General features: G+C 39.4%; 3 protein-coding genes across 5 annotated transcripts; 1 reads left to right on the top strand and 2 right to left on the bottom strand.

Annotated features, from left to right (window-relative positions):
• Positions 1 to 63,343: 63,343 nt before the first annotated feature.
• GUCY1A2 (guanylate cyclase 1 soluble subunit alpha 2) lies at positions 63,344 to 199,535 on the bottom strand. Its single transcript, XM_032678916.1, has 8 exons — positions 199,281 to 199,535; positions 183,692 to 183,753; positions 183,086 to 183,207; positions 169,059 to 169,777; positions 122,021 to 122,506; positions 109,524 to 109,667; positions 75,969 to 76,123; positions 63,344 to 64,834 (listed from the first exon to the last, which is right to left on the bottom strand). The coding sequence occupies exons 1-8, from the start codon at positions 199,533 to 199,535 to the stop codon at positions 64,627 to 64,629; spliced, it is 2,151 nt and encodes a 716-aa protein (XP_032534807.1). The 3' UTR covers positions 63,344 to 64,626.
• A 47,917-nt stretch (positions 199,536 to 247,452) lies between these two features.
• On the top strand, positions 247,453 to 287,695 carry LOC116782666 (vitelline membrane outer layer protein 1-like). 3 transcript variants are annotated; one of them, XM_032679500.1, is made up of 4 exons: positions 247,453 to 247,744; positions 273,775 to 273,837; positions 286,739 to 286,842; positions 287,384 to 287,695. In XM_032679500.1, the coding sequence occupies exons 1-4, from the start codon at positions 247,610 to 247,612 to the stop codon at positions 287,676 to 287,678; spliced, it is 597 nt and encodes a 198-aa protein (XP_032535391.1). In that variant the 5' UTR covers positions 247,453 to 247,609; the 3' UTR covers positions 287,679 to 287,695. The 3 variants fall into 3 exon arrangements, 2 of the variants coding, with proteins under 2 accessions (XP_032535391.1, XP_032535392.1); XM_032679501.1 differs by lacking the exons at positions 247,453 to 247,744; positions 273,775 to 273,837 and adding an exon at positions 285,978 to 286,148; XR_004355305.1 differs by lacking the exons at positions 273,775 to 273,837; positions 286,739 to 286,842; positions 287,384 to 287,695 and adding an exon at positions 253,504 to 253,577 and having other exon boundaries at positions 247,639 to 247,744.
• Positions 259,175 to 261,091, bottom strand: LOC116782933 (vitelline membrane outer layer protein 1-like). The gene is made up of 3 exons (XM_032680039.1): positions 260,924 to 261,091; positions 260,186 to 260,280; positions 259,175 to 259,460 (listed from the first exon to the last, which is right to left on the bottom strand). The coding sequence occupies exons 1-3, from the start codon at positions 261,089 to 261,091 to the stop codon at positions 259,175 to 259,177; spliced, it is 549 nt and encodes a 182-aa protein (XP_032535930.1).
• Positions 287,696 to 288,358: the final 663 nt, after the last annotated feature.

Below are 288,358 nucleotides of genomic sequence, written 5' to 3'. Positions count from 1 at the left end.
ACTGACAATTAAATCTGTTTCTAGCTTCTTCTGTCTCAGCCCACAGATGTTTTAACAGCTTTCCCACTACCTTGCTAGATAGATTCTCCTGCCCTCAGTGCTAGACTCCAGCTTTTAGTCAACAATGCAGTTATTAGTGTCACAAACCATCCTCTAACTCAGAGACTTCCTTTCTCTTCATGACTGTGCAATAACTAGGAATGTCAGATACAATCTTGTTTGCATTTAAGGAACATCAGAGATGTATGCTACACATATGTACCATAACATGTCAAACAGTTATCTCTCCAAAGCTTTCTTTTAAATCTGTTTCAAACATTTTTTTCTTTCATGTTGTTTTAGTGATTTATGATTCTAGACATACGAAAAATCAGACATATACAATGATTTTTTATAAACATTGTTAAATGTTTATAAAACAAAAGATATTTTAAAGTATATATATAAAACAAGGCAGTGTACCATTAGGCTATTAGCCTTTGTGCATTACAATTTGTACTTTTTAAGTGTACTTTCACACTAATTGAAGTTAACGATTGAATCTTCTGCTTTAATTACATGTGTCAGAAGTAATTTATCAACAGACAAGTAATTAATCTGTGCTTTAATAAACAATATCTCATATGATCTATAAAAGATTTTTTAATCTGCTTTTCTGGCCCTTGGAAATCCCAAGGATATTTCAATGCAGATTGAGTGAGAACCATATTTTCTTAAGTTTTTCACTACAAGTTGGTTTTTGATGTAGCTTATTAAAAGAAAAGTGGTAAGAAATCAAGGCATTTTGATAAAAATCAGATATCTTTCCTCAAAAGACACACACACAAAAAGTGTTTTAAACCTCTGAATACCCATCAAAATTCACAGAGGTTTCAAAAGAGGTATTTTACCTGCAAAACAACAGACAACGCTGTTTACTGTTAAAAATGGCCTCAGAAATTAACTTAATGGCAAGTACTTGGGAAGAAAGATAGCAAATCCATAACAGCAGATGGAAGGGAAAAGTTAACGTTGTCGATGTATCAGGCATAATAAGATAATAGTTCTTTCATTCAGTCTGTTTCTAGCCAATTGGAATTTTTTGTGCAGAGACTGCAGGTTCACTAGCATAGCACCATCCAGTTATAGCTTCCCTTTATTACTGTGAAAGAGGGACTCACTTAGATCTAAGCAAGCACAGAACTCTCTCTCCCTGCTGCCTTTGTTCACCTCCTCTGGAAAATCTCAGCATGAGATTTAATCCTTTAATACTTCTCACACTCTATTTTACCTGCTCTTTTTTATGCATATTAAGTTTTTAACTACCTGTTATATTTGGTTTTTTTACTTCTCTATAGATATTCTTCCAATGTTATTTATATCTTGCCTTTAAATTTGTGTTTTTCTGCATCAACAACTTACTCTGGTATCATTCAGTATTATTGCTATTATATCGTTCAATCACATTGTTTAGTGCAGTTGGCTTTGCAACTGCTACTGATTTGTTCCGAGGATCATGGAATCACAGGATCATAGAAAGATTTGGGTAGAAAGGAACCTTAAAGATCAACTAGACTAGGTTGTTCTATGTATAGTTTTTATGGTGTGCTAATAATTATTATCCACTTCCTGTTCTCAATATCAAAACTACTACAATAAAATAACCCCCAAGCAGTTCTAGAAAACATCTAATTCTTTTTTTTATTCTTGCTGTTAGTGCACTTTGAGCTGCTGAGATGTTACTAAGGTGAATAAACAAATGTGGTACAGCAAACACCCCAGTATTTTGCAATTGCTATACTTCAATTAATGTAGTTTAAGTTAATTTACAGAGGTTATTTTTTTGCTAAAACTAACTTGTTTGAAAGCATGGTGCTTTTTGTTTAATGATGGATGAGTGGGTGAGTGTACAATCCCTGTAAGATCTGAAGTGGAACCAGAAGGTATCATCTTGAAGAAATAACCCTTTTACTATGGACATAATTGAGTTTAACTAGTTCCAAATTATCTGAAGGAAGGAATTCTAGAAGAGGAAAAAGCAAATTGTTGCTTTGGGCAAAGCAGTCCATTCATCCTGGCCAGACTTAGACATGATTAGTCAGTGCCAGACTTTTACATATTCTCATGTAATAAGCTTTGTTTTATATTAGGACACATTTTCTCTTTCAACAAAAATATCATTCAAAGTTGTATAAAAATATATATACAAACTGAATGCTTGTTGGATGGTTTGCTTTATCTTTCCACCAGCTTCTAGTTGACTGCACATCTTCAGCCACTGCTTCTCACTAAAACTCTCTGAATGTTACTTAAGGGAAGAATGTGTCCTCTTTAAGGCCAGAAGGAATAAAAAAAATGCTGGAATGAGGAAAAAGTAGATTGGCACAAGCAAACTAGAAATAATGGAAAGGGAAAGAAAAGCAGCGGACAAGGGGTACTGAGATCATAAATAGAAAGAGAGATTAGAACAAAATGAAAATAAAAAATCATTTGGAATATGGATTTTAGTTGTCAGCTCAGATACAAATGTTGTGGGGCAAAGGCAAGTCAATTGAATGAGTGAGATGGGAAGAGATTGAAAATGAGTTTTTCTGCTGTAGGAAGAAGGACTGTAGGAAAAGGACTATGGAGAAGATTTACCATGTTGGAAACTGAGAGGCTGACTAAGTGAAAGGATGGACAAGGAGCTGGGACTTGAATAAGAATCTTGCAATGGTGAAGGAACCAGGAAACACCTGGGGCCAGGGGAAATGGTAGGGGTGCATTGGTGGAGGGACTGGACAGCAAAAGTGATGAGCTGGGAAAAGGTATGAGGAGTGAAAAGATCAATATATAGACAGTGGCAGCCAGAAGAGAGGTGATCAAGACTAGCTGACAAGGCAACCATAGATATGTATTTAATTAATGCAAATTACAGTCTTATCCCTTCCACAGAGTGTAAGTTTTGATATTCTGGACCCTGATTTTGTTTGTACCAATGGTCTCACCTGTCTTTTTTTTTTTTTTTTAAAGTTAGTTAAAATTTATTGAAAATTTCACATAACTAATGAGAGAAAATAGAAGGAATATAAATAAAGACTATTTCTCTTTCCTAGATATTGTTCTGCAATTCAGAGTTGGTTGCTCTGGTAACTTCAAAAGATACTTTTTCCTCCTGAATTGAGAAACAAGCTGACTTGTAAAGCCACACAGCCAAGTAGTTTGAGCAGATGGTGAGTGACCTCAGAAAACAGGAAAAATGAAAGGATTATTGAAATTGTCTCATATTAGGGCTACAGCATCTGTCTTCCAAAGGAAATTTCTGAAGTACTTCTTTTATACCATTCACTTAACAGTTTTCCTCCTAAGTCTGTTATTTAGGTCAGAGAAAAACGGTCCTTCAACATCATCTTGAAATGATCTTGTCTCAAATATCTGACACAATCTCATTGCAATTTCTCTGCATGGTACAAAATAAGGTTGTTTCCACATGTGTGAATAGAATAGAGTCTTCTTTTTGTGCTGAGATTATAGAAGAGCATAGCATAGAATAGGATATCATGACATAGTATATCATAGAATAGAATAACATGACTTAGCGCGGAATAGGATAGGATAGGATAAGATAAGATAGGATAGGATAGGAGAGAAGTGTTTACATGTGTTTTGAAGAAGATAGATGACAAAAATTCTCATGTAGCTCCAGTGTGTTCATGAAAGTTATATCAAAGAAGAAAACATGCAGCACACTTTGGTTTCATGTTAATAAATTTTACAATCCTTTCAAGGAAAAAAACAAATTCATAAAAGAATTTTTTATTTACTGCTAGTAGAAGTAGAAAACCACCAAAAAAAGTTACACATTATTTCTATGATACTTATCTAATAATCCTGTAGAAAATTTAGACAAATATGTATATTCAGATTTAGATTACTGTCATATTTCCCTCATGACTTTACATTCAGGATAGAATTAATTGTAAATGAGTTTAAGACTTCTTCCTACTAGAAGGATGAAGAACTTTGTAAGAATGAGAACAAGTAAAAGATGATATTCAGAATTAAGACTGATCTTTGAATAGGGTAAGAGCATCATGAAAACTACAGAGTACTGTGATGGGTAGGAAGTTAAAATATAGGAGTGTATGTATGCGTGTATAGGTACAGAATAGATACATATTTATACCTACAGCTAATCAGTTCATCCTGACCCCTGTAATGTGCATGAACTTTTGAGTTTACATAGTCAAAAGATGTGTCCTTTGCCAAGGCTGAATTTTGTCTGCTATCATGCTGTCAGTGACCAATCTTGGTGATTACCCTTCTATTTCTATTTCTGTCTCTGGCCATAGACAGAGTTTGGCTGGTGACTGTGCACTACTAACCCATGACTATTTGATTTCTTTAAGAGTCTCATTCACAGTTTTTGATGTTTCTCTTTTCTGTGTTCAAATGAAGCGTGAGCTTGAACAATTTATGATGGTCTACTCCAGACCTCTAGCAGAATGAACTGGCAGAGTAGTTTCTTGTACTAACTTCTCTTCTAGAAGTCATTTGACTTGTCTCCATCCCAAAAAGATCTAAGTTTTCCATCTTTGTCTTTAATATAATTTAGGATTGGCTATTAACAAGGCTGAACAACCTTTATTTAGTTATGAAAAAAGGCCTATGTGTGGGATCTGATTTTGTAGTCTTACCTAAATTCTGAGAGAGAAAACCACAGATGTTTTGCATTCTCTGGGAAGGCATCCTATACACTCTTTGATGTTATATTGATATCAATTTATTTAGCATTCAAGCACTAGATAGAGCTCCCAGAATTTAAAACAAGTAGAAACTTGCCCTGCACTCACCCTGTGGAGGGTATCAATAGTAAAATACAACTCATTGTATGTAATGATGATAGAATCAGGGCAGGATTGGTATATTTTACCAGTCTGGCAATTGATTTCATGTATTGTTGGAGGAAGTCAGAGACCTCAAACTTTGTCAGGTCCCAGCTGTCCAATGGACTGTTACAGTCCTTAAAAAAACCATTCTTAAAATTTCATAAAAGCATCTCTTCTGATTTCTGTTTGATGACCTAGAGAAGGGCTGAGTTTCTATAAAAAATTTCATCTGTCCCTGTCCAGTGGGATACAGAAAAACATATTTCTTAAACTGAAAGCTATGTGTTCTTAAGAAACATATGAAGACATCTCCACCCTTTTGGTGACTCTTAGGTTGTCAGGGACAAAATCTTTTTTTTTTCAACAGGAAGACTGTGATTCAGGTACTCCAGGGCACTGGAGCTTTTCTATGTCCTTTTACATCTTAGCAGTGAAGAAATTATTTTCCAAAATGTGCAAGATATAGTAAAATTTATTCATCAAGAGTCAAAGCATATCTCAAGCTGAGAAAGCTTTTTTTTGACATCTCTGATCTCTACTGTGCAATACTTGATATAAAGCTTATTTTAAAATAATCCAGAACCTCTGAAATAGTGTATCCAAATTATGGTCCTTCTCAGGAGAATTAAAAATGGGTTAGTGAAACTAACCTTATGCTGTTTCTGGAGCTGGCTTAATAACTGAAAAAAAGTTATTTAAGAACTTTCAAAAGAATTCTTAATAAGACAAAAATTACTTAAGGCCCTTTAAAAACAACTCTTATAAGTTTAGCAGTTCAGACAAATCTACAGATCTTTTTGTTCGTTTTCCCATAGAGAGAGCTGCAGGTAGTTTTTAGCCTCCCAAAATCTTGGAGAGAGGCTGCTCCATCTGAGGATATCCTTTTTCTTCTGGACTGGCATGTAATAGTTTCTTTAAGCATCAAAATGAGAAAAAGGTTAAAATTTAAATTACTGACTTTAGAAGAATAATTGAGGAAAATAATCCATAATCTGCACTGCCAGGGAATCTACCAAAGCAGATAAAAACCTTTGACCCTTTTGTATCAGATTAATCCTGCATGAATGCTGTATAATGGGAGAGAGATAAGCCTCTAAGACTGAGTATTAGAAAGTGACAGCTCATTTTTTTGCTGTGCACAAGAAGTGAAAAGAGTCACCATGCAGATGATCTACTGATTGCAAATGTCCTGCCCTGATCTATTAGGTTGGTGAGTTCTACTCAGTTCACCCCCCTGCTCACACAATCTAATAGCCTAATCTCTGATAAGGTTGGTAACTCAGAGATGTATCTCACACCAGAAGAGTAGGGCCATTTCTTCTGGACCACAGGGGCTTGAACCCAGACCTCAGATGCGTACAGCTGTGTCTTCTTGGCTGAGATTACATCAGCCTTGCATAATACACTGAATCAAGGTTGACAGTTTCAGTATTTGGATGAACTGTGCACATCTATAGCTTTATACCACTGATTTAATGGCAGTTTAAAGTGTTCCTTATGATTAAGAAGTTGCTTTCATTCTGTTAGAATTCATGTAGAATCAGTTTTACATGGACAACATAGAAGTATTAATATTGCCACTTGTGTTTGTGAATAGCAATTCAGGTACATATGTTTTCTCATAAGTGTTGTAACAGAGTTGTTACAAACCTCAGTGTAATTCAAAATCAGTTAAAAAAAATTAACAACTCTCCTCTTATTTCCTGAGCGGTTCCTGCTCTCCGATGTTCCAGTGCAACACACAATCAACAGAACAGCTCTTACACCATGTTCTTCCCTCCTTCATAAACAGGTAATGACTGGAAAAATGGAAGGGCAAGCAATGACTGTGTCTTTTAACCACCTGATATATTATCATATGCCACTGAAGTTCCCTGAACTATATTTACTGTGTCTCAACAGCCAGCTGTCCATTGGCTTAGAAAGGGAAAAAAATCAAACCAGTATTAAACTGCTTTTAACCTCTGTTTTTAAGGTAAACTAGAAATGAGAGGGTAGACTTCAACTGAGTGACCTGAAATCATATCAAAAAGACACAGCTATAATTTATCAGAAAAGGAGAATTTCTGTTCCCTCTACCTGACCACAAAGACTGTGAGTCTGTTAGAGCCCTTAGCTGGGAGGGTAGTTTCTCAATTTCCTTAATCTCTGGCATCATCCAGGACTTTGCATGGAAATTGCAGGTAGGAGGACAAACTATTGCATGTATCATTTTACTGCTCTGGTAACATAAACTGTGCAGGTTTGGCCTCTAGGGAGCACTGCAGTAAGATAATTGAAAATTATGGAATATCTCTACAACATCTCTATTTTGCGAAACAATGTCTGCTGTAGGAGAAAATCAGGGCATGGGTCCATACATGGGACCTGATAAGATGCATCCATAGGTTCTGGCAGATGAAGTGGACAAGCCATTATCCATATTTGAGAAGTCATGGCAGTCCAGTGAAGTTCCCACTGACCAGAAAAGGGATCACAACCCTTTGAACCTGACAGTTCAGACAGTTTGTCAGTCCACCTCACTGTTCACTAACCCAGCATGTGCTTCATTAGTTTGCCTATGAAAATGTTACACAAGTGTCAAAAGCCTTGCTGAAGTCAAGGTAACTCAAGATACTACTCTCCCCTCATCAATAAGCCAGTCATCTCATTACAGGTGCTATTATGTTGGTTAATCACGGTTTTCCTTTTGCACATCCTTGCTGGCTATTCCCAATAAACTTCTTATCTATATGTTTGGAAACAGCTTATAACTGCTGCCAATTCATGCCCCAAACCTCCCGGAATGCTTATGCACCAGTGTTTTCCTTCCAGCAGATTTCATACCAACAGGAAATTCTCTCATGAGTTCTGATAGAAGGGCCCCCCTCCACCTTTACCATACTACTGTACTAGGTTTTTTTCATTATGATTTGTTAGCCCTTTCAGATTCTTTGCTTGCCATAGTCCACTCTCTGACTGGGCTCTTCTTGTCACTTTTTGCCATCTGATATTTTATGCATCATGCTTATTTACTTCCTAATGACTAGTAAAAATGCTGAGTATCATGAGAATTTATCTTTAGCCTTGCACACCTTCACTAGTTAAAAAACCCTCCATTTGACTAAAAAACTTTCATTTTAAATAAACTTCCATCTTTTGGTACCTTCTCATTAACATTTTGAACATTTAACACCTGGTTCATGATACTAAGCATTTTTAAAAGCTACGTCAACTCAAACTCTAATAAGTTTTTACTGAATAAATCTAAAAATGCATCAAAAAATAGGTGAGCAGTTTGCTCAATAAGACTTATTTTCTGTAGTTCCATGCCTACTGCCATGCTTTATATTCCCCATACATAAGATGTAGTTTATTGAAAACCTTATCATATTTTTTCATTACTTCCATAACTTTGTCAGTAGCTCCAGCTAGCAGAAGAATCAGAGAGTATTTCAGGCTTGTGGCTGTGGATGTGAAAGAAATAGCATTGCCTACATCAGATGACTGCAATGGATTAAATGTGTTTAATTTCTCCCACAGTTGATGGCTTGGCAGCAACAGAAGCACTATCAGGAGCCTTTGTATGCAAATGGAGTACACAGCAAGGATCATGTCAAATCAACCAAATCTATTAAATATTTATGCGTAAATAAAACCATAGGGAACAAGTGGCCATCTGAAATGGCAATTTTACGTGAAAAATATTTGCAACCTGAGTGTGAATAAAAACTGGAAAGATCATAAATGCTAATTCAGAAAAACTAGACACTGATCAATCTTGCTGTAACTATCTATATACAGTTGTATTTGGTCTGGCTGATGTAGAGCTAATTTTTGCTGTTAGGCCCCACAGTGCTGTGCTTTGCGTTGGTAGCTGGAAAGGAATGTGTAAAACACCAGTGTTCTGGCTGCTGCTGAGCAGTGCTGGCACAGCATCAAGACTGTCTCTCCAACAACCCCTCTCACCAGCAGACTTGGGGTGGCCAAGATCTTAAGAGGGGATATAGCTCGGAAAGCTGACCCAAGCTGACTGAAGGGATATTCCATACCATAAGTTGTCTGCTCAGCAATAAAAGCAAAGAGAAAGGGGGAGGAGCAGGGAGGCATTCGTTATTACAATATTTGTCTTCTGGAGCAACCTCTATGCATACTGAAGGCCCGCTTCCTGGGAAGTGGCTGGTCGTCACCTACTGATGGGAAGTAGAGAATAAACCTTTTGTTTTCCTCTTCTTCTGCATGTAGCCTTTGCTTTTTGCTTTATTAAACTGCCTTTATCTTGACCCATGAGATGTTTTTCCCTCTCATTTTCTCCCTTACCATCCAGGTGACGAGTGGAGTGAAAGAGTGGTGTGGTAGGTAGCTGGTATCCGGCCAGATTCAACTCACTGCAACAACCAAATGCTCAATAATGCACAATAGGGGAAATTCTTCTTTATATCTTTTCCCTGCCTGTTGCTGGATCCCTTTCTTCTTCACCACCTCTTCTGACCCAAGCATTCAAAAGCACTACAGACACATCCCCAGAGGTGGGAGTAGTTATGGCATTTTGGTAACCATAAGAGTAGAAGGGACATTCCTTTTAAGAACTTCTGATGGTCCCTGGATCAGGAGCAGCATACCAACGACCTGAAATATGCAATACTTTATTTGATCTAGTAAATACCTCCCTGCAAGGAATGACCATTTTATTAATTCTTCCTCACTGCAGGCAGTTGCAGTACTTTTCTGGTGTTTACTTTATGCTTAGGTAGTTTATTAACATTAAGCTTTCTGGCATCTGACTTATTTTAGCTTTTGAGTTTAGTCACAAGTCTCCTTTATGTCTCAAGTTTGCATTGGCTTACCAAATGTTTTATTGAAGAATATTACTCTGAATAAAAAGCTGCACAGATTACTGATGATGAGCAATATTTCCCTGGAAAAGAAGAACAAAAGAGAAATTACTGTATCTAACCATTGTCTACATTTCTTTTAGCTTGGAGTCGCAGCTGGCATATATATCTGATGATTTTAAATAAAAATCTACATTTAACTGTCTCACCAGAAATGTTTTGAAGTGGTCTGATTGTCTCAGAATGGTAGTTAGTTAACTTCTAGGTACTACTTTCCAACCTCGGCTTGCCTTTTGACAAGTTCTAGAATCTTAAAAGGCTTGAAGGAGTACTCCTCTTGGAAGAGAGAAGAAAAGTTTCAAACCAAGGGGAAAAGATTGCTTCTGAAGACTTACTCTAGTTTCGTCACTTGGGTACCTTCAGACATCGTTCTCTAATGGCTAACTCTAATCTGAGGGAACTTGGAGCATTTCCCATCTCTCTATGGCTGTGTGTTTTGATGACATATATCATTCATGTCACTGTGAGGTTTAGATATGCCCTATCAGGCAGAAGGGTACCAATGATGCACTCATACACGCCACCCTATTTGTATGACTGGGTGCACCAGCACTGTAGGACATACATAGCCTTTAGACACTCTGTCAGACACATACAGCCTTTGAGGACATGTACACATTTCCCACTGACACCAGCATATTATCATTTCACCACAGTTAGCTTGATGGGATACCCAAGTATGAATGTGTTGTCAGCAGTGTTTAAACATGTTTCACAAGTAGGTATTTGACTTGTATTTGACAGCAATTCCATGTCAGCCTACTGCTAGTGTTACTGTTGCTGCTCTGGTATCAGTGAGAACATCCTTAAATAAATTACACCCCCAAATAATCCTTGGGGGCTTTCACAGCACGATGCAATTTCTTAGAGCAATGTGACCTAACCATTGCTGTGGAGTGCGTGACTCTTCCACAGACAAGACCAACCTGCTGCAGACCTAGCCCAGGGAATTATCTTTTCCTTGAGGAGGCTCACACTCTTCTCTGGACATTCCTTTTCAGCCTTTGCTGGCAACAAAAATAATGGTTGTTATATTGTCAACCGTAAGGTCAACATTCAGAACTGCTGTAAATTATACTGCTGTAAACCAGTCCAAGTGAGTGTCAGATGTGTTTTGATTGAAATTGCGCATTAGAGAATCAAAATGGCAGGACTGAAGAAAAGGAATTGAGCCAAGTAAGATAAGGAGGCTGTTATGCTGGAGAACACTAGGGTATAAATCATTGAATAAAGAGTACAATACATAGTCAGAGATTTATATGTCTCCTGTTCAATCATTTGATTATTAATAAAGCAATAGGTGATGGTAATTAAGTCGAACCTTTTTCCCATCCAGCTTTTCTTCATCTTCTCTTTCAGGGCAGAACTTTTACCTATCTGATAAACTTCATATTAAATTCCTTCTTTACCTCAACTGCTGACCCCTCTGTGTTTAATAGTAACTTTCTAATGTCCTTAAAAAAGCATTTACTGGCTTATATATGTGTTGTGATGTAGTATTTTTCTATACAAAAGATAATAACAAAATTAAGTTTTCTCCAAAGTAGCAAAGCAGGAGTATCAGGTATAGGTAGGTTCCCTCTGAAGAGTTTGTTCCAGAGCGAATTTTTTATACCACTTCTTCAATAGCATCAAGGTAACCAAGACTGTGAGAGATTTGTATTTATCTTCCTCACTGTGTAGAATAATCAAAAAGTGCAGGTAATAAAAGCAGAGGGAGCTCTGGATGTCACATTAGACTGAAAAATCAAATTCAAATCTGCACCACAGCTTTGCCTTTTGTTCTGTGAATCTTGCAAGAGACCAAGTATTCTCTGGAGTGGATTAATTAAAATTTCAGAGCTACATGTGTGCATGTTTGATATGTCACTTAGATACCCAGCTGTTGGCATATCGTACCCAGGATTTCCAGCAATGTTTGTTGTACTTCAAAAGGGAAAAAAAAAATCCTATTTTTAGCGCCTCCCAATACATGTTTAGCTTAGCTCAGTAGCCCAGCCTTGGCAACACTGTGTGTTTGTTTTCCCCAGTTCTGTCAAGTTATGATTAACAGAGTGAAATCCTGAGGAAAAAGCATCAAAAAAATCTGAATTAATATTTGACAGAATTTATATTTTTTTCAGCACTGAGAGCTCCTTACAAGGTTATTTTATGCACAGAGCTGATCTTAATCTATGGGCTTTATTTCCCATTCTAGTTCATACAGACCATTTCACTTGTGAATGTAAACAGGAGTGCTTGACACTACACAGGTTTACAATTTTTAATCAAGTAAAAATGGAAGGAATAAATCTTGTTTGAATATTATTATATTTGTTGCATAAATTATATTATACATACCTAATTCTTGTTAATTAAAGTGTTTAATTAAAATAGATGTCTGATTATGTTTAGCTGTATACTTTCAAGAAGGAAAATTGTTGGTTTTTTACAAGTACCTTTCCTAAGGATTTCCTGGCTTCAGAAGTCATTTTATCAGTACCAAAAGCAACATTGCAAAGGGAATTTTCATAGGAAGATTTTTTGTTGATCTCATTTATAATTGTAAGCCTATCTTATGCCTTTTATGTATACAGCATTTATTGACCTTATCAAGAATCATGAAAAGCATAAGTTTATTCTCTTGTACTAATTCATGTCTGAGAAGGTGAATTTGCTAATATACCTGCAGATATGCCAACACAAAACTCATATAGTGACTGTGCTTCCAAAGTTTTCCTACAAAAAAATAGAAAAAAAAGACGGCATATTTTATTCCAGGCATATTTTATTCCAGGCATATTTTATTCCAAGGTTCATTAAAGCTCCTTGAAGTCCAAATGATTCATTTTACCTGTAAAAGTGCAGTTAAAGGTTTGATCATCTCCCTTGACTTCACATGTTTCCTATATTGCTGTCAGATACGCTTACTTTAATGTTTTAACCGTGATATATGAATAGAAGGGGTTGAATCTTCTGCTGTCTTTAAATTCCTTTTGACCTTTAGGAAGTAAATTATCAAAACCAAGATTCTGATCAGAAACTTTTTGCACTGCAGATATGACCAAGGACATGGCAAAGGAGTTTGTCATCCCGTTAGTAGGACAAGTCCTTCATTTGAGAACATCAGAAATCTGTAGCTTTGAGGTTATGTCTGCAGTACCTCCATGCATGAGCTTTTTGACTGAAGTCAACATGAGTCATCTTTATTTTTAATTCTGATCATGCCTAGTCAGTTCAAATGACCACAAATACAGTTTTCCAGCCAGCAGGTGCTGAGTGTTGTACTAAAATGTACCAGAGTGGGGAGAAATTGCTCTAAAATTTGCTTCGAAGTTGCCAAGGAAACTATCTGCCTTTTTTTTTCTTTTTCATATTTCCAAGCCAGCAAGGAACTTCCTGTTTCAAAATACAGTAAGTGTTCATTGCTTTAGACTTCTTCTTCTTCAAAATTCTGCCTGAATTTTGGCAACTGGAGGTGATGGGTCAGCTTTCACAGTCCCCTCAGTTTCTCTTCAAGAAAAAGAAGAATTTGTGGGTCATCTCAATCTCTTTTAATAAGCTACAAATTTATGAGAATCGCAAAGCTAGAGGCATGCCTCTGAGCAGAGCACTAGGGCTGCACTCTCACAGAGACATAGGTCCTGCAATGTCCGCTTCCTAGATATCACATACCACCTCCTAGGTATCACATGCTGATCCCTTAGCCCTGGTTGTGTTGTACTGGTCAGAATAAGGAAATAGTAATTTAGATCTTGCAACAGACCTGCTTGGCACATTCATAACAGTGTGATCCAGGAGGGAAGGGTGATTCATGTAATGAATTTGTCCTATGAAAAACATACCTCTATACCTCAACAAGTATTCAACAGCAGGGGAAAAAAACTAGCCTTAGACTTTGTTGTCTATGTACTGGTATAACAGACATCCAGAGCTTCTATGCCTTTTTCTTCTCCCACTTGAAAATCTGCATAACCACTTTGTAACTTGTCAGGCCTTAAGTTGTTTAGTTCAGTGGCCAGCCAAAATGAAATACTACTACCATTCAAGATTCCTAACTCCTATTAGAAATAATACATTACTCTATTTTTAGTCATAGTCAGTAATTTTAAACAAGGACTACTGTACTAGACAAACAAAAGCTACTGTGCTAGAGACCAAAGGGAAAAGCCACAATGATAGTCCTTCCATGTAGAGTGCTGCAAGGTGATAACATCAGGGAGATGAAGAAATAAATGTTGGACAGAAGATGGGAAGATTTACACAGATCAGTTGCAACAAAGAGTACAGATGTCGCATTCTACAGATGTGATATTCCTTCCTTCTAAGAAATCATGCTTCTTCACATTGGCAAGTCCCATCTTTCAGTAGTACCTTATGCCTACAGACTTGAAGAAATGCTAAATGCAACTTCCGTATTATTTCACAAAGATTTTAGTTCTAATGAGTCTTAATTCATTAGAAAAATGCTGGCTTTCATTCCTCCTTCTGTCCCACTCTCACACACAAAATGATTCCCATTTCTACAACTTAAAAGTAAAAAGTTGACTCCATGCAAGAAAAGATGGAAGCATTTTCTGAAGGTCGTTTTTGCTGCAAAACTGATGTAAACAACAGAGAAATGCAAATGAGCAAGCATATTCAGAAGTGTCTCCAAGACTTCTGATCTTCTTTCCTGAAATTAAAGCAAAAAAAGCTTTTCTGAAAGGGAAGGTTATTCCTGACAATCCACATCAGATATCATAGCCTGAACTGTTATTGTCCAGCTACATGAAAAATCAGGGATGGGCTCACAATGTACTCTGTACAGCCTACAGGGAAGTCCAGAGGTGCGGTTCAGTTGCCGTGGGGACAGAAACTTTTTCCAGGCACCCAGATATTCTCTGAGAAACACTAGAAGAGAAACATTGTGTCTGCACACTCCATTAATGTGAACAGAAGGACTCTGCTGGAGTTTGTCTGGAACAACTGTGCTCAGTTTGTCCACCAGGTCTCTCACCTACCTCCATCGCATTATTACATGGCTGTCAGGCAAACAAGACAATCCTGAATGCTTTCTCACACAGCCCTAAAAGTGCAGGCCAAAGGTCTACTTGGATCTTTAGAGAGATTGATGTTTATATACTGTGGTAAGGGAGTGATTGGTGATGCAAGTACCAAGGATCCATGTTTGTATTTGGGAACATGCTAAGATGTGAAGTAAGTTCTGTCTGGACCAAAGACAGTGCACCGAAGTTAGTTCCTAACTCAAACTAGTTTATTTAGAGTTATACTCTTCTCCTGGAATGGTAATGGTTAAAAACAGCCCTAAAACAATAATTAAACATTGGCAACTCAAATGCAGATATTAAGGTTGAGGGAAGCCACCTTTATGTTTCCGCCAGTTTGTCTCACCACACTGAGATTTTCTCAAATGAGTTTAACTAAAGTTCACTTTCTACACAAAAGACTTTGAGTTGTATGAATCATCATCACCTAGAAGATACATTCATACCATGACACTAAATTAAACAAAGAACAATGAACTATGTTAGACTTTGGGGACCACTGTATGTAGCGTCCTATTTTTGCAGATAAGAGTTTAGATGGGCTATTCTGTCTTAATATAAACTAGTGAAGGAACAGCCTGCAAGTTCCAACAAAAAGACAAATTTTAAAATTCAAAAAAAAGGTAATGTTATTATACAAGGAAAAAATCTCATTAGCAATAATGATGCAGTTGCACTTGTTATCCAAGTATTACCCTGTGTGTACAGCACCCATTTTCTTGGTGCTATGATCATGCTACCATTGCCCCTCTGATTCACAGGTAGATGGTGTCAGTCCAAAGTGAGTGTAGAAGGTTTAGCAAGCTATCAGCATCTGGAGTCCTTCACTAGGAGAAGTGATGATGGTTTCTCTTTCTTCACTCTAGGATCCACTTGGGGTATTTTCATATGATTGTTAACTCACCTCTACACTTTCTTTTTCTTCATTGGTCTACAGTACCATAATACAGGTGAATTTACTGTATAGGGTTCATTTTAGATATCTTACTCCTTTGTACCCTTTGTTTCTCCTAAACACAGTTTTGTCTTCATTGTTCTACATCTGCATTTCTTTAAATAACTGCTGATGAGAAACCCTATTGCACTAGAACCACAGGGTCTCTACTGCAAAGCCTGTACCCCATCTCTTATCATTTCATGCTTGCAATACTTTCCACTGCATCCTGCAAACACATTTTTCCAGGTCTCTGCTATCTGATGGACTGGAATTTCTCTACACCACATTATTAAGTCAAAGGCTTAAGTATTTCATTCTGCATGGAATGCCTACTTACTACTAACATCTATATAAAAATAATAGTTGCACCATTTATAGACAAGCAACAGAAAAACAAGTCAGGCACAGTAGTTATCATTAGAGAAATTGTTGTTGTAATTAAATGAACCCAAAACTGTAGACAGGTCAAGAAAAATGTAAACAAATCTTGCCAGCTAATACAAACCCTGTAGCCTGTTACTAGTAATGGCAATATTGTATTACTAAACTGCTGGACTAGACACAAGACAATCATGATGGGACTTCATTGTCGATCTCAGAGTTTTTGTTCATTTGGCATGTCAGATAATTGCGCTATTCTCTACTTCAGTTGGTTTTTTCCATTGCTTCATTTGTTTGGGCTTTTTTTTTTTACTTTCATGGCAATTTAGGTATACGTATGCATAGATGTAAAATGAATACCTGAATAATGAAAGAGTTTTTGAAGTGGTAACAAATGAATCTATTGCCAATGAAAGAGTTGCACTGGTAAAGAATTTTGCTGCAGAGGTTTTAATTTTAGAATAATTCCTTTCATATTAAGTCCCACTGGAAATAATATTAAAATGAAAATGGAGTAATGTGTCTTGTAGAAAGATCTAGGGGGAAAACATAATTGAGTTAAGGACAAATTAGTTGGTCCAGTTTTGATGAACACATGGACTTAATGTGATGAGCAAAGATCAGAGGCTTAACTCAGTGCTTTCATTTGAGAATTAGAGAAAGGAAGGCTTCAAACTACATTACATGCAAGTCAATCCAATCTGCTTATGGAAAAAAAATTGTTATCACATTCTACCTGTTTCCCTGAAGGAATGGGTCTTGCAAGTGTTTAGTGTACATGTACATCTCAACTACAACACACAGAGAATGGAAAATGTAGATATATGCTTATTTATATAAGGAGGAAGAAGAGGAGTAGAGGGGAATTTTTGTCTCTGCTTCCAAGCCTGTGACCTGGAGGTGTGAGAGCCCAGTCTTTGTGGGCATGTCAAGAGGAGCTAGGAAGAGCAGCAGATCTGCTGGGTTTAGACAATGGCAATTTGCTCCTCATCTGTTGTTTCTAGTACTGACTGATAATGAGCTTAGATTTCAGTGCTTTCTACTACCTGCAAGTATTCAACCTATACCAACATACTTAGAATTAAGCATAGAAGAACCTAAACACTTCTTATTCTCAAAAAAACCCCACCAAAACAAACAAAAACAAATCCGTAAAAAAAAAATGAAACACCCAGACTATACCAGATTGACTCAGGTCATGGTTATGTGAATATTTAGGTTCCATAATGAAATATAGATGTGCTCCAACAAGTGTTTCCTACTAGATAATAAGCTCTTCAGCAGCCTCCTCCTTATTTGAGTTGCCATTTGTCCAAATAAATGATCAGAACCTCAGTTTTATTACCACTGACAGAGTATGTTGTGGTCTTGTATTTTCATAGTGATCCACGGGCCACAGAATCATTTTATTGTGGAAGGCAGTCATAGAATCATAGAGTGGTTTGGGTTGAAAACAACCTTAAAGATCATCTAGTTCTAAGGCCCCCGCCATGGGCAGGGACACCTTCCACCAGACCAGGAGCTCAGGACTCCATGCAACCTGGCCTTGAATATTTCAAGGATGGAGCAACTTCTCTAGGAAATCTGTTCCAGTGTCCTGCCATCCTCAAAATCAGACTCATTAGGTACATTTTATCCTTGGCAAATCCATGCTGATTGTTCCCAGTTATCTTCCTGTCCTCCATGTGCCCAGCAGTGTCTTCTAAGAGGGCTCACTCTGATTTTCCCATGGACTGAAGCAAGGTAGAACAACCTGGAGTTCCTGAGGGTGATCTGTTGGCCCACTCTGAATATAAGTGCAATGTATGCCTTCCTCAGGTCATTGGAGACTCTTCTCCTATATATACGATCTTTCATGGATAATAGAGAGAAGATTTGCAAGGGCACTATCAGCTCAGTCAGCACCCTTGGATGCAGCCTACTGAGCTCAATGAACCCAATGCAGCTCAAGCCCTTGCAAGCATTCCCAGACTGTCTTCATCCACCACTTGTCACACTCCTCCTCCCTGAACGCCCTCACAGGAGAACTTGGATATGCTGAGGAAAAGAAAACAGTCAATGTTTCAGATTTTAAAAAGTTAGTTAAACATCTACTGTAAGGTTGTGGTGTGTTCCACTAGACATTCCTGTTACTTGTGAAAACACTTAAGAAATCTTCAATAAACATCATCTTTTCAAGACATTCAACTTTGTATGATGTTAGCTCATGCATACAAATTGTACAGATCTTTCACTGCCTAAGAACTAAGCCTGGCAGGAGAATAGATAATGAGTTTGGAAGAAGCATTGCAAGGTGCAGGTACATCCATCAATATCATCCATTTTCTTAGACATGCCTTTTGTAGCACAAGAAATCAGAATCATAGAATCACAGAATGGTTGAAATTGAAAGGCTCCTCTGCAGATGATCTAGTCCAGTCACCCTGCTCAAAGTAAGGTCACCAAGAGCAGGTTGCTCAGGTATATGTCCAGTTGTTGCCTTTTGAATGTGTCCAAGGATGGAAACTTCACACCTCTCTGGAAAGCTTGTTTCAGTCTTTGATCACTCTTAGAGTAAAAAAGCTTTTTCTTATGTTTCAGTGAAAAAAATCAGATTGAACTATTTTTAGTCTTACATGATGGGATTCTTGTTATCTAATTTTACTCTGTGAGAGGTGAACATCAACTTAAGATTCATTTGACCTGTGATGGAATAAAATCAATCTTTCAAAATCCTTCTAACCACTGATTATGGAATGACATAGACAGATAAGTTTAAACATGTAATTGAGAAGTCATGAATCCTACCAATTGTCAGTTTTCTTTCATAGAACCACACGAAGTCAAAAATTAAACAGAATAAAGACCTATGGAAGAAAAATTCTACTTTTTCTGTAGTCCTCTGCTTTGAAAAGAATGATTTCCAGTAGCTAGGATTTTAAATATTCAGCTACTCTGCTTTTTTCTTTGCTTTCCTATGCTTTGCTTATCCTGTCTCCTCGTGGAAACTATCTTTATGTGATCTACTGTGCTATGGGAATACAATTTGTCCCACTCCATTTGCAACCTGTAAACCATTGGTTAACTTCAATTACAGTTAAACTGGGAGAAGCATCACATGATAGCCCAGAACCAACAAGTTTTGTGAAAATCAACAGATGGTTGATAATGAGAAAAGGAGATTAAGATTCAATGTTTATCCATTTTGAGAGTTAATAGACAATGGACCAACCTGCCATGAGTACCAGATGGCCAGTCAGTGTACCTGTAATTCTGCCCTAGCTACAGGACCTGATTGTTTCTTGCTTTGAAAACAGAAATCAAACGGGGAACACAGTAGCAAGGGAATAATATTGGAGGAGGGGAAGCAAGAGAGATATTGGGCACGTGATAAACTAGATAGTATCATGGGAATTCCAGGAACACAGAGGACCTGAGGATACTGCAGAGGGAGCAAGTGGGGGAAGGATATAAGATATAATCTATGAGAAGTGAGTCTCAGTAGCTGTTAATCCACACAGACCTCATACAGTCAGGAACTGAAATGCAATTGGCCAGGCTTCAACCTGACAGCAAATGCCCTAATAGTCAGTTTCTGCTCTCATTTATAGAGCTATAAAAGTAGAATAACTCCCCCATTCGTTATTTTATTCCTAGTTATCACAAGGTGACATATCTGTTTATATTTTCTGATGCGATGCCTGGTGATGGCAAATTGAAGTTCCCGTCAAACGACAATACTTTGCATGTACTTAGAAGCATCTAAGAAACCAAGAATTTCACAATGTCATATCCCTAGCTTGTCAAATAGAAGACTACCATCTGATTAACATTTTAAGTGTCGGAGTTGCTTGGATGACACATTTAGTAAGATGCAAAATAACTTCAGCCATATGCTTTAAAATACCACAAGAGAGAAAAGAGAATAAAGCACAAGCAGAAGCCTAGTCCGTGGCCAAGACTAAAATTATGAGTGCCTACATTTAGGCCCCGAAATCTGTAACATTTTCTCAACTGAATCAGTTTTCAAAAGAGCTGGCAAATACAGACTACTACAGACCCTCACATCTGCAAATTTAATGCACGAAAAGCGATCTCATTTGGGATCAGAATCCTTCTTGAGAAAATTTGGCAGGTGTTGACACATGTAACCTGGGTGTTACCCCTTTGCTTTTCATCAGGTGATAGAGAAAAGTCTTAAATTTTTTCCTAGCCTGAGAACCATTAAGTGGGAACATATCCAGTAAGAAGTAAATAAACTGAATTCTATTCACTAAAGTCCAAAATCTACCTAAAAGTCAGAGTTAGTTGGTCTTTGAGGATGTTATAGTAAACAACAACTGCTACTGTCAAAACAAACAATGTCCACTGCTTTCCCCTCATATACCTAGTTGTTAATTTCACTGTAGGAGATGATGGTGTTCCTAGAGCACAAATTTTCCTGTATCTCCATGCTGACCACTCCCAGTCACCTTCCTGTCTTTCATATGTCTGGAAACAGGACTGAGATGAGGCTTGCCATTCTGTAGTTCCCAGGATTGTCCTTCTTGTCTTTCTTGAAGTGGCATTTGCTTTCTGCCCATTCCAAACATCCTCCCATGATCACCACAATCTTTCAAAGGTAATTGAGAGAAGTCAGCTCCCACAGCACTTTTGGGTGTATTCCATAAGATCCCAGTGACTCGCATATGCCTAGTTTAAGTGTTCCCTAACCTAATTTCTTGCTTCAGACTTCCCCATTGATTTCAGAGGACTGGGATTCCTGAAGGAAAATATTACAACTGAAGACCAAAGAAAAAGATGTTTGAGTGCCTTGGTATTTTCCATGCCCCATTCAGCATCAGGCTTACATTTCCCTTATCTTTCTTTTGATCCTGAGGTACCTGTAGAAACTTTTTCACATTGACCTTCATGTCCTTTACAGTTTGAACTCCATGTGGGCTTGCGCTTTCCTAACTTTGTGCACTCTTGGACAGCGCCTCTGTATCCCTTATGGGTCACCTTTTCCTGCTTCCACATCTTGTATACTTTCTTTTTTGTGTCTATGTTTTGTCAAGAGACTCCTGCTTATGCTAGACTTGTCTAGCTTGATGCCCAGTGTAATGTCATTTCCTCCTCCACCTCTATTCCTCCTGCTAGAGAAAGACACAGAGATTAAGCCATTTTTCCCAATAGTTTCAAGCAGCGAAGCAAAAAACAACTCATGGAGTCCTAATTTCCCAGGCTTTTAGCAATCCAGTCCTATATGGTCAGCTTTATTGAGCTCTTTGGAAAATAAATGCATAAATCTCATCATGTACTCATGTAGGAAAATGTTCCAGTGTTTCAGTATAAGTCAAGTAGCATATTTGACAATGTTATTTCTGCAGATGTGTAATACAACATGCTTTTTCAGGCATTTGAGCAATAGTATTCTTTACACCGTTCTTCAGATTTTTTAAAAGGTTACACTTATTATTTTTCTTTCTGTTGTCACATATTTATGTCCTTAACTGTAATAGACATGTTGCATCGTATTACCAACATTTCACATTACTATTTAATAAACAGCTAAAAAAGAAATATCAACAGGATGATTATACTTTCACATTTCACTGTACCACTGAAGAACAATCACACTGCAGCCCAATAAAAAAGAACTGCTAAAATAGGGAATTGAAAATACAGGGTGATAGCCTAGGAAAAAAAAAAGCTGTATTGCTTTTCTGCAGATAGTCCAGACATTTTTTTTCAAACAGAATAGAAATTCCTAGTTTTCTTAAAAAAAAAAAAAAAAAAAAACAAACCAAAAATAGATGCATCATATATTTGAGAGGGGAAGTCAAATATATATAAGCAAAGTTCACCTTTAGGAAATAGCTGTTTGCATTCAAGCTGATACACTTCTGCTTTTTGGGGAAACAAAGTCCTGTGGTATTCACGGGAAAAACAGAGACCAAGGGACAGACCAGTAAGAATTAGATTAAAAAGGAAAGAGAAAATGTGAAGGATGAAAAGATGAAAATAAGAAATGAGCAAGAAAGGACATAATTTATTCTCCTGTGAAAGAAGACCTTATGATTGACTGAAATGTCAGTAACGTCTTAAACATTGTCAATATCATAGAAAGACTTTTTGTCAAACTGCAACGAAGTAACTGCCTGTCTGGGACCACCGAGGTACTGCCCCCTCCCAATCTCTCCTGACTGGAATTTAGACTGTAACTGGGAACTTGAGATAAGACTATTGTCTAATCATCTGGAGCCTGAGGAGAAGTAAACAAGGCTCAGGAAAGAAGAATGTATCTGTGTAAAGTATCAGCCCTAGCTGGGCTCAGGAGGTGGTGGAAGAGAGGGGTTTTAGGTGTGTGATGGTGAAATCTCTCTGCACAAAACCAAAGGAGTAACCCCACAACTTTGGGAAGACCATGTACACATGGGTCATTCATGTGAGAAGCAGCTGAAGAAGGGGTCATAAACCATCAAATACCCCCAAAGCATCCCCTCAAGTCATTCCTGAGGCCTTCTACCACCAAAGGACTGCATGTGTTCCAAGTGACAGGCCAAATCTGGGGGCTGCTGCAAGAGACTGCAAAGCTTCCTCCGCTCCCTGCCGGAGAGGCGCCTGGGCATCTCCTGAATGTATACTAATCCACTGGATTCTGTGTTTTTCGGGACCCTCACCACCAAGAAGACCAGAAGAACCAGATCAACGGGACGCCGCTGGGTTCCACAGTGGTGATACCTTTTCTATTTTAATCTCTCTCTGTCACTTTCTTCCTTCATCCTCCTCCTTTTTGTATTTCTTTCTGTCTCTCTTTCTCTGTCTCACATTTACCATTAAACAAAACCCATACTATCGACTTTGGCATCTGGTCTGGTTTACACTTTAATTCAGGCAGAGGCATTTCTAATAATTTTAATAACCTGATCGTAACAGGCCTCTGGGGGACGAAGAGAGGCAAAGCAGGACATCTCAACAAATGTACATCTTGCCACCTCAAAAAAGTGACAAGACAGCAGACTGTTCAGATGAATTCAAGTGCAAAGAATTAATAAAATTTTGCAAGTATGAAAGAAACATTTCGTTCCACTTTTTTTTTTTGTTCATTCTTTGGTTTTGCATTTACAGATCTATTTACAACACTGATTTAAAAAAGTGATAGCTGCTTGAAACTGGGACTTTTCTGTAAAATCTACAAGCATTACTGAGCACGACAGCTTCCACTCTCTTCCTGGGACTTTCCAATGTTACCAAACTCCCCCTTAACTTATGCTCAGAAAAAACTAGCGTATACTGCAAGGAAAAGTGATTTTTAGAATATTTTATGTCAGCATGTCTATTTCATAAATACATGTCAGACACATTGCAGGTTACTAAATTCAGACAGTTTCTCTGAAGATTTAGGTACCTAAATTTAGATATCTGTATAAGAAATTTGGCCCTTGGTAGCCAGTGGAAATCTGGACAGTGGACTCCAGAGAGCTATCTGTCAGTTCTAAAAGCAAGCACCTACATTTGGACAGGCAAATATCTCTCTACACTCCATTGGCTGACAGGATTAAATCTCCCTTGATTATAATGGGAGCTTATATGCCTGACTCAGAGGTTAAAGATGTTAATAAGAATCTTTGCATTATAGTTAAAGAGAGAGCAGCCCTAATATATGGAAGAACTGGAATATACTGAGCTGCTTTAATGGCTTTTCTAAAACGGACTTGCATTGTGTCACATATCTGCGAATGTCTGCACCTTTATCTAAATCCTACACTTAAATACAGAGGCTAAAGAGAATATTGCTCAATACTCCGTTTAAAAAAATCATCTAAAAATTTAAAAATTAAATGAAAACTACATCTCTAATTCATTATGGCCATGACTAACAGTAATGACTTCTGGAGAAAGGAAAAAGGGAAAGGGAAAACGAACTGTGAAAAAGAAAGACCTTTCTAGATCTGGGACCATTATCAGAACTGGTAGGGCAGAATCATCCTTCTGTGTGGATTTTGGGGGAGGAAAGGGTGTTAATTCTCCAGTTTCATCCATTTTTGTATGTGTCTCCTAATGAGTACTTAATACAAAGCTGTTGACACCACAAGATGCTGGTACCTGGCATCATTTTGTTGATTAGTCACGGATTTGACTGACAGCATAGCGTTAGACCTTAATAAAAGCATACTTGTAAGTCAGACACAAAAAACACACACGATGCCAGTCCAGATACAGATCACTTCAGAAGAGCTACTAAACAAACTCAGAATTTTTACCATGCTTAGTGCCTTCTTCCTTAATTGTCATGCAAAGATTGCAGTGAATTTCTTTCCAGTTACTCCAAATCAACTAGAAGTCTTTTTTAAAGCAATCTCTGCTTCAAAGAACCTTCAATAAATAGCTGTAATTATTTTTCTAGCTGAAACAATTACTAAATAATTGAAAATTAATTTTTTGATGCCTTTCATAATTTCAATTATAAACTCATAAGTGCATTGTTAGTTCTGGCAGCTCATGATATTCTCTCCCTAAAAGGGTTAGTGCTCCAGTAGGCACTAATCAGGTGTGAGCAATCAAGAATATTCATTTGTCAAAAAAAAAAATATATGAGTGTGGTGGGCTACAAGTATTTAGGACTGGTGTGAAAACATGAGGCTCTGAGTGTCAGTCTTTTCCCTGCGCTGTCACTGGGTGCTTTTTGAGTCAGGCCTGGCTTCATCAAAAGACATGCTGATCATCAGGGTTTTGCCACTGAGAGATACCTGACCAGGTATGTGAATGAAATCAGAAGATGAGATACCATATGACAGTGAACACAGTACGTCACAGCTGTGAAATAATCATGGTGAATACTAAAAGAGAAATTGTTATTTAAGGGGGAAAGGACCTCCTAGTATATCAAGCTGAACTGTGTCAAGGTTTTTTCACTACTCAGAATACTTTTTTCTTTCCAGTTCAATCCAATACCTTAAGAAGTTTTGGAAGATTATTTCTAACATCTTTTGAGATACAGAAAAGAGATGAGGCAGCTACTCATCTGGGAAGTAAGATTTCATTGACAGTAAAAAAAATTTAAAAATGACACCTCAGTCTTGCAACAAATCTTCAGTAAGCCAGAAAATTGTTTATTTAGGGGTTTTGTTTTTAATAAGAAGACAGTGAGACCAAGGTGCAGCTTGCATACGAAATGTTTGAAAGTCAGTATGGTGGCAGAAGTCTCTCTTCTCAGAAATAAATCAGGCTGTTGGATTGTATGGTTTATCCCATGAAAGTCAATAAATTATTCCCTGAAAGGAGTTTCTTTCCTGGGTTCATGTAGTTCTGTCTCTGGCATCCAACTAAAAAATTCCTAAAGTATGACTCATTACTTCCCTTAGTAGAAGGTTGCCTTTCCATATGCACAAAACAGTACCTTTTAATCCATGCTGCAAGTATTTTTATAGGTGCTTGTATGGTAGGGAGTCTTAGGAGGAACTCAAAGTAGCTGAAGAGCCAAGAATTACAACAAAGTGGGCTGCAACTTTCTTATTTCCAGCAAAAAGAGGTTTTCACTCTTTCCCTGCTGTTTACAAGGTATCCAAGAGAGAGACTAGTTCAGAAGGCATAAACAGAAGGCACTGGAGGGAGGTACCCACTAGTGCCTCCAGTAACTTTTGTCAACCTCTGCTCCTGAGCCATCGAAAAGAGTCTTGATTGCAAAAGTAGCATCTTGCAGAGTTGTATAGTGCTAATGGACACAGCTTGCTGTGGGGCTGTGATGTGAAGGCTACCCTTGTCATCTCCACTTTGGCTGGTGTCTACTCCTCCTTGAAACTTCTATTACACATCTGAAAATGGGCACAGTGCCACCCAACAAATGGACATAAGTGTAGGCATTGGGGGAAACCTAGTATGTACAGATCTAAAGGCAGATTTCTCCTCCAAACAGGAAAGTTGTGTAGTGCTTCTGCATTCTTTGTTATCTAAAGCCGTCTCTACTTTTAATATTATCAAACACTTTCCAGCACAGTCAGAGTGACTTTTGGGCTCTAGTATAGAAATACAAATTATTCCTGAAGGTGAGGAAAGAGATTGCGAGGAATGTCTCTGTGCAACAAAATTGATCTCTATAAAATATGGGATGTTGAGTGGGTTTAAAGTCCCTCCAGGGGATAAGTACACATGAAGTGGATGAAAAGGCATATCTGGTTATATGTGGAAAACTTGTCAGTTATCTCAAGATTTCATCTGCATTGTTATTATACATTCCACTAGTCTCCTTCTTGCTATATGATATAGCAAGAGGCTTGCTCCTCTCAGATCTAGTATGATATTAAACAGGTTTTTGTTTTTCATGCCTCAGAAGCTGTAATCTAATTTATGCAATGCATGCAAAAGAGAAACAATAATGTTATTTTCCAGTGACAACCCAATAAAATCTACACACAAGTTTTTTTCAATAGAAACAGCCATTGCAGGGCATTTTATATATCTGCTCCACTGATAACATTTCAGTTAGAATGAAATCTTTTCTAGGAAACTAATCTAAACTCTTTCCTTCTGTCCCTGGCCTTGCTTTCAGTTTTTCCTCAGAAGCTCATAGCACAGAAAGTCATTTTCCTGTTCACTGCTTACTGCCATCAGCCTTGGCTGTTTTATTGCTTTTTTTTATCTCCTTGTCTCAGTACCAGTATAACATAGCTGCTTCAGAAACAATCACAGGTTCTACACGCCTTACAGGTTTTGTTTTCAGTTCAAGTGCCCTTTTTGTTCTGCTAGCTGTCTGCACTTCACAGCACACGTAACCTCTTTCTCAGATGGATCTCTGTGATTTGATTTCCTCTGCTTTACTACTCTTCGTTGTAACTGGTCTAATCTAATGTCAAGTTCTCTTGGTGGTAAATTGATTCTGTCGGGCTGCCTTCAAGGGGTTTTAAAGAAGCAAGTATGAGTAAAAAGGCTAAGAGAAGAAGTCAGGACTTCCAAATATTTGGATCCTAAATTGCTGTTTCAAAGCATTTTAAGGTAGAAGAGATGGAGCATCTTCTTACAGAATAATCAAGACTCCATGCTAAGGTTTTAGTATTTGTATGCTTTCAACTCTGCCAGCTCAACTCTGAGGGCAAAGCAAAGACACTTTCCTATATTTCCTGACCTGCTCAGTATCAGGGGCTTCTAAACAGTTTGAATATGGTGGGAGGGAAAAAAAAAAAAGAGCTGGTTTTAAAAGATACTTTTAGAAGATATTAAAAATTCTAAACTGAGTAGCATCAAGTGAGTCTAGTAGTGATGAATTGCAGTAGCTATTCATCTTCCTGAACAACAAGAAAAGTGTTTCTATCACTTTTTCATTAAGAGAGTCACATCCAGGAAGTTGAAAGTTTTCCTTCAGACTGACTAATGGGCCCAGTCATCCAGTCCCTCTGCTTCTGTTGTTGGGGTTGGCTACTACTGATACAGACACAACTTCAAAATAGAAGTGGCTGCACAACTGCGCATGACACACTGCTGATATCAAAAGATAAAGCCATCTTAAGTCCTGCAATGTATCCATGATAGAAACATTTTAGAATCTCTCTGCACAAAGACCTTTGATACCTAACATCAGGCATAGTCATGAAGATACAAAGTACAACATATGGAAGATTATGCTTTTATTTATGGAAAAGTTAATGTATGGATTGCATTTGAATGTAATCACTGACTGAATAGTGTGAAAAAATATTCTCTGTTGGCAAGTAAGTGTCTGGTAGATATCGAGTTTTTTGAGGTTACAGAGAGGAGCTCTGTGGTGGGCTTGACCTTTTTTGGCTATCAGAGCCCCACCCAGCTTCTTTGTCACTCCCCTTCATCATCAAGATAGGAAGAGAAAATAGACAAAAAAAGCTTGCAGGTCAATATAAAGACAGGGAGACACCTTACTGATTACTATCATAGGCAAAACAGACTCAATTTGGGGAAATCAACTTATTGCCATTTAATAACTATTCCTGCCAGCAAACCTGCTCCATCATGGAACCCTCTCTCCACAGGGCCACAGGTTCTGCCAGGAACCTACTCCAGTGTGGCATCCTCCATGGGCTACAGGTGGATATATGCTCTACTGTAAATCTCCAAGGGGTAATTTCAAAACCTTCCCATGATTTTTTTCTAAAAAATACACAACTGGAGTTTTATGATCCTAAAACACCACATAGTACTACACAGAAAATCCTCATAACTGTTGCTATCAGATGTTTTAATTTTTTTTTTCCCTCCTTCTCTTAAGGTCATATTGATGGGCTCGTGCTGTACAAGTCATAAACAGTTGAACACAATGCTTGAGAAATTTTTTTGCACTGAGTGCAAGACCTAAGTTGCACCTGACATTGCCTACATTTTCAGGACAACATTGTGGTTCTCCATGTACTCCAAGCCTCCTTCTGTACATGGAGGTTTTTTTCTGAAAGCCATGCTTCCCAGAAAACTCACCACAGCGCTTGCTGCAGCCGGATTCAGATGCACTGTATTGGTTCAAAGGGAACCCAAACTACCCCAGTCTGGAGTTTGGATTGAAGTTCTGCAGTGATATGCAGAGAGATCTGCATAGTGCTGCACACTGCCTTTTAGGCATTATCCCTATACACACAAGCTTGAATGTGGGAAATGGTGGCATGATATTTTTTCATCAGGTCCTGCTTGCCAGTCTGAGAGGAAGGCTGAATTAATGCTATTGTCCTGTTTTCAGCAATTAGTTAATTCCATTATCAAAAAAAATACGTTGCTATATTGCCATATATTTCTACTCCCGTGGATATTTTGATCTATGAACATGGAAGAAGGAAGAAAAGGAAGATTTTCAGTAAGTCTTCTCATATATTATTAGGCATATGGAGCCTCCACAACTAACAGGTGAGTTCTTGTTTTTTTCTATAGTGAATGACAGACCTCAATTAAAAAAAAAATAAACAAACATATATAGTTTTGTAAGTTATACTTTAAAATTATATCCCAGTGTGCTAGCAATGCCTTTGAATGGGGCTGCTCATCATATGAATGTTTTTCAGAATTTTTATTAACACTACAGGTAAAATTCCAAATTTTAAAAAACTTTACAAACTTACCTGGTTTTCTGTATGTTGGGATGGGAGACAGAATGAAGGACAGATGCTTTTATAGGTAGCTCCTGAATTAATGTCTTCTACATGATAATCTGAAAAGGCAGGGAACTAAGCTGGAAATTCATTTGACTCCTTTCATTTATTCCTTTCTCCGTCTGTGATTTGTATTATTTGTGGGTGAATCCGTGGAAAACAGGAAATGAAAGAAGTTGGTAGGTCTGCTTGCTTTAGGAGGAATATAACATCCCTAGCACAAGAAGACCAAAACTGAAGTCGCACTATGTACAAGAAAAAAACCATTATCACAAAACAAGAATGATACAAAAGAACTGACAGAATTTTACCTACAGAATATGTCCACAAAATCTGAAACCTGATAAAGTTATTTAGCTTATTTAGAACATGAATATAGGACAAAGAACTTTACAATGCAGGACAGACAGTATATAGACAAGTGGAATCTGAGGTTGGTAAGTATAAAAAATCCCTTCAAACTTCTTGTCCTTCAACAGTTGAATTAGAAATCTGTTGGCTTTACCACCTCAGGAAAGGAAACTGCATATCATTATAGATAAAACACTAGAAACTCTACTTAATGCATGACAGTGCTGGAAAAAAGCAAATGGTATGTTAGACTGCACACAAAAATGCGCTGAGTAAGAATACTGCAAAACTAATGCAATTGTGTTGCTAGTTACACAACACTAGCAATTTTTTGAGAAAAATTGCACAGAATTGTAGAGGGCTTGAGAGAAGGGCATACTTATTAAAACCACAGAAAAAATACTTGAAGGGCGATTGAAAAGAGAGGAATTGTTACCTTTAGAAAGGAGATTAATAAGAGGAGATGAGAAATAACTATACTAAATAAAGGAATGTGATGGAAAAGGTAGATCGAAAATTTCTGTTTCCTCCGTCTCGCAATGCAAGCACAAGGAGATATGCTAGGAAACTCGAAAGCTGGCAGAGGTTTATCAGGAAAACTGATAAAATCCATCTCCTACAACAGATGAGTGTTGAGCAAATACATTGATAGAGGTGTAATTGAGGTCAAGGATTCTGCAAGGTTTAATGAAACATGAATGGTTACATGAAATAATGCCAGGAAGAATGTCAGAAAGAAGATAAAGCCTCAGTTTTCAGGGCTAAACCCAGTCTCTAGCTTCTAGGAACAGGTAGAAGTGTTTCAGTACCAGGCTTCTTTATTTTTGGTATAAACTGTTATTAGTAAGTTTCCCACAGTATGGCCAATGGAATTTCTCACATTAGTCTATTTTACAGTGTTGTTCTGATTGCATTTTAGGTCTGTTCACAGTATCATGACAGCATTGCAGATGGTGTAAAAGCCTGTCTCCAAAAAACAATTCAGTCATCGCTTCCATTTTCAAAATCCAGAGATGAGTCATTCCTCTCCCACAGGTAAATGTATGAACATCAAGCTCTACGAATTTCTATGTACATCCTCACAGTGAAAAAAAAAAAATTATGGCACAGTTCTTTTCTGTGTTGACAAAAGGCAGGTTTCAGCCCACCCTTAACCACTCTCCAATTTAGCAAGTGCTCTGTCAAGCACGTGTAAGTCAAAGTACCCAAATGGGTACAACAGTGCCACATGAAATTATGGTAAAAGGGATATAAAAAGTACAATTGGTAATTGAAGGAATGAGAAAAGGGTTCTTTGGAGACAGCAGGCATGCAGCAGTCAGCCGTAGTTCTTAGAAGACCAAAGAATCACAGGATGATTCAATAACCTCATTAATGATGGGGCAGAATGTACCACCAGCAAGTTTTCTGGTGACACGAATCTGGGAGGAGTGGCTGATATGCCAAAGGGTTGTGTTGTCTTTGAGAGAGACTTCAACAGGCTGGAGAAATGGGCTGGCACAACTTCAAGAAGTTCAAAAAGGAGAAGTACAAAGTCCTTCACTTGGAAAGGAACAATCACATGGTCCCTGTACACACTGGGGAAAGCAGCTTTGCAGAAACCACAGTGTAGGTTCTGGTGGACACATGAGTCAGAATTTAGTCCTTGCTGCAAAGAAGGCTGCATTAGACAAAATATTGCCAGGAAGCAGGTGATCCTTCCCCTTTTATTCAGCACTGGTAAGGCCACACGTGTAGAACTGGACTTCTTAGTACAAGAGAGACATGGGTGTATCAGAGAGAGCCCAATGAAGAGCCTCTGACCAGATTAAGGAACTGGAGCACCTGACATATGGGAAAAGTCTATGAGAGACAGATATGTTTAGCCTGAAGACAAGGAGGCACAGGGGAATCTTATCAAAGTGTATCAAGGTCAGCCACCTCGGAGATACTCAAAAGCCATCTGTATACGGTCAAGGGCAGTTGGTTCTAGGTAGCCCTGCTTGTTCACAGGGGTTGGACCAGATGACCTCCAGAGGTCCCTTCAAGCTCAACATTCAGTGATTCTGTGACTTGTTACTGGCTCATGTCCTGCTTGCTGCCCACTCACACTCCTGGGAGCCTTTCCTGCAGAGCTGTTCCCCAAGCAGCAGGTCCCAGCCTGCATTACTGAAGAGGACTCTTCCTTCTCTGGTGCAGGGCTGGCATTTGGCTTTGGTGAATCTCATGAGATTCCCATTGGCCTGTTCTTCCAGGCTGTCCATGACCCTCTGGATAGAAGCCCTGACCGTGTGCAAATTGTCTGGTCCCCCCAATCTGGTGACATCAGCAAACTTGACGAGAGTTCACTATCTAATCCTCCAGGTTATTGATAAAGATATTAAATCAGAGGAGTCCTAGGACAGACCCTATGACACTTCACCTGTTACCAGTCTCCAGGCAGAGAGGTCGCACCAACCTCAGGTAAGCCTGACCACCCAGACCATTTACCTCTCTGCTGGTACACCCACCCAGACTGCAATGTCCAAAGAGGAATATGAGAATATTGTAAAAAACAGTTTCAAAATCTTACTATAGTCAAAGTAAGTAACTTCTTCCCCATTGTTCAAAAATCCAGTAATATTATCATGGAAAAATTTAGGTTGGTTAGGTCGAATTTACTCTTGGATATCTGTGCTGAAGGTGACTCTCATTCACCAACTTCTCTTCTTTTTTCACAGAAATATGTTCAAACAGGATTTGCTTGATAATTTTCCCAGCTATCTAAGCAAGGTTGACCACCCTGTAGTTCCCTGAACTGCCTTTTGCTGAAGACAGGAGACCTTTTGCCTTCTTCCAGCTATCAGGGGCCTCTTTCATGGCTCTACTATTTATTTCATGGTCTCTCTAACCAAGACTCCCATTATCACATCTCAAATCACAAAATCATAGAATCATAGAATATCCTGAGTTGGAAGGGGCCCACAAGGATCATTGAGTCCAACTCCTGGCCCTGTGCAGGACACCACAAGAATGCCACCACGTGCCTGAGAGCATGTTTTCTAACCTCTGTATGGAGCCTAGGTGCAGATAAATCCAGTCTCAGAATTGGACAATGGTTTATGTCTAAAGGAAATAACTACATGGATTCCACCAGCATTAATTTAGCATGTTATCAGTCACTAACCGAGGATCTGTTGTGAATGAGGGGTCTCTCCACCTCAGATAAAGCAGGAGCTCTCAATCTAAGGTAAGGAATCTTAAACCTTGGAAGGTATCAATTCATTCTAATTAGCAAATAGAGAGCTTTCCATCTACATTCACTTAATAGAAAATAGGAAAGACTCTGAATAAAGAGCAGTTAATCCCCATTTGTAAAGAAATGGTTAGCCATTACTGTAGTAAACCCCATACTTGAGCATTTCCAGCTAATTCTGGCATAGTGCTGATGTCCTGGCCCCTGAGGTTTCTTTATTTTATCTGCCCAACCACACAGGGTATCTCTGTAAAGCTGAGAAATATGTTAGCAAATATCCTTAGTACCACAATGTTTTAAAATCCACACAAATATAACAGCAGCAAGGATGACTGCCAAGCCACAAACCAGGGATAGGAAAACTCATATATCCCTTTCTATTTTTTTTCAGCTGTCAGAAACCTGCGGCGCACTTCCAGCTCTGACTTTGCTGGTTGATCTGCCCATAAGTATGTCCTTTGCAGGGGGCTTTTCCAAACCCATGTTCTGGTGCATATTTTGCTCAAATGAGGACAAGCACACAGACTGCCTTCCCACATCAGGCTGTACCATCAAGCTGTAGCTACACCATCAGCTGCAGGTGGAATAGACTGAAAGGGCTGTACCCGCTGCTTGTATGTGGAAATGGTTTTTAATAAGCACATTGTACAGGGCATGGAATAAGAGAATGAGTAAGACAAGCTGCATCATGGTACTTTGTGGGAAGTAGAGTGGTGGATTTGGTGTGTCACTCAAATAGTAAAACAGGGTAGGTGAAGGGCACCATCGGTTGTTCCTGACATCCCTCCCATGTTCCCCAGTGCTGCTGCACCTGTGGCACAGACAGGCTCTCACTGGATGAATTGACCTCAAGTGGAGTGCTGTATCCAAACAACTGGGCACGGCAGGCTAGGCAGGGAGCAATAAGAGGAAACCTGTGTGCAGGCACGAGAAGGGCAAGATGAATCCCTAGATCCTAAATCCTACCAATTCAGATTTTATCTCATCTCCTGAAATATCACTATAACTCACCAAAATGTGTCAGCAGAAAGAAAACCAGTGCCCATTACTAAAAGATTTTAGATGACTATGTTGCCAACAGTCAGCACCAGTGATTCAGACTTGTTCACAGAATCATAGAGTTATAGAATGGTTTGGGTTGGGCGGGATCTTAAAGATCATCTAGTTCCATGCTGCCACGAGCAGGGACACCTTCTACTAGACTGGTTTGTTTAAAGCTGCATCCAACCTGATTGGTATCCAACCATTTGCCTTGGACTATTTGAGAAAAATTATGTATTTGGTACTTAGCCAACATAGGAACGCTCTGTATTTTTGCTCCAGATATGACCTATGTAGGTAAAAATCACAGTTAAAGGACACTGTTCAGTCACAGTTGTTTGAAATCATTGGATTAAGTCAGGAAGGGAGCTGGGGAAGTAGTGTATGCTCTTTGGATAAATAATATTTTGTCTTAACACAATATTACAGGAATTGTCTTCTTTGATTGAGAAAGCCTCTGAGGTAGCTGAAATGCAGTGGTGACTCTGTAAATACAAGGCTGGCTTGGTAACTGACCTTGTATTTCTTACCAAGCCACAAGAAGCTGTGGGAGAAACAGAAGAAAGCTGACAGCAAACTCATCACTTTAAAGAAAATCTTCAAAAAACTTTGAATATCTTCTTTCCTGAAGACATCAAAGTTCATTGAAATTCCTCATAAAAGCTACAGCAGTTGCGGATAACCTGGACTAACACAGAGATGTGTCTCCAGTTCTCCCACTCGGCAGAGGAAATGTCAGCACAGCACTATCAGCTCTTATGAACCATTTTTTAACAGAAAAATCCTGTAAAGCTTCTTCATATTGATAAGACTGTAGATCAAAATTATGCAAACATATCATATAGGAAAATTTTCACAGTTGATTCTGTGCCAGTTCTCTCTCTTTCATTTCCTTCTTCTTCCAAATTAAAACCTATATGATTGTGTTTCTTTAAATCCAATATATTTCTTCCCTTAGCATTGTTCAAGTTGGTGAGGTTCTAGGACATTGGTGCAGTATGCCAACCTTTATTGCTACTAATACAGAAACAAGCTAACCAAATTTATATCTATGGCACAACTGCTGATATATATGGTACTATTTTCATATAAACTTATTTTATCCACTATGGTTAGGCCTCCAGCCTTTCTTCAGCTGAAGGGGTGACAAATTTTAGAGGACTAGTAGTTTCCTGAGAGCTGAGCATATGAATTTCACCCCGAGTGTATGAGAAGATACTGTGATGTTTAATGGGAGAAGAAATTATAAAGAATATGCCATTAACAGACTTACTAAGGAACTGCCTCTGCTGTAAAACTCTACAGCATTGCTTAACAACCTGTGAGGAAGTAAAGCACCCACTACTGTTTACTAATGCTTTTAAAATTAATTATTTTAAGATTATTATTACATTTCTGAGAGATACCAGTTATTTTTAGGTCTCTACCATAAAGACTTCATTGGTTATCTACCTGTGAAGATAAGGCTTCTGCCACAGTGGTGCAGACACTGCCAGAGAATATGTTTTAAATAAACTGATTTATTGAGATCTCTACCTAGGATAATAGTCAGAAGGGAAATTGAATCTCTCAGATAGGGTGAACAATTGCCGTCTCATTGGTGATGGGATTCTGTGGGTGAAACAGAATGGCAGCAATGTCCTCAGCTAAATCAAGTGAGACTCCAAACTGTACTCATGGGGATTTTTTTCATGTCCAGCTGGGCTATGGTTCTACTCATAACACCCACACACGCAAGGTGAATTGTTACTGATTTACTTAAACTGTGCTGAAGGTTTTCCTGTCTTCAGTACATACTTTCCTATGTGATCATTCCTGCATCTGCAGAAGCAGTTTCTACTGACCACACAGGTGTCCTGTATCTGTGCGATCTGGTCAATTCTTCTGCAGATATGTGCATGAATGGCCTCAGGGCATCTTTGGGATGGCTGGAGTCAACACCCAGATGCACAGCAGGCAGAGGCAATGCAGCAGTGTCTACCCATTGGCCTGTGCACAGCAGCAGCTGCCCAGGGGGAGTCTGCAGGGATGTTCAGCGCCCCTGGAGAGCAGCTGTCAAAATTGGTCAGACATTTCATAGTGAAGTCAGTAGTTCAGCTGAGCACTTTGTCACACATTAGTCCACTGAACCAAACCAGTCCTGTGACTCATCTGTGCTGGGGAGTTCCTCAAGTCCCCAGGGAAAAAGTGACTAAGTGCACTGGGTGTGCACACAGGCAAATCCTTGCTATCACCGTTACAACTGCAGGGCCAGCTATAGTTTCATTTTTATATCACACTTACAAGTTACATACTGTAACTCTTGCCATGGTAGATATAATTGGTAACCAGAACTTTAAAGGAAGGACTGAGATCGGTATCTGAGTCTTTTGTTAGACAGAATCTATTAAATTACTGATGCAATGGAAAATCAAGTAAATATTTCACTGTTTTAATGATAGGGTAAAATGCCATTTACTTCCCTGCATAGTAAAATGCTACTTCTTCCCCGTCCACTTTTATTTGCCTGGTTTCCTTTTTTCTAGTTCAGGCATAATTTCATACTTGCAAAAATTTTGGAAGAACTAGAATTTTGCTTATCAATTTAAATAATAAAGGCATACCTCCTGGAGAAAGGTGCAGTCATTTCACAGGCCAAACTGAGGGCTCCTGGGATGTTTATGCTAGTGGAGATTTCCCTTTTGCAGCCTGCTGAGAAACCTTGTGCTTTTAATAATAATGTTAAAAGATTCACAAAGCAAAAATCAAGTACATAAACCCCCACAACAGATAAGAGGAAGAGTACAAAGAATTTAATTCACTAAAGAAGTACAAACTGTGACCATGTCCTTGATGAATATCAGGCAGTTTGAAGCAAAGGGCTCTTCTTATAAATCTTCTTATAAGTCCTCCAAGGGTGAGTGTCATGCCTCTTTCCTCCAGTAGAGTCTGGGTACTGTACAGAGATGGTGCCCAGTCAGGCACAGCATGGGTTACACACAAACCTTCCTTATTGGGTCCTACCAAGCATCCTGGTAGCAGTTCTTCAGGAAGGCAGCCAGCATCCAGACATGGAAAACATGCTTTCCTTATTTCATGCTACTGGCAAGTAAGTCCTAGTGGACACCCAGTGATGCTGATAGGAAGTAGATAGTTGTCAGACTACAGATTGAAAGGAAACAGATTACTCACTATCAGAGAATGATCAAGGCAGCTCTGCAATCTCTCTGAAGATTTAACATTACAGAGATACAAAGTCAGATATGTGCCATTACTCTCCCTTAACAGAAATAAAGATTATGTTGCTAGAAATGGGCTTTGCCTCAGGCTGAATATAGGGTGTACCTGTCCATCTCAGCTCTGGAAAATGTTATTGCTGTTGGTTAGAAGGCGACAAGGGTTTTGAAGCAGGAAAGTTATACTAGGAATCAGGGAAGAAAGGATGATCCCAAAAGCAGCTGTGCTCCCAGAGATCAGCTAACCTAACATTTGTCTAACAGCTTGCTGATATTATGCATTGTGTGCAAGACCACATTCTTCAATTTCCAGCTGAATATGTTTGATGCAGTGCTGTTTCTCCAAGGAGTGGTGCCATCCCAAAGAACTGAGTTTATTCCCCCAGATTCAGGGCTATTGTCAAAGGATGTTAAACACCTAAGCAGCTTTGGACAGAAAAGTGCAGCCTTTGAGATACTTTCCTGTCTGTCAATTTGTAAAGCTGTCTAGACTGTCCCAGGAGAGGGGGTGGAAATGCAAATCAGATATATGTGTAAATACAGAAGTGTAAATCAGATTCTATAAGCATGCCTATGCAACAGGGTATAGGGAAAAAAATTGCACATTATCAAGACAAAAACCCAAGGACCATCTTGAAGCTCTGGTAATAAATGAATCTTTCCTTGTTTGGAATTATATGAACGGCTGAAATCTTCTAGGAGCTGTGTTCAACAGTTCCATGGCTTTGATACAATGCAGCTAATACTGTGCTGAAGTAGGATCATGACATACAATACCAGCACAGCACACCACATGAGGATGGGTCATGCTATTGCAAAATAATTTATGCAAGGAGAAACACTGGCTGGTACCATGGAGGTAATTATGTTTATTATCTGTGAGCCCATGGTGACAGCAAATGTGCCTGGCAATAGCTGTATCTCACCAACACAGTAGTCAACCACACTGCTAATGTACTCATGGTCATTTTACAAATTACAACAAAGTAGTATCTGAGGAAAGTTATTAAACCTGCTAATGTAACAGTGCGTGGTATATGGTTTTAATATCCCACTATTTATTATTTTAGTTCTTTGAAATAAAAAGCCTGAAACATCATTTCCCTACCAGGGCTTTTAGATGTGCCTGGGTTTACTGTGGTCCCACAGGGAAGGACAATTAAATGTTCCAATTTTAATAGCTGACAGATCTGAGTTCTGCACGCTGTCTTGAGATCACAGAATGGTTGCATTTTTTTGTGGTTGTTCTGCTGTTTTGGGGTTTTTTTCAATGATCCAGTGTCATCTTGCAGTTAAGCTTATGCAGAAATTATCCAGCTGTACTACAGGCTTTGGATTATTGTGTTTATGCAGGTGCTTTCTAGAATAATGAACTGAAACCGGCAGAGGTCCATGCTAGTGGCTTTAAGCCAAACCTGGTTTTCTTTCTGTAAGGCCTTTGCTACTGAGAAAAGAAATATGGTCTTGATGATAAACTATTAGAGAAGGATTTATGTACAGAATAATGAAGATCGACTAAGTGATATGGATTCTTTTTGGGCAAGAATCAAAGAGGATGTCAAAGCATGTGCTGTCTTTGGGCTGTGTTCACATCACCTGCTGCTGCAGCCACCCACCTGCCAAGGCTGCTGCTCTGCCTCCTGGCAATGAGTGGGAAGTGAACAGGCAGGGTAAGGAATTGCAAAGAGCTCAGATATGGTTCCATAGTAGATAAATTCCATACTGGTCTGCAGGCAAAGCCAGAGGGAAAAATGAGTCTGTTCCCAAGGCACTAACACTTCTGACACCTCTTGGTAGATGCTAGCAAGTGAATTCATACTCTAGACCTTATTTTGCTTAAGATAATTTGCCAAATCATTTAGGCAAATCAGCTCTTTGGACAAAACTTGATAAAGTGTTGTAATAAACTCTACAGATCACAGCAAAGCCTTTAAACTGATTGCCTCCTTGGCACCTCCTAACCTGAAATTCCAATTTGAAGGCAGCCAGTTGTGATGGAAATTGTGTTGTTCTTGTTTTCTCTTGACATACTGATGTGGTTTGCTCCTCATTGTTCTATTATCCATGAGAGATCCTGGTATATTATGCTTATATTTTTCACTGTCTGAAGCCATATATGTTTGAACCTTATTCTATAGTTCTTTTTTCACTTCACCCAAGTACTTCCCCTGAATCTCTTTTTTTTTCAGTTTCTGAGAATGCCAATAAATGAATCTTTATATTTTCACCACTGTGAAAATGAATTATCAACGCAAACAGTCTCTGTAGCAGAAATGGTCAACAAACATGTAAAACTGAAAAAAAAAAGAAGTCATGAGTCATGCTCAGTAAATAATCAGGAAGCAAACATTGAAATAATAATATAAATAATGTATATATTCAGTGGAAGTTGCTACAGAGAAATCTGAAGAAAATTCAGCTCAACCAAATCAGGACCATGTACAGAAAAGAAAAGTTAAATTATGAATAGCATTTTTCTGTGTGAAATGGCAAATAAAGCTGCATTAAAAAATAATGAATCTGTACAAAAGATAAAAGCACTTTTCCTCACACCAGGAGGACAGTGTTCCCTGTATTTATGTCACCCTCCCCATTACTTTTCCTCAGTCTGATGTGACTACGGAATAGTCTTTATGCAGAACAGGCTTTTCCTCAATTACTGTCTGTACTTCTTGTAACCTGTTTGCTTTCTTAGCCTCTTCAGTAGGTTCTATTAAAATAGTTCTGAATAGTTCTGTATACTTTAACTTTGGGTAATTAGAGCCTTCTCTCCTCTTTTTTTTTCCCAACTGTTTTGTTTTCCTAGCCTTTACTTAATTTTTTTGCTTTTTATCACATTTCTCCACCACATTTGTCCTTCTAAGACCATTTTCTTTAGGTCCATTTCTTCCATTTACACCACACCATCTACCGAGGTGTCCAGGGAGGGAGGAGGAATTCTCAGCATGCCTAAAGTGCAAGTAGTGAGTCATTTCACTCTTCTATTCATTCCTGAGATCCCACATTTTTCAAAATTGACTACACTGGAGCATAATTAAGGAATTAAGTTCCTAACTGTTCAGAGTGACATTGGAAATTGCAGCGCACAGATTAAAGAAGGAATGTATTTTCATGGCATTAATTATTTACATAGGGGAAGAAAATGAGCTATGATTAAGGCAGAGAAGTTCTCATGGGGCAGTGAGATGGGCAGCGAGCTGAGCTGCCTGAATTCGTTAACTCACAACCACTTTGATGTGATGTGTGGTGATGAACAGTTGTTACGACAGAGATATACTCCAGCAGCCAAGAAAGAGAGACAGCACTGTGTAAAACAGCAGCACTTACCCTTGCATCCTGCTCCTGGTTGTGCCTGCTGGGTGCTGTATAGGAATGGTAAACACTAATGCCACAATCCCTCTGGGTCCTTGTGACAGTAACACTTCAGCATGGTGATGTGTGGGTTTGACCAAAGCCCACTACGCAGTCTCCACCAGGTATGTCCCAGGTAGATGAGTAGTATGGGAAAACCTCTAGCGGGGTTTTATTTAACAATTTGCAGACAGTGAATTTACCGATGAACTAGTTAAGCTTTTATAAGTTATCCTCAAACTAAATACACCATCCTTCTCTGACTACTATATAATTGCCTCAAGAAAATGTAATTAAGAAAATATTGATTTACCACACACTTCCAGTGTCACAGATCAGTTATGCCACTGACATTTACACAAACTCCTTTTCACCTGGAGCATGCAGCAAATACTCAGCCAAGTAGTAATCTATATTACATTTCCTGGAGGTAATAATCTCCTATATACAATTAAAATGGATTAAGTCTTGATTTTCCGGAGTATTGGAGAAATTTATAGCTTTTTCTGAGACAGATAAGAATTTTTCTTGATTCTAATATAAAATAAATCCGAGCCTAAAGCAAAGAACAAGCCTTCCTTTTTCTACCAATAATTTTCTCTTTAGTAGTAGAAAAAATTGTCTTCCTCCCTTGGATACCAGCACAGATATCAAGAGATTATTCTTTTCCCCTTATAAACTACACTCTTCAATGTTCAAGCTAATTTTAAACTCCCACTTCTCCTGGAGTTCAAGATTATTACTGCTATTGATAGGATTTCTTCTTTTGCTCTTAGAAAGTGCTACTCAGCCTAGCTTATACTGTACCTCCCTCCATCTTCCATTTTTTGTTAGACTACTATTTCAGATGGATTTCACTTTCAGATGAATTTTACTAATTTCACCTTCAGCTCAGTTCTAGATTCTAGCTTGGATTTAAACTCATTTCACTTTCAGCTCAAGCTGAAAGCATTTCTAGCTTAAGCCTGATTTCATGCATGTCAGGAAGTTATCTTCCACACACTCCTGGTCTATTTCCTCTCTGCTGTGTTTAATTTCCAGACATATGAGATTTCCAGATTTGTGAGAGGAAGATGTGGCTCTCAATCCAAACTAGGTACTCTTGCCTCAGATACCATGTTTCTATTGTTGTAGAATCATAGAATACACTGAGCTGGGAGGGACCCACAAGAAACACTGAGTCCAGCTCCTGACTCTGCACAGGACAACCCCAAGAGTCGCACCATGAGCCTGAGAACATTGTCCAAGAACTTCTCGAATTCTGTCAGGCTTGGTGCTGCAACTGTTTCAGTGCCCAGCCACCCTCTGGATGAAGAACCTGTTCCTAATGTCTAACCTAAACCTCCCCTGACACAGCTTCATGCCATTCTCTTAGATTCTGTCACTGGTCATGAGAGAGAAGAAATCAGTGCCTGCACCTCTGCTTCCTCTCATGAAGAATATTTTCCCAGTGCATTCAGGATTTTTTAATGCTTCTGTGCACTGGTAGGAGAGGTGGAGAAGCTCTAAATCCATTTGGAGGAAGAATCTATTGAAGTCTGAGGTAACTAGTACAAGATTTTGGAATTCTGATAATAGAGTGCTTAGTAATGCAAATGAAAAACCTCATTAACTTCTCAAACCCTCTGGCATCTTCAGACTTGAAAAAACTGGACTAGTCAGAAACTGCAAATACATATAACACTCATGAAAAAGAGGTGAGAAATGAAGCTAAGCACTTTGTCATATCCAGGTTAGCATTTCCCCAGGCAGGTACCTGTTGCCGAAAAGACCAAGACTCCAGGCCAAATTAGGTAGGAGATAAGATAAGAAAGCAGAAGCTTCAATGAGCCTCCAGGCCCCAGGAATACAAACCATCGCATGTGCCTTCCAACTCAGGTGCTACAATTTTATAATGATGTCCATCTAATCCCCACTCATCCACCCCCCAGTTCTGCCCCGTTCCGCCCCTTGGCACACCCCTTCGGGAATTGAGTCTGGAGGAGTTTGGGACCCCTCTTTCAACATCTTCATCCTCCTCTCCTCATGTTGAGTCCTTGGAGGCCTTCCAAAATTCCGGGCTTGAAGGTCGTTGTGCCTATGTTTACATTCCCTGGGGTGCAGGCGTTAAGATGCTTTCTGCAATTCCATGTTGAAAAGACTAAACAGATAACAGACTTTTGAGGGATTGATATGGGAAGGGATTTGGTATGTGCAACCATTAGGCTACTGCCGTTACTTCTACTGGAAAATACTGGTAAAATATATAACACCGTGAGAAACATAATACAGCTACATTTAAAATCTACATTCACTACATAATTACTTCTAAAGTCTGTAAAAATTAAAAAATCAAAAACTCTAAGGCATCATACCCAGAAGGAAAGAAAGAGTAAAGAAAGAAATAAATATGCAACATTCAGTCCTAAAACTGGGAAGAAGTATTTATGGGTGTATTGGAACAAGGAAATGATATCAATAACAACCTGTATGACCTGCCCCGTAACAACTCAGGTGTGTGACAAAAGGTCTGTCTCTTACCTGACACATTGCCAGGCCGCTGTTGCTGTGGAGGGACCATCTAAGGTTTATGAAACTCAGAGCTGAGCAGCCACATCCTGCCAATCACAGAACTTTGTGACAGGGAATTGTTGATTGGCAGTAACACAATCAAGAGCAGTTTTGGCTGAAGAGCATTGCATTCGGCTTCCCATACCACCGCAAAATGTAATAAACTCTCAGCTCTAGACAGACAACTGAAATAAAAACAGGATTTGTTCTGTCAGTGCCACCATAGGACAAGCAGTCTACCTGGATTTGTGCACTGTAGGATTATATTGATTTTTCTGAAAGTATTTGTAATAACGCATATTATACAAGAATTAGCAGCCAGAGCAAGGGACAAGTATTTGTAGAAATCACTGAGATGGTAGGAAAAATGTAAACTATACAATACTATGTCTATTTCCATGGAATTAAAGAGATATTTTAAAGTACAACTTAAATAAATCAAATCATAGTTCTGCTTTACTTGCTCATAAAAGTATTCAAATCATTATATTACCATGTTAAGCTTGTTATTGAAACTTCTATTAATATATATCTGGGACATATGCAAAGCTTTATTTTATCATTTGTGAATGTATGATAGTAAAAGAAATCATATACACTGATAGAAGGCGGCCCTGGATCCTAATCTGGTTAGCTAGTTTTTCCTTCAAACAGTGTGATATTTTTATCTGTGAAATCAATTATCAACTCAGTATCATATAATTAATTCAGCTGCCTGAATACAGTGCTGTTTTATGGTATCTAAGAGATCAATATGACATTGGTGAATATGGTCCAGGGTCTATAGAAGCTCTTTGGCCATGTAGGAGCTAGAGGCCAAACAAGGTAAACTAGGGCACCATAAAGGCAGAAGAAGTCTGTGTTTAAGAAGCTGAACCAAGACGCCTTGCAGAAAAATGCATGTTTAACTTCCTTTCCCACATTTTTAAGAAAAATCAGGAGTACAGGCAATGGCTGAAGATCCCTCACCTGCTCATTCTAGCCCCACATAAAACAGGAAAAACTAAAGACCACAACTTGGATCTGTCAAAAGATACACCAGTTGGTAACTCAGCCTCCTCTATCTCTTGGCTGTATTAAGCTGCATCACTTTGTGCCTCCTTAACCTGCTGAGCAGGAAGCAATGTGAGCACTTTGAACATTTTTGATGGTGCTATATTCTCTGTCCAAAGACATACTTTTATATTAGGAACATTTAAAATGTTTTATGTGTATACCCTTTAAAAGATGCATAGTCCACTGGAAAGGAAACGGGTTAATTAAATAATTATACTTTCCTTAGGCTTTACCTTTCTGTCAGTCACAAGAATGCAGTAATTTTCTGCATGCAAATAATTAGAGTTACATACAATATTCCAGATATGATCCCCTAAGTACCTTATGCAATGACATTGATATTTCTCTGTATCTATCAGAAACAGTTCCCTCATGGTTATATTTGGGTTTTTTTCAGATGACATTAGCGAGTATAATAATATACTTCTTGGTCAATACCCATCTGTCTCTTTTTCTTCTACTGTAATTTCTAAATTATGAGTTTTCAGTTATTAGAGGAATAACTGCAATTAATCCTGGTAGACATTACTTATCCTTGCATCCTACTTCTATTTTATGTAGTCTGAAGGCTGCTCCTTTCTTCCCTTACTTCATTTGGTTCTTGTGTCGATAACTCCCTGTTTTGTGTCATAACAGGTATATTTTTTCCTCTGCACTAAGGTCTTTAATGAAAATACTGAATCAAAGTGGTCCTCAACTTCAGTTTCTGTTACACTTAGCCTGTGCATCTCATATATGCCTACATCTTAGGAGGCTAGTAAAACAGAATTAAAGTATGTGGTCTGCTCATACATATAGCATGTAGACCTACAGGAATAGCTTCTTTATTCAGTACTATAATCTATTTTTCTCTGTCTCTGTACTGAACTCAAGGAAGAATATTACATGTAAGAAAACTCAGCAATCCTTTTTGCTTAAAGCTGTTATTGACAATGTCTCAGACTACCTCCCAAAATGCCTATGTTCCTGGTATTCAGGTAGAGTCAACACGCAGTGGAGTGTTTTTCCCATCAAGATGATGAAAGATCTCTAAGTCTTTCTTGTAACATGATCTCGGCCCACTGTTGAGTCTTCTTTTCTTTCTTTGGTCCACATATTCTTTTCTTTTTCCTAGGAATAGGGAAAGTGCTGTGAAAGTTCACATGAAACTTGTTTGGGCTGAGATATTTCAGCAGAAATCTTCCTTTTTGATTTGTCCCCTAATGAGGAATTGCCAGGCGGCTTTTCCTGTTCCAGCCAATATCCTTTTCAGCCTATGATCCTTACCTTGCATGTTTGCTACCAGAAGACAGCCCATCTCTTTCCCCCCAGACCAACTCTGATGTCCAGACTGTATAGAAACAGTAAGTTTCCCATGCGTTACATTATCTCCCCCTGATGCTGGTTTGATGTTCAAATTCTTTTCCTCTCATTCTTCCCCCAGCCTGCAGATCATCCTGGACTCTTCTTCCAATATCTCCCAGATAAAAATATAAACCCAGACATCTTCCTTGAAATGTCCATCTACCCAGTAACTTTTCTGCAACAATATCCATAGGAATGCTACACAAAGAGAGGATTAAAAAGTATTACAAGACCCCAGGCTGGGACACTCTCCCAGATTCCTGCAACAAAGGATTAGTGGCATCCTGAGCTGACAATAGCATGCGGTTCAACATGTTTCCAACCAGCTGATGAAGCTACCCTCCATCAGCTTTTCTAATTGTTCCTATTTTAGTCTCTTAAATGTTCTGTTGGCACTGAGAGCCACAATTGATTACACACTTTATAAAAAAAAAAGTACTTTCCCTTGCATTACTTGTTTTTATTCTGCTGCCTGTAACCTCATCAAAATCCCTCTAATTCGGCCATTGTGAGAAACACAGATTAATAATTTTCTATCCCCTTTCACTATAGCATTTAGAGATCTTTTATCATAGTCATGTCTTTTCAAATCTGAGCAATTCTGAGGTTTCATAATTGTTGTACTTGCCTGCACAATTTTTTATTCCTATTGTATTCTTCTGTGCTGGAATTATTTGGACTGTATATGGGCATTTAGCTGAAGACATTCTTTACATCCCTTACACTCTTTATATTTATACAGTCACATAAACAAAATTTACTGGAGAAAGTGAGATCTCAAAATGTACTGTTATGTCAATAGAAGAGCAGCTCACTCATCTAAGAAGACTCAGAACTGTCTTTATCATCACTTCCTGGTTGACACACAGTATTCTCAAATATATTGTGTACCAGAATTTACTCCTACATACCAGAGTTATTCAAATTCACATCTAAAAATTCCAAATAATTTTCTGGAATAACTGAAGACAGGAATAGGCAAATTATACATCTCCTTCTTAGAAAATGTTCACCAGGCTTAAAATCAGCTGTGGCAAGGGCAAAAATCCCTGAAATTCTAGGATAGCTTAGTCTTTCCTTAACTTTAGCTTTAGTCACATGAAAGCCAAGCACACTTGGTACAAAAATGTCAAAATCAACCCCGCACCATCATTTTGAATTAACTGAAATTCCATTTTCTCCCAGTAGCATATTCCACTGAAAAATATTGCAACCAATTCTAGTTAATGGTCTTCTATAAAAAAACAGCAGAGCAAAATGGGTCATTTTCTCAGTTGGGGATATAGAAAAGATGAAGAAGGAATGAAAGAGGGAGAAATGCGAGCAGCGTTTGTACAGCTGATGACACTACAGCATGCCAACTTCCCTTGTTCTTGTGTTAGTAGCAATGTGCTGAGCTTTCACTGCAATATCACCTGTTTTCTCACTCTGCTCTCCAGGACTGAAATCTGGTTTTGCTCTGTTGTTCTACAGAACCAAGAACTGAACAATCACTGAAATCAGCTGTCATAGTTACTCAAACCAGATATTTTCTTTCCAACAATCTGTTAAATTTCTTAAGAAGCTCTGCCTCAAAATTCCGAAAGTTCAGTCAAGAACAAAGACTTCAGTAAGGTTTTTACGTGGCAACATCCATCAGAACCAAAACTTACATATCAAGAGATATACATGAAATGTTTTTTAAGCATCTAGTATTTTCTTGTAATGTATTTTACTGGTTTGTTTTTTAAAAATAAATTTGGATTTCAGTTATAAGGAAAGGTTTGAGATCTAGGAGCAAATAGTTCTTTTCCACAAATATCTTCACAGACTTTTTGGACTGTATCCCCTGAGTTGGTTTTAGTATATTTAAATTCTACTCTCCATAGGTAAGCCATCAACAGAAAAAGAGAAAATTTCAATGATGCATTATGACTTTTAATAGACTTTTACATGATTTATTGATGTAAATATGCTGCAAATAAATGGTTGAACATTAAAGGGCAAATAAATGTTTTTTCTTTAACAGACAATTTGGAAATGAACAGTATAAATAGAACATAGTCATCACCACTTTATGTCATTCCAATCTACTGTCAATTTCTTTTCATATACAAATTCAACTTTTTTTAATCTTGAATACCTAGAAATCTTGCATAATGAAACATGTTATTTACACTGTGTATGAGTCACAAATAATTACAAATAAAAAGTATACAAAATAACTAAAATGTATCATTACATGAAAAGCAAGGAAGATATAGTAGATGTTCTGATTAACTATAAATGCTTACATATTTGCACATATATTTCTAATCTGAAGTTGCTAGATGATATATCTGATGATTTTGATCAGAAATACTAGTTTTATGGCTGCACTACTGGAGAGGAAGTAATATTTTCAGACATAATGAGCCACTTAAGAAACATTTATGGATCTGCATAGGATGAAATGTAGTCATTTTAAAAAACAAAAATAAAATATTTGACATTGCAAAATATAAGCAATTTAATTCATGCCATACAGATACTTTGTATATTAAACCAATACTGTCAGATGGCATTGCAAATAAACCATAATAGGGTAGCAACATTTTAAAAATAAGCAATTCACATGGCATTTGTATCATAAAGTAGCAGATGTACAGTATTATTTACATTGCAAACCAAAGAGATAATAACCCCATGAAACTGCAGCAAACGAGTTGTTCAAAACATTGACCACAGACCTGATTCATAAGATACGTAGGCATGTGTGTAGAATGTATGGAAAAATAAATCCTTAGATATCTGGAATGCTGCATTAGACACTGGGTGTGTGAGTCCCCACTATGACCACCCGATGAGGTATGGCCGCAGTGCCCCACCCTGGCTCACAGCATTTGCACTAGGCCCAGTATGAGGCCCCTGGTCCTTTGTTCACTGTTCACCTGAGCACACGTGGAACTGCAGCCTAAATGGCCCATGTAACTAAGCCTTAAATCCAAATGCATGTCAGGGAAAAGCACTGTCCTGTCCCTAGATGGAAAGAGCTACACATCAACGTACTGGACTGTGGTTCTGTTTAGAGACTACGTGTTACCCAGCAAAGGTAACTCTTGCAAAATCAGGCCAATGATGGTTTTGCACAGCAAGGAGTGTAGGATACAGTTGCAGAGCTCTTTGCAGACTTTTAGCCCAAACAAGGACTCCGGTAAAACAGGAGCCACGTGGTTTTGTTTTGCAAGGATTACCAGGAGGTAGGAAGACGGCAATTGTTCAGAACATGGGGTTTCTGGCATGGTAGTACTAACCAGGGGTTTGACGGTGATGCAATAATTTGCTTTATTTGTGAAGGCTTAGGACCACCACTGATCAGTCCTGATTCACAATAACATTCAAAGTTCCTACCACAAAACCTTGGTGGAAAGAGAACCCTACTTGCCACGTCGCAGTAGGGTTTTTGGGTATTGACCATTTCAGCAACCAATTTTTAAGCAGTGGTTATTAAAAAGGACTGTCACCTCCTGCTCCGTGGCAGTATTATATTATATCTACTCAGTAAAACTTATCTATGGAAACAGAAATGCAGCTCCTATGAGATGGATGATGAGCATTGACTACTGTATTTGAATGGTGTCAGTTCCACATGTGGAACACGAAATTTGATAAATGAGCTCTGCCTCACAATTGACCTAATTTGTTTCTTTTTTTTTTAATTCTTATTTTCTTATAATTTCAGAGAGTTTTCATGACACAAGAAAGAGTAGGTAATACAAATCATGTACTCCTGCCAACATCTGAAATTCCAAACACTGCAAATTTAATTTTTCCTCGAGATTTGCCACACTGAAATGCATGACCATGTGTTCTGCACTAGTTGAGCAATGTGTCAACGTGTGTTGTGCCCATACACATCAGTTCTACAGCATAAGGTGAGCCCAGTGCACTTGAAAAGTTGGTCTGCCCCAGCAGTAAACATAAAATATCCATACAAAACTTATCTCCTGATATAAACAATTGTTCTGCACATGTTTAATATGGTCTTTTATCCAGGATTTCCAGGCATTGAGCAGCCCAAACAAAGCTATTGATATGCTTGAAGAGATGTCAACAAATTCCAGACAGAAAAAAAAAAGGTATCACAAAGGAGATAAATCATCTTCTCTGTCATGGGAAAACAAGACTGCAACATACTACCAGATGCAGTCTTCACATACGAGAACTTTAATGCAAAGACACAGACTTAAGCTAGTTATTTGCCTTTTTAAGCAACGAAAGAAAAATAATAAATATTCTGGGTGGTATTTTGGGCAACTGACAATGTAACTTAACTGGAGCGCTTCATATTGTCTTATTACAATGCTTACAAAACCAAGCTCTGTCAATGACTTCCACTGAATTAGCTACCTTTGTGACAACTGAAGTCAGTCTGGATGGACTTGGCATCTGGGTGGACTTGGCATCTGGATTGCATTTACTAAGTAATTCATGCAAAGTAGTCAAGTAACTTTTTTTTACTTTGAAGCTCTTTTGTGAGGGACAAAATAAATATTTTATAAGCAGCTCTTATGTGTATCAGCAAATGTTAAAGAGGAAAAAAACCAATAACTTCCCTGTTATTGGGGAAGTTTTATAACCATATACACACATTTTTTGTGCGTAAAATTTCTCGATTTGTCTTAATATTCTGTCTTCTTTGATCACCTCTTCAGTGACTTAGCTCTGAAATAGAGGTATTCTGGTCACAATCAGGAAAAAAATGTTCTTCAGTGGAGTTTCTCTGGAGAACATTTTAATAGATATTGTGTTACTAATATGACAGAAAATAATTAAAGTGAGCTACCTACCAGAGGACAAGGTCAAATAAAGTGAAAACTGTCTTGAAGAAACCTTGTATGATTCTTTTTTTTAATCCAGATAATTGCTCCATTACAGCACACTTCCACATAAAATGGGAAACAGAAATTAGAACAGTTTTTTATGAAGACTGGTGCCAGTGTCTGTGGCAAAGGTTTCATCAAGTATATCCATTTTAATGACTCAAGAAACTGTGAAACTGAATAAGCAATGCAAGAGTTCCAGAACTTATTCAGCTGAACTTCAAAGGGTTTTTGTTGTTTTGCTGATCACTAGTAACTCATAAATGAAATATTGGATCTATTTCTTTATGAATCAGGTACTGTGCAAAGGTCATGCACTGAAATAGCTCATTACTTTTCCATTTCAAATGCATTAATGGGGAATTAGTAGGATGGAGCCCACCACAAGTTAACTAGAAGCATGAGAAAAGAGTGTTACTGTTCATATTTAGACAAGGCAAAATTTTGCTTGGTCCTGTGAAGAACAAGAAAACCTGTATTTTGATTATAAACATTTATATGAATACTAGACTAAAACTAGAAGCACTGAAATAGATGAGAGTATATTGTATATTGCTTTTCTTATAGAGTGCACATTGTGTTTCTAATATGGTGATAAACAAGTAAAATCTTTTAGAACAAATTAAAAGGACCTCATTGTAACAAACACCATTATAGCAGGGCACACTATGAAAGCAAGATGACAAGTCACAACATAGTGCAGGCATGCTGTTAAAAGACAGTCTGGAGTACTCTTAGAAGGTTGTTTTATCCTTCTGCTATCTGCTAACAACATACCTGCATGAGTTTTGTAAAGTTCTTTCTTCTTGTTTGAAGCCTTCAGTGGCTTTGAAAAAGGAAGGGTAAAAAAAGGCAAACTGTTTGTCCTCAGCTACACTTTGAAAGAATCATATCACCAAAGACTACTCAAAAGGAGGCAAAAAGATAAAATTAAGAAGTATCAATAGAAGCAGAACAGAACAAGGCCATTTAACAAATTATTAGTTTCTCCTAAAGAAGGCCCAGACTATTGGCACTGTTTGCATTTGCTAGAAAAAAGAAGTGGCTTATCAGGAGGAGATTCAGGAAAGGCGTTCACTGATCTCTGTAAGCCTGCAAGATTTACAAATAGCATCTGCTTTTCCATTTCCCAGTAACACATGAAGAAAGACTCCTTGCTGTATGCAGGCCTGTGTAAACAGTTACTCACAAAGCAGTGATTTTTAAACAAGAAGAATAAACTTTAGATTACATTTTTTCCAGAAGCCCGTAAGGTCACAGCTATCAAGACACACATTGTTATAGGAAGAGCAGTACAAATGTTAAAGCTCTTAAGACCATATATAGTTCACTGCACACACAAATTTCCCATGGCCTACACATATGGCACATCAATTTTTTACATAGATTCATATTACCATGGAGGGATTAATACTGAATTCAGATGTGTTACACTGCTGCTGTGGCCTTGAATAACCTGCTCAGTGACACAATACAGGCCTGGTTGGTACATATATCATGCACTTCAACTGCTCACAGTCAAAGACACAAATGACAAACCAAACTTCATTGGTTTTTGTTTGGTTTTTTTCAAGTAAGTAAGTCTTTGGTTGCTTTGGGGAAGCAATAATAACTGAAATAGTAACTTTCAACCAGAGGTACTTACTGGAACTTCCAGACCACTAAGTCTGCCAAACGACTCCCAGTAAAAAAACTGAAATGCAGCATGAGATAGTTTGTATGGACTCTGCTTCCATTTGCAGCTAGTTACAGGACAAGTAACCAGATTTGATTTTGCAATTACTCCCTTGGTTTCAGTGTGGGAAGATCTTAGCTTGTATGCTTTCTGACCTTTTCTGTTCATGCCATCTGACAGCAAAACCTAAAAACATCTAACCTGCCACATCCCTTCCCAGTAGATTGCAGGCTGATGTTTTAAAATAATGTTCAGATTTACAGAGTACTAAAATTAATCTCTTAACCCCTAAATTGGCAGAAATGTCTAGAGACACCACCTTATCTCCTCTGTGTATTACTAAAATGTAACTACTGTCATTAATTAGATTATCTTTTATCTGTAAGAAATTTTATACAAACAGCTTCGGTTCACAAACATCACAGTGCTCTAAACCTTGATAGAGCTTTAGTAGTCTTCAATGGCATCCAAGATTATTTTAATGCTAAGCATCCATTGTTGATAGTGCAAGGTTGTAATCTTGTTAGTGCAGAATGCTTGTACGTCTCTTCAGAGAAGCTTTATAAGACAACACTAAACCAGTGTTACAGAATTACACAGAAAGCATTTGCACTGAGGGGAGATTTGGACATTCCACAGGAGTGCAGACTTTGAGGTGGTCACTCACATTTTAGGAGGACCAAATATTTTTATCCAGCTTCCAAAACAGGGAAGTCTGAAACAAGACAAGCAGAAATTCTCAGCACTCATAAAGCTGAGACTAAAACTCTACTCCACTGCACTTCCATCCTTTGGTCTGCTCTCAGTAAGTGACACACCAACAATGTGCAGCTCATAACTCTTCCTAAAATTCCCACTCCTAAAACTGAGCATCGTGAACTCAGGTGAACATCCATCTTCCTACAATTATCCAGGCTATCTTCACATGTCTGTCTCTGTTATTAAAGATGTTTTTGACCACCTTAGACATGAATGAGCCCTCAGATGTTACTTTGGCAACACTGAAATTAAAGGGAAAAGTTGAAAGATACAACTCTAAGGCATCAAAGTTAATTGTTCTCTAGCATTACCTGCAGAGGAAATGAAGATGAGCCTAATTGCCAGTTATATCACCAATTTCAGAATTACGGATGACTCCTGGAAAAAGTGTTTAAACAAATATCAGAAGTATGAGATTTTCCATTTTTGGTTTCATGAATTTCATGACTCCTGATTAGATGGAAGAACCAGGATCACAGTGACAGACAACTGGAAATTTGTTATCAGTTCTTCTAGGCAAGATATTGCATGCAAAGTTCAATTTGCTCTCAAAGGCTTTGGATAGAGACTGAACTATGACTTTATTAGCCTAGGCTCTGAAGTTCATGCCAATAACACTAGCTTGTTTTGCAAAAGTTTCTCCTTATCATGAATTTATCTCACTGAAATATATAAATATGAACCACTAGATAATTTTTAGTAGTATTCAGTTCCTTCTTTAAAGTTGGCCATAGAGACAGAGCAAAGTGGCAAAAAGAATTAGGGAATTATATGTGGCTGTGAAACATGGGTTGGACTCTCCAGGATGGTGATCTGAAAATGCCTTAATATTTATATGTTACACCAGTAATTACACAAACAGAATACACATAGGCTCTTCAAAGAACCGTGGGATTCTGCAAAGAAGAACTTTAGCAGAATTTTAGTAAACTGGGAAAGATTAATATCAAATCAAGAAGGAATGTAAAGTCAGTCCTAGAAGTGGAGCCCACCACAGTTACTATTCTCTTAAAATATTAACCCAAACAGTTACTATTCTCGTACATGGCTGAAAAATACCAGTGCCATTAATCTCTGGGCTCTAAAGTAACTGAAATTTAACAACTAAAGGGATGATGATGGCAATGTCTTTCACTGAAGTAAGAATAGATGCCAAAGATACATGATTTGTTCAGAGCAATCCCAAGGGTAGATGACAACATATCCATATCTCAAGACGGCTATCAGGGAATGTCCATATATTTTGTATTATTTATTCCTAACTATTTTTCTACATATTTAAGCAGTCATATCATGTTCTATAAAATAAAAAGTATGCCATGGAATGTGTACATAATGCGTAGGATGTGCAATGCAGTTAACTGCTGGTGCTGCTTATCCTGACATTTCTGTTTCACCACTGAACCTTAATGCCATGATAATAATGGTACACAGTGAATGTCAGATAAATGGCATTGATGCTAATTAAATCCCAAACCCAAGATTAGTCTTGACCTCTCTTACAAGGATGACCAAAGGCTTCTGCAACAACAGAATTTGCAAAAAGGACTCTAGCTTATAAGATATCTAAAAGAGAATGAGCATAAATACTTTGCAAATATTTTTCACAGTGATTTGATTTGCTGACATAAGTTATTATTTATACCCTACGCTTGTCAATGCCTCAGAACTGAAATGCAGAGATTTTATAACAGGTGTGCAGAAAAGACACATGCTACAGAAAGAATTTCTAAAGGAAGTGGTGAAGATTATTCCTGAGCTTCTGAATACATAAGTAAAAAGAATTACTTAAGTCATAGTAGAAACTGCATGAAACTAGTACCAGCCCTGTCTTCAGCTGAGACCCAACCTATACCTTGACAAACTTTTCCTCTTCACCAGACAGGCTGAGGTTCCCTATCTGCAGTGTACTGCTGCACCTTCGGGGTCATATGCAGAATTGTGGAATTGTTCTGCTATGGAAAATAAGTAACTGAAGAAGAATGAAGAACTGGTTTGGTTTTTTTAGTTTGTTAAATCCAAGCAAGTAGCACTATAGCAATACAAATTTTCAAAATCATAACACAAAAGAGAATTCTTTAAAACACAAATGTTTGAGGCAATAGAAAATAATTACCCACCTTTTAGTAAAGATATGCTGAGGTTTGGAAACTTGCTTTCTTTGTAGCTCTGTTATTAGATTTGGGTTTGGGGATTTTAGTTTTTATTTCTCAGTTGGATACATTTAGCAGTAAATTATGTCCCCCTCCCTCCTGCAAAAAAGATAGAAATGTCAAGCCAAATACTCTTCTTTCCAGTATTCAAATAATGGCTTTAACATGACTTTCTTGAAGTACATGACTTTGAAAGGACTGTGGCCAAACTGATTCAGCTGATAAAGCAGAAACTGCAAGGTGGATCTAGAAGGTGAATAAAACAGAATGAAGACTAAATACTGCTGTTCTTCTGCTTTGTGATTCAGGCTATTTTTAATGTAATTTTATGGGTAACTTGCTTTCGGTTGAGCATTTTTTGCTGCTTTTTCTCCAGATGTTACGATATTTTGATGTACCTTCACCTTTGTTACTGAATTAATCCTTCTCTGGCAAGCCCATAGTGTCTATTTTTGGCTCCATGAGCTACTAATCCAGTTTCTCTGACAACTGCAATTTGTTGGAAGAAATGACTAGTGTTACGTTTTCTCAGAGCTCTGAGCCCATTTGAGAAATTAGCTTCTTAGCTGACCTTCAACGCAAGTGAGAATAATGTGCCTGCAATTCCACAGGGTTTGGATTTCATTATCATATCAGTGTGTATGAGATGGGACAACCTGCCGCACAACCCTGCCTCTCTGTTTTGTTTTCCTGGTAATTATAGAAACTGTTTATCTGCAAGTTGTCTCAGCTCTTGAGGACAATACTATTTCTAATTCCTCTTCTCTAGAGAGTGACAGTTCACACTGCAGAGGACTGCATATTATTGATTCTTCCCAAGAAGTTTCCCACAGCCTCCATGACCATGATTGTGGTGAAAATCACCACAGATGTCTAAGGATCAGAATGGCACTTGCAAACAGAAGAGAGAAATATGGGAGCAGTATAGCAGAGTGGCAGCCCTGGTCCTTTCCACTTGTCTGTTTCAGAGCCTGACACAAGATCCTGTCAGAGAATCTGGCTACTCCAAGTGCATAACAACACTAACACAATTTAGGACAGGTCAGATAGAAGCTTTAGTAAATATGATCATAGTGAAAGAATGATCAGCCAGCACCTTGCCCTCTGCTCCCCTGTTCTTTACTCAGTGATTGCAGAGACCAACCTATATACTGTTTCAGGGGGGAAAAAATGGTGAGGAAGAATGATCATTTCCATGTTAAAAAAAACAGATATCCATTCCTCATAGCGATGGATTCCTTAAGTAGTTTGCTAACTGCCACTATTCCAAGAAGGAATTAAGCAGTAAATAACATGATGATTTGGAGAGATGGCTCTTGGTTTCTATTTCACATCTAGTTTTGCACTCGGTGGTGAAACTCACAAAGGAATTCTTAGTCCTACCTCTAGAAAAGTCAAATAATACAAAAAAACAGGAGACTCTTTTCATTTAAACTTCTTAGGCTTTCTTTTTCTGCCACAATTTTAGTATGCAACTAGAAATTCAACTATTATTAAAAAAAGCAAACAAAACCAAAACAAACAAACAAACAAAACCCTAAAAAAAATTGTTCATTTCGTATGTAATTCCACTAAAAATCTAATGATTATGGACTCTAAAATTCATCCTTATGCCTTAAGAGTTCATGGCATTATGTACAGTACTTTCTTGTACTAGGTATGAATAATCTCTGGGTCATCCAGCTTCCAAATAGATGAAAGCTAACATCAGCTGCACTTCCATATACAGCTTCTCTCTCCTACACACATACTTTGCTTTCTTCAGACACTTTCTCTCTGTAAGATTCTTCCCTATACACTTGCAGGACCTACGAGAAGTTTCCAAAGAGGAATGCTTACACACTTAAACACTGACAAGTACATAGGACTTAACTTAGAGATGTAATAAGAAAGTAAATCTTAGAATCACCTGACGCTCCCTCAGTGGATGAGTTAAATTGGATGGAATTGGTTTAACAGTCCTTTCTCCCTTACAATCCCTCAGAACATTATAAAGGTCCGTAACTAGCCCCATCCCCACTGAAGATCAGAACATTCATACACTCACAGCAACTCATCTGGGAGCATCACCTTGAAAAAAGGTGTAAAAAACTGCAGATTAGAAGAAATCCACATTTCATCATCTAAGTTAGCACTAAAAAAATGCACCTTTGCTGCTGGTTGGTACTTAGAATTTGCTTTCATACATCATCATGAACAACACTTCAAAGAAACATAAATGATAAAGATTTATAACCCACATTTCCAAAACTTATTTAGGCACTCAGAACCTCAGAATCACTCAGCAAAGTTTGGTTCAACCTTCAGAAAGAGATTGAGTTTAAGCAGAGAAAGTGGGATTGAGAAGCATGTCCCTTGTGTGACTTCAAAAATTTTACCTTCTCCTTTTTAGCAAATGCAAATTATCTGAACTGGGCAACCATGCTTTAAGTATACAGTTTCAGAATTATTTCAATCAACCAGAAGTGCCATAGAAACTTCTAAAATAAATATACCTGTCAGTAACTCTTTTTCTTTTCCATATGATCTGTTCTCTCATGCAATGGCTCACTTCTAAAAAAATCTCTTCTTGATAGTTATTTACTCCTAACCTTGCTCTTTTGCAATGAGTTCAGAAACTCTGATATTGATTTAACAGTATGGTCCAATCTCATTAAGGAAGGAAAAAATAACACCTTAGAGGTGTACTGGTAATAAACAAATGCCAGAATTGATTAAACAGTATTTGCTCTCTCTGGATATTAATCAGTTTTAGCATCTGTTTACTGTTGTGTATAAAGCAGAATATATATATATATTCTGTATAAAGCAGTATATATATATATATACTGTTGTGTATATATGCCTGCCTGTTTTATTGCTCATATTTATCATTTCTGGGTATATCTTACATCTCTTACCAGTAGTGTTTTTCTAGGATTGAGACCAGTCTTACTCAGTGGGCAGACTTTTAAAATACTCTCTTTACAACCAAAATGCTTTTCTAATTCTGATCTACAGTTCTGATTTTGCTCTTCCTTATTTAAGTAGCAACATATATTTTTAGAAAACTAACAAAAAGATACCATCTTGTAAAATCAAAATATCCCACTACATGCTCTTCTTCTGTGAGGAAGAGGATAGAAGGACAAAAAATACATACCAGGGCATTATTCCACCATTTAATGTTTGGCTAAAAGGTGGTTTGTTAAGGTGATAGGTGTTGTACAAGAGTCTACACAGAAGAGATTAGCATGGCTTTATTTATTGCTTCAAGTGTAGTCATTAGAGAGTATTGCTAAGGAATAACTACCTAGAAAATGAGTAGCTCAATGCGAGACCTTCTGCTAATGGAAAGTTAATTCTGGGCCTACAAATTTACAAAAGCGCAAAAAATGTATGCTAACGATAACCTGGCAACTCTCTCTCTGCTCTTTAGAATATATGTATTTTATCACCATCTTTATTACAGGACAACTAACAAGGTTTATGCAGGCATTCTAGCATACAGTTCAGGTGAACTTGGCACAGAGGTTTTGCATAATTGGGCTAAGAGGTCAGAGCTGAAAAGCTTTTCTAAATCACAGTCCTAATGGTATCCAGTAGTTGTGATTGGCAGTGCTGGACTCATCTGTAAAAGGTTCAGACACTAGGAGTAGAGATGTGCAGACCTGCAGCAGCACATGTTCTTAACAGTCACCATGGCTACCATATAAAACTTTATTTATCCTGGAATGTGCTTATCTATCCCTCTGACACTTAATTTGATTTGATTTATTTTGGCCAATGCAAAATGCGGGAAAGTAGCAAGACTAGATCTGAAAAACAGCACCTGGGCTGAAAAGAATGTAATTCAGTGGGATCGATCTCACTTGGCCATCTTAAAAAACGGATTTCTAGTCTAGATTTGCATCTGTGGTCACTGAGAAAGTTAAGCACATTCAGGGATTCAGGCAGCCTCCTGCTGTATCTAGAGCAGATGGGACAAGTGCCTGAAACACTTATCTGTCCCCCAGTCTTCAGAGGAAACTTGATTCTTGGAATGCCAAAGTGGGCCAGAGAGCTGAAGGCACTGCTGCAGCCAAGGTAGCCAGTGTGTCTCTTGATTCACTTTAAATCTGCTGTCTCCCTGGTAAACACTTGTTTCTCTGAAATTCTGTCTTATCTTTTTGTCCAAAATAAAACATGTTCTGTCTTACTCTACCTTTGGAAACTAAAGTCCCTGGAGCAAACAGCTGGTTTAACATCTGCCTCCACTGATCCTTCTGCTAAGGCTGCCAGCAAAGTTGCCGCTTTGCATCACATGCTATATTGGCCTCTTTAATGAGAACCCCAGCCCAGGGGGAAGCCGACTGAAATGCTTCATGCTATTTTTCATAGGCCATTTCGTTGCCATAGTGACACAGTGATAGTAACCTGGACCACAGATAACTGGAGGTCAACCTTTCTAAGCTACAGGAACAAGTAAGCATGTGAAGAGGTGAACGACCTGTTGCCTGTGACTGAATTGTTGCCTTCCTCAGTTTCACTGTTTTTCTTTTTTTCATGTGTGATTAACAGCCAAGCCACAAAAAATCAATCATGTTTATGAGGTTAAACAGTTTACAGATTTTTGTTGTAAGCCTGCTCATGCATTGCAAATTAGTAATGTTGTTAAGGAGTAACTCCTATCTGCACAGATAAAACATTCTATCTGCACAGACAAAACATGCTAAGAACATGCCATGGACTGTTAATGCACTAACTTCACCCAAATCCACCAGTGACAATTTGCACTGCAGTCTTCTCCCTCTCTAGGGATATGAGAGCCTGCCATGTCATTGTAGCAGTTTTGTCTTTGCTGCAAGGAAGAGAAACATCAGCCCCTTAACAACAGTTATTCTTTAGATATAAGCAGCCATGTCAACAATATATGCTAATAAGAACAATAATAGAAATTATTCACTATCTATATCACACACAGTGTATTAAGGGAAGGAAAGTGGGGGTCTCTTGAATAGCAGAAGCCTGACCAAGAGCAGGACATAGCATGAAAGATGATGGAATTATGAACAGTAACAGAAGCCAATTAACTCCTGCCTGTTGAATCTCCTGCACACTCAGCATCTTCAATTCATCCACAGCCTCTACTGTCACTGGTACCCTCAATCCTAGTACAGTGCTATGAATAATGTATTACCTTGAGGGAAGGGAACCAACTGTTTCTCAGTTTGACAAGCTTTTTTAAGTTTCTTGTTTTGTTGCTAATTTAAGCATGTTGCTATTTCCAATACTATACATGTAAAATTTTGGAAGAGATCCCCAGAACTCAAAATGAAGCCAGAAGCTCTGAGACTACATTAGGATGGGGAATTAGCTCTTCTCAGTGAGCTCTGAGAACTCAGCAGAGGTGAAGTAGTGGCCTGAGACCTAAAGAGGAAAACCCAGAAAATGTCCTAAATTTGCAATGCTGCTGTTGGATTACAGATTTCTTGGCAAGGTGGTCTGCATGAGCATGCAAGTGTGACAGCTTGTGACAGCTGAAGAATTTGAAAGCTGTCCAGCAGTTAAACTTGCCCCAACAACTGATGCAGGTTTCAGACTCATTTGCAATTCAACACAGATTTGTTGGTATTTTTTCCCTTCATTTTTAAATGGCTGGGGAGAAGGATTTCTTCAGAGCAAGAAATATACAATGTGAAATTGGTTATTAGAGTTTAAGCCACAGTGCAGTGCTGATACTTCTAAATACATGCAACATGTCATGATTTTGCACTGCTTCATTTATATAGGAAAAACTGAAAGAGGGCTGTTAAATACGCCTGATCCTGCTGTTAGACATAAGCACAGGAAGAGATAGCATTGTGAAATGGTATATGCATACATGAACTGCAGTAGGACCTGTTAATGACTCAACCACAAGCATTTCTTCAGAACAGACAATTCCCATACAAGATTTCCCAGGTTTTAAAAGCTTTGGTTTTCTGTTTGCAGAGGCATGCTTCCAGACTTCAAAAAGCCTTTCTAAACAGACTCAGATCTGAAACTGGTTGTGGGAATGAGCAGTGAAGCCAAAACCACAATCACAGTTAATGACTATTGGCTCTTTGGAATTAAAAAAAGAAATATCCTTTGGGATCCTGCAAGAAAACCACACTTGTAGAGTCCTGGCTTAGTAGCAGTTCTCCCATGCAGAGGTTTTTGTCTTTGAATGGCAAATATTACCAGAGTGATGCAGAACAAAATTTATCCACCACTTGACCACTTCCATCACTATTTCCTTCTTGCTCTGAGTTCCTGACCTCTATGCACTGCATCACAGAAAAACCTGTGTGATGGGGAGCTTCAATCAGGTAGAAAAATCTGACACAAATGTGTAAAAAGTGCTCTGGGGGAATGACTGTTGACTCTGTTTACTTGGGCCTCACGATTTTGGTAGAAAAAAAGAGGCCACTGGATCTGCCTCTGTGATCAGTTCATGGTCTCTCATCTCTCTGAGACTGGAGCAGAGGGAAGCTGCACAGAACAGGTTTGCGGCAATGAGACCCATGAGCCCAGACAGGGTCCTCACATCAGCTTTCCTTTGCCTTGTTCAGGCACTATGCAGTAGATCTCCTCCCTCTCTTTTCAGAGGGGTGGATTTGTTCCAAACAGAAACTCAAGACAGCAGATGTGGCTACTTGCAGCTATGTGAAGAAACAGAAGCATGTACATTCTTACTCAGAGGAACAAAAGATCATCTGTTTTATAGGAAGGAAAATATTGAAAGAAAGTTTTAACTACAGTATATGATTTCTGCATCCATTTCAGCACCTCTAACTTCTCATCATCATTCCAAGGTATAACATTCTGAGAACTTTTTTATTTATGAAGACAAAGCCAGGTAAATGAGAACACTTTCCCTATCACTAAAAGTAAGTGTTGTTGAAGAAACATTGAATCTGACTACCACCTATTTGGCATCACAGCATCAATCTTGATAATAAATTTCATTTAACTTCATAAAGGTGTCCAACAAAAAAAACTTGCAACCTAAAATCAAAGGCAGTTGATGCAACTACAAAGTTAAAAAGTGCTGAGAATTTGTTTTACACTTTTCTCACAGTGACATAGAAAAGTGTCCCTAGACAGCCCAAATTTTTTTATTAACTTCCCTTGTTGTAACACAGAAACAATAACATAATACTTAGCATCAGTGCTGAAGTTCTAGATATGCTACCTTTACACAAGCTTATAAAAAGCAGAGACTGTATATTCTTATACAGTAAGTCTGCTCTAATTTGGGGAGTTAGGTGACTTATTTGCAAACACTGTCATTGTCTCCATGGTGATGCTGACACCATGCATCTCTGTGATTATAAATTTCCTTATACAATAAAGAGTCTCTGAGAGGATGAGGATGGTGATACAATCTGTTTTAGATGGCTTCTCCAATTTGCTAGCAGAATTAGCATTTATCCACCATTTCCTATGAAAATGTTTCCATCAAACAAGATCAGCTACAGAATTAACCTAAGGCATTTCCTATTGGCAACTGTCAGAGACAAGTTGAGCCACAAGCTTTTGGTCCAAACCTCTATGTTTGTTCTCATCACACAGGACTATGAGTGGTGAGAAGAGAAAAAGACCTTGGCCAGAGAAATTGGCACTCTGACATCAGCACCTACTGAACAATGAGGATGTGCCAGTGAAGTCAGAATGAAATCTCAATCTACTGACAGCTATTTGAAAAATTTTCACTCTAGGGAACTAGGTATAGATATCAAACCCACAGATTTATTAGCCAGGAAATAGTGTTCCTCTTTCAGTGGTGAAACATGAACTTTGATCCATTTATGATTCTTGCATGTCTCACTGGTGTTCCCAGGGAAAAAATGCATGCTACATCCTGTGTCTGTGCAAACTAACAGGCTAAAACTTGTCATCCTGGGCAGAAAATTCTCAGATCTGTAGTTTGGGTGGAAATTCTGCAACCTCAAGCTTGAACAGTTTTTATGTCATTTTTCAGACAGGCCATAGAGCTGTAGATGCTTTTTATAAAGGCAGATAAAAGATTAACTCCTCCAATCCCAAAGATGCTCTAATATCAATGTTCTAACATCAGTGTTGCTCTAGAAAGTGAGTGAATGTCCATTTAAGTAAGTTTCTGGGCTAATTCCAATGCACCTACCTTCCTCAGGCAAGAAAAAAAACCACTCCTGCATAATAAGTTCAGATGTCTTTGATAGGCTGAAGTCTGTACAGGTTCAAGACAGAAAGATCTAACTGGATAATCTGGACATATGGTGAAAGTTATTTACTTATTTTCATAATGTGTCTCACATTATGACTACTAAATCCATAAGCAAACTCCCTTCTGGTCTGGATTAGATAAATGCAAAGTTTCTCATGCCTCCTAGTGCTATTGAGTCTTATCTTTGATTACAGTGAGCTTTGATTAGGTTCACGTAAAGCAAAGCCACTTTGAATCACTGCACAAGTTTTGACTAACAATATGCAAGTGCAGAATAACATCAGCCCACATCAGTACAACCCCAAAGGCAGTACACCTACAGAGGAAAACTGTCTGCCATTATTTTGAAAACAAAAATGTGAGAAATAAGCAATGCTGAAAACGTGCCTATTAGGGGACAGATACACATCTTGCTTCAGCTGGATTAACTGAAGGAAATAATACTATATTAATTTACAACAGCAAAGAACTGGACTTTTTTTTTTTTTCAATTGACCTGGACTAATCTAAATCTTAAACTGCCATTTGCATTAACCAGGGAAAGTACTGCCTTCCTCTTTTTGGTGGTTTTTTGATCTTCATTAGATAAAACAGGAGACCTTCAAGCCAATCCAGCAATAGAGGAAATTAACATATGAGCAATCATTATTAACAGATTGGATTTGAAATAATCAATCTGGACTAGAAGCACAAGTCCAAATAAAAAATGTGGAAAACTAATACCCAGAGAGCTTTCAGTGTCTGCTGGAATTCCTCAGAATAAGTTTTCACAAGACCAAATTTTTAAAAAAAGTTCAGGGCTTCTACCAAAATTCATTTTGACTGATAATTTAGAGGGCAAACAAGCCCCACTGCAGAGAATTTTTCTGTTTGTCCACACATTGATCTTCTGCACTTTGTTTGCATTGTTCTGGAAAGACTAGACATACAGCACTGTATGACAAATACTGAACATTATTTTATATAAGAAGACAATGCTCATCTAAAGCTTTAGCATAAACATCAGGTAAAGAGATTTACCAAAGTGGGATCTTTTTCCTGTAAAATATTGGTATTTTTGTTGCCAAAAAAAGTCAAGAAATGCCTTCTCCCTACTTGTATAATAATGCATTTGATAGGTAAAATGTATGAAATATACAGTAGCTTCTTCTGAAAAGCTATCTAAGCTCACTCAGCTTACAGTATGTGGAATGCAATTATCCAGAAAGTGAAATATGTATAAAAATAGGTAAAATTCCTACAATATTTGTATTAAATTATAATTCCTCCTGCCAGGAAGGTTACAACAGCTCTACAGTACATGTATGAAATGCTTGTTCGTAAAGTTAAAAAACATCATTACCTTACTGAAGAACACATTAAATGTAGGAATGCATAATCAGAACTGACTCTCAATTCTGCTTAGCTGGTGCAAATCTACAGAGAACCACCATCATTTCTGCACAAAACAAAACCAACCTCTAATCTGAGAGTTGGGGTGTTGTTTCGTTTTGTTTGCCATAGAGGGGCCAGACTGAAGTTTATGAAAGAAATTCCTCTGGGAAGTGGAAATAAATTGCTTAATATTTTTTTCCTATCTCCACTTTGTTTACTGACAGCAGTCACCCATCTTTTAAAATGATTATTGCCTGACATTTCATGGAGCTTTTACCACCTGTTCAGAACAAAGCAGAGACATACAAAGAACTTCCAACTCCCCTGTCATGACCCAGTTCTGGGCTTGTGCTTTTTTGACGAGTCTTTGATCTGCAGCAGGTCTCATAGGCTAGTCTCCCGGAGGAACATGGTGCCAATGTTGTAAGAAACCTTTCTCACTCTGGCAGATGTGATGGAGGGTTTTGGCGGCTTCTGACCACTTCTGACCTCAAGGAAGTAACAGATCCCAGGAATTTCCTTTGGAAAGTTTTCTGGAAGCTCTTCACGGGAACGAGGGATAAAAATAAAATTTTCTTCCTTTTTCAAAAGCCTAGGGGGAAAAAAACAAAACAGAATAGAGAGGTATAAATAAGTGTAAAACACATTCCAGAAATGTCTCTTTGGAAAAGGTTGATCCCATATAGTACCGAGTGAAAAATGAGTTAACAGTATTATGTAATATCTAAAGAAATCCTAAGTCTGGATCCTCAGCTGATATATATGTACTTATCATTGTGAACTTCAAGGAGCTGTTGACTGAGATTAGCTGCGGGAATGGCCCCAAAAAAACATTCTCTGAAAATTAGTGTCAGCATTCAGAAAATAAAGTACCAGAAAGGGAATTGAATTCATAATGATCATTGTCCATAACGTATCATTTCACTCAATTAAAACACTCCAGTCTGGACAGAACTTAACAGAAATGAACATTTCAGAGTGATGACTACCACCACATTTCCTGCTAGAAAGCAGACATGAAGGTGGCAGTGCTTGGAAGCTCTCACATATTAAAACAAGGTGGTCAGTTTGTGCTCTTCTCATATATAGTAGTACTGTATTTCATAAATTAGGTGCAAATACAGCAAATCCAGCTTCAACAAAAAACAGAATAAAATCTGACACTATTCATCAAAAGTACCTGTGGGTTTAATCTATGCCATTTGGTTGAGGTCAAAAAGGGATATAGGTTCACAGGAGCCATGAAGCCTTCCTCCCGGCATGCCTGCTCAAGGGGTACAATATCACAGACCTGACTATACTGCCTTCTATACCCACAACTTGGGCAGGGGCCCTCTGTGCTGGGTTAGGAACTGGCTGGAGGGCCGGGCCCAGAGAGTGGTGGGGAACGGTGCTGCATCCAGTTGGCGGCCGGATACTAGTGGTGTCCCCCAGGGATCAGGGTTGGGTCCAGTCCTGTTTTAATATCTTTACTGATGATCTGGATGAGGGGATTGAGTGTACCATTAGCAAATTTGCAGATGACACCAAATTGGGGGGGAGTGTTGATCTGCTGGAAGGCAGGAGGGCTCTACAGAGGGACCTGGACAAGCTGGAGAGATGGTCTGATTCCAACAGGATGAGGTTCAACAAGGCCAAGTGTCAGGTCCTGCACTTGGGCCACAACAACCCCTGAAGTGTTACAGGCTGGGGACAGAGTGGCTGGAGAGCAGCCAGGCAGAAAGGGACCTGGGAGTTTGGATTGACAGGAAGCTGAACGTGAGCCAGCAGTGTGCCCAGGTGGCCAAGAAGGCCAACGGCATCCTGGCCTGGATCAGGAACAGTGTGGCCAGCAGGACCAGGGAAGCGATTCTTTCCCTGTACTCAGTGCTGGTGAGGCCACACCTGGAGTACTGTGTCCATTTCTGGGCCCCTCAGTTCAGGAAGGATATTGAGGTGCTGGAGCAGGTCCAGAGAAGAGCAACAAGGCTGGTGAAGGGACTCGAGTAGAAGTCCAAGAGGAGAGGCTGAGGGAGCTGGGGTTGTTCAGCCTGGAGAAGAGGAGGCTCGGGGGAGACCTCATCACTCTCTACAACTCCCTGAAAGGAGGTTGTAGCCAGGTGGGGGTCAGTCTCTTCTCCCAGGCAGCTACCAGTAAGACAAGAGGGTACGATCTTAGGCTCTGCCGGGGGAGGTTTAGGTTGGATATTAGGAAGAAATTTTTTATAGAGAGAGTAATCAGACATTGGAATGGGCTGCCCAGGGAGGTGGTGGATATTCACTGTCCCTGGACATTTTTAAGATGAGACTGGATGTGACACTTAGTGCCATGGTCTAGTAACCACGGCGGTGTTGGATCAAGGGTTGGACTTGATGATCTTGGAGGTCTTTTCCAACCTGGTTGATTCTATGATTCTGTGATTCTGCCATTTGTCATCTTCTCCATAGTGGAGAAATCTCTATCTGGCTAGATCTGAAAATTTAGGGCTTCTTTATCAAGTATCTTCCCTAAAACTAGCTAGACTTGTAAAATAAAGAAAATAACTCTATACATTTTGTTTCCAGTAAATTAAGTTAGTGGTAGTCAATCCCTTCCTGCGTTGAAAAGAGCAGTTTTGAGACAGGTAAATTCTGAGTAAAAGGTAAAGGTAAAAAAAAAAGTAAGAGGTAAATTCATATATCCAAGTTTGATATATGAAAACATTCTTCCTCTTTTCCTCTCCCAAGGTATTTAGTCTTTCTCTCAATCAATCTGAAGGTCAAAAACATCGTTGGGAAGGACTTTATTAATTTTTGTGAATTTTGTAATAGATGGTTTATTTAGTGTGTGTAAAGTTGATTTCTGGGAAGTAAATGAATGAATAAATCCTGTTGCCAGAAGAATTTTCCATGATTCTCAGCACATATAATGGTACTTCCATTATTGAGTATTTTCATGGGTCTTGACAATCTGTGTGAGGTCACTGAAATACAAAGGCATTTTCTTTCCAGCTTTTAAATAATCACTTGGTTATAAATCCAACAATGGTTTTGCCTTTGAACTTCTGTGGTGGTCTTTGTTAGCATGTGGTTTGAAGGTCATAATTTATTTTCCAGATTGTCAATTTTATGATCAAAATAATGTAATCCTTTCTAAATTACACAAATGTTTGCAGAAGCCCCTACATAGGCTTCTCTCTTTTCATCTCTTCCAAACTACAGGCTTAATACACTGAAACAACTCTTCGCTTCACTGCTTCCCAAACTCTATTTCTGCACACAGCGGCTGAAATCTTAGAACTTTCTGAGCTAAATCTGTAAGCTTTCACTACAGTCACTCTTCCTCAAACTGACTATTCACTGTGGAGCATCTGGCCTTGCTAAAAATCAATAGTTTCCTTCTCAGAGCCCAACATTATCTAATTTTAATGACAGTTACACAAGTCTGAAACTGTAAAATATATATATTCATTGATTCAGGTCAGGGTTGGCACTGAGATTAATTGATATTTTACACAGTTTTCCTCATAGAACAAAAGCGCGTGATATTTATTATTAATCTTATTTTCATTTGTTTGCTGAATTGTAATTTGGTTACAATGAAATACTCAAGGACTGATGGATGACTAACCATTTAGTCCTTTTGAGATTACTCCACTACTGTGGTTTGTGATAGACTCCACATCCCTGTATTAGATGCACTGCTCGATTCAGCCTTTCACCCTCAGAAATTCTCTAGTTGACCTTTATTGGAATAACATTTCAGCTCTCAAGCAAGCATGGCATAAAACCTTCTTTACCAAATCCTAATGGAAGCTACTTATGATCACATTGTATCCTAATAACTTTAATTTATACTTCTTTTAAAAAAAAGACATTTCTGGCTCATGGAATAATGCTATTAGAAAGATTTTAATCAGGATGAAAATGGTTTCTTGTTAGCATTCACTTAAAGAACAGGTTCTTAAAATTCCTTAAATATGTTGGTCCTGAAACCTGGTTTCCCAGTCTAAGACTGAGATCATGGTTCAGAAATCGCCTTTGATTTCTTACAGCTTTGTGTATACACCAAAGAAACAAGTTATCTGCATATTCTCCATTCATAGCAATGAGAACATTTTTCTGCAGGAATCTTCCCTCATATTTAGGGCACTCTTGATGTTAAAAAGAAAACAGTAGCAGCTGACAGCCGTGGTCATTTCTAAGTTTCCTGTCTTCCTTTTCATGGGTACAAAGAACCCCAAAATATACTTCTGCCAAGCAGCTGAATGAATAGTGCACATCCTCAGTGAGGACAAGGCCCAGCCACAGAGTGGGGAACTGACCTTGGCTGGACACCAGGTGACCACCAAGTCACGTTATTTCATGCAACCATTTTTACACTTCCCCTCTGGCTCAAGGGAAGATCCAGAGTAAAACCTGGTCTGGAACATCTCCTGGGTGATGGCACCCAGTTCTGGTTGGTTTCCTCACCTTGTGGACCATTCTCAGAGCACTTTTTTTGTGATGAAGTCGGACTGCCTGTTTTGAAAGTCTTAAAGCACAGTCTACCCTAAGCACACAGTCTTATCCTTCACCTTCAAGAAATTATGTTCCAGCTTAAACTCTACAAAAAATGTCCCCAGACTGTCCCATATTCACTCAAGTGGTTAGATATACAATTTACAATTCAGTGAGGGTCAGAGTACTCAAGCATTCCTACAAATTGTCTGAAACTAGGTTTGCTCTCAACTTATCTTCTTTGTTGATGATTCAGGGGAGGAAGAATTTCTTAAACACTGATTTCCAGCTGATTAACTTTGACATCATCCTCTCCTAATCTGATATCTTCTAAAACTGTCTAAATTCTTGTTCTGTCACTTCCTTGGTGGAAGTGCTGTTGCTTTCAGACAAAAAGAGTATCTGAGAATTATCCCATTTTTTTTTATTTTATTTTCAATTCCTCAATTTAAAGAAAAGTCAGAAGGTCTGTGTGTGAATGGGATCATACTTAGTAGGAACCTTGAAAAAGCTTTTAAATGCTGTAGCTCTTTTTTTTCATAGAAAAAAATCACAGGGTAATATTTCAAAGTATTTTGGCAAGAAAAAGTCTTGTCTTCATCAGTGAGTTCCTATATTCAGAAAACTACAGAATCATAGAATATACTGAGTTGGAAGGGACCCACAAGGATCATCAAGTCCAACTCCTGGTCCTTTGCAGGACACCCCAAGAGTCACACCATGTGCCATAGACTGTCATCCAAATGCTTCTTGAACTCTGTCAGGCTTGGTGCTGTGACCACTTCCCTGGGGAGCCTCTTCCAGCACCCAATCACACTCCGGGTGAAGAACCTTTCCCTAATGTCTAACCTAAGCCTCACCTGACACAACCCTCGGGACCTGTCACTGTTCACCAGAGAGAAGAGATCAGGGTCTGCCTCTCCTCTTCCACTCACGAGGAAGTGGTAGACTGCAATGAGGTCTCCTCTCAGTCTCCTCCAGGTAGAACAGCCTCAGCCACTCCTCATAAAGCTTCCCCTCCAGATCCTTCACAATCCTCATAGCCCTCCTTTGGACACTTTCTAATGGCTTAATGTCTTTTTTATATGGTGTTTCCCAAAACTGCACACAATATTCAAGGTGAGGCTGCACCAGGGCAGAGCAGAGCAGGACAATTCCCCCCCTTGACTGGCTGGTGATACGTCGTCTGATGCTTTCCAGGACGTGGTTGGCCCTCCTGGCTGCCAGGGCACTGCTCACTCCTATTCAACTTGCCATCCACCAGGAATCCCATATCCCTTTCCATGGTACTGCTTTCCAGCCTCTCATTCCCTAGTCTATACCCACAACCAGGATTGTCCTGCCCCTGATACAGAATTGCTATTGTAATGCCAAAAATCAGTGCACTTGGTTCTAAACTTTGGTGGGTTTTGATTTCTCCCTCAGTTTCTATGCATGCTAGAAAGACCAGGAGACTAGAAAAAAAACCCTAACTATGTCTTTATCTAAGTAATTGCACGTTGTATTTGTTACTTTTTTAACTACAGAAGTTTATGTATTGGTGTTATCAAAGACTAGCCATGATTTTTAATGGAACATATTGTATACTCCATGTAGCTCAGCATGGTAAGTGTCTGTCTCTGATCTTTAATACTTTTGTTTCTCACCCACCTAAGCAGAAAGAATATTGGGTCTCTGTCCTCTGTTTGGGACATTAGAGAAAAAGGCTCAGCGCACAGGATTGCGCCATCACTAGGAAAAGGCCTCAGGCTTTGCATTGATGTAACGGTGCTGGCCTCAGGACTTGCCTGGATTCGTCTAGGCTTGAGCTTTTTGTAGTTTTAGCAGTTGTGTAGCTGTCAGATGACTATTGCCTAAACATGTTTTAGCTTTACATTAGCTGTGTGAAACTGCAGTGTAACATACACTGTTAACTAATGAACAGTGATCTCACACACAGATTATTCTGTGTAGAGTGAACTACCTATGGACCTTGAATAAAAATACAAGCACAAGCATGGTTGGGCAGCAGAGGCCCCAGGACCATAATCACATCCACTACGGGGGAGTGCAGCCTCATGGAAGTAGATGACACTGGGAACTGAAACTCAAGAATAAACCAGCACATTGTGTCTACACTTTTAATACTGTAATTAGACTAACAATAATTTTTTCTGTCCATGTATAAGGTGTGTACCGGTTCTGTCCATAACTAAATTGTCTGCCCCTCAACATTTCTTGAAAGCACATGTGGTTAATTGAACAACATAAAAACAAACAGTTTTTTAAAGAATGCTCCAAAATAATCTGAAAAGACTGAATCTGAATCAGAGTCTGTATAGATCAAATTTGAACAATATTTCTAAAAGAAATAAAACTTACTACAGCAAAGGAAACTATGCACTGCCTTCCTGGAGAGCAAACCCATTGGTTTGTCCATATGAGGCAGAAAAATATAGATGTAGATATAGATATAACCTGTAGGAAAAGTAATATATATGAATAGACATAAGTTGTAAGAAAAAGAACTTGATTAGAAAAAAATCTATAAGAAGTTTATAGAAATACTTCTCTAATTACCTAAAACTTCTTTCATACAACTTTCTGTGAAATAACTATTAAAAACATATATAAATTCTGCAGGGTTTAATCAATTTTAAAGGCTGAGAAGTAATTTAGGCAAGTGAACACACAGTGACCTCACCCAGCTCAATAGGGAGGTACACTTAGGTTGCTCTCTCTCCTAAATCAAGATAAAGATATGGGATACAGGCTGTTCAACTTTGCCTAAGCTCAGATCCCAGATGTATCACCCAGCATATGATAATGGAAAGTATCTGTATGCAACACTTAATTTCAGAAGCACATTCTCCACAAGGAAAATGCATGATGGAAAAGACCAGAGGTAGAAAGATCAGGAAAAAAAATAATTTCTTTTTAAACAGGAGTTACTTGATAAATAGCAACAATTGTGTTTACCTGCTTTTGATAACTGCTTTAGAAATCTCAAGACATTACATTGCAACACAACTCGGAAAACAAGATGAATGTTGGTATATTATAGTAATATCCCATAAAAATAATTATTCAAGACTGAACCAAAGAATTAAAAAACATTTAATCTCTCTTCTGTGCTCAATAGTTTTATAAATCTCATTGTGCTTCCTTCCTGAGTATGGAAAATAGGGTAATTCTATTCAATTCAGGATAAAGTGGATGAATTAAATAAACCTTCAGCTGATTCTTTTCCTATTTCTTCCTGTCCACATGTTTAAACAGAGACCAGTTTGAGATCTTCTGCTTCCTCTCCAGCTTCCACATGTTCCACTGGAAGTTTTACCAGTGCTGTTCCAGTGCTTTCATTTCACAGTACTCAGTGATTCAAAGCAAACAGGGCTCTGTGATCCTTCTGTCAAAAGACCTGTCTGAGTTTAGAGAACAAGATATTTCAAACAGAATTGAGGTTTCAGATTCAATAGATTCTAAGTTCGCCTTTTTAAAAGGTGCTGTTTCACATATTGCAGAGCTCTGCCCAGGCAGGTGTAACTGGAGTAAGGTTGCCCCAGGTTCACTGTTGCTGCTAGGCAACAAATATCACATCTTGTATTTATAATTTTAGGCTATGATTCTTACTTAGGCAGATTACAGGCTTGCAGAGAAGTGTCTGAAACCAATAATAGGTATTCTGAAGTGTGATTATTATTTGAATGTTAATGATGCTTTATGATGCATAAACTTTACTGTAAAACAAAAGCTGACAAGTATTGGACAAGTTTCTAGTATCTGCATACTTTATAAGCACAAAACTTGTATGCCAGTAGTTTCATTTAACCGAAAATTCTGCTATTTTCATACTGATTGCAGAATTATCTACTGTGGAAAACATTGCTTCCTAGATAATAGAAATATTAACTGAGTACACAGCAGCACAGTATAATAAATATAAGCATTTAATAGAATACAAAGTCAAATATAAAGGCTTTTCAGTTTGTGATGAATCACTTTATTTCTGTACAGTGTACTAGTGCAAATTATATTCAAGAAAAGTTATATAATGACGTATCAGATCACTACTTATTTATTTGGACAGTACCAGGATATTACGTTCAAACCTCCTAGATGACTTTCAGCAGCTCTGAATAACTCTGCTCCTTAGAGTATTTTGTAATTGCAGTCTCTCCTGGCTGCTGTGTCAGCAGCGTCATTTTTTTACTTCTTCCCTGTCTGTTTTCAAGCTCTCAACCATGCCAGAAGGTATGGTTTGAAATAGCCCTTTCAAGTTGCCCCATGCACATTCATTTTATCTTCTCACGTAATCTCTGAAGCCTGTAATATAAAATTGCTCCTAGCCTGATCATCACTACTTTTAGCCATTTACCTTGAATGATAACTGCCTCTTATTCAAACACATTTTCTTGGCATTTTTTCTTCCTTTACCTGTAATCATGTGTTTAGTTTATTACTTGCACTTAAAGTTCTCTGAATCAAGCACCGAATTTGTTCAGCACATAACAGCAGATTGTTTACAGAGTACAAAAAATGCAGATAAATACCAATAATTCCATATTTTGCTGTGTTTTGTTTTGCAATTTTATGTTACAGCATTATTACAATGCCAATCACTTTTCTATTGTCTTCTCTTTTAGAAGCAACAGTCTAAATTTGTAACTTTCTGGAAGATAAGCATAGACATAATAGTCATATAAGGTGAAAATTTGGCCATCTTGAAACAAATGGTCAAATTCCTACTGGATTTCTGGGATTAAAGGGAAATGAAAAAAAAACATAGCCCTTTTTTTGATGCAACCTGGAAGATACACAAGGTGAGAAAATCTGACTCATATTATGAGTAAGAATGCTCTCCAAACCCAGGTTACCCACATGTGGCTTGCTATGGTACAGTATGACAAATGGCAGCCAGGTAGAGGTGAGAGAATCCATCTTCTCTGTGCTACAATGCACTAGGAGTCAGATAAAGGGCAGCATAAAAGAACAGATTTCTAACAAACTCCATATAGAAGCCCACAAACTAGATTTCAGAACAAACTTTTTATCTGATGAAAAAAAAAAAAGCAACCATGGAATCATAGAATAGTTTGGGTTGGAAGGGACCTTTAAAGGCCATCTAGTCCAATGCCCCAGCAATGAGCTGGGACGTCAACTAGATCAGGTTGCTCAACAGTGACCACAAATCTGTGTCTCACAGAGGAGGTGCCATATCACTCATAACCAAACTCTACAGAACTGGCACTTGTACACTGAAAGTGACTCTGGCTCCAGCATGAAAAGAAGGGAGTTTTGTGATCGTTAGTTCCCCAAATGTACTTTCATTATATTTCCACAAAACTGCCTAACTCACCAATTTCTTCTCTCAGGGACAGAAATATGAGCAAGCAACACCATAGCCTTGAGTGAAATCACACCCCTGAACCACATTTGTGAAGTACTACGATCTCTTCTGAAAAAGCATGGACTGCACTTTCAGAATATCTTGAAGACCACCTCAGGCTGGAGAACATTCCTTTTTAAGAACTGATCCTGTTCAAGGAAAGTTCAGGTCCCTGTCATAGGCCCTTGGTTGCTTTTTGCCAGAACACATACCTTCATTTGTATAAAATTAACACCAAAGGCCCTGCTACTGTGTAACTTTTATAGTAGTATGGCCAGTCTTCGCGAACGAAGATTTGGGAAGGGTCTTTGCCCTTCGAGCCTGCGCAGTGGATTTTTTAGGTGAGACACAGTGTGCGCTGAGCTGAGCCCACCCTTTAATCCTGAGGTTCATCTGCCGGGGCCGAGCAAGCTTGGACGGTGGCAGTGAGGTCCTCAGGACGTAGGTTTGTTTAGAGTGACCTTCTCTTAGATGGATGGCCTTACAGGGCTGACGAGCTCCATCTACCCGGGGTGTAACTTTTATAACTGGCACCCAATTGGTGAACAATCTCATGCTGATTATTCAAACAATGTTTTACAGGGTTTCTCCTATCCTACAGTGGAAGACCAGAACCAAAAGCAGTAGAACACTGTCTGAAAGGTCCCAAGGACAATTTCTTTTCAAATGACACCAAGTTGCAAACAGAAATTTCCTATATATTTATTGAATTTATTTTTATTTAAATGAAAACATTTTCTATAAACAATAGTAGATTGGGTCTATCTTTCTCTTGCATGTTACCAGACAACTCTATCAAGCTATGTCTGTTCACTTTATGATACAAAGCCTATTCAGTTATTCTGCCTCTTGTTCAATTTGCTACACTTGCTCCATTCTCAAAATCTGATTTCAAGTGAATGGGATCTTCAGAAGAATGCCATTTTATGCACTAGTTTAACTACTTTTAACTTAGTTTCTGACTGATTCATATTTTAGCACACCAGACACTTCAATTCTGGAGGAAGAAATCCCATTTGAAATTTTTATTTACACAGATAAGTATAGGAAAAAATTGATATTCACGGTTCTGAATAGGAAAAAAACTTAAGAAAAGCAATATTGTTTCAACAACTGTATACAGATTTACCACACAGTTTCAAAAGTTGAGCAAAACCTTACTTCAGAAAATTACTTTGGATATAAAACACTGAAAAAGAGCAAGATTGAGATCTCCTGCCAAAAAAAAGTGAGTACATCAGCTGTAATCCAATCAGTAGAAACTCTAATAATCATCTGTCAAATTTGAACAATAAGGAACACTTTATTTTAGGAGCTGTTCCTCATAACCAGATTTAATCAAGCCTTTTCTCTATTTGCATAATTTCTTCAAAGAACTAGGGATAATGCTTTGCTATTTTCAATCTTTTTTCCTACGTTAAGAGTATGTCTCTTTAAAGTGCTAAATAAGAAATTTTGTCTTCAAGAAAGCATGAAAACTCTTTGAAAGCTTGGCCTTACCAGCAAAATTAGAGACTTTCTTCTGAGCCAATGGGAATATCCTTCCTTTCATGAACTGTGTTTAGTGGGTGGAACTCAAATCCTTAGCCAAAAGCTGTAATAGTGCACAAAACTATCATGCTTTGGGAAATATCTCCCACTTTTTCTGTTACATGCTATTTTAGGCAGAAATGGTTAGCTGTTCTGTTGTGCCTCCTTGTCTCCCTTACCTGACTTCTTTGCACATTCTGATGCAAACCTGCAAAAGAAAGACGAACATCGCCATGCAACACCTCTTTCCAGTTGTCCTGGTGCCTTGATGACTTTCTGTTGAAGTTCATGTGTTGAGGACAGAGCATGTTACAAGATCAAACTCAAAACAGGTTGAAAGACAGACTATGAAAAGGCTAAGAGGACTTACTGGTATGTGGTGGGACTGACATTGATGCGGCGTGGGTGACTTCCTGACTCGAACTTGCTCGCAAGGGTGACATTGTTCCCAAATAGACAATAGCGTGGCATTCTTACGCCAACGACGCCGGCCAGCACTGAACCTGAGTGAATGCCTATCCTCATCTGGAAAAAACAGGAGATCCATGTCAGTCTGTTTCTCCTGTGCTGCCCACAGTTATGTCATTAGCACTTATTTATAAGCCAGTCACAGTAACGCTTAAAATTAATAATAAACCAAAGAAGAAAGAGTGAAGTGGAAGAAAACAGATTCTTCTATTCCTCTACCTTAAATCAGATGCAGTTAAAAGAAAAAAGAACAAAAACATGGTTATCTCTTTACTAAAATTATTTTCTTCTTCTGTGCACATTTGCTGGAGACTATGATAGCCAAAACAGGAATTGTGAACGGAACAGGATGGGATCATCCACAGTTACTGCAATATCAGACACCTAATTACACAAATAAAACATTACTGAGGGTTATTTTCACCACCACTTCTAACACAGGCTTTAAAGTAAGACCCAATTTTTCTCAAACTGGTAGAAAGAGTAGTAAAGTGGAGTGAACGAATAAGGTACTTTTATCTTCGTATTTTTCTTCCAAACTCTTCAAGGTCTAAGGTTTTTCTCACTTTGTCAGACAGATATTGCAATGGTGAGAACGCTGAAGATTGAGGCACCAATGATTTTTAAAGTAATTGTATCCTCCTCAAAATAAGAAGGAATAAATCCCCAGCAAATTAAAAACCCCCATGTGATTATTCTAGTAATCATCCCCTGCAACTGCCTGGGATGTGGCAATTACATTGATCTGTAAAGCTCAGCCACCATCCAAGTTTCTTTCAGAGTGAATAAACAGAGATTTATTCTGCATACATTTTAGCTACCAATTGTGTTTGCTAAGAAAATATTTTTTACAGATAGAAGGGTCTTTTTCTCTTGTTAACTTTATATATTAAAAAAATGAAAAGAAGATATTTCTATCTTGTGAGGATACTCTTGCTCACAGCAACTGCGTTGCTGTAAAACATATAATGTGAAGAAAATAAATAACAGCTACTAAAACAGAGAGTCTGATGGGGTATGAATTAGTTACCCCTTTTTTATGTGAACAAAATACCAGCATTTTATAACATTGATGTCCATGAAGTTCTACGAACATGTAGGACCCCACATTATTTCACTATGTTTCTTCCCATGTGGCCAAGACTTTTACCATAAAGCTAAGCATTTTTAATTTTGTTCCTCTCTTATATGTCACAGACAATGGGTATACAATTATATCTGCTACACATTAAGCTAATAATATCTCTATACACTAAGCCCATGCATAAACTAAGAACATGTTCTGCATTCAATGTGATACTACTTACAACATTCTCACAGGCAACATAAAACCTTCAATCTTCATCATAATGTTGTTAATTACAGACTAGGTTGTTCGGTGGGGGTTTTTTCCTTCTTTTTCTTCCTTTCTTCCTTTTTTTTTTTTTAAGGCTGTGAATAAGTAGCATTTGATTTAATTGAACTTTCAAACCTTTTCTATGGTAAATGAGCAAACAGCCCTTCTCAATATACATGAGGTCAGTACTTGCCCTCATGTGGTGGGGGAAAAAAAAGTTTTCCCCCCGGAATTAAAAAAAATAGTAACCCCTGAGGGGGTGGTGTCCCTTGGGATTGAGCCAATGAGCGCTCCTGCAAAATATAAACATATCACAAGCAGACTGGAAAAGAAGGATGTTGTAGTTGTTGGAGAGAGGTGGTCATGTTGTAAGGCCACGAGGAGAAGGGGCCCGGAGCCCCCCTGGGGGCTGGGCCCCACCCAGCCCCGGCTGGGGGGCCGCAGGAACTTGGAACAGTGTTAGACTGGGCCAAGTATTTGTAGCTAGAAAGCTGAAGGAGTTTTTCTCCACTGTGAGTGGGCAGCAGGAGATACTGAAAAGCGGCGGCAGAGCAGCAGTGAACGGAGAGACCGTGGCAGAGAGCCAGAAAGAGATAAGATGCAGCAGAGATGGCCTGCAGCCAAGCAGGAAGACACAGAGATCTCTAATGGAGAGAAACAGAGAGAGACTAAGCTCTACAGAGAGAGAGAGTTTGGGGTAAGAACTGAAACAAACCCCCCAAACCCCTCTGAGACCTCCTAGAGAGGAGGAGGAGATGGACTCCTATTTGAGAGGAGTCTTGGAGTGCAGCAAGCACCGGAGAGAGGAGCTAAGAAGCTCAAGACATCCCGGAGCTGGACCAGGACGGCCAGACGGAATGCGGAAGGGGTGACCTTGGCCCCCCTCGCTGCTGCTGCCAAGCTGGTAGTTATGAGACAGAGCACAGGAGCTCTGATAGAACTCTTGAGGCAAAGGCTTTTCAACTGAAAGCTGCCCGAGACGTTCTGACTCAGGGGTGAATCCCCTGAGGAAAGGGACCGTCACAAAGACCCCTGCACTTCGTGATATGACGTGGTGAGGCGAACCTTTGTCCTGGTTACTGCAGTCCACGGGAGAGAGAGAGAGACCTTCAACTGGAGCCGAAAGGCTGAGAGGGGGAGAGGAGACTCCACTTGTGTGTATTGGAAAGAAATCCAGCTACAACAATCCAGCTACAGCTGCTGCATGGAAGAAGAGAGGCTGCTGCCCTGAGAGTGGAAAGGATCTTTCCTTTTCCCTTCTGGACTTTTATTGGAGGGAAAAGAGATTGATCCATTGTAAATACTGATTTATCATAGGAGAGATAGTTAAGATTATGTATATGATGTATTGTAATATTTATTTGTACAGTGATTGTAATATAATTCCCTTTCCCCCTATATTGAGTCTTGTGTAGTGTCTGGAAAATCCATCTCACACTGGGTTGAGATGTGGGAGGGGGGCTTGAACTCAAGAATTAAATTTTAGGGGTCTCAAACCAGGACACTTCAGCAGAAGGTCTTGCTCGCATAACACAAGTATGCTCTCAACTTTTAATAAATAATAAAGAACCTGTTTACAATGCCTTTTTCCTGTGAGATGGGAGACAGATTAGTTATTTTGCACACAATTTTAAGAACAGAGCTAATGATACCTATTTGTTCCACTGCTACTCTGTACATTTATTTAAAAATCACAAATAAATCACTTGCTGTGACTTCTTCTAGGGCACATTCAAACACATGTGAAGGCCAGATTAAAACTGTATGAAAAAGTACTAGGTTTGTTTTAGTATACATTAGAGTGGAAAGAAAATTGGATAGCAAAACATGTACTAAAAAATAAAATATACTTTTTCAGTATATGCAGTGAAAGCTAAAGTTGTTGTTGGTTGTTTTTTTTACTTTCATTCTCAAAGTGTTTCCCTTTACATGGCCACATAGTTTTTTATCGTTCAGTGCTTCAGTGACAGAGGACTTCCAAAGGGTTCCCAAGTCCATCAGGATTTTCAAATTCTCAGTAGCAAAAGTTTAGTCACTCTTGAAGAACACAAATCCCACTCACACAGTAAATGCTTCCAAGATCTTTTCTCATGATTGTTTCAAAAAGACACTGGGAAAATAAATGGCCTTTGTGGTTATGACTTTTTTGCTCTGAAAGTGCCAAGGAAACCAGATATTACACAATATCAGATATTACACAACAATCAGGTTTGTTGAAAAAAATTCAAGCTGATACATCACTCTTAATATAAAATATTTTCCTTTGCAAAGTTAGGTAAATGAAGCTAAATCCACGCCAACTTCCATGGAAAAACTGTGTCGGGGAACAAAAATACATGGACATTCAAAATTTCACTCAGGAACACCCAGGTTAGATCTTCTGTGAACTGCTTGAATTTCAGAAGGGATGAGAAAAAAAAAAAGAAAGGAAACAGCTTTTTTATTTAATATAATGTGTATCTAAAGAGATTTTAAAAACTCTTGGTTTGAGTGAGTACATAACATTTTGTCTTCTATAGTATCTTCAGAGATTTTTAAAAAACATGTTCATACAATAAAAAAGGTAGATATTCTCACAAACACAGGTTAAACTACATAGAGCAACTGATGAGAGTGCCAGAACCTGATGTTTTCATTGGGTGCAAGACAGTTCACATACATTTTCTCATTAAACCATAGAGATAACTGCCTGATACAAGACAAAATTACACCAAGAGTGGCTTAAAATAAAACTCCACTTCTGCTTCATTATATGGTTCTCTATAAGAAAAGAGCCTGCAACACTGATGCTACTGCTGCGAAGTATTCCTTAGTGTGCCTTCTTACACTGAGAATAACCATTATATTGGTCATATACTAATTTGTAGCGATATATGTTTTCATAAAATTTTCTTTTCCAGGTTTGATTTTGTCTGCAGATGCATTGTTCTGTCTTTTTCCTCATTGAGTTGATAAGTGTTGTGTCAACAGTTTAAGGTTATTTTTTACAAAGGAAGAAAATGTGTGATCAAACTATTAGCAACAAGACACTTATTGAGGCACATCAGCCTTTCACATTACCTTTGCAGGAAAAGAAAATCTGCCTGGAGTATATAACTTACAACAATAATAACAGTTATAGGTGTATAGTTATAGCTCCCAAGCCATATCGAACATGCAGCCCTTACCAGTGCTTTCCCAGAGTGTTTACCATTAAAGATTAGTAATAGCATATAAAGCATCAGTTAGGTGACAACACCAGGATGCATTATTTGTCTGTAATAAATTTATTCTTTTTAATGTATGTGTAGTATACATTATATATATATATAAATTATGTTATACTTAAAAATTGAGTATTTTTAATAAAATTCATGCTTTTCATCTGTACCAACTGCTCCTTTGTATGTCACTAATTGTTGGGCTAATAATAAAAGGATTTGGCTAATGATAAAAAGGCAGCATGTAACTGAAATTGAAAGTTCAGAGGCATTATGCATACAAATAGAAATACAGCTCTTTGGAAAATATCACAAAGAGAAGACAACCACAAATAAAAACAACCAGTGAGTAACAGTCCCCCAACAGTTAAGGAACAGTGAAGTGACAAGGCAAAAGATATTTCTAGAACAGAATACTGGAAGGCACAATGGTGAATGAAACACGAACAGGTGTGAAAAAGAGCAAGACACCTGTGAGAGATCTTTTAGATAAAGAGGAACAACTTGAATTGGGTGCATTGGAAAGATTTAGAATGAAAAATGAGAAAAAAAGATTAACAAATCTGACCTTTGCAAGAACTGTGGTAATAGTGAGATGGAGAAAAGCTGATATGTCAGAGTCATAAAAGAAAAGCAAAGTGCATTGATCAGCGTAGGATGGGAGGAAACACAAAGCTATGTGGAAAGCAAAAGAAGCTACCAAAACTTGTAAGGAAGAAGTAGCAGTATTTGGATATTGCTTACAGGATAAGGCACAGAGAGCAGAAATGGCTAATACCTGAGTGACAGCAAGGATAGTGGTTTTGTTTAACAGTGATAAAGAACCATGGAATCACACAGAATCACAGATCTGCTGAGTTGGAAGGGACCCACTAGGATCACTGAGTCCAACTCTTAGCCCTGCACAGGACTATCGTCAAGAGTCACATCATGTGCCTGAGAATATCATCCAACACTTCTTGAACTCTGTTAGGCTTAGTGCTTTGACCACTTCCCTGGGGATCCTAAAAGATAAGGAGCACTAAAACTATGGTCATCATCTAACAGGGAAATGAGCCAGAAGTGGTATCAATGAGAACTGATGGTCCCGACTGGACTGTGAGAGAAAAGTCAAGAACAAATAGGAACAGAGATGAACAACACAAAAATATTTGTTCTTTTTCTGAACTGAACATTCTGTTCCTGTGTTTTTCCGATATACTGAATCTTAGAAGAGTTGTATGTCACCCCTTTACAGCTCCTCATTGCCAAATCATGATTTTCCTCTTTTATATCTAAAAGAGCTGGGATTTTTGTTTTGTTTAGCTTTGTTTTGATCTGATACACCATTTCAATTACTTTCAATTACCTGAACGCCTTCTTAGGCACCGTAGTGAAAACTGCACTCTTCCATCACTATTCCAAGTTAGATGAGAGTAAATGCCACACTGAAAATTCGCAGTCCATCTGTACTCACTTTACGGTTAAGAGGCAAAAATATTTTAATAGCAGTAAAGGAAGACATTGGCATGCCTGAAGTAAATTTCCTAATTGCTTGTTTATTTCTTAATAGATTTTTCTGTTAATCAGTGCACTCACAATAAAAAAATTGAGTAATTTTCTTTATGTTTAAAGATCTTGAATTTTTCTCTTTTGAAACCCTTTTGAAAATGCATTCTCCTTCCCTCTCCTCATTTCCCCATATAATTATCAAGGCAAAAATTAAAATGCAAGTGGAAAGACACCCTTCTACAATCTGATCAGTAGCACTTGTCTACTCAAGAACTTTTATAAAACCACCTCAAATCTTAAAGTTTTTTACCAATATATGTCTGCATGTTGATAATCAATAGAAGATGTTAAAAACCTTACTTCCAGTCAGTCAAAACTGAGACATTGCATTACAAGACTTACTTCCTTTATTAATTAGACCACAGAACAATGATTCAAGCTGTAATGATTCCTGAAAGGAAAATTAACTGTTTTTTTAATTATTCCTCAAGTTTCTTAAGTACACGGTGTTGTGTAAAAGTATCTGCAGTCTTTGTTAAGAGATTACAAACCTATTTTAAAAAGCATGACCTGTGCTTAATTCAGAAGAGAAAAGAGACTAATAAGCAACAGCATGACAAATTGCATAAGGGTGTGACTGAAGAATGATTTCTGAGTTGAAAAGTCTCTTGTGGACAGTATTGAAAGGCAGAGTAGGAAAAAGAAGAGCCAGTGGGTACTTTTCTTTTTTGTCTGCCAGTAAAGAGTAATTGATATCAAAATGTGTAAGCAGACTTTCCAATTCAAACCAAAGGTTAACATGTAAGCTGTCTTCTGATAAGCACAGGGCAAAAATACATGCTCATTTCCAAAATTCTATCTCTGCAACCAGCAATTTTTAGTTCAGGGATTTCCTGAGGCAAAAGAAATTCTTTTTGTAGAGAAAAGGTGTTTGTTTTCACAGTTCCTCCTCAAATATGAACTATGATAACATTTCAGCACACATTGTTTCTTCCCACCGCACACACGGAGAGAAGGACCTTAATAAACAGTTCTCACACTCTGAGAAACATACTTCCATGCTAGAAAGAGAAGTCTCAGATTGCCTTACAGGTTAACTGCATCCAGAAGGACACAAAATCCATTTTCACAGAATTGTCTGCCTTACGCAGACACAGATGAAAGAGCAAGGGCAGGCTGGGAAGTAGGTGACACAGTCTGGAAAGCTGCCACAGGCAGAACTGATCCCCCACTCCGCAAGCCTGGAGCTCTCCAAGCCTCAATAATGTGATGGACTGACAGCCGCTCAAGGCTTTGTGCTGAGCTGGTGGAAGAGCTCAGGGCTGGTGCAGGGCAGTAGCTGTATGAATACAGTTCCAGGCACACGGATGCCCCAAGCCAGCAAAGCATTTAAGTACAATAGGAACCTGGATCAGGACTTTTCATGTCAGTTTTAATAATGTACATGGATATCTGTACAGTAGTATTTCTCAGAAAAAAGCACTCCTACCTTTCTGCCCTAACATACTAAGTGATACTCTGTGTTTTGGTATAGACCTTCTCCCTTCTGTCCTTGCAGTGTCCTTCAGAAAGGAAAAAGTCACCTCTTCCAGTGTCTTAGCTACTAGCCCATGATGCGCTGCCAGATCCTCTCAAACCGAACGTGCCAAATTCTGTAAGATGTTTTCTGCTCTAATATTTTCTAGCAGCTTCTACAACAGTGCTATCTCTAAATCTCAACATATGCCTTACACAGGGACATTTACTTGTGAAATATATTAACGTAAAATAGACTGTACATAGCTCAGAGGTCTAAAATCAGGGCCATACACTGGTGAGTCAATGTGCCTTTCTGCTCCTTCAAAGAACAGGACTGACAGCTATGTCCTGACATATGCTTTAGTGTGTGGGTTATCTGTATTCTTAGATAGATTTATAAATATCACAGTGTCTTTCTGGAAAGGGACATATGACAGTATAGCTCACTACAGAATTGTTGCCAAGGAACAGACCTGCTCAGAGAAAAATTTAGATCAATTGAATTTCAGAAGGTGTTCTATAGAACTAAACTACAAGATATATTTTCCCCCTATTTGAAAAACATTTGGAAAAATGAACATTTAACTGTTTTCTAATGAGAATTTCCTAGATTTCTTACTCATATAATTATTCAACCCATCTGAAGCAAAAGACACAGCAAATTATACAAGGACAATGAAAAATAAAATAATGAACTAATAAATATTGAATGCCTTGGGATCAATAAATCTATCTTAAACAGTTACTGGGTAAAGCAATCATGTGGTTTGTGTAGAAGACATACAATTAAATTATAACCAACGTGATGCACATTACATACATCCCTGTGTTACTGTCTTAGCATACAATCATTTCTACTGAATGTGGAAAAAGGAGCTATGAAGCATTTCATATCTACATAAAGAAGTCCTAGTCTTGAAGGATGAAATTCTTTTTCTCTTTCCCTTAAGTTCTTCCACTATGATCTAAGTTAGCCCTGCTTCGAATAGCGGTTGAATTAGCTGACCTCCAGAGGTTCCTTTTATTTCATGATTCTATATTTCATACCCTATGATGAAAAATTACACACCTGCGAGTCTTCATCATCAGTATGAGGTAAAATTAGACTAAGTGAAAATCAAAAACAAAGACTCAGACTAGTTTCCAGGGCTCCTCAGTTCTAGCATCAAAGGAAAAGTTTATATTGGAGTAAAGTTTTTTGAGCCAAATTCTGTCATGGAGCACCATGTCGGTTCCCTATGGCAGTGTGCAGGGTCTAAGTTAGAAGAGGATTTGGGTCATCTGTAAGAAAACATCTGACCTGAACTTATTTACTGGGGGGTGTGGGTGTGAGTGTTACATGATGTAAATGAGAATATTTAGAGTTGCTAAAGAAGAATAAGACCTATATCTTTCCCCAAAGATTCAAATGAAGAAACATTAAAGTTACTGTTCATAAGCTGCTTCTAACTCACCAATAAACCATTGCATTTCACTTCTGATGGAGCATTTAATCAAAAACACTTTTTATTGTTTTCTTTAAATAGTAATTTCCACAGTAAGAATTTAATTACTATGTGAACCCATGTGTTCAGGCACTTTAAAAAGAGCTAATCATTCACACAAGCCCACATAGCAGTGGAGGATTTTTCCCAACCTCCTCTCCACTGACACTCAAAAAAGAAAAAAATTCATCAGAAAGTTCTCTTTGATCCCTAGTGTAGGAGGACATCTTTGTCTCACAGTGCCATCATATGACACATACTGAATGGATTGGGTGATACTTTAACAAGGATAAATGACACATGCTCAAAATATTTGAAAGAACAAAAACACTGTATTAAAAAAAAAAAAAAAGAAAAAAACAAAAACATTTGACCTAAGGGTTTTAACCTTAACAAACAATCTTTGATACTTTTGCTTATTTAGTAATTTGAGGTTGATTTCACCTAATTTCAACCACCTAGAAGTTATCCTGCTCATTTAAGTTAGATTTCTAGACTCCTGCTAAACCAAGGAGGTAAATAACCTCAAGGCTGCAACTCTTCACATTCTAAAATTGGCACCTAAGAGAGACTGAATCAATCACTCCTGAAGCTGCCTAACTTTCCTGTTTGGACAGATAGGACATTTAATGGTAAGTTCAGCTTGGACATCTCATGCACAGACAGTTAAAGAAAGGTGAGATGAAGCCAACTCCCAGACTGGCAAAGTTGACACACTTTCATCTTCTTTGCTTAAAATGAGCTACACTCCCGTGCATAAATCAGAGAAACAGGTGTCGATGGATAGGATCCCATCAGAAGATCACTCTGTTTGTAGAACTGCAGAAATTTTTTCATGTATCTTAACATAATGATCTTTGAATCTAGCCTGCAATCTTTTAAATTGTAAAATGAAATGACCTTTCAATGGAAAAGTCATGCTTCATCTTTTGATCATACTATGCTTTTATGCATAGATGAAAGTCAGGTTTTTCAGCTTTGGGAAGAGCTTGAAACTAATCCATAAGTATCTGCTACATAGCAGCTTTAAAATATAAACACTGACCTACAAGAATCTTACAGATTTACTACTAGAAGTAACCTTATCTAGCCTATGTACAATAATGATCAAGACTCTTCCCAAGGTTTCTACACTATCAATGAGACCTAAATTGTTGCCTATGCCATTTAAACATCTGCCACTTCAAGGTGTTTTAATACCTTCTGCACAAAGAGGAGATACATTTTAAGTGTGTAGTTTCTACTGGATCCCCCAGCTTCTCGCAATCAGCACCAAAGCAAACATAATCAAGATAAAAAAATTATTGAATTCCCTCCTCCATATAGACACTGTAGACATGACCAAAAAAAAAAAAATCAATCTATGAGGTTTTGCAAATATACCTGTTCTTAGGTTGGGAAAAGTGGAGAGATTAGTTCCTTTAGCACCTCTCAATGTAATAAACAATATATCCAATTAAGTTGTTCAAAAAACAACTGGACATGGCAGTGAGGGCTATGGTCTAGTTGACAAGGTAGTGATTGGTCAGGTTGGTTGGACTTGATCTCAGAGGTCTTTTCTAACCTAATTGATTCTGTATGATTCTGTGACTCTGTGATATAGACAAATACCAGAAACAAGTCAACATACGACCTCTTTTGAAATAGAGTAAATCAAGGAATGACCATATGGAAAGACAAAAGGCTAAGAAAATCCCAAGCTATGCATAAAGAATGTTAAGTGTTACAGGTTATAATAGCTAAAAAATAGTTTGCTTCCTTGTGAAGAAACTTAGAGCACTACTACCACCATAGAGACTTGAATACTAGATGTGCAGCATGATCACTCTTCCTCATGCTCAGTTAAAGGATAAATTAATTTGTAAAATATTGAAAGTTCCCACATGACAGCTGGGGCATACAGATGCTTTATACCATATATATTCCAATGTTTGAACAGCTCACTCTATTAGATCATGCTTAAACACCTCATCTAAAATGATAATGCTGATGTGTTCCTTTGCTAGTTCACCAGTTTTATTTTAAGAACTTCAATTTCTATGGACTGAATGCAAAACAATATAAGACCTAGACCACAACAATGATTTTTGTAGAATTTATCCTATTCTTATGCCTGGAGCAAGTCTCCACAGCTGGCGGGTAACAATTAGACCAAGAGGCAATGGCAATTGCATATGAAGAGAAAAGAGGCTCTGTGACTGCATGGCTCCTATAAACAGGAGTCTAAGACTTCACCTTGGCTACAATTGGGAAGGGGTTTATTAAAACTCCTTATTGGCCTTTGTACTTCACCATCACAGAGCTTCAGATTTGTGCAGGGAAAGTGAATTTCCTCCTCAGTGAATTCAAAACACACATTCACATAAAATAATTTTTTTGAAGTCTTTCAGACAGGCAAATCCACTGAGTTGAGAATAACTACTTCATACAACAAAGGGAATGAGCATGAAGTGAAAGGCTGTTGATTTGCACTGAACTGAGGATTTTAGCAAAGCATTTACAGTGTCTACTGATTTCTCTAGAGATGGCACTTCAGCAAATCAATCAAACTTCCTTGACACAGAAAACAAAACAAAACATAACAAAAGCTAGGATCAGAACTCAGATAGTATTCTCTACAGCTCTGTTACCTTCACTGAAAATCTAGGTCAAAAAAGAAATTTGTAAATAAAATGGTTAATGAAATCAATAAAAAAACACTCTGTAACTCATTCAAAATGTAAGATTTTCTATTTCTACATTTAAGATGCAAATCTACAAGCAATATCTGATTATTATTGAATGTCAGATGCACCATGAATGGAAATGAGATACTATTTTACTGTTTGTTTCAATTGCTTCAGATAAAATTGTTATCTGCTCAGCAATTTTGAGATGATGATTCAGGATAAGTTTAAATGTTCTAGTAATTCCATGACTGGAAAGATTTTGACCTTATTTTCAAAGCAATTAGCAAATGAAGGCCTGATGATGTCAACACTGTGACAAAATCCAAACTGAGACAAATTGCTCTTAGATGAAGGTGAATCACTCACGGGAAGAAAAGACTTCAATGTTCAGTCCAAAAACTTTCCTTCACTTCATTCAGTGATCTCTCCCACTGTGTCACACTAGTTCCCCTCTCAAAGACATGCTGATAGAGAAGAAAGCACGGAAACACATACATTTGGTTTTGGCCTATGCATTCTGTTAAAAGTAGCAATCTTAAAGGGAATCACTATAATATATGTATTATATATATTATGCATCTTGCAACTGCAAAAATGCAAGTATGTTAACATTCTTAGTCAAGATTATTTCTGCCCATCTTCACTAGTTTTTATCAACTAACTTATATTACTGTAATCCAAAAACATATAGACACAAATAAAAGCATATTTGTGCTATTGTTTGTGTGGGTGAGAAAGACGAAACAAAAAAAGAAAGAGACTTTAAATCTCAATTATCCCACATGTTCTTTTGAAAATTAAACACTAATTAAATAATTAAACACATCTAGTTTTGGATGCAGTAGCAGATGATAGTATGCCATATCTATAACTTCCTTGTTTGTCACTGCTGCCCAGTCAACCTTTAATGACACTAATTGAGTGCATTTGGCAGCTGAAGGACACAGATGCCTAGCCATGGATTTTGTTTATCCAGCATTATAATTGCATGCTTTTTTCCTGATGTTGCTTTTGTCTGATTATGCTTTATTTGAAACTTTTCCAGTCAACTTCTTCACCCAAGAGTACAACCTTTGCTGACAAATGCATGCAAGATGTGTTTTTTTGGAAAGAATCCCTTTATTTTCTGGTTCTTTGTTCTTTATCAGTGTGTCTCTGTGAGGGAGAGTGAAGATTAGATCATGACAAATTAATAATTTTTATTTGCATTTAACTTTAGTTGAAATTTGTGGAAAAATGAAATTAAGTAAATGAAATCTCACTCATACTTGCATGTAATAAATAAAACTCAGCATAACTTATTTTTATTTACTGTGTTTGTTAATGATCTTCAATAAACAAGACACAATGAAAGTTAACCAAACAATTTGAATACATCTAGAAATATATTCCAAACTAAAAATACACAATTCAAGAGAGAAAATTGGAAAATTCTGAGTGAAGACCAAAATGAACTTGAGTTAACATGCAATCTGGTCACATAAAAAACGTCATCTGGGGCTATGAACATCATATGACAGTCATAGTTCCTTCATACTATCTTCCAGTCAACCACACTGAGACTACTGTTAAAACCTAGATACTGTCAACAATCATGATTTCTGAGAAGATCAAGAATCTCTTCAGGAAGGATTTGTTTAGGGGGAAACTAAAAATCTGTGCTCACAGATTGACCAATGATTACTCAATAGAGAAAGTATGATGATAATCAAATATCTGCGAGGTGTTAACATCAAAGAGGGAGATAGAGCAGATGGGAACACAACTATAAATAATAAAATTTAAATTAAGACATAGGTGAATATCCAGCCTACATAGGCCTAAATAGGCTATATTAATGGCAGTGACAGGCTCCTGAGGCGTGTTAAATTACATCATATAAGTCTTTTCATTATGGTACTAGCAAAACACTTGTAAACACATTGTAAGGATGCTGACAGGAAAATGGACAGGATGCATTAATATATGTATGTCTTTTTTCACTCTAACATCATACTGCATTTAAGGACAACTAATCAGAAAGTGGTGATACATTTGAGGCTTTCAAATGACTGCTGCAAAGTCTGTTTTCCTGTCATCCTTAAGAATAGATGGGGTAGGAGAAAAATTTTTCATGTCCTGAAACCACTTACAGAAACAGAAATTTGAATTTCAGTTTTAAATTAAGTGTAACTCAGTTCACATGGTCTTTAGAATTTCACTAAAAGTAAAAAATTAAAGAGTACAGCAACTATGTTGAACTAATTTTACTTACAATACAAACTCAAATTTTTAACTTCTTTTTCGTAATAATAACATGATGATCTATGTGAACAACATAATCTGCAGTATCAAGTACAGACCATGCATAGCAAATCAGTGCAATCTTGGCAGAAAGTGTAGTATGGTTTTTTTTATAGAGTCATCCTTTAGGGATGGGACTATCAGTTCTGTTAATACTCAGCAACTACACCTAGTCATGTTATTTTGGCATTGGTCTGTTCCTCATCACAAATTATCACAGCTAAACTACCAAATCAAACCCTTTCACAGGAAATACTTTGGCAGCTGTACATTCAGCCTCCATGAGGATGAGAAAAAGGATCACCTCACTAAAAGGCAGCAACCTCCAGTGTATAACAAGGCTACATTCTACAGTGGGTTTGACTCAAAGATACAAAGCACTTTTGAAGCACATGCCCCAATTATCCCTATTTACTCTATAATGCTTCACTTTACAAAATGGCTTGGTCTGCATGAACTAGAGCCCTGTCAGGGGAAATTAAAGCAGTAGCTGTTCTCAAAATGTACACCAAAAGTCAAGACAAACTCTTATGGGCATACTAGGGTGTAAATCGACATTTGATCTTTCAGATCTGTGGAGTCATTTAGCATGAGGAACAAAATCAGTCCAAGTAAAAATCTCAAAACACATGAAGTATAGAACCACAAATTCCATCAATCCACCAATCCTTTTCTGTTGCACTGATTTACTTGAAGAGCTGGCACACCTATTCTATCATCAGTGACAGGGTCAAGAGAGCAAAACTAATTATGTTACATTACCCGTCCCAACCCGTGATCATGCATTTAAAAATTTAGTTGCTAAAATTTTAATCAGTGATTGACATTCTATAGCAATAAATTCACTACTAAGTAAAAATGTCATGGCTGCATTAGAAATGTTCAGGACTGAAATGTAAAATGAAAACAATGACATCTTTAATTGGATTGGTAAAGCCCATAAAATTAACAGATTCATTTATATAAAAACACTGTAGATGATCCTTGAATAAAATTAGTCAAAACATATTTAAAATTTCTTGTTGTAAAAGTGTTTTAGTCCCAGAAGCTTCCCACATTAAGGGTTTGGCTTCATAACATTTCAAAGCTGTAGCACGTTAAATTCCAATTACTTCATAAAAGGTAGGCAGTGTGTGTACAAAAGATACTTGGAACAAAAGACTGCATTATGGTGTGTCTCAGAGCTCATTATAAGCAGCTACTACAGTGGACTATGTCTGATAAATCACCACAATTTTTCTTCATTTAATCTTACTTAGAAATTGATCTTTGTTTGTAAGCAAATTCAGAGAACCTTAATGTACTTCTAATAATCCCCATGGGAAAGATGAATAATGTTCAGATTATGTGTTCCACAGACATCATTCCCCATTGTAGAAATGTGGAAAAAGTAATGTGGGAAAAGGAGTTTTCCCTTTCCTTTTCTCTGAAATAAATGAATAATTTTCTATAAAAATAAACAGGAGCTTTCTTCATATCAGCAACCACAGAAATTCATGCAGCTGAACTTAATACACAGATTTGAACAAAGAGAAGCAAATCTTCTCCTTTAAAGTCTACATTTCATTAATGTCTGTCTAGATCATAGAACAGTGTACCTCAAAAAGCATGCAGATTTTTTAAAAATTATGCCTATGTGTGAAGAACCTGCTAACAAGGAAGTATACTTTCACATTAATCATGAGGAAATGTTGTCAAGCAAACACAAGTTCTTTGTATCTCTCAATTTTGCCAAATCAAAATAGGCTTTTTTTAAATTTTAAATATCTTTAAAGCTATTACCTGCACTGTATGTTTCAGTGAAGCATATAGACTCCATGCTATGTTAACATAAGCTTGTTCAATACGGCCGTAGAGGCACAGCAATGCTACTGGGTCAGCCCAAGGGGCCATGAGGTTACTGTCCTGACACAAAACACAGCAGTTGTCAACACCCATAAAACGCTGTCAGAACATGACAAATGTAGGCTTCCTTGCTTCCAGGCAGTTCTGACTGGGTCTTCTGAGGTGAAAATGCATCACCTTCTGCTGAGCTTCATGTTCTGTGATGCCCTCACTAGATTGTTACGGCTGTTCGAACTAACTGCTGTAAACCTGAACAGGTAACTCTGATATTTTTCTCTCCCTTAATAGAAGACCAGCATATTTCTGGTCTTCTTTCTTTGCTAGATTTTTCAAAGCTATGCAGTGGGTGGATTCCTAAAACGTTCACTGGACTGAAGGGAAGCTTTGTTGTAACACTCAAGCACTAATTAATGGCAGCTTACTTGACTGAAGCTCCTTTTTCCTTGGTTTGCCACCCTGGCTGTAATAACAAGGCAATGATGAGACTGATCTCTAACTCAGCAGCAAGTCCCTTGTCTTTATGAAGTAATTAATTAAAAAATTGGCATACAATGAATTTTTAAATATTTTTCATAGGAATGGAATAAGTTCTGCTTAGCCTGGAGACATCTGGAAACCTTCTCCTAAAAAGAAACAGTTCTGATAATGTGCCATTTCTGTGGAGATCACAAGTGGTGCTTCTGACATCATCTCAGTACAGTCCAACAGAGTTTAAAACAGAAGGTAGCATAAAAGCACATGATTTAGCTGACTGCTTTTCACCCAGTTAGCCTTGTGCTGACACCCACAGCTGACAGCACACTGCAGCAGATTTGGATTACACACAGAGCAGCATTCGAACCTTTTTAATGAACTCTCACTGACTCAAAGGCTGCTTGGAAAAGGATTTGGGTCAAAGGTAGTGTAGGACAGCAGAGAGCAATGCAAGCTGGTGAGTGGGTAGTATGCTGTGAGATGGTTAGGATGCCTGGGTTTAAAAAGAACAGCTATTGGGAAGCGGAGAGGGAGCTGTGGCAGTTAAGGATGTGATAGAAGATAAAACAAAGGCCTCTTTCAAGGCACTCATGGGAAGGACGACAATATATGTTTATCCATATAATCTATGGGGATTTAAAAAGCTATAACTACCAAATACCTAAAGACTATAACCAGTATGTCTGAGTATAACCACATGGAGTAAATGAGAATCTTGCTTATAGGAAATGACTTAAAATTCCAATACAAGACAAAACAAAGGAATAGGAGAGGAGGAGTGTGGAGCGAGGGGACTAGTGAAAGTTAAGTTTTGGTATGCAAAGCCCATAGTGAAACATGCTCACAACAGACAAAGATGCACATCTGGTTTTCATGCACCAGTAAGAATTTCGGATGTGTCACAGCAAACATGGAAAAACTATAATTCATGTACCAGTACTGGTCTATAAAGGTATCATCTTCTATTAGCCCAAACTAATGAGAGAACACAAGTCACATTCTCATTCTGGAACCTTGTCCAAGTAAGTTGTCAATATGCTCAGGAAGTAGTTGCATCCAGAGGTGAGGGCATTATTCATAACATTTTTCCTTACAGTGCAAGATACATTAGGAGATGGACTTAGCAATGTTTGCAAACAGAATCAATTAAAATAAATGCTTTATCTAAATGGCAAAAAACCCTCCTATATTCACATCTGCATAACCACACATTCTGCAGAGGAAGCCACAATTCCAGTTAAAAATTGCTCTTTGCTGGTGTCCTCGCAAAGGAAAAAAAAAGAAATCTGGTGTCACAGACCTCTCAGAAATTTCCACAAATGTCACTGCTTTCTACAGCTTGTAAACCTGCTGTTTGGTTCTTATGCACATGGATTTTCTGTTCAAAGGTGTACCACCATCTTTACAGAGTTTATGGGCTTTTGCTCCTTTTCCTTTTTTGGGGGAGGAGAAGGGTAGAGTACAGAGAAGAACTTTAAGGAAGACATCAGGGTTCCCTATTGCTTTCCAGTCTTCATAAGACCAAACTAAAAGCAGTCATCTGATGCAATTTGGTCATAGCCCCAAACAGAGGCATTTATCAAGTAATTTGGGGGGAGTCAGATGTCCACTAAACATAGACAAAGTTCTAAAACATGCAGTTATTTTTCACTTTTCAATTCCTTGAAAAAAACCTTTTGATTCTTCTTGCAAAACATTGTTTAAAGCTTAGATTTCATTCTAATACTAGTTTTATGTGAGTGTGCAATGATGATGTTTGCTGTTAGGGTTAGAAAGAAGAACTGTTTAATTTTGTATACAGTGCAATTTTAAACATCTTTTCTGAGAAACAAAACTGAAATGAGAAAACGATGACAGTCTCAAGAACAGCCATTATCCTATTTTGGGCTTAATGGTACTCCCTCATATGGAGTGTGGGACGTTCACCTTTTTATCATGTAAGCCACGGAGACTAAGCTTGGTTTTCCTCGCTCCTCTTAAACACTGGCTGCTCTTAATGCCTTTTTGTCTTACAGGAAATGCCATCCTAATCTTTTAAAAGATCATTAAAACTAATGCATTTTAAAACAAGTCTTGATTTAATATGTGCAAAACATTTCACCAAAAACAAACTAAAAAGAAACCTCAGATGGCTCTACTTATGGAACTGCCAAAACAAGCAACAAGCAATATATACCTTACTCACACTTCTAAGTTAAGGGAAGTGAAGCCCTATACTCCCGCTATCCAGCATGCAATGGTTAGCCTCATTGAAAATTAGACTGGAAACTCTGCACTGTGTCATAGATTGCAGTTTGTAGAGTGTGGCTCCGTAAGTTTGTGAAGACATAAGCTGAGAGAGAGTTCTACCACAAGAACAACCTTTCTCTGTTCTGCAAACGATATATTTGCAAACAATCACTTTGATTCTGAGTGGCTGTTCATTTTTTTCTAGTCCTCAACAACCAGACCAAAAAACTCCCTCACTGCATTCACAGTGGAACAGAGCTTTGCAAAATTAATCTCATCTCCTGTAAACAATACTTTGTGTGTGAACAAGAGTAGGCTTTATTACTTAGCTATTTGCCATTCATTCTCATGCCTCAAAAGTTTTTCTTCTGTCCAGAGAACCAGAATGTCACATAATTTAGGTAACCAATACACACAATGCAACCAATGGCAAAAATCAAGGAAGAGCTCATGAAAAACAAAAAGGCTAAAAATGTGTTTGGCAAATGCTCAGAAATAATGAAAGCTCTGAGAATAGAAGGATGTCACAGTCTTCTCAATATGTTTTTAACTAGCAATTTCACACAGACTTCCTATGAGTTTGTTGGGGAGCAAATGGCATAAGGACATGTTTTATTGGTGGACTTGGAAGTGCTGGCTTAATGGTTGGACTTGATCTTAAAGGTCTTTTCCAAGCTAAATGAGTCTATGGTTTCTATGATTCTGTTCTATAAAAGTTGTAGGGTAAACAGACAAATATATACCATGGTCCCAGTTATTGCAGACAGAATTCTTTTTTGCACTCTCTTCTGTTGCCTTTGTTATATGAGCTACTTCAGAAAAAGGAGTTGACATTTAGTTGCAGAGATCTGTGACTAGGAACAGACAATAAATTAGATCAGAATGTAAGGACAACTGCATTGTATCAGACAAAAGGACCATCTAGTCCACTACTGTAGCCTTGGAAGCAGGCACAACACTTGAACAGAGAGCGCAGTATGCAGCAGATGGTACCCTGGAGACAAATGGAGTTAAATGAAGGACTCACTGAAGCCTGTGAAAATTTTACTCTAATAAATATAGAAAATTTCAGAACTTACAATATCTTGTCCATGTTAAAATTAGCATGTATTGAAATTAAGTTAGTTAGTGGTTAAGAGTTTATATAGGAAAAGGGAAAGACTCAGTCACTAATTTTCATGTTGTCTTGGTGCATATAAGCTAAGAATTTAAAGTGACATCCTTAGAAAATATCCAGCAATATATTTACAGAAACCTTATGGTTTTCTCAGGCTTCCACAGGCTTTAAAGCTGAAGTTGTGATTATTGCAAAAGCTGGGTTAAAAAATAAAATTACTACCTAAACTCACATTCTCTTGAACACTTCTGTTAATAATTCATCTTTCAAAAAAGTAGCTACACTAACATATTTTGAAGTCAAAAAGATCATTACAAAAAAAGTTATCATGAAACACCTGAACTAATGAAAAACCAAAATTACCTGTTCAGTGATTATTCTTACCTTTAGTCATAACAATAGTGTGTAAAGCTACACTCTGCTCATGTATGCAGATCAATCACATGTGGGTTTGCTGAATGTGGTCTTTCACAAAAAATACATGTATATGTACACACACACACATACATATGGAAAATTTATATATACATAAGGAGAGATTTCAGTTTGTTCTGGTGATTCAACATTTCTGTCTTTATTGCTTAAAACTAAATATAATTATCTGCAGTACATGAACTTGCTATTAAGTAATTTTCTATGGTGAATAGCTGTCAATATTTCTTTCAGTAAGTCTAGACAGATAGAGTTTTCTAGAGAGTCAAAACCAGACCTATTTAGGTCTTGCAAGCATCAGCTAAATGTACAGAAATTTGAACGTAATTTTGTAGGTTTAAGTCTTTTACTTTGTGATTCAACACAACTAAGGTAGATCCTGTTTCTTACATGCATTAATAATTGAAGATACAGTTGATAATTAAATGCAATTTATTTCTAAAACTTAATACTTCAGAAAGCCAAGTGTCCTATAAACAAAAGCTCTCATGGATCTGATTAGACCTTCGGAACCCTCCACCATTTTCTAAAGTCATTCCAGGAAAGTAAAATATATAACTCCAGAGAGATGCTGAGCAGCTAGAGCTTGTGTTGATTTTAATGCCTCAGAGACATTGCATATGCTTTTGGTTTTACAAGTTGGTGCAGTGGAACCACCTTGAGCAAATTCTTGAAGACAAATAGACTTGTAATAAAGAGAAGAAAACATTCAGTTTATATATATATGTGTGGGTGTGGGTGTGTATATATCTCTTCCAGTCTCTATAATCTGATGGTCAGAAATGACTGTTTCATCTGAATTTCACTCAGAAAATCAAAGTCTGAACAAAGGTAGCTAAATGCAAAATATTTTCCACTCAAGTAAAGGGACCTGAGCTCAGCTTCCAAACCACTTAGGTGTACAAATGTGTAGTTAGCTAACCAAGTTTGAAATTATCTATAAAACCTGGACTATTTTTGATTAAATGAATAGGAGTTTCGGTCGAAAAGACATCTGAAAATGAAGCTGTTCTCTAAGTTCAAGCAACCAGTGTGCTGTGAGATGATCACATTTTCATAACACTGTAAAGAAGGTGCAATAACCAAGTAGTGAAAATGGCCTATACAACCAACTCTTTAAACTGAGAAAGATAAAAAGACACACATAAGATGCAAATAGAAATCATAAATAAATAAAAGATCAAATTCCTATAACCAGGGACTATAAATACAACTTTTTCAACATACTACCTACTTTGAAGTTTGTAGTGTGTAGCAGTTTTCATTGTCCTACTTGAGATACCCTACAGAAGCCTGATTTTCAGATCACAAAGCTCAATTATTTTCTGACAGTCATAACACCTTGAGATCACAACATTTATTTTCAAAAAACACAGACACATTTATCGGAACAACGGGGAAATGTTTGTGCCATTTCATGTTATATATTTGTTGTCACTGTCACAGATTAGTCAAAAAAAAAAAAGAAAATACTTCTTTAAGGTAATGTTTTGTAACAGTCTGTTTCTTTTCAGTGAATCATACTGATGCTCCCAAAAGAAATGGTAACTTTAATTCTGCAAAGTGTTCGTGGCTACAGAGTGGGCGTCACTATGAAGAAATAACAGTAGTAAAGCAATAACAACAGCAGTTAGTCCCTTTCCCAAAGAACTGAGTGGTAGTTAAAAAATCTCCCTATATTTAGGATACTTTTTCTTCTGATAAAGGCTTTTACTACTTTTTTTCATTCATTTTCAAAATGCAGCGTAAATGGATCTAATACAAAGTAAGCTGTCACAGAAAGAAAAACAGGTATGCTATAGAGAGATGACAGAAAAGATAATTTTTTAGAAAGGGACATAGGAATTTAATTAATCACTTTCCATTAAAATTAATGTAAGAGGTGTCACTACTTCCACAGAAAAGTGAAAATTTATGCTGTTGTAAAGAACACGTTATGTCTCCCAGATGAACATCAAATTTTAACAATATAAATATATCATCACATTACCTGGGACAGAATAACTAAAGACCTCAGTATAGGTTCTGATCTCTGTGCTGGGAAGCAGCAGGGATCTCAGGGTCCTGGTACACAAGCTGACAGGGGTCAACTGCTGTGACAGGGCACTGCTGCAGCAACAAAGGCACATCGGATCCTGGGCTGCCTCTGCAGGGGCACCTTTAGCAGTGATGGAGACATATCATCACACTCTACTCAGCCTCTGTCCTGCTGCACCGGAGCCCTGTGTCTGGTGTCAGCCCCCACTGTTCCAGAAAGACACAGACAGACTGGAGAGTGTCCAAAGGAAAGACATGAAGGTCATCATGGGGCTGGAGAACCTGCCCTATGAGGGAAGGCTGAAGGAGTTAGGAATTTTCTCCCTGGAGATTTCCAAGAGGGGAAACTCATCACAGTATTCCAGTACTTAAAAGGCAGCTACAAACTGGACAGAGGCTCTCAGAGGCCAGAAGGAGATGACAAGGGGCAAAAGGTACAATTTGTACCAGGAGACGTTTCATCTCAACAATAGAAAGAAATTTTTTACAGTGAGAACGATCAGTCACTGGAATAATCTCTCCAGGAATGCAGTGGAGTCCCCAACACTGGAAGTGTTCAAGCTGCAATTGGACAAGGTGCTCAATAATGTCATATAGTCTTCCTCTCCCGATCTTCTGAGATCCTTTCCAGCCTTAAAAGGTTGTTCTATAATTCTATGACTTTCCATAAACTTTATTTTAATCAGTTCCTGGCATTTTAGAAATTAAAATGATGGTGAAGGCTTTAACCAGTATTAGAATATTTGGCTAAATGTCAAGAATTTCCTTGCTCACTCTAGGAAAGCTATATCTCAGCAAGAAATTAGCCAGGGCCCTTTGTTTTATGGTGTGGAGATTTTGCAGTAAGGAAAAATGGGATCTCAGAAATACACCTCTTCCCATTTCCCTCCTCAGGATTGATTCTTTTTTCCTGGAACAAAGCTCCAAAGCTAGACTAAAATCAGATCTTCCTTCAGGATAATCATCACTTGGACCCCTCCAAGTTCTGCCAGGTGGCAGAAATTCCTGCACACCCTAATCCACTTTCCCCTTTCTTTTTATTGACACAATCAAATAGGTCACATACTGGGACTGAACATCCTCATATTATTTGTGCCTTGTTTTCCCTTCTTCTCCATTCAAAACTAATGCTTTTGCCTCTCTTCTCATCTATTTTTAAAATGTTAAAGCAAAACCAAAATTCAATAGAAATATGGAGATTGTTTTGTTAAAAAAAGAATTTGAGATTATTCAATACAAAGTCTCTGAAGATGATTATTTACATTGACTTACTTTTACCCTAGTCTAGACTTAAGGGAGATATTTGAACAGAAAAGATTGTTGCAAATTCCTCTGAAGTATTGGCATTTTTTCAAAAATACTCTATGTCTCATATGAAAGGAAGCTGAAATATCATTAAACATTCAGTTTATGGATTTATTTATGACAGGAAATGCATTCTTCCTCAGGAAACTGAACTATTCTGAAACAGTTAAACAATGTTGCTTGAACTTGTCAGCTTCAACCAGAAGGCCAAGTATAATCCTCCAGCATCCACCCCCCATCTGAACTGTTCACTCAAATATAGCACAGTGTAATGACTCACTGTTTAGCTCAGAATAATGACAACAGTTATGTGATAGAGATTTTTAACTGGTGCTTACAACTGCAGACTTTGACTTTTCTCCTAAGAAGTGTGCACGCTGGAGTGAATGGAGGAAGCAAAGTAGAGAACTGCCATTGACAACTACACTTTCTTCTTAACCTTGCACGGTAGATGCCGGCAGCTGCTTCCAAAAATCCCATAACTGTTTATGTCAGAGTACTGAGCAAGATCTGCATAAAGGTTACCATGTCTACAGGATTACCCAGTGGGGCTGAAAAAGATGCCGATTTCAATGAGACAACCCATAGGCAGCTCCTCTGGGACTCTATAGAGATACAGAAATTTGATATCATGATGTAAAGATGCTTCTGAAACAAAAACATTGTCCAGTTTAGAAAAGAAAATGTACATAATTGAGATTACAATAGTAAATAAATACCACTAGCACTGAACGGAAGAGGCTTTCTTATTTTCAAGCAGTCAGAACAAAAAGCAGCTGCAGACAGCTTGGTCACAGTACAGGGCAGCAGCTTCCTGACAGCATTTCAGCAGTTGGAAACACAGACCCTGAGGTAGCAGCCACCTCTGCAGCTGCAAAGGGCATGGCATTTTCATCTCTACACCTCCCTCAGAGGTGTATTACTGCTTATCTTCCATGAGTCCTTGTAGGTTTGTGTGTTATATCACTATCTTTTTAGTTTTTGTGTAATGTTTTTTATCGCTTCTCCACCTCAAAAGATAATAAACAATAGTCTTGTAGTCAATAGTTGTTTTTAATTTTTATATGACAGGAAGACATACTGATGGAAGAAGAGAACATATATTTAGGACTTAGAAATAAAATTTCAGCACTCAGCTACCCTGGATTCCCTAGGCCAATTTTTTAAATATTCATTAATAATTTCAAATTATATGGTTTTATTTCTCTATTACATATAAACACATAACATCATTGTATATGCTGCAATTCTAGCTTTAGATTTTTGTCCATTGTTCCTTTTGTAAAGATGCAACAATGTCAACCTTCTGAAACTCCTGTATACACCACAGATTAATTATTTATTCACCTCATGGGTTGCGTTTCTGTTGTTATTATTGCTTACTTTCTGTCTGAATAAAGAATCAATGACAATAATAACAACAGAAAATTTCAGTTTTAGCATCAAAGTCCTCCACTGACTGTAAAAGTCAAAGCCAGGATGTGGCAGCTGCACAGTGTCCCAACACCAGCCTAGAGGTAAAACAGTATCATAGGATACCTTCCATCCTAGATAACCAAGATCCCAGGGGGGCTTTTCTTCATGAAAAACACAACTTCAATACTTCACTATGTTTTGCCTTTTTTTTCCCCTCCCCCAGGTCATTGTCCTAGTAACTACTGGTATTCACCATTCTGAAGCAAGTTTTGATCGGAAATTTACCAAAATCTGGTAAATTTGCCTGATGATTTGTTTTTAGCATTCAGTATTCTCAGCCAAAAAGTGTTTTCTATGGAAAATTCCCAACCAGCTCTACTACTAGTCAGACATCTGGAGTATTAGTTGGAGGCGTTTGTGCCTGGAATGACTGCTGAACCGTGGGAGATGTCACACCATGACCTTAAATCTAACCCCACAATACAGCTGCACATCCTGTGGCCACAAATTCCCTGCAGGGATCTAAACCTTGAAATCCTTGCTGGTTTTCCCTGTGCATTTCCTTATAGAACCTGGAGAAGAAAATAAAAGTATCTGTTCACTGTGAGGCACCAGTACAAAGTTATGATCTAGGTGAAGCCATCAATAGGAAGGTTTTGTCTCCCTTAAGGAACAGGAAATATGATTAAACTACAGAGGCGTTTCTATACTTAGATAAATATAAATACTGTGAGTCACCAAAAGTTGTGAACATGTAGTAGTCACTGTGAACTAATAAACAATGGAAAAGTTCATAAGGTGTCCTGGGTAACTACTCCAGTTTCTACAAGTATGCTTTATCTCTGCCACAGAGACAAGGATAGATAAAATGGTGCTTGTGCTTCCTACTTGCCAGAAAGTGAATGTAAAAGAACATAAATGGCCAAGTCTAAGGACAAAACTCAATGATCCTCACGTTATTAATTAGCTCTCTGCTCATCTTGTAGGTCTCTTTCTTCCAGCAGTCAGAAAAAGAGTATCTTCACAGCCTTCTAGTTTACTCAAGTTAGGCTTACACTGGGTTGCCAATCCTGATATCATCCCTCTGCCTGGGCAGGCTGACCCTTACATTATACAGGATCAATCCCCAGTAGCTTTGAAAATCTACTGCAGACTTTACCTAAGTACCTGAAATGTATGCCATACGAAAGAACAACCAACCTTTTGGGAAACTACCCTCTTCAGCAGAATAAAGATCAGTCTAATTTTTCAGATCAGATTCTTCCACAAAGCTGCTGCTGTGCACCCACTAGTCATATAAAATCCCACTTAACCTTGTTACTGCAAGACACATGCAGTAACACTGTCCTACAGTGGGTGTAACATATAACTGGAGGTGACAAAGTCCCTTCGAAAGAAAATAAGTTGCAAATAATGGATGTGGGTTTGTTTTCTTAAAGCAACTGGTGATTATTAAAATCAGACAACAGGAAGCACTGGAGTGAAGATGACTGGAGGGCTGAACAAAGTGAATTTTCCCTTAGAGTAGCCTAAAATAATTGGCAATTTCCCACATGCCATGAACAGATGTATTTCAATCAGCTCCTCTCATTTTGCATTTCCAAAGTCTCTGGGCCAAACTGAGGAAGTGCAATCATGAACTTTCTTTAAGTCCAGGGAACTGTCACCAGGGCTGACTTTGAGTCACCATGTCCCAAGCATGCTCTCACAATAAAGTACCAGGCTTCCCTGAGGCATGTAGCTCTGAATGCTCCCCAAAGTTATTGTGCTGTCCAAATGCTGGTAAACTCACAAAACTAAGAACTCTTCCAAATCTCTTAATGGAGACATTTCTTCTGTGGAACTGTTTCTGATTTTTTATTTTAAAACAAGAATATTTCCCATTTGAAGTTATGCAGCCTGAAATAGGATATCATATACCTTCTAGAGTCTGATGCAGACATTAGGCATGAGGCAAAGTTGCTAGGAGACCACAGATGAAGCAAGGAGGATTGCAGTTAACACAGCAGCTTTTCACACAGGGCTGATGAGAATGCCTGCATCAGCAGTCAGCCTTTTACAACTTAAAACAAACCAGACAACCTTTTACTGCTTACGTAAACATGTACATTTGGTGAAGACCACTGATTGTTATAAAACTAGCATGCCACAATCTGAATAAAAAGCAAGGCAATAAACACTGAAAGGGATTACCAAAACAACACTCACTACTCTCCCTCATTGTCTTTGGGAACAGCCCCTTCTCTTAGAAAATAAAAATCCCATATTTACCAGCAAATGTTGGCACTTTCTACTTGTGTTCTGGACTCAAGTGACATATTAATGGAATGCAAAGGGGAATACTTAATGAGCAAGCAGAAGAGTACACTAAAATTCATTGCCAATTTCTATGTTATTTAGAAAAGTGTATCACTCTCACTGTGGCCATGAGCCATTACAATCCACACAGCCCTTTTGACTCTTCTGTGCCCTTACTCATGAGGCAGAGTTCATGCTAATTAAGATTTACCACCTGGCAAACAGAGATTAGAGATTTTATCAGAGTCAGGCTTTCATTGTTGCAGTCCTCGTCATCACAGGTATTTAAATAGACAACATAAACCAAAACTAATGCAGCTGTAATGGCTGTAAAGTCCCACAGCATAGACAGGCTACACTAAAGGCTCTATTTTTAAAGCGTTATTTGTCACCTATATACAGAGAGTTGAAGCACAGAAAGTCTGGATCACATCTAAAATTCAAATGAAAAGCTTATGACCTAACAAAGTTGTGAATCTGTGTTTCAGTCCAGCTCCTTTCAGTGGGATCATGTATCCTGCAAGGTATTAACCTGTTCACCGTTTAGGTAGGACTTACCTGACAAATACTGATTCATATATTTCATTATAAAGTAGACACTGAAAGCATGACAGACTAGAATAGCTTTACTCTCTTAAAGAGGGAGCTACAGTAAAAAATTTAGCTGTACTTGTTCACACTGTCAATGCTTGAAATTAGATTATGTTAATCCCACTCTTCACATGAAATGGTCCTTCTCCTATGGTGTTTCTTTTTTCTCTAGGTGATCAATGAAGACTAGCTCTTGAGTTGATAGTGCTGATATCAGACTACACTGTTTGAGTGCAGCTTACAAATCAAATAGTAAGATAGCTTTGGAAACATACATCTGAAAGCTGGAAGCTCCAAGTGTGTCAAGCACTGTATCGTGATAACAAAGAAACAACTGAGTCGAGGACCAGAATATGTCATGCAATTACAAGGTCCCATCTACGTCACCTGAGAATAAATTAACTGAATTCAAGACAGTATCAGCTAGAAATTTTCTGCACTACTCTGCTTATTTCATGAACTAGTCATTAGCAAGTGAAAAAAGGAAAGATGAGGGTATGTATTTGCTTCAGTTTGTGATTACAGTATTTACAGGCCTATCTCTCATGTTACTGTATCATAAATCATTTGAAAGACACATGACATTTTTCTGCTGTAGCAAAACATTTTAAAATGTGTTTTGAATTACTGTGACAGGGCCCAATTTTTATGTTTTAGATAGGAATACCTGTACACAACAAATATAAATAATTGTAGTTAATTTCAGCAGTTTTATGTTAATTGTTTATTTTTTCTCTGTGCGTTCCCAGTTCTGTATCTCTTCACAACCCTGATAGGACCACCTTCATACACCACAAAAATAAGCAGATAACATTCTCTTGGAAAATCTCGTTAGTCAAAAATAGGTATGTTCTGCCAGAGCAGCCCTTTTTAACAATTAAATTATCAGGCAAGATTTGAAGCATGACAAAAAGTGATCTCAGCAATAATATTCTATGGGTTTTAACACATCAAATGAGAACTGCGTTGCAACTTTTCACTGAAGGTCAATGCCACAGAGAATTTTCCATACAGCACTATCTCTAGCTATTAAAATTCATGTAATTCCACTTAATCTAAAAAAAAAAGTAGTAAGATATGAAGCATATTCTAAATTCAAGTAAAACTCACATGCAGGAGGTAATTTTAAATCAATATTTTCAGACTACAATCATAGAGCAGAACCTATATCAAGGGAGTACAGAACCTATATCAAGGGAGTGCTTCCAGAGCAAAATGTTTTACTGAAAGGATAAAAAGGCATATCCAATTCTACTTGCAGTGTCTGTGGCAAAAGTCCTTCTTTTATACTAAGGCCTTAGCTCATTTTAAAATAGCGGCATTTTCCCTCAAGTAGAACTGAGTTTATAAAAAATCATACATGTGCCTGAAGCCTTCTCCATCACCCACAGGGGAATAATCAGCCCATTTTCTGTTACCAATATTTCTTTCTTACAACACTGATAACAGGATTTGTGGGTGCTGCTATGATACAGCTTGCTCTCTCTTTCTCCAAAACAACAGTTTCTCACTACCCTTCAAATCACAGGCTTTTCACGCAGGTATGAGAAGCGCAGGGTCAGGGTCTCCATTCTGCTCATGCATTTCTGCTGCCTTCGGCTCTGCTGGGAGTGTTGAACGTCTGAGCGTGTGTCAGCTGCACACCATGGTGCTCTCGTCAGCATGCTATGAGCTCTGACTCAGAAGCAGGAGCATCATCTGGATATAAACCAGACCTGCTTCATAGGCCTAGTCATCATCCTGAGGTCCATCACTGTTTGCTGACCACACAAGCATTGCTCCGAAGGGCAGATTTTTCATAAAGTGTACATGACTGGACAAAAAAGTTACTATTGTGATCAATACAATGAATACTTTCATATGATAACTGTGTACCCAGATAACAATCTTTATTTGATTATCTACTAATGCATTTTATAGGTGAAAATCTTATCCTAAATTCCTTCCTATGTGATATGGCATTTTTTAATTCATTTATTTATTTTTTCATCCTAACTTTCGGAGACTTTGTCACTTAACATCCACTGGTATCACATGGATGAACATTTCAAGCACTACAAAAAATAAATACTTGCATTCTGGTGAATTCAGTCCTTAGATAACAACAAAATATATTCATCAAAGTAATTGAGAAATTAAATACATTACATAAACCATAGACATATCTAATTGAGCAACCATCAGTAACAGAACAGAACAGTGTTGTTTATTCCTGAGATCAGGAGGTCCCTTATTTTTAGGAATTATGTTTTGAAAAATTGTCTCAGTGAAGCACTTGTCCCTTTCAAAATGGCTTCTAGACTATCCTGAAGAATAAAGTCAGAATTTAGTCACAGCAACTCATGAAAGCTGTCAAAGTTATTAAGCACTGGGCATGAGGAAAACTGGCCTCTGATTTCAAGTTCTTTTCAAATATACAAATACTGATGTAGGTTTTTCAGTATAACAAAATAAAAGATGCATTAGGATTCTTTATCCAATACACTTGTGAAGGACTCAGAAAATGTGACTTGTACTCGTTAATATGAATCACAGATAAAAATTAAAGTCAAAATATAGTCAAAACCCTGCATTTGTTTTGCCATCTGTAGCAACAGGACCATCTCAAAGTAACCACATTATAGTACAATACAGTTCACTGCTTAAAAGTCAAGCCACTTATAAATATCTTATAGACCACATTGTTTACTGTGATTTTAACATAAATTAATATTTCAGTATTTTAATGACAAGGCTTAATTGTAAAGTGTGTCATGTAGTAAGTATGCTATTAATGGTTCTGAGCTGAGTCCATAATAACTTTTACAGATACTTAGGGGTTTCTTAAACTTCAGGTAAGTCCAACTTCTGACTTCACGCAGGGCAACCTAAAAGTTAAACCATGTATTTAATAGCATTGTCCAAACTCTTGAACATATATGGGCTTGGGACCATGACCACTTTCCTGGGGAGCTTGTTCAAATGCTTGACCACATTTTCCTTATATCCAATCTGAACTTGCCCTGACACCACTTTAAGACATTTCTATGCATGTGCAGCATTTGATGTAATGGGAATCTGTGACACAACAGATCCTTTCACTGTTTTTAAAGTGAAAAACTGTCAGCTAACAAAAATAGGATCACTCTGGCCAATTTAACATTGGCCAGAAGGTAAAAGTCACATGAACTAAATTTAGAAATAACGTATATGTTTTTAACTGTTTTGATCATTGACATAGCCACTAGGAAAAACTATGCATTCTTTGCCATTTGTAGGAGGACTCATTTGACAGCGTGTAGAAGCTTACAGAGTAGGCATCCACAGTTAGGCTAAGACCATAGATTTCCCTTACAGACAACTGAAAAAAATACACATTTTTAGGGTGTGATTCACCTCATCCTAGAATAGACACGTGAACTAGGACAAACTAAGCAGATTTCTCCAAAAGTCCTTATTTCAATAGTTTTACAGGGTAAATAACCATGTGAGAGGAATCCTTATCTTACTATATTTAAAATCAAATCCAAATGCCTCTGTGAAAGATAAGCCTTATTTTTAAACACATACAAAGGTAACAGCAACATTCTACAATATTACCATTCCTCCTGTCCTGAAATCCCTTACATCTAAAACTGAAGACAGGACAACCAAGAACTGCTGACGAGTTTCTCAGTACCCCTACTTTCAGTTTAAGTATGATGAACTCACTTTTTTCTTCTGAATTCTAAAGGAGATTTACTAGCACTTTTTGAAAATATTTGGTTATTCCTAGCATTTTATTCTATGCAAGCATTTTTCCGCTGCATTGTCTTTATAGATTCTCTTACACAGCCAGTGAAAACATGAGGAATTTTCTGAAAAATAAAGAGTGGTAATGAAAATGGCCACAAAATGTGACTGTCAGAATAAAACACCTTCAAAATTTCCTTACAATTACAGCAATTACTAAAGAGAAAGTGAAAAGATAAAGAGAACCTGGAAGACCACTCTCCCAGCATGTGACGGTATAGTTAGCACATGTTAATCGTCCATAGTTACTGGAAAAATAGAGAAATAAAATCAATCAAGAAAATATATTTTAAAAGGATTAAATTAATACCTGTTTGAAATAGTCTTTTATCAAAACTGAAAATGCTACGTCTTCTGGTATCCTCAGAAAAAATTTGTCTTTTAATGCTTGCTCTGCGTTCAATGCTTTAAAACCATTTTTCTTCAAGATCCACAGTCCAACATATTTTTTCAGAAAGGTATTCTTTTGAATATGTGGACATTTTTCAACACTCAAATATTTTATTGTGACATTTTAAAAAATTCATAAGCATCATTAATACCTAAACATATTTTATCCAGAACTCTATATCTATTTATTTGAATATCATGTTGCCATATTTCATAGAATTGCTTCGTTTGGTTGCCTTGTATCCATACTTTCCTTTCTGGGCAGAACAAATCATTTGGATGAAATCTCTCTTGATTCACCATACACAAAGAGTTCAAGGAATATAGTTCAAGATATAACCTAACTAACAAATCAGGAAGATTTGGAATTCATAGGTATACAATTTTCTTGGTCAAGAAACATCTTAACAACACCTCTGAATACATTTTTTTTTAAATTATCACTTTTCTGTCAAGTTTTAAACCTCCAAAACTGTCTTTCCATTTCACAGGGGGAAAAAAAGGACACGCTTTTTATGTAACCTTCATTTTTAACAGACTAAAGGAACTGCAGTTTACAAAGTTAATTTCAACCATGATATAAATCATCCTGTGGGAAGTCTGTCTGGCCTTCTCATCCAGTCACATATAGCTTTTGTTAAAGGCTTTAGACAGTACTGAATACTGTTCTACATAGTACATAATACTCCCATAATACTCCCATTCTCTTGGAAAACAGCAGGTTTGTATTATGGGAAGAACAATTTAACCAAAAAGAGGAGTGAAAACGCATAATAAAAACAACATATAATCTGACACTTGGAAAAGAAAGGCACATGTCTATCTCCATGGTTTTTCTTCCTTGCAACATCTCCATCTCTCCTACCTAAACATTACCAATTTCAAACACCAGCAGATACAAAGTTGGTATAGGATCAAAAGAAGCAGAACAGCAGTGGAACTTTAAAATGGTATAAAAGGACATCTGTTTTTCCTCCTCCTGCTACCTTCATACCAAACTTAGTGAAAGTAACTGGAGTAGCACAGGAAGGAAGCAAATTAACACTGAGAAAGAACAGATAGTCTACACATTCGTCTTTTATGCAGGTCTGCAACTAAAGAAAAGAGGCATGTGGCCTCTCAAAGCTGCAGAACTTTCTGAGAGCCACTGCACTACTGCTGAAGTTCAGATCAGGTGCTTACTCCTGAAGTGAATTTCTTTGTTGCCATTGCATACTGTGCTTTCCTTGTAGCATGGGGCAGTCCTGAGTCATGGGAATCGTCGTCTTCTCACACGATACTGAATGGCAAGAAAGGCTCCAGGAGTGCCCTACAGCCACAAATAGGCATTCAACGCATACGACAAGGCAACAGCTTGTCTGTGTGGTCTATTGTGCTTACTAAAATAGGGCATAGCTTACATGACTATTGATGAGCACCAGTGAAATACACGTACACAAAAAAAGACTGTGACATATTGATGCAATTGTAAATTCTCCTAGCGATAAACAGGTTTCTACTGACAGAACACGATGTAATGAATCAGGTCCACATATCACTGACTAGCTGAGAATAAAGAGCAAAGAGGTTACCTTAATAGGGCTTCCATCGGGAGTGAGAACCTCTTCTGAAAGCTCCATCATCTTCAAAGCCATTAGGGCAATGGCTTTAGCATGACTAAGGCTTTTCTTATGGAGCCCTGCTGCAACACAGTATGCATCGCCTATTGTTTCCACCTGCAGCAATTAGACAAATTGAATGTTAAAGTATGATAATGAGAAGGGAACCCTACCATTAGGGTTGCAATCAAATAGCATTGCTTAAAAAATGTGAGCAAAATATCCATAAATAAGCAATTAGACAATGGAGCATAATTACCTGAGTTTGCAAACAGGTGCAGTCAAAACCTGACTTGCAATTGCATAGTGGTTTGTCACCATTATAACCAAAGAAGATAATCTAGACCTGTGTATATCATCAGCTGAGATACTACAACATTTTTCCAAAGCAGTAATACAGAAAACTGCCTTTTCTTAAATGAGAGATTGCTTGCAGCTTTGTTTCATGCTATCTTGGCTGAGCTTGCTGTTGGGTAAGAATAGTGCTACATAATTATAATTCATAATTAGTATTTGCTGCGCTAGAAAATTATATCAGGAAGATAATTAGAAAAAGCAAAACATCACCATAAAAAACACTGAAGAGTATATAACTTCTCATTAGTGGGTAGCTCTTCCTGCTGTAGGGATAATTTACAAATAGATGCTATTGTTACAGACTTTTGACTACACCTTTCTCTGTTATTTTCAAATATGAATTGATGTCCCTCTCTACTATACAGGCTATCTGACTCTGAATTCCCTACATGAAAGGCATGAAGTTAGCAGACTGATCCCTCTGGTCTCATCAGACAGGCCTTACCTCTCTCTTATCCTTGATTTTCTTTAAAGAAAGCTGTCCCTCAGGAGGAAGCAGGAGCAGAATGAATTGCAGAAGCCCTCTGGCTCTGGGTAAAGGCAGCCTGAGAAATCTTGAGGCCCTCAAGCTTTATTGACAGCATTGTGTTGTGCAGTCTGCTTGCCCATACATCTGTAACGTTCTCATACACAGTCCATTAACACATGCCCAGCTAGACCTCAAGAATTAGTTTGGGTTTGCTACATAACTAATCTGGCTTTTAACTGAGGATAAAGAACTACGGTCTATACATTCCTGGGTGCCTTCATGTTATACACAGATGATCAAGTGAATACGAGATTACTTTGGAAAGTAAATATGTATGAATTGTATAACTATCCTTTGTTCAAGGATGCTCTTCCTTGAGAAAAGGAAGCCTTTCAGTCATACATGTTTGAGGAAAAATATATTATGCTGCTCAATTTTATTTTTATTTTTTTATTCCACTGACAAATATAGATTATGTATATAAATGTATCATACACATAAACTTTAGACAGAGTAATCAGATACAGATATTCTTCAGCCATGTCTTGATTTCTTACCCTCCTTTTCATAGAGCAACAGATGTTTCCTCCAATTCAGCTGTGGTTACCTATGCATCAAATCCTGCTTGTGGTCTCACCCATTTCTGTTATACTAATCACCAGAAATATTTATTTCTGCTTAAGTAAGTATGTGATTGTAATCATTGTAATTTTAGGTTGGCAAGAAAACTTGGAATGTTAAACAATTTCTCTACATTCCACACCCGGTTTACAGGCACCGTATAAAGTGTATATGCTATATTTAGCCGAAGAGATCATTACTAAACTGTTTCTGATCACTTATGAGTAAGTGATCAGAGCCTGAAACCATCCTACTGTTGTGAGGATATAAAACTTCATTTTGCAATATTGAAATAATAATGAACACCAGTTGCAATTATATCAGTTTCCTCCTTAAGAGCTTAAGAGTGAAAAAAAAAAGCAGAAATAAGGAGCAGGGAAACGGGTAACAGTTTATGTAATTGTAGTTTAATGCTCTTTGCCTTCCTCACTTAACTTTTCTCTTTGAGAAAAATAACTCCTGGTTTGGGTGTGTTGGTTTGGGGTTTTTTAGCTGCACTGAAGAGTGTTTTTTTCCATCTTAACCTGCCTCTCCTTTTGCCTGTTGCCTATGCATGTTTCTGCTCTCCTACCCAAATACAGACATATCATTCTAGATGCATGTAATGTGTACTAAGTTAACACTTTTCAAAATACAAGTTTGTAAAAAAAACTATCTAGAATTTTTAGATATATCTGCCCTTTACAACAAAATCTGTGCTTTTTTCTCTGATAATAACATTATTTGCACCCTCATCAGCGTACAGTTGACTAAAATAGGGGGACCAGTCAATTTGCTCCAGGGCAGGGCTGCCATCCTGAGGGACATGGAGAGGCAGGATGAATTGGAAGCTCATGAAATTCAATAAGGACATGTGCAAAGTCCTGTCCATGGGAAAGAATTTCTCTGGAACTGATACAGCCAACTTCCTGAGGGGCAGCTCTTTGGGAAAGATCCTGGGGGTCCTGGTGGGCAGCAAATGGCGCATGGGTCAGAAATGAGTCTTGGGAACAAAGATAGCCAATGATAGCCTGGGCTGTAGGAAAAGACATCAGGGGAAGTGCTTATCATCCCTTACTCAGCACTCATTAGACTTAGATACCACACACAGTTTTGGGCCCCTCAGTACAAGACAGAAATTGATAAACTGGATCCAGCTCAGAAGGGGCCAGCAAGATGGTGGCAGCTAGAGCACCTGAGAGAAGAGTTTGGGAGAACTGAGCTTGTCCAGCCTGGAGAAGAGATGGTTTCAGGGCACGGGAGGAGACTGAGACAGGCTCTTCACAGTGGTGGATGGTGAGAGAGCAAGAGAAAAAAATGACATTAGGAAAGAGGGAAATCTGAGAAACTTATTGACAACAAGGTCTTACTCAGATAAAAAAGAATTTTGCAAGTTTTTTAAAGCAATCAAACAGATCTACAGACAGTAAGGATTTTCATAGATGCTTCAGCAAACACAGTGATAAAGAACATAACCCTTGTGTTTTACCATGTAAAGTCTCGTAATAAAAATGCTAGAAAGTAGGCTGCTGTATGTACCTGACACTTCATAAGTAGCTCATGGGGCTTCTTGTGCTTCTTCAAGTACCCACATTCAATACTATCAAACATGGACCATTATAATGCACTAGTTATGGCACTTTCTGCTGTAACCCAAGATTTAACTATATGGTATGCCTTGTTCTCCAAGGAAATGGTTTCTTAAAGAAAAAAGTCAGAGTAAGTTCTATATGTACTCCTCAGCCTAGACTTAACAGAGCACATCTTAGCTTCCTGCACACCCAGGCTGTATTTCCAGGGGAGCATTAAATATATAAGGAGATGGTTCCTTAAGTCTCATCCCAGCATGAATTCAAGATTCAGGATGGGAATGGACCTTGAACTGGAAGTTATCAGGTACTATAGTAAATACCTCTGCCTTCACAAAATTTTCATTATCCTGTTTATCCATGTTTCATTCCATCTCAAAGACTGGCCTACATAGTACCTCAAAACTATATATTTCTTTTATGAAAGCTGAAAAGCCTTCACTCTAAAGGAATACAGCAAAATTCAGCCTTAAGATGAAATTCTTGCAAGTATAACTCTAAAGGAAACCTTTGAAGTTACTGGTATCTCTCAAAGGGCTTTTCTTTCATCCATTTTCTGCCCTAAGTTGTACAGTAGGAAAACAAGAAAAAGGCCATGGTATATGGCAAGGTAATGCTTCAGACTTATCATTTGGTCTTCCTTATTCCTCTCCATGGCTTCTAGTTCAGCAGCAAGCAGAACTGATATACGACAAAGACTGAAGAAAATTGAGATTCTCTACATTTTATTTTTATTTTAAGGCAGCCATCTCAGCTCTTATCACAAGGAACAATTTATTTGATATCTATATTCTACTTCAAGATGTCATTGACATCTCCCACATTTAATTCTATCCAAATCACTCTCCAGATATATCACTGTAGATCAGTAATAAGTTTACAACATTGTCATTCAGGATGGAACTCACATTATCCAGTGTCAGTCACACAAAAATGAAGCCTCCAATTTGATCTACTCATCTCTACTCCTTCTATACTCCTTCTATAGAAACTAAAGAGAAAAATGAACTTCCAGCTCATGATGTATTCCATCCTGAATTCTGGAAACCTCTTTTTTTCCCCATTTATTACAGCAGGATGCTAATGCGTGTATCTTTGCTTAATTGCCTGTTTCCATGCCCAGACTGTCATTTGATTTGCAAGACCCCTCCCATGCAGTCATCAGTATGCTTTTTCTGAGAAATGACTGAAAACCAGTGATGGCCACAGACTGCAAAGCCTTAGTTTCTCAGAAGACTCTGGGTGAGCTCCATGCCTTTGAAAGGGCACCCCAGCGTGCATGTTCCTGCTTCCATAAAGTACACCAAAACAGGAGAAAGATTGCATGAGTGTGTTGACAGCTAGTGCTACGATACCATTTGTCAGCACAACAAGATCCTGTTAACCTCAAAAAGTCCTGGATCTTGGCATGCATATTTTGGCACACAGGTCAGGGGATGTTATTAATCACTAAGCGGAGGGAGAGCAGACATGAAGTATTTTGTGCAGCTTATGGCAGAAAGACTTGAACAAGTCATTTAATCTAAAATACAGATTCTAAGGAAAGAAACAACTAATAAACACGCCAGAGAGAAACCAGATAAGGTTATTTCCCTGAGATAAAGTGTGTGTGCTCCTTCTCTGCAAGTGGTGCAAGTGCAGTTCGGAAAAGCCTACTCTGAGCTTGACTAAGTATACCTGATCCTGAAGTAGCTCTAGATCTACCTTTCTGTCTCCATAGCTACTGTCCTTTTTCAAATTAACTAAAACCTGTTTGTTTTCTTGCTGTTGTGTGAACAGACATTAAGACTCAGTTTAGTTTACATTTTGAAACATTCTATATGTTTTTCCACTGCACAAATTTGTCAGAAAAGCTTTGAAACAGTTGAATTGTGCAACACTGTGAAGCCTAATAACATCTGTCAGTTTAAAGCACTTAGGTCTGGGGTATTTTGCTGAAATTAATTCTACATGTGGGATATACTATTATTTATAGATTTCCAAACTCTCTGGGATATTATAAAAAAAATTCCTTATTTTGAGAGGATTTTAAAGTTTTCAAGATAGGATTTCAGAACACAACTGTCTCCAAATGGACCCAAGAATCTCCTTCAGTTTCTATTTAGTGTTTCACTCCCTTAGCTTCTGTCTCAACTTTTCAAAATTAACTCCTAAGCAATGAAACTTTGTGCTCAAGTTTCAAAGTAACTTTACAACACTTTTATGACATGATATTCTGCCTTTGGAAACACTTCAGGAAAACTCTTTCCATGTGAACAGGAACAGATTCCAAGTGTCCACCTATGAAGTTCAGAAATCTGTTCATCTCGTAAAGCTCATTATTTACAAGAAATGACTTACTATAAAACCAAGCTCCTTTCCCAAAAGTCTAGTTATGAAATCATTGGTCTTACCGGGCTTGAGGGTATCTTATTTAGTGGGTTTAATGATGCTCCATACTGGCAAGTTCAGGAGCATTTTGCAGGAAAAGCTGTGTTTTAACTCTTTCTATTGCACCTTCATCATCATCATGGCCAGGCTTCGCAAACGAAGACTTGGGAAGGGCTCTACCCATGTTTGTTGCAAGCGCGTTGGTGGCTACTTAGCAGCCTTAAGCACAGATCTTTCAGTATGTAATATATGGAGAAACTCTTTCATCTGCACTGTAATCCAGAGTGCTATTTTCTTTATGGAAGAAAAAAGAAATGGTACTTGCTGTGTAGAATTATTATCTAGTATTTTGAAAGACGGTGGGTTTTTTCAGTACTTAAAAGAGAGACATGCTAAAAGACTTGCAGTTTACATGACATCAGCATCAGGTTTGCACACAACAATCATGGAATACAGAAGTCAGAGTGCATAAATGATTTCTCTCTTCTGTAGGCAAGTATGAATTTGCAAAAATCAGACTAAATATGTCTGTAAGAAAACATTAAAATAATCACGTATGACTTAAGACACGTGTTTGAGTTTAATGTGACTGTTCTTCTCCAGACATTAGAGTGGTCTTAATTTGGTATAAGTATCCCCAGTATTTAAACTACTAGTGAACCATAATACCTTCCTCAAGGTTACACAAGTTTTAATTTATTTGTCCTGAAATTCATATGTTATCTAGCTCCTATTAACTTAAGTATACTCCATATTCATTTAAATAATTTAAAAAATTAAAGTACGATTATGAATGTTATTTGCACAAATGAAAATGTTGCATCTTGGTATATGAAGGTCCACCCATATGTTGTCATGGCTGTACTATGTATACTTTAAATCTGGTACAATACCAGACTGTTTAAAAATGAAACGAGCCAAAGCTAATGGAAAGTAAAATTCATTTTCTTAGTCCCTCAGAAATACTAAAATTCAGATGGCGGAAAAGCTTGACAAGAAAAAAAGGATTTAAGTATTAATGAAGGTATTTTACAAAACATAGCTGCAGGGAGACCCATATTCTGTAACAGGGCATGTTCTTAGCCATGGTTCCTGTCTAGCTGCAGTGTGTAGGCTTGCTCCTGAATATGGAGCCAGGAAGATATCCTGCTCAGTCCTATTCTAGTTAAAGGTCAGCTTATGGTCAGGCCTAACACACAAACTGCAGACTTAGAAAGCAGTCCCAGGACCTGTAAGCTGGATGTAGATTCTAAAGCTTACAAACAAATGTGAGCTTTTCAGATGAAAGAAAAGTGAGAGACAAAAAAAAAAAAAAAAAAGGAAATATATACAAGTATGGTATTGCTGAAGAAGAAATTATATACAGAAACAGAAGTCCTACACTCTTTAGAGGATTCCTGGGTGATATATTGCAGGGGAACATGCACAGATGTTTTAGTGCTTTGTGCAGGACTCTGTGTTTATAAGGCAAAGAATAACTCTTCTGGAGCCTGAATGTCTGTTTGCTTCATTTGCAGATCTCCCTAAAGACAAAAAGTGTAAATCCTTCATAAGGCTGGGGAAAAGTACATGCTTAAAGTAATGAGAAGTTTTAAAATATTCTCGAGTTCTTGGGTGGTGTTACACCAGATCTGCAGGGAAAATCCATGGAAACTTTTGTGTTTCTTTTTTTCTCCCCCTTAGCCCAAAAAGACTTCTGAGTTCCCAAAAAAGTAGCTGCCCCGGCTTTGCCCTGACTTCATCCTGGAGTAAGACACACCAGTGTGCCAGCAAGTCCACATACGGGCAGAGAGTTCAAGATGGAAAAAGTCAGTGTCACAGCCTGCTCAAAGCAAGAAAAGGAAGAAGGTTCAGGAACCCTGTGTGGTGGGACCAAACTGAGCAATGTGCTGAAGGCAGCTCTAGCAGGCTGGGTGGCATCACGGAGAGAGCAAGCTCCTGGGTAGTGGAAATTTTTTTCTATTACCCATTTTCATCTATTACACATTCAAAACTCACCGACTTAAACATATCAGGGAAAAGCAACACCTAGAACACTGGTAATCCCCAAAACTGCACCTATCCATTTTAAAGAACAGGTATATCACAATATTTTATGTCTATCATATTGTTTATGTAAGAACACTACTATCGTTTTACATATCTTAATTGCATTTCCTGTATTTTGCAGATGCCTGAGCTGAAGTTTAGAAATTTCAAACCTTTTCAAAATGACCACGTAGTTGTACTGAATTTAAAAGGTTAAAATTGCAGAAGTGATAGAAAGAAGATAAAAATAGTGGCCATAGATTTTGCATTAAAACTTGGAGATTATGGTTTTTAACTTATGAAATATAAAGCCTGAAAAACTTCCAAATAATCTGAAGCTCATGACCCTGGTCACTGCAGTATTCTTTAGTCATTACAGTACTGACAGTAAGCTTGAGAACATATATATGAATAAGTACATGTATCAGTTCACAAGAAGGGATAGTCATGGGCACTGAGAATGTACTGGTATCTTCTGTAAAATGAATACAGATTTCTATAACTTTAACGACAACTACAAAAATGCAAAGTGATATTTTCAGAAAATGTGAGTTTAAAATCAGGTTCCTAAAACCATTATATCACAACATAAATATAAACACATTTTTCAAAACTGGTGAGTATCAGCCTTGAATGATTGCAGAGCAGTCCAGACTTCCCAACCTTTTTCAGTCTCAGGTCTTTACAATGAGCAAAAATTGAGGCTGTAGCCAGAGTTAGACATATAAAATCAGAAAATGAAGATCTAACACACTAACTGTATTGTGTTGCCAAGAATAAAAGCTCAAAGAAGCTGGTAAAAGACTTGGAGGCATGTGTATGGCACCCCTCAAAGAGGAGTGCCAGTTTAGCCAAACAATGAAACCAAAAAGAAAGCAGAAATTCACACAACAAAATTGTGTATTCTAACTGTAAAATCAACCTATGTAATTATATTGTCTTATTCAATAAATACTCAATAAACTTTCAATTAAAGTTTTGACAACAAAGCAAAGAAATTCTGGTAGCTGACAATAGTTCACTGTCAAAAACACTTAGGACTCTGCTTAGACATGGAAAGTGGGACTTAGCACTTCACAGAAAGTGAAGTTTATTGTCTGTGAAAATCTGCAAATGTCTTCAAGGACAAATGCTGCCCTGTTCAGAGAAAGGACAAAGAGACTAACACCTACAGTATCAGGCCTGGTTCTGCTCTATTTGGCTTGACATTACCCAGCCAGCACAAAAAGCCACACAGCCAGTGCACACACAGACAAAAAACCATCCACAAAACATGCTGCCTTTACTCCACGCAGTAGTTAAAGGAAACTGAAGGGAAAAGAGCTGAGAAAGCAGGCCTACAAGAAAAAAATATTTTGAATGAACCAATGTCAAAGATATATTATGTGGAGGAGAAACAGAAGCTACAGGAATCTTAAACAGGGAAGATTTCAGTTTGCAAGGTTAAGTTTTAAATGCCATCAGACATGGCTGCAGCATATCTAAATAGCTTATTTGACAAATAGATGGCTTAACTGAAGCATCATTTCCCAGTACTTGGCTCATAAACAACAGGAACTCAGATACAGAAAAAAACCAGGCAAAAACAGTCAGGTCACCCAGTACATATTTTACCCAAAGCAACAGCTTTCAAAATTTACTGAGAACTTTCTCCCATTACTTCTACTCCTTGAGTTCATGTTTCTACTTCCATGTCCACAGACACTAGCTTGCCAAGCCTCTGCGTCTACACTGCCTTGACTTGCACTCCCTGCTTCACAGCATCTTTTTCTCCCATTCCTCAACTCCAAGTTGAATATAATTAGCTCTGATAGTCAGCAGCACCAATTTCCAAATGCATTACCAGGTCTCAGTTCTCTCACCTCTTCTCCCTCCTGTGATTACCATAAGAGTGTCCCTCTTGATCTTTTCATCAAGACTGTATGTCAGCAGATTCCTTCTGAAGTTTCACTCTCTAAAACACAGATTCTTCTAGATTGCTAAAATTGTCACCCAGGCTCATAACACCATGCATCTCAATTACTGCAATGTTCTCCCTCAGCCTGAACAAATGTAATGTGTCCTGATTTGTATCCTTTCCAAATGCTGCTGTGAAATTCACTTTCTGAGTCCACCATCTGTATGTGTCACTCTTACCTGTGCATCCATCTATTGGACAACCTTTCCCTACCTCATCAGTGATAGCTACTTTCATTTACAAAAAATTTCAAAATCTAGTTCATCACCCTTCTGCCTTCTCAAAGCATTTCTTAGTCTGTATCCAACAGCTCATTTATTTGCCCTCTATGTCTGACTTGTTTAATGTGAGGATCTTTGTTCTTCTTTCTGTGCCATATTTCTCTATAAACATATCTGGATGAACAGCATGAGACAATTGAAAACATTGTATTCATTGTCTGAGTCCAAGATTAGAAGTACTAAGGTTCTGAATTCAAAATTCTGTAACAGTAAAGCTGGGTAAATAATTTATAGCATGGAATTTATTTAATGAATTTTGCTTAATTTTCTGTTTACAAAACAGTGAATTTGATATTCAGAAGCACTTGCCAAATAATCTTTGCAAATTATTCTTGCCATGCTGCTTAAAAACAAGCAAATTTGAAAATTGATCTCTTTTGATGTATATTTAGGTCACATGATAAATTTCTGTAGCCTAGTTACTCAAGTATATCTTTGAGGCAGGCTGTGGATACAAATAGTGGTGATTATGTATCTAAAATTCACCGCCTGACAATAATTTCTAAAATCATAGCTGTTCTGGTGGTGATCATTCCTAGTAATACACTTAGCTTTCAGAATTTCATCTGAAACAAATGGAAAAGATATAAACACAAAAACCATTTTCATTTTAAAATGTGAATTTTTTTTCAAAATAATTGTTACTTTATTTTAAGCCTGATTCTCTAAGGAAAAGAAAAAGAGTTCATTGCCTGAGTTTTGTCTTTCTGTACTACTCAATTGAGTCGCTTTCACTTCATTTTTTACACAGTAGTTTTTTCAGACTTCTGGTTAAAAAAGAAAAACAACAAACTGAAAAGGATTTGGGGAGGAGAAAAAAAGTACACACAGCCAAAGTACATGCTGCCTTGCTCATATGTGGGCTGTAGTGGGAAGCAAGGGAGGCTCAGGGGACATGGAGGAGATAAGGAAAATCCAGGATGAAAGGATCTGAGAAGGAACCACCTATATTAAGGCAGTATCAGTCAAGAAACAGTTTTAGAGGTGTAAGCCATTCTTCCAAAGAAAAACAGGTTTTATTGATACCTTTGCTCATAAACTTGCATGGCAGTCTCCACATGGGAGTGCTTATTCCTTTTTTTGAATGCATATATCTTATCTTGACTAACTCAGTAATGATCTTTTTTCACTGATCGGGACAGTATTTTCATACAGTAACATCATTCTGTCTAAAGCAGCACAAAACTAGGTGAAAGGCAGAAAGCTATGGTCTAAATGATATAATATTCATGACCTTCCATAAATATCCCTTCCTAGTGTTCTCACAGGATTCAACCAACCTTACTTGTAGTCTGGTCAGAGAGTTTTGCATACTGTATATCCTATTCCCTTGCAACCATAGTTTTCAACAAAGAATGTTCTGAATATCTCAGAACAGCTAAAATTAATCACCTGGGAACACAGTGACTATGTGAAGCATGTGAACACACATCATGTGAAGCAGGGTCACTCCTGACTGTGGGTCAGAAGTTCTACAAGTCCTGTTCTCAGAGATGGGTCATAATCCAGTGCAGCAACACCAGACTCATACAAACTGAGATTAAACTTCCCATCTGTTTTTGACTGTATCGCTGTAACAATCATCTAATGAGGGTTGGTATCTTCCCTTGCAGTCCTCTCCTAACACAGTCTTTGGCTTCTGAGCATTACTAATACAAACCCCTAGCCCAGGAGCACAAAACCTATTTACAGTGTGATCATTTACTTTGGTATATTGCCCTACCAATCTTTATCTATACCATTTTCAGTTCTATCTGTAGTACATATTGTAACTTTTCAGCCATGATTATTATTTATGTGTGTAATAATTACTTTTCAATTCCTTTTAAAGTGTGTTAGAGGCGAAAAATGAAAGGGACAGCACTCTTGTGAGACCTTTTCTCTACAGCCTATCAACAAATACTCTATGAAACATTTTGAAAACTGTTAGTTTGCAAACCTCAGAGAGAATAAAAAAAGTCAATATACGATTTTGCAACACGGTTTTTTCTTTTGTGCATTAAGATATAAAAAGAAATTTGCTCTATTTCTCCTGTCTCAAAATTAAAGGCATTCCATATACAAAACACGTTGTAGATTTCACAGGATAGTTACACAGATAGTATCTTCACTGCATTTATTAAATTGTACCTCCCCTCTTTTTTTCTCTCAAATACATAATGGGCACCAGATCCACTCAAAAGAAGTGAAGATGATGTGGTCTCTAACAGGACCACCATGTGTGACATCTCCTTTTCTGCAGAGTAGTAAAGGAGCATGGCACACCAGTGCTAAGTCCCATTCATTACATTTGCTGTGTATGGACATCTGCTGTCCTCTTCTTGTTTTTCAGTGGAAGTTGAAGTTTCTTACAACAATTTTTTCAGTGAATGCTTTGCTCTTTATGGAAAATTTTAATTCTTTCAGAAGAAAGGTAAGTGCCTAAACTCTAAACCATTCACGTTTCAGCTGAAACTGAGTGTCTCTCAGGAGCTGCAGGGGCTAAGATTCATCACTGTGCGCTTCTTCATCTTTAGGATGATGTGGTTGATGTGTCATCTAAAGGAAACCAGGCTATAATACAGGAGATGCATGTTTCTGTAGGAAAATGGGAATATGAGGCCCATATTCCCATGGGAGCACCATGGTTACAGTTTCACATTAAAGTATTTGATTTTCAATGGGCACATTTCAGATTTGGGGTTTTTCTCACATAAAACAAAACTATTGTCTTCATATTTTTATGAAATATGAGTGAAAGTCTGCAATTTAGGAAGAAAGCTACTGAGATTTTTTTCCTGTCTCAGTTTCCATTGCTAACTTAGGACTTGAGCTATTACCTTATAGATGTCCAGGAATCCGCACTGATGGTCAAACCGCGTGTAGAGCTCGTTCAGCATGCTGATGACCTGCATGGGCGTGCACTGAGCACAGATGGCAGTGAAGCCAACAATGTCTGAGAAGAGCATGGTGACATCATCAAACTTCCTGGCCTGAACCTGCTGCCCCTGCCACAATTGCTGAGCCACTTCTTCAGGGAAAATAGAAATAAGGAGATCTACTGTCTTCTTTTTCTCCTCTTCCAGGGCTTGGTGTGTACATTCTAGTGTTGCCTTCAGCTTATCCATTCGTTTTTTCAAGCCATCCTGTGCCTTTGCTTGTTCCCCAACCAATATGACATCACGAGTAGCATCATGGATAGGTATGTCTGAAAGATGGAGGCCTCGGCCCATCAGTTCATCCAGCTTATCCACACATGGGGAACCAAGAAACAAAATCGAATTTGATTCTGGTACATGAATCATTTGTCCTTTAATTTCCATCACCTGCAAAATAAAAAAAGTTCAGAAAAGGAGAAAAATTAGCTGACAGATGTGGATCCTCATTCTACTTTCCCCATCTTTCCCTTTCAGCTAAAATGATAAACACAAACTGTAGCATCTTATACAGAAGCCTCTTACACTCACCTATTCAAGCAATGAGACTCAGAGACTACGCACCAAACTGAGTCAGAAAATGGCCTATACTGACACAAAAGTATTCTCAAATCAGATATTGGATTCTATTTGTAACCAATTAAATAGGAAAGCAACCACAATAACATGTATTCTCAGAGTGCTGTCTAAATAACGCTTCTGGAATGTACCTGGCATTAAAAGCAAATTCCAGGGTTGCTCCTTCTCTGTTATTTTGCTATAAACCATAAAAGGCACAAAATTAAAGCAAAATTACAACTATCTGAAAGCAGGTTAGTGAAATGGTGAAGCACCATTTTTCAGCAAAGCATCTCTTAAAAGTAAATTGTGGCCATTTTATAGAGGAATCAAAGAAAAACATGTAAGAAACAACGCTATAAACTAATAAATGTCATGGAAAAAGAGTTCTAGTGCTCCTATTTTTTATTTCCCTTCTCATTCATGCAGCAGAGTTGAAGACTGACATTCTGTTAGAATCTGTAGATTTGTATTTGCAAAATAGTAGAAGGAACAGTAGGAAAGGCACAGCAGATGGTTCATCACACTGGTTTATAGGTTTTGCGTGTGTCTGCTAAATGGCTAGATGCTGTCCAGGGGTTGATATCAATGACGCCACGGATTGTTACCTCTTGCTCTGTGATTGCAGTCAGGCACAAAAATACCAGACTCAAATGGACATTGAAAGCTAAATTAAATCAGACAAACTACGTCTTTGAAAATATAGCCTGCCATAGCCTCTGCCATGCAAAACAATCATTATTAATGTTTTCATTCCAGGAGTACACACAGACCAGGGCAGTGTTGTCCTAGGTGATCTAAAAAACCCATAGTCCTTACCCCAAGGATGTCATAGTCAAAACAAACACAACACACAAACCTTATGCAACTAGAGAACAGTGTGAAGAACCATAATGTCCTATATCTATGTTTTTCTATTCCACACAATCCCTTGAAATAAAAAGTTCTCCTCCTGACACCCTTTTTTTTTCACTGTGTAGGCGTTCACACACTGTCATATGATTCACTTTATCATTTAATCCTCCTTCCATCCATAACCCTACCAAGTAAAATAGGAAAACCTCAATCACAGAATCCAGAGGTGACTGTAATGATGTTGTGATTTAAGTGTCCAGAGGCCTGGAAGTTCCTGCTGAGCTGACAGCTAGCCCTATGTGGTACTTTCCATGTTTGCGGGAGATAGTAGGAAGCTCCTGTTTCTATTAGGGTTTTTTTTACATCAGATAATATGCTGTCAGTGCGGATTCTACTGTCAACATGGGAACTGAGACTATCCTGTCCCCATCCCCTCTGCCTACGCTGCTAGCAACCCAACAGATGTAGTTTCTGATGTCAGCCAGGGAACTCAGCAGGTGAAAGTAAATGCAAGTAATTAAAATTGTCACATTTTCTAATTTATGTCCCCACGCACCTACTAATATTTACACTTCTAAGCTTTGTTTCCTCAGCTTTGTTCTGGGACATTCATCTCTGTGAGAAAGCTAGTCAGCTACCTAGATGGGCAGATTTAATGCTCCAAGGCTAACTGTTCTTTTTCTTCTTTTGAAACATATGGCTTCCTGCTCAAAACATAAGGGAAATGGGTGCTTTCTTCATGCATGCAGCCTCATACTTTCAAAAGGGCAGATGCAAAATTGTTTTAACTCTGAAGTATAAGTTGCCAAATGTGAAATACATGGTACAGCATTTCTAAATTCTCTTCTTATTTTGTTCTCCTTTGTCAGAGAGTTTTCTGTTTGTAGAACTTCTCTCTCGTACAAAATAAATATATTTCATATTAGCAGTTCTCTCTTCCACCTCCAGGTGAAAATAGGGTATCATCTCAGGAGGAGAGAGCGTGACCACAGACCCTGGCTGAGCCAGTCTGGCGTGGGGGTGGGCTGCTTGTCAGCAAAGCAAGGCACCTGGCTTGGAGTCGTGCTTCTCCTGCTAACCTGCTGTGAGACTAGAAGAAAATTAATGCATCCCTCTGTTCTCCTGCTTTGCCTTTGTCAATTTGAGGTGTTAAACTCTTTGATGTGATCTCTGTTTGCGCTAATATACTGTACCAACCTTCCCCAGGTGGATTTTTCTCAGGAAACACTGACTGAGTAAATAATGTACAAAACAGGCACTCTGGAGTCCTCTGCTCTGCTTTTGGGTAACTCCAGGCAAATTAACAACCCTGAGTGCTTATTTGGCCCTTCAGCACAGCAGGAACAATGCTATTGACCACCCTATAAAACACTTCAAGACTTACGTGTGAGAAGCAATAGAAGACAGACTATTCTATAAAATGCCTAAATAATAATCTGTTCTGCCCAAGTGAGCCAAGCTCCTGCTTCAATAAGGTTGAAGAGTTCTAGAACACTTTTAGAAACTTTTGCATAGATATTCTCCCTACACAACTGATTAGCTTCCTAAAACTGCCTAAAGGTTCAGTGCTACTTCAGCTTTATCCTCTGAATATTACTATCATTTTCTCTGCTTAACAGGAATTGTTGATGCTTCCTATCACTCCTTTCATGTTACATTACTGATTCTAATATTCTGCTCTCTTTGATGATTGATGGGTAGTTTTAGAAAATGGCCTGCCAGTCTCTTCAAGTTGCCAAATCAGGGGACAGGGTAGCAGATGCAAAGCTTCCCCAGTTTGCTTGGGGAGAAACAGTTAGGTCTTGTAAAGCACAACAGTAGAGAAGACCTAAGACTGTATCACTCTTCCAAGTTGCTGCAAAGCCCCTTCCTTTCCAAAGAAGTTTCTGAGATGATACAGACTCCTTCTAACAGACTTCAGTCTGCAACTGTTATCCAGGTGAACCTCTGTCTCTTTTCTTTGGTTTCTCTTGCCTCTTGGATTCTTCTTTGTATCTTAAAGTACAGCTGATGATATAGGACATTGAGTTTGCCTGAAGCTTGCCATGCTTCTGGGCACCTCCCCAGAGCTGGACTGCTTCACACATGGACCATAAGCCTACATCATCCAGCTTTCTTTTAAGCAAGGAAAGATCGAAACATTTCTGTCTTTAGTTGTATTTAATTACTGCTATATTTCATTGCCTTCCTGTCTCTTTAATTATGTTCTCACTGAGTAAAATAAGAATAATTCTACCATTTTCAGAGGACATTCTCCTGATCTACAGTGCTATTAAGACAACACTTTGAAATGAGCAATTACACACCATATTTTACAGTATTATGTTGCTGTGAAATGATGGTGCAGCCTAAGTAGCTCTGGGACAAAAAACAAAAAATCTATCACTGATTTTCACTGCAAACCCACTGCAGTGAAAGGAGAGAAAACAGTTCCTGATTCTTAGGAATTCTTCAGCCTCTCTCCCCAAGGAGAAAATCCGACAGACTCTAAAGCTGCTGTTTCAGAACATGAAAGAGTCTCCTACTGAGCAGTGCCCCAACAGCTACCTCATGACCCTGAGATTAGCTCAGTTGGTTAGAGTATGGTGCTAATAACACCAGGATTATGGGTTTGATTCCTGTATGGGCCATTCACTTAAGAGTTGGACTCGATGATCCTTGTAGGTCCCTTCCAACTCAGAATATCCCATGAAATTAGGGACACAATATCCAATGCTCTGCACACACTCTGGATGCAAGCCACCCTAGGATCAAAAGCTTATGAAACAAACGCCAACTCCACAGCCTAGTCTTGAAGGAAAAACACAGGGACAACATTTTTTGCACTGAGGAAGGATACTTCTCTGTACAAATATGTGTATTTTGGAATACTGACAGAGAGAAGGTATACGCATCTCCTGGAAAATATTAAGGGAAATATGAGATGGCATCCTTGAGAAATAATTGGGGGGCTAAAAAATAATTTTCTTTCTCATTAGGCCAGACCATATTTTCTGCAGCCTCTTCAATCTACAAATTTTAATGGAACTGCTGCTTTTACTTTGATCAGTGCATAATCCTTCCCAAATTGTGATTATAGTCTTCTTTTTTAGTTCTACTTATTGGGAGTAGGTTAAGAAACTTACAGTGCTAGGCCACACTTTCATAAAGTTACACATGCATGCTTGACTTCATACAATGAACAAATTCAATAAGAAAAAACAACTCTCCTTCCTTAACAGGCCCACAGATATTTAGAGGATGGAAAGACTGGGGTAAAATCAGCTTATGACAAATCAACCTGGACACCATCATCATTTCAAGGTACAAAGAGTATATGCTGACTTTTAGAAAGGTGGTCCAGCTGCTAGCCTAAATTTTAAAACTGGATTCACTTCTTTGAATGTCCTAGGATACACGGCAGTGTCTCAGGAACATTTACAGCAAGGTATTTCAAAATATTTAGGGATTTAGGGTATTTTGTGAACACTCCACAAGGCAACAATACACTTCCAGAAAGAAATGCAATGACTCTGCTTTTAATGTTTCCATGACACATCTAAAAGGGCTGCAGGTATGATGGACAACACTGTAATTAAAAAAAAAAATCTCTTAAATTGGAAAAATGGGCTAAAACCATTATTCAAAACAAAGGCAATTAATATGCTTAGGCAGAAATAATCAAATGGAAAAAGTACAGGCAGGCTAACTGTTCCTAAGAAGGTGGCCCTGAGTCCACAGAGTGGAACAAATGAATGTAAGCCAACTTGTCATGCTGTCATTAAGAAAGAAAACACCATAAATGACTATGTAAGCATGAATAGAGCTTGCAAAACACAGGAAGTAATCCTTATGCTCTGACCACCAGTGTTCAGGCCCCAGATGGGCAAATCTGTTCCTGTTTAGTATAACAAAGAGGTGGATTGATTGAGAGTCTGTTGAAGAGCAAGCAATGAATGTGATGAAAGGTCTAAAAAACATGACCTACAAAAAAAATTGAAAATTTTTGATGGTTTACCACAAAGAGGAAAAATCCAAGGGTAGACATACGAAACTCTTCAAATACACTTAGAGCTAATGCAAAGAGATCAGACTCTTCTACAAATCCAGTGGCAAAAGCTTTGCAGAAAAGGACTCGGTGGTCAGTGGACACCAAATTGAATGTAATCCAGCAATGGACCCTTGAGTCAAAGGCTAAGAATACTCTAGGCTCCATTAGCCCACTAGGTGGTGGGAAGTGATCTTTCACTTCTGCTTGGAACTAGTGAGGCCACACCTGGAGTACTGTGTCCATTTCTAGTATCCCCAGTATGAGAGACACATGGACATGCTGAAGAGAACCCAGCAAAGGTCAATAAACATGATTAGGGGACTGGAAGATCTCTCCTATTAAGAAAGGCTCCAGGTCTGGGTGGCTGGGACCGGTCCTGGCTTCCAGGCCCTGCCTCTCCACACTGCTGACTCCTACGGCTCCTAGCACTCTGGGAGCCCTGGCCCCTTCTGTACCCTGAGAGCATCCAGAAAAGATTTTACTTAAAACACCTGTCAGAGTTCAAGGACCATCTGGACAATGGTCTTGGCCATATGGTTTAGTTTTAGGTAGCCCTGTGAGAAGTAAGGAGTGGGACTCAATGGTCCTTATGGGTGTCTTTCAACTCAAGATATTCTATGATTTTTTTTGTTTTCCTTTCACTGCAAAACCTATTTAATCCCTTAAGACTGATTTCTGGTTGCACACACTTTGATTAGTATGCTAGATTTTTAGGTATTAACAATATATCTCTCTGCTGCTTTATTACAAAACCAGGATACCCTGTGCAGACATTCAGCTTCCCACCTTCCTGCAGCAACACAGAGATACAAACGTACAGCATCAACATTAAAAAAAATCTGTTTGTTTAGGTCAGGAGCAGAGCAGTGAAAACAATTTTTGGGGAAATGCCCATTTCTTTAGAATCACGGAGTCATAGAATGGTTAGGGTTGGAAGGGACCGCAAAAATCATCTAATTCCAACCCCCCTGCCACAGGCAGGGACACCTTTCACTAGATCATGTTGTTCAGGGCCCCATTCAGCCTGGTCTTGAAAACTTCCAGGGATGGCGCACCCACAGCCTCTCTAGGTAACAAGTTCAAGATCTGCGAACTATGAAACTGGTGGTAGCAATAAATATGCTCCAAACAGGAGATCCCCAAGCCACACACTTGAATTAATTTTGCATTTCAACCAAAGCAAAATGCATTTTTGTATTTATGACTCCACCACAGTTTGATTACAACATATCGGTCAAAGTGTAAAGGAAATTTCCCATATTTAATATTCTCTCTGTGTTTATGAAAGACAAATTAAAGAGATTCAATTTACAATAAAAGTTTGTTAAACATCTGGTTAAAAATAAATGCTATATATATTTACATAATCAAATCTCTATCTCATGCCTGTACAAACCTTTATAATTGATAAATATTATTTGTCAGTTTGTTAAAGACAGGTATTTTTATTTATTTCTATCAATGTCAACAAGCAAGACTACAGAGGAATGCGTCAGTATGCTGAAGGAAGTGGAAAGGCTCCCTTTTTGCACAGTGTTATTACTTTTTGGATTAGTTCCTATTGTCTTCACCATAAGATTTGTGCAAGTGCATGAATCAGTCTTGCACCTAACCCTTCAACTAGTAGTGTTCACCTCCTAGCAACAGCTTCTCCTTTGAACGTGATCTGTTCCAGCTGCCTGAGATGACCTGCTAGCAGAAAGTACTCAGTCATTATGTGATATTTCTCGCTAAGTATTTTTATTTCTCAGATCCAGGTTCATTCATTTTTTTGTGGAAATTGGTTTTTACCAAAATGCAGTGAAATGGTTAAATGAGTATATATGTTTATTCATGAGAACAGCAGGCAAAGAGCAGCAGAAGCAGCTTTCCCCTTTGAACTGTGCAGAACAGATATATATATATATAGCAACCATTAGGAGATGCAACATTTTATCACTAACCTAGGTATCTTAAAATTGCTGTGATTAAAAGATCTCTTAGCCCATGCACTAGCTAGTTTGCAGAATTTTTCTCCTTTAGGACTTACACAGTGCAACTCTTTTCCTATTTCGTCTTAAGTATATAAATCTGTTCCAAATTCCTGCCAGCTCCACAACAAGGAAACTGATGAGAATTGGAGTCCTCTGTTGATATTTTTACTTTGCTTTTTTTTTTATTACCCCATATGTCAAGTACTTTTGCAGCTTTGATAAAAGACTCTATCATTAGATTTTGATATTGGGATTAATCAATTCTGATCTCTTGGTGCAGTGCAAATTTTCCAAACACCATGAGAAGAAATTTCTTCTTTTCCCAGTCCAACCATTCTTAAGTTAGATATAATTAGAAAGAGCCATTCTACCTCTCACTGAAGTAATTGAAAATATATCCAGCTGGTTTAAGTGGGAACTCTACCAGAACTCTAAAATGAAATTTTCTTTAAAAATCTTTCTTTAAAAAGTTGCATTTATTTCAGTATGTTCAACACGATACATTACAGCATTAGGAGACCTTTCATCAATACCTTTCTATAAACTAGCATATTTGACATGTTCCAGTAAAAGACAATCTTCATGTGGAGTCTCTTACAGGCTATGTTAGCATTCTGAACTTAGGAAGAATGCATTGGCCTCGTTTAGTAGTCTCAGGTTAAGAGTGTCATTTTTAACCAATTCCACTGTGTATTTATTTTACAACCCATCAAGAAATAAAAAGCAAACAAAAACCCTAAAACGCCTTTAACTTCATTATAAATAGAACACATAGAGTGTGAGAGGGAACAGCCAGATGTAGTTAGTATTTTCATATTTCTGTGTGCATTAAAATATCTGTTTAACCTCTATTTTCTTCACTGCATCTAATTAATTTTTCCTTGAAATAACAACAAAGAAAATGAAATATGAAGGTAGAAGGTGATATTTTAAAAACAAAACATGGTCAGTTTCTGTTGCCTTGAATTATTCTAGCACAAATTGAAAAAAGAAGTTAAGCAGGCTTCTTCAATGACCCAGGCTGACAAGAAATATGAAGTTATTCCCAAGTTCTTAGCTGCTCACCACTGCTGCAGGGGGGCTACCAAAGCTTGAAGGGAGTGTGGAGGGATGGACAAGGGTGAGTGTGGATGCAAACAGGAGGCCCAGCTGTTACAGCAAAGAAGGACAAGGGAAGTGATCAGTCTAAAAATGTTGAGAACTGCTGCCTCAGGAAGCTCCCCACCCAGCATGCAGATTCCAGTTCTCAGATACCTCAGGGGAGTTTGTAAAATTTTTCAGGACTTGCTGTGGGTAGGCAGATCACAAGCCAGCCAGCCCCAGCAATCACAGGACTGCCTTAGCAGTGCTCTGCCTCGGCTGAAGCACCCTGCTGAGAAGCAGAAAATATTTGCTCAGGCACAGCATGATGCTAACACAGCCACCTTGCTTTTGGATCAGGGCCAGCTTACCCATGACAGACTGAGAGGCTGAGTGGAGCTAATGAAAAGCTCTCTGTACACACATCAACAGGATCAACTCCAACCAATTTCTGCAAATACTGACCTGAAGCTAATTTGAAGCTGTGAATTCCCTAAAGGGCAGAGCACTTAATGAGCTCCCCGATTTTTCAGCATTTTGACTCCTACAGTTCATTGAGTATTAAAGCTTTTACACCTAAAATCCAGATTTCAAAAGTCAGTTTTAAGAACAATATCTAGATGCCTTTCAAAATTTCACTCTTTGTATATTTACTCACTTTGTAAGAGTCAGAAGGAGGAGAGAAAGTAGAGAATTCAGGAGTGGTTAAGGACTGGAAGAAGTGTAGTCAGGTGTTTTTAAGATTTGGTTATATTTATCATTATCCTACTCTGATTTGATTGGTAATAAATTAAACTAATTTTAACAAGTCAAGTCTATTTTGCCCATCACAGCAATTGGCAAGTGCTCTCTCCCTGTGTTTATCTCAACCCACAAGCCTTTTGTCATATTTTCTCTCCCCTGTGCAGCTGAGGAGGGGAGTGATGAAGCGGCTTTGATGAGCACTGGGCATCCAGCCAGAGTCAACCACCATGACATGCAAGGGTGTTACTGTAGAAATACAGACCCCTAATGCTGTCCTTAGCTGTAATTCAACAGTGTGTTTTTTGTGGTGTCATGGGTAGGCTTTCCCCATGGACTGTCCCCTCTCAGTCCCTCCTGGGGTTATTAAGGACCTTGCCTGACACTTGGTCAGCAGGAGCAGGGGAGTTTCATGATGCTCTTGCTTCAATACCTCCTGAAAGAAAAAGGGAGACTGCCTAGACTGTCCCATGAAAATGATCCTATGAAAAGAGCCAAAAAGAAAACACTCCGTGGAAATGAGCTTATCTTAGTTTTTTCAGGTTTAACTGGAAATCTGCAGCCTCTGGGGTGACAATTCACCATAAGACTAAGTTTGATTGAGCATCTGTAGCACTTACTTCCTCCAGCACGTGTTTTCACTAGTTGTACTGCATTTTTATTTATTTGGCTTTACATGGCCAGTCATTGCCTCATGCATTTCATTTCCATGCACTGACTCTCATAAATAATCACTTCCTTCAGCACAAGTCATGATCTTGGATTCAACAAGCAGTGAGACTGCTGTGGGGCCTAGTAATACACGTTACGTATACGTGTGTGACGTTACATTATTTTGCACTGATACCAGATATTGCTAGAGTGCTGTAGTGTAGTGTAATATGTAAGTTTTTCCTACACATTTACACTGGAAATCCACTGTTTTGAGTATTATCACTTTATGTTTCCTAGCACTCAAACTAACACGAACACAAAACCCAGGAATCTTTCCCTAGTTTTCAAATATAACTTGCAATATTTGGCTACACATGGTGTCCTCAGAATGTTTTATTTTTATTGCATTATTTTTCATAATCTTTTACTAAATTATCAAGAGTATAGAGAGCACTTCAAGGAATATTAAATGTTATTGCATTATCAAGGTAATGATTCTATGAAATAAAATTCTCATCCTCAAAATTACACTGGTTGCTATGCTGAGAATACAGAATATTGGGTCTCAGCTTCTCATGTGTGATTACATGATTGATTTATAAAGTTAAAAAAGTTAAAATAACCCAATTCTCCCAAATAATTTATTCTTGCACAGTATTCCATCATCCTAATAATAATAAAAAAATGACAGTAAAACTTAGCAGTTCTTAATCGCACTGCAACAGTCTTTTGATTTAAATCAATGGGATTATTCACAGATCAGCTGATTTCTTTAAAAGACAAAACCATTCTTGTATTTGCCAAGGAAATGAGAGAAAATGATGATGATTACCCAGCTTCAGGTAAGAATGGCACAAAAAAGCAGACAGATGATTGCCTATTTCTGTGTTAAGACACAAATTCTCTCAGAAGACAGTATGATGTCTTATGTTTAAATAAGTTTTCCAGTTGCTTTAAAAATGTATGGCTCTCCAGGAGGGATGCTCTTGAGCTGTACCAATGAAAAGGCCTAATCTGAAGTTGCATGAAGCTAATGGGTAGGCTGTTTCTGAGGGCAGCATGCTCTAGGACACAGGGTCACGAATGAGTGGAAAATCCCTTCTTTCTCAAATGATAGAAACACATTTATCTTTTGTTGTAAGAAACAAAAGATTCTAGGCTATATCTACTAACATATACATGTATACATTGTATCAGTTTATTATAATAAATGGAAACAGTCTGGCATAAACAACTCTCTGATGACATTTGTGATTTCTCAGTCGTAGCTAAACAGTGTAACTAGCCATTTTCCCCAGTTTCTTCCCACACGTTTGTTAAAGGAAATAACATCCCTTGCTCAAGAAGAAAGAAAATAAGGTATTGTTTACCAAACCTCATTTTGATGTATTAGTGACTTGTGAAAAGATGGAAAAATTAAATCTTTTTCTCTCCTGTTTTGGTTGATGGCACCTCAGTCAATCTAAAACACCTCTGTATTTCACACACAATAACCCAACTGAAGTATGTTAAATGACCACAGATTACCAAGGTATGTCAATTACTTTGAAGTCCCCAGAGTAAAATTCCTGACATAGTGAAATAAATGGATAAACATCCAACTTCATATGTGGAGAACTCCACTGCAGCTGTTTTTTATGCTCTGAAATTATGTACTATATGAACACTGATGATCATATATAAAATACAGTCTCTGCTTATTGTAAAGTTTCACAACATTTTAATGCTTATATTTCACAAAAGCAATTAATAATTAAAGTCAAGAGAAAAGTTAAATTAAAGCTTATTCTGTGAAAACTTTCCAGAGATCACCGTCCATATGCCCAGACCTGTCTTGCTAACTTCAAATGACTAACTGCCTAAATTCTGCAGAGCTCAGTCAGATCTCAGAGTTTCATGTGTGTAAATCACCAAAGTCAGGAAAACTGTCTTGGATTCACAGAAGAGAAAATGACAATATTGCTGCCTCACAGTGCCTAAACATTTAACCTGTTTTATCACAATATTCTTGTTACAGAACTTAAAATTTCTGATTTTGTATTACAATCAGATCACACAAGACACGAAAAATTTCAGAGATGCAAGATTGTTTCAAATGTTTTAGTAACAGAATAAATCTTCCAGCAATAACTCTTAACACTGAAGTTAATTAGTGAAACAACCTCTAAAATAATTCTTCTGGAATGAGAATTGAAATTTGTCAATGTGAAGAATTCTGGACATACCTTTCCACTGGATATTCTTTATCAAACCTAACTGGCATACTGCTAACCAAAACTGTTGCTAATTGCAACACCAAAGCAATTTCCCACTCTTTGTCTTCATTTTGACGTCTGTACACCTACCCAGGTAACATCAGACCATATTTTTCTTAGTTAGACTAGTAAATGCTGTATGTTATGCTTTCTCACACTGCTACTGTGCTATTACTCTCATTAAACAACCAATTCCGAACAGCCTGTCTTTGGCAAACTGCATCAGCTTTATACATTAATTGAGTAGCCCAGCTGAATTACTAACACAGAAATAATGATTTTCCTTTGCTTATTCACACATCAACCTTGGAATAGAACATATTCTTTTTAAAAAGAGGTTAATAGTGTACTTTTGTACTGGCACAGTGATAACACTACAAGTACAGCACTAAATTTGTTGTGTTAGTCTAAACTATGGTCCTTCTGCTCTCCTACCTTCTCTCTGCTGTTGACCAAAATCAGATAGCCCAGGTTGAATCACCAGGGTGGCTGATGTACTTTGTGAGTCATGCTTTTATGGGGGGGGCTGGAGGTGGTTTGGGAGGTTTGTTTGGTTTAGCTTTTTTGTTTGGTTGATTTTGCTGTGGGTTTTTTTCTGAGAGCTATCTTGAGGAAGTCTAAAAGGGTTCTGCTTGAGGTGAGGAGGAAGAGATCAGGATTTCAAAATGACCTAGCTAGAAAGCTAAATATCCCACATGGGATGCTAATGACAAAATCAAACTGGGAGCTCAGAAACAGCAAAAGCAGATCCCTCTCATTTAAGCAGCTTTGCTATGAGAGGTTCTCAGCTTTGTTTCAGTGCAGCTAATTCTTGTTTTTCCATAATCTGTTTCTGATTTAGCCACTAATTCCTTTCCCTTTCTTATAAAAACAGATGGAGAACTCTTTGACAGGATGACTATCATTAGTCTTTGTTCAACAGTGGGAATAAAGGGTTTTTACTGTGGCCTGTAGCATTATGGGTTTCCTGATGCCTCCAGAGAATCTAGTTTCATCTCTCTGGTTGCTAAATTTTCCAAGTCATCTGAGGCCAATTTCCAAATGTCTTCTCTCTCATTATACTGGTAATCAACAACAATCTGTTGTCTGTATCATCTGGTAAAAACATCTTTAATCTGAAAAGGGAGCTTGCTTTTCTAACACTGTTCAGATATCATACTTGTCTCTAGACAGCTTTGATTCTTTTTTTCTTCTTATATATCATTCACAACAAATGGCAGCACTTAAACCTAACAAAATAAGACTAAGAACTAAATAAGAGTCTAAATCTATTTACTATAATCTCCTGACATTTGATTCTAACACGATTTTTTTTTCTTCTTTTTTTCTTTTTCTTAGTGAATTCTGGCTTTTGTCGTAAACTTTGGCTAGTGATTCCAGGAAACATCATGTTCTCATTTCCAGTAGTATAAATTTAAAATAATTTCCACTGCAGTAACCCAACTTATTACAAATGTGTAGCAATATAATAAAGTACTTGATTTACAGCTGCTTCCAAAAATTGACAGTTTACTGGTATCAAACTTCATGCTTTTTCATTTCTTCATGGCAAAGCCAAAACGAACAGCTTTTTTTCAAAGTTTCAATTTGATTTTCCTTAATCTTTCTAAATTTTAAGTGCTCCAATAAATATACATATATTTGAGAACTCTTGACATTTTACAGGTTTCTACTACTTTCTAATTCCAACCATAGAACATAGAAAGTCCTTTAATTTGATGGATCAGAAACTAAAACACACAAGATCTATTGCATGTCTAGTCAGAAATTCTCATTTTATTTACTCTAAAAAAGTCTCATCTGTCTCCAAAAGAATACAAGCTTCAAAAAAAAAGGTGGGCATGTGTACTAGAATAAAAAGCAAACAAATAAACAAAGTGAGGAAATCATCAAAATTCTCAAAAGCGTCTGCTTCTGGCAACCAAGAATGGTATTTTTAAGAGAAATAAAACTTCATGGGATGAAAATTAGGACCATTCAAATACTTCACATTCAGCAACCACCATCACACCCACGTCTTAGTTCTCATATCCATTTTTTTAACCTTTTGAAACACAACGAAGACACAACATTACCCACAGTGTTGTGTGCCTTTAGTGGATTCAGTCTGCCTCAAAGCTATAATTTTTTTTATGATGGACCAGATTGTGATGTAATATTACATTATTACAGTAAACTACTCTGAATGTGTACTTCAGGTTTATATTCTTTGTAGAATCTCAGTAGTGAATTGTTCATAATAAGATACATGAAAATAAATAGCAGAAATGAAGTTCATCCTTCCTCTTGGAGTGGAAAGAGTGCCTTACTCATTTACAAAAAGAAGATAAAATTAATAAAATGGATTACTACGGTATATATAGAAAATAAATATTTTTGTATTTCAAATTTTATAATCTGCAATGTAATTTCGAGTCAGTAACATTTATTCATTTTCAGCAGGTATGAGTGTTTGTTTTATTCTGTTTCGCATCGAAGAGGTACTACGAAGGAAAAACATATATTGTCTTTAAAAGAAATTGGAGTAAAAAAATTTTAAATACAATAGAATCTTCATCCTCATGTAGCTAGAAGTCTGTTCCCTTCCATCTTGAATGATTCAACCCTATATATAATTTGTTTTCCTAATCTTGCAGTGTAATTCCCCCTTTTCTGGAACCTATGCAATATCAAGTGTAAACAGATACACTACTAAAATGCAGTTTCTGACGCACATGCACAACCACATAGCAAATCTAAACTTGGCTTGATCATCTTTTCTTGCCATGTCTTTGCGTATCTTCCTAAAGCAGCCTCGGTAATTACTGACATCATGTGGAACAATTATGGACATTGAATCAAAACAAAAGGCAGCAGATTGCAATAATTTTAGATGGTAATGAATCTAACATTAGATTATCAGAACCATAATGAGAACCAAGGTGGTTTGAAATGGCATACTAGAATCAGAATTTAATTTTGTATTTCTTTTGTAAAGATGAATAATTTATACTTCCTCAAAGTGTTATAATCTCTAAATGACATGGTGTAAAAGCTCTTGCCTCAAAAGTAACATATCAGGTAGGACATACATGCTTAAGTTATATTGCATGAATTCTTCGAACATGTGTACACAGGTGACAAACAGATAGTTAAAACATATATATGCATAAATCTGCCAAAATTTAAAAGAGGAGTCAAGCACATAAATTAGTGCTTCCTTTAGCTGTTTTGTATATCAGAACTTGTAAGAACAAAATTACCTTTTACCCTCTTTTATTGTTTGAATATATTCCAGATTTCTAAGCACAGTCTAAGCATGGTCCCTGCTGGTTTGGAAAAACTGCAGCAAAAATAAATATGTCAAGGGTCATATAAAAAATACATGCCAAAGGAAGTCTTGGCTCTAAAATGTAATAACTCAGATTGCTTGAGAGCTCCCAGATTATCAAAGCAATCACTCAAAACTGTTTTTCCATAAAGTTAAACAATTTAAAGACTCCTTCCAGATTTTGTATTAAGGCTTTTCCATTTGTCTAGAAAAGACCCCCCTCCTTATCTGTTTTCTTATAACTACACTAGAGAACAATCGTTGCCTCAACTACAACTTTTTCAAGCTAAAATCCTACTCTCTATGTAACTATGAACATGTGAATTTTGTCAGGTTTTGCCTTTCTTCAATTGTTATCTTCCTATTCTTTTTCATTAACTGTAAGTTGTCTAAGAGTCAAATTATATGTTTTCTGATATTCTATCTACAGCACCTTGTGGGTTCTATAAATAATAAGCAGCACCTTGTGCACTTCCTGCTTTAAGATCCAACCCTTCAAACAGTTGTGATTCTGTCGGCAGTCACAACTTCTAGACAGTTAAACAACAAAAAATGAGCAAGGGATGGTGATACACGTCACTTTGTTGTTATTTTTAAATCTCAGGATAAAAGATTCAAAGCCATAGCCAAATAAAAACTTATTTTTTTCCATGATACTGTACCTTTTGTACCACTTAGAGACTATGATATATTCCATCTGTTTCCATATATATACCGAAAAAAGAAGTCAATACTGGGAAAGTCTTATTGATAGTGCCAATTATGTAGTACATTGCCTCACTAACAAGAAGCATGAATCCAACTGGGATAAATCCTTTTCTCAATTATACTGATCTCTACAAAAATAAGCCCATTGAGTCAATGCAGTTAGAACAGATTTACAGCACCGTGATTGAAAGCAGAACTCTTTGCTGTCTTGGATGAGTGAAAGAGGATCTGGCAGGAGAAAAGAAATAATCATGAAGCAAATTCCAACTCTCTTCTTACTAAAGAAGTCTCTCTGACTTCAATGGAAATAGGATCAAGCCAGCGTTCAAGCTTGATCAAACTGTTCTTTTTTTAATCTAGCAATTATTGTCATATTGTCTGGAAAAAAACCAGCTATTAAAAGATTATAAATGTTAAAGGGTAATCATAAAATACAATCTCTGCACTCATATGAAGGAACTATTAAATTTCTTTGAACTAAGTCTCTTTAAAAAACAACTAATGAAGAAAAAGATCTGTTAAAAGAACAAAAAATTAGTTTCTGTTGGATGCTAATATTGTCAATGTTTTTCCTCTTGGCTGAACTCTGCAGGTAAATTTGCACTTAGCAGATATAATAAAGTAAAAATGAGAAATTATGTCATTACTGTTAGCCAACCATGTCCAATTTCATCCAAGTTGTCATCCAGCAGTGTATGCTCCTTGAATTAAAGAAATGAAGTTAATTTGGCACAGCCTGTAGTATGCCTTTTTCTCATAGGACAATGCTGAGAAGCCATCTATTCCATTAGTCAAGAGATTTAAAAATCCAGAGACTGAGGCATTGTAGTTCAAATGGAATAGCCAAATTAAGGAGTTAAACTGCATGACAACACGGAGAATGCCTTTCAGTAGCCTGCCATTTATAGAACAGACTGTATGATGGGAAAGATACTAAAATGTACACTGATTTTATTGTAACATCCGTTAGTTGTTTTGTTCTTACTGATTTACAGAACTGAATCAGGAGGGTGTTTTTCATCAACATACATTTTCCCTCCATTCTACAAATCGTACAGCTTGAGAAGTGATCTACACAAAATCATTATCTGTGTTATCTCAATTATTATTGCTGATTAGCCAGAGAGAACCAAGAGTCAGCTCCAAAAAAGGGATTTAGACATCTAAAATAGCACTGCAGCAGCCTTTCTTATCACAAGTCCTAAACTGCACAGGGTCTCACACAGTGGTCAGGGACACATAAGTTCCCTGGGCATCTCCCTGCTGACCCTAAACTGTACTGTAGGTACCTGTACCCATGCCACAGAGGTACCCCAGCAGGGTCTGCAGCAGCCAGCCTCCTGCCTGTTTCTCTTTTCAGATCAGGCCTGGGATTTTAGTCCTCTTCAGCAGGTCAGAGCAGGTCCGGGCTGGCAGACCCTACTTTGCTATCTCCTGGCACGTGTCACTGGCCCTCTCCCATGACAGACTCGAGGGAACTTGCTCTGACTGCTGGCACTGCTCCCATGTGAGGCACTGCTCCCATGTGACCCTACAGGTGAGGAAACCTGCCATGAGCACAGGACACGGAACACAACAGAGGGAAATTTGGATCATTGCATGGTTTAGGCAACGATAATCTCTTTCTGAATTCACTAATGAGACAGTTTTCGTGATCCTGGCAGAGGAAAATAAAACAAACCAAATAAGTGATACCTGTTCCTAGCTGACAGATATACTAATTCTTCATACAATTCAGTTTGTAATGACTCGAGCATGTCATGATTTTTCTCCCTTTGAGTCCCACCTAATTTTAGTATTAATTTCCTCAGAGTTAATCAGGACAATTCATCAAACTGGACTGTTAACAAGGAAAATTAAAAAACCTTGGGTAACAATGCTTTTATGCTACATTTAGCAAATGTATTTCAGATGTTTCCTCTAAAAGAAACCTGATGTTCCAACAGAAAACAACAAGGATTCATTAGGACCTCTGCTACTCATATCAAGCCTAGATGGCTTTGTAATAGTATTATTGCAAAAATATATTTTTTTAAATGTCACCGTTATTAGGATTTGCTGTGGAAGTGAAGTATGCTGCAAATAAGCGTCTCATTCTATTTGCTCTTTGCAGAAAATGAAACATGCTAGGCGGACAATTTCCAAACGTTCTGTAATATTTGATTCTGTCATTAATAAGAAAGATTGACTAGGAATTTAAGCTTATCATTTGCTACTCATAATGAAAATTGTATTATCTTCTCAGCAGGAAATAATTTAAACATGTTCTGATCTGACCAGTTGATGAAAGAGTCAATACACCTCCTTTCTGTACCAAATATATCTTCAGAGAGGAAATAATATTATCTGTGGTCAGATCCTTGAGTTTTGATGCATTTGTGGCAATTCATCTCTTTTCAAAGAACCATTTAAGCATATGCCAAGCTCTAAGAATGCACTTAAATCTAACTAGTCTTCTGATGGGTAGCAGTACTTGACTAAAATCAATAATAGACTGAAGGAAAGCCAACTGAAACAAATGTTCTACTCTCAGAAAACACGCATTAAAGATCCAGCATGTCTAAAAAACTTTTAAAAAGCTCAGTAACTTATCACAGAATCATAGAATCATTCAGATTGGAATAGACCTCGAAGATCATGAAGTCCATTGGTTGAATAATAAAACAAATGTCTTACATATGTATTCTAATTTTAACAGAATTGTAATGTTATTATATCAAAACATAGATTTATAATGGAATAAATCCTTTTCTTAAAACACTAAGCCGATGACAAACAGAAAAAAAAATCAACAAAACATGTTGATGAGACTCAGAATCTTGCGTTAGAACTGTGCAACTGTGAAATATTAAGACTTTGTAGTTACAACTTAGTGAAGGCAAAAAAATTTGAGAGATTTCTTTAGAAAAAATCAAAACACAAAAAACCAAAACAACATAAATAAAACCAGCTAATGGCCACCAAAAGTGGATGAAAAAAGAGTAAGTAAAAAGGACACTTCAATAGTCATGAATATCACAAGTCCCTGCTAACTACTCATTCAAATGCATGGTGAACCATCATCATCACAAGGTGTTATTTTATGATACAATCACGTGTCTTATTATTTCACAGTGGAGCATTTCTGTTGTATTAATAGCATTTGAAGTCCTCTGTGGTATCGCTCTTGAGTTCCTACTGCTGCTCCAAAAGAGCACAGGTCTCCCACACTTCCTGCCAGCCCTGTAAGACCTTCTCTTGTGCTGTAGGGCATCTCAGTCAGACCAAATGAATTCAGTGTAGACAACTGTATCAAGGCCTGGGTTCCCCGTTTCCTGTACATTGCCTGGGGAGATGCATGTGCCTCAAAAAGGTAACTGAAAATCCCATATGTTCAGCAGGCAGACAGGCTACTAGAAAAGGGTCAAATCTGAGATTTAAGATTTCTCCTTTTTGCAGATATGCCAGCAAGGTGTTTTCAGGATTCAAAACTATCTACTCACAGGTCGTCTTTAAAGATCAGGGTTCATTTGAACTTACTTGCTGTACCTTTCACATTTACCTTAGAGCCTGCATAGACAAGAATGAAAGGTTCATACAGCTCATAACACAATAATTATGATTGAATCATTTAATTGTTTAAGCAACGTAGTAGATTCACATGAGATTCATCTATTATAGTGTTTTAATTTGGATCAGGATCATATTACAGAAGCAAAGCCTGGCAGAGCAGTCTTAGCATACTGCTCTCCAGGAGTTTCCCTTCTGAATTCCATGTTCCAAGGGGCAGCCAGCCCACAGGACCAGACTAGAGCCTGTCTGCAGTCAAACCCACAGAAATACAAATAACGTCAGTGCTGAGTACTCAATAGTTACTGTTTTGCCCCCAGGTCTGTTCCTAGTGCTCAACAACAATGCTTGTTAATGTAGATACAGCTATCTCTCATGGCTGTGTCTGTTTCTAATTCAATGTTTATATAAAGTAAAATTAATGAATAATTTTGGGATCTAATGTCATGTATGCCAATCTGTCTGACGTGCCCTTTCTCACATGCAGTTTAGGGCTCTTGAGCTATGCCAGCTTAAATTTGTGCCAACCTGCTAGTATATGTATCTAAAGCTAAACTTGGAAACTAGCTATGAAATTGTCATGACCCAATTCCTCCTTGCCTAGAAACTCAAGCTGTCATCTCGTTCAAATACTAAATGAATGCAGCACACTCCTAACAGACCGAATGTTGCTTTACCCAGGTTTCAATGTCCATGAGTGATCTGCAGCAGTGGATAGTTAGGCCCTGCATCATTTTAGCTTCTCAAATAATCACACTGTCTGTTGCCATTAACAGGTGCCGCTTATCTATCACAAATATGTAACTGCTTCAGAAAACAATCCATTTTTGTGACTACATATTCCTATTTGTTTTACAACATAAGACTACAGGTAGGATTTTCAAAACCATCCAAAGTGTTTTGGACTACAAGTCCCATTAAGTATCAGTTTGGTCTTTGTTCTTAACAGCTTCTGAAAATACTGTTGCATTGCCATTGTATGTAAGGTTTGGTCCTTACCTCAAGTATCAATTTGTCACACCATGTTCTATGGATGCAAATAATAAATCGAGTTTATTGCAAAGCCAGCTAGGTCTGCAATTCCTGAATTACAATGAATACCATTACAAAACTGGTATTCAATATTTCAGCCTTTTGGCAAGGCATTAAATTGAGACACAGTACAGTATTTTTCCCAATCACATACAGGTTTATTTTTCAGCAATCATAATCTAAGTTTTTAAAAACTTATTTATAGAACAGAAGTTACAATACATCATCAGTCTCATATCTTTTTTTGCATGGTTATGAAGTCAGTCTCACCGTGTATTTCACTGAGGCAGAGTGGATATAAAATGCTCATGGCATTTTTGTGCACTTTTCAGTACGTTTCATTAGTTTGTTTCACAGGTCATTAAGGATCTGTCACTTAATTTTGCCTAGTTTCCTGCTGCTGGAGACAATCACATCACATAGTCCATTTTCCTAAAGTATGAATTGCCGTTTTTGAAGAAGTTAGTTTTTTGAGCACATGCTGCATGTCAGTTGCACCTGCTGCAGCCCTACAGGAGACTCAGGCGAGATCAGACATGATAAGGCTTCTTGCCACCTTCATACCAACAGCCAGGTATGTCCAGATGGTAGGCAACTTTCCAAATCACTCAGGTGAGTTTCTTTATCCTCTCACACTTCTATTTGTGGAAGGAGCAATGAATTCATAGGTCTACCACACCAGTATATGGTGTAAAAAATATAAAACTCTACACTAAGGAGAGTAAGGACATTTTCAAGGAGGTGAGATGATGTCTTTGTTGAAATTTTCTTCACACATAGGATGCTAGGAAGCTCTGATTAAAGAGGCATGGTTTGAGAAAGATATGTCAGAAGACCTGGAAAAAAATGGGTGTAATCACCACTGTGAAACAGCCAGTAGCCTGGGAATGTACTGAGTAAGGAATCTGTAAGCTCTTAAGATATCAATGTCCAGTTGAGTTCAAGATGTTGCATTATTTTTTTTCCTGTTTTGCTAGCAGCTCAATCAGTTCAAAAGCATCATGTTTGATCATGTGAATTTTGGGCGAGTAGAACATTTACTCGGTCCCAACCAGTTTGTTCATTATGAGATGATTGAAATAATACTATTTCACACCTTGGTAGGCATAAGAGAAAGTAAATAGGAAGTACATCTGTTGGATAGGACAAGTTCTGTCAGTTCAGAAGCAGGATAAGAGAAGGAATGGTGAACACAGAATGATAAGTTTTTCAAAGGAGGGCTGTTAAGATAAAAAAACCCACAGGGATATTGAGATGGTAAAACTTAAATGTAACAACTATAAAGTAAGCAGCCAGAAAGGCTGGAGGGGATCTGTAGTATAGACATTAAAGGTACTGAGCTTGTAAGTTTAATGATCCTCTCTCATAATGAAGGAGGAAGGCAACATTCAATGCAAGAAGAAAGAGAATTAAAAGCAGGACAGGTAATAGTCTTTTTATTCAACACTGAAAAATAGCCTTCTTCAACTATTGGAAAGATTCATCCAAGCAAAGGATTTAATAAGAGCTAGAAAACATTTAGCCCCTTTATATGGATAATAAAACATCCCAAGTTAACCCATAAAAGACAGCCTTCACACCTCACACTAGATAGAAAGTCAGAAAAAAATTTCCCACCAAATATGTTAGTGTTCATTCCACCTTTTAACTACCTCCAGTTATATTCTGCCAGTCACCAAGACAAGATCCTGGATTAAATCAGCCAGGCATATGGTACAAATGATTCAGAAATGCATATCTCGCTTTTCTTCAGACCGTTATATTCCCCTGAAAAATGGGTAATGCAGACTGAAAATACAAATATCTGGTAATCTGTATGTTTCAATAACTCAGACATCTTCAGGCATCTTCTTGATAGTTAGAAGAGAGATTTAAGGCAACTTTGGAAATAAACTCATTGAAAGAGGAGGAATCCCAGGAACCTTGGAGTGCTTCAGAACTGTCAGAAATCTAGACATCCCAACCACAGAGATTTGTGTCACAGCTGCATAATCCAGAGGGGCCCAAAGAACGTGCATCCCACCTCACACTAGGCACCCCATAACATTGCTTAGCATCAGACAACAGACTTACTGTCTCTGGCTCTTGGATCTTTCCTAAAATCCACAATGCCACAGGAAAAGAGAAACAGAGGTGGAGTCATCACCTTTGCCCTCAATTTTTTTGTCCTCTTTTCAGTATCACCTTTTAAGTCATCTTTCCCATCCCAGACAGACATTTTAAGCTAAGCTCAGAAGCACTGACAAAGCCACCACAGGCTCAGGTATGGGGCTCACTGAGTATCTTCAGAGAACTAAGGCATTTCAGCGAATACACTACAAATACATGACATATACATGCCTATGATGTTTTTCCGTTGTCTTTTTTTGAGTGAAGAATTTTAAGTATGAATGTTCACTCATGTTTTTCTCATAAACATAACTTAAGCAGATGGCAAAGGCCACAATCTATTTTATTAATTACACCTGTAAAGAACTGTTTAATGTCATAAGCTGAAACCATCTAAGCATTTCAGATGCCTTACCCTTCATATCCTGAGAAAGTTAAAAAACACTGTGACTAAAAGCTGTTCTGTCTGCATCATAAGCAATATGACAAGCCTCTTTTACTACTAAAGGTGACAAACATTTCCCATTAACAGATCTAATTTTCCATTGCTCATTAATTTGTCACATTTGAACCATCCAGGCTGAAATTTTCCATTTCCAGTGTCTCCCTCAGGCTGTCATGACATTAGAGAATTTGCACCAAAATGGTTTGGGCCATTTAAAAAAAAACCTAAATCAAACATAAAGTCCTCATAGTTAAAGCAAATCAATCCTAATATAGTAGGAAATAACAACCTTTACATTGGTGACTTCTAGTACTTTTGTGCATAAGAACATGAATTTGAAATTTCACGTCTGTATCAGGCATGGGATTATGCCATTCTGTCAACTCATCCATATTAACAGATGCAGACACCCTTTAAAAATGTGTTTATCAGACAGCTGGTAGCACGTTTCCTCAGATATATGGCCTGTGTTGCTATAGTTCAGGGCTGAACAGACACAGTCCCAGATTAAAAAAAAAAAAAAGGTAAAATGAAAATAGGATCTGTTTTATCAGTATACAGATAAGGTAAAACATACCTTTTCCCAAGGATATATTTTAGCTATATTTTTCACTTTTTGGGAGCAAAGCTATTTTGGATTTGCTCAACAGCAAGCTACCGTTCTTACAATATACAAATATTATTTATATTTTTGATAGTTAACAATTCAAAGCTTTCAAATTTCTACCATATCATGAAAAAAGAGCTCCAGACCTGAGTAATTTATTGACAACCTTTATAGGTAAAAACACGCAAGACTTACTAGCAGTATGAAGTTAAAAATTAAGAGCTGTTAAGAATATTACTGAAGATGCAGTAAAGACCTACGCTACTTCCAAGATTTTTACTCCAATTTTCTAAGAAGTTCAGTTAATAGACTTTATTTACAGCAAAGATACAGCTGAAAATACTGAATCAATGACAACCTTTCATAATTTTGACAACTTCCCTGTATTTCTGGAGGAGATTTTCCCTATGCTGCAGATAGACAGTGTGCCTACTAGTAATAAATTCTCACTTCTGAATCATAGAAATTATAAAAAATATCAGCCTTATATTGATTGCAAAAGTGGCATTTACGTAGTGAGATACATACTTTTTCCAACTGATCTATGAAAGCTGTTAGCAATTCAGAAGTCCAGAAGCAATATTCATGCAGACTCTTCTTCCAACTAGATCACAACTTAACCACCCATTTCTGTAATGCATAATCTGCACATTACTTTTAGATTCTTCTCCATATTTCATCTACTGTATTGAGGTTCAACAAACACACACACAAAACAAAAAAAGCAAAGCTGGACAAATTCCTCCCAATTGTAAGTCAAGATAGCATTTTCACTGAAAAGTTAACTGTACTACATGTAAACTATTCCGGAGCTGTTATGCAGGAGTCAGTAGGAACAACGATTTACATGTGCAATGCTATTAGCACCACAATATATCTTCAGTATAAATCATGAATGAAAGCTGGATAAATAAAGAAGATCTCGCCAGAATATTTTGCTTTATTAAAAAAAAAAAAAAAAAAATTAAAAGAAAATGGAAAATCTCAAATACAGCAAAGGTGAACTTTTCTATGTGAGAAACCAAAGCAGCCTGTAATAATTCCCAGGGCACACCTGTATTTAACAAGCTATAAGTAGACAAAACTGGCATTTGCTGAAGGAATATTCATATTCCCTTTTAAAATGCATACAAATTCACAGAAATGTTAGATTTGGAACCAAGTTAGGTGTAAGAATGGCTATAGTAAAAATATATCATGAAGAAAGCAGCTATAACCTACTATAACCTACGCTGCGGGACACGCTTTACTTTGCAATAATTCTAAGGTATCGCACTCAGAAAAAGCTGTCCAAACTACTGCACATTTCCCAAAGAATGTCTAGATGTACTGTTCAGTGGGCATAGAGCATGCCCTATAAATAATACTGCTACCCTTACAGAAACATTTTCATGAAGCTGATTCTTAACATCATGTAGCTGATCCTTGTACCTTTTTACTAAGGTCTCTAAAGTAACATAAATATGCATGAATGCAACACTCACAAATATGAAGCCATTTATTCAAATTGTAATAAAGCCTTTGAAGCATTTTAAAAGTCAAGAGCACGGGCATCTTCTGGAGGCTGCCCTTTGCATTAGAGATGTCAGGTGGTGCACACAGAGAGCAGTTATGAAAGTAAGTTCTACAAAGGTGATGAAATATGGCCAGAGCCACAGAGAGAGAACAAGAACTGAAAGTTCATGCATACTGCTATTTAATTAAGAATCTCTACAACTAAAAAACCTACTGAAAATGCTCCGTAGAGAAACCATACCAAACAAGTTAATTTAGCTTTGTTATAAAGGCAGTGTGGAGGGGATGTCACGGTGCCACCTTTTTTTCTGAAGGCAAAGATGACAGAGGGCAATGCAAGGCACACAAAGAGGTATTTAGCTGTGTCACCATAGGAACCGTTCTGAAGAAGCATGGAGGAAAAAGAGCTCGAGTTATGGAAGCATTTAGTGAAGGGGAAGAAAACCAACCAAACAGTATCAAAAAACCTGAAATGTAAAATCAGCTACAATGTACTATGTCTGGAAGACAGCTGAATCTGTGTGGTACCTGAGTAAATCAAGATTAGAATGGAAGCCTGCTTCAATTCAATGCAAAGACACTGCAGATGCAGACTAAAATATGCAGTAATCACAGAAGGAAATTTTAAAGCAATCCAGAGAATTATACAGTGTGAAAAAATATGTATCTTTCACACATAGCAGTGGAAATAAGCTGTGTTTCCTTGGAAACATCAAAACAAAAGTTATATGACTTTTGGTCAGCAATATTTTCTGCAACAAAAGTAGGACTTATATGACAGGTTTGATCTTAGTATTCCATACATTTTAAGTAAACCAGAGTAATTGCTCCAAAATGAGCAGAGTAATTCCAGTATAAAATCAAGAACTTGTTCTTCAGATTGCAAATATGCAATTAGTATTATTTGCAAAGATTTATTTACATTATTATTTGGTTTTGAAAACGGGTCTATTCTGAGCCTTAAATTTTGTGGATAATTGTAACACAAATACAAACCAGGATATTCAGCACATATATACAACACATCAATCAAATATTTTTGGTTTTGAGCCCCTTTGAATGTTATAGACTTGAAATGTCAGGGTAAAATGTTTAAGCTAATTCCTATTAATAAAAAAAGACTATGTATTCCTATTAATAAAAAAAGACTATGTATGGAATATGGCTTTTGAAAAACACAGTAGTAGCAGCCGAAGAAACAACATAATCAGTCACACACTTTAAGCAAAGCATCTAGAAAGGTAAACTCATGTAGTGAACATCAGCTTCAATGCATGTCATCTCAAACCTTTGAGCTTTCAACAGGCTTACTGGGTTGTGATATAAAAACATATGATTAAAGAGAAGAAGAGAAAGAATGTTACCATTCCCACTGGTCTAATACGTCATCTGGCAGTCTTTTACATTAATGAAATCTTCCTCTGCCTAGGGCATGGCAATTTATATTGCATATCTCTTAAGAAACCACTAGGACCTACATTAGTCTGGTTTAGGAGTACCTTCAGCACTCTCTGCACAACAATAAACATACAGAAGCTAACAACAAACAGGAAGATAATTACTCCAACCAAAGTATTGGAAAATTCTTGGGAGAAGGCGAACTGGTGGCAAAATAAAATCTATAAACAATTTAAAATGTCACTTGATCACTTTATGAAAAAGTTAGCTGCAATCACAGGAAATTGGAGCCTTTAGGGTCCTAAAAATATGCAGTTACTGGGATTATAATGAAAAACAGACAACACAATGAAAATTTCATTTAGTAAAGTCAGAAGAACTGAAAAAAAACCAAAAAGAATTGTTACAGAGGATGAAATGGAAAATGAAAATACCTAGAATATTGAAAAAGGAGTAAATTACATATTGATGTAATAGGAAGACTACATAAAAGTACTAAAATAGTTGAATATAGCTAAAACAATGAAGAAATTAACTGAACATAGTGCTACAATCTTTTAGATTACTTACTTACTCACCTAATAGCTGTGAGAAATTAATTTACTCTTTCCAAATTATGTCTTCATTAAGCACAAATGGGACTGATGCCTATTTCACTAGACATAGCTGATCGGAAATGTAGCTAACGTTTCTAATGTGTCCCATCGGTCTCTAATTTGCTACAGAGTGACTCTAAACCAAAACTCTACATTTGACAGGGAAGTATTATTAGTTATGAGCATTTAAAAAAGCTGGGTTTTCTCTGAAAAAGAGAAATATAGTGACATTACTAAAACATTAAATATGATTTATATCATAAAGATTTCCATGGAAAGGGTGCTGAGTGTTTTATCTTCTACAAAGGAGGGAAAACACTACATCAACTGATATTATTAAAAGCAAAGCAGTACTCTGAAAATGTGAAGAGATGAGGAGCAAAACGGAGACTTTTTTAAATGTTTGCCAGGCTGTATAGCTCCTGAGATAATGGCATAAGGGAGTCATAACTACTCTAATCAAAACAGATTCAAATGCAGGTACACATGTGATAAAATGAAATCCAAATAGGTGCCTTCAGCAGAGCAGCAACACCATCATGGGTATCCCTAGTGAGAGTTGCTTCACTCAGCACCCCAGAACATTGCTTCCTGACACCAGCAGCCAAGAAACAGCTTGTGTAGAGATTATTTATATATTTTGGTATGTTGACGTAAATTCTGAAGAACAAAGTTCATGAATGACAAATTCCTTGATTCTGGTAGAGATGTGATTTTATCTACTAAGATTATCGCTTTAACATTTTAGTGTGCCTTGGAAACTAATTAATTAGACTGGTACTTTGCTGTGCTAATATAACAGAAAAAAGATGATCCCCAAACAGTATAAAGTCCATATTAAGTTTGAGGTTTTTTCCTCTGCCAAACATCAAGGTCAGACTTTTATGTTAAATTCCATTTCTTCCTCTGTATTCTGTTTGAAATTGATCATGCTTCATACAGTCATTAATTATCATTCATAAACATTATTTCATTAAAGCAATTCAACTTGAACAAAGAATTAAAGGATAGATTTTGGTTCCAGAAATTCATACTTATCCCAGTAATAGCTATAAGCAGAATTTTTTTGTGTGCCTCTAAGACTCAACTTCACTGTGAGAACAACACCTGAGGAAGAGCAGCGATGGGGGCTATATCCCAGGAGGTCTCTTCCCATAAATCCTGCAATGAGCTGGAATTAGACCACACTATTTGCATTCTCAGTGTAAACTGAAATTTAAACTACCTTAATCCATAAACAAAAAGGTATTTCTGTTTCTTCATCTTCTTCATCCCCATCAAAAGATACGATATTTTAAGAAAATTCCAAGATCCAGATAATCTAAACGTGTTATGGTAATAGTTTTACACTGTAGAAATGGTGAATCTGAAAAACAGTACATCTAGACAATAGATTACAAGCTAAATTGTATAAGGGGATGAAAAAGAGATGCACACGTGCTACTCCACGTATTTACTGCCTCACAGTAGAGCAAGAGCACAGAATAGAACACTGATACACTGACCAGGATTTCAGATGCCATTTCTGGTTTTAAAGGCTTGCCCTTGCAGACAAAAGCAAAATACAGAGGCTTTTTTTGCTTTGGATTTAAAAACCAGGAGGTACAATTTTATGACACAGTTTTATTTATTCTTCTATTGCCTTTTCTTCTGACAGATTCAGCTCTAAAGAATGACTCTGAACAGCCACCCTGCTCCCCGATTGTTCAGAAACTGTTCTGCCATTGCCATGCCTGTCTTTGGCCAGACTTTTGGCTTCTCTATCTGTTATCATTTTACACTTGTACTTCCTAGGTCTAGCATTGTCTTACAACAGGTTTTTTTCTGATACGCGTTTGCCAATAAATCTTACAGACTTTTCAAAAAAAAAATCTTACTGGGTTTAATGTTATAATATTTTCTTAGATATTCTTAGGGGCTTTTAATTAGAAGGGCTTTCTGCTGTCCCAGCAGATGGATTCAGCTCAAGGTCTTTGTTGACTGGATCTGAGAAAAACTATAAATGGTTTGGACTGTGAAAATGGTATCGAGGCTGCTGGTTTGGACTTATGTCAACACATAGCATGGCTTATCATGTGATGGTGTGTTTAGCCAACAGTTTCATACCAAAGCAAAGAAAACATTTTGTTCTTATTGGATATTTGAAATCAAGATCAACTTGCTCAAACCCCAGTATCATATTTATTACCATAGCTTATCTCCCCTGTGAAAGAGTCCATTAATAAACAAATAATATTTAGACAGTCACATCATAAATGAAAAAAAAGCACAGAAAATGTCAAATATTATAACTACACTCTAGTCGTCAAGTTATACAAGAAAAATTTACAACTTTTTAAAATAATTTTTCTCTGTTCCTTTTTCCCTTCCTACTTAAAGTGTTGATGATTTTTTTTTTACTTGAAGAGTCAATGAAACTTCTAAGTTACACCACACAATGAGACAGCTTATAGCAAATCAGTCTCTTAATGGACATAAGGCACCAAAAAGAAAAATATTTCACATTCAGACAACTCATCACATGCTGAGCTTCATGAGTAAGCTCAAAGAGATAGAGCTTTTCTCTCACCATTTCTTGTTCAGAAGATAGCAGGATTGGCAGATGTACAAAATGGATTCAGGACTTGCTTTTCATACAAACAGTATTTGTTTATATCTTGGTTCAAATTTGAGGATAGAGTCAGAACATATCCACTCTATTTAGTACTGTGCAGTGTCTAATATATACAGCCTCTTACTGATTTTCATAGAATTCTATACAGAATTTGAACACTTAAATTTTACAAGAAAATCATTCACTAACTGGACTGATTCAAAAAAATTGTATTTTCAAAAACAACAGAAAAGAAAATATTTTAGAACTCTAATTAAAAACTATCTAGTAAAAGCATTAGGGAACTTTACCAGTCATTAACAGTAGCATCACAAACCAGTCTCATTTACCAGGTAACTAGGACAATTCAAGGGCAATCCTACCCATCATGGTTGCTTCCTCCAAAGCCTACTCTTCTAAACAAAAACCTAAAGTATTGGGAGGTCATGTCTTTTTTCATCTAAAGAAGACTTTTAATGCAGTTGCTTTTCATGTTCTACATGAACACGAAATAAATAAGGGTTTACTTGGCAAGATGGATTCAGAGAAAGGAACTGTTTCATTTGACACTGATGGGCAAACACTTCAAAAGAAAAATTTTGAAAAATGCCTGACAGGATACAGGTACTCTACACTCTGTTGCAATGTGAACTCCTAAAATACATGTTTATTTTTCATTTATCAGTGTTTTTCCCAATGCAAGCATATATAAATAATTATATATATGGCATCACTGTCTACCTGCTATCAGAGTATCTATGCAAGGTACATTCTGTTACGATGTACACATTATGAGTAACTAAAGAGCATGGTATAAACAAGGACTACAGATATTATGCTTCTCTAAAAGCAAAAATGGTTACATGCCATATTTTAGACCAATTAAGATATAATTTAAAAATATTATATTATTATTACTATTACTAAATTTCAAAGTAAGAAATTCTAAATTTCTTAATATCAACAGTGGTATAATCAAAATATGTGCTGATGACTACTCATGCTTTCCTATTTACTTAGCAGAAATCTTTAAAGTAAAAAATGAAAACCCTTCAATGAGAAATAAAAAAAGAAAATTAAGCAAACTAGTACTCTCAACAGTAAGTACATTAGTGGATTATCAGCTGCATTACATTACATAAGTAAAAAGGTATTTCTTCACCTCTTCTTTTCAGACTCCTGTGCCAAGCAGATAAGAAAGGTTACCATAAAACTATTCTTTCTCTCATAAACAAAAGGCAAGGTGACAGAAAATCACACTTTCTGAATTTTATTTTAGTTATACGGTATGGTGGTTCTGTAATTCGAATAATAGGGTACTTGAAGGAATATATTTTTGTCTGGTTTCACCTTAGTTAAAATCCTGCCTGCCTCTTTTACAGAAATTTTCACAAATTCTGTTGAATTTAGTGGAGACAGGACTTTTCTTCCAACAAAGATCAGCACTACTAAACATTTAAGCACCAAGCTTTTGTGCAAGTGCAGTGTCAAGTACAAGATTCTGTCTGGCTGTCTCAGATGGCCTCAGAAAAACCCCCTTTGCCTATATAAGAACTCATTTGTTTCCTATAGCTTTTTAGCTTTTTCCAAAGCCCTATGTTTTGCAAAATTATATCTGTAACAACCATATTAGCAGTAAATGGGTCCCAGTAACTGGGGCACTCAGGTAAACTTTTCAGGATGTTTCTGATCCCAGTTCAAAACAAACTTTCCCCTCCCACTCTTCTGGGAGAGGTTATTTTAAATCTAGATCACTTTCATGAACAAGAGCAGAGAGTTATATTATTAGGTTCTTCTCACAGATCTACAGCAGCTATTTGACAAATACCCTTTACTTATACATTTCTTCAAGGGGAATAAACCTACAAATTAAATTAATTTCTCAGTCTTAATTCTGCTAAAGGGAAGACAGGTTTACTCATGTCCCTTTACTGTGGGATATCAGTCCTGCCCAGCAGAATGCCTTATTTCTGTTAATTTTCTCTAACTCAAGTGGGAAAGCATCAGACAGCCTTTAGGTAGATTACTACCTGAAAAAAAAAATGCTTGAAGAATTACACAGGGAAAGATCTGTTAAGCTTAAACTCCCAAGGCATATTTTTTTGTGATTCACAGAGCACTTCTTTCAAAGAATTAATCCTCACGCTTTTTAATCTGTGAAGGGATCAGAAACTTTCTCTTTTTTTTTTTTTAATTCCACAACATTATCAAATACTGATCATCTGTACAATTTTCACTTCGGCAGATACCATTCACAAACACATGCAGATACTCTAAAAATGTTAATATCTCTTCAGCTTGTTAGAAAAGAGAATCTGTTTTTCCTTCGCATGTAATCCTTCTGCTTCCCCAGTCATGCGCAAAAGCTCTGTTAGAACAGCAACCACTAACACTTGCTGTATAATCCACCATGTAAAGCAATTAACAGAGGGAAGCTTAAGGCCATCTCTGATCTGGAAACTAGATATTTCTGTCTTAAATTTGAATATTGCATAGCTAGGAAAAGTGTTACAATAAGGTCGCCTTTCCAAACAGGATCCTCAGTAGGAAAGTACTCTTGCATCTGCTTAAAGAAGCCTCCTGAGTATCCACTTCCATGAAGACTATTCATGGGAGTAAAAATTTGCACTAGTATGTCCATTAATTTGGATGACTCACTCCCACAATTATTTTCAAATACCAGGGCTACGACAGCTGAAGGGTTGAGGCTTCTCACCAGGCAAGGACCTTGAGACCCTGAAGAACCTCAGCTGTGATTTGCTCAAGGAGAAGCATATTGCACAAGTAAACCTTGTCCACAGAGAGAGGAGGAGGATTCCCCCTGCTCCAAACTGCTCATGAAACGCAGATAAGCTGAAGGCAGTTATAGTCACTTCTGATTATTAATTGGTAATTTTTTGGGCCTTTTCATTAATTAATACTGTTAATTAATACTACAATCTCTACTTTCACAGTGACTATAGAAAGAAATCTTAAAATGTCAATCAAATTAACACATTCAAAAATATAAAGCTTTTACAACATTTTAAGTCACGAGTTCTTGAATGGTAAATTCTTCTTTTAGACAAAAAGGCTTTTCTAAAAAGGAAAAGAAGAGAATTATTTATGATTCCATCTCTTTTAAACTAAAAGAATACAGCACTACAGTATTTATGACATTAATGACTCCTATATAGAAACAAAAGTCTAATTCCCTGAACATGCCATATGGACAGCTTCTGTTACCAAAAGAGTTTCACACTCAAGGCATTTGTAGGAGCATTCACCAAATACATTTTCTCCATTTCATCCTCACAGGAAGGTTTTGGTTGGAAGGGACCTTAAAGATTATCTAATTCCACCTACCCTGCCATGGACAAGGACATCTTCCCCTAGACCAGGTTGCTCAAAGCCCCATCCAGCCTGGTCTTGAACACTTCCAGTGATGGGACATGGACAACATCAATGGGAAACCTGTTCCAGTGCCTCACCACCCTCACAGGAAATAATTTCTTCCTGATATCTATTCTAAGTCTATTCTCTTTCATTTTAAAGCCATTAGCCCTTGTCCTGTCAGTGCATGCCCCTGTAGAAAGTTCCTCTCCAGCTCTTTCAAAGTCCCCTTTAGGTACTGGAAGGCTGATATAAAGACCCTGCTTGTCCAGGCTGAACAGCCACAACTCAATGACAAATGAGACTTTTTTTCCTCTTCTTGCTCAAAACAAATACCTTCTCCCAAAGCTGCAACTGGGCTGATGATAACCAGTAAGACAAATCAAGACATAACATCTTACTTAACCTGAGCAAAGATACAGGCTTTCGTCCCAGAGTAGCAGCATGATGATACACTTAGTTTAGAATTGTAACTTGATCTATGTCATCAGTTAGGGGTAAGGAGATCCTGACCACATCCACTAGTACTTCTCTTTGGTTTTATACTCTCAGGCACATTTGCACACCTGACTACCCTAATACTCACAGAATGAATAGGGTTTTTCTATTGCTACAGGTGTTTCAGAACATTTTACTAAAAAAAATTGTAATTTTTGGACAGTGTAAACAATGGGTCAGTAGGATGATTGTTCAAGTCCTGCTAGTCCAGTAGGGTACCCTACTGTGTTCACAACATTCAGTGAGCCCCTATATAATTACATGACACCATGGGAAAAAAACAGAATGAGAGCAGTAAGCCAGTTATTTTTAAATACTGTTTATGGATTTGTTAGTGTTATTCCCATGTCCCTAGAACTCTCTGTGGAGTTCCCCATCACCCAAAATGGTTCCAAAAACCTTTCAGGACCCTCTGATGCTGCTGAACATAGCTAGGAAACCTCTTAGATGTTTCTGCATTTTTGGCTGACAGAAAATATTCTCTGTTATTTTATCCTCCTATTCCCAGGAACAAATGCCAGAAACTGAATGTTCAAGACACAGAACAGAAGTTGTCCAATAACTGAATTTGAAGCCTTCCTGAGCAAAGAGGAAGTAGACTGAATCAGCAGTCCACTGAGATGAGTGAGAAAATTTGATGCCCTTTTAATGATACGTTCCATGCTTCTTTCACATGAAAATTAAACAACACTGCTTGTCTGCACAGCACTCACATCACTGCCATAGACAATATTTTTATAGCATATTTTTCCTTTAAAATTAAAAACTAAATACAATTCGGTGAAGCTAGAAAATCGAAGTTCTTTCAATATGAAGTATCTCCTTGAATCTTTGCCAAGCACTGGTATTTTTCCCTTTGAGTCGCAGTGGAGCTCAAATTAACATAGCCTCGTCTGTTTTCTTGGTAGCTCTCCTCTATTGGCATTAACAGAATTCTTGAAAATTGAGGATCTCTTCATTACTTTTGCCTGACTTCTACCAGGTGCAAAGTCCATGGAGGCAGAAAGTACTTTAACAGAGGAGTCATCCAAAAGTCGGTACTGCAAAGGACTCTGAGCCACAGCAGGCACAGCTGAAAACAATCGTCAGGCTTTGTTAATCCATTCAAACATTCCCTCTGCTGAGTGTTTTTGAGGTAACCAAGCAGAAAGCACCAACAGTTTTACAAAAAAATACAACAATTCTTTTAAGTTGAACATTTAAAATATAATTAATTTAGCATTCACTAGGCATTCCCCATGAAAGTGTTACACTAATACAAGAAATCAGCGTGTGCTGTATTGTGTAAGATCATTTTTAATACAATCCCTTTCTAATTAAGGTCATCCAGATAAGGAGAATCTACTTGATGACTGAAATAATCCAGCACTTTCTGGGGTGGATAAATCAAAAGGTGAATTTAAGCTGCAAAGATCCTTAGCATCAGTGGAAGGAGGGGACATAACTGCATCCCCTACTTCACATCTCATGCCTATTCTGCAGCCCATGTCTCAGTCTCACTGCACTTCCCTTCTCAAAAAACCAAAACAGCAGCATATGCCAACGTGTTGCAGAGGCATCTACCCCCACCACACACAGAACCAAAAAGAAGTTAGTCTGCCCAGTTGCTACTTTCTTCCTCAATTCATTGGGCATGACTTCACTTTTGTTTTGGGACAGATGTATTGGCCCTTCAATAGCCATGACTGAAGCCTTTAAAGTTATCTCAGTTTGAATATCTTTGCCCATTAAAATACCTGCTTAAGAAATGGATTTATTAATAGATTGTTTGCAAATTTGAGGTCATTCTTCAAATTCTTTCAAACACAGCACTAAGCTTTTATTTTATGAATTTTCGGGGGCAGTCATCTTTGTAACCTGTCAATGTAAGCCATATTTTTTTAAACACTGTCTTAAGGAGGATTTCCTAGACCTGTATTTTCATTAGAACAGACATTTTTAAAGCTACCAGTTCAACATTTGAGGAGGAAGTATTAGAGGGAAGCACTGAGACGGTACAAATTCAGATCCTACCAACACCAGTCACAACAGCAATCCAGTAAAGCCACTAGAATATTCCTAGGGAGATGCTGTCAGAAAGATACAGCAAACAATAGCTAAAATCTTTATTAGGCAGATCACACAATAGGTTCATAACAGTCCCTTCTAGGCACAGGGTAAAAAGGATTAAACCTTAATGTTCTCAAAGAAAAAGAAAGATAATGTGAAAATTAAAACAGAATATGTTTATATTTCTGATATAGTTGCACAAGCCCTGCTTTGCCAGTGGGCCCACAGCAGAATGAGAATCATTACAGAAAAAAGCTGTGCAGAATGAACAAGAAGATCAATTCCTGTTCTTAGAAAGAAAGAAAGGAACAGAGTAAAAAGTATTATAAAATACATAAAACTCACAAGGCAGACAGAAACTACATTAGTCAAAATGTACAAAATATTATTTAAATATGTTCTCACCTAGGACTGCATTTTAAAATGTTTACTTTTTTTGAGGTGTTGCAGCATCTCAAATTGTTGTTTGTTTGCAATCTGCAAAGAGGAAAAAATTTGTTCTCTTTTAAGTAAAGAGGAAAATTATGTGTTTGGAATATCTTACATGCTTGTCCTGTGTCCATGAAAAAAAGAATATTTAATTCTTTTCTCAGATACTCACTAAGTCCTCACTTATAAAAGCCAAAGGTCAGTGACAGGAACAAGTCATATAAATATTATTTTATGAGTTAAATCATTTCACTCTCTTTATTTATTATATGAGGTGGGTGCTATATACTTTTAAAAGGAAATGTATCCTAGATAGTTTAGCTGGAGGGCATGTGAATATATATATATGGTTATAAAAGGTATATTCAAAAAAACAACAAATGAGACAAGCTAAAAATTTGAGAAATCCTCAAGGCAGCACATTATAAATCTCTAGATTATTTTTTTTCCCCTGTGACTGCTTAGCACTGGCAGAAGAACCTGGGTACATCCCTGTGTTCCCTCTAAGCTTTGTGGTTTATATAACTTCTACATCTAACATGTTGGTTAGTGAGGTAACTTCTGCCTTAGCACATCCTAAAAACTCACAAGTGACAAAGGGTAGCAAATCCACAGTTATCCAACCACTGGTCTGCCTGGCTGGGCTGTACGCTTGAATTGTGACTCCATCCTCAGTAGTGTAAAGAATTGCAAAGGAAAGGCTCATCCTTCCTCAGTGAGTATTCTGGTCTCCTCAAATATTTCATTATTGCAAAACACATGCTGAAGTGATGATGAGCACTACTAGCATGGGCCACCTGCCTGGCTACAGGTGATCTGCTGTAATTGAGACTCTCAGTCTCTTGGAAGACTCTGCAAAAAAGAGCAAGGGTAAATATCACCCTCCTTGGCAAGAGCAAAAGGCAGCAAAATGTTACCTAGTCAAACTTATTCACATCCAAGACTGCTCAGAGCTATCAGAAACACTGTACCTGGCTAGGTATTAGCAAATCAGCACCTGGCTTTAGTGTCTCGACTTTTTCAAATCACTAGTATCTCACTCTTTCATACTACTGCTAGCTATTCCTAATGCAAAATCAGCTAGGTGTTATTTCATAGTAGTATTCCCTTTGATTAGAGTCTTATGACCTACAAAATCTACAGTGACTGATTCAGCTACATTCCGAGAGTATAAATGGGTCAAACACAGGTACAAGTCACAGCAAAGTCATTTGCTGTAAACTGTCTATTTTGCGTGGGTCCACAGCCTAGCAAAGTTCCTATTTCATAGAGAGTCTTGAGCTTTGCTTCTGTGGACATAAAGCATGAAGAATCCAGGACAAGATGCATGCCTAGTGAGCATGAGTAAATTAACATATCTAGAGTCACTCCATGCTGCCAATTACAATTTAAACTCAAAAGATTACATATTTATGAGATATGAATGGAGGAAACAAGACAAGTAGTTTAAAACTGGTCCAAAACTACTGAGCAACACTCAAAACCAAATAGGAAGGGTCCTAATTTGAGGTTTGAAGACAAAATTTCAGGTGGAGAGAAAAAGTGATAAGCTTTCTCTTTCATGTGGACTCTTTGGCCATGCAGTGTCATTCTGCAAGTAACCTGGGGTAACTCAGGCTTGCTCTCAGGCACAGTGCATGTCCCAGGAGTAGGGTTAGCAGGAGGTTTAGCATTTGTTGGGTAGAAATGACGTTACAACTGAAAGCTGACAACACACGTAGCGCCAGCCCTCACATTCACTGCTCCTCACAGCAATAAACTCAAGTGTTTATGCTCAGAGGCACACCCACATGTTCTCAGGGACTCTGACTTCCCATCCATGTGCTTTTGAGAGCTCATGCACAAAGCCCACTCAATCCACAGGGAGAAACTAGGGCTTTCCCCCATCTTTCTAAGTCCACTTCAGCCTCTGCAAAGAGACACGGAAAAGAAATCTTAGGTTGGCTTCATGCATTGCCCAGTTGCAAATGCCAGGACAGGCACTAGAAAGGTAAACAGTGACTGAATGTTTCTACTTTGATTCAACCATCCCAGGGAAAATGGTGTTTTACTGACATTGCACTTATTCAGATTAGATGCCATGAAAAGCATAGTCACTCAGAAACTCAGATAAGCAAACGAGGAAAAGGATAAAAATGTATTGTGAATAATCAATACTTAATTTTAGTCAGTGGAAGAAAGAGGTAGGGAAAAAAAGCATTCCTGAAAATCAAACTGCGTTACATCTGAGTATTCTCACCCTTTAATGTAAAAATTAATGAAATGTACTTTTTTGGTTCTAGTTATGACTTAGTGTAATTCAGAAATCATTCAAAAGCTTTCAATCAAATGGAGAAAGATGGACATTTTCATGTCCAAGCAGTTTCTTTATCATAAAAAATTATACAAATCATAAGAGGGAAGAGCTTACCATGGAGTCAAATTGTTTTAATAACCACTTCAGTCAACAAAACTATTTCCAAACAGCTTCTCTGGTTTTCAGCTAATGGAAATGAGAAGGAAGTATTTTACCTTTAGATTGTTACACTTCAGTCTTATCACTGAAAACATATTTAAAATGACATTTTCATTTGCCTATCTTAAAGAAGAAATATTAACAATTCTGGGCCAGTTTCACAATATTAAGGTTCTCCAATGCACAACTGTTCATGAGATAAGAAAGTCATGTCATCTATTGTTTCTCATAACCCATCACAATCTCTAGAAGCAGTCAAGCCAGCCAATCCAATCCATCTTGAAAAGCATCAAAGTCCATACACATTTTGACAAGCAAAGAGGTGGGATATTAGCACTAGCAGAAACAGAATAAACAAATTTGACTCTGAGAGCTCTATGAGCCTGCCAAGCAACAGGAGCTTAATGTCAAAAGCTGACTGACCATGAATAAATCAGCTCTAGGAAAAAACAGAATTCCTAGATCATAAGTGACAGATGTCCCTTATGCTAGAATGACTTTCAGGCCATTTCGCCTGAATTTTATTAGGAGAGGAGGAAAAACACAGTTACTGAGAAAAAGCAAAACACAAGACTGTGTGCAGTGGGTTTTAAATTACTCTGCCAGTGTCAGGACTGCTCATTTCATTCAGCTGGTCCAGAGCAAAAATACAGAAGTAGCAGATAAAGAATAGACTCTCAGTATAAAAAGGGGGACAATGTACTTTCTGGCATTAAAAAGCATTATTTTTACACAGTTTCCAATGATCAACAAACACAATGGGAAAGTGCTTTGCTTTTGCAATGGGTAATCAGGCTTGCTTCATAGCTGCTCTACTCTGCTCACAATGTCCACACAGATCTGGCTGAAAGTGGCCAGAGAAGTCTCATCTTCACAGTTTCTAGTAAACAGTGGACCTTATGTCCACAGGATGCCACAGAAGCTGACAGTATGAACTTCACTGGTTCAAAAGGTGCTAGAGAAAATAATAAGAGTGGTTGGGGCAGGGGGGGCCTATCAGGTGCCACATCCTGGATACCACTGCAAGAGGATGTGCTTTTATCCTCAGAGAGCTAAAGCTAGGAGGGGGTTTTACAGAAAAGAACATAGCAGGCTTAAACCTTTTCTTACCTATTTCACTAAGGATTGTCTGTTGGTCACTCTAAGAATCAGCATGCTGGTCTGGGTGGACTTTTCATCACAGAATCATACAATATCCTGAGTCGGAAGGAACCCACAAGGTTCATCAAAGTCCAACTGCTGGCCCCACACAGGACAGCCCCAAGAATCACACCATGTGCCAGACAGTGTTGTCCAAGCACTTCTTGAATTCTGGGAGGATTGGTGCTGTGACCACTTCCCTGGGGAGCCTGTTCCAGTGCCCAGCTACCCTCCGGGTGAAGAACCTTTTCCTAATATCTAACCTAAGCCTCTCCTGACACAGCTTCATGCCATTTCCTCAGATCGTGTCTCTAGTCATTGGAGTGAAGTGCCTCTGCTTCCCCTCATGAGGAAGCTGCGGACTATGATGTGGTTTCCCCTCAGTCTCCTCTTCTCCATGCTGAACAGACCAAGTGACCTCAGCTGCTTCTCATGCAGCTTCCCCTCAAGGCCATTCACCATCCTTGTGGCTCTCCTTTGGATGCTCTCTAATGGCTTAATATCTTTCTTATTTTGTGGCACCCAAAACTGCACACAATATTCCAGGTGAGGCTGCACCAGTGCAGAGCAGAGCAGGACAATCCCCTCCCTTGACCAGCTGGCGATGTTTTGCCTGATTCCCCCCAGGACACAGTTGGCCCTCCTGTCTGCCAGGTCACTGCTGACTCATGTTCAACTTGCCATTGACCAGGACTCCCAGGTCCCTTTCCATGGCACTCATTCTCCAATCTGTATGTACATCCAGAGTTGCCCCATCATACGTGGCAAATACACAGCTGAGTGACTGAAAGGAGTATTTGACTTAGAGGTGGCACATACTTGTGCTATGGAAGAAGGACTAGATGAGTAACTACTCTGTTGAACAAAACAATGAAAATGAACAGGGGAAATTCCCACTGGCTTCCACTGAATAAGCCTATCTTTTTAAAATGAACAGTTGTTTATTACTCAACACTTTTAAAAATCTGACCATTTACTACATGTCTACCTAAATACTTTAGAATCTAACCTTTCAGACACAGGGTTGGTTGGTTGTTTTTTTAATGTTGGCTTTGGTCTGGTTCATTTTTATTTATTTTGCATCTATCTAAATTAGTACATTGGGACGAATTCCTGCTGGGGCAGTCTAGCTTATCCACCACAAACCTCTCCTCCCCACTGACAACACATGAGGCACTGGCTCAGAGAGCCTGCAGCATCAGTAGAGCCATAAAAAACCTCCTCTACTATTCTGCTGGACATTTTATAATTACAGAATTGGTGTTTCTTGAAAATCTGAATTACATGAGGCATTTAGAATTTCTTGCAATATAAAAATTTCAAAGGATTATTTTTGTCAAACCCAGTGTTTCATATTTTAAATGCTGTATTATAATTTATAATGTAAAACTTTTTCCTAATAAAATGTATTTTATATCTAAAATTATTGAACAAAACATTTTGACTCACATATATAAACAAAGTAAATTTTTTGCCAGAACACATTTTGCTGAACTGTTAACCGGGAAGTTATGATTTTAATAAAATGGCATATTCAAAATTAATACATTTCACCAAAAAAAGTCTGGATACCTCCAATACTGCAGTTTTAGGTGCCAGCTTTATTCTTAGACAAGTTCCAAAAGTGTTCAAAGGCCAGTGAGTATCCTTCTAAAAAGTGATTTATTTCAAAGGTGGAAAAGGGCTGTTAGTCTGAGCAGAAGAGCAACAATACAAAGAAAATACAGCTGCACAGTATCTGGCAGGGAACTAAATAATTTCTTTCACAATTCACTTTCAAATTTCTTGCCAAGTGCATGCCAAGTCACAGTTTCAGAAAGGTGCCCACAAACCAGTGCTAGTAGGGCTCATCCTGTCAATCCGCGCACCAAGAGGACTGAGTCTGGATCGAAGCCTCAGGGACTGTGGTTCTCTGTGAGGGCAGCCCCACCTCATCTCAATCTGCCCAGCACTTATGGCACAGGAGTGGCACGTGAGGAGGACATTAGCCAGAAGCAGAATACCAGGAGCGTCGTTCCTTGTATTCCCATTCAACTAAAAATTGAAGCAATTCCAGCCATCTCACTGTACTGTCAAGGAGATGAGTATTTATAACATGTCACAGATGGCCTTGTTCATTATTATAGTCAGAAAACGACTGCACTCAGGAAGTACCTATCAGGACCTTCCAGCCCTTGTCTGGTCAAGAAATGTTGGGAGGAACACCAACCTCTCCTCCTGTTACATGCACAACTTACTACTGGGTTATTGCCTCTCTCACGTTAGCACCTTCATGGGAAGGAAACCTCAGTGGATGGGCTTGACATGGATTTCAGAACACTCCATCAGATGAGTTCAGACCTAGCCCTCTCAATTTAAATTATTTCTTATTCCATAAGTGATTCCACTAACATTCTTTGAACTACTGTGAAGTACTGTTGTGTTAAATACGTGTGAGGCTATAAGCTATCAATCCCAAATGGTTAACTGTCTCAATAAATGTATTTTTGATTGTTGCAATAAGTAATTGCTCCCAGAGAGGGAGGTGGAGAATGAGTTTCCTTAGGGAGGTGAAATAGTGACCTTGTTATTTAGGGATAATACCCAAAATTTGGAAAATCTGACCAGATGCTAGTGAAGCATTCTGGTTAAATGCACAAAAGAAACCCTAAATAAAAATTAGTGTGAAACGTGAAAAACAACAGAATGTTTCTATAAGAAGTAGAGCAACGGGACCCTAATAGTCCCTTCGGCATCTGGCTAATACCATACTATAAACAACAAACAATAACAAGAATTTAGGTGCATGGGAAAACTGGAAACCTCAGAAATTCAGCTTTTATACATCTAAGGACCTCTTTACTAGGAATCCTGATCTCAAGAAAGTCATTATTGTTACTACAGAAAACTTTCAACATGCAGAATAATCAAGAAGAAAAACCCAAAGCATCAGTGTGGGTAACTTGATTACTGCAGAAAATAAAACTGAAAGACAGAAGGATGGAGGGAAGAAAGGATGGAAGCAAACCATCACATCCTGTCTTACTCTAGATTACTTTGTAGAATTTGATTATTCACAGACTAAGTAGGTTTAATTGCAAACTTATAAGTACAGGTAGAGTCAGGAAGAGTAAAGACCTAATGCTTAGTACTTTGTGGAATAAATGCTTGTATTGTCCACATGTGTCTATTGTATAATGGAGACTGACATATCAGCCAAGCAAACACTAAAACATTAGAATTATGACTCAGAAGTACAAATAGTGTTGAAAATTGGAATTAAAGCTAGGTATCCATATTCTTCAGGTGGAGAGTTCTTTTCTTCTGCTTGGTCCCTAGAACAATGGGATCCTGTAAATGCTCTGAGCTCCAAGGAATAACTGGTGATATATCAAATTAACAAAACTATCAAATTAACAAAACTTTGCTGAGATATTAATGCATGAGGCTGTGCTTCAGCTCCACAGGAAGTACTACTTATCACCCAGACCTCATAGGACTTATATTAGAAATTTAGGATAGTGTTATTTATTCCAGTGATTCAAATACCAGTAAATTGAAGCACACAAAAGAGTCTTTAAATTAATGGGACAAGCATTAAGCACCCTGAAAGTCAGGACAGGTGGGTTTTTCATTTTGCTTATGGGTGTTTAGTTAGGGAAAGATCATGATTTGTGACTTTCTTTCATCTTAACATAGAGCCGGTGTAAGTCTTTCTTACTGCAAATCTGAAAAAAATATATAATTTATGTATTGAAATTAAGATGAAAGTCTTTTGAAGAGAGATCGAAAGGTCTTCTGTTCATTACAAAGCCTTTTTTTTTTTTTTTGAGGAAACACTAAGCTATCTGAACAGCTTCAAAACTGCAGCAGAGCTGTCTGAGTCACATGCCTAAAACTGCCATTTAAGGTAACCAAGTCTGAAAAGTGTTGGTTATTGCAAAGTCAGAATTCTATTAAAAAAAAAAAGATAAACAGCTGTAAGTGGGATGCAATTCCAGCATGAACTGAATAGAGGTGTGTTACAGAGAAATAGGTAAATAGGTAAATACCTAAGTCAGTTTCTCATGACTTTTAAGCAGCATCATGCTTACAGCCACTGATCTACCTGCCTAATATTCAACTGCCAAACAAGTGTTTGCAAATTGGAAAGAATTCCTAAACAAGCTACATGAGTGACATGAGCTATGGGAAAATAATACGGCATGCAGTTCCCAAGGCTCAGTCTACTTTTTTATCCATAAAGGACTTGAGCATGACATAAACTGTATTGCTGTGTCTCTCCTCTCAAAATCTATGTAAGCAAGACAATCACAGCTTCCAAAACTGTGAAACTTTTCATTTTTTTAAAAAAGGGAATATCTAGCAAAATGCATCACATGCTGATCTTTTTTTTAACTATTCACAAACAAAAACTTCTGTAAAGTGCTTATAAAATGGGTGAGACAGAAGAAAATACCTCTTAGCTAAACTGATGTTCTCAAATTAATTCCCGTGCCCACAGTACAACATTTACCTTAGCTCCCCTGCACCTCACCATCACCCTTTTATGTTTCATTTACACCTTACTCTTCAAGAGACAATTTTTCTCCTAACTGTTGGCAGACAAAGGATTTCCTTTACTGCCATCCCCTTTTACCTGCTTCTGTCGTGCTAGTACTGACACTTGCTGTCCAGGGCCTCACTCTACACGTGACTTTCAGATACAGAGGGTCACTCGCCCAAGTGGTAAGTGGGCCCACCACTGATTCGATTCATTACCCACCTGTAATGACACATGGTACAAATTACAGCAATGACACAAGGATGCACTCAGAACTGCACAGATTGATGGCACAGAACAACCATTTCAAGTGAGAGTTGCTTCGCAAACTGGCTACTAAACCCTGCCTCTAGCAAGCTCCACTCCTGCCACTTTTCCTAAGAGCTAGCCACAAGAATTTGAAACCTACCCAGGTAAGAGAATATATTGCGTTTAACTTGTAACTAAAAAGGGAAAAAGGCTTTAAAAGCCTCCCTCCCAGATGTAAGCTTTCTTCTTTTTCAGAGTGATTTACAGCAGATTCATGAAGAGCAGAGGATGGTTGAAGGGCTGTGACTGCCACAGGGCAGGGGAAGGTGTCTGAGAGGGATAGGCAGGCTCCACAGGAGGAAGGTGCATGAAACTAGACTCTTTCACACAAGAAACAATTATCTCAAACTCCCTTTTGGTTTTAAGCATGTCAAACTACATCAACTAACACAAAATGAAAAGCACTATTTTGCTTCTCTTGGGGGAACATGTTGTTTCCAAAGGAAAATGCGTCAGAAACATGTTTATTGTTTCATCCAAAAAGTATTGCCAAAGAGGAGATGGAAACCATTGCTGCCATAAGAAGTGGCTATATTTTGAACCACAGAAACATAAAATGGTTTGGAAGGGACCTTAAAGATCATCCAGTTCCACCCTGCTCTGGGTAGGAACACCTTTCACTACATCAGTTTGCTCAAAGCCCCACTCAACCTGACCTTGAACACCTTCAGGGATGGGGCATCCACAGCTTCTCTTGGAAACCTATTCTAGTGCCTCAACACCCTCACAGTAAAGAATTTCTTCCTAATACCCAATCTAAACCTACCCTCTTTCAGTTTAAAGCCATTCCCCTTTGTCCTATCACTACATGCCCTTGTGAAAAGTCCCTTTCCAGCTTTCTTGTAGGCCCCCTCTATGTACTAGATGGTGCTACGAGGTCTCACACTCCCTAGGGCTGTCTTTTAGGGAGTAGATGTGATTGCTGCTACTCCTGGCCCTGCCTACACCTCGACAGCCACTCTGGTGAAAGCTGCCAGCTCCTGGTGGTTCTGGCACTCCCCTGGGGTTCCCCTGGCTCAACTGCAATCCTCCACTGCCCTGTGGAATGTGCCTGCACTGGAACTATCGCCTCAGTGAATTGAAAAGAACCCAGAACTCAATATGCAGTTACCACAGGAGTTTTTCTGAAATGCTGGCCCAGTGCAAGCAGCAAAACTGGGCTGGAGTTTCTCAAGCTGTATCCAGACTGCCTGAATGGTCAGTGGGGCACCCATAGGCAGAACTTAGGTGTCTAGGGGGATTGAGATGAGTATTCTTGGGTGCTATCTCTTAAAACCCCTGAAAATTAATAATTTGTTCAATTAATGGCAGCAGTATTTCCAAGGCACCCACACACAGGCTTTCAAGCCTTAAGCAAGCCTTAATGTTAGCATTATGTAGCTTGGTCCGTAAAAGCTGGAACCCAACTTCACACCCAAAAGCATTCACATAATTCAAGGATAGGCAATGAGACAAACTCCATTCAACCTCTGGAGAAGTCCACTCTAAAGACACGCTCTCAGCTTACTCACCTGGAATGCACTGAACTCAACACAGCGCTCACTAGTTAAGGCAGCTTTCTCCTAAAACATTGAGGTGAAAAGGTAGTGTAGGAGGACAAGTACCTATTTAAATGACTGCAAATCATTAAAACTGGCATAAGTGATGCTCCATACCACTTACAGCTCTTGTTTCCTTGAGTGCAGGGTGAGAGGTAAGAAGAAACATATAGGAAAGCAGCATTCCAAAGTAGGAAAGATATAATAAGGTGGAAATGTGACCCCTGCAGTGGGAATCTTTCAAAAAAATACCAAAAGCTAGTCCGTAGTAAATGGCTTAAAAACTATTATTGTTACCATAATATAGCTGGAGTGAAATTAAGGTTTAGCTATAGGTATTTTGTAAAATTCCTCACCCTTTTGATTTAAGCTGCACTATTCAACTCCACAGTGCAGAATTTTCTGAATAGCGCAGTGTCACAATTTGCTACAACATCACAGGCAAAGTTTATAAATAATTTAGGAAAATATTCACTTGGTTGGGGAATATCACTTAGCCCCTGTTTGCAAGGCACGAGTGAGCTTTCTAAGCACACAGGACTTGAGCTGCTTTTCTCTGAGTAAATAATCCTCTCCTATCACACACATATAAGCACATCCCCTTGCAAATTAATGTTCTTACCTTATCTTTATTTTCAGAGTCGGAATCCTCAAGTTTGGTCCGAATGACAAAGGGAGTAGATAATCTCAGGAGAACTCGTTCAAATGTGGCACTGATTTTAGGAGAAACTATGTCGAAGCAGTCTTGAAATTTCAGGGTTTTATGAGTGTCACATCTGAGCTGCTTCCTAAGACCTTCTCCAAGCTGGAGAACCAGCATGTTTGGATCAAACATCAGGTGAAAGGGGAAAGCTCTGCAGAAGGTGCTGATGCTAATCCTCAGGTCTAAGGGGGACTGGGAAGTTCCTGGTGGAAGTGCTTTTGTGATATTTGCATTTTCATGTTCTTTGATAAGGAAAGTCAGACAACTGCAGTTACCTGGGTTTGTCCCCTCTGAACACAACTTATCATTTGTGACCTGTTCTACTTCCACTTCCAAGTGGTAAATCTTCTTTGCTGCTGCTTTTATCATTCCTGTCATTGCAAATCCCACAATCTGATGTGGGTGAAAGTAATGAAGCATGAGATTGCCTTCAGGGAGTTCTTTGCATAGGAAAGAAGGGGATTCCAGGGTGGCCTGTCTTCCAAATGAAGTTCTAATATGCTCCAGCAAAGCATCAAAGCCATTGAAGAAGTCTTGAAGGGTCCCACCTACAGCTCGAAGAACTCTTTCATTCTCATCAAAGCAGATATTGAAGAATTCCTCCCCAAACTTTTCTTGCATTTCCTCAAACTTCAGACCTACAGGACAAGGAAACACTGATATCAATAACAAATATTACCGTGTCACATTTTCCCTTTGTCCTCTACTTGCCCAGTATTTTTCCAAGTCAGTGAGAGTGGCTTTTTCACTGGATACCTAACCCATAGGTTTTCTGTGGTGGTTAGGAATAACCATAGAAGCCATTTTTGCCTGTCATTTTAAATCCTCATGCTTTCAGCTTGCTGTCTCAGTTATTTGTGGGCCTGTCTCCTTTTCCCTGCTGGAATCCAGGATACGTTACAACTTCCCTGACTTTCACATGTCACATGCAGTCCACTGTGCGAATACACCCAGCCATGGCTGCATCCCTTCCACTGCTGACCTTCCTCATTCAAAAATGAGGCTTCTACTTTTATAATCTCTCTGTTCACTGCCTCTGTCAGGGATCCAGCTCCTCCCAGGTTGAAGAATAAACTACTGGAAGAGCTCAAAGTCAGGCGTTTGGCTTTCCATAAGCAATGTAAAAACCCTGCAGTCAGATGACACTTCAATAGCTGGTAGAGTGGTGTTGTGCATTTTGGGGTTTTTTTCAGTCAAAATACTTCTATCATTATAGGCATTAGGCTCTGCCAGAAGATACAAAGGAATAATTACTTCTTTTTGGTTGCCTGCAAAGGAGAGCAAAGCTTTTCCATTTTAGGGTTCTACCTACACTTATCCATCCTTAAAAAATCCTGCCTCTTAGAGCAATCTAAACTGCTAGACAGGACAACTCTGTGATATCTCACAATGTCACTTCAAGTTTCCATCACAGAAAATCAAAAGGTTTTGATTTACAGAGGTGATAAGGCTGGCATTGCTGAAGTGATGAAAAAATATCAGTAATGGAAATGTATCAGATCCTGTTCCAGTTTGTTATTTGCCACTTTAAGGATAACCTAGAAAAATATTTTTGAGATGGTTATCAAACATTTTCCTCTGTTTTATTTCAAGTTAAGTTTTGCTCTGTTAAGTTTTGTCAGTATATAATCCCTGTATCATAGCAGAGTTATAAAATTCATCACATATGTTTGCATTGTTTTAAGATGTAATAGAAAAAAAGGAGTATGAATCAGCTGTATGTGAACTACTAACATCCAGCAAGAATTTTCAAAGGAAATTAATATAGGAATTAACATAGTTCCTTCAATGTATTAAAATCAAATCACATCACATTTCAATCAGCTAGTCAAACACCTTAATATTTATCCTAAATTCAAACAGAAATGAAAGGCAGTTATTTCTTTCCTGAGGGCACAACAGGCCCTTTATTTTTATCTGTATTCAGCATTCTTTATAGCATTGATAACATCCCAGCGGATCACTGAACTTCTCATTGTTTAGATTGCTTGGATGCTTGGGAAGAACAGTGTGATAAGCAACTTTTATGCCCAAGAGGTATAACGGGACAGAAGAAGTCATGTTGTTTGCAGACTATAACCTTTAATAATCTCAAGGCAGTGTCTGAACCGCCTTATGCACACAGGCATAGTTATAATGATCAATATTCACAAGGGATGTGTGTGTTCCTCAGCTTTGCAATCTGCAACGATAGTTTTGTTTGGAGCTTTTATGATTAATAGCCAATTAAAATTCATAAAATTACATATATAAATATGACAACATGAAAACATGACAAAGCATATTTTATAAGAGCAGTAATAGTAGTAATTTGGGAAAGTTCACTCAAATGCCATTACTCATAATCAAATTTGGCCACTAAACTAGGTTATTACAAAAATATTCCCAGGATCTTTTATGACCACAGATGGTCAGCTCTGCAGTTAAGCCAAAAGAAAGTACCTCTGGTACACAATGCCCCCTAATATCCTGACTCAGAAGACTGTGTGCCAATTCCTGACTCATTGCCACTACGTCTGTATAACATGGTGCTGTAATACCTTACAGAAATATATTCACTATAACCCAAAAATAATTAAATTCTAACCCATACCAATAATGTCATAATTGAATATTAATAGCAAGAAGCTAAGAAATCATCATATTCATACACAAACAGATATTCATACTTTTAAATCTCATTGTTCTGTAGAGTGAACTGGGAGCAGTTTTAGTCTGTGTGTAAAAGTGAGCAGTCTAGCAAAGGCACCCAAGGCTGTAAGATTGCAGAGGCTCTGAAAGCATGGGAACAGAACCCAGTGTCAGAAACCCCGGGGCTATTCAGACAAATGACCAAATACATCCCACAAAGCTGCCCAAAACAACAGTATAGGTGAATTGTCTTTAAAGTGTTTTATAAAATTACAGTAAAACACTGGGTTGCCCTGGTACCACTAAGTGAAAATAGGGTTTGCAGAACTGATCACTCCTGTACTTTACTGCTACATATGCAAGCCTCATCTCATTATCATTGATTGGAATCTCAGTCTTTGGCCCAAGGTTTTGCTGATTGTTTTAGCTTGGTCTTGTCATCCACCCTGGAGGATTGCCTGTTCAATCTGGATACAACATACTGACTCCAAGCAACATAAATTATACCATGAAATGCAGGTAAATGACCTGGCTCAAGGACATGCTACTACTTTCAAAACAGTTTAGCCTGGAATTGAGTTACACACAGTACCAGCAGAAATTAGATTAGCTCTAATAGAAAAATTAGTATGACCAAACTCAACCAAACTGCTGGTCACCTTAGATAGGAATTTTCTCTCTAACAACAGACACTAAGAGATACTATGAGATATCAAGAAAATTTAAATTAAGTCAAACAACCCTCTAAAACAAAATGCATAATGTACCTATCAGGGAAGTTTCTTCCTAAGCCTTACCAACAAGAGATTTTTTGCTTGAAGCATATTTTCCATTAAAGCAAAAATATCTATTTAATAAATTCCTATTATACAAACACACATATTCTCTACAAGTCTATTTGCTTCAGTGATGTGTTTGTGTGAAGTGGCACAAAATATTTCGTATGTATTTTTTACTGACTTATTCCTGCCTCTCCTATTGAAACAAATGATGAACAGATGCATACCTAGCATTTACTCTGTAAATACTTCATTATAACATTTTCATATAACCTTTTCATTATAAATGATGAAACATATAAATGATCACAATCTTCTGAATATCTTATGTGGGTTTTCTCTCTACACATATCACTATACATACCTATTGTAGTTTAAGCCCAGCTGGCAACTAAGCACCATGCAGCCACTTGCTCACCCCCTTACCCCAGTGGAATGGGGAGAAGAATCAAAAGTAAAACTCGTAGGTTAAGAACAATTTAATAATTGAAACGAAAGGAAATAATAAAGAAAAACAAGTGATGTACAATACAACTGCTCACCACCCACTGATTGATGCCAGACCTTGTCCCTGAACCCAAACTGGCCCCCCTTCCAAGTAACTCCACCAGTTTATATACTGGGCATGATGTTCTGTGGCATGGAATATTCCTTTGGCCAGCTATGCTCCCTCCCAGCTTTGTTGTGCCCCTCCTCACTGGCAGAGCATGAGACACAAAAAAAGTCCTTGACTTAGGATAAATACTACTTAGCAACAACCAAAACATCAGTGTGTTATCAACATTATTTTCATGCTGAATCCAGAACACAGCTCTGTACCAGCTACTGAGAAGAAATTAACCCTATCCCAGATGAAACCGGGACAATACCAGACTGGGAGACAGTTTTATTACGTATAGAAAAATGTGCTTGTTAAAAAAGAATAAACCCTAGAATTCATTGTCTCTGTAGGGCATACTTTCGTCCTAGTTAGAACAGCTGGGACCAGTTCATCACTGTATGGGTGTAACCCAAAACTGTGTATTCTATAGCCTTCCATGCCATTTCCCAGAAACTGTTATCAATAGACCATTTGCACCATCTGCCCAGAGCAGCCTGACTCCTCAGGCTATAAACTGAGTGTTAAGAGGCCTGCGAGATAAGAGGATGCTCCTGTCCTCATACCCATTGTGGAACTCCCTTCCCTGAGGGAGATACTGAGCATTCCTGCCTGAACTGGAGAATATATAATCTTGAGGTCTTGGGAGTTTTTTAACCACTCGTGGGACCCAGAGGAAGACTGCAGACCACCACTCTCAACCAGACTGCAACCACCACTCTTGACTGGACTGCAACCACCACTTTTCAACCAGACTGCAACCATAACTCTCAACTGGACTGCAATCACCTCTCTTGACCAGACTACAACAGCACTCTCACCAACAGGTTTTCCCCTCTCCTTTTACTTTGGACTCAGGGGGCCCAATGAACACCACTCTGTTCCTGCCTCAGGGTGCTGGGTTACACATTTGGGTTTTGTGGGTTAAAACCAATTGTTTGTCTGTATAATCACACTTATTGTATTATTTTATTAAATTGTTATTCTGATTTATAATCTCTCTTTTGAGTTGGGTTCATTTCCCCTGCTGGTTTACCTTTAAACCAGCACAACTTTATTACATTTGGAGACCTCTACAGCATAGTGACTACCTTTAAAAATTACATTTGGTATGATTTCCAATTTCAAAGTATTTGGGGTTTTTTTTCTTTTTCTTTTATTCTGCGAAAAGGCAAAATCAAAATAATCTTTTTATAACCTTCAGGTTATACACCTACATAAACAGCCCAACCTTTTCAAATTCATCTCACATTAAATTGTTTCTCTGTTTAATTTTGCAGTGGAATAATTCAAATTGAAGATGGCTCTGAAAATGTGAGTCAACTTCTGTCCAGCAAAATTGACAATTTGCTATTCCTTTCTGAAAAGCAGGGATTTCCATTCTTCCTTTTTCACTGTGGACCTCCAAGCAAAATTTTCATTCAGCTGCCTAGAAAAAAATAATGTTTGAGATCTTGTATGGGTGCTGAGCACTTCCAAATGCAGAGGCCATTGCACTCCCACATCACCTCATGTATGACGGCAATACAGCTTTCTAATGAGCCCTTGCTTGCAATTAATCAGTAGGAAAAAGCCTTCCTTAGTTTCACCAAGACACTCCACTAAATGGTAGTGATACAAAAAAAGCAAAAATCATCCTAACACTCTGCTGTTACCTAGCTGAAGTAATTTATTATTTTGAGCTTCTCCTATTTACACACCTACTAAAACACTGAATGAAATTCTAAAAATTCATCAATCTCAGTTTGCTTTCCTCTTGGAAAGGGATGTACTATGTTCCTACATCTTAACCTACTTTGAGAGAACAAATCACATCTTAACACTATTTTTTTTTCTGAGTAGTTTTTTTTTGCTGCTTTTTCTTACAATCTCAGTTTTATTGTAGCCCATACTGGAGGGAAACTAAATATGCACATTTGCATATGAAATTGAGTAAAAGAAACCATAGAATGAAAATATTGATATGAGTCTCCACTACAAAACACTTTGGGACTATGACCAAAGTACTATATAAGGTCTATTACTATTCTTTGAAAAAGTGTCTCAAAGATATTAAAAGAAGATATCCTGTACTTGTGGGCCAGATTCAAAATTACCCAAGTCTTTAAGAACAGGTTCAAAGTACAAATTAAGTATTTCACTGAACTGAAGCAGAAATAGATGACTTCATTCTGTAATAACATCCTAGTAAAAGGTCTTCACTTTCTTTTCAGCAGTTTCTGTGAACTGTGAACCCTCTATAAAATGTCAAGGAATTAATACAGTATTTCTAAGTATTTTGTACATTATCAAGAGGGGAAATTAGATAGGAATCTGTTTCCATAAAGAAAACAACAAATCATAGGCTTTTCAGAAACAAACAGAGATGAATAGTGTAATAAAAACATCGAAGTAATCCATTAACTGGTAGAGTATGCAGAAGCAGTTACAAGCTATCCATTTCTTCCTAAAAGTGAAGACAATGGCTGCAGAGCAGCCAGCATCTGATTCCTTTGGCACAGAAAAGTACTTTTTTTTTTTTTCAGAGGTACTCACTAAGAATCTGTAAATATCATACCTTAAGGGGATGGAAAAATTCAATATGCAATTCCACACCTCATACTGTGAATGGAAGAAGAATTTTCCACCTTCAGTTACAGCAAATATCTCTTAAATGTTTTTGAATTATGAGATTTTTGACAGGAATAAATCTTTCCTTAAACAGCCTTTTGGACAGAAAGACAGGTAGCAGTTCAGAATTCCAAAGAACAATTTCAGATGATAGGGAAAGCAATGTTAAGTGAGCCTAGTACCAGTATGTAATTACTGTATAAAAGGCTTTGATCTTAGTTCATTATGATTGTGAATTTATCTCATCCTGGGAATCCAGATGATATTTTATATTACCTTTTATATAAATTTATTTACCTTTTATATAAATAAAATAGCAACATTTTATACCTTTACATATGATTGAGACACTACTGTAAAATTTGTACTACAGTTCTCTTACAGCAACATATAGGGTCTGAATATCTTTCAAGATTTCATAGAACATAAATGAGAATTACTGTTAAAAATAATTCCTCACACTTGTTCACCTATAATATTTGTTTTATCCACTTTTAATGAGGTGCTTTCTTTCCCTGTCCTCTGACCAATCATAGAAATATCATTGTATTGTCGCCTCTTGGGGAGGACCTGATCATCTGTGCTAAGCATATGTATAAAAGATTCTGCTCCAAACTGTTGACGTAGGAAGCTCAGATGAGATATTAAGAACAGGTAATGGAGGGGTTTTTTCCCCCCATATAGTGCTTTCAGTAGCAGCCAATTCTGCATGCAAAACCAAACTATCTGAAGCTAGACTATCATCATTTTATGTCACCCACCACATCTTGGAAAGCTCACGTCTTATATTTGCACAGTACCAAGTACCATTATTAAATGAAAACTGCAATCACTAGGTTGACAATTCCTAAAAATTAGGCAGATCCAGTTTGTTTCATGCTAACTTGAGAGATCAAATAGCACTAAGAATAGTGTTTTTTCTTTTTTTTTTTAATTAAAATTTAAGCATATATGTCTTTGAATTGATATAGGGAGCAGAATTTCACCTCCTAGAATGAATAAAATTGTAATGAAATCTAAAAACTCTACCCATGAAATGCAAAATTATCTCTTGTAATTCCTCACATATATAAAAGGCTCAACTCAGCTGGCTAAACATAGAAATCTAATGCTCCTTCAGTCTTCATAAGGCATGCAAGATATCTACAAAACAACTAACAGTTAGTTTTATCTGCCAAGGCATGGGACTCAAGGGAGACCTACACATTTTTGAAGGTTTGACAGAGGCCACAAAATACCTCACAACACCTCAAATGACAAACACCTACATTTAGTCAATGAATCATGGCCAGAATGTCTTCATAAATAGGCTTCTGCAAGATGCTATTGCACATCATAACTTCAAACTGCTCATTATCTACTGGTAGTTCATCTGTTTTCTAACAATAAATAGCTCTGATTTGAGAAGAGTGGGATGTCTAAGGCCATTTGGCATAAACATTTGTCCTTTTCTAATTTAGATCTACTCATCTCAGCTTTGAAATCACATGAATTATGTGATTCTTGTTTAGATTACTTTTGTGTTGCCAGTGCACTGTAACATCTGCTAAATAACAGGAGCCCTGTGTGTATAGCTTAGACCCCCCAGGATAAAGTATTATTAAATTCCATTAGTATTGCCAGTCCTCTGGGCCATGTAACATTTCCTTTTACGTCGTTTGTAAACCAACAACTTTAATTATAAATCAGGCTGTGTATTCTAATTTAGTTGCATCCTAATGACTATCTGCAGTTCTTAGCACAAAGTGATAGTAATTTATATACTTTAAATATATAAGCATTTACAGTTCTCAAACACCTCCTGATCAGTTAGTGCGCCAAACCTTTGTCCACCTTCTGCAAATACATCACCTGGTCTAACCTCATGGTATGCCAATATCTGTCCTGACACTTCCTTTTCAATTATTTCCTGCCTCTTAAAGTGTAGTATTTCTCAGCAGTGATGTGCTGTTATTATTTAACAGTTACCAGAATGATCCAAATTTATTCTCTTTAAAAATGCAATATCAAGAATCACAGAATATCTTGAGTTGAAAGGGACCCATCAGGATGAGAGTCCAACTCCTGGCCCTGCACAGCCCCACGAATCTCAACATGTACCTGACGGCTTTGTCCAAGCTCTTCCTGAACTCTGGTAGGTTTGGTGCTGTGACCACTTCCCTGGGGAGCCTGTTCAGTGCCCAACCACGCTCTAGGTGAAAAACCTTCTCCAAATATCCAGCCTAAGCCTCCCCTGACAAAGCTTCATGCCATTTCCTTGGATAAGAGATGAGATTTTCTTAGTTCCATAAAGGAAACACAAATCTTCAACTTTGATAAATGTACAGAGAACAAATGACTTTTATACAATTATGCCCTTTGCATTAAATGTAGGAATAGCCCTGCAATATATATTTAGGCATGAAGTGATTTGCCCTATTTAAAGCAGGCTGCGACACATATTTTCTTTGGTAGTGACAAGCAAATGTCACCCAGAGAAAGAATTCTCTATAACCCTACACTAACAATGGATTCCATCTCCTCCTCAGTGGCTTGAGGAGGCTGAATCCAGAAACATGATTTATCTCCCTGATGGGACAGGGCTCTGGGCTGGGATTCCACATAACTTATCACCAGGGGATTAGGGAATCCTTGATGCTGTGCCATATCATCCTCCAAACAGAAGATGCCCAGAAAGATACTCACTTAGAAATGACAGACAAGCAAAGTTCTCACACCACTCTCAGAAGCAAAAACAGGAGAAGGAGCATTATTAACCCATTAGTTAAGAATGCCTAACAGGAAAAATTCTTGCAGTATACTTGAGACCATATGCAGAGTTAACCTAGCAGCCATTGACATATGCCATTTTTTAAGGAAAATGAGGTCATTGTAGTAAAATTTAGGAGTCGAATTTTTAAAAGAGATGAAAAATAATCTGTTGTATTAATTAATTCTTTGAATTAAAAAAATGGAAGAAAATGGGTTTTGTATCTTAAGCAAGTTAGGTAAGATTATTTCTCTAGGCCTCACTGCTGAAACAGCTATCTGACAGAAGTGCATTTGTAATTTTGGGCTGTGTGACCAAGGTGTTGAAAGTGTTATTTATACAGTATATCTAGCACGGTGCTGCAGTACATGCAATTTAGATATAGCAGTCTAATACACAAATGGGCTTTCAAAGACAACAATTCCATGCAACTAAAGATTGGGTACAAACAGCTACTTCTCCTTTGCAAATCTGTACAACAGCTCTTTTTATAAGTATTTATGAATTTAGGTTACTTTTCATTAGTTTTACTATCAAAGTTGTGACAGATCAGAGTTCCTCAGAAAGATGCGAAGAGGCTCCAAAGGAAATATAGATGCTGTTAAAAAGAAGATAGGTAACTGCTGTAATGAAACTTTTCCTTTTTTTTTTCTGTGAAGGATTAAAGAGTGAAAAATAGTTCATGTCCATAAAGGTTACATTAATTGTGTGCAGTCTCTGAAAAGAGTGTTTGGAGGAGGTGAGGTGAAGACTGTACAATTTTTATCTGGCTGGTGTATTTGGGACATGAGAAATATAATGTGATCCATCAGAAGTACAGAGTGGGGTTCAAAAATGGAAACTCTGCATTTCGCTACTTCTTTGTAAGCTCAGTAGCACAGACCTTGGAATATCTGCCAAAAAATAAACAGCAGACAGGTCATGAAGACTTCATGTCCTAAAATAAATTCCTTACAGTAGTAATCACAGACCACGAAAAAAAGTTTTCATCCTTATATTCCTGTTGCCAAAGTTTTAATTTGCAGCTACATGAAGGTTTTCTACTTTATTCTGACCACAGTTAAGTAAAAATGCACACTCAAATCTTACTTGAAATCAAATTATTTTAAATTATGAGGACAAAAGCAGTCCCAAATAAGATTTGCTGTCATTGTTCAAAATGCTGAATGTACCGGTGGTATGAACATGTCTTTACTTCAAGAAGGTTAAAATCTGAATACCACTGACATATAAAGGATTAAAAAAATCCTGTTATCTCCATTATACAGATGGGAAATGGAGGCACAGAAAGAATAAAAACTTGCCCAAGGTCAAATAAGAAATATCTTCAGATACAATTTTTCTCTCTAACATCCCTCAGTATAAATTTATAGTCACCTAATAGAGAAATGTGGTAGTCATCCACATAACATACTTCATCATAGGAATCTTTTTCTTATCATTATTTCTAAAATAAGTTCAAACTAACACCATCAATCTGCTCTGAACGCAGTTTGGCTAGCCAGCTAAAAGCTTTATCTGTGTCAACAGGCTAGAATATACCAGTGCATATTGTTTGAAATACTTTATTTTCCAACTAGAAACTTTCTAAAGGCTCCCTTTAGAAGCTGTCATTTCTCTGTTAACCAACTTCCAGCGTATTGTCAATTGATTTTCCCTTGGATGACAGGACTGGGGCAGTGATCATCAGTACTTGGCACAAGTGAGGCCACATGTCAAATCCTGTGTTCAGTTTTGGGCCCTTCACTACAAGAAAGACACTGAGGTGCTGGAGCAAGTCCAGAGAAGGGCAATGAAGCTGAAGAAGGGTCTGGAGCACAAGTCTTATGAGAAGCAGATGAGGGAGTTGGGGTTGTTTAGCCTGCAGAAAAGGAGGCTCAGGGGGAACCTTATCACTCTCTACAACTACTTGAAAGGAGGTTGTAGCCAGGTGGGGGTTGGTCTCCTCTCCCAGGTTACAAGTGACAGGACAAGAGGAAATGGCCTTAAGCTGCACCAGGGGAGGTTTAGATTGGATATTAGGGAAAATTTCATCACGGAAAGGGTTGTCAAGCACTGGAACAGGCTGCCCATAGAAGTGGCTGAATCACCCTACCTGGAAGTACTTAAAAGACATGTAGATGTGGCACTCAGGCACGTGGTTTAGTAGTGGACTTGGCAGTGCTGGGTTAACAGTTGCATTTGATGATCTTAAAGGTCTTTTTCAATCTAAAGGATTCTATGATTCTATGTTTCTATATGCTTATGAAGGACACTCTAAAACTGTGCACGCACCAATTAAAGAGAGCAGAGTCTCTCATAAAGCTGTCTGACTATTTTTGAAAGGATAAAAAGTTAAATTAAATATTCCAGCCTCCAAAGCTGTGATCATAAAGGAAGGCTGTGTGATTGATCTGGTGTCAGACATGGTTCACAGCATGTGAACATGATGGACATGGCTCCCTTTAATTACAGTGGATTAAAGCAGGAAGAGTTCTGTTGATGTCTAGACTTGTAGCAGGAGCAACTCAGCAAAGAGACATGGAGAATCCTTCCACTGGAGGAAGAAGGTGACACAATTTAGTCATGACTTGACAAGAGGAAAATTGCAGTATTCATACATGATAAATCACATGCACCAAGCTGAGCGTACAGCTTGCAGTCAGTACTTTCCTGTAAGCAGTGTAAGCACCAGGACCACAGTGTGAAGCATCTGTTCACAGTCTTCCAAACTGACTAATGATCTCAGCACTTGCAGTCTTCTGATGAATAAGGAATGCCAAATGACTGTTTCAGAGCTGGTTAGAGGGTCAGGAGAGGTGAATCATGTTGGCATTATCTAAGGTCAGAGAGCAGAATTTGCTTCCAAGCATCTTTATGAAAACATTCTTCCAGCCCTAGACAGTAAGTGCTTCTTACTGCTCATACAAAGAAACTAAGAGCCAGATTTGGTTCAACAGTTTTTCTAGCCTTCATCACAGTCAGATTCATGCCTGCCTCCTGCCTCAGCAATGCCAATTGCTCTAGGTACACACTCCAGTGGTTACATCCTTCTTTCATAGAGGCAGCTCTCACCAATCCTTATTCAACCAGAAAAATAACTGCATATGTGAGAATTCATTACGCAGCCTCCATTAATTATTACCTGTTGTGATAGGAGTTACAATTAAAATAAGAAGCTGGGTTTACTGCTCATTCCCTTAGGTTCCTGTCCTAGATAGGGAGAAGTATTATTTTTAAATTATCTCAGTGTTTTGCTCACATTGAATCTTTTTTTGCTAAAAAGTCAAATTCATTCTTCAAGAAGTGAGCTTTTCCAAGAATAAGTGTCTTCAAACTAATTTTCAACAAAGTCAAATTTAATAATTCCCAGGTCAGTAATGCCTAGACATTATCCCTACACTTTGATCCCAAAAATCCAATCTGCCCTAATACACATGCACTGTAAGGATACCACTGAAGAAACAGGTGCATGTTACTCAGCCATTCTAACGGTACTAGTACTAATATATTGATTTTAAAGCATAATAAAGGTGAAAAAGTATCATAGCGTTTCTCTAGAACACGTACTTTGTGTCATAATAAAATAAGTACTGAATGTCTAGTTTTGTTTCTTACAATATTAATATGCACCTGATAACATGAAAACTTCTGCTTTGCATGAGTCCTGCCTTATCACTCTTAGCATTGTTTTGGAAAAATTAGCATTCCATTATTTTAAAATAGAAAAAGGTAATTAACCCCGGACACATTTACAATTTAATTTGTTCTAAATTCCCTCCATGACCAAACACGGAAAATACCAAGTACCATCTCTTCCGAGCAGCAGTTACAGGCACGCAGAACATCCCTGACAGCACCTAGCATTTTGCAGAATAAGGCACCTGATTCAAAAAAAAAAGGAATTTTGAATGTCAGTGAAACACAGTCATCTCTCATCTAGAACATTTGCTGTTTCACAGAGCGTACTAAGTCTGTTTAACAGTTTGTGATAGAATAGACAGATATGCAATGCATATACCTCCAAAAGGATTTTAAGTCAGAAGGATACAATGGCCCAGACCAGAATGTGAGCAGAGTATCACCTCACCATATTCCCTGACATGGAAGTTAAATTATATCTTAAATTATCATACATGGCCAGATTTCAGTGTTGTGCTTCTTGCTGATGAAAATCTCTCTAAGATTCCAGAATGTTTTATGTCTCAAGTACATGCTACTTTGTGTTTCTCAGGCCCTCTCTCCACCAGGCTCACAGATGATAAAAGTATCTGTTGTTCTGCAGAATCCCTATAAAAACACTCAAGATAATTCCAAGGCCTGTCCAGAAGTAAGTCTATTTGCCTGAAGCCTTTGAAACTTCTTTAATCACTAGGTATTGCCACCTTCACTGGCTCCACTGAAAATCAGTCTGAATTGTCTTAAAGGCTCAAAATGTAGGTGGAAAAGGAGAAAAATACCAGGGCACTGGTATGTAGCTGCCCACATCCTAAATTTCCTTTGTTGGACCAAAAATTTCTTGTTTCGTTGTTGCCATTATGACAGGTGGTAAACTTTCTTTTCAATGAAAGGAAAAAAATTCCCTTGAAAAAATACGTACCAAGTACATTAGCTGTACACTGGAGAATTCCTGAGACATCCTCAGTTTCTTCATTGCCAGAGCAGTCTGTATAGGAGCATCTGTTTGATATATTGTGAAAATTCTTCTCTGCATCCCTGTAACTACAGAAAAAAAGGTAATAAAGTTATAGCATCTCCTTATACAAATGCAAAGTCAACAAATGCCTTTCAGAAGTGGTTACAAAGGGTTTAAACCTCTCAGTGATGGACACTTTTAAGATTCAGCTGGACAGAGTGCTGGGCTATCTTGTCTAGACCATGCTTCTACCAATAAAGGTTGCACTAGATGATCCTTAAGGTCCCTTTCCAATCTGGTATTCTATTATTCTATGATTGAAAAACATTGCCTATTCTCCTTAAGAAACATTACAGTTCATTAAGCAGTCACCTTCTGACAGGATTGTATAGAAGCAGGACCAAATAGATGCTTATCATTACTGTCCAGAGTATGTATTGCTACTTCAAAGCACCTCTAAGAATTGAGAGAAAAAAATAAAATTAAAAATCTTATCATAAAGGCTGTGACTTGGGAGGCACAGAACAAAACGTTATCATGCACCTTTCACTACGTAACATTAACACTTACCCAATAACTTGATGCTCAAAATACTGCAGTGTCTTTTGAAGAGTTTGCCGAATAGTCTGAGGCTAGGAAAGAATAATTTAAAGTATTGTGAGATTAGGGAAGTATAGCACAGTTCAACTAACAGATCTTTTAACACACTATTTTTCTCCAGTTTTACTCCTCTTCATCTTCTACCTGCCATACACCCAACACAACAATGGATATGAAATATTATTATTCATTCCTTGTATGTTACTTCATTTAAACAGGAATGAATTTTACAATGTGACATAATTAATACTGCTTATGACTAGCTGCACATAACAAAGGAACCACTTCACTATCAGCTCTCAAAAACTATCACCCACCAATTATCTTACTAATTGAAATAACTTGAAATAGTCTGCCAGAAAATGCTATTATTTTGTGATGAAAGTATCACCAAGAAAAGACACTGAGTTTTTCAAACTCTATATGCTCCCTGGGGCATTTTTTAATAAAGAATATTAAAAGATGCAATTTATTATGGCATACTTTCCTGACAAGCTATGACTCTTCAGTCATCTTTCAAATTATCAGGAAAGTCAAGTTCATCAAAAGAAAATCATGACATCCTTCAAGCATTTCTATGCTATTTTATTTAATAGATGTTCAACAAACTACATATGTGCATAATGTTTTTATTTTTATTATTAATACTACTACAGTGTTAGCCAAAATACTTATGTGCATATATATGTTTATTTCTAATTACTACTGTTGCTAAGGGTATTATTATTTGAATGAATCCATGAGAGACCTTTGGGAAAATAAAGGAAATGTGATATCCATGCCATTCTCTTTTGAATTTTCCAAGTCGTTTTTGGCAAAACATTATTCTTCCAAAATGACTATTTTGTATGAAATCTGAGAGATTTATAACCAAAATCATCTTTGAAAGTCTCAGATTTTGTTAGTGACCTACAGATTCAGCAGTTCAAGAGCTGAGCTTTCTACCTACTCTTACTCATGAGTTTGCAGAAGAGGTATCTTTCTGACAATGGCAGGAAGAAAATGTGTACGCCAGGTTATGTTAGGTTTGTACAACTGCAAAAACTTCTTTCTAATACCAAACTATAAGAAATTATCTACCCTTTTGAATTCAAGTGTATGGAATGCATGCACTTAACAAGTGCATAAGAGGGCTTATAAGAATTATGGGGACAAACTTTTGGCAGGGTCTGTTGTGACAGGACAAGGGGTAATGGTGGAAACTAGAAGAGGGTAGATTTTAACTCGATATAAGAAAGAAGATTTTTATAATGAGGCTGGCAAAACACTGCAACAGGTTGCCCAGAGAGGTGGTAGATGACCCATCCCTGGAAACATTCAAGATCAAGTTGGATGGGGCTCTGAGCAACCTGATCTACCTGAAGATGTCCCTGCTCATTCCAGGGAGGCTGGACTAGATGACCTTTAAAGGACCCTTCCAACTCAAGCTATTCTATGATTCTGTGAACAAAAACAAGCTCAAAATAGATGCAAACCTTGAAAGAGGTTTTTCTTGTTAACTCTGTTGCAGATAATTACTTTACTTCTCTGTGGGAGCTCAGTTACCTGTGCCAAAAGGCTTTAAAAGTTACATGTTCTCTTGTAAAACACAATGGATGCACCACAGGAATGAAAATATCACACATCAAAAAATTATCCCCTTCTCAGGGGTACAGCAGGTGTTGAAGTCTTTAGGCCTAATGGGCTACACATGTATTTCATGGCATGTTCTCACAGTGATTCAGAAGCTTTCTTGTGCTCAGCAGGCAGAAAAATCCACTCTTCACACACAGAAAATATGTATTTTCCCACACCAGCAACAAAGCAAAGCAAATAGCTTTAAGCAAAGAAGACCAGCGAGCTACCTTCTCCCATCTCTATACAGCATCTCCCTCAGCCCCACTCCTACACACAAAACATTAGTACTCCATCAGTTACTCCTCTGACATGAAATAAGGAATAATAAAAATGTTTGACTGCTAATTAAAGCTCCCTTCTGGTTCTCTCAAAGTGCTTTTACAGTAATATGGAAGGCAGCAATGCTTGGTATGACAGCAGAAAGGAAGGAAAACAGCTTCTTGTTTTCTCAGGAAGTTTTGCAGCTTACAGTACCTGAGCAATGGACTGGTTTTGCCTTTCTCATTTCTGACACACAGATGCTGCACCCCTTACCGGGAAGAAATGGTTTTTGAGTACCTCAGGATTTAACTGTACAAGCAATTTCCTAGTCCCAAGCTTATTCATCAGTAAATCCCCCTTCTTCTGCAGTGCTGAATGGAAAAAAAAAACATAGCCCATGTACCTTTCTCCTCTGAAAGCTAAATCAACTGCCTAGTGGTTGTCTGAAAATTTCATACAATCCCATGAACGCACACCCCTTTCACTGGCAACTCCTATCAAATCTTGGAAATTAAGTACAGACAAAAATAGGATTTACTATTAAAACATGGGTCATAAACAGAGTAATGTTCTCAGAGCCAGTATTGAAAACTGATCCGAGGAGTCACAAATTTTTTTTGTCTCTGACATGAATTATTAGAGCATGTTGCTGTGCACAGTTAAAAGCCACTATTATCACCTTCTCAGTTTGCCATATTTCATCACTGGTGAATGTCATTTTGCTGTAGATGTAATTCTGTAACCAGGGCCATGACTAAACAAAACAGCGAGAAGAGATAGGACACCTACTTACAGCTGCTTACAAGGGCAGTTTGGTGTATTAGTTCTTCCATACTGACAATGCACTGCCCACGAGAGAGAGAATGAGTAGGAAATATTTCCACTGGATGGAGGTAAAATAGCTAAACCTTCTCCTGGAGCATGACACACATCAGCTCTCCAAGAAGCATAGTTCTGCCACTCAGGGAAGTAAAAGACAGCTTTTAACCATACAACCTCCTCCACTGCAATGTAAGTCTGTGCCATTCAGGTACCCAGTGATACTTATTTACTGGAGAGGTTTTAAAGCTTCATGGCCACTTCAAAGGAAAGATTTAGTGTAATGTAAACCAGTGACTGATACCTAAACAATTAAACGTCAACAATTCCTTGATTAGAATGATTTACTAATATTTGGTATGCATTACAAAAGTAATAGTCACATCAGTTTTCTAAGGGCAAATTATGCTATTGTTAACTGTAAATTAATCCAAGGATTGTCATACCAGATCACATTCAAACTCCATATGGAACGACAATATATAAGTTAGAAGGGAACACCGAAGATACTCAGACTGACCTCTTGCATGGCAGAGACCACAGGACTTCCCCAAACTAATTCTGAATTCAGATATCAGGCCATGGCTAACTCTAATGTGTCAGAATAAACGTAAAACAAAACTGAATCAATGATTCATACAGGTTTGAAGAAACCTCTGTAGGTCTTCTAGTCCAATCTCCTGCTCAAAGTATTTGATTTACAGCTGGTTGCTCAGGTTGTTCTCCGGACAAGTTTTGAGTGTCTCCAAGGATAGCAATCTCACAACCCCTCTGGGAAACCTATGCCAGTGTCTGAACACCCTCATGACATTTCATTTTTTTTTCTTAACTCTGATTTTAATTAAGAAGCTGATCTTGCAGCTTTGCTGCCTCTCATCCTTCTTCCACTGTGCATCTGTGTGGAAACCCCGAACAGTCAACTGCAGACTGCAACAAGATACCCCCAAAGCTATCTCTTCCGAAAAGCTGAATAGATGCAGCTTCCCTAGCCTCTCAGATGTCCTACACTCCATCCCTGACATCCTGGTAGTCTTCTGCTGGCCTCAGTAGCAATCCCTGAAGGGTATGCAGAGTTGACTGGTTGCTAATTTGACTTTGTGACTCTAATGGCCTCTTTGGACCTTTTGAGCCCTAAGGTCCAGTCAATATTCCATGTACCTTATCATGCACTTAAGCAGTGTGTATCTCACCAGTTTGACTCTAATGACAGTACAGGAGAACATGTCAAAGACTTTCCAACAGTCAAGGTAGACAATATCCCTTCATCATTGAGCCAGTCATCTCATTACAGAATTCAATCAGGTTGGTCAGATACCATCCATCCTTGATAAAGAGTATAAATGTGGCTGTTCCCAGTCACCATCTTATTGTCCTTTTTTGTGCAGAAAAGACTTCCAAAAGGACTTCTCCCATAACCTCTCCATGCATTGAGGCTGATTGGTCTGTAGTTCCCTGGATCCTCCTTGTCCTTCTTGATGCTGGGTGTGACTTTTCTAGTCATCAAGTCCCTCCTGTGACTGGAGTGAGGGAGACTTGCAGTCTTTCCTATCTCCATCCCTGCAGGCTCAGGTAATGCCTCAATATCCCTTGAGGGCATCCTGTGACTGCTTCCCACTTATGTTGATATCTTTTTCTGCATTTGAACAAATTAACTGTTCCGGTGCTTTGAGGAGAGTGTCAAGGGGCCCACGAAGCTCAACCAGCCTCTTGTACCTATTTACCCTACAGGCTAGTTTCCCATTGGAGCCTGCCAAAAAGACCTATGAAGAAGCCAAAATCTGCTCTCCTGAAGTATGAGTCCACTTACTTGTCTTTCCCACCCCTCTCAGTGTTTTGAACTCCAGCATGTCATAATCACTTTCGCCAGTGATGCTTCAGCCTTTTGACCTTCAACCAGTTCTTCCTCATTTGTGAGTAATAGCTTCAGCAGAGTACTCCTACCTTGTCAGCTCATTGATCACCTGCATTAAGAAATTATCTTCAGCACACTCCAAAAGTCTCCTGCGTTGCTTGTGTTCAGACCTATTTCTCTTCTAGTGGATTTTGAATTGGCTCAAGTCCCCCATAAGTAATGAGGCTTGCCATTTCAAAGCTTCATCTAGCTGTCTAAAGGCTTCCTCTGCTTTCACTTCTTGACCAGACAGTGTGCAGCAGATGTACCACCGCATCACCCCTGCTCATCTGTCTTGTGCTCCTGACTCTCATGCTCTGGGCCACCTTGCTCTGTTCAAAGGAAGTGCCCACTCACTGCTGCCACCTCTTTGCACAGAGTGCAGGTCCTGCTCCTCAGCTTCACAGCCCGGCCTTCCTGAAAAGCCTGTGTCTATCTCCTGCAGAACTCACATCCTGAGAGCCCTTACACACAAGGATGTGTGAAATCCCACAGGAGGTCCAAGCTCAGTGGCAGCACGAGGATGTCTAATGCCACCTTTTTGCTCCCCATACTGCCTGTGTTTGGGCACAGGCACTTGAGATGGGCTGCCAGTCATGCTGCTTTCACGAGGTGAGCACAAGAGCCCTTTCCATCTTTTGCTCACTCTTCAGAGAATGAACACCCTTCCACAACAAACATAACTTGAAACCTCACTCACAAGGTTGTGCAGCCAATGAGAAGAGACCTTGCCTCACTTTGTCAGATGAATGCCATTCTTGCTCAGCAGTCCTTGCTCCTCAGAGCCTGTTCCATGTCCATGGAGATCAAAGCCCTGCCCTGCCCTGCCCTGCCAGCAACACCACCAACAGAGCTACAGACTGCCTCACTAGATGTGCCTGCTACAACCAGAGCCTTTCCCGCCTCACTAGCTAGATCAAGGAGACACCAACTGGGTACCCACATCCTTTGCCCTTGCACTCAAAGCCATGTAGTTACCTCTGATACTCTCCAGGTCTCCCCTGGCTCTATCATTGGTGCTCACAGGGATGAGCAGCAGGGGTCATAGTCCAGGAGACAAACAAGCTTTGACAGCCTCTTTGCAATGCATATGTGCGAGCTCTTGGCAAGCAGTAAACCTGAGACAGCAAGGCAGGCTGGCAGATGAGTGCCTCTGTCTCTTCAGGAGAGAGCTTCTGATACCTACCACCCTCCTTTTCTCGAAGCCTCTAAGAGTTGAGGCTCTGCTTATCTGTCTCATCCCAAGGGAGGTCATCTCTTCCACCTTTTCCTAGGGCATTTTACCTTCTCTGTAACTGCTGAAATCACAGGTGGAATAGGGCCCTAGTTGTGTTGTCAGAAGTAACAAACCTCCAACCTCCTCCACCTTGGGAGTTTCCACCTTTGACTCTCAAAGGTTATCTCTGTTTCTCTCTCCTTCCTTTCAACATGGAGCTCAGTTTCTTGGCTCTGCAGGGTGTCTGGAAAGACCTGTCCATCCTCCCTAATGTGTACAGCCTGCTCACTATCTACTACAGCTCTTCCACCTGGTACCTCAGTTCTATGACCAGAGCTGTTGACAGCAATCCTGACAGTGGCAGCCCTGCCATGACAGCCACTGTCACTCCACCAGCTGCCACAGTTTACAAGATGCACTCCTAAAAAAACCTGCCTTTCTTTCTAGATCTCACCTTGCTTTCCAGTAGTGCAAAACCAGTTCAAGTCCTGAAGACAGAGGAGTAATAACTCCTCAAAACCACTTCTGTGACTAACTGGAGAAAATATTTATGAAGATATTTGTCTAAATGAACTTGAAATATTCCTAAATTTTTATTTTTTTTTAACTCAGACAATTTCCTCTGAAAATGGATTTTAGTTTAAACATTGTGTACATTTTTTTTCTGTTTCTTAGTTCAATTTTCCCTTCTTGCAGATTCATTACTTCAGTTTTGCAGACAAAGGAAAAGATCTTCCACTTTAATTGCATCCCTTGTTATAAATGTCTTTCCTAAGGCAATCAAACATAAGCTTTCCAATCTTCTTAGAGGACAGAGACTTTAGCCTATTCCCTAGCCATTTTCTGTTGCCTGTGAAATGTCTTTCACTTGATTGCAACACCTTCAGAAATAAATGGTAGCGTTCATCTGCCCAACTGTAGGCACCCAAAGTGATTCATTTCATCCTACAGCTGGCATCTAATACACGCCTGAGGACTCAGTCTTTATAAATACCCATTTCTTTCTTTTGTCTAGAAAAGACATTGAGTGATTGCTTTAGACTTCGGCATTTTTAATGTTTAAGTGAGGACAGACAAACCCCACCCTGAGGTGACAGAACTCCACACAGTATCCCAGATGACTCAGTCTAAATTTACATAAATGCAGTTTCGAATTCTCCATCCCATTCCTTCTGCATCCTAAGAATATCTAGACAAGATCAGGGAAGAAAGAGACTCTATGGAACAGGAAGGTCCAGAGCCAAGAGAGCAGTCCAGTAAACAGACAATTCCTCCTTAACCTTAACAAATTTTCAAAGATTTTGTAAAAGCTAAATGATTCCTAGCTGAGCATCAGAAGAGCTTCAGCAATCATGCTGTTAAAAACTTGAGTGCTTAAAATTTGAAACATGGAAGCTGAAGTACTGAAGAGCATAACAGGCTCAGTCAGAAATCACTTTGTTTCTATTAGAATTTCTTGAAGTAAGTCTGTCAGGTCAGGAGGCTCCTCCAGCCTATTGTGCCCTGAGGAGTTGCAAAGGCCTTCTTAGAGGAATCTGCACCTCTGCATACAGGAGAGGCAGGATACCATGGATCCCAGCCAAATCAGCACTTTGAAGCTGAAAGTTATAAATGCTTCAAATTTGAAGAGTTCAATCACAAACTCAGCAGATGCGTAAGACTTCAATTGCCAGTTCCACTGCTGGTGATCATTCATTAATGAAAAACTTTTTGTTTTTTCATATTTCAAAACCAATTTTAGTCAAGTCTTTGTGCATAGGTGATTACGGATCTCTCAGCACACATGAGCAGATGTGCATCTGGCCCATCCAAAAAAAGATAAATGGCAAAACAGTCATTTTTAGAATGGTTTTTTTAAATATTTATCCCATGATCATATAAGCAGTGAAAAACTTTCTCTCCCTGTCCTTCTGGTCACCAAAATATTGAATTAAAGTGGTTTTAAACAAAGAATCAAGGCTCCAGCTGAAGACAAACGCTTGTCAACATTTTTAAGTGTCAGGAGTGGAGAGATAAGCATTGAAATTGATGCAGCTAGGGAAAAGCAGAATCCAAAAAGAAAAGGAAGGCTCCTTTGGCATCCAACAATTTTCTGATGATGCAGAAAAGAGGAAGGCCTCCTAGCAGGTCCTGTACAGCCAGGATCCCTCCCTTTCCCATTCCCAATAGTTGGAGAATGGAACAAAAGGGAACAGACAGAAATCCGAAATGGAAAGCAGAGTCTCAAAATAAGCAATCATCTGAAAATATAAAAAATAAATAATCTTTGGGGGGTTAATTTCAGTCTTTCTGATAATATAATCAGGAAAAAATATAGTTTTGCTCTCTGGTTTCTGAATACTTAGGGTGCACTCATTTTTTCTCTGCAAGTATATGAGCTAAAAATTTATTTTTTCTTCATGAACACCAGCTTCCCAATTCCACATGTTCGTAGTTTAGATAAAAGCACCAACTCCTTGCAGATCCCCATGACTAGCACCAGATTTGGTATCGAGAGGATGATGCAGAATCCCCAGGAGGGGACTCTTTGGGTATACAGGGCAGGATGACTAACAGCTGGAGACAAAACAAGCTGCCCTGCAACAGCTCACAATGATCCACATGGGACCAGGTGAGGATGAAGCGCCTGAGCTCAGTACTACTGGTAGATTAACCTGAGACCATTCTGCTCCTCAGTTCATGCAAACAGGGATACTCCACAGAGAAATACTTGTGCACATTTGAGAAAATGCCCTTAATTTAATAAATAACATTGAGACTAATAATTTTACCCAATACTATTTCATAGCAACAACAATGCAAACACTGTGAAGAAATAAAGCAGAACTAAATAATAAATAGAAATTATAACTTCTGCATCCCCAGCTGCCTTTCAACTAGAAGAATCACAGACATTATGGATGGAAATTGCCTATTAGATCATCTAGTCTAACTCCTTGACAGTGAAGGATAAATATCTCAGGGTGCTATCCCTTATAACACCGTCTGGGATCACTTTGTTCATCTTTGAATTTCTGCCATGTCTGAAATGGATAGAAGATCTGTTCCGTGCTGCAGAGAGAATGTGTTCAGTAGGTAAAAATATAACAGATGATCTACTGCTAATATTATATGTTCATCTTTCATGAAGCTAACATCTACTACATAATAGTGTACACTGTATAATAATTAGTGCTACTCCAGCATATTGATAGGAAATGAAAGGCTTTACATGGCAGTCCTTCTCAAGGAATAGCTTCTGCTGAGACAGAGAAAGAACCAATTTTCTCAGTATAACTGGACCTAATTTCATATGCAGATCTGCAAAGGTATTTATCCCTTTGAAACCTATGCACAATCCACAGAATTTTTGGCTTAATTTTAAAACAGCCTGAGAATTAGCAAACAGACACATCTAGAAAGAATCTGGATATGAGATGGAACAATTTCTTTTACTCAAAGTACTTTATAGCAGCCTTTAACAATAGCACAAGAGGTAGAAGGAAAAAGAGGGCTTTCCTCTGTGTTAACATTACACATTCTACCAGAGTACACCCAACCACTGCGAGGTGGTAACTGGCTTTGCTCACACAATTTCAAATGAAGGACATTCACCCTCATTTTGATGTAGCCATGAGGGCACACTGCTTTTTGAGGGGCATATATTAATGATCATGACATTCTCATCTACTTTATGTCTTTCTCTATCTGCACCTGGACACTTTGGCCAGGGTACAGGCAGAGAAGTTCAAAACAATTTAGATCAATTTTGTGGGATTAACACTGGTGCTGCCACACTGGTTTGTCAGCCAGCAGGTCAGTTTTGTCTGTGGGCAAGCCTGTTCTTCCACAGGGATATGCTCACAGCTTCCAGGCAGCAAAGATGCCTGCAATGTATGAATGTTACTGAGACATTTTTTTCCCAAGCACTGTAGGGAAGTTTCAGCCTGGAACGGCACAAACATTAAGAAACCCAATATTGCTATGATCAATCTAAACACTAGATGTCAAATATTCAAATTCACCCTCAATGAAATGACCTCTAGGTCAATACTGCAATACTTCAGTGCTGCAGGCCTTCTGGTGCAGCTAAATTTTTTTTAATATTTTATTTGCCAAGGCTGAATTTTCCTTGCATGAAATGTTAGAATACTGAACAAGACAAACAAACAAAACCAATTATGATGCTTATATTGATTAAAGTTTTCCAGAATGATCCCATTTAAGACACTACAATTCTATTCCACGCTATGAAATAACAGATTGACTGGCTATTGACTGCTCATGTGACTTTGTTTATAAATTAATTGAATGATACTTAGCAAAAGTCTGATTTTATTATGCTTTAAAAAAAGAAAATCATCCTATTTGCCTGCTGGAATTGAAAGTTTCTCATTGGATGTGCCTTTCTGAACCACTTTCATGCTTCACACCCACATTCTTGAGAAGGATGTTACTCGTAAAGCTCATCCAGCCTGGGCTATCAGGTGAATAAGGTCATCACACCACTGATATGGAATATCATTTGACATTACTTTATTTCATTCATAAAGATAGGTGGAAGTCATTTCTACAACAGCAGAGCTTAGCTATACCTGGTGGGTTAATGTGAGTCATAAGGAGCTCAGAATACTCAAATGCAAATTTTTTTCAAAAATCTTATGCAAAATCAATTTGCTACCTCTCCTTCTAGTGGCAGCAACTTGTTATAGCTTCCAAAAGGAGCAGCATTCCTTGAGACTGAGTGGTAGAGGTTTATGATGGAGCCAGGTTAGATATAAGCTGCTATATCGTAACTTCTCTGCCAAAACCCCACCTCCACTCACTGGAGGATTCACTTGCCATTAAGTAATTTGAAGTTATAGCAGTTCTGTGACATAAGTAATAGCCTACACAGTAACATAGATGACTGCCTTTAGGTTCACTTTTCTTCCACTGTCAGGAGGAAGGCTGTATTCAAAAAGACAATTCTTGAATTCCAACTATTTGGCAGTATCCAGTAGCAGCTTCCTAAATTAAATAGGAAAAAAAATGTTCTTGCTTTAATGTGTCTTCAACTGGGCCTTTAAAGAATAGCAGGAATAATTCTAGATGAACAGAAAAGTATAACAGAGGTGATTTTCACTTAATAATATCCATATTTCAAGAGATGCGTTACATAGACCATTCAGAAAATAAAATCAAATGTAGATGTTAGTCAGTTTAAAGCTGTGTCATGCTGTAATTCTCATTCCAGAAAGATCAGTACAGCGCTTGGGGGTACACAGTCTCCTCTAAATGAATGCCCAGTCACTCCCAGCTCCTCTAGGATAGTCCATGCCTCTTAGATGAGAGCAGAGTATTTGACTTTTCAAATCAGTGACAAATTATGTTTTTCTGATTTTGGTTCTATTTTCAGCCTGGTATTGGATACAAGTCAAGATAGAACTGGAGCAAATGTTAAAATTGCTGCAAGGAACTGGAATTCAGTAAGATACTAAATGGCATTTCTAAAGAATCAAGCTATGTCAACTGGTGCCAGGATACCATTCCCATATAGCAGAGTTCTTAAGGGCAGAAAAAAATTATTTTGATAATGAATAGCATATAGTATCATCTTTTCCAGTTATAATTAATCAAAATTTGTGTCATTGTGGGTGTAAAATTCATCCTTTAAAATGGAACACAGTAACAAAGCTGGAATCAAAAGTAAAATGTATCATTACATTTGCTTGTGATATACATATAATTACTGAGTTATTTCTTAAAAACAAGGTTGTAAATCAACATCGCTATTAAGTTCCCAAGATTTTATTATTTATCTCCAATAAACTGAACCCAGTCCAGTGACAAAGGCAACTGTGTTTTGACAGCAGCTGGATCTAGCTCCAGATTTTCCTTATGAGAGCGCGCAACCAAAGACCCTTTGACAGTGGTTCAGATGAAGGAGGACAGAGGACACCTATGCTCCGTCAGAAACGTGGTTTAGGAACACCTTAGAATGGATAGGAGCTGCCTTCACAATTATGAGCTCAGCTTTGTGGGAACATCACAGGGATGAAAGGCTGTGAGAGGGTAGAGCCAAACGTGGGGCAATATGCATGGAGCACTGTTGGCCATGATCTCTTGAGCTGAAGGAGTCACAAGAGCTGTGTGCAACACCTGAGGTTTATTGCACTGAGCAGCCAAATTTGGTCCCACAAATCATCTTCACACTCTGGTGCTAAGCATCGCCCTGGCTCGATACAATTCCCCCCACCCTGCGGGCTGGGGCATCTGGCTGTGCCCAGCTGCTGGCAGAGCCTTGACCTCCTGTTGTCAGTGCACCTGATTACTCAGCAAACTTGGTGCTTGGTGTGGCAGCAGGGCAGAAACTTGATGTGATGTTCAGTACATGCACAGTCTGTTGAGTGCAGCTGTGACAAAAAGCTGCCTCTCCTTGAGTTGCCGCTGCTCTGCCTCCCTGCCCAGTGCACCCTGTTTCCCAGACCTTCCCCAACACAGCCAATGGAAGGGTATGTATGCAGGTCTCATCACTACACACTTTTCCTCAAAAAACTCAGCTGTTTTGGTGGAAGGTGAGCCCTATCAGCCTCCTAGTTCTGGCTGTCATAAAAGAGAGGGTTTGCGGTAAGCAAGTTCCAGATGAACAGTATCAATCCTTCACCCATCCAAGCACATTCAGAAACATTTACAAACCCACAGGAACATAAAATGAACCTGTGCTGATTGTGGATCAGGTCCCTACATCCTCTAGTATAACAACGGCAGGAGAAAAAAATCTCCAAAAATCAATTTAAGAGAAAAGTTGCAAAATCATGTGCATTAGAAAGTGCTAGAAGTTGTTCTATGGCAGCAAGTAGAAGGGGTTGCATTCACCCCTTGCTGCAACAGAGCAAAGTTCATTTTTCATTTTCCCACGGTTCCACTAAAAGTGGTATTTGTGCAAAGTCACACTTAGCTAAAATTGAGACCGAGATTACAAGTGATAAAAAATGCAATAACATATTTTCATTGCATTTGACTGTATTTACAAATACTTCATTGCTGCACTTTATTCTACAGAATCTCTCAGTACAGTCCAGCTGTACTAACTCATGAATGCATTGCACAGAAGATACTAATATTTTCATACACAGTTTTGCGCTACCACTCATAAGATGCAGCCTGCCTGCACAGCCTTCTTGCTGTTCTGCCCCACAGACACTCCTCTTGAGTACCCACCACTCTTTTGCCCCTTGGATGCTTTTTCCTGCTCTGTTCAAAGCTCTCCACATGCCCAGAGCAGCTCTCTGTAGCCCCCCGCTACTGCCACATTGAAACAACATTGAGCCCTCTCTCCATGGCACAGTAGTATTAAACACACATACAGAATTTTTCCTCAGTGAAAGCACAAAAAAAATATTTTACTGAGGATTTTGATCCTTGACATTGCTGAAGGCAAGCACAAAACTAAGTATAACAGTATAAACATCAGGAACCTGTAGCATCCTTCAACTGTTGGGATGGGGACAAATTACTGCTGCATTCATGTTTAAAAAGAAAACATTAAACCTTGTAGGCTAGATATATAGTATATACTTTTGTATGTGCATAAATATGTTTATATACTTAAGAGAGACCCATATCTATAGTATTATGGAATGAAGGTCAACCTACATCTATAAAAAAGTACTAAAGCTTTTTGTTTAGAAAGAACACCTGTCAATGCACCTTTCAAACTTGTCTTCTAATTTTACAAACAACAGAAATTAGTGCCATTTGACACCAATTTCATAGGAAAAGTATGGTTTTTATTTCTAATTAAAGTTATTCCTGATTTATACCAGCAGATGTGCAAAAATAATCAGATCCAAAGTGTCAGACATATGGCAACTAGACTTGTTGCATGAAGGCACATATTCAGTACCCCAAAACTTGGTAAGAATGCACCAAAATAACAATGCATCTGAACAGCAGTTTCTCTGAGTGAAAAATGAAAAGGTAGGAGACCTGGTTCTTTACTTATACCAGAACTATGACATGACCTTTTAGACTTAATGACATTAATCTGTGCCAAAATGTGTAAAATGGGAGTGAAGCAGTACTTACAATGCCAAGAAAAAAAGGGAAATTTTAACAATGTGTATCACATTAAAATTTAAAAATAACATCGTTTTTTGGCAATAAGGATTGCTATAATTACGTCCCAAAGAAACCATGGAAGCTGTTGTTTGGGACATCAAAACCAGGTTGGATGAAATTTTTGTATTCTTAAACAAAATTTCTCTGGGAGCAGGAAGGAAAGAGGACTATTAGATCTATCAAAGTTTTCCTCATCTCTTAATTCAAAGAATGTGTTTATTCTGAAAACATATTTGACAATCACCACAGATGTAAAACTGAAATCGTCTTTTATAGCAAGCTGGAGAAATACAAATACTAAGGTTATCTAAAAATACTGCACTGAGCTACTTCAGAATATTTCAAATATTTTGGGTAACACATGCTCTAATTATACCATTGTATCATTATCAAATTAAATAGCTTTTTTTTTTATACTAAAACAAGACAGGTCACCTTAGATATCATCTATTAATACCAACATTACAAGACCAGATTCTCAGTGGAGAGGAAAAAAAAATTAATGGGAAAAAAAAGTCTTAACTTAAACTGGATGACTATTAGGTATGTAATGCACTGACTTCTCCCATTAAACAGGTTGTCTACTCCTCTCCAGCCACTTAAATAAACACCAAACACAAAACGGTATATTAAAATTAACACAAACTGATAGTTGATGGTGGTGAGACTAGTAAGTAATTTCCAAAGCTGGCTAACAATAATGCAAAACGATGATCCAATGCCACAATATCAGATACAGTTGTCCTGCAGATTAAGACTACTTGTTTCAATTAAGGTTTTATGCCTTAATACGTTTAACTGTTCCGGAGACCAAACAAGCATTCAGTTGCAGATGAAACTTTATGCGGAAATTTTAGTGATGCTCACAGAGGTACGTACAGGAGTGTAGCACAATTGCAACAGAAAGGCTGTAGAAGAACCTTCTATTTTACACTAATCTACCAGAACTGAGACATGGATTTCAGTCTTACAAACTGATATACCACATGTTACCGGATCAACCTGAATTCACTCCTTATTTTAGCACACGGACAACGGTTCACAGACTCTCAGCTACAGGTGGAGCTATCCAGATAATCGTTAAGTCATGCATTTCAAAGTCCACTTTAAAGAAACTGATCTGTCAGGAATGTCTGAGCATCCAGGAGGCACAGGGAAATCTGTTGCTGAAATATTTCTGAACACATAGCCAGAACTTTGCTTTACCCTATTCAGTACGGAGAAGCCCTACAAATGAGGTAAGTTCGCATCCCCTCGATGCTGAAGGAAGAATGTGCACGCTATGCATTACATAGATGTAACTTTTTATATATTACAAAAAAAAAAAAATGTTGCTAGGACCTGTGATAAGCACTTTACCGTATTGTTTTCATTCAGAAAGGGACTCGGCAGAAATGATAAACCCAGCCAAGGTGGCAGCTGCGCCTAAGCGTGACTCCCGACCCGATTTCCAGCACCGGGCTGCCGGGAGCTGTACTCCCGCAGGTTTTGGGGCTGGCAGCCGGCAGCTGAAGCGGGCACGGAGAGGCAGCGAGCTCCAGCGGCTCGGTGGGACCGCCCGGGAGGGGGGCGCGGGCACCGTCGCCTCCTTCCCGACAGGGAGCCGGCCCCGCGGGGCGGCCGTGGGTCTGTGCGGGGAGCGGGCGGGCCGGGGCCGGGCGCGGGGCACTCACCGCGGGGGCCGTCAGGCGGCGGATGCTCTCGCCCAGAGAGTCCAGGTTGACCCGCCGGCGGCGCGGAGCGCGGCGCGCCCCGGCGGTGGCCGCGGCGGTGGCGGAGAAGGGGGTGTCGGCGGGGCCGGGGGGGCTGCGGCTGCCGTTCCAGCAGAGGCGGGACAGGGGACACTCGCCCTCCTCCTCGGGGCTCGTCTCCGGGCAGTCCGAGCCCAGCGAGCTGAAGGACTCCGACGAGATCTTGCGGCGGGACATGGTGCCGCGGGGCGGCGGCGGTGCTCAGCGCGGGGCGGCGGGCAGCCGCGGCGGGCAGCGCCGAGCTGGGCGGCTGCGGGGACGGCCGCCTCGCATGGCCGCGGGTGCCCCTGGGCGGGCGAGAGGCAGCGGCGGAGCCGCCGCGCCGGGGCCGGCACAGACCCCGCTCCGCGGTTCGCCGCGCCGGGCCGGGAGCGCGGGTGCCGCGCCGCGCCGCGCCGGGAGGCTTTAAAGCGGCGGCGGTGGCAGCGGCGGCGCCTGCTGCCCTCCTCTGCCTCGGCCGCCCGCCCCGCTCTCCCCTCCCCCGGCTCCCTCGCTGCTCCGCGGGGATCACGTGTTGTTTGGAGCCCTTTCCCCCTCCTCCTCCTCCTCCTGCCGCCTCCCCCGCGCCGCTCGCCTCCTGTCGCGTCCGGCCCCGCTTGCCGCGGCCGCCGCCGGCCGCGCTGCCCCGCTCCGGGGGGATGCCGGCACCGCCCGCACCGCCCCGGCAGCTCCCGAGGGGCGGGCCGAGGGCCGGGCCGGAGGCAGCCCACGCTCCCCCCGCCGCCGGCTGCTAGTAGGGCGGGAAGGGCGCTCCGCTCTCCACCCTGCACTGTGGAGCTGGGCGAAGGGGAAGGGGGAAAGCGCGTCGGTAGCCCCGCGGGGCCTCGTGGGGAGCGGCGGTGCCCTTGTAAAGGGCTGGGGTCGATCCCGGCGTCCTCCCGGTGCGGCCGCCCCGGCCCCGCCGCCGCCCGTCCCGCCGCGGTGCTGGACAGCTCCCTGGCAGCTCCGGCGGCCGGGGAAGCCGGTCCGCGCTCCCTGCCTGCCGCTCACCGCCAGCGAACTTTTGGAATGGCATTCGTGGAGCTGAAGCTTAGAAAATAAATCGTTTTGAAAACCGGGAAGGCAGGATGCCGGCCACCAGCTTTCAGAGCCAAAAGTTGTTCTCGTCCTTGTGCAAGCACTGCTCCTGCTAACACTGCGGGTCATGTCCAAAACAGAAAAGAAGAAACTAAATTCATTCCTCTGCTACAGCCTTGGCAAGAGGAGAAAGGACTGGTTTAGAGGACTCAAAGCAGAGGAGCTTGGATCCAGAATGACAACCAAGGTGTCTCCTTCCCAGCTTTCCCTACCCATGCTGTCAGTTTAAAGACACTTTTGAGAGTTTCATGGCAATAGTGATAACCCCATGTAGTTCTTCTCAGCAAAAATGCTTCAAGAAAATGTGATTTCAGCTGTAGTGGCTCGTCCTACCATCAAGGAAGACAACTTGTCATTACTTTGCCTTTGTTCAAATAAAACTTATTTTAAAAAGCAATGATTTTAAGATAGCTTTTACTCTGCCTTTTCCCTATATTACGACATGTTTTACAACCTTATCCTTTTAAATGTCTGAGTGCAGTCTAAACAAGAAGTCACTAAAGAGACTAGGAAGATTTCCACAGGAATGAAAGAGCATGGCCCTAGACAGTCTAAGCCAGCGTCTGCTCTCAGAAGGGGCACAAGTCTGTGGCTGAGCATGCTGTTTTTAACTAGGGCACGACAACCCTTACCAGGATGTTGCGTTCAGTGTTGTCTTCCCTGTTTCTTAAGACTCACCTAGTGTCTATTCTTTTTTTTTTTTTTCTGTAGAGTAAGAGAAGCAATGAATCTTTTCTCTTGCTATAATTTTTTAATTTCTGGTGCTTCCTGTGGCTTGGAAGGATATATAGTAAATCCAGAATGGTCCATACTACCTTCTGTTGCCTTGTGAAACAGTACACTTGGGATGCACAGACTTTCTTTTTGTAATCCTGGTGGTACCCTCAGCAGCCCTAGGACATGAATCAGACATGTTAAGTTAATTCACGCATGAATCTTCAGATCAGTTGTTTCCTTCAGATCTGTGTTTCCTTCTCTAGTGATTAACATTATTCATCAGTTTCTGAGTGTAGGGAGATGAAACAGTTACTCTGTCTCTTCCTTCTTCCCTCTAAAGAAATACTCATTTTCACAAGTTCTTTCAGACCTGCTGCACAAGTACCTGCTGGCCCTCAGGCCAAGCTTCTGCCATTGAGGGGACTCAGGAATTAAGGGGTCTGGAAGGTGCCCTTTGGTGCTAAACATCATCCCTAGCACAGGGTACTTTCTTCACATGCACTTCCATTTCCATTAAATTTACTTCCTTCTCATAGACCGTTCTGTACAGTCCTCAGTGTAGCAAACTTCCACTGGTTTCTTGGCTGATGCAGTGACAGTGACAACTGGGTAAGAGCCACATAGTTTAGCGTGGAAAATGTAAATACATATTTATAAGTCTAAAGTGCTAAAATACCAAAGAGTCAACTGGTTCCATGTGCTGCATTTCAGCTGTAGGGTAAGTAACTTGCTTGCAGGCAAATTTGCATTTTATTCAGCACTAGAGAAAAAGGATTTCAACATGACAAAACTGACACTTTTTTAGACTTCAGTTTCCTCTTTTTCTTGAAGTTTAGAGTAGCACTTCCCAATGCAACTTATTGCTAGCATTTGACTGTGCTCTTGAGTTACCCATGCAGCATTAAAAGTTGCTTTCCTCATTTCCCTCATGGCCATATTCCTTTTGTGCCTGTGGTAATCCTGAAATGGGAAGGGAAATTCTTAGCTAAAGTGACTACCACTGAGGTCAGGATTATTATAACTAAATGTGCTTGTATACCAAATGAACTCTTTTCAAAAATGTAAAAGACATTTTCCTTCAACACCTAGATGGTGAAATTCATGACTTAGTAAAAATGCCATTAGGTTCTTCAAAAAATCTTTGCTTCAGCTAAAGTAGTACTTTGAGTAAATCCAGACTCAGTGTTGCTATTCATTGGCTATTCTGATCAGCTACAAACTTTAAAACTTGTGGAAGTAAACCTCAAATCTACCTGGTCCAGTTACAAAGATGTTGGTAGTCTGCATGTTGCAACTCTCTTTGGGATTCATGATGTGAAGTACATGGAATTGGATAGAGCTGCCAGTTGGAAAACTACCAAACACCATCCTAAGGGTCTCAAGCTAAATAGAAATGGACAGCAAAAGATCCAAGATGATGCAGGTCCTGGAGGTGAGTCTGGTGAGCCAATAAGTCATTCAGTCCCTAGTTAATTATTCTCATTTTATTCCTCCTGATCCAGACACAGCCTTGGCAAAAGCTAAATACCACAGAAGTTGTTTCATCTGACAATCAAGTGCCTTTGACAGCCCATTGACATAGACATTTACAGCACATAAGAGAACAAGTGTTGTTCTTTTATACGTCTCATCAACCCAAATTTGCAGTTGACACATTATTGGATAAATAGCAGAAGTGTCTGTATAAAGTATAAGGTTCATCAAAAAAGAGCCTATGTAACATTTCTATCATACTATAACAGAATGCAGTGTATGTGTCCCACATGTATTGCAGACAGATCAGAGAAAAATATGAATATTTTTAATTCTTTTACAATTTTTAATGTAAAGTTACCCTTCTCATTAGACAGCCAGCTGAACATGAGCCTTCAGTGTGCCCAGGTGGCCAAGAAGGCCAGTGGCATCCTGGCCTGTATCAGCAATAGTGTGACCAGGGCAGTGATCATCCCCCTGTACTCAGCACTGGTGAGGTCATGCCTCAAATCCCATGTGCAGTTCTGAGTCCCTCACTACAAGAAAGACAAGAGCATGTCCAGAGAAGGGCAATGGAGATGATGAAGGATCTGAAGCACAAGTCTTATGAGGAGCGACTGAGGGAGCTGGAGTTGTTTAACTTGGAGAAAAGGAGGCTCAGAGGGAACCTTATCATTCCCTACCTGAAAGGAGGTTGTAGCCAGGTGGGGGTCGATCTCTTCTCCCAGGCACCTAGTGACAGGATAAGAGGATATGGCCTCAGTCTGCACCAGGGGAGGTTTAGTTGGACATTAGGGAGAATTTTATCACAGAAAACATTGTTAAGCATTGGAATAGACTTCCCTGAAGGTGTTCAAGAAGCTAGTGGACATGGCACTTAATGCTATGGTTTAGTTGACAAGGTGGTGATCGGTCAAAGGTTGAACTTGATGATCTTGAAGGTCTTTTCCAACCTAAATGATTCTGTGACTCTGTGATTCTAAGAAAAATATTTTGAAAATCACAAATATTTTATTATTTTTTATCTTCCTTCAAATTTTTATCTTAGTGCTAGTAAGCAAAACTCACAATACTGAGTCCAGTTCTGACACAAAATGCATGGTCTTTAATTTCCATTAATTACAATGAGTTGGTTTATTGATAATTGTTCAAACGTTTCTCATCAGACATTATATGTTGGAGTTTTGATGTTATTATTTTTTTCACAAATGCTGTTTTTCTGAAGCTCACACAGCCTTGGAAGATTAAAATAACAAAAACAATTTCATCATAGTGCATTGTGTTGTCCTATCTGCCTTTGTTGAGAAAATGTTGGCCACAAAGATGCTGAAAGAAAGTATTTGAATTAATCCAACTTAGTTATTAGTTGCATGTATCACATACATCACATATATAGTTCATATTATTTGACCTATTATATTATATGGCTTTTTATAATGAACTTTTTATAGCACTGCTGAACCTATAAGTAGTTAATTTTCCCTGAATAGAAAAGATTGTTGTCATGGGATCAATGTCTCCCACAGAGAAAGTAAACATCTGTTTTCCAAAGCATTTCTAAAGCAGCAGGAGACTGTTATCCTGTGACAACATTCTATTATAATTATTTTATTGCAGTCAGGCAAAATGAATGATGTGTAGCGAATTTATTCTTTTTTCACATTCTGTCAAACCTTCCTGCTCTTTATCCAATGACTTCCATCTGGAGTAGTGCCTGGAAGGATGGCTGGGGCATTCTGCCATTCGTCATTAATGATCTGTTGAATTACAGCTGGCTCAAAGAACAAATCCATTGTCTGTTTCAACTACTCAGAAATAAAGTTAATGTGCAAGGTACAGCAAACGCACATTGGTCAAAGCTGATGTTCTGGTCATCAGGTTTTGTTTGAGTCCATCATGTTACACGATGTATTACCGAAGCAGTAATGAATCTATTTTACAGTGCAAGATGAGATATTACATAATGAAAGAAGAAGAATCTGTCTTAATGCTCATAAACTTTATTTAATCTGTGACCCTCAGCACACTTCTATGACTTGTTCTCATGGATGAGGAAAGCAAAGCACAGGTGACTGATACCACAAGTCTCACGCTACACAGCAGATCAATAGCAGAATCAGGAATTCCTTGTTGCCTAATCTAACTTCAAGACAACTTTATTCAGAATCAATTGGCTTGAAACATGAATGGCGAGCATCAGATACATTTGTAAATTCAGGGATTTCACTATACTAACTTGCCAAAGTAGGATCAAAACAAGATGTCAAGGCTGTGGAAAGAGATATGTTGCACTGACATCATCACTATTTCTCAACAAAAAATGGTGATGGAAATGACTGATGGAGTGAGAAAAATAAGAATGCCCAAATAACAGTGCTTTGACTCAGATGATTGGGTCAAACTGAGATTGCAAATCTCAGGGAGAAGTGATGGCATACAGCTTTAACTAATTGTCTAGAATAAACACACAGTTGGCTAAACATTCAGACTTAAAAATTTATAAATCACAAAAGAAAAACTATAGCACAGCACTCAAAACCTCTTATTTCTGTTTGACTTGCACAGAGAGATAAATTTACTGAATTCAACAACAGGTGAGGTAAATAGAACCTTTTCTTGATCAGTATTTCTTCTGTGTCCTGAGTGTTTTACCCTGAGGAAAGCAGATAACAGAGGTGGCATAAATTCTGCCTCAGAGTTACCTATAGACCCCATCCAAATTCATTTAAAACACCAAAAAAAAAGAAGATGCTGATAGGCATCTTATATGGTCTAGAGCTACCTCACTCCTGCACTCTTTGCAGCTTGGTCTAACCACTATTTATAGAAAAACATCTCCCTACAGAAAGCCAATTTGTTTTCACTCCTGCAGATATATTTATCCCAGGGTTACTTCCTGCTATAAGCAGGTTTTTTTGTAAGGATATCAATGTCATCAACAAGGCTAATCTGAAGAAAATATAATGTTACCTACATATGAAATAAAATTTAATTCACTTTCAATCATCCTCTGTATGATTGTAGCGGGGGTTCAAGCAGACATTTTTCCAGACTTCTGAAAGAGCTTCCTGCACTCTTCATACAACAGGAGGATTCAAAATGGCAAGGTCTTTAAGAGCTTCTTGTATCCTGGACAGAGGCGGAATTAAACCAGGATCCTTAAATTTTCTGAAATGTCTGCTGGGACTGCCTTTTCTCCTGAGGGGAGGCAGAGTTGATGCCCATGAGGCAGGGTGTCTTTCATGTCTCTCAGTACTCTTGCTTGCTTGTAGAAATTCCACTTGGTGATCTCTCACATGGCACATTCTAGGCAGCCCTGTGGTGCTCACCAAGTTGGGAGGCACTGGGAAAGCATGTATGTAGCAGCTCTGGAAAGAAAGGTAGCATGTAGCAGCTCTGGAAGGAGTTAGCAGGTAAGTCCTCGGAAAATTAGGGTAGTCGTGAGATACTGACCAGGTTTGACTAGGTTTGAACCTGACCTGTTGGAGGAGTAGTTTTTCAAGGTAAGTAGTACTGCACTGCATCTGGGAGATGAACAGCCTGCAGCAGAGCTTGTGTGAGGAGTATTTTCTGTACTAGCTCACCCAGGACCTGGTTGGGAGCAGGACAGCAGGTTCTATCAAAAGAGGCATGCAGTGTTGTACTGCATGTTCTTTGTTCTTGTCTAAACAAGATGGTCCTTTCCACAAACATTACACACTTCTATTACATTTCATCTCTTCCCAAACCGATACCTTCCACCAGATGACTTCCAATTTAAAAATTCCAAAACTTAAATCATTGCTATCAATGCACCTTACCAGCTGGTCTAGGATTAATTCACACTGACATCTTGTCTGATTAGATTACCTTTTTCTATTTTACCTTAATGACAGGAAATCCCACAATATTTTACTCAGACTTGTATCATATAACGAGTGGGAAGAGTCTTGGAAGCTTCTTTGCATCTTTTAGTTGTCTGTAAAGACTAGATCCCATGAAGCCCAGAAAGGAATAAAGAGATTTTACTTACATATAGTTTCAGCAACTGGAGAATGAGAGCAAGAACAAGCTCATACCTATAGATGTAGATGATAGGAAACCATTAAGATAGTACCTGAGCAAATAAAAAATATCTACAATATCTACCTACAGGATATTTTTCACCAAACACAGAGTCAGCCAAAATGTTGTACAAATGAAAGATCCTATTGAACCTCTAAATAAAATCTATTGTAATAAAATCTACTCTATTTCACCCAGAGATATCAAATGATCTTGTTGTAAAAGCAATTCCTTCAAGCAGAAAAATGTCATGTGCATGGCTTTAAAGTGTTGGTACAACTGTCCCAGCCTCTTTACACCAGATGTATCTTTAACATGAATTTCAGGCTGTATCTGCCTAATAGCACATAGGACATAGTTTTAATATTATATACTATACTTAATAGTGTTCAGCAACCTTTCCAGATGTTCAACTATCTAACCTGTTGTCTGTGACTATGTGTATCAAAAGAATCCTAATATTCCAGAGAAATATTTGAAAGCATTGCAAAATATAATGACTTAAGTTTTAGCATCACTTCAGAATCCACTTTTCTGTTCCTTCCATTTTTCTCCTTTACCTTTAGTCCTTCAAAACCTAATTGATCTTTTTGCTTCATTCTTCACTTTCACTTGGTTCCTTAAAACAAGGCTACAGGCAAATATGAAGGTAAATTATTTTGCTGTCATTTAGTTCCTGTTACTTTGTTTTGTTGAAGGAATGCACTTTCAAATATGAGCATTTGTGCTACTCAGAGCTCTGTCACTCTCACTGAGGTTACTTAACATCAGGATACCAAAGTTTCATATTCCAGAGATTCTTGTGCTCTTTGAAAAACAGATAGTCAGTTCCCAGAGGAATGTTTCTATGCAGAGATTAGTGTGAATACTAGTAGGAAAGGTTTTCACCAAGAGTTATTAAGTCAATATATTTCGTAATGGTGACATAACTAGAAACAACTAGGTATCTATATATGGATTTCAGCTGCAGAATTTGAGCTGAACTCTTTCTAAAATATTCTGTTGAGGGGGAGAGGAAGGAGACAAACAAACAAAAAAAGGAAAATATCAAAAAAAAAGACAACTCTTTTTCTCTATGGAAAATTCCTAATGAATTCTGAAGTTCTCTTTTATGTCAACATGTTTTATGCAAAAATTTCCAGCAAAGGTAGGTTACTGTGAGGTAATCATGCACCTGGGGGAGGTTGCAATGTGCTTGCCATAACATCAATATTTCACTTTTGCAGCACATTTCACTCAAAACTTCTCAAGGTGTTTTGCAAGCAATTACAGAGCAAATGTCTGTAATGTGAATAAGCTTGAACAAATAATGATTTCATGGGGGAGTTGAGAGCAGTGTGGGCCAAATCCCATAGTTTTCATCCCTGCTGATATGGACTGAGGTGCTCAGCACCCTATAGAAGTCCTCAGGACTTCTCTGAATCTGGCCCTGGGTGAATGAATCTCAAAATCTTTTACCAGAAAAAAAAAAAAAAGCCACAGGAAAGTTACATACTGATATAATGGGAATTTAACTGCTTGTAGCAATGCAGAAATAAATTCTGGCTACCAACAACATTTGTTGCTAAATGAATAATATTTTAAACACTTGTCTCTTTAGATAAATAAGCAGACAGATATGCAAAGTATTTTTACAGAAAAGTACTATTAAAATCCTGAAACAATGGAACATTTTACTATTAAAGCCAATAAGTAAACCATTTTTTTTGAATATTTCTTTTAAAAAGACAATGTAAATCTTAGCTCTCACTACAGTGGTGCAGCCAAGTGCCTGGTTTGCAAAGAGAGTGAGTGCTGCAGTTTGGGTCACTAGTAAAGTTTTCTATAAAATCAGTTTTTCACATCATTGTTCAGTTATAAGAACAATAAGAACAACTAAAGCTAAACCACAGAAGCTTCTGTAAAGTGATGAGAATTTGTTTCCAGAAAGGTGAAAGTGCTAATATTGTTGGTTTGAAGAATTTTTAATACTAATCACTGTACAATACAAAGCTTCTGTAAAATTTTTTTTCCTGTTTTTACCATGAAGCAGAATGTATGCCTGCTATATCATCTCAAATTGACAACACAGCTTTTCCTTCATGCACGTGGTTTGTCTTCAATAGTGTTGTGGTTTCCATCCACTGACAATAGTTTAATGTTTTACATGACTCAACATGAACAAGGTGTCAAAAATGTTAAAAAGCAATTTCTTTGTTGGTTGGATACAAATTGAACACAATGCAAATGCATTGCAGCAGAAAGAAGCAGGTTAACACTAGACACATCCATGCTACCTCAAATGTTGAACACTTCCCCAAATTTTGAGAAGCACCTTGAAGTCCTTGCAGGTGAAAACTAAGAAAAAGTGCATGGAATTAGAGTGCTACCCCATTCAGTTCATCATAGAGCAGAAATTAATTTTTACTTACCACAAAAGCATTAAAATGGCTTAATGCAGACTAGATTTAAAATGAAAGAGAAAAATGTGAAATCACATTAAGAAAAATTACAGACACATGAATAAGAAACACTGAATTTATTGGCACTTGTGTTAAAATAAGGAACTTGAGTTGTTCTAATATTAGTAAAACCAGTAAGTTCCTAAATAAACAACTTCTTTGAAGAAATCCAGGAATAAATAACAGAAGCACTGTGCTACTATCTGTGGTAGCTTCTTTCCTATTTCTGTCCTATTCTGTTCATCTGTTCTATTATTTCCTGTCCTATTCTGTTCATCCTTATTTATATTAAAAAATAGCTCATTAAATATTAAAAACAGTAACTTTTTTGTTCAAGCAGACTTGTGTAAGTGTACAAATATAGAAAACAGAAGCAAAACTCTTATTCTTCTATTAGTAAGGCAAGTGTACCTTCTTATAATCAAGCAGAGCAATTTCATCATAATCTGAACACTTGAGAAATAGCTGGAAAGAGAAGGATTTTCAGGGTAATTGGGTTTTAAATAGTGTGAAAGGTCTTCTGAGGAGTCTCTTTCCTGAGCGAAGTCTCATCTTTGGTTGAACAGAAATATAAGTGTGAGACACAGGCAGAGAGATAGATTTGATGTTGCAAGGGGCAAATTAGAAATGGATAGGTAAAATACTCAAATATAGTTTATTAAGGGGAAAGTTCTGCTAATTTAAACTTGCTGATCTTGAGCTATTTTCTCTTTTCTTCTTTGGATTTTATTGGAAAATACCAGTTCTGGCTTTCCATGAAACAAGAAACCACTCCAAGAAAATCTCTACTTCCTATAGGCAACCTATTATCTTTTATGGGCCTAACCAGAAGCTGAGTAGCTGTTAATAATTCCACATTAAGAAATTTAGCAATGTAAAATGAACTTTGTTAGCAAATTCTGGAAGAGAAATGGGTCTCTCCAACCAACATTAAAACTCTTCCTTAATTTTCTTTGACTTAAAAAGATAAGTTATAAAGGGCCACAAGATTCGTGTTCTTGATTTCTTCTTCTGAAATACTTTGGGTTCTTTTACTGTTGATGAGAGAACAATGTGCATAATGTATGCATATGACTCTACACTGAAGACAACACAAATAATAGAGTTTTACTCTTTTAGAGGACTGCAATTTATAAGGTTTGAGTGCTTTTTTTTCTGGCTAAGAAGCTGAAGATGACTAACAGGAGGAAAATCAGGCACCACTGAGAACAACTGAACCATAAACATGAAAGCAACAAGATTTTAAAAGATGAGGTGATAAACGTCTTAATGCTATGAAGGTTTTGCATAATCTTGTTGGAAATGAAAAAAGCAACAAGCCACTGTGTTTGCAAGAAAAAAGTCAGAGGCAGCAATATTCGTCTTCAGTCCTGGAGAAGTGAGTAGAGTTGGTGGAGAAAGGAGATCCCACCCCCAAAATATCAGGGAGTACCACTGCTCACCTCAGCATCACAGCCCAGGACTGGGAATTGAGTTTGGTGCCAGGACTCAGTGGGACAGATATAGTTGTTCCTACTTTCATTGGGCTCCTGGCATACAAGCCCACGTCTGCCCCAGCACCCATCACCTTCCAGCCAACCACCCATGCCCTTGCAGGTGCTGCAGACTCCAGATGTCCTGTTGGATGGTTCATGCTCCCAGGTTCAGTGCAGCAGAGAGAACAGAAGGATATTACTGAGACTTCAGGGGCAGTAGGGAAAATATCAGGATTTCTACCTGTCTCTGCTCAGCAGCTTTTTTGCACCTTTGTTGACTATCAGATGATTTCATACCATGTTCCCAAGAAGTCTGTCCAGCAGTGTGAGATCCACAGCCTTCATGTCTCTGTAGGGTTCTATAGTGGTATCATTCACTAATTTCAATGGGAAAAAAAAAAAAAAGATATGTCCTTTTCAGACTTTACATTTCCTACTAAGAAGAGAAAGAGATTGAAAATTAAATTAGAAAAATGGCCCTGCACTGGCTGAGAGAGTCACAGCTGTGGCACACTCTGGTTATCCTATGAAATACATTCCCACTAAATCCTCTTCTCCATACTGTATCCTCTCCCCTGTCTTACCAGCACACAGATGAGAGTCCTCAGCAGAGAGCAAAATGACAACACAAGGTACAGTGTGACCCATACTCACTGAGTTTAAAAACTTAGTCCCTCTAAGCAGAGAGCAGCTAAAATCCAGGACCAGAGTCAACTCCCAGGGTTTGCAGCAAGGCCAGGATGTAACCTCATCAGTCAGCTCAACAAAGGGTAAAGAAAGAAATGTACCAAAACTATAGCAACTTTAAAAAATATAAGAGTGAAATATGGTGTTCTGGAATTGACATTATCGAGCAAACACACTGAGCAGCTCATCCCTGGAATACATTTTTCTGAATGCAACATATTTAATGTAATGTTTAGGACTCATTCAGGTTCAGAACAGCTTAAGCTTTTATTTTACAATGCATATTTCCAACCCTCCAGGCTGTGAAGACAACCAGATAACCTTGAAAACCTGACCAACACAGGAGTTCTGAGAGTTATGTACTCTCTTCCCGTTACTCCTACTGGCATACTACCTTCAAAGTCTTAATAATATTTTAAGGACTTGTATTAATTATTTCACTGAACACAATTTCAGGAAATAAAACAAGAAAGGACTGGAAAGTGCTACAGAGAAAAGGAAGAGACATAGAAAGACATGGTAGAGAAAAGACAAACAGAAAATGAAGATATTTTAGAATAGATAGAAAATAAAAATAGAAAGAGATGAAAGTGGCAGAAACAGAGCAGTTCTTGATGTGATCATATTACCCCAAAACCATGCATTACTATAGCATAAGGGTCTGAGCCAATAATAAGTAAAGATAAAAACTAAAGATCCACTGATTCATTTGGCCAAAAGCAAAAACCTACAATGTAGGCATTTACCCTTCAGCTAGTACCTTTACTGCTCTTTACAGTCAATGTACAGAAATAGGCAGTTGGCGAGTGGGGTGGGGGGTTGATAATTTCATCCTAAAATAAATGGCTACAATAGGTCAAGTGAATTCCTTTTTGAAAATACCTACTTCTCTCAGTCGACTCTGAAAGGAACCTAGAGTGACTTATGCTTATACCATAGATAACTTTAATTAGATGAGATGATCCTACTCTCCAACCACTATGCAAAGACAAGATCCTTCACTTAATCTTTACATGCATCCCTCATGACGATAGTAGAAGCTCCTCTGTGGACCCTTATATCAGCTCACAGATTGGATTTTGGTCCCCTCTACCAAATAGATTGGATTAAGTATGTTTATTAGGTAATACAAAATATATCTGCTGCAGTTACATAGTAAATTAGAACCTAAAAAAATTAGTATAATGCCTCAGAAAATATTCAAGATCATTGCAAATATTAACTACCCAATCTTCCATTATTCACATGTAATGACATTAATGTAAGCACTACAAACACAAAGAGAATTTTTGTGATTGGTATTGAGAGAGGATAAGATTTGAGACACAATCATATTTCAAATCTCTATGGAAGTGGAAACAATTACATTTCGTAAGAATATCAAACAGTCAGCCGTTGGTAGGAGTTGCATTTTGGCAGAGACTCCCAAATACAGAGTCTGATGAGAAGGCTGCTGGGGTACTTCTACGCTGGGCTACAATTTGTGCTTACTGAAGTATCAGGTTCTCAACCAGCAGCAGCTCTATTGTTTTCTACTTCTTTCATCTGTTGGGGCAAGAAAAGTTGTGTCCAAATACTACAACTTTAAAAGGACAATACTACCCATCATTTAAAGTGGATCAGTAACTCTTTCAAGGCTGCTTTGACATTAGATAATAAATGGTGAGTAAACAGCATATCTGGAGCAAATTATCACCATCACCATTCAGCCTCACCAGCCTGGGGTCACACAGCTGATTTTGGAAAGGTCAGGGTGCCACAACCAGCTACCAGAAGAATCTTTTCTGCTCCCTTCTGCTAATTTCACGTGCTTTGAAAGGACATGGCACAAGTTTTTTCCTGTGGTCAAAAGGCACCTTCAGGGAGACTGAGACCTCCATATTGTGTAGCTGCTGCAGCTACCGAGAGCGGGTGGACAGGAGGATGGATATTCATCAGGGGCCAGATTCCCATTGCAATGCGTGGACTGGGAACACTGAGGACAACCAACTCAGGGATATCCTCCAGCCCTGTGTCCTTCACCGTAGACTGGCAAACAAAGTCATTCCTCAGGGTCCATTCCTCTTCCTCTTCTCCCAGGTGGCTCTACATTGTTCTCTGGTGCAGATATGCTCTTTGCTAGGTTTTCTCCTGAGCTGAGAAAGAGCCATTTACTCTTTTATCCTTGTGATGCAGTGTGTATCAGGTAATATCAGGTAGGGATACAAGCAAAAGACCAGCAGGCAGAGAAAAGTAAAAAGGGTGCTCCCTTTCCTTTTCTGCAGTGCAGGTACATGCCAGCAGCTGAGATGAGTTGCTGCATTAGGGAATAGCCACTATTTTTGGCTCACATTAGCACTTCCTACCATGTGTTTCCCCTCACAGAAGGGAGAACTTGTGGACCCAGGAAAAAGAGAGAAGCAGCTAAAGAAGCAAGTCTTGGTTCTGCAAGAGCCGTCATGTCAGTGGGAACAAGGGAACACTTACAGGGGAGGGAAGACAGGGTTTGTGAACAAGAGGACAACACCTCACTGTGTGAGTATTTGGCTGCATGGCAAATCATGTAAGTATAAAACAATGGAGATAGGTGACAGGAGAAGGACAAAAAGAACATAAGAATACCTAGGAAATACAGGTGCTATTCCTCAGAAGGAAAGAAGAGTCTTACTTTCCAAACCAGTGTCAGGAAAGAATCAGAAATAAAACCATAGCCACTGATTGATGGTAATGCTTTTATTTCCACAGAAGTTCAAGGGAATTGGAGGGGGGAAATATATTTTCCTTTGGGTTTTGCCTGTAATTTTCTTTTAGGGAATCAATTGCTGTTCTTGTCATTGTGCTAGGTAAGTTTCCCAACCAAAACTTTATTGCCTTGGTACTTCATTGTAGCATTGCACTTAGGGTAGCATAAGCATATGACACAAAGTCTTTTCTGCTCTAAAGCCATTACATTGTGGGCCATCAGATATAAACTTGATCAGAAATTTATCCAAAGCAAACATTTTGGTGAATTTGGATGGTGCTCTGCGTATATTAGCTGAGCTGGGGAAGACAAAGCAATGCCAGAGATAAGCATGTCTGCAGAAGTAATATCATTGCAGAGGTGTTGTGAGCATCAAAGCTCAGCAATGGAGCGATTTAGTGATATAATGGAAGAAAAACAGAGAATTAAGAGATGAGGGGACAGGGAAGGAGCCTCAGGTTTTATTTTCTCCTCTCACAATCCAGTAACATGTTTAAAATCTGAGATTCTGCAGTCCACAGTATCCATGCTAACAGATCTGGAAATATTTCCTACTTGACAAAAACCCTAGCTACAACTCAAATACGTTCTAGGTCCAGATGTGCTTCCATGGTTGTGTCGTAGCCACTGTCATCTTCCTGTGCTGGAGTAAGACTCAACAAGGGCACAGAGAGTCAGAGTGCTGTAGTCATAGTGGTGGGAGAACTTGACAACTGGTCCTACCAGGGAGGTTGTATCCTAAGTTTCAGGCCATACCAAAGGATTCAGATGATGGCAGCCCATTGACTCCAACCCCTTGAGCACAGATATCTCACCTTTCCGCAAGTGTCCACTAGGGGCAATCTCTCTATAATAGAGAGCTTGCTCTCATACAATGACAGAGTGAAGAGCAAATCAAGCCCATTTTATCTGTGTCAAAAGGAAGCCAGATTGACCTTTACACTGTAGGATTATGGTGTAAAAAAATGTTTTTCCAATGTTTGTAGGTGTTTTAAAGATGAAGGTTAATTTTTTACCTCATAAATTTCTGCAACAATGTCAGAATTTTAATTTGTCCTAGTCAGCTGAGATTGCCTGGAGAGAACAGGAGGTACTGTCCACAAGTGCCAAATCCCACTGGGTTTTTCTCCTTGCCTCAGTCAGGCAGCTAAGATGTTCTGGTGTCCAAGAGATCCTCAGGTGTAACTCCTTGGGCAGAGAAGTGATCCAAAATGCAAGTAATGTCATGCTTGTGGATATCTGTGGCTGGCAAATATCTGACAGACCGTAATCATACGGAAAATGTGTATACTGTGATGCTTGATGACCTTTCTAGTTAGCAGTTCCTCTCAGTATTCAATCGGACCCCCTGCATCTGGCACAACACAAATTGCCATCATCTGTTTGTCTCTGGGTGAGTATCCCCTTGCCTTTGTGACTGACAGCGCAGAATAACAAAAATGAAACAAACACCTAAGATAGATTCATCTGGCTTTTGCCTGCAGCAGTTGAAAAAACGGTAGAGAGCTGTGAGCTCAGCAGTGGCACAGTGAATCACAGTGAAGCTCCTTGCCACTGAGGAGTAATACAGTTTTTTTCCTCCTTTGTGCTTGGCTGCTTTTTGCACAGCAACTTTCACCTGTATCTGGGTTTTTTCACAAAACTGCTAAAAAAATGCCAACCAGCAACCAACAGAAATCAGCAAACTATACTGGCAATCAGGTAAGAAGGGTAAATGTACTAATACTGAGGGAAACACTAATAGTGACAGAGACACCCTGCCGCTCACAACCACACACTAGGCTGATGCCATGCTTTTGAGAAAGAGTATGCCAGGTGAAAGCAGAAGTCTTCTCCATGCAGTACATACTGTGTGTGAAAAGTCCCCAGGTAACCTTTAACGATTCACTGCCTTACTAAATATTTGAAATACCTTTTGACAGTGTATGAGACCAAACTGGGGTCAGTGGCAGGTGGTTACAGCACCACCACAGTCTGGGTCAGCCAATGCACATGAGCTGCCCTTCATTGCAGTCATTCTGGTTCTGGGGGAATCCTTCCCTTAGGAAAAATCAATGAAATATTCTCTCCACTATGGTTTTCCCTTCCTGCTGTTCCCTTTTCCTTCCTCTAGTCTTTACAGTTGGTTCCCCCCAGGCTACTCTCTGCACATTTTCTATCCCTCTTGCACTTGTGTGCAGTTTTGGGCACCACAATATAAAAAAGACATTAAGCTACTAGAGACTATCCAAAGGAGGGCCACGAGGATGGTGAGGAGTCTGGAGGGGAAGCCTTACGAGAAGTGACTGAGGTCACTTGGTCTGTTCAGCCCGGAGAAGAAGAGACTGAGGAGAGACCTCATTGTGGTCTGCAGCTTGGGGAAGCCAAGTGGCAGGCACTGATCTCTTCACTCTCATGACCAGTGCCAGGACTCGAGGAGATGGCATGAGCTGAGTCAGGGGAGATTTAGGTTAGATACCAGGAAAAAGTTTTTCACATAGGGGGTGATTGGGCACTGGAACAGGATCCCCATGGAAGTGGTCACAGGTCCAAGTCTGAGTTCAAGAACTGTCTGGACAACACTCTCAGGCACATGGTGTGATTCTTGGGGTGTGACCCTTGTGGGTCCCTTCCAGCTCAGTATATTCTATGATATATTCTATATGATATTCTATGATTCTGTCCTCTCTTCCCACTTCAGACTCCCCTTGAAGTGAGAAGCTGCTGCTGCCTGCCCAAAATCCTGCTGATAATCCCCTACCTCCTGCCGTCACCCCAGGCTCTTTGTCTCTGCTTGCAGGGCAGAGGGGCTAGTGAGGGGAAAGAAGGAGAGCTCTACTTGCCAAGGGCTGCAGGGAGGGTAGAAAGCCCACCACCAACAAAACTACTGACAATCAGTGAAACAAAGCACTGACAATGCCCTTCTGCTGCTAATAGCACTGGTAAAGATCCCTCCAGAAGGCCTTCAGATGGAAAATGCATTTTGTGTCAGCATAGCAGAGGGCACCCAAGCCCCAGCATTCTCTTCTCAGTCTAATTTTCCCTTTATGGATCCCACAGCCATGAACTAGTCTCCAGAATGGCAATTATCTCTGTCTCTTGGGTGTCTTAATGCCCCAAAATCTGCTGTTATCTGACTTCTGTGCTGACACATTAGAAAAACACGGATGATAGCAAGGGGGACATGCTGTCTCTGCTGTAGGAGAAGCCCCAAATGGTGACACAGGGCTGTGCCTGGCACGAGCTCTGGTACCGGTGAGGAAACTGCTCTGCAGCTAATCCATCCAGCAATAGCATTTTATAAAGCAAATGTTGGGTCAGGAGGTTCTTGGAGAGAGGGGCGAAGAAAGCGCAGACCATAGTGGTGGTACGACAGAAGACTGGCTTGACCACACAGATAGGCTGGCACAGGCTTTTTGAGAGAATTAGTGAAATCAGATTAGGAGACAAATACCGGGGATTTTGAAGTAGAGACATCTACCAACTACTAGCCACATATTACTGAAGAATTGTTCATTTGAACGCTAAGGAGAAAAAAGTCTTGAACTAGAATATTCTCTCTCAAAACTGGCCTGAGAGCTTTTCTTGATGCAGCAATAGAATTTTGTAGCCTCTTTTTCAAGGAAGATGGCATAGAAGGTGTTGACCAGAGAAGCTGTCAGTCCCCTATCCTTGGAAGTGTCCAAGGCCGGGTTGAATGGGAGCAACCTGGTCTAGTGGAAGGTGTCCCTGCCTGTGGCAGGGCAGGGGGGGTTGAAACTGGGTGATCTTCTAGGTTCCTTCCAATCCAAAACCATTCCATAGTTCTATGATGTTTTGATATGCTATTGCAATGTCTATGTGGGGTGTGAACCTCCCTAGGCCTTCCTGGTGACCTCTGAACCCAATGGCCAATACTGCTCTGTAGAAACAATGGCTCAGTAACTCTGATCAGCTCCTCACTGCAGGCCTCTCCTGTTGTGCTCTGCTGCTGTGCAAAATGACCAGCAGAGCTTGACTGGCGTCTTTATCAGAGATTGACAGAGAGGGTGTGCAAAGGGACAGACCCTTCTGCAACTTTAGTAAAGAAAGTCTGCTACTATAGACAATCTTCTGTAAATGAAATCTGGCTTGACCTAAATGCACACACTCCAACTAAAGCTGAAGAGGTTTGCATACACCCTCATTCTGAAAACATAATACTAATGTAATCATAAAGAGTTGTCTTCCCCGAGCTGCTGCTTTTCCTCTTGTTTGGCCTATGTTTGTTCACATTTTGAATGCATAAATGTACCTGAAAAAAGAGTACATAGGCCATTTCCAAATTAATCTCCAGACTCCAGTTAGCCTTTAACTTCCATTCAAATAATTGAGCAACACTATTCAACTTTGCCGCTTAAAAAAATTCTTATCCCTAGTTCATGTCTCTGCAACTTTTCAAATGCATAATTATGTTCTCCATAAGAACTTTAATACATCTAAATGTGAATAGAAAAATGGTTTTTCCCTGAAAATCCAAGTGTATTTGTTAAGAATGACTTTTAGTCCATTCTGAAAATGGTTGCATATCTTGCCTCAGAATTAATTCTATCCTCTTCAGTAAATTAAACATTTCTGCGCTAACAAAATCATCAATAACAAGAATGATGGAGACAGCTGAAGAGCAATACATAAGTGTATTGAGCTCTGTTCTCGCCCCAGTTGAAGAAAAGAAATCTTGGAACGCCTTTGTTGGAACTGGTGAGGTTATGACTAGACTGTTCCTGCAGTCCACAGGCTTCACCTGTCATGATTGTACACATTTTGCAAGCAACGAAAGGTGAGCAGTATCAGACTTTGTTCTGCCAGCCTCATGTGTTCTTATTCATTTCCTGCAGCCAAGAGTAACACAAAAGAATCTCTCAGGAGACACACTGCTCACAGTCGGTGGGTGGAGTGCTGTGAGCCAAGCCAGCATCCTTAAAGTACTACAGTATTCAACATGTATATCAGGCTTTGGGTTTGCAGCTAGTAATTCACCTGTCTGCTCTTGGCATGTGACTTCGGTGGAAGTCCTGCAACTGAAGGGTGGGTAGTCATGCATGACTTAAGCAAGGCTCTTCTCAAGTTGGCCTCTGTTGAATTTCTCACAGACACAAGGTGAAATTTGTGCTGCAGTAGCTGCAGTTAAGTGGTTGCATAATTTGGGACTATTTTCAGAACCCCATTCAATATTTTTACAACTCTCCACATTTTTACACACATACAGACATACATATGCAGCCACTATCAACTTCAGAGGATTTAATAGTGGCTTTTTGTCATGGGTGCTGGCAAGATAATAACTATAATAATGTAGAAATACCAATATAATTATAGCACAAAAAGTACAGATCTCTGTAGGCTTTTCATTTTGTCAAACTTTCTTACAAACCTGCATGTTTTATTTGTGTTAAATGTGAACTTAATTAGTAATCAGAATGCTAGGTCTTTTTTCTCAGTTCTAAACCTCCAATACAAAATATTTTAATATCCTTCTTTTCCTTCTTTGCAGCATGCTAAATGAGGCATTGAAAATTCAACTTTATACTTGAAAGCTCTTTCTTTAAAATATTCTGAGAAGGCTATAATTATTTAAATTTTAGTTTATAAGTATTTAAACTATTCAGAAATAAAGGAACTCAAACATAATTAATAATATATTGAGTAATAAAATACTTTAAAAGGTGATTTTTGTTGTCTGCATATAAATGGACTTAGTGGTAATTTAGGATAAAGGGATGCTTTGCTGTAAGGATCAAGTTTAAGGAGAACGAGCAGCTAAGAAAAGGAAAAAGGTAACACCTTGCAGTCACCAATAAGCCTTGTATTACTCAGATGTTCAGCAACGTGGGCTCAGCCCATGGGAGAAAGGGGGTCTGTCATGAAACCTGCAGATGATTCCCATACAAATGCAAAAATAACAGGACCACAGTTAATAATAGGGCTAGTGTGCTTTGACCCAATATGGGTAGCTATTCACAGGCTGAAAATCATTTTGCCACACTCATTCCTTAGTCATCTGTGCTGGAATGAGATGACAGAGCACAGCAGCTTAGCAACTCATACATTCAGAGAGGAAGATTAGGACTTTTAAACGTAATTTTAAGAGACACTTTCCTGTATCACAAAGCCTTGGCTGGTAAGGGAGCTGTGACTGGAGACACAGAGCTGGGTGCCCAGACCATGGGCTGCTCCACTGTTTGCAGCAAGGCAAGAAATGCCTAACTCTAGTTAAACGCTGGAATAAGCTGTCTAGGGAGATGCCAGGGTCTCTGTCAGGGAAGATTTTTAAGAGTAGTTTGGAAGTCCAGAAGTCAGGCAGGGTTTAGGCACAGATAGGCACACACTGGTGCAGGAGACTGGAGAAGACAGCCTCCTAGGTTTTCTTATAGCAGTATCTTTTTCTGACCATGTCACAGTGCTGCTGCTCAGGAAGCATGAGCAGTATTGCATTCCATTCAGAAATATCCCATGCAGATGCTTAGAGCTCTGCAGGCCCTCAAGGGAACATCAGCAGAAGAGCATCCCTGTGAAATAACAGTAAGGGCAGTGACTAAAAAGAGTTGCTACCCTGCCTGTAAGAAATAATGACTTCTGTACAAAAAGGCTATTTTCAAGAAATGTCTCGGTTTAATGCTCCAAGTGGCCAAAAATACCTTAGGAGAACATTTTGGCATACTGCCTTCTTCTCAGGAACTCAGTGAACTACTGCTGCAGAAATCTCTGCTCCTAACAATTATGTAGGCTGGATAGAGCATGTGATTCTACCCAGTATACCTCTAACTCAAACTTCTCTGTGAAGGCCCAATCAAGACTTGATAAAAATCAAGTCACACGAGAAACTTGTTAATTATGAATGTTTATGGTGGCTTCATTTTGAAAATGTCCTGAAAATATCACCAGCTCAAGTTTGGGTAGACCTGGAAGGTCATGAATCACAAGGAACTTGGCTAATCTCATAAACAAGGGGGAAAGCTGTGTGTGCTGTAGGAGAAGAAGTCCAGCCACGGATTTGGGGGAGATTGTAGGAATACCAGCTCTCCAAACTGCGAGTCATGAAGATAACTATTGTATGATACAATTGGTCATTTTTCTCAGATCTTTTCTTCCCATCCACCACCCCCATCCCCATTTCATATTTGCTAAGTTAACACATCAACCTCAGTCTTCATTACTGGATTCCCATGATATCTGAATTCCTCCTTTTTTTTTTTTTGTCCTATTCTTTGGAAGACATTCAGCCCTCTGCTTAGGCCAATTGTGTTCCAAACAATCCATCCCTATTGACCTCCAGCCGTTCAGCTGGTCTCCTCCTGCCTTCCACTGGAAAGAAGAGACATTGCTACCCTCCTGTCAGTAAGACTCACATTCCCCAGGCACCATCCTTGGTCCAGCATTAACATTGTGCACTCCTAACCCACTTTGCACACATACAGAACCATCCCCAGTGATTCCCCAAAGCAAACTCCCCTCTGTCAGACCAGTGAACACCCAAGACTTTGTGTGAGGAACAATACGAAAGACCGAGCAGTCTGTCCAGGTGAAATTTGTCCTTTGGTGTTCTTGTCTTCACATGGTTAAATGCCTGATAAAAAATAAATTATATTGCTGCTGCAGCTGACAAATGATTAATAGTCATTTCCCCAGTGCTTATCACCATGGTATTTTGAGAGAGAGATAATGAAAATTCTCCATTAGCTTAAGTACTTGGGCTGCTCTTATGGGATCTGAAGAGCCATTGGTCAAATTGGTCCCAGCAAAGAAAAATTCTTCATAAAGAAACTCACAAAAGAAAACCTGAAGGCAAATAAAAGCAGCCCATTAAGCACCAATTGCAAGTCATGTCATTATTTTTAGGTCTAATTTGGCATTCCTGATTATAGTCCTCTAACATTAACTATAAGTTTGTGTAATTCTTTAACTTGGGAGGGGAGGGAGGAAAGGAGAAGGGCTACTAGTAAGTTACTTACCAAAACTGCACTTTTTTGTTGTTATCAACGTGAATTATTTTAGAAAGAAAATCTTTACTGTGAGACTGGTGAGGCACTGGAACAAGTTGCTCAGAGAAGTGGTGGATGTCCCATCCCTGAGAATGTTCAAGGCCGGGTTGGATGGGGGTCTGAGCAACTTAGTCTAGCGTGCCTGCCCACAACAGTAGGGTTGGAATTAGATGATCTTTAAGGTCTTTTCCAACCCAAACCATTCTATGATGCTATGATTCTATGTATTATATGCAAACTTAGGTGTGGGGGGAATTTTCTTCACATTTCCCTCCCTTGTATACCCTCTTTTCCTCCGAGAGGGAAAATACTTTGGAAATGTACATATTTTGTAAATGGCATTTTAAAATGAAGCATTTTATGTTTCCAGGAGTATGTAAGTAACTGAGCACCAGTTGAGATTCAATACTTAGGAAAAAAAAAACACCAACACTTTTTATAGTCCCTTTTTTCCCCAAAACACCTCTCATTTCAGGGCCTTTCATATCTAGAATATACAGGAAGCTTGGGGTACAATCATCTGAAACCCACATAACTGATCCAACTCTTTTTTATTGTCTGAGGTTAGCACCAGACTTCTTCCTTCACTAGTTATGAGAAACAGCCTCACTGAGAATCAGCTTTCTGAACACAGACATTATGGAACGTTCAACCACAGACGTTATGGGATGTCTGTCTTGTATATAGACAGATCTGTCAGAAAATAGGGTGAGTACAAGTTATCATTCCCTTTATCCTGTCTGAGTGCCCTATGTATGAAGTTTAGTGAGTTAGATATTCTCATTTGCAGTCTGCCCCCAGAGTATTTACGTTCTGACATAAATTGGAATCGTTTCAACAAGACAGATGAGAAAAATCCACCCCCAGTTCTGACATGTCTTAAGGATGTGGTTGCCCTTCACTGCAACTGTGTTCCAGCTCAAACAGAAAGACTTGTTCCCAGACTTCCTCACTCAAAGTCATGGCCATCCTTGTCATACTAGGATACTCCATTTCTACAAGATATATGATTGAATTGAATTTACAAGACTTCAAAGCATCATGGGACTTTACCTAAGACTGGAGGAGTGAGTCCTGGTCTTTGCACCATGAAGCTCTCAGTTTATATTACACTATTTTGCATTTACCCAGCTACTGGATAATAATAATAAATACCCACTTACCGAGTAAATTGTACAAACACATCCTTAGTGCAGAAACCACACCTCTCTATGTTAATGATCTGACTATTTAGCAACAAAGCCTTCCTTACTTACATGTTCCAAGGTTTTGTTCCAACTAGGCTGTAGTGCCTTCTTGTAGAGAGGTACACATCTGCAGGGAGCAATGAAAAGTAATTTCCATAACCAAGCTTATAATCTGGTAGTTAGAGTAGTCTCCTGTAAGGCAGATTCGATCCCACTAAGGGAGATCCCTTGTGAGCAAAAGGTCTGTGCAGAAAGCAATTGCATAAGTAAAAGATATTCCTTGATCCAGAAAGAAATATTGCCTGCTGCTGAATTTAAATTAGGATGCAATTCTGATCATTTTGGTAGACATGATTTATAATGACAGGGTCTAAAAATCTTGCTAAACTGAGCCTCTTATGGAAATCAAACTAAGGATCACCTGTATCACTTACATTCCTGTACCACGGCTGTTCCCATGTTTAGACTTTAGTTTACCCAGGCACTTGGCTTGAGTCACTCTCCTCTGATCTGTGGCAGTTGGGTCTCTACCACTTTTTGACAGGAATAAAGTTGTCTTCTCTAGCTCTCCTGGCTTCCTTTCCACACCACTTTTACAAGCTGTTTCACTTTACTAGCTGTTGACAACCCAGCACAGCTCATATCTCCCTCTCAGCACACTTCATATAACAGGCTCCATCGCAACAAAAGCAATCAGATTTTCATTTCAGTATCAAGGCCAGCAGATGCTACGAGGTCTAGAAAATAGAGTTAACCAGAAGAAAGGATAAGTGTTTTAAACAGTCACTGATATGACCAGAAAGAAATTCCATGTGTTTGGATTTCTCACAGAAGTTGAGTGATCACACTAAAGACTATGTTCACTAAAGTTTTCTGTTTCTACATAGCCACTGCATGCTCCCTCCATAATCAAATGAGATAAAGGCCTAAACATAGATGCCTACTACCATTGTAGATATCCCAGGACAAGCTGGCAAGCTGTAGGTCCTGTGGGACACACATCCTGCTGAACTGGCACCTGGAGGGCCAGAATGTTTACTTAGGGCAACTCCAGTTATGCTAGATATCTCTTGTGCTCAGTTACATTCAAACTATACAAAATTGCTGTCCATTCTTCTCCCTTGACAGTAAAGGCAATCTATGCCTCAGACTTAAATATAAACCTCTGATCAGGTGAATCTCATCCAGTATATGGGCAGGCAAGAAAAACATCACCGTTACATTTTTCTCTCTCTATAGCTAAGAAGTAGTGAAAAAGTTGCAATCCCAAATCCAAACGAAATAGCTCAGCAATTTCTCTCTGATCTATCCCATGTACCATCAGGTAGAAAATACACTACTTGCATGTGTTTGTGTTTATCTGTAGTGATGAGAACAGGATGATGGATAGGTTTCAGAAATATGATGTATTTGGATGATGTTTTCTACAGTCTGATGCCATATTTTTAGCCAAGACAAAATTGAGACCCTTTGTGTACTTTAGAACACCTTTTAATATGAAAAGGCTCTTTTAAAGTCTTCTTGTATTTCTGGAAAGCTGGATTAAAAGAAAGGTGACATTCTTCTTAGTGTAAGGTCAAACAGCATGTTTACACATTGAGTCAAAAGCAAACTTGACAGACTTTACTACTAGGCACTCAGATTTTTAATCCTTCAATGGAAATAGAATTAAATACATAGCACGTATCTCATGGTAAGCTGTTGTCTCTGAAAGAAGCATGAAAGAAAAGGTGTAGGGGTACAAGAAGCATCATAAAGACATTTAAAACTGGAATTGCTTCCACTGAGTGAGTGGCAGCTTATATTACACAGGCTGACAAGCAACATTTCCATTTTCCAGTATCTATATCCCAGTTATAATTTTCACTCAGTACTTCACCACAAAGAGCATCAAAGTCTAAACAGCAACCATGAGAAGAGATATACAGCTTCTCTCTGTTTTATAGCAATAAAAGGGTATTTTTAGCTCATCCTTTCCTTCTGTGTTTTGATTTTAAACTTTGCTATGCATTTAAGCCAAGCAGTTTAACCCGAAGTTTGGCAGCTTGTACCTACTCACAGAGGGGCTGAGAAAGTTCTCTCTCAATTATTATTCTTTCTTTTCTATTTCATAAATTTTCAGCCCAGCTTGTACCAATATGTACTTCAGAAAGTGGGATGATAATTAAGAGAGCTATTTCTTCTCCCTGCTATGCATCCAATACAACACATGTTCCCAGTAATTTGAGCATATCATCCCTTACTAGCACAGCATGAGTAAAGGAATGTGATTTCTCTTTCCTTAGGGACCAGTAAGATTCCCCAAACGGAACAAAATGACAGTCAGACTGATAACACCTACTCTATTCCGCCTATTTAAAATAATTTCCCACTCAAGTACTACTCTCAATGGGGGAAGGAATCATACACTGATTAATTCACCTCTAGAGCTTCCACAATCATTTTAAAATGTTCTCCAAGTCTAACATTTAGTGTAACAAAGACACACAAACTCCTCTATGCTATGACTCCACATGTAGTTGTTTTCAATTAATCCTCTTTAGAGATTGTCAATTAGTTTTCCCAGGGCTTCGACATCATAGACACCAGAAGCAGGCAAACGTCCTTGGGACAGATACACAGGACTTCAACACATGACAAGGACTAACTCCAGGATGTGGTGTGCACTGTGGAAGAGCAAATAAAGATAAACCTCAGCTTGCCTCTTTTCCAGCACCTGGCCTGACCTGGAACAAGAAGCAATTTGTGTTGCCTCACTGTATATAGTAAGTGTTTGAAACTGTACAATTACATGTGTGTAAGCTCTCATTGAAAACAGTCTTTGTGGGAACATGCACAAAACTGAAATCATTCTCTAACATGAATCACCCTATCTTTGGAAAAAGCCACGTCTTTTCCTCTTAACATAAAAACAACTGGTCATGTAAGGGATAAATATGACTGTCCTGTTGGTGATGCCAGTGGGTGTCCAAAACTCTGCTGATGAATCTTTGTGTTTCTAGCAGTGACCCACAGAGTCTTCAATTTTGCAAGCATAAAGAGGAGTCCAGAGACATGTCTGAAGTCCAAACTTTGCCTTCTTGTCCAGTCTACTTCTCTTAATTTATATATATTTGTTAGCCTTAAGGAAAATAAGCCATTCCTGAGGATATCTTCATACCAATATGTTGTTTGGACAGCTTTCTTAACTACAGCTTTCATTGTCTTATGTGCCAACAACAGGTCTCCCTCCTTCAAGGACTAGTGTGGTCTCCGAAGCTTTTCTCATGAATATCCTTTAGGCTGTAGCTCTAGACTGAAGTTCTCCAAGTGTACATATCATGTCTTTACACTTATTTGTACAGCAACTGGTACAAATAGGATTCCATTCATATAAAGTGTATTTCTATTTTTGAAAACAACTTTGGGGCTCCCGTTTCACAACTTCTTCATAATGTTAAATGAAGTTATAGGTCTTAAAAGATAAAGGAGAGAGAGGCAATCCAATTCATCATCAAGTAGAAGTGTTGATTCTGTAGGTGGCACTATGAACCAATGCTTCCACACAGCATTTGTTACAGTGCCACACAAGGAACCATCCTTCAGAAGAGGTGCATAGTTGAGGTCATGACAACTTTGTGGGTATCAACAGCCTCAAAACACTTACTGCAGGAAGGAAGTTGTTTATGCAAATGAGTTGTCCAAAGAGAATCAGCCAATATCCACTGGCAGACATCCAAGGGGATCCAAGCCTCTTGTTCAACTTTTATTGGGTGACCACGACTTCTCTCGCATTTTTCCCAGAGCTGAATCCAACAAGAACAAGATATAACTCATATCACTTTCATTCACTTTTTACATTGTGCAGATACTAACAAAGAAGGATTTATAAATATACAGATACAGAAACAAAATTAGGTGGTAGAGGAAATAAATTTCTTTCATCTGGCACCTTCTAGTTGCAGTGGATGCTCTTTGCTATATCTGGAATAGAGACTTACAGGATACTCTGTTTCCTTGGAGAAGATCAAGAACTGAGCTTCTGCAGAAAACAAGGTTTCTGATTTCTTTGAGAGTACTGCTTTTGTAATCTCTATGACAAGGAGAGATCTGTAGGGAGCATCAAAGGTTACTGGGGCGTCTGTCTGAAATAGTTCTGGCAGTTCACTTGGGAAAAAAAGTGACAAGAAAGTCTGTGTGGTATGAAGAAGCTGAGATTTCTGGGAAATGTCACCCATTCTTATGCTGCTTACTTTTCTGCATGGTTTTCTAAGTTCTTTTTTTTTTTTTTAGCAGCTTGTCTATGGATGAGGCTGAAGCATGAGAGAATTATGCCTGTTTAGTCAAAGGAACTGGTATTTTGTCAGGATTTTGAAGCAAAGTCTTACACATATAACATCTTGGCATATACCAAACAAGCAGATATTTGGTGACCAAGCTTGCCAGTGGGAAGGTGCAAGGGTGTCATTTGGCCAGATCCCACCTTTTGCAGAATGAAAGTTAGCAAATCAAGAATGAGCAGTTTGTCCTGGTGCAGGTAAATGAAGAAAAACAATTGTGCCACACCCAGTCTCAGTTGCATTTAGCATGTGTTTACTGCACAGTAAACCAATTCACTTCACTGAAAACTGTCACATAGATGGAAAAATGAAAACTGCTGTCGTTCCTCCTCAGAAAGACAAAGCTTTAAAGAAGTGGACACTTCGACCAGTCTCAAAGGACTGGGTCTGATTCAGATGATCAAAACACACTGGGCTCTATACACAGAGCACTAAAGTTACCAAAGAAGAAGAATTTCTTGAATTCTTCACATTTTACATAGTATTATTTTCAGGGGATGCATGTGTCTCCATGGGATGCTTCACATAGGAAAATCCCCAGAAGGTGGCAGGAGAAGTGCTTGCACCTGGTTATGACTAGCAAATAAGGATGAGTGAACTTTGGAGACTGCCCATTTAAGAGGCCCTTCCTTAGGAAAACAAACAAACAAAAACAAAAAACCACAACCAACAAAAAACAATATTTTGGTTCAGCACAGAATTTGCTAAGGGTTATCTTTTCTCTAAGTAGTCACTAACTGATTGTTCTGGTAGGGAATTGATCACTTGAAGAGGAATTCGCAGCAAATGGTAACTGAGCAGGATAGTAGAGATGAGGGATCCACTTCTGGAGAAATCATAGAATCTTAAAATCAACCGGGTTGGAAAGGACTTCTGAGATCATCAAGTCCAACCCTTGATCCACTACCACCATGGTTACGAGACCATGGCACTAAGTGCCACATCCAGTCTCGTCTTAAAAACCTCCAGGGACAGTGAATCCACCAATTCCCTGGGCAGCCCATTCCAGTGTCTGATCACTCTCTCACAAAAAATTTCTTCCTAATATCCAACCTAAATCTCCCCTGGAAGAGCTTAAGACCATGCCCTCTTGTCCTGCTGCTGATCGCCTGGGAAATGAGATCATTTTCACTGTGGAAATAGGCAAGGAGGGAGAAGATGGGCTGCAGGAGACGTGTGTGACTTGAAGAAGCAACCGTCTGCAGTGGTGCACTGTACTCCCCAGAGGACTTGTGAAGGAGGAGGTAAATGAGGCATTGAATTGTGTACAGGTGTTCTATAGCTGAGTCTCAATCTGTACAGCTCTGAGTTAAAAGCAGGACTATTTTTTTGAAAGAGTCTACAGAGCTGGGCATTGTTTGCTCTTATGCAGCTGTCCCTGGAGAGAAAATTGTAAATTCAGACTGCTTTTGGTAAAATTTCTTGGGAAAAAAAATTTATTTAAACTTCTGACAATCTGAAGAGACAGCTTCAATGCAAGCAGTCTAGGGCTGCTGGGCTGCAAACCCTTATCTCATGAGGAGAGAGGCAAAGAGCCTATTCTAGGCTGAGAAGCCAAAAGGAGAAAAAACCTGCAGTCCATTCAAATGATGAAAAGCTAAAGAGAATGTGGATCCAGTCTGCTGTGACCCAAATGCAACAGCTGAGGATGCTTTCCCAGATGATTTTTTTATCACCAAAAAGTAAATGTTCCTAATGAATCTGAACTTTATCTTGGAAGTTGTGTGAATTAATTCGTATAATCCATTACTTCTGAGCCACTTTTAATTGGCTGATTTTTTGTGTGGCATGTCAATGGATCTTTGAACTGTGTGATGGATGGGGTAGGGCAAGTGATGCCAGATGTGCTCTCTACACGATACAAGAAGAAGGAGAATGGTGAATAGGGACTAACGGATACAAAAAGCAAATATTCTTGATCAAGAATAGATTTTCTTGTTTTCCTGTAATGTACAAAGCAGATAGGTTCTTAGAAAGTATGCTACAGCAATTTCTTCTATTTCATAGAAGATTATAGAGACATAATAGCTGGGATATATATTTCTTAGTCTGCAGAATTACAATAACAAAACCCCACCTCCATTCCCAATTCTTGCTTTTTTCAATGCAACTTTAGATTAAATAAAAATACAAGGTCTGATCAAAGGTCCTTCTGTTCCCACTAACTTGACAGAAATAGTGATATGCATCCAGTGACCCCTATATACTCTTCTGACTTTCAGCAGAAATTGAAGAATTCAGGCTGAAGAATTTCCCTTCTGGATAACAAGTGATAACATTAGTATTGTCATTGGTTTTAATGACAATTTTTCAGTAAATGCTTTCATTTTGAAGGAAGAAAAGCAATGCTGAAGGCAAATGTCTCTTTGTTCGGAATTATTTTTACTTTTATTTACCTCTGTCTCTGTGTGCACTTAGGAAGTTATCAGGAGTGAAGAGCCAGACAGACCATAAATGGTGAGAATGATATACCAGAATTACAAGATATGTGAAATAAAACATGGAACTTTTTATGTTCTGACTTTCTACTAGAATCATTCTTATAAATTTTATGTATTAGTGACTGTTTTAAGGTGTCATATTCCACAGGCCATTAAATGTCCAGTTGGAAAGTAAAGGAAATGTTCAAGAATATCTAATTTTTGCCTTCCAAAGAGGACAATAATATAGCTATACAAGCAACACACTTCATTTAACTAAGATTGAAAGAGAACTTTCTTGTACAAAGCTTGCAGTGCCAGATTAAATAACTTCTTACTTCATGTCAGTCAAATCCTTATAAACCATCCCATTTACAACAGACACACCTTCCCCTGGTTTTGATAACAAATCCCAGGGTACATCACAACTCTAGGTACACCTTGCAGGCTGCTTCAAACTAATTAATTCAATGCAAACTCCTTTTAGCTTTTCATTGATAAGACCTTGGCTGAGTCAGAAATGTGAGCAACATTGGAAAATGTTCATAGAAGAGAGACGAAGAACCAGTGTTTCCTGTCTTGATATTAACTGTTTTGATTTTAAAAAACCATGGAACTATAAGGGGAAGGAAATCAAATTTTGCCTGGCACTCAAAGGAAAGATCCTCCTGCTGAGTCTCTCAATAGAAAAACTTTGCACTGACAGCTGAAACCTTCTGTATTTACATCCTATGATCTAGAAATACAGTCTGCATTCTCTTTGTTTCATTTTTCCCAAAATACCAGCATCCTAAATTTCATAGCTCTGTTGCATTACACAATCAAATTATAAAATTCCAGCTTTTTTCAGAAAAAGGCACACAATACAAATGGTTCATCTGTCAGGATTTGCTATTATCTGCCTTAGCAGTCCTATCCAAAGGTGTTTATGAGACATGCCAGTGTGCATAATATTGTACTTGTGTGTGAGAGCTTGATTTCTGTGTGCAGTTGGTCACTATTTATTCACTCGTGTCCTTCCAGTTTCTCCACTGGAGCAGTTGCCTATCTTTTAAAGAAATAACTGACAAAATATCAAAGACATTTCAAACCCAAAATCAAATAGCTACGGGCCAAATTTCATTCATCTACAGCACTAAATGACCATTTTACTCCCCACAGTGACACTGGTGCCTGCAAAAGGAGAATTTAGTGTTGGGTTTGCAATTATATTTACCATTAACTAAGGATTTATTATCACTAATAATTGTATTAAGTGAGAAAATACTATTTGGGGGGATTTAAATGTAACTTAGTATCGTTGCTGAAAGGTTCTCCATTTACCAAGTGAATGCTCTTTAAGAAGCATAACTGGCACTCCCCCTATCTGCACATTTCAGGTCCTTTAATACAACATTCTTTATTGTTAAACTGGGGATCTTGATTCCAGTTGCATGAAAGGCCTTAAATAGCATGTCTGGTCACCTGTCTTAGGATTCCAAACCAGGACTAGTCTCCTGAGATTCCTCTGCAGAGAATGAGGAGGGGAAAGCACCTAGAACAGTTTTAAATACTCCATGTTTTCTTTACAAATGCTAAGGTCTGATGTGAAACAAATTTTGAGTTTATTGCCTCTCTACCATGGTACCTAAGGGAGCCTGAGATGTACCCTCTGAAACAGACTTCTGCTACCAGGTTGCCACCTTTCTCCTGGGCACACAACACTGCCTCATTCTTTGTTTTTAAGCTGACAGTGATAGAAAAGTCTGGTGGTCAGAGCAGTCACTCAGGGAAAGGGAGACATAACGAGCCTTCCTCAGGCTGGATGAGGGGCTGAACACCCTTTTGCCAAGCGAATACCCAAACCCCTAGGATAGTAATAGGGGTGTCACAAAATCACCTTTGACTCCTCTTTATGGTTCTGTCCTCTCAATTCCGAGGGCGGATTTGAAGAATCAGAAAGAAAATGAACATAAATGAGCTTTTGTAGCCCAGTAATGAGGGTAGAGAACACAGAGAGAAACCTGGATTTCAAGGTGTTATTCTTGTGATGTTTGTCTGGCTTTACCTTTAACTGCAGCAAGTGAAATACAAAATGTAATGCTAAGAACAGTCAAGCATCAAGTTCTGTATCAAGGAGCAAGAGATGCTGTCTTCACTGTTTCTGAAGCACAAGGGATGAGGGGTCAAAGTGAACAAGCGTGGGAGCAGCAAGGTCTCACTGGGGATGGCAGCAGCAGTGCAGAGAAGCAGGCAGCATCTGGCAGCTCAGATCATTCCTGTTTACAAAAATTGCTCCTGGAATAATCTGCTCAACTGAAGGATCTGACCAAAAAATTGGAGATTTTTAAAAACATTAATTAAAATTATTTGAGGGCTGAAAACACCTCACAGGAATTAAAGCACTCATTGTGGTTCCTGTATCAAAAAGGAGGCTAGAGGGTGACCTGACTACAGAGATATTCAGTACCACATGCCTTCTTCATCTTGCAGGAAAAAAAAATGAATTGCAGCAGGTAGAAACTGAATTCAGATGTATTTAAATTAGAAATAAGGCATACAATTATAAGAACAAACACAGTTAACAAACAGAACAAATGACCAAGGAAAACGGTATGTTTGCTCCTGCTTTGTAGTGTCACATAAAGCCTGGATGGCTTTTTGTAACATTATGTGTGGCAAAATACAAGTCCTATTGAGATGAAACACAAACTCCTGGGTGCAAAGCAGAATGATGGGTCCTGCAGTTTGCAGATGGTCAGATGACATACCAGTAGCGTTTATTGAACAGCACGTACTGCTAAACATATGTGTTATTAAATGTATATAGAGAGATAATCTCCAGTTGCCTCCCCTGTAAACAAAGAGCACACAGCATTGTGCCCTGCTGCTGTAGTCAGGTTTCCTCCACAGGAAAATTAGGGCACAGTCGTTCTTACCCATGCCTTCCCCTGACAGGGAGATTGGGTGCAACCTGAACAGATGCCAGCATCCAACAACATGGCAGTTTAAACATAGTCACTGAAACTACAAATGTCTATGGCATTTGCAGCAGTGAATTTGCAGCAGTAGATAATGTGCTTAATTATACCTCTTTGAAACAAGAAGGGTAGAAACCAAGCAGGGAATGAGTCCTGTGGAATATTAAGATCTACATTTGCTTGTTCAGCTTTCATGTGGAAATGTCCTTTCTATGGGGTGTGTTTTAAGTCAATCTGTTGGGATACCTGTCAGATAGTCAGAGTAGATGGGCTGTCAACAGCACTAGCAGGAAGAAGTGTTGCCCAATACGGTTAACATGGCATGGTGGCTGCAGTGCTCCCCAATACCAGTCCTCTTTCTTGATAAAGGCTGTGCTGTCACAGACAAAATGATGCCCCTGGCTCTTGGGGTTGAGGAGAAGAAAAGATTGTGCAGTCCCAAGGTTGTACCACAGTGACTCCAGCAATGCACATCATCTGCCCAGCAATCAGAAAGACGGGGGAATACATTCTTATAGGCGCCTATAGCACAGGTTGTCATGCAGCTAGACCCTGGAACAAGTGCGTCAAGATTATTGCACATGTTCACAGTGACATCAAAACTGATGACAGAAAAAATAAAAATAAAATATAAATAAAAAAAATAAAAATTAAAAAAAATAAAAATAAAAATAAAATAAAAAAAAAAAAAAAAATAAAAATAAAAATAAAAAATAAAAATAAAAGAAAAGGAAGATCCCACATGGGTGTCTTCACAGCAAGAGCATGAAAAAGGAAGCAGCTGAGGAGATGGTTAGTCATGGCTGTCGTGTATGAAATGCAAGTTTTCCTTTGAGTATTCATAGCATTATCTTTTGTCCCTATGAACTAAAAGCAATTAATATATGCAGCAGTTGTTAAAATATAATGCAAGTAATCCATATGGGATATGCTGGCTTCTACCAGCAGTTCTGCTGCTTCTTAGCAAGCAGGAAGAAATAACTCATCATTATAATATTTATACCCCATTTTACAGTCTATCTTAATGCTGGCTCCCAGAACCATAAAAAATCCTCAGGCTCTCAAGACAAAACTTCATATCATTGCTCTAATTTGCCTTGTTGAGAAATATAATGATGTGTCAACACACTAACAAAAATGTAATGCCTGCATTGCATAAAAGAGAGCTACTTAATGTCACCATCCATGGGGTTTTATGCGTACTTTGAAGAGACAACTGCATCCATGTTGGCAGCTGGTAGTTAAAGTTACGTACATGCTTAGTCTCAGGGGTACATTTTCATCCCACGCTGTACTAGATTAATGCAGGTAATACAGACAAAGAGTATGACGGAAATAATCTACAGCACATACAGTCAGCTTGCAAAGAAAGGAAGATATTTTTTCTCCTTGCTCAGTAAAGAAACTAACATAACCAGCTGATATTAGCCTCATCCCGTGCAGGCTGTGCTTTGCCAGGGAACTGTGCTGTGGTGGCTGCCCTGTCACCTCCTGCCAGGAGCACACAGGGAGGACAGGAAGCAGTCAACCAGCAGGGGGTCTCTCAGGGAGCACAGCCTGTTGCCCTCCAGCGCACATGCAAGGCTTCATCTCAGCCAGGGAATGGCTGTGGGCCACTTGTCATCTGTTGCTGGTCAAAAGAGCTGAAAATAGGTCACTGAGTAAATAAGAATGACTTATGATAAGGCTGGAGTAAGAGGTACAGGATAGACTGCCCACAGTCTTCGTTGGGTCAGGCTCAAGGTAATGAGAGCACTGTGGAATCATAAGCACCTTTTCAGCGGGCAAAGAGAAATAGCAACTACTATCCCTAAATCTTTATGGATCCTGGAAGTTTCTGGTTATGGTATTCTCCCAAATGGGGCATGCAAAGAGAGTTTAATATGTTTATACTCATCTATTCATAGCAAAACCAAGTGATCCAATGTGTAAAAGTATCTTGTTGGATCTGAAAATACCAGCTTGAGTCTCCACAGGAGAAGAAAACCACTCTAGTGAGGTCTTGTCCAGTCTCACAGGTTTCTGTGAGACATTACATTACTTTACATGTGTTTCACAACGACTAACAACATGGTCAGTAACATCAGACAGGATGTGCCATTGGCCATATCCACTGCTTGTAAGTGCAGCTATAATGGCATGGACATCTTCTCACTGGAGCTGGGCAACCAGGAGGGCAACAGTGACCTGGGGTGCATTAAGCACAGCTTTGCCAGTTGGTCAAAGGGGGTGATTGTCCCACTCTGCTCTGCACTGGTGCAGCCTCACCTTGAGTCCTACGTGCAGTTTTGGACACCATAATACAGAAAAAACCATTAAGCTATTAGACAGCATCCAGAGGAAGGCCATGAGGTTGGTGAAGGGACTGGAGGGGAAGCCATATGAGGATTGGCTGAGATCACTTGGTTTGTTCATCCTGGAGAAGAAGAGACTGAGGGGAGACCTGACTGTGTTCTTCAACATCCTCACAAGGGGAAGTGGAGGGGACAGGTACTGATCTGTCTCATGACCAGTAACAGGGCTCAAAGAAACAGCATGAAGCTGAGTCAGGGGAGGCTTAAGTTAAACATCAGGAAAAGATTTTTCACCCAGAGGATGGTTGGGCACTGGAACAGGCTCCCCAGGGAAGTGGTCACAGCACCATGCCTGACAGAGTTCAAGAAGTGTTTGGACAACATTCTCAGCCACACAATGTGATTCTTGGAGTGTCCCATGCAAAGCCAAAAGTTGGACTTGATGATCCTGATGGGTCGCTTCCAACTCAGCATATTCTATGATTCTATGAACTCAGAGGGATCTTTCACCCTTCCCATTCCCAGTGGTACTGCAGGTCATGGGGTCTGACAGCCAGCCAGCCATCTCACAATGCACTTCCTTCCATACCGTCACCAGCTGAGTCACAGTTGTAATTCTGCCCTTTCTGGCACTTCTGACTTGCACAGGTAATAGCACAGCTGACCTCCAGGTCTACGAATTTGCTCCCAGACAGCATTTTCCAACTGATCTTCTTAGGGGAAGATATAATTTGGGAAGTAAATTAAACATGCTTCAGCACTAGAGACAGGAGTTTTCTCCATAGGCAAAGACAGACCTGCTCACCAACTATCAGTTCCCGGTTAGAGTTAGATAAAATTCCCCAGCTCCAGCATATGCTGGAATTATCAGTGGCTGATAGATTACAATTGTCATCAACTCTAGTCTGAGTTTAGTGGTGGGCTTTTTTCTCTGACGAGTTCAACGAGTCCACTATGCTGGAGAAATGAATGTGACTGAGAGAAGTCCATGCTCAGCAGCCCTTGGGTTCTTAACCAGTAAAAGCAAAGCTCTCCTGGAAGAGACAACACTATTCTCCTGCCTTTCTATCCTGTAATCAATCAAATCAGTCACCTGCCCTTGATGACTGCTCTGTGCTTTGCTCAGGTGGTGAGGCTCAATGCCTTTCCTGCATCCCTAACGTCAAAGGGGATTCAAAAGCCAAATAGGCAATCCCTCTCCTGACTCTGCTTTGTGACACGTTTCATTTACTGATTTGACTCTCATACAAAGTCAGTCAAACCCTGTATTTGCACAAGCTCATGTGAGTTTGACTACAGTCGGCACTGTTCTCCAATGCATGATCCATGGCTGTGTAAATTTTCTACAATATCCTATTCCCCTGACTTGGAGGAACTATATCTATTTCTGTGGTTAGGTGGGTTTTTTTTCCAGTATAATCGCTGACTGCTTTTTGCCCCGGTGACAAACACCTTGTAAGTAGGAAATGGAAGTATTTGCCCTCTTGAGATTGCAAAGAGAGATCATATCAGCTCGACAGGTTCTAACAAATGGTCTTAGAAAAGGTGTTAGCTGGAAATTAGTTTCCATTTCTACTGACCTGGGTGAATTTCAAAGTGCTAAGCACTTGATAGCAGCCTCTATACACTTACCCATAGTTTGAGCCATTCAGTCCCCTCTGAGTATTGATTTTTGGCTCTAGAATATTTCTGTTCTGCACAAACATGTTGTCCTGCAACTGCTCAATATAACAAGTTTTTATTCTCACTTACAAATGCTGAATTTCATAATAAGTTAGAGAAACATTTAAATCAGAGGGAGGAACTTCATATAATTGCAAATGTCTCCCTTTACATGTTTTTTGCCATTTTTCAGATTCCTTTCTCCTCCTGGCTCTTAAGAGAAGTGTTTCACATCTGGGCCTCAGCAAGTTTGTGGGCTGTGCTAGTACAATAAAGAACATTGTTTTTTCTCTTCAAACTGTAGCAGGCAGGAAAGAAAATACTGCCAACAGCTAGAGACACCCAAGGAGGCTTCAGTACCGCTGTGGGTAATTTTTCCTGGAGAAATTTATTGAGAAGCAAAGGCAATGCCTAAATATAATTTTATTTGTACGTTGCTCATTTGAATAACATCACATAAACATCCCTTTTACGTGAGCATTTTTCTCTCTTCTGAGAGACTGAGGAGAGGGTCTGGGAGAGGCAGAAGGAAGCACTGTGTTGCAGTACACTGTGCAATACTCAGGCACACCAAGGGATCTTTCTGCACAGTATGTAGCAAAAAGTATCACTATAATCACCATAGGGGAGTGAATAAGAGAGAGCTACCTTAGCCAGGTCTTGAAAATATGCATCCCCCACAATGGGCTGCTGGGAATCTCACAGCACAAACAGCTCAAATAGCACTTTTCAGTCCTGATGAGAGTGTGCCATGTGGAGCCTTTTCCTGAAGAGATTGCTGGGACTGAGCATACAACAGGAGAGCATTTTCTAGGCAGAGAGCTGGGGCTGCCACAGCATGCCTGATGTTTATGTCCACCAAAGGCTTTATTGGTTGATATAAGAAGCAAATGGATTTGGAATGATTTCCTCTCTCTCTGAACCCAGCATCTTCAGCTATGTCCCTGAAGTTTCACACCCCTCTTTTCCACAAAATCCCATAGCACACAACATCTCTTTGTTCCTAGAGAGGTTGTTACCATGCAGGGGGCAAAACCCAATATATCTGCACTCATTCTTCACTGCTGCTAGCACCACAATCATCTTCCACTGTTACCTTTTCCGTTCTTCCTATCCCAGATGCAAAAGAAGTCCAATACTGCAAGACAGTGACAGTGTCCCTAGGGAGTTTGAGTGCTTCCATTATTCACCCAGCTGATCTAGACAGATATTTTTTATATTTCATTAAACAGAAAAAGCCACTTACTGTCATTCAGCTGTGAGGATTCTCTCTATCACTGGTGCAAATTACATGTTCAAACAAGAGCTTTCTCCCTTATAGCCAGATTCTTGTGATTTCACCTAGTAAAGAAGTCATAATACTTTGTTGCAATGGCTGGTTTGCTACCCTGGTAGCTATAACAATTTACATTTTATTCAATTATAACAAAAAGCAACCTCCACTACACCTCAGAGGAATAAAAGGTGCCCACACAGCTCAAGGAGGAAAAGACATGGCACAGACTCCTGCTTGGAGTGGTCGCTTTACTGCAGCATCCATTTGGCTCTGGAAATCAAGGGTATGATCTGAACAAAGTTCGAGGGATGAATAATTTGCCAAAGATGCTTTTTGGAAAAGAGGATGCTTTTGTTTTTTGTAAATCATCATCATCTCTCAGCGTAATAATTGTGAGATCAATAGTGCCACAGGAACAGGCAATGGGTAATGTGTGGAATATTTGCAGGAAAATGGACACATTATGAACAATCCATATTTGATATTTCTAAGAAGCACTAGGCCTCGCTTGACGTAACTTTGGAGGTTGCAAGCTGTGTGAAAACTCTGTGTTTATACTTGCAAACTGTGTGAAACTATGCATGTTTATAGTTGTTAGCTGTGTGAATACTTTATGTTTATAGTTGTAAGGTATGAGAAAATTGTGTGTTTATAGTTGAAAGTTGTGGGAAATTGGAGACAAAGGGACACCTGGAAAATCTCGGGAAAGTCCCTAAAGGTGGATCGATAGGAGGGACTTTGGGTGGCACGAATGCTGTCAGGCCGCGTGGACAGAGCCTCAGAACCAATAAGCTAAAGGCATGAGATGCGTGCGCAGACTGAGCTATCCAATCACCTTGTTGTAATCATGTACCCAGAAAAAACTAACTGTATAAAAGCTAACTCATTTAAATAATAAATTGAACATCGCCTGATCATATTGATCGTCTGTGTGTGTTCCAGAACTCCTGCCATCCATAGTAATGTTCATGCTGCAGTCTGTTAAATACTCTTAAGGTACATCCACACCAGCGCTGCAGTTCAGATCAAGAACACACACTGCAGCCACCCACCTTTTTCTGCACATCATGAAGCGGTTAGGTGGGCCCCAAGTCATTTAATGAAACAGGCTTGATTTTAAAAAATAGCAGAGTAGTGCAGCAGAAACTCTGGGTTGCTGGGCAGACTGTGTTAGTTTCAGTCTCTTGGTCAGAGAGAGATGCATCCTGGGAATGCTCTCTTATTGTTCTGTGTTGTTTAGGATGACATGGTTAAATAGCAGAAAATGAAGTGGGTTTCATTTAAAGAAAGCTGTGAGCATCTGCCACAAACCCTCCCAGCAATGCGGCACCACTCAGAAATGGCAAATTTACCCCTGGAGCAATTTTTTCCACTTTCAAATGATTTTCCTCTCAGATGTATCACTGCTGCTCTGAGCTCACCTGTGCCTCTGCATGTTGCACCCACATGGGGTCCAGGCTTCCCTCCTGATTGAAGTACCATGACGTGAGAGAGTCTGGGGCAGCTGGAGGGGCTGCTGCCAGCGAGGCTGCCTGCCTGGGGACAGGGCAGAGCACCTCTGGTGCCATGGAGAGCTGTGACACAGTCAAATGTATCAGACAGTCATTTATTTTTCACCTAGTGCAATAGGCTGTCACATACTTGTCTCAAGGTCGCTGGTGTCCCACTCCACTTGATCTTTCTCATCAGAAGAGAGAGCTGAGGAATTCTGCTGTGATTAATAACCTTATCTATTCCCTCGGGCTTATTTTTTCCCTCCATTTTTAATTTTACGTTCTGCTTACCAGCTGCTCTTGATCATTAAAAAAACAAACCCTCTCTACTTCTCATTAGCACCATATGTCTGCTGGTTATTTGAGAAATGAACGCAAAATATATTTAAAGGATTAGTCAAATCATGATAGGCAAAAAGATCGAAAGGCAGAAAGCTGAAGAGATACATATTAGACTCTGTCTTCTTGCTGCTACACTTGCCCTCCCCAGCTAAACCCAATACAGTATCCCACCACAGCCCTCCCTCCCTGCTCCGCTAGTGCCTCTACAGCTGCAATGAAATCACAACCATGTCTCTGGCTCTCATTAATTCCCCAGCAGAGCTTTTTCTCCTCAATCCTTCTTACAGGAAGTTACCACTGACAAGAAAATGGTTTTCAAATGGGAGCCAAGAACTAGTGCTAGTTGGAGACAGTTGTTTCTAAAACACTTGTAAAGTTTTGCAGGGCATTCTGAAAACTGTGCAGCACAAAACACAGGCAGCTGCTGTTCTCTGCTTCCCTCGTTACAATCCTCAGCATGTGCTGTTTGAAGCGCTCTTTTTCTGAAATCTCCCTATCATTCTACATCCAAACATATTTATTTAATTTGAACTGTGAACATAGATAAGCAGTTTTCTTTGGGACGTAATAAGGCAAAAAGTCTAACCTATATCTCTTCTCCAAGAGCTTCTGTCATGCAACAAATCCTGTTCCACTATTTATAAATTCAGTCCCCATCCTGACACCCTGATTGGTAAAGGAGAATATAGGCAGTCCAGAATTTGACTTGTCTTAACGCCTCTGCACTACTTCTGAGAGTGTGACATCTCATCTGATGTGCATTACCTCCAGCAACACACGATCCCTTGGCAAAATGAACGTGTCCAGATTTCTTAGACGATCTATTACCAGTAAGACGCAGAAGAAACAGAGCTGCTGAGTGACGTTTTTACAGCACTGGCATTGAAATTCATTGTTGAGTGCAGACCTGCAAATGGCTACGCTAACAGGAATGAAAATTCATATATTTACATAAAGATTTATAAATTTTCATATGAAAATCTATATATTTCCTCTGGCAATTGAGCCTGTAATATGAATAGCACTACTGATGATGATCTTTTTTTTTTTTGTTTATTCTTTTCTGTAGGAAAAAAATAGGAAGTGATTAATAGCCTGAGAAGAGACTTCCTGCCCAGAGGATACAGGGAACAGGAATGATTCTAACCGGATCTTCTTCAATAGAAAATCTTGTTTAGAATAACAACAAAAAGTTGCAGTTTCTCCTGAGAGTCTGAACCTATGCTGGAGGTGGGTTATTTTCATTTTTCCCTAAAGCACATGACTCATTAAAATAATGCGTGAAAATGTTGAAAAGGCAGGAAAAAATCCAGTTCTGATCACTCAGTATGCTACACAAAGGACTTCTTACAATCCATTACAGGAAATTTAAGTAGTAGATGGATTGCAATAGTTTAGGGGACTGGACAAAAACAGTATGTTAGAAATAGCTTGCAGTGGGTGCTGCATGATTAATAAGATGTTCATACTGGCCATGGGGGGAAATTAATTATAATATTTAGTTTTAATGGTGTATAGCATCAAATCTTCCTATGGTTCACATAAAAGATATTTAATAGCTGTCTTGGTTGATGTGAGGGAAAGCTCCAAATGCAATTTAATTCTATTAAAAATATTTCAGACCACGTATTTAATATCTTAGATGTATGATTGTTTTCTTTGTTGTTCCTTTCTTGTTCCTGTTAGGTTTCATTAACTCTGCTTCAGCCCAAGGGTGTGGACAGAGAACTCTGACTCCGGCAACTGACAGTGGGTGCAGGACCCATGCAAATATATGGCTGCACCCAGCCTCCCTCTGACACTACACCAGGGCCAGGTTTGTCTGGAGGAGGCCCAGGGGCAAGAATCACCCCAGGGCTGTGCTGCACATCCAACCACCCAGCTCTGCTCCTGCCTTCCTACTGGTCCTGGGGCTCTCTGCATGCCCTGGGGAGCAAAACTCATCTGAGAATCAGGCTCACCAGTCTGAGCCCCAGCATTGCCCACAGCTCCAGCAGAGCTCTGTGCATGCTCTGAGCTAACTAAGAATTTCACCATGGGTAGAAAGGCTATGTATACTTTGCCTTGTTACTCCTCTTAATGAAAGGATTGTTGCAAGAGGGGCAGCAACTCTATGTGGTGATGGTTGTTGGTTCTTTTAAAATAAGCATATTTAGGGATTGAATTTTAGAGATTTTAATTTTATCTGTTTTGGAAAAACTGACACATAGTTTAAAGAATGTGTTGAATAACTGCAGCATCAAGAGCAGAAGTGGTTGACTTATGGCTCTCAGTACCAAGAGATCTGTCTGCCCTCTGTTGCTCTCAGTAGTGCATCTGGTGGTTCCCCCACGGGCAAACTGTGATGCAAAAGAAAGTAAGTTTTCAGTTTCTTGTTTCTTAAATCAGACTTTCAGACTTACTCAAGGGTATCTAAGAATGACTAACTTCATTCTGGATCACTGGGGACAGGGAATCTATATTTTTGTGACCAGTCTAAGTTCCTGAGCAGTTGTCAATTAAGTATCATCCTTTCCCCTTCCACTTCCCTTTCCCTTCCCCTTTCCTTCCCTTCTCTTTCCCTTTCCCCTCTCCTTTTTCCCCCTTTTCCTCTTTTCCCTTTCCCCTTTCTATTTGTATTGGAAAATACAAAGGTTTTGACACAAATATTTGACACTCCTAGGAGAATGAAACCTGTACCATGGTGCATTTCCAGACACTCATGTCTTGGAGAAATTTTTCCTTTTCCCATTTTTGAAAAAGAAAGGGCGCTTAGGATGAAATTGGCAATGAAAGGCACCAAAGGTACCAAAGCAGTAGAAATCTGATATTAGAACAGTGATTAAATACCACTATCACCATGTGTCAACAGACTTATGGGAGTTTGTAAATTAAGCTGGCATAGCTATAATTACTGAGGAACTGTTCTGTCTTTTTAAAATGTTCTTTCAAATTGACATGAACCCCATTGAAAATAATATGATTCAACACCAAGATAAGACATCTTCCAGGGGTTGCTGTGCTCAGAGGTAGTTTGGGGTCTTTTTTAAAAACCTGCCTTCTTCTCAGGTCACAAAGGTGAGAATTTAGTGTGGATTTCTTGTACAATTGCAAGCATCCAGGCAAAACTGCAAGATGCTGTTATATTCCATTTGCAGGACACTGATTGAGAGAGGGCATTAGCATGCGAAATCGTTCCTTCTCAGTGTAAATGATGAGCAGAGTGCCTCTTGGTATCCATACTAATAGACCAGTTCAGCATAACACCGGCAGTTTGTTTTCTGAACTTGTTGGTCACCCAAAATCCTTGTCTGATTTTCTTTAAAAAAATAAACAAAAAAAGCTTTTCTCTAGAGAAAGTCAGACCATTTCAAATGGGTTTGTTCATTTGCAAATTTTGCTATTTATTTCTTATTCTGAAACTATTGCATATATCTTGTCAGTGTGAAAATTAAGGCGAGCACCAAATAAATGTCTGAATGTCTGACTTGTTTTTTTGGGAAGTTAATTCAACCTTTTTTTCCTGGATTTGGTATTGCAGGGGAACCACTGGCATAAAGCTTAAACTAGTTTATTCTACTAGGATACAGGTTAATGCTGGAGTGAACCTGAGAACGCACATATAAGGTCTCAAATGCTCTCATGTCATTCCAGTAAATCCCTGATGACCTTCCTTGTAAGGCACAAGCAAGGGAAGTGACTTGCCTTTACCTGATGCAGAGATCAGCACAGAGAGCCTCTGGGTCGGGGACAGCAGGCAGGGGTAGGGGAAGCATCACAAAAACATGATACAAATGTTTGTGGCATAATTTGCATGCTGAAAAACTTTTGCATTCTTGTCCCAGAGAATAGCTGGTTTGTATCTCAACATGGAATATGGTACGGTGACCTTGATTTCAGCCTACCTCTGATTAGGCTGTCCTATTTTCTGCATCTCCCATTCAAACCATTTCTTGGTATAAGCTGGTTTTGATGGGTGACTGTAAAAAGCATACATGGTACATAATAGTTATTTTTACTGGAAAATGGCAGCTCTAGCAGCAAGTCTTCCTTCTGGAAAACCAGATGAGTCTATCTATTGACACCTTAGCGGTACTAATTTAATTTAATAACTAGATTTTGCATTTCTGTAATTCCCATAGGAGTCCAGCTCAGTGCAGTGACAGAGAGTATACCTCACAAGCCCTTTTTTACGTCCCTCTGCTTGACCCATGTGTCTAAATTGGGGGCTTTCAACAAAACAATTGATGACTGTAGCAAGATGAAATGAGATTCTACTCCTTTCACTCACTGATCCAGAGATTTTAAGCCCTTTAGGGAACAGCAGTTTCCCTCACCTCACCACAGATGTCACAGCTACTGTGTAATATTCTTGTTCTCCTCTTTGAGCCTAGCAATGCGTTTGACAAGAATCTTCCAGAGAAGTATCCTGCTGATGCTGGCAGTCCTCAGGAAGTGGAGACCCTGTTCCTTCCCTGACTGCCTGCTCTAGTAGCTACTCATGTCAAGTTCATATCAACGCCTTATTTTTTCTTACTCAAATTTTCCATCTCCAGTGTCCAACCACTGGAACTCACTCTACCTTTCTCTGACTTGAGCTTAATAAGCCATTCACTAACTGGTATTTTCTTCTTGTCAAGGTTTTCTGGGTCACAATCAAACAATGTTTCATTTTTATTCCCAGCAGTCTGAACATCCCAAAACCTTTGAAGCTCCCACATTTCAGCATTTCCTCTACATACTACATCCTTTGTCTTTTCTGTGTCTTCAGCAGCGCTTCTACATCCTTTATAAAGCCCAAGATAGGATGCAACATTACCCTCCCCAAAAGTACCTATAGTGACTAAAAGGAAAGCAGAATAGCCTAGCTCACATCTGCTTCTAATCCTCTGAATCCTCTGAACCACTCAGAGATCCTCGGCATGGTCTCCCAATGCTGTGCATACAGATCAGTCCCAACTTATTTGTTACCCCTCCGTTGAGGCACACAGAAAATGCATTTTTCTCAAAGTGTCTCAGAGGGGGCTGACACTGTGTCACCATAATCCTTTCTCAAGCATCTGCTTCCTAGGCTGCAGTCCCCTGTCCCTTGGATCTGGTGTGAAAACCTTGGCCCTACTCAGAGGAGAAGTACTCTAAAGCACCACCACCTCCCTTCATGAACCCTCCCTTCATGCTTCCTTCATGAACAACCCAAATGGTGATTGTATGAAAATCCTATCTGCTCCTGCAGCAACTCAGCAAAAGTTTTTCCTTGATGGGACCTTGTGATAAGAATCCCAGGCCACCCCACCTGCTTGACAGCATCTACATGACATTGCCCACCATGTCCTCCCAAGCCTGCCCCAAGCACCCGCAGCTATCCCAGCCACATGGGCTGACCATGCTTTTGACCACGTGGCCAGCCTCAAAGGCCAGCACAGCACCAGGGAAAATGGTTTTTTCCTGGGCATACACAAATTCTCCAGCTCTGAATGGTTGCCCAGCTCTTGCCACTGCTTGATATTGCACCAGCATCACCTGCAGATTTTCTGTTATCAGTGGCTTTAGGCTTGCTTTGAGAACACTGGCAAAACCATTGCTGCACATTGAGTGCTGTGCCAATCCATGGAGCATTTCAGTGGGTGCAGCCCACACCCTGATGGCTCACCATTCCCTGCTGCCCCTCGCAGCGTGCCAGTGAGCCAGTGTTTTTTCCATTTAATGCACACACTTTTCATGAATGCTGTTTGACCTTCATGCTGCAGATGGGATACCACAGAGCTCTGAAATCATAGAATCATATAAAGGTTTGAGCTGGAAGGGACCTTAAAAATCATCTAGTTCCAAACCTCCTGCTGTGGATGGGGACACCTTCCACTAGGCCAGATTGCTCAGAGTTCCAGCCCACTTGGCCTTGAACACTTCCAGGGATTTGACATCCACAGCTTCTCTGGGCAACCTGTTCCAGTGGATCACCACCTTCATAGTGAAGAATTTCTTCCTAATATCTAATCTAAACCTATCCTCTTTCAGTTTAAAGCCATTACCCCTTGTCCTATCACCACATGCCCTTGTAGAAAGTCCCTGTCCAGCTTTCTTGTGAGATTTTGCCATACACGTGGAATTAACTTTCTTGAGCCAAATTTTTAATTTAAAACAAGATGAGCATAATTGTTTACTAAGACAAATTAAACAACGAGCTGTTAAACGACACACATTCCTACATGCTATTACAATCTGTGGACAGGGTAATGGCTGATAAAACACCCATAGCTGAGGAGCAGAGCTATGAGACAGAATGTTTTAGTTGCTCCACATCTTCATCTCTGATATGGGGGCTATGCCATCTAACTGATGGCAGGGATTTTCCTGTTGGCCTCAGTGTACAGGGAGGTCTGAGCAGAGCAGATGGCAGAAAAGATGAAGAGTAAAGGTGAAGAGTGGTAGCCCTGTAGCAGGCAGCCCTGCAGCAGGACAGAAGAGGAGCCTCCTCTCAGGCTCTCAGGGCAGGAGTATGGTACATCAGCCAGAGCTGTCTGGAAGAGCAGGAGGGGGCTCATGCATACTTGTACACTCAGTGGAGACCAACAGCAGATACTGAGTTAATGTGGATCTCCCTCACTATCGTTTTTGGTTGGAATGGCAAGAAGAGAAGATGGATCTTCATTTAAGGTAGAAAGGGATGAGAAGTGTAGCATGGAAAAGGACAGTCTGCATACGAATGGCAGGTAAGTGACAGTGCGTTTTGCAGAGCTGGGTGTGAAGCATAGTCTATAAAATCCCTGCTTAGTGTTTATCAGGCCCCATCATGTCCAAATCATATATCTCCATACAATTTGCATTCCTTTGACCTTTTTCCTCCAGTTCTATGTTACAGGCCTATTTCACATTAGCATCCTTCTACAGAGACAATCAGTATCGGTAGACAGACAGCAATAGCAGTCTGCAGCATGTCACCACTGATCAGAATCAGCTGCTGAATAGGATTGATGCTGATGTCCTGTTTGGTTTCACATTTCATGATCTTTATTATGTTTCTTGTTGTGAGTGTACCTTAGTAGCACTGGAGCTTCTTGTCTGGGTGGACACAACATAACCCAAACCCCTCCATCACTCAGACACCATGTAAAGGGCATGTGGATACACAAATAGAAATAAAAAGCTGTAGTTTGTTTTCACCTGATTCAATAAGCCCAAGTAAAACCCAAAAATAAATAGGATCCAAAGATGCATATTTCCTGAGAAGAGTTACTAGATCATGTTCTCTGGCTTTTAGTCTGGACAAAATTTCCCAGTCCTCTAAATACAGACCCTTGAAATTACCCTGAAGCTACCAGTGATATAAATTGTGTCTGTGGCAAACATTCAGGAGAAGTTGTTGCAATAGTTCCCTAGGTATTGTTTAACTGGTGAGCCTGACAGGATATCTGTTTGCAGGGATTATGCACCATGTGCATTGTCAGTGTCTGTCACATGGCTCGTGCTATCAGCTAAAACAAAACAAACCATTTCAACACAGGTCAGAGACTGTTTGCACACTGTGTTTGTACACCCTATTTCATGATCCCCTAGCCCTAGCCAGAAGCTCAGCAGAGAGGAATCTCTCTCTGGGCTGGAAACTTAAATATTTGCTGTTTTTCTTCTGCCCATTTTAATAGCCAGTACTTGCACATTGACAAGGCAACTCACAGGTCACAATGTGCTCTGTAGTCAGAGTCACTGATGACAAAGGAATCGGTGTGCAAGGAGACAGCTGTTGCCATGAGGGATCCAATGCACCTCTCCTCAAAATTCCGCTGCATGGGGGTGAAGACAACAACCTGGCAGAGCCAACGTGTCAGAGAGATCCTCCTGCAGGTAAGGCCAATTTTCAGGAGGTTTCTTCTCCTTCCCAGCAACAGCCTGCAGAAAACTTGGAAACGTTTTGCCTTTGCTGTACCTGGGTGAGTACAGATGTATCTTACAGCCCCAGTGCTCCACACAGTGACTAATGGCTGGGCTGTTGCCTCAGTTGGCACACAGCAGTCATCTGGATGACCCAGGGTTTGGAGGGAGAGTAAAGAGGGTGCAGGGTGAGTGAGCACATGGATGGCATATCTCAACTCCAGTGATGAGTAAATAATTCCTTTCCTATGAGTGCTTAAAAGGACTTAGAACACACCAAGCAGTACTTCTTTTGAAGATCACCTGGAGATGATTCTCAAGATCTACAGGAGAAAAATGCTGTAGGAAAACTCTGATGAGTTTGACACAGTACTTGGTACCCTCACAGTTATTGATAAAATAGCTCTAGGAGTCTCCTTAATCAGCACTCCTCACCAGATCTGCAGTGTCTGCAGTCCTATGTCTTGGGAAAGCTGGTGGCATCCCCTCGTCTTCAGATGAAATTGTCATCCACCTTTGGCCTTTTGGATCAGTCAAAGGATAAAAACCAACTTGCAGCTTACTCTGATTAATAGCTTTTTCTTAGGAGGTAACTCTAAAATTTGGAAGGGATACAGTGGCATTTGCATGTCTCTGGTCTTTAGCTGGGGCCCCCTGGTGGTCTAGTGGTTAGGATGCGGCGCTTTCACCACCTCGGCCCGGGGTTCGATTCCCGGTCAGGGTAGTCCCCCGGGCAGATGGAGCTCTTCAGCCCTGTAAGGCCATCCATCTAAGAGAAGGTCACTCTAAACAAACCTACGTCCTGAGGACCTCACTGCCACCGTCCAAGCTTGCTTGGCCCCGGCAGATGAACCTTAGGATTAAAGGGTGGGCTCAGCTCAGCGCACACTGTGTCTCACCTAAAAAAATCCACTGCGCAGGCTCGAAGGGTAAAGACCTTTCCCAAATCTTCGTTCGCGAAGACTGGCCATACATACAGGTCTTTAGCAAGGATTTAACTACTGTTTATGGAACTTTACAATGCTTTTTCCTTTCTCTCACATTCTAGGAGGTGGCATGTACTTGCAGTGACACTAGAGAAGCACTTTCTGCTGAGCTCTTTGTTCCTTATTTAATTTGGATATATATCATATATGACAGTGACTCCTCTTATTTAATGCTCTCTAACAGAAATTGGGAGAAATGTTCATAAGAACATGTCTCAGAGAAACGCTTTTCATCAGACATCTCACAGAGCAATTAATCCATGATTGTGGCCTGCATTTACCTTCATTCAGAGGCAATGCTGGCAGGCAGCACCATTCTAAACTGGTGCATCCCTCTCAGTACAGCAGATAGTCTGGCACTCCATACCACTACCAGTTTGATGATGCTCCCACAGCATCAATGCAGTGTTGAAATCAAGGACACAGCCTTCAAGGTTAATGGGAACAAGACACTTGTCATGTTGTTATATGAAATATACTCTGAAATTAAATTATGTCATTATATTACTGTTCTTTATTCATCTCATGAAGCTTAGTCCTTCAAAGGACAATTATAATGCAGACTGAATATTATAAATACCACAGGCTCTACTTGGGAAGAAGTTAAACTATAATAGCCTGTTCACTCCTGTTTTTCCTTCAGCTTTCATGCCATCATTTCTTCCACTGATTTGTTGGACACCATCAAAGACATTGCCTCACTACCCCCCATTGTCTGTTCATGTTTTTTCTCTATTGACTCTAGGCTATTTGAGGTCAGGATGGTTTCTCACAGTGGGAATACATATAACATACATAACAGCACTACGTGCAGGTTCCTTACGATATCTGCAGTTCAAAGAGATGTATACGGGCTAGCTTCTTTTTAGGAAAGTTCAAAGGAGCAAAGCCACAGATGCAGGAAGCTTATTGGAAGTGATAAACATCACTTCAGAAGCTCACACTGTCTCAGATGCACTTCCCCTCAGCCCACCTCCAAAGCTGGGCAAACACTTGGCTCCCCAGCCAATGTCAAGCAGGTGTATTGACTGCTTGAATATTTTGATGTGTCAACAGCTAGTTAGGCTAAAGAAGACTCAAGCTCAGCTAGAGTGCTGCAGGATTAATTTCACCTAACCGTAGCCACATACAACTGAATAGACTAAATTGGACTAGACAGAATAGTTCAATTTGAAGTGTCTAGGTTTCCCTCTCCTTCACTGAGACACTGTTGTCTCCATGCGATGGTTCAGTCCCACTAGTCTAGACAGTGTTTCCTATGTCTACAGGCAGAGCCTAAACTAGTCCCCTGGCTTTCAAGCTCACAGATGCTTCTCAATCTGTTTTAGCTTCAAGACAATATTTGTGTCCCCTCTCAAGCCCAGGTAACTTCCCTGATGATTGTTGCAGCAATTCAAAGCTGCAGCTCAGCCCTCCTGATGGGCTGGGTGTCATTCCCAGGATGAAAGAGGACAGCTCACCCCCTCCTCCTCTCCCCATGCAGGAGCACATAAGGGAGAGAACTACTTTCTCCCCCCTCCACCCCCCACCCCACCCCGTCCTTCTGCCTCGAGGAAAGCATGCAGGAGAGTCAGCAAACTGGGGAGGGATTTTCCCTCATAGAAGCAGAGAGTCCCCAAAGCAGCTGCCATTCCTTGGGTCTCCACCAGCCAATCTGGCTTCAGCCCATCTGGGAAGGCATCGAGTTCACTCACAGGGATGTAATGAGAGCTGACTGTGCCATACTCCCACATGAAGTGGAGCTTATGTGGAGTCTGGGAGATTTGTGTCCAGCTCTTGATACTCACCTGACTCTTTGCTGTGGACTAGACCATCTGTTCTGTAGAAGGGACTGCATGCACAGTAAGAGCCCTGTGTCTGGAGAGCTGCAACCAAGCCCTTATTTCCCATTGACACCCACTGGTCATTCACAGCCAGCAGCTAATCAGCTCCTCAGAAGATTTTTCTCTCTCTCACTGAAATGTATCACCTTAATCCAAGCTGAAAGAACTGCATTTTCCCCTTTAAAGAGAGAATGAATAGGGTTAGGTCATTGATAAATCTCAGATGTATTCCTATAACAGAATCAGAAGACAATTACGTTGTCACTGAGGGACTATAGATTACATATTCACTCAGGTATATTCCACCGGAGGGCACTGCTGTTCAGATATCTGTCATTCACAACAAATAATTTTAGCAAGCAAATTTAGCCCCAATCTAATAAAGCACCTGCTTCTGTTTAATTTTAAGTGACAGAATATTCGTGCACCTACATTAAACCTATGTTCAACTGCTTAACTGAATTGCAGCAGCATTGTATATTTAAATTTCCAAAAAAAAAAGATCTTCATACAGTGTTGATTAGATGACTCATTGTAGTTTCATCTGGATTTTGTTTCAGCTTGCTCTGCTCACATTCCTGAACAGAGTAAACAGTAGGCAGGGTTAAATACAGGCCTTTAAGACATTATCCTCCTAGAATCATAGTGTCATTAAAATTGAAAAAGACCTCCAAGGTCATCAAGTCCAACCTTTGACAAAACACAACCATGCCAACTAAACCACAGCACTAAGTGCTATGTCCAGTCATTTCTTGAACACCTCCAGGACTGTTGATTTCACCACCTCCCTGAGCAGCCCTTTCCATTGTCTAACCACCCCTTCAGTGAAAAAATTCTCCCTGATGTCTAACTAAACCTCCCCTGGTACAGATTGAGGCCATTTCCTCCTGTCCTGTCCCTTGTTGCCAGGGAAAAAAGACTGATTCCCCACCTGGCTACAACCTCATTTCAGGTAGTTGTAGAGACAGATAAGGCCCCCCCTGAGCCTCGTTTTCTCCACGCTAAACAACCCCAGCTCCCTCACATACTACTCCTCAGATTTGTGCTCCAGACCCTTCCCAGCTCCACTGCTCTTCTCTGGACACACTCCAGCACCTCAGTCTTTCTGGTAGTGAGAAGCCCAAAACTGAATGCAAGATTTGAGGTGTGGTCTCACCAGTGGTGAGTGCAGGGGGATGATCACTGCCCTGGTCCTGGTGGCCACACTACTTTTTATACTGACCCGGATTCTTGGCCACCTGGACACACTGCCGGCTCATGTTCAGCACATTCCTTGGTTTGAAAGCATAAACCCAGAGAGATGACATTCCCTCAGCACCAACACAACATCTTGACCGCTGGATGACATATCAGGCATCACACTGCACAGCCTGATTTGTTTTCTAAAATCCCTTATTCTTATAAACAGTACTCAGATTTTATTTTTTTTCCAGTATTTTATGCTGTAGACTTTCCTTATTTTTAAACCAGGTTTTACCCATAGGATGGGAATTGCCTGAGCAAGGAAAGTTGCTGCATGCTTCTTGCTACAGGCAGCGTCAAGCCCAACATTTCTTGGCCTTGCATATTTGCAGACCATCTGTGGAAACTCTGTTGGTCATGAACTCTGCATTTGAAGCCTCGTGACAGATTAGTTACTGAATATGCAGTGACTCAATAAAAAACATACAGAACTACAAGGAGAACGGGAAGGCTTCCTGATAAATGGCTCAGGATCTCAATGTTCACTCAAACTGTCTTATTAAAGCATCCAGCAAATCTTACCCTAAATATTAATTCAAATGTGTTTAGTGGATTTGTGCTCTAATGGTGAGAAAAAAATAATTCTATGTGCTGTATTAGCAATGTCAGGAAAAATTATAAAGGAAATTTCTTTAACTTTGTAGTGTCATAAAGCAGGAGACAGTAAAACTGGGGAGACAGAGAGGTAGCAAAAAGTTTATAGAGGACCTCTCTAAATATCATAGAGATTAAAAATTAGTTGGGGAGTACAAAGTTAATAAAAAACTTGAACATTTTTGGTTTTCTTTTGTCTATTCAGTTGACATGAAACCAGCACAACCGAGTACTGAAAGGGTAAAACATACAGCCCACAAACAGCCCCAAAACTCTTTTATATTATCCAAGTCTATAACACTAAAAAAAGAAAAAAAATAGAAAAAAGGAAAAAAGACAAAGACGAAAAAAGATAAAGACAAAAAAGAAGGAGAAAGAAAAAAAAAAATAAAGATGGCTGGGAAAACTCACCCAAGGAGCCAAGTAGGAGCTAACAGTCAGGACCCAGTCATCAAGCTTATTTCCTCCCTTTCTTTTAGTTGAAAGCATTAAAATGCCTATAAAATATTAAAGAGTTAGTACAGATCAGCCCCATCTTTGTTATAAGAAACTATCAAGAAGCATTTTCAGCCATGACCTAGAAAAGTGAATGGGTTCCTAAACTGCTAAGAGAAATGGGGTGAAATTACCCAAGAGGACACTGTAAACAGATTGTTAGGGGAAATTCTTCTGCCTAGAAAATCTCTGTGACGTGCTGGTAGTCCCAGTCATTAAGAGGAACATTTAAAACTCAACACAAACAACGCTAGAAAATGCACAACGGGAAACGCTACAGGCCTGGGGGAAGAGATCATCAGCATAATTGTTGTTCCTATTCCCGTGAGTTTTGCCGACATGCTTTGGGAAGACAATTAAGGTCTTTCCCATCTATAACTCACACAGTTCTGTAAGGTTGCACTAGAACTTTTTAAAACTTAACTTTCAGTGAAATGGGATTCCAGAAAATGTCTGAATGTTGCAAGGCAATTCTGCCATGTGCGATTTAAACTTATTTTACCCCATGTGAGAAATTTGGCTGGGTGACAACTGTGGCATTCTTTTTGTCAGCACAGAAAAATTATTTGACTATTCACCGTGTATTTTCCAGGCCTGTGAAAGCCTTTGGGATTATGCTGGAGAAAAGATTTAGTTATGTTTCTATGGAAACCATAACACTTATATAAAAGCCTGTTTAACAAGCAAGAGTGTGACACTGTATCTCATTCAAGGTGAGCCACCTCTGAGATAACTCATTGATAAACTTCCAACTGGGTTTTAAAGTCTGGGAGGATACCAGTGGATTTTTTACACCTCTAATAGGAGTGAGACTCAGCAGGTTCTGCTGAATAACTACTTAGCAGGGTAGCCTGGGTGTTATAATCTCACATGGAAAGTTACAGTCATTTGATTAGACTTGAAAAGAAATTTTTCATCAGGTAGATTATACAGTAATGATTCCTAAGTTTTTGTTTTTCTAACTTATCCCCTACTTTATACATTTGTAACTTCACTGACTCCAGTGTGACCCAGAGGAGGAACTTTGTTATGTTTTTTTCCATAAAACAATGAAGTGTTCCAAAGTGTTTGCTTGCAAACACCTAGAATAGAAGTTATATTTTTCTGAGATGAAAGTCTCCTTTAAAATTAAAAGAGCTTTGTCCCCTTCACACTGCTCTTCCCAGTAAGCACACAGAAGTTTTTGTTTCAAAGAAGCACAAACACTGTAGCTAGCAGGAGTCAGAATTTGTTTTTTTATTTTCTCCTCAGAAAAGATGTTCAAATAAACTTTTAGAATCTATTTCAGGTTTTCCCTTTGACAGCCATTCTAGCCATGTTGAGGATGCTATGGCAATAAACCAGAAATAATAAAGCTGGTCTTATTTGATAAGTGGTAAAAGCTGAGATGGAAAGTTGTTTTCTAAATTACTTCTGGTTACTTCAACATAAAAATTCCACTGACACGAAAAAAAATTGCTGGAGCAGGGATTGAAGGGCATTCTAGGCACAACATTGGATTGGAGGATTGATTTTTTAATCCAAGAGAAATATGGTTTCTATACATGTGGTGTTGCCACCTGTCTACTAATTGTGCTTCTGAGTTGCCCAACAGCTCATTCATTTCCCCCAGCTTTCACTGAGACTAGGAGGTAGTTTCTACCTCATTCCTGCTAGGACAACAGTTTCCAACATTATTTGCAGGAGCTTGGATTGCCTTGGGTAAGCTCCCTTTCTACAGAGAAGAAGACAAAGCAGGCAGGTACAAACCATGCAACAACTTCTCATACAAAATGTTAGCATTCAAACACAATACCATAGATATTCAGTCCTGTGGGACAAAGGCATGTCCACAGGTTCAGTGTTGTGAGGGAGAATGGAAGCCAGAATTCAATCCTTCATTAATCACCTCTCTCAAGCCCTGCTGTTTTTCTGTTCATGACCCATAGGTTAATGTTCTCTGCTGCTCACGTTCTGTACAAGATTTCCAAATAATTAGACTCAAAAAATTCTAGAATGGGTGTTTTCAGTTGTTTCCTCACTGGCAATCACACTAGTTAATTAGGGCTGGCTTTATGGGGTTGCAACACTTGCTAACTATGACACTGAGCATGAGCTGCGTGGTGCAAATCTTCTTCATGTATAGTATTAAAAATTGTATGTAGCTAAGGCATCTTCAGATGTTTTCTCTACATCTCACAAAAACTAATAACTTAAGCTTTAGAACACCTGTGATGGATGGGATATCTATTTTCCTTGCAACAGGAACAATGCAGCCATAAAGGCTAAGATTTCTAAGGTCAGCTTTCTAGAAGCAGACTCAAAGTTAGTTTCACTGGAGCACCACTAACAGCATGCCTGTTCTGGGTCTGATTCAGACTTATTCAATAGGACTGGCTTTAAAAAATCACTTCTGGAAAGCTCCAGACTTGCTGCTTCTGCCAGCCTCCCTGGGAGTTGTACCACATATGCATAGGTTGGTGGAAAACTCCTCTTTGCCTTCCCCAAGCCTACTCATACTTCAGATCCAAAATTGCCACATTAACAGTAGATTCAGGGATAATTCTTGCTTGGTCCTTGGTCTTGGCAGTAGTCCCATTAATATTGCATAGGAGCTGTATGTTTGTTTCTTTGGTAACATGTTCCCGACTCCTAGATGTGCCAGAGACACACAGTGGCTTTTTGAAGTGATGAAGATGTAGCTACTCACAGATTCCAGTTACAGCACACTTTGGTAATGTTTTTATACCTTTATTTCTGATGAAAAGTTCAGATTCCTCCACTCTGAATGAAGCAAGTGGCTGACACTTTCAGGTCCCACCCCATCTTTTCTATGTATGACTCCTGTTTTGTGAGTGGACTATTCAGTGGAGACCAACCTGGAAATTTTTCATCAATATTCAGATGACAAAAACATACCCATTTGATTTTGAAGTTGCTGATTAGTACAGAAGAAAGTACGTTAAGAGGAGGTGGTATTCTGTCTTCCAAACATTTCTTGGAACAGTTTTCATTTGGAGTGTCCATTCACGCACTGGTAGGAAGCTATGTTACACCTGGTACTACACAGAAGCATAAAAGCTCAGTTTTGCTGGTGCTGTGAGTAATTCTTCACAAGTGAAACCTCAAAATTTAACTGAGTCATTCATTTGCAGAGAAGTATCAGATGTTCAGAGTCTTCCAGCCTGGCCTACCCTCTGGAGAAGAAATGTGCAATAAGAAATTCAAGTTTTTCAATTGTCTACATATACACACACATACACACACATAAGAAAACAGGCACTGCTTCTTGAACAAATCACTCAAAAGGAAAATAATTCCTTCTTTTAAGCACTTTAGCTCAGTGGTAATGATCATTCCAAGAATTAGCTCCACCTGGAGAACTGAGAAACTAACAGACTTCTTTTCCCACACATAACTGGCTTCACGCACAACTTAGATTCACACAGCATACCTTTCCAAGAGATACAACTTACTCACACAGTGAGGAAAAAAAGCACTTGAAATGTCATGTTGCCACATTTGCTGGTGACATGATCATAGAGTATTGTAGTATAAAATAATTGATGAGTTTTGTCCTACATATTCTGGAGGAAGGTGACCAGTAGTTGGCCCTCCAAGACTTCTGTGGAGTGCATGCAGCTACCTGCCTCTGCCTGAGCAAAGGGATTCCCCAGGTTTTGGAAGATAATGCAGATAATCATGTCACCATGATTCCTGTTCACTTTCATCAAATGAAGCCTGTTTTGTTTACATCAGTACAGCTATTTTTTTTTCTATGCCCTCAAATACCATCTCACTAATTATACTGGATGTCAGTTTGCAAGATGAAATTATTCCTATTTCATAAGAAAATGGAAACCAAGCAACTAGATTCAAATTAAGATATCTCCGTGTGTGAGGTTTGAAAAGGGTCATTTTGGAAAGTAAGTTTCTGTGTGGTCACTGTTAACCCCAGCTAACTCTGATAGCATCAGAATTTAGATTTAATTTAGTTTAGTTCAACTTGTTAGAAAAAGGTTCCAAGTTTTTTCTTTTATTTTGTTGGGCAGGGTGTTTTGAGGTTGTTGGGTTTTTTGTTGGGGTTTTGTTTTTTGTGGTTTGGGGTTTTTTTGTTGTTGGCTTTTTTTCTTGCAACTAAATGCTAGAGCTGAGGGATTTGAGGGATTTCTATGTTTACAGACAGCTGGATATATGACAAATAAGAGTTTTTTCAGAAACTTCTAAATTGAGATGGAAGTTACAAAATGCTCCCTTGAAGTTAATAATGCCTCGTATTTCAAGTGCTGACTGTGTTGGTTTTTCAAAACAAGCTTTTCTTTGATAAAGCAGTTGCACACTTAAAGTGTCTGCAGTCAAGAGGAGGACAGAAAGCAGTTAAAGGATCACTTAGAAATATCAAATTATAGAAAAACAACTTAAAATGTTAAGAAATAAATCAGATCCTGAGATGAAACAAATCAGACCTGTGGAAAGTTGCAGCAGAAGGTCTGACTGGAAAATTTCATATTAATTTTTTTTTTGAATAAAATCATTCAAATCCAGAAATCTTTGTAAGATATCTTCTTGCACTACTGAGGCTTTAGTAAGTGCTTCACTTGAAGTAACTTTGGATAATGTCATTAGAGATGCATCAGTTTATCCCAGCTGTGCCTCAGGAGGAAAAGACAGGAAGCAATACCCTGTGCAGTACAGACAGAGCCAAGAGAAATGTTTTATTCTCCACTTGGTTGCAGTAGGTGCAATCAGTCCTGAGTTCCATATGGTTAGCTTCTCCACTCATCATCCACCACTAAGAAAATTCCAGTGAGGTCAAAATGGGGACTGGAAGGCAAAATGACACAAGCATCATGAGAAATTACTGTGTGCTCCAAGGGCTAGCATTGGACAACATTACCAAGCACCAAACATCCAATGATTGCTGTTGGCTTTGCCAATAAAATTCCTACTCATCACTTCCCTGATGCAGAGAAACCTTTTATTGCAGCAAGAATTAGCTGTGGATCATTGCCACCAGAGACAGTACACAGGATAGAGAGAGTAGTGATCTACTCAAAAGCAAACCACTGATATTTTTATCAAAACCCTTTTAACCAAAGTATTTATCAAATTTGTTCTTGCTTTGCCTGTTATATAGAATTTCTCGTAAAAGAAAATACAGTTATTATTTGAGTAAACGACGGGAAGAAATATTTACATGGATGAAGAGGCAGAGTGGTGATGCTGCTATGTCTGAGCTAAGGAGAGAGAGGATGTGAACTGGCAGAAGGAATATCCACCATCAGCTCTGTGCTGTTCCACGTGGCTCAGACATCAATGCACAGTAGTGGTCTCCAGGCATGATTGTTCCCCAAATGAAGAGTACATTCTTTACATCTAGCACATCAGGACAAGATAACATTTTCCAGCTTACAAAGCAAACTGGAGCATAAATAAAATGGATTAATGACATAGAGTTTACTTTTGATTTGGATTCTCCCCATTCTATTTAGAGCATGACACCCAGAGGCAACAAACAAAAAAACCCAAGTCTCATGAAAATGATTTACTCTAACAGTAGGTGGGCGAGCAGAGAACACTCCCTTTGGGGAGATACAGCCCACCCAGATGATACAGTACCACACTTAGATGAATGCACAGCGTAAACACAGTTTCTAGCTGAAAGTGTTTCCGAAGGCAGGAACTCAGGTATGAGCTAACAGATTGCTTGTAAAAAAATGTACAAATCTTGAGACAATTAAAGCTCAGAGTGGGCAATGACAGCAAACGTTTGATGCTTCTCATGAGCCCACTCAAAAATGTGTTTTGAACCATTTAGCTGTCACTGGTCATTTTCACTTTGGTCAGAAACCTCAAATAGACTCAAACTAATATAAATTCTTCCCTGTTTGTCATATCAACAGAGAAAATATTATTTCAAATAAGGGAAAAATGGGCAAAGCAAACTTCAAACAAATTTGCTAGTCAGAAAAAAAAAGAAGTTAAGAAATCTATCAGCTCTGAGCAATTGTCAGAGATTGGGCATTTTCACAGCAACATACCAGCAGTACATGATGCAATGATTCTTGTGAACACAATATACTTTTGTAACTATGAGCAGCCATGCTAATATAGCAGTAGCTGTAAAACACATTATTATCTAAGACATGGGCCAGTATGGCAAGATGCAAGCAGTCAAAACATCACAGACATGTCCCAGTATGAAGCTAGAGCAAAGCTTTTCTGATACTTCATTTGCTGTGGGATATGCAATGTGTAGGCAGTGATGAACATGGAGTAAGTGCTCATTTACAGCAGAAGAACTTCACATTGTTGAGTGCTGTGTCATCCTTAAGCCCCTGTGGTGGCTCTACCTTGGTCTGGAGACCGCATATCTTGCAGCTTGGGCTCCATGGGCCAAAGCTTCCCCATGACAGTCCATCACCTACTAGCACGTTTTCATCTGAGCATCTGAACTGAATGTTGTTGGCTGCTGTGTCATCACCTCCTCCTTGGGATTTCTCTGTTCTCAGTGAAAAGGAGGTCAAGTAGCCTCCAGGGCAAACTTGGAAGATGGTCCAGGTACCCCACCTAACAAAAAGCAAATGGAAGAATGTCTGGGCTCTGCAAACTGCTGAAAAGGGCTCCTTCTCCTTGTCATACTACTCTGAAGCTTAACAATTCCTTGCTCCCAGCCATGACCAGCACAGCACAGCACAGCATCCTGCTGCAGTTTGGGGCCCTTATTTTCTTCTTTTTTTTTCCTTGTCTTCCAAGAGTGTATTTTTTTCTTCATTGATATCTCATCAGAAAAACACCAGGATAGTTACAATTCTGGTGGAAACTTCAAGGGCAGCCTGAGCACATGTTTTATGATGCATCCCTGACACATGTAACAAGTACACACCAGACACCAGGGAGGGCAGACACTCTGCTGTCCAGAGGTGCAGTACTGTTCCCTGCAGCAGGGCCACCCAAGCAGTTTCAAAACGTGTGGTTAGAAACACCTTTTCTCATATTTGCCCCATATGTTGCAGATTTCCAAAGAAATACTCTATGCCTGGGACCATATTTCAGGTGTTTACAGTGCTCTGCAGAAATTTCAAGAGCAAACAAAAAGCAGTAATGTGAGGTAACTGTGTTTAATTACCATAAAAACTAATGAACACAAGCCCCAGCCACCTGTTTTAATTCACTATGTTACAGCACTGTACATACAAAGCAAGTCAGAGACGAGACTCCTGTAAATGGTAACACCCATGGGTGTTTGGTGAGCTGTGCATGACAAACAGGAGAAAAAACACAGCATTACTTACTCCCCCACCAAGGACTCAATTATTGAATCATCTTGACAATGCAGGCGTATGCCATTCAGAGCGGTGTCATCTCTTCCAAATTGGGCAGGCTCCACCTGCAATAGAAGTCACACAGAGGCAGAGATAAAGGTAAGAGGGAGAAGAGCCAGGAAAAGTCCTTGACATGCCTGTCATAAACAGTGCCCACTCCTTTCTGTAATGAGAAAGAGAAAATGTTTTGGGAAGCACATGGAAAAGATGCCTGTTACTGGAAACCCATACAACCCTTGTAACACGCTCTTTGTGTTTTCTATTTCTGACCCAATGGGTAAGGCAGAGTTTCAGAGTTCCAGGATAGACACTGGTGGAGGATGTCTCTTTCCCTGAATCCAGCAGCAGATTTTAGCACTGACGTGACTTCTCTCAGCAACATCCACCACATGCAGACTATGCAACTGCCAGCACACCTCTATCCTATCTGACAGCAAAAGAATTCTGGCAGTAGCTCTGTTTTTGCTGTATCTAATGGGAGAACTCTTGGCCTAAGAAGAAAAAAAAATTGTATTTTTCCTTTCTGGTGTACCTACAGTGGCAATATGTTCCAGAAGACTCATAGTTTTATGTACATATTGCCATACTCAAGAAGAAGAAAAACTCTGCAGAAAGTCCTTAGACTCTAGAGAAAACTGTACTGGGAGCTGGAGAGCTTTAGACCAGGGTGCAGGAACAGGAGATGGTAGGAAACGGAGAGAATTTTACCTTCAGTGCAAACCCATTGGCATAGCTATAGCGGCAAAACTGCCGACTGCCCCACTTGCCCCAGTGGCCTCCATTGGGCACGGCAAGCACAGAGGTGTATTCACGCTCCCCTGTGCCTGGGGTACAGAGGAGGAGCAGGGCGAATGTAGCTGGCATAGGGAACATCATGTCTTGTGCTCTGCATCTGCTGAAGGAGAGCTGGTATATGGAGAGGGGAATTTATACCCTGCCAAGGCAGCTTGCTTTTCCCCACCAGTCCATTGACAAACACCATGGGAACAATAGTTACTACCCAGGCAGTGACACAGCACTTGCTGACCTGCTCACAGTGCCCATGAGGAGCTCCTCTGGGAGTTCAACAGCCAACAAGCAGCAGATGCTGTGACCGTAGGGGTATCCACCATCACTGAAGGGCTATACGAATATCTATGTGCTCCTTGCTGTGATTGTGGTAGAAGCTTAATATCGATTTCTGCTGCTGGCTATGCAGATATTCGGCCATGGAAATGTTTGCCTTCTGAGAGTAACGGTCATAATCATTTTACCCATTGCTGGATGTCTGGAAAGGTGGGTCAAACTACATGAAGAAACACAAGGGACCTGATCTGAAACAAAGGATAAGTAAACTCAAGCTTTGTGTTTCCCAGCACCTTCTGTTGAATAGGATTCCTGTTGAGCTCAACAAATGTGTCAGTAATTTATAGTTTACATGTACTTTTTTTTCAGTTGTCATTTTAGCTCAATAAAAAACAGTATGTTTTGCTTTGCAACAAGCTTAACTGAAGTCAGACATGTTGGGATGCCCACAGTGATTCTCAAGGATCACTCAAGGATGCCATTGGGAGGCATGGAAGGCAGGTTTTCCAGAAAGGTGATACTGAACCTCAGGGCACGATCTTAGCGGAAGTCACAACAAAAGAAGAGGTGAATTTGGACCACTGGAGTTGAGACTCTCTTAACATAGAGTTAACCAATGCTCCCCAGGGCCTTTGGTCAGACTTGCAGCATCTGACAGAAGCTGTTTCTCTGTTCAATAGGCAAGGAGGAAAATATATTTTAGAAAAGTATCTTGAGCCTCAGGATTTTATAGCAAGGAGTAATGCCAAACTTGGAACTATCAGAAGGTAAAGAATTTCCCTCTTTTAACTTTCTCTTCCAACATTTGCTCTGCTCCCTCTGTTTCTTCCCCATTAAGAGGTGATGATGCTTTTCCCACCCGTGACTTCCTTATTCTTGTCAGTGCTTTGTACAGGTATGTACAACATCTGCAAATTGAGATGATGGGAAGTTGGATGAGCCTTTGGTGGAAGGCACCAAAAGAGTACAGCATGTGATGGAAGCACAGCCTGCTTTCCTTTTTAAACCAGGAGTTTAATTTTACTTTTCCAAAGGGGTGTCAAAATCCAGAGGAGACACGTTTTCCCTCACAAGGACTGCGCAATCACATCTGTCAAACCAGGTATGTTTGCTCAGACAGGGTCACAGCGTGGTAGTCAGGGACACTTAGACCTGCCCTTGGCTGCACATGAATGAAAAGGAGCTGGAGTCAGGAAAAAAAAAGCCTGGGACCTGGTTAAGACCGCAAAGAAGATCCCCACATTAATTTCTCCTTTGCTAGCCCAAAACAGTCACCCTTGGCCACTTCACCTCTGGTAGCACTGACATAGATGTGCAGCCTGGCAGGATCCACCTCACCTCAGACTCTGTTCAAGTCATGAGATTCCTGTCTTTTCCCAGCCCCAGAGGCAGGATCCCAAAACACAGTGAGCCCACAGTGTATAGGGGAGGTGGATGAGGCCACTTTCAGAGATTTGGCCCTAAGAAGTGACTCTCATGCACACTTCAGAGGCCCATAAGAAAACTCAAGCCTAGGACAAGAACTGTCACTCTTGGACTTGGGAAGTATCATTTTTTCCATTTGTAACAAAACAACCTGGTGACCTGGGGTGCCAAAAGTGAGATGCCTTGGATTTGATTTCACAGTACATGGCTTAGATATAGCACTTAATAAGTACAAAGCAGAGCAGATATTGATTTTTGCTACCATGTAATGATGCCAATTTTGCTTGAATGCCTCAACAAGTTTCCTAAGATCAGCTTACGTAAACTATCAAAATCAAAAAACTCTACAATGGTAAGATCCTGATCTCTTACTGACACGTGCCCTGCTTTCTCACTCCCTCTCCTGTATTTTAATATCCTTGAAAATGTCAGAATAGTTTTAAAGAAAACAGGAAAATTGATGAATTTGATTAATAAAACATGACTATAGTAAAATGATGATGATACAGAGTGTTTCATCCCTTCATTATTCATCCAGCTTAATACAATTATTTTTGCAGGCAGAGGAGCATAAAAATTATGCCACTGCTTTTCAGCTTTTATACATACCTCTAAATTTTTTAATAATAAGGTAAATATAATACTAAGCAGTATATTGACTTTATAAAATTATTATTTTGATGCTATGACACATTTACAATCTATATGGAACACGGAAAATAAATTTATGTCTATAACACATAAAAACATATACTATACACAATTAGCTTATTTTATGATGTTATTAAAAAAAATTACAATAGAAGCTTTTGAAAATTTATTAATTTCTTATTTTTACCCTCGAAAATACCACACTTAGGAATACAAGCTTCATTTGGCACTGTTGTGTGTTGTCTTTCTCATATTCTCAGTTTCTTGTATTCATGTATATCTTCTGCTTCCCAAAGCAGTGATCATTTGAGACATTGGACTGCCCAACCGTTTCCTAGAGCTTTGGGAAAGCATGGAATAGACTGTGAAGACATGCAAGACCACACCTACTTCAATTTTCTCACTGTCTTTTCAGTCTTCCTGGCTCAGCTCTCCATTCATTGCCCATGTACCTCCACCTTGCTCCTGGTGGTCTGTCAGGAACTGTGTTCAGAAGAAGTTCATGTACTAGAGCAATTTCTGGTTTTTATTTCCTTAGTATTGTAAGGATTGGACACTTTTAAAACCTAGTAAGCAATATTATTTTTTGTGGTGGACAGAGAAAATCAGCTTCTATCACCTTTTCTACTATGTGTTTCATAGAATACCCTGCACAAGATTAAATATAGTAATCTAGAAAAAATTTGAACTTTTATCAACAAAACACAGAAGTAGAAATAAGCACTGCCTGGTACAAAAGAAACGCAGACATGCTGGAGAGAGTCCAATGAAGGGTAAAAACATAATTAAGACACTGGAACATCTCCTCTATGAGGAAAGCCCAAGACAACTGAGACTGTCAGCCTGGAGAAAAGAAGACTCAAATGGGATCTTATCAATATCTATAAATACCTGAAGTGAGGACAGAGTCAGGCTCTTTCAGTGGTGCCCAGTGACAGGACCAGGGGCAGTGGATAAAAATTGAAACACAGGAGGTTCCCTCTGAACATCAGGAAAAAGTTTTTTGTAGTGAGAATGACTGAGCACTGACACAGGTTGTTCAGGGAGGTTGTGGAGTCTCTGACCTTGGAGAAATTCAAAAGCTATCTCAACAGGGTCCTGGGCAACCAGCTCTAGGTGGCCCTGCTCGAGGAGGTGGCTGGGCTTGTTGACCTCTCTTTAGCCTCAGCCATTCTCTGACTCTGTGGTTCTGTGAGCTGGAAGAGAGAAATCAACAGGAACGAGGCATGATAAACGCGCATGAAGATAATCTCAGTGGTGTATTTTGAGTGAGCTGTAGGAAGGGTTGAAGGCAATAACTGCCCAGGAACTCAGAAGAGGAGTGGAGGTAAACAGCATCCATCAAAGTAAGTAAGTATGGAAGGATGGTTTGGGCTGACTGACTGGGTATTTCTGTGTGCTCTAGGCCATTTTATACTCCTCCCACACTGTTACCAAGATACTGGTTGCCACCCATCAGCTCTCAGTAGCCATGTTCCTGAGCAGCTCTAATGTCAAACTGATCATCACAATTAGGTGTAAACCAGCTATAAATCACACAGCCTGGCTTTGTCAAACCTTCCTTATATGCAGCTTGGGATGTAGATAAGATGCTCCACAACTAACTGTATGCTGCAGAAGAACACACTATCTATGGAAACAGTATATCAGCAAACCCAGAAATCACACCTATTGCCAAAGAAATATGAAAGGGCAATAAAGAATCTATTATACTCTATTCTATTAAAATATGAATAAGCAAAGGGTTGTACTATTTAGAAACAAGAGGTGAGATTCTGAATGAACATAGACATCTATAGTGCAGATGCCTACATCTGAAATAATCGCAGTGAGGTCCCTTTATAGCAGCTGAGAGGGACAACGGGACAACAATAGAGAGGAACAGATACCTCCACATGAACCTCTCCCTAAAAATACCCCCTCTTGCCTGCTGACTGCAGGGAGGCATTATCCCCATCTGGACTAGGCTTATAACCTCAGATTCTTTTTATGCTTTTGTAGGCTAAAACCAGTAGCGCTGAATGAGAATTAGTAATATGGGCAAATGTTTAAGAGAAAACGAGTAATCAAATTATGTGCTGTGTGGTCCTTATTTTCTCATTTGCTAAATTGACTCAGATTAATAGAAAATAGAATAGCAGGAAAAATGCTATTGAGAGATGTCAGAAGTGATACAAGAGCCAGGATTTTCTAGACACATGAGCAGAGAAAGAAACTTTCAGCAAACAACAGACTAAGTATAACCATCTGTCAGATAGGAGACAGTTTCACATTAGTGATTGGATATAAAGAAGACCCCCATGACAAGGTGATGCTCCTCTTGTTGTGAACTTATTTTCAGGAAGTTTCCTACCTGCCTGTAACCCCCAGTTTTCATATAAAACTTTTCCTTGGAAAATTAGACATTTTACTTATTTACTATTTATCCACTAATGTTTTTAACACAGAAATTACAATCTTTACAGTTTCTTTCATTTTTTTATTTCTGTATTATTAATAGGACTAATTTCCTTCATCTGTAAATTATGTCTTCTTTCTATAGCCTTATTCTTCATCTGCTCATTGTAATTTTTGTTTACTATTACTAATATTGTTTTAGCACGTTCTTGTGAAACACTTACTGCCCTGGTGTGGGATCTCAGTTTCTTTCAGTTTTCAGTTCCTGTCTAGGAGCCAGCATGCCAAAACTGCTTATTTTTTCCGGAAACTGCCACAGAACAATCCTCTATAAATGAATCTGAGGCAGAGAACATGAAGAAACACAACAAGACAGGTTGTCCGTGCCTTCAGCCCTAAAGCAGAATCACTCCACAACTAAGTGCTCCCGAAGGATGAAGGATGTTTCCCCAACATGTGCTTAGAAACTTGCATTTATAAACACACAGAACCCTTAAGAAAGACAGTCTAGTGCTCAGCTGTCCTTACTGTTGGGCTGGCTCTCCTAACAGTTCCTGAAATGTAAGACTACTGTTTTTTTCATTATTATAATAGTATAGTTTATTCGTTTCTTCCCTACACCGCTATTTACACACTTAAAGACCAGAATTGGCAGGAAAGGAAGTTCACAAATTAGCACCAGATAATAGTAGCTAAAAAAGTAGGAGTATCTGCTCAGGTAGGATTGTACAAGGGCAGATGGGGATGGAGAGAGGTGCTGTCTGGCTGTAGTCCAGGTGTGCTAGAAGGAGGTGGAGGGAAGCTGTGAAGAGAACAGCTGGGACCTGCTGATAAAGCCAGAGCAGACAACTCCGTTCATTTCTGCCCAGGGTACAGGACATCACTGGGTAAGAACAGAAAATGAGGCAATATCTCATTTGGTATTGATATTTTCCTCTTTCTAAAGGTTTAATCACACATATGCTGTTTTCTAGACCTCTCATCATTTTTGCTGATCTCTTGTGGACTGTACTCAACTAGTCAAATGTGGTTTTGAACAGTATTTCAACAGAGACCTTGCCACTGCAGCATGATGCTTGAAAGGTGAAAGCTTTCTACTTGTTTATTTAGTTAAAATGCCCAATTAGATAGCAAGGGTGAGACTGGCATCTCTCTTCCTGTAGAAATGCTGCCTCACCAGTCACTCTCTCTCAATGCTCTTTGAAGGTGTCTATTCTTATGTTAGTGTAATACTTTTCACCTATGTTTATTTTGAATTCTATCCCCATCTTCTACTGTCTTCAGCATCTCCCAGGTTGATGACACCTATAAATTTAATAAGCAAACTCTGTATTCTACTGTGCAAGTCATTAATAAAAATATCGAGTAATTTCAGATGTAGAACAGTCTCCTGTGGAACATGGCTCGATACATGTTTCTACAATTGGATCAGGCTTTCGATGTTTTTCACCATTGATTCAAATTGATAATTAATTAAAAAAAAAAAAAAAGGGGGGGACTCTCCTGTAGTGCAGATTTGCTGACAGCCAGAGATCAAATGCCAATTTACACCCACTGCAAATCTTCAACTATAGACCACTTCACATATGAAAACTCTAGCAACTTATTCTGAAAATTCACTGCGAAAATTTCTCAGGAAACCTAGCCTTAACCACAGCCACAAGGCTGTTCAGTTCCCTGAAAATGAGTGTTGTTGTGTATCCAAAGTGATCCATCCCCTGGTCCATGTCAGTCGCACTTCCCTGGCTTTATGTTCTGTTTACACACTAGTGCATACCTGGCTTTCCAGCTTCAGTAAACCAAGTGGGGTCAGGCTACCACCAGCTACAGCATACATTGCCTTGGGATGCAGATTGATCAGCACTACAGAAGCAAGCCAGTTCCCACCACTTGGTCATGGAAAGCTGTCTGGTGCTAACAGCAATGCCAGCAGGGGTACTTCAGTCCCAGAGTGTCCCACAGACTCCCACAGTCACCTGCAGAGAGCTGGGACCTCTCAACTACTCTTGTCACTGATGTCACTTTCCCCAAGCTCCTACTGTGGATCTTGACCATCCTCATCAGTTCCTTTCCCCCCTCTTTAACAGCCCTGCAGAAAATGGCAGCATGTGCTGTGGCTGTGGTTTGGCCATGCCTGCAGTGGCGGGGTAGCTATGTGTGCTGGCTCAAGAACACCAAGACAAAGAGAACAGACTGCAGTCTACTCAGGGTTGGAGAGGGAAGGAGGAAGGAAGAAGGGAAAGAAAGAAACTCTGCAAAAAGCTCTGAAAATAAAATTGAATATTTGTAGATTATTTTGATAAATACTAGATCAGTCAAAGTTACCTTTATTTTTTAAAAAAAGGACTCGATTAACGGATCCTGAGCACAGGTGAAGAGAAGGATGAAAAGAAAGGAGACGATATGTCTTTCTTTGTCATCAAAATGTCTAAAAGTGTCTAATATATATTAAAGGTTTTTTTCTTATATTAAAATTTCACATCTCCTAAGGTGATTCAGGTGTTGGTTGCAAAGACTTTAGCCACCACTGCAAGGTGCATGCTCATAAGCAGAACAGATTACACCCTGATCTATGCCCAGAGCCAGGCCTATACTATGGTCTATACTATGTCACATGTTTTTGCAGAGAGTCTTGAGGCCATCACCCTAAGACAAGGATCCACGGAATAGAGTCTGTGTTTTCCAGGAAACCCACATGGGGAATTACAATCCCTTTCCAGTCCAGAGTAAGGTAGAAATAATCAATGATCGTTGGGAACTGCCATGTGCGATTACTGCTGGCCACTGCAGTCTGAATGTTTGTCCTGATGGGGCAACACAAGAAAAGTCCTCTCCCTCTCAGGAACTCTTCAGTCATGATGACCCAGAGAATTGACTGTGAAACAGACCCTGTCTACTTCAGTTAGCCATCCAGCTCTGGAATTGATGCTGCAAGGTACATTGATCCAGCAAAGCCTTTAAGCACAGTATTAATCTTCCAGAGTTCATTTATATTCCTAAAGTTCAAGAAGTGCTAAAGGGCTTTGCTGTACTTGACCTTGCAACACCTTAAAAGCTCTTCAGTTAGCAGCCTTCAAATCAAGGTCCCAAAGTCCTCACCACCGATCAGAGAACCAATGACCTGGGAGGCAGCCCTGGTCCTGATACAGTTCTCCTTTGTCACAAAACTGTGTGAACCTCAATGACCTGGACCCAGTGGCTTTGCCTGGGGATCTGGACTCACACATGTGTGATTAACCAGAAGATAAATCAAGTGATCAGCAACTTTGCTGATGTGTTATCCTGGGGCCTCTGTCAGGAACAGATGACTAGGGGAAGCACTAGTTAGGCACAAATTAACCCAAGATATTCTGTGCCTGGGAGTAGTTTGGGGTGAAAATACAAAGGCTAGTTCTTCAGAGTTATGAATAGATATTTCTTCTGTGGTTTTGAACCTGCTATATGCTTGACTTAACTGCTGCACATGCACTGATCCGAACACCCATTTCTTGCTTCACCTCTGTCATAGACATCAAGTGCAAGAATTGGTCACCACTTGCAAACAATGGTAGCTGTTTGGGGCATAACCTATTTATTATTTACACTCGGTTAAAAACCTCATCTAGAAAGGTCCAGTTTACCTGGTGAGTTTCCATAGTGTTCTTCCCTGAGGTATCCAAGGGCTCCACAACACTCCTTTGTTTCACATTTCTCCATGCAGTAGTCCAGGAAAAAAAGAACACATTTACTCTGACTGCCAGATTTCCTTGACTAGATTTCAAAGTTTCAGGTATTACATAGGATATAATAATTCAAGGCAAAGCTACAACTGCTTGCAGAAAACTTCGTTCTAAAGTCAAGACCCTAGTGCCTCATCGCAAACAACTCAAAAAACACCAAATGATTGGGAATCCATCTATGAATGAGTGAAATGATCCACCTTAAACCACCAAGGAAGGCATGACAGAGGTGCCCTAGGCAGGATTCACACTCAGTCAAGGCTCAGGATCGAGTCCCCAGGCTCTGTCTTGCTGTCAGTCACCCCAAACTAGCATATCTAGACGCTGGCTCCCTGGACAGGACCCTGGTGCTAAGATCCAGTTCACTTTGCAACATTTTCTGCTTTGCCCCTTGCCCAAAAACTTGCAAAGGAAAACAGGAGCAATCATCCCGACATCATTAAAATTGTAGCATTAAATGGGGTATATATATGCCACATCCCACTAGTTTGCGCTGTCATAGGTGATGCTGGGAGCTGCAGGGAGTAGGAAAGTCCTGAGGAGGTAGAAAGAGTAGTGGAGAAGGAAACAGAGGAGGCAGATGTCTCTCTCCTTGCACCCAGGTACTGACCACTAACATGGAGAGAAGCAAGGGTAGGCCAGAACAGCTATGGATAAAGGCAAGGGAGACACTGCTTGTGGCTCAGGGGGAAAGTGTCATCCACATGCACACAGCGCTCTGTGCAGCCACAGGACTCTCTCCCACATCTTCCTCCAACCTTATGCATTCATGGAAGCCCACCTGGAGAAGACAGTGTTGGCTGGGACAGCGCTTGCTGGTAAGAGGAAACTTCTCTTCCAGTGACTTCCTGTATTTCCCACATTTCCTGACCTGGAGTGCATGCTTGGAGCCAGCTTCTGGGAAGGGAGTTTAGTCCACACCAAAGCCTGCCACTGTAGCTGGCAGTGAAACATTAACAGACAACTGGTGATCTGAAGAGGGTCTTGCCCATGGCATGTCTCTTACAGCAGCCTTACAGGAAGCACACCTAACTCCTCCTCTTTGCTGGTTTTCAGGTTTTCAGACAGCCCAAGAGCTTCTTCTCATGAAAGACTCATTGTGACCATGCCAGGCTCTGCTTTATCTCACTGCTCAAAAGAGTCTGCTTATAAGCACTTGCCAGCCATGTTGCTTTTGGCATGTCCTTGAAACCTTCACACTGTTGTTTCCATTTATTCCCCCCAGTGTTCATCCCTCATGACAGTGTTCATCCCTCATAGCACACTCACAGTAGACATGTGAGAGACTCTCATGTTCAGCACAGGTGCAAAGGGACTACCAGGGAGAGTGCCTGTAGCGTGGTCCTTGCCACCTTGAGGAAGGATCTCTGAAACAGCAGAGAGAAGAAAGCAGACATCTTTTTTCTTTATTTTTATGGATCGCCTGCAGGTCAAAGCCCAAAGTGAAGTGGTTCTCATCACTTCTTCAGGTTTATGTGGGTTGCAGCCAAATGGCAGGTCTGGGTGTCCCTGGCTGCCACTGCGTCACCCTGCCTGAGCAAACACACCTGGCCCTTCAGCTACTCTCCAGGGTTCTTGCTTGCTTTCATATTTCAGGCAAAAAGGAGTGCCTTGGTGAAAAATATCCCTTTCTCAGCTATTTGTTATATTATTGTCCTTTCTTTTTTTGCACTTGGATAAAACTCCTGTGTACCAGGTCCTTTTGAAGTGGGCCTTTGTGTCCCAGTCCTGCTGCCTTTGGTCCCTTCAAAAAGTATTTTCTTGCATCACTTTGCTGAGTCCATCTTGTCCTCAGTGTTAAATTAACTATATAAAAATATTAAATCAAACAAATAATTGGTTACACATGCTACACTAGTTCTTGAGTTTCCAATGTACCGTTTATAGTGTTTAATTCTCTAAGTAAAAAGGAGCTATATCCCTCAAGCAATGCACACTGTGGCATCAGTAGTATTTAAATTTGCAAATTCATGGCATAAACTTCCACCATCCTAGTGAGTGGGGCTCACTACTATAGAAGAAATAAGATGCCATTTTAGTCCTTTTTTTTTCTCTCTGTCTCTCTCAAGCCATAGTCTTATTATTGTTCCAGAAAACTTTCCAGAGAAACTTTTGCATTAAGTCAGGCACTGCAACCACAAATGGGAAATTTCTGCACAAATGGCTATAGACTGGAAAAGCTACAAGAAACTGAAGTCAGTCTAGACAAGCAACAGTAGGAAATCAACAGGCATTTCTAGCAAGGCTGTACATAGCAACAATGCATATAACTCTTCCTAGAAGAAAATGTTAGCATCATGCTGAGTCCAAGTTTCTCTTCAAAACTGAAATTTATTTCAGGTGGAACCCTAGAAAGTACTGCCTTGAAAAAGACATCTAACAGCCTTTGCTGTGCACAAAAACACTCAGGCTGTGCATGCAAAAAGACGAGAAAACAAGATATAAGTAAGAAAGAGAAATATACTCTGTAAATAAACAACTAAAGCCCTTTACTCTTAATGTACCTTTGAGAAGCACCATTCTTCTTCCCCATGGCAGAGTTAAGGTGAGGTTAGGTTTAGGGTTGGGGTCCCAAGGTCCTCAGAGCTGGAAATCCCCCAGTATCATGCTTGGTGGAAGAGTTTAAAAGAGACAAAACACTATGGTCTAGATAACTGATGCCTGGAGGGAAGATGGACTGACTATCTGCAGAATTCTGAACTTGTTCATAGTGGTGTATAATTAGAAGCAATATCAGAGAGGAAAATTTGAATCTAAAAATATATTTGCCCAGAGCAAGCCTTAAGTGTCAGGCAAGGTTAGAAAATTTAGATATTGCATGTCCTTCACGGAAGCTAGGAGAGATACTTCTGTGATGACAAAATGTAGGTACAATTTTAAGAGGGGAAATATACTATCACAAGGACTTCTTGGACTTTCCTCAAAGGGAGAAGAATACAGCTATATACTCCTTTCTGTGAACCTGAGCTTGCCTTGCCTCCAGGATCTGCCTCTGTTCACTGCTCTGGCGTTTGCAACCACAGAAGCATTCCTTGGTAGAAGGTTTTGTTCACCAAGTACTTAATTCTCCTTTCATTTGAGGTTAACTCAGGTTTCACCCCTCTACTCTGAACTGTAGAACCCACCCCCTAGGGTTCCCTATTAGGGCTGCCAGGCAGTGGGTGAGCAAAAGGAAGCTGCTAATGACAATGCTGATATGCAAACTACCCACCCTTCCACAGCCTTGTGACAGTGACAGCCAGGACAGGCCATTGAAGCTCAGACTATGTGTCAAGGAGCACTGGCTGTGCTATCACTCAGATACTCAACAGGTCACTCACCCAGAGGCTTGGTCTCCTTTTCTCCTGTTGCTTCCAAGGAGTAGGAGCACAAAAGCACATTTTCATCCTCCCTGTTCCTAATGAGGAGGTTCCTGGGGCAACCAGAGGAATCTCCACTATCACTTCAAGTGGCTACCTTGGATTTGCACTACAGGTAAAAGTCTCCTCCACTCCCAGTAGTGTTCCATGCCAGCTATCCACATGTCATTAACTGCCTCTGAAAACCCTCCTTGATTCCAGAACGTGATTTTCCACTGCACAACCATCTGCAGTGGCTGCAGTGGTTCACAGTTTCCCCCCACCAAAAAAAACAAAAACAAAAACAAAAACAAAAACAAAAATAAAACAAAACAAAACAAAACAACAACAACAACAACAACAACAACAACAACAAAAAAAAAAAAAAAAAAAAAAAAAAAAGAGGCAGTTTTCATTCCAAACTGGGGCAAGTCACTGTGGAAAAATATTAACAGCATGTGTCTCTTCTGTGGCCACATCTGCAGAATTTAATCATGTAATTATACCTTGGCTCCTGCCAATGAGAGATCTATTAGCTAAAAGCTCCTCAGAAAAAGGGAAGCCTTAGTGCATAAATTAATGCAAATCAAGCCTGGTCTCTTCCCTCCCATGATGTTTGAAACTGTTATGATTTCTGTGTTGCTGCAAGAAATTAATGTTCTGCTGAAGCCTGGGGACAACAAGTTGATGAGAGGGGAGACAAGGGCAAGGCAGAATACAAGGTCCAGGACCTCAACTTTACAGTCCAGATGAGAAGGAAATATTCAGAAAATAGTCTGGTTTATGGATTGGTATTGAAACCATGTGGTGTGTCAACTTCAGTTTTAATGAAATTTTTTTAAGAGACTCATGTAAATCAAAAATTTTTTGTACAGAATTTTATTTGATCACTGAATAAAACTGATGTGACTTTTTGTTGTGTTCCAGTCTTTTTTCCTATCACTAGATCTTTGTTTCCTTCCAGGTGCAGTCTGCCCAAAGTAGAGGTGATGACACAGCTCTGAAGAGCACCTGCTTTATCATACAGGTATCAAAGTCATTAAGTCATTCCCATGAGTGGCAATTGATTTTCTTCTCTTCTGCCATGCAGCAGCTCAAACACAGTCATAGGCCTGTGAGTGGTGCACCTTCTGTGCAGAGGTTGACAACCCTCACCTCTCTACAGGAGGCACGAAGGTTGATTTCTTCAGGGAAACAGTGGGTGGAAAAGCAGGAGGAGGATTTGCACCAGCAAACAGGCTGGGTTACCAGGAAAACAAAGACAGCATTTTGGGAGGATGCTACAAGAGTTCAAGAGAGAGGAAATGGGAAAATGTCCCTAGTGTAGATCTGTGTCCCTGGGTGTGGTGGTTTGAGAGCCCCAAAAATCCAGTTTCCAAATCCAAGCCCCCCTCCCACAATTTGTTTCAGTGTGAGAGGGTTTTCCACACATAACACAACTCAGTATGGGGGGAAAGGAATTATATTACAGTTTATTACTTACACAAATAAATATAATAATACATTATATACACAATTCTAACTATCTCTCCTATGGTAAAGCAATATATTTACATTGGATCAAGTCTCTCCTTTCCCTCCAATAAAAGTTCAGAAGGGCAGCAGTGTCTCTCTTCTTCAAGGCAGCAGTCGTAGCTGGAGTTGTTGTAGTTGGAAAATATCTTTCTCTCTCTCTCCATTACAAGGCAAGGGGTCTCTTCTCACCCCTTGGCCCTTCAGCTCCAGCCAAAGTCTCTCTCCCGTGGACTGTGATAGCCAGGTCAAAGGCTCACCTCACCATGTCATATCACGAAGTGCAGGGCATTTTTGTGAAAGTCCCTTCCTCAGGGGATTCAAGCTCCTCCTGAGTCAGAACGTTTAGGGCAGCTCTCAGTTCAGTCTTTGCCCCAAGCATTCTACCAGGGCTCCTTTGCTCTGCCTCAGTTGCCAACGTGACAGCAGGGGGGCAAGGCCACTTCCCCCACATTCTGTCTTGATCCAGCTCTCAGGACGACTCCGAGTTCTCAGCTCTTCTCTCTCTCTCTCTAGCTTTTGCTGCATTTCAGAACTCCCTAAGAGTTTGGAAGCCCACCCCTCCTTTCTAGGAGGTCTTAGGGTTTTGGGAAAGTAATTCAGTCTTACCCCAAAACAGCTCTGGTGAGTTTTCTCTGCTCTGTTGCCAGCTTTCCCTCCTTGCAGGACATCTCTGCGTCTCTCAGCCTGGCTATGTGCCATGTTGCTGGTTGCCGGCTATCTTCTTGGCTTTCAGCCACAGCTCTCCACTCAGTGCTGCCTCTGCCACCACTTTTCCGTCTTCTGCTGCCCATTCACAGCGGAGAAACTCCCCCAGCCTTTGGCCACGGCACCCGATCCAGTTTTAACACTGTTCTGGTTTTCCATAGCCCCAGCCAGGGACTGAGGGCCCTTGGCCCCCAGCAGGGCTCTCTGGCCCCTCTCTCCTCATGGTCTCAAACCATGGCTGCCTCTCTTTTTCCAGCTACATCATCTCCCTTTTTTTCCAGCCTGTTGCAATATGTTGATTTCAAAGGAGCAAAAGGTAGCTTCTGATTGGGCCCTACACCAAGAACACCACCAACCTCGGGGGTTACCACTTTTCTAACTCCAGGGGGAAACACTTTTTACCCCAGGACACTGGGTTAAGTGGTGTTTGCACAGAGACGCCTCTCCTTTCTTGTTTTCACCTTCAGTCCAAGAGACCTTGCTCACACCATCAGGATTTAGACTGAACCTTCAGCATCAATGAGACTATACCCTGTGCAGGGTACTTCAAGGCATTCAGTTTCACTTGGAAGCAACACAGAGTTCAAGTGCTAGCCCCCTGAAAATGCCTACTTCAGAGGTGTCAGGAAATGAGCAGATAAACCAAATTGGAGATGGCTCAAATCTCCTTAGCAGCATAGCAATGTTCAGCTCAGAGTTGCCAACAAGGAGGATAGAGTGTGCATTGATGTTTACCCTTGGAAAAGAAGACCAGCAGGAAGAGGCAGAACTGTGAAAGAAATGGATGAAGACCTGTTATTCTTGCTGGTGCCAGGGCAGAGAGACATTTGGAAGCATTGTCTGCGGCCACACTTCTCCCCACAGTAGTGGTCACTTCCCCATACCCTGCTGCTGGCAAAGAGGTGACAAGATTGGACGGGCATGGGGCAGCACAGTTCTCCAGTTGGGAGAGACTGGAGTCTTCTGAGGAGTTGGGAATGTTGGAGGCAGTGACTGCAAAAAGACTTCCCTCTGCAACAGCCACAACGCAGCCACCCCAATCTTCTCTCTGCAGCAACCACAGTGCTCCCAGCCTGGCTTTCCAACCGGGGGCCACAGGTATTTTGCCCATTGAGGCTCTTGACAATGACCTATTTTACTTTGGCCTGACATGTCCTGCAACCAGGTCCTGCAAACAGGTCCTGTTCTGGTAGGGTGGCAAACGACCCTACAGTGTTCAAAGTACTAGAAGACTCTTTGTCCTTCCCTACAGGGTCTGAAGAAGCTTTTTCCCATTCACTGTCTGTCATTCCCATTCTGCAGTCTCACACAGTGTTCAAGTCCTTGAAGCTGGTGGAAGCAGGATTTCCCATGAGGCTCGTTATTACTTGGCACTTAGACAATCCTAACCACTGCAGAGGAGAGCAGTGGTGATAAGTCAACCAGCTGATGCCACGGCGCTGGCTGCTACTGGTGCATTGGAGATCTGCTGCCCCTGCTCCCATAACCGGTTTTCACTGATGCTGCACCAGTGGGTACCCAGACTGGGGAGGCTTTACAACACCACAGAAGTGTTGCAAAAAAGTTAATATATTACAAGACACACAAACAGCGCAAGTCCTGCTCCTTTGTCCTTGTTCACTTAAATAATTAGTCCAGTTCTGGAAATAGCAGAGAAACTCAGAGGGTTTTTGGGGGGGGGGGGGCGGGGGGGTTTTTTTCTTTTTTGAGAGAGAGTTTACTCAATTAAGCCACTGTTTCTTCCCTGTTTGAGCCAAAAATGTCCTTTCACCTCCCATCCCTACCTTGAAAAAGAGCTAATGCCAGTCTGAAAGGGTGCTTCCTGAGCATAACCCAGGCCAGACCTGTGCCAGTGCTCAGGCAGGCATGCTTGGACTCACCCAGCTCCACGAACAATGCTGTAGCTAGAGGGAAGTGCCAAGTATCCCAGAAAATTTGCTCTATGGCATTTCTTGCATGTAAGCGCTAAGAAGAATTTATTTCCTTGTTTGTTTTCTTCACTGCTGCTTAGGGGATATTTACCCTTTGTTAGGCTCACATTGCTGGTCAGGAAAAGGACTCCCCAGGCAGCAGGAATTCAATGTCCAACAGTTTATCTGCAACTCTAGTCCAGCTTGTATTAATAAAGTTTGAAGATTATTTAGTACTTCCAGTCTGCTGGCCAGCTGCAGAGGGGCTTGGAAATTCAGGACAGGCCTACACTGACAGGAAAACATAATGCATGCAATAATATGTGATTCAATAAATATTTTTATATACTTAATCTGATAAATGCAGCACATGCTGTAATGGATATATGACCCTGGTTACTTACAATCTTCATCAACAGTTTGTATAAACATCAAGATCCCAGCTGCTCAACTACCCTTGCTTGTATTCTGGATTTTCTCCCAATTTTACTCTGCAAATACAGAGAAAATAAACACAATGTAACAATGCTTTGGGCAGGAGTCTTCACCCATTTACCAGTGCGAAGCTCCTGTAGACGCCTGTCACTTGACATTTCACACTCCCCTTTCTGCTGCACCGATGGAGGCTTTGCTGCCCGTGAGCACAGTGGTGCAAGGGCCAGGGCAAGCAGCCAGGCAAGGCCCCAGAGAAAGCTATCTCCAGCAAGCCTACAGACAAACATGACATGATCATGTGTGGCATCTCCCTCCCACCCCAGTCCATTTGGTCACACCTCCAGCAACTGATACTTCAGCAAGGAGTCTGTGGCTGCAGAGTGCCTGTCGTGAACACTGAACCATGCCCATGGTAGCTGCACTGCTCCCCATGAGGCTCTTCCCACCAGGGTCCCCTCTGGCCCCAGGCACAACTACATGTCCAATGAGTCTCCAGAGGAGAAAATAGCTCCTGGGGGCTCTGCCACAGCTCAGCAGCTGAAGGTCAGGGTGGGCTCTTGACTTGCACAATCATTTGATTAGAGCAAACAGGTCTGGAAAGATGTTCAGGAGGTCTTCTAGTGCATTCCTACCCCAAAGCAATCATTGCATGCTAATCACCACTGATGCATGTCTCCTCAAACTTTGCCAAAAATCCTCCAGTGATAGAGATCTTGCAACCTCCCTAGGTTTAATTATCATTATCAAGAGAACTCCTTTGGCCAATCTCAGCCTGCTGCAGTTCTCATCCATCATTCTTTGCCTCAGCCAGACAGAAGCCAGGTCATTGCCTTCCACTTTGCAGCAATATTCTGTACCATTGCAGGTTCTTATCCTGCCAACCACCCGCAGCGGCTGTGAGCTGTTTGTAATGCTGGGCACAGAGACTTGCTGACCTTCTCATACCCTTCAGACCCCCGGTGATTGCACTCTTACTGTGATATGGTTTCTAAGTCCCTGAACCAATGCCTAACTCCTCAATGTACTCCTTACCTCTCCCACTTGAGTGGGGATTCCCGTACAGCCACCAGCCTCCCTCTCACACTGACTCTCCTCGAAGCCCACCTTGGCCCCTTACAGCTGGCTCCCAGCCTGGGTCTACCTGGGATGGAGGCAGCCCAATCAGGAAGAAGACAGAAAAATTTGGGGTAGATTTTCTCTTCTGAGCTCCCTGCATTGTTCTCCCCACATCCTCCCACAGCAGCACTAGCTGCAGACTCCTTACTGAACTACTCTTCCCACGACTCCCTCTCCCCTGTTCTCCCAATCTCAATTACACTGTCCCAGCTCTCACGCTCGTTATGTACAGGTCATGTTTTCCAGACTGCTGACCATTTTTGTTACTTTCCATTGGACTCTATCCAACTGGGCTTCCTTCTGGAAGCTCAGTGTCCTCAACTGAGCAGAGCATCCCCGCTGGGGACTCACACATGCTGAGAAGAAAAATCACTCCATTTGTCTTGTAGTCTGTAATTTGGTTCATATATCTCGGCATGGAGACGACCTGGCGCCGCTGACTCATGTGCTGCCTTTGATCCATTATGACCTCCAGACTTTCTCTGCAGAGTGATGTTAATGCAGGTATTTTACCTCATGCAGCTGCTTATTTCTGCATAAGGTGGGAGCTCACTCCTGTCCCTGCAGAATTGCATCCTATTTTTCTCAAACTGTTCCTCCAATTTGACAAGATCATTTATCAGACTCAAGCTGTGTCCTCCAAAGCACTTGCAGCCTATTACAGCTGGTTATGGTTTGCAAAGTCAATAAGCTTGTTATTTATTTTATAGACAACCATTAATAATGACCTGGCCTGGCATTTCCTTACTCCTGACTTTCTTCCCACAGGCCACCCTGTTCAGTCTTCATTAAGCTTTTCTGTGGAAATTGGATTTGGCCAGGCAAGAGAAAAGAGGAAACAAAGCTAAACTCAGGTTATTACTTGTTTCCCACCTGAGGGCAAAAAGGAGTAACACATAATGCATGTCATCTGCTTCATCTTAGTGGTCAGAGCCAGTAGCAAGTCACAAATATGTGTTCTTATGCTGTGGTCATGTTACATAGCCACCAAATCAAGACCACCTCCCACATGCCAGCACGTCCCAAAGAGGAGCTGAAAGATGGAAGAGGTTGCTGCATGCAGTGTCTGGGGCAAAGATTATCAACAAGCCTGGGGTAGCTCATTAAAGGGGACACTGCTGATGTCAGGGGTCAAAAGGAAAAAGCCATCAATCCTGCAAATGGGACTATAAAAACAGAAAAGCTCCCCGACTGCTCCTTTGCTTGGACAACTGAGGACCTAATTTACATCCACTATAATGTCTGCTTCTCCCATCGATGAACTTCAAAATGTTGCCCAGCTGTCCCAGCTCCTCAGTAAACATGGCCAGTTTTCCTGTCTTGTTCCTATACTGAGCAGTGGCTCTCCTCACCCTGACAGCTGCTTTCAGATGACACAGGAGCATATAGTAGTGGTGGTTATAAAGGTTGTATTACTCTATATTGCTGGAGTATAAATTCATTCATTTGCAAAGCTAGGCTCAAGATGAACTGTTGACATGCAAACCTGCTGCAGCTGTTCTCTGCCTGCTCTGTTCCTGCATGATCAGGACAATGGAGCTCAGCAGCACAGCACTGTCCCTGCTATGCCTGTGGAGGCTCCTGGGCTAACGAAGGGATTCTGTATTTTTTGTCCTGGGGCTATACCAAGGGATTTGCAATGACATTAAAAAACTCTCCTTTTCCATGATCTCCCCTTCTGCCCTTGTACTTTCAATATCCAGTTTCACAAGGTGAATTAATTTCTCATTGAGGTATTTTCCTTGTGAGGTGGTTTGTTGGGTTTTTTTCCTCCCTTTGATTGCAATCAGCAAACAGGCCCTTGGAGTATAAAAGCTAAAGGAATAGCTAAAACTCAAGTTTTAGACTGCGGGAATGTTATTAAAGAAGACTTTTGAGAGTGGAGTGATGTTATTAAAGAAGAATTTTGTGATTTTGCAGACAACAGTAATGGAGATTTAACTATTCAAATGTCCAAAGTTTCCAGACAACACAGAAAACATCAGAAGTGAGTGCAAAGGAAGGGCTCAGAAGAATAAATCTGTGTGGTTTACAAAAGACAAAGAATGAGATAATGTCTGGAAATTGATTAGAGAAGTGACTGTGTAAACTGGGAAGAAGAGCATAAATCAGGAAAGAAATGTGTTCAGAATTAACTCAGAGGACAAGAAGAAGAGAAGCATTTTACTGTCACAGTTATGTCAGTGACACTGCCATATATCTAGTTTTATACTAGTTCAGTCCCAGACAGAATCTCAGCAGACATGGCTTTTTCACAGAACCTGAGCATCCTGCTTAAAGGAGGGACAACTTCAAAGAAAAATCAAGTTTCTGAGGGTCATACCCAGTCAAGTTTTTTTTTCCCACAACAAATTCTTTTGACAAATTTGTTTATTTTCACTCTTCAAAGTGAGCAAGAGCTGGCAGCAGTACATTGTGCCAGCATAGCTATTGCTTTGCTTGGTATGAAATACCAACAAAACTTTGCTAGTGCTAAAGTCACCAGGGCTCACCACCTGTAAGAAATTCCTTGTCAGATTTGATATACAAAGAGAAGCACCTGAGTTAATTTTAATTCACTTTTGCACCCTTGTCTCTCTTCAGATTTTCTGGAAAACCCTCCTTGTAAGCTCTCCAGGACAGCTGTGGGACACCATCACCCGTCATTCCCTGCCTCAGCTGCAGCCAGGATTCCTGCTCATTGAGCAGGAGGGACAAGTTGGGCATCTGGCAGGTAAGATGCTTGAAAAAACTGCTGACCTGCCTTCCAGCTTTCTTGGACAACAGCTGTAATTGGTGTAATCTAACAAAGGGAGAATGGCGCTGGCACGGAGCGTGTTCAGAGCTGCAGGACAGCAATTTCTCTCTGCATCTCAGGGCTGAGGTGATGCTGTGGGTCTATGTCAGCAAGTCCTCAGGAGTTCTCAGAGTAGCTCCTGGTTCTCTATTCCCTTTGCTCACTGACAAACCATAAATACAGACCCTGCACAGGGTTCTTCTCCATTCTTCCTGCCAAAAGGCAGTCTTCAAAGGAAAACCTAGAACTCGTAAACTGACTGACAGCAGGAATCTGAAGGTTATGGTGCTGGAAGTACAGGAAGACGAAACACAAGTTATTAACATGTACTTGAGTAAGGGTAAAAGGAAATAGGCAATGTCAAACCACAAGGCAAGAGAGGCTGCCGGAGACAGTGAGTGCTAAAATTGTGGACAGATGGAAAAAATAGAACATATCTGGTGACAGGCTGCATGTGAAAACACAGCAGACAAAAAGCACTTTGAGGAACAAATGGCAAAGGGAATTAACACTATCAATGTTTCTTCACATCAAAGATTCAGGAGCCTGTCAGAAAATCTGTAGGACCAGCTGACAATATAAAAGAAGATTACAGCAGATATGGCTATTTTAAATTTTTTAGTTGCTCAGTGTCCATAGTGGAAGAAACTTTGTGTTCAGACAGTTCCAGTCATTCTTAGGGGATAGGGATCATAAGAAAAATTAGGTAAAATCAAAATTGCTTTGGAGAAGAGATGAAAAAAATCACAGAGTGAATAGCAAGGAATGAATAGAACTGATAAAAAGTACTCAAGAGGTCTAAGATGTCTCTAAACTGGAAGAACTAAGGTCATATCAGTGATGGATAACATGTCATTTAAAATTACTGGAAAGCTATACAGTGGTCAGTTTTACAAACTTGCTTGAAGATTGATCTGAGTAACTATAGGCCTCTTATTGCAGCTTAGATACTGCAGTGGAGTCTGTCGATGTGTACCGGATTTATGTGGCAAAGTCTTTGTAGTGGGGGAACTTCAGGGGTAGCTTCTGTGAGATGATGCCAGGAACTCCACCTATGTCAGACAGGGCCAACACCAGCTGGCTCCAATGACTGCTATCAATGATGCTGGTGGCACCTTTGTGATAATATGTTTCAGAAAGGGTAAAACTGCTGCACAGAAACTGGGAGAGAGGAGTGAGACTAGTGAAAGAAACAGCCCTGCAGGCACCAAGAAAGGAGGAAGGAGGAAGAGGAGGTGTTCCAGGCACTGGAGCAGAGATTCTCCTGCAGCCCATTGTGCAGACCATAGTGAGGCAGCTGTGCCCCTGCAGCCATGGAGGACCACGAGAGAGCAAATACCTTTTGAGCCACCGCATCTGTTTTTAAACTGACATGACAGCAACAGGAGTACTCTGTCGGTCAGTTTCAAAGACTGACTGACCCCCTTGGCAGCATCAAAGAGTTCTTGATACTAGGTCCTTTATCAAAAAAACTATCTTTAGTTTTCAGCTGTGGGAACAATTTAGTTGGCTTTATCTCCAGTAACAGTACAAGGGCCATTGCAAGAATGTTTTCAGCCCACACGCAACCTAAAGTAGCTGTTTCTCACCACCATCTAAGAAGGTTTATGTTGCTAGAGAAGTTCAACTGAGAACACATCTCCTGGAAATCCCCATCATCTTATAAATGGGCAGTAAGCAACAAAATACCTTCTGGCCTACAGAAAGTGGGAGTCACCTAATATGCACTTAGGCATCTACGATGTAAATGTATACATGCAATGCAAGCACTTCATTCTTTCATCTTGATGTTTTGGCTCTGTGATCACCTTTTTCTATTCTGCTGGTTTCTGATTATTTCGAGCACCTACACTGTTCAAATATTTTGTCTTCATTGTAACTCACAGCTCTGTTTTGTCATAGGGAGAAGGACTCAAGTCCTCCAAAAAGAAAACCAAATATTTCCTTTTAATTTATATGTTTGAAAAACACAGAACCGATCTTTGGTCTGCATTAGCCGTCATATCTTCACTTCTATAGCTTCTATTGAGTCTAATGCTATCCTGCCTTCCAATATTTTGATTAAAAGAAGACGGGATATGTCACATAACATGACCCTACAACTAGCGGCTATACCTAACCAGCATAGAGGCTGCCAGACTCACTGAGTTCAAACTCCAGCTTTTCAATGTAACATAATTAAAAATCCACCCATTCTGCACTTGCAGCCTGGTACTTTTCCTGCCTGATTGGAGGACCATAGGTTAACTGAAAGGAAAAACAAGCACGGGGTGAAGAGAAAGAGCTTCCCCAGACGACAGAATGCTGATTAACAGGGATATTGGGAACATCACTGGATACTCAGGGGAGCAGATCTACCCAAAAATACTCATTGGCCTTGCACTCCAGCAGCACAAATTCAACTGCTGATACTGATACCATTGTCTTCATTTCAGTTCATTCCTTATTCCCCTCCTAGACCTGGGAAGGTTTTCTGTAGGGAAAAGGCTGAGGGGTGGATGGCAGAATAGAGGGGAAATTCTTTGACTTGAGAAGAAGATTTATCACTCTGGAAGAGTTAAAAATCAATGAGAGATAGGAGAGAGAAATATAAAGCTCAGATTAGTTCTTTATTTGTTTTCTTGCTTCCCACTGTGAAGTTATAGAAATGCATACAATGTTCGCATTCTCCCACAGGCAGTTAATTACTTGTGTGAATAGTTATCACTGCTTGCTGCTGGAATATCCCATGACCACTGACCCAGTGCCACTGTCTGCCACCTCCTAACCAGGCAGCCAAAAAGAACAACAAAAAATCAGGAAAGATGCTGAGCAGGGTCTTTTTGCAGGAAGGATCTTTGTCCTCCCACCTGCAGTGGCGGGACTGTTGGGGCTGGAACCCAGGCTGATTAACAGAGAGGAAACAGGAAAAGATGTGTGAAAGTGGAAGACAGAGAAAACAGGCCCTGTCAGTAAGAGGGACTTAAACAGAGCAATATTCAGCTCTGTGGATGTAACTGCAAACTGTGAAACATCTCTACTTTTTTGGTATCAGCCAGCTCAGGATGTCCTCCCCCACCTAGTTCCTCTTCACCACTTCTCTTTAAGATCCTTGTACGGTGTCTCTGACACTGCTCCACCAAAGCTGTAACTTTCCACATACCCTAAAGCCTCATCCTGCAGTCAGAGGTTAATGAAGAGGGTTGATAATATCACTTATTCATAGCTCTTCACTGCATATGGAACCTGGCAAGGGCCCATTGCTCTTGCTGTGGTTGCTGCCACTCTTATGAGGAAATCCAGCCAACACCTCAAGCTTAGAAAGTCCTATGTCACCAGGAGTAACAAAATATCTATGAGCTATCCATTCTCCTGACCAGGACCCTGACCACACAGCCTTTCATCGGTGTTGTCTTCTTCCTGACATGTTCATGCTGTGTATGAGATACAATGACACATTTTCGTTCTCACTGTCTCCTTTGAGATGCTGTGACTATCTCAAGACTTTTACAATTATACCCAAGGGGTAACATTAGAGGGTTTCAGCTGAAAGCAACACTTTCTCCTGCACCTGCACAAAACAGCTCTTACAGAAGCAAGCTATTCCATTCTTCATTGACTGAAGCCTGGAATAACTCTTTCTCCCTGTATTGGCTATACTTACAGTGCTGGTATATACTGATATATATATACTACTCACATATTCTGATATAATGGTGATATAAACCTCACAAGACAAATCTCCAGGTGGCATCATCACTGACTCTTCAATGGACTAGGAGCAGCTCATCCTGCTCTGCAACTACTCACAGGATACCCTTGAATATTGCTGTCAAAACTGCTGCTGCTTTGCCGAGTTCCTTTGGAGGAACAAGGAATGCAACAGGAACTCACACCTGAGAGAGGCACAACAGCAGAAGTAGGGGCTGCTTCTGTTGGACACTCTCACCTATCTGGATGCTCACATCTCCAAAAGATACACTTGAGCAGCTGGGAGCTGCATCTGCACAGCTCCATGGGATGGTGTGATTGCATGCAGTTTTGCTCCCATTCTTTGGTCCCCAGTGCAAGAAAGATGCAAATAACCTGGATTAAATTCAGCAAAGGCTCCATGAGATGGATGGCTGCTGAAGCACTCACTCTGAGTAGGGCTTGACACACTTAGTCACCTACACTTAATGCCTTCCCAGAGCAAAATGCAATGGCTTCCTGTGCAGGCACTTTCCTCAATCTCAGTGGGACGGTGAGGAGAGAAGGAAAGCAAAGAGGAAACAAGTAAGGATTTCCACAGGGCAAAGGACCCTGAGACTGCTCCATCTCAAATTTTGCCTCAGCCCCTTCAGAGGTTTCTTCCCCTTGCAGTCCACCATTGCTCTTCCTACCTCCCTCTCTCCAACATCCTCCTGGCAGCATTGTCAGGATTCTCTTCCAACCACAGCACTCCCTTGGGAAATAGTCCCAGCTCTGACCCCCTTCTGTTTCCTCACATCCACAAGTTTTCACAGCCCTGCAAGTCCCCTGACCAGTGCATACCAGTGACAGCCCTTCCACCTGGCAAAGGTGGCCTCACCACTGAGGGACAAGCAGTCACCAGGAGCAGTACATAGCAACAAGGAGCACTCCCCATGAGCTTTGTAGACACTCCCCAAGGACTCCCACCCATTCTCCTGGCAAATAAATTCCCCTGTGCCATCACCTCCGTGTAGTGAGAGATTGAGTAGGTTCCCTGCAATGCAGCTGCTTGTCCCAGCCGTCCTCTGCCTGCTGGGCTCCTGCTGCCTCCAGGGCACAGAGGCACGACAATATGAGTCAGTGCTCATGGTGCCAAATGGAGGTCCCTGGGGTTCCTGGGGGCACAAACAGTTTTGCCCCAGTGGCTACGCTAGGGGATTTGAATTGAAGGTAAGATTTCACTTCTTCTTCAGGGGGGAAAAAACCTGCTGTGAAACAATGTTATTTTGTTCTGGTCCTAGCGGAGCTGACCACAACACTTTGTCCCATCGCAGCGTTTGCATTGTATTTGCATTTCTCATGCAGGCTTCTCAGCAAGAGTTCTCTAGAACAGAGTAGCTCTCCAGGCTCCCTGCCAGTAAATGATTTCTTAGCAGAGGAGTCCACTGGGTAAAAAAAAGACCTGGAGTCAGTTCAGCAGATCCTGTTCCCGGGTGTCTGGAAGAAGTCCCACCTACCAGCATAACATCTCTGGGTATCATAGCACACGGTGAGAGTGTGGGCATGACCTGGGACAGCAGCCACACAGCATTCCTGTGTCCAGAGCCTCTAATCCACCATTTGGAGAAAAAAAGAGGTGGGCAACAGCAAAAAAGCCTTCCTGAGAAATGCTATGGAGCTGCCTCACAGCCCTGCCCAGCTGCACTGTCTCGCTCTATACACAAAGCCTCCTACAAACCCTCATCACGAGGGTTCACCCCATCACTTCTTTTAAATTGGGGATGGTGCTGACCTCTCCTGTTTTCTTCCCCTCTTCTAAGGTCCAGCCCTACCAGGGGTTTTGGCTGTTTGCCGATGACACGGCTCTAAATGGTATCCGCCTGCTCTGCACAGATGGCACAGTCATTGAGTCCTCCGTGGGATGGTGAGTATCTTCACTTTCTCATCTTCCTTCAGGGCAGCAGCTTCTGGGAAGCATGAAGGAAAAGCAGCAAGTGGTTTCTGCATAGCCCACATACCCCTGTGAAGGTGGTTCACCACCTGCTTGCAGAGGTGGGTGAGTTCCCCTTGACCACAAAGTGTGAAGGTCTTACGGAAAAGATCTGGTCCCAGGGAAAGGAACAGTGCTGTCAAAGATGAAGGAGAGTTTAAAAAGGATGCAGTTCTTAAACGTGTACTTTCTCCTTTTCCTCAAACGCTTACTTTGAAAAGGGCATCAAGTAGCAGGGACAAAGCAAGCAGCTGAATTTGCCAAGGAGTTGTGCAGGAGCAAAGCAGCCTGGGGTTGGTGGTGTCTGGGCATCCAGGGAATGCAGATAGAAACAGGTGCTCCTAGAAACCTGCCATCTCTGTGTAGGGGTGCAGGATTGCTCCAGGACTGCCAGGATCCCAAGCACGTTGCGGTGTTGACTGCAGCACAGCAGAGGCTGAACAAAGTCTTGGCGAGTTGTTTTCTTCTCTGGCAGGTGGGGAAACTGGACTGAGGCCCAGCTCTGCTCCAGCAACAAGCTGGTTTCCTTCTCCCTGCGTGTGGAAAAGTGGCAGTACTTTCGTGACAACACAGCAGTCAACAATGTGAGGTTTGCCTGCTCAAACGGAACAAAGCTGGAGGGCTGGGGACTTTCAGGGGGTCACTTTGGCCCATGGAGCAGCAACTGCACCTCTGGGGCTATCTGTGGGCTCCAAACAAAGGTGGAGGGACCCCAGGGAAAGAGGGATGACACAGCTCTCAATGACCTGAGAGTCTTCTGCTGTCAGTAACCCAACTCCCCACCATATGGCAGCATCGACAAAGTTGTACAGCATTAAACCTTGAATCTGTGCTTGCACAAGTAGCAGTGTACATTTTTCTCTGTCTTTTTTTTATCAAGAGTAGCCAGATCCCATGGCTACAGCACCCTGGGGCTTTCTTCCTGCCACCATCCAGCTGATGCAAGGTTGCTGCACCTCCTTGCTCCAGGCCCAGCCTGCAGCAAGGCTGAGGACATGTTACCAGGAGGTGCACACATGAGCGCACGCAAACACACACACACCAGCCACGGATGAACAGAGAGAGCAGTGCCTTTACACTGTGCCTACACCTGCATAGACTCACACACACACACAGTGCTCACACACACATGAACAGTACGAATGGCAGGTACTGTTCCTTTCCTGCTGATCAGCATTGGCCTCCACCAGTGAAACCTGTACTCACACATGGAAAATGAGTCTCTCTGGTAGCTGGCATTAGCTACTCAGTCTGCACCAGAGCTGGCCTCAGACCCCAGTTTCCCCAGGTGCTGGTACTGGCACCCTCCAGCCTCTGAGGTTTGGGATTCCATTCCAGTTGCCGGCACTCGGCTCAAGTGCTGCTGCCCACTCATCCAGCTTGAAGGTTGCTGGTGGTCTCTTGCATGTGCTCAGAATAGATGGTGTGCCCACATAGAAAGTCAGTGTAG

The sequence above is a fragment of the Chiroxiphia lanceolata genome, chromosome 2 (assembly GCF_009829145.1).
Source record: "Chiroxiphia lanceolata isolate bChiLan1 chromosome 2, bChiLan1.pri, whole genome shotgun sequence".
In the NCBI taxonomy this organism is placed as follows: Eukaryota; Metazoa; Chordata; class Aves; order Passeriformes; family Pipridae; genus Chiroxiphia; species Chiroxiphia lanceolata.
Note: the sequence above shows the minus strand (reverse complement) of the source record. Positions and strands in the feature narration are given on the sequence as shown.

Excerpts from the sequence above, each read along its gene's own strand:
- GUCY1A2 (XM_032678916.1), bottom strand. The coding sequence starts at position 199,535 with ATGTCCCGCCGCAAGATCTCGTCGGAGTCCTTCAGCTCGCTGGGCTCG. Across the intron at positions 183,754-199,280 it reads GCCGCCTGACGGCCCCCGCG|CCTCAGACTATTCGGCAAAC; the intron begins GTGAGTGCCCCG and ends ATTCTTTCCTAG. Across the intron at positions 169,778-183,085 it reads GTGTACAGCTAATGTACTTG|GTCTGAAGTTTGAGGAAATG; the intron begins GTACGTATTTTT and ends CTTGTCCTGTAG.
- LOC116782666 (XM_032679500.1), top strand. The coding sequence starts at position 247,610 with ATGACAAAGGAATCGGTGTGCAAGGAGACAGCTGTTGCCATGAGGGAT. Across the intron at positions 247,745-273,774 it reads TCAGAGAGATCCTCCTGCAG|GTGCAGTCTGCCCAAAGTAG; the intron begins GTAAGGCCAATT and ends GTTTCCTTCCAG. Across the intron at positions 273,838-286,738 it reads GCACCTGCTTTATCATACAG|GTCCAGCCCTACCAGGGGTT; the intron begins GTATCAAAGTCA and ends CCCTCTTCTAAG.
- LOC116782933 (XM_032680039.1), bottom strand. The coding sequence starts at position 261,091 with ATGATGTTCCCTATGCCAGCTACATTCGCCCTGCTCCTCCTCTGTACC. Across the intron at positions 260,281-260,923 it reads CCAATGGGTTTGCACTGAAG|GTGGAGCCTGCCCAATTTGG; the intron begins GTAAAATTCTCT and ends CTTCTATTGCAG. Across the intron at positions 259,461-260,185 it reads ATTGAGTCCTTGGTGGGGGA|GTGGGGTACCTGGACCATCT; the intron begins GTAAGTAATGCT and ends GCTTTTTGTTAG.